Source organism: Mustela nigripes, chromosome 7 (genome assembly GCF_022355385.1).
Source record: "Mustela nigripes isolate SB6536 chromosome 7, MUSNIG.SB6536, whole genome shotgun sequence".
NCBI lineage: Eukaryota > Metazoa > Chordata > Mammalia > Carnivora > Mustelidae > Mustela > Mustela nigripes.
Window position 1 is genome coordinate 130,477,627 of NC_081563.1, and position 256,366 is coordinate 130,733,992.

Consider the following 256,366-nt stretch of genomic DNA (forward strand, 5'->3'; position numbering starts at 1 on the left):
TGGAACACAGAAGGAAAGCATCTTGCAGGAGGGGGCCGCTGAACTGAGTTTTGAAGAGTGTGTGTGTGTTATTCTATCGAAGGGGGCAGAAGGAGTGCTTGCCGGGGGAACCATCTGGCTGTGTGAAGGCAAACACTGAGAGCGAGCAGGCGAAGGGCTTGGAGCTTTATGGGACTCCGATGTTTGTAAAAAATGTTCCACTGAAACATCATGTAGAGAAAAGTGTACATACACCTGCATGCCTGGACAAATGTCACCCAGATGGACACATCCATGTCCCCTGTGTATGGATCCAGAAACAGAGCACAGTCACTACCCCTAAAGTTTTCTAGGTCTCTATAAGTCCCAAAGGTAAGTTCTCTCCTGACTTCTCCTATCCTCATCATGGCTTAGATTCTCCTACTTTCAAATGTATAAAAATAGGATCACATCTGTCTTCTGTTGTCACTGGCCTCTTTAATTCGACATTGTGAGGTACATCCTTATTATTGTATGTATTTATGTGTTGTTTACTCTCAATGCTGTTGGGCAGAGCTCAGCAAACTTTCTAGAAAGGGCTAGAGATAGTAAATACATGAGGCTTCTCATGCCATTTGAGCTCTAGTACAGTGACTCAACACTACTGTCATTGTTTGAAAGCAGCCGTAGACTGTATTTAAAACAAGGCATGGCTGTGTTCTAATAAAACTTTATTTACGAAAATGGCAGCCTGGATTACAAACACAGAGCTGTAGTTTTTCGACCCCTACTGTAGAACATTCCAGTGTGTGAATATACCACAGTTCATTCATCTGTTCTGTGGATGAGCTTTTGGGTGGGTTTGAGACTATTTTATGCCTAGCACTGTGATGAACATTCTTCTAGATGTGTTTGGTGAACAGATGTTTGCATTTCTGTTAGGTATGTTCCAAGGAGTGAAATTGTGAGGTTGAAAGTATACATCTGTTCAGCCCCGTAGCTTTGCGAAGTGGTTGTCCCCAATTTATTTCCCCTCCTGTCTGCAAAAAGCAATGCCTGGGCTTTCCAGTTGCTCGACCTCTCTGCCAACGCTTGGTATTCCCATGTGTACCTTTCCAGTGGGTGAGTCCTACTATTGCTATATGGTCTCCATGTGCATTTCCCTGAGAAGTAAGAAGCTCAGCCCCTTTTTGTATGTCTAGATGGGGTAGTTTTGCGAGGTGCCTGTTCCGGTAACACTTGTACTTTTTTTATTGATAAATCTGGAAGCCTCCTGTGAAGAGTTTGGTTCTCTTTTTCTCCTCTAAACTCGGGAGTCTTCAGGGGCCTGTGTTCTGCATATGTTACTAATTTGTCTTTAATTCCAGAATCTACTGTGAGATGGTAGCCCACTAGGAGTTTGTTGAAGTTTTCTTGCCTGAAGGAATTTTGCTCCTGTGTCTTGTACATGTAACTACTGTTTTGAAATGCGAAGCCAAAGGAGCCTAAACTGTCAGAGATTGGGACCTAAAAGAATTTAGATAGTGGGACCCTTTCCGGGCTCAGGTGAGGGGCTGTGATGGTGTGCACGGGGTCCATCACTGAACCAGCCCAGGTACCCGAGTGTAGGTGTGAGTGGTACTTGATGCCTCTATCCGCTCCTGTCTTTTTGCTCAGGACCCTGAAGATCCTCCATGAGAAACTATAAGTTCTAAGAGTCCCAGGGGAGAAAAACTTTGAAATGGGGCAGGATGAGCAATAAATCTGTCTGAGGAGGGAAGATTAGTGGTAGTGATTATCATATTGTTGATTCCGAAATAGACTACCATGTGTGTGTAACAGAGAGAGAGATAAAGAGAATATGACTGTTGGCTATGGCTTACGTAACCCACATAAACCTAGCTGCATTGAGGTCCAGCACGGCCAATAGTCCTTATAAAAACAAAAAGTGTAGCAAACTCAAATTCACTAAGAGTCATCTGAAATCTGAATATATATTGGAGCCTTTCTAATAGCACACCAAAGAGGGGACCTGTGGATAATATGTATCAAAACTTCTTTTTACAATCCTTCTTTCTACAGTATACAACAGCTGCCATGAAGCTATTTTCTCCTCTTTATCTCCCACATTTAAGCAAAGTGAAACAAACCAAAAAAACTCTGTCTAATGCAACTTTCTCGGGCTTTGCGATTTTGATCCTTCCCTAATTTCCCAAGTCTGTTAGAAGTCATCAGCTGAAGTTCTCACAGTTCCCACTGGAGCCCCCACTAGGCCCTCCTCAGCTTATCTCCCTTATTATTTTATTTGAAAGTTTTCATTTATTTATTTGTGAGAGAAGGCACACAAGCAGGGGAAGCAGCAGGCAGGGGGAGATGCAGGCTCCCCGCTGAGCAAGGAGCCTTATGTGGAACTTGATCCCAGCACCCTGGGACCATGACCTGCGCTGAAGGCACATGCTTACCTGACTAAGCCACCCAGGCATCCCTCCCTTATTGATTATCGCATTCAATTAAGAAAAGGCTCCGTAGCCAATCAGACAAGATTCCTTCCCAGAGCTGGGAGGAAGAGAGCAAAGACAAAGCTGATAGAATTTTCTTTAGGGTTTAAGATAAAAGAAGCCACGAATACCTCATGAGTTCATATTTCTGTCCTTGTGACCCTTGATTCTTGGTCCATGCAATTATGTATCTTTTGTACCTTAAAAAAATAGAATAAAACAAACAACAGCAGAAACCCCAACCAGTTACTTTTAGGGAAAACTCTGATCTGGTTCTTGCCAGTAAGGACATTGAGCCCATGCCTGTGATGGGAACTGATTATCTGAGGCTTCTACTTCTGAAGACTAATCATGGAGCAGGTATAAGTGCCTGAAGGTCTTTACTGGGGCTGGCCATCCAGTCACTCTCTGCCCGGCATGTGCCAAATCTCACAGGAGGGAAGCAGGTGTTCCGCAGAAGCCGCACTATGGGTGCCCATTGTGGGCAATGTGAGCCCTCCTCGGCAGGGATTGATGGGGACCCTCCTGAACCCCACCTTCTCAGATGCTCTCCTTTGAAAGGCCTGCTTTCAGAGCTGCCAGGCCTCCTATGGTAACTGCCTGTGCACAGTGAGAAAGAACCCTCCCAGCATACCCTAGGAGGCTGTCCGATCCTTCTCCCCTGTTGGAGGAGAAACTGAGGCTCAGAGAGGGAGAGAACTTTTCTACTAAGATCTAATAAGTGCTAAAAGCTGGAAGGAGACTCTACTTTCACCATGCCCCACTGCCTCTCAATTATTTATTTCAATTTGTAACTATTTAAGAGCCAACATCTACTGAGTTTTTTCTGTGAGCCGTGGCCCTGAGTTAACAGCCAGTTTACACCTCCCTTTATGTGCTCTTCTGGTAACCATTATCTCCATTTTACAGATAAGGAGGCTGTCTGATCCTTCTCCCCTGTTGGAGGAGAAACTGAGGCACAGAGATACAGAAAATTGGACAATGGGTCATAATAATCATGGCCATGTGTTGGGTGCTTTTTAGGGCCAGACTCTGCAGGAAGCATTTTATGTGCTCATTAAGTCTTCATAATATCTTTATAAAATGACCTATGGCAGCCCCAAGAGTCAGGGGTGGAAGGGAGTAGGGATGGCAGTCTGATTGGGAGGAAGTTTAAGGTTTTTTGGTTTTTTTTTTTAAGATTTTATTTATTTGGCAGAGAGAGATCATAAGCAGAGGGAGCCTCAGGCAGGGGAGAGGGAGAAGCAGGCTCCCCACCAACCCGAGAGGACCCTGGGATCATGACCCAAGCCAAAGGCAGACGCTTAATTGACTAAGCCATCTAGGTGCCCCAGAAGTTTGAGGTGTTCTGTCCCTTCACCTAAGGCTGAGGAGATCTGATTGTCCACATCAGGAAGGGGGGCCCCCTCCAGGGGACTAGGTGTCACAGTTGTTTCCAGTTTATGGCTGAAGCGTAGGAGTATTAAGTAACAAGTGTAGGGCCACACTATTCCTGGGGACCCCCTGGTTTGATTCCAGGGTCCCAAGGCATGTTCCTCCTGTGTGTCTCTATCAGCTTTGCCGAGTGTCTTCTCCCTGGTGACCCCCGTAGAGCAGAGCTGAATTGGAGGTGACTTTTCATGGAGGAAAGCTGGCCTGAGAAGGAAATCAAAAGTTCCAGGAGCCAAGGCTGATGCAGGGCTCCAGTTCAGTGGAACTGAGTAGAATGCCTCCAGTAGAAGAGAAAGCAACCCATTTACCCCGTCAGGAAAGGGAAGACCAAGTGGAAACTTCCAGTCTCTGGGCTTGGATGAGTTCTCAATGCAAAGTGTCCTGTTCTGTTAGGTGGAGACTGCCCCATATAACTTCTCCTCATTCTCTTGCCCACACATACCTTTGCCCCACCCTGGTGCCCACCCAGAGAAGGGGGCTTATGTAGGGACTGGGGTGGGGGGGGGCTCCTTGGAATCCTTGTCCGGAGAGAAGAAGGTGTGCACCCAGCGAAGAAGAGAAGCTGAGAATTTATCCGAGCCCAGAGTGGTGCCTCTAGCCCACTTGACAGGTGCAGACGGCAGAGAAGAGAGCGAGTTGTTAGAAGGCCAGGACGCCGACCAGAGAGCTGCTGAGTCATTGCCATGGTCTGGCCCTGCTTTTCTGCCTGCCCAGCCCAGCACACACCACACCTGCCCTGAAGTGATACAATTTGTGAAACACGCCCTTCCCAGCCCTCTGGAGAAAGTCAACAACTGATGTTGATTTAAGAATTTTAAAAACTAAGGGTTACTGCTATTCTGCTAATAATACAATGTAATGTGATGTTGAGCTTGTTTTTATAGCAGAGTTCATACTGATCCAGAGCATCCTAAGATCTGAAGGGGACACTTCCGTCACATTTTCCTGCAATTTAGAGTGAAATTAAATTCGGCAGCAGGGATTGCCAACTCAGGAATTTACCGAGAACTGCTGGAGGGAACCCTTGCAAAGCACGTGGGATTGTTTCAAATGCAAAGATGATGCTCAGCCTAGAGGCTTGGCTTCGGTGTTATGTCTACCTTGAAGCCCCACCCACCCAAGCACAAGGATGTGACTAATACTTTGCCTACATTAGGAATCTGAGGACAACCGCTTGCCCCCCTTTGACTATTTTTTGTTTTGTTTTGTTGTTTTTTTTTTCCCCCAAGATTTTATGTATTTGACAAGATCATAAGCAGGCAGAGAGGCAGTCAGAGAGAGCGGGGGAAGCAGGCTCCCTGCCAAGCAGAGAGCCCAATGCGGGACTCGATTCCACGACCCTGAGATCATGGCCTGAGCAGAAGGCAGAAGCTTTAACCGACTGAGCCACCCAGGTGCCCTACCCCTTTGACTTTTAAGTTCAGGCCAATAGCCCTGGGCAGGTCGATCCAGCTCTCCAAGCTTCAGTGTCCTATCCGCAAAAAGGAAATGACCACGTTCCTAACACTGGTAAAATGAGACCGCGGACGGCAAACGCGGGGTCTGCCGCTAGGAGGTACTTCACACACGCTAGGTGCTGCGGCTACTGCTGCTGGTCAAGGTACCGCAACCAGTAAGGCACACTGAGCACAGGATGCAGGCACGAGGCAGGGCTTCTGCATTCGCTCAGCGGAGTCTGCGTGCACTCTCGTCTGTGAGAGCAGCCAGGGGCGATCTGGCCCCACCGCATCTTTCCCTTCCTCCTTCCTCAAGCTTCTAGAATTTCCTTGACGCTCGTGTGCCCCACCTCCACGCAGCCCACGCTTTGGGGAAAGAGGACTCCAGCCCCTTGCTCCAGCGGTCGCCGTGATTGGTTTATAAGGAGCCGCGTCCCTTTCCACACGGACCAGTCATTGGTTCGCAGGCGAGCATGGGACTCAGGGGGCCCAATCAGGGTGCATCTTCCTTGGCCCAGGGCGCTTGCGGACCTGGAGAACGTGTCTATGGGATCGTGGACCCGCTGGGGATGCAGACGTGTTGCTGAGAGCAGGGCTGGGCAGAGAAAACCCCTGCGGCAGTGGCGTTGTGAAGCCAGTGGATCATCTACCCGGAGGCTTGAGCTTACCCGCACTTTCTCTTGGCACGAGACAGATCCCCTCGACCGCACCAGCCAGTTCAAGCTGCCTCTCTCCGTTCCTCCCATCTAGGAACACCCACCTGCGCTGCGCGCGGAAAGAGGCAACGATCTGCTTTCACGTCTGCCCTGGAGAAGCCGGTAACGTCTCTATTATTTTCTGCGTTCACAGCTTCTCCCGGGCGTCGAGGACACCTCAGGCACTTAGTCATTGTCTGTTGAATCCATTGGACACGACTTAGCCGTGGAACTTGCAGTCTGTTTGAAAAATGAGACACATGGCTTTGAATCCGAATAAGATGTGAGACAAGCTGTGACCAAATCCCAGCGCTAGTCCTACAGGCTGTCAACGTTGTCATACTTAATCCTCCTTGAAGTGACCGTATAATGCTGTTGTGAATGAATGACAAGCCCATGCCAGCTAGCGAACTAGTGGGGCTAGAGAGGAGGGTTTTTCTTTAAAAGGTAAGTTGGAATTGTTATTGAAAGTAGGAGACAGGCCCCAAACAAGGTGTCTGTTAGAATTCTTTTGGTTCAAATGGTACAGAAAATTGTTTGCAAAATGGCTTAAGCAAGAGAGACCAAGAGAGGCAGAGGGAATTTATTGATTCCTTCGAAAGAACAGCCCAGGGCCAGGTCGATCCTCAGGAATGTAAATGTGAGCAGAATCCATCCCCAAGATCTGTCTTCCTCTGTGCTGGCTTCCGTCTCCGGCTCTGCCTGGGAGCAAGATGGTGACAGCAACTGTCACCAGTACTCCTCATGGGTTCACAGGAGGTGGGAAAGAGCTGGGGGCTCCTACCTCATTGTGTCTGTCCCGAAGCTAGTGGCTGCGGCTGGGAGGTGTTATGCTTTGATAATTTGAGGCTTCAGCAGGATGCTTCGCCCCTTTGGTGCAGTCCCGTTGTCAGTCCCTGAGACACTGGGGCGCTATTGCCAGAAGGCCTGGGGTGCTGGGGACAAAAACAAGAGCTGTCCGCTGCACACAGCAATGACAGGAAGAGTGGACACAGAGAGGTGCGCACAGTCTCCCGGCTCACTCTGCGAAACGCCTCCACCTCATCAGACCCTGGGCTGGGAATACAGGGATACGTGAAATACAGGGCCTGGCTTTGAGGAGCTCACAGCCCAGATGACAGGTGGGAGTTTTATTCTTGTGCGGCTTGGAATAAGGATGAGGCACAGAGCTGAGCAGGACCTCTGGCATCTTCCCACCCCTTATTCCTTATCTTTCCATTTGGTGTCAAATCCCCAGGTCCCATCAAGGAGATGGAGGGATCCAGGCCTGCCTAGAGAGCTCTGGAGGGACCCAGGGTAAATTCAGCTTCTGTCTTCCTGAGGAGGAAATGTAGCACCAAGGACAGGACATCAAGAAAATTAGCACTTGAGAGGAAATTGTTTCTCTAGGGAATGGCTTTTTTTTTTTTTTTAAGGTGGAGCTTGTTTGTTAATACCTGCGGACAATCCTAGAGCCCGTATGACGCCTGGCACGTCAGGTTGAACAAGTAATTTCTTGGAGTTCTGCCCCTACCCACCAGCTTCTTTAGACCTCTAAGACTTGGTCTCAGGGGGTGACTATTGCCTTATGATTTATTTTGGTCACTCTACAGTGTGAAGCCCAGTGCCTGGCACATAGTAGGTGGTCAGCTGTTTGGGTTCCTGGCATCTCCGTGAATGTGTGGTGCAGCCCACAGAAAAGGAGGATCTGTATTCTTATAAACCTTCCTGTGGAGTCAGGGCTGATGGCTCCTTAGACATGAAGAAAAAGAGAGTAATGATAATGGAGTTAATGATCACCGACTGGGCCCCTGCTGTGTGTTAGACTCTCTGCAGGAAACTTGACAGGTTGTTTCAAGTCCTCCACCAACCCTTCAGTCTGGGTATTATCCCCATTTTCTACACAAGGCAGCTGAGATGTAGAGATGGCATGAGATTAGCTCATTCTTTTAGAGCAGGGATTCACACACTGGCCGGTGGCTCAAATCTGGCCCACCACCTGTTTCTGCAAATAAAGTTTTATTGGCACTGGCCTCAGCCATTCATTTACATAATGTCTTCAGCTGCTTTCGCACTACAACAGCGCAGTTGAGTAGTTGCGACAGAGACCATATGGCCCACAAAGCCTAAAATATTTACTATCTGGCCCTTTACTGAAAAGGTTTGCCTGGTTTAGAGGAAACGTTTGAATATTTATTTCTCTTTGCTGGGCTGGAAATCAGATGTGGGAAGGGATGTAAGGAAAGGAGATTTGCTGGGCTGGCAGGGATTACCACTGCAGGGGTTGGAGCAGGAGAGGGACAGGACTGCATTTGTGTTCCAGGACAACCAGGCTGGTGGCTGAGTGGGGAATTGTCAGCAGCAAGCCAGAGCGCAGGCAGCGAAACCTGTTAGAAGTCTCTTGAAATAATCCAGGCAACAGGAGGCTAGGCTGGAAAGTCCCAGTGGGGTGAGGGATTTAGGAGGGAGAATCAACAGGAGTTGGTAACTAATTTTCAGTGTGGGGAGGGGGAGTGCAGTAGTGGAGAGAGGGAATCAGGGAAATAACCTCCCATTCAGTGAGGGGATTAGAGGACTCATTTACTGAGGAGCACGGAGAGGGGAGCAAGAGGAGGAGCTCCTGGTGCTGGAGTCAGAAGTTGAGTCTGAGAGGGGTGGAGTTTGAGGTGCCTTTTGGATGTCCCCGCCCAGATGTCCAGCTGGAGCTTGGCCTGGTGGGTCTGGAGCTCAGAAGGGAGGGACTGGCTTGCACCAACGGTGGTGACATGGAGACGTCCACAGCAGGAAGAATGAGCTGAACAGCAGGGCTCTGTTCAGACCTGGGGCTGAGTTCTTGAAAACCCCTATTCTTGTAGCCGCAGCACAGGGCTTCTCCTCACGTCCTCCCGAGACCATTTCTTGAGCCTCAGGTACAGCTTTAGCCTGTGAGGGGAGTCCAGAGCCCAGCAAAGCCCAGCCCAACCCGCACATGGCCAGATCCTACTCCAGGCCACAGAAGCAGGGAGACAACGGTCTACCTAGAGGCAGAGATCCAGAGAGAGATAGAGGCTGTCACTCTTCCTGAGAAGTTGACACCTGTCACACAGACAAGGCCTTTTCTGGTGCCTCACACCCGCAGCTGTGTTTCTGCTCCAAAGTGTAGCCCCGGGGCGGGGGCGGGGGGGGGGGGCTGTGTCCCCACATGGCCATTTTGCTGGAGTTGTTTGCTTCTGTGGGCTCAGGTGAGTACTGGCTGGTCCGGGAAGCTGGAACAGGACCCATCTGGCCCTCAGGTAGCATCTTGAACGCACAGAGCGTCGAGGATGCGTGCTTCGTCCGGGCCTGGGAGCCGATGGCAAGTGGGAGGCATATTGCACGCTGGAAATGTTTTTCATCCACTTCCGTCTTATTCCTCTCAAGATAGGACTGGTGCCTCGGATTTATTTTTTGCCTTGAAAGATTTCAAGGCTGCCTGAAACCCTGAGAGGGATGAGAAGAAGCAGGGCCCTCAAAGAGGCTGGGTGCCCGGCAGAGAGCAGCTCAGGAATCCCTCCGTCTGGGAAGATGCTAGTTTTCCTGCTCAAAGCCTCATTTGACCTCTGGTCTAGTCTGCCTTGGGGTTTTGTCTGCCTTTTCCCGTTTCTGGTGAAAAACGTTGCCCCCTGTGTGCCACAAAGAAAGCAGTGTGGGGCAGCAGTGTGGCGGTGGGGCTGGCACCGGCTCTCGCCTCTGTAGTTTGGACAGTGGGGAGGAGGTGGCCCTCTCCCCGCAACTGGCACTTTCTGCCCCTGCCCGCTCCCACCCCCCTGCTGCCGCCTCACGTCTCTACTAACCAGCTAGGACGAGTGCTTGCTCTGCGAATCAGAGCAGTTGTAGCAGCAAGTGACAAATTCAAGTCCAGCCAGCTTAAGCACAAAAGGGAGCTCATTGGCTTGCAGCACTCGGAATTGCGGGAGTGGCCGCGCTTCAGGTGAATCCGGGTGCAGGTGCGCGCAGGGTGTCGTCTGAGTGGCCTGTCTCCGAGCTCTGCCACCCTCTGTGCTGGCTTTTTCGCAAGGCAGGCTGTTCCCACGCTGCCGCGGGAAGATGGCTGTCGGCTCCGGGCGTTCATCCACGTAGCTTGGCATCCCGGACAACGCGGCGCCTCCTTGCTAATTCCCACGTGCTGAAGGTCCCAGAATTCAGGGCCTGTGGGACTGGCTGGAGTCCCGTGACCATTCCTAGCCAATCACGGGAGAGGGTAGGACAGCGCTGTGCTCTCATTGGCCAGGCCTGAGCCACGTGTCCTGCCTTGAAGCTGGGGGTGGGCTCGGTCTGGGCCCTGGGGCCTGAGGGAGGGTGAGCCCTGGTTGGGTAGGGACAGCGTTAGGGTTGCTGCCCCAGGGGGAGCGCAGGGCGGGCAGGCGAAATAACGGAGGAGTGTTAATGCTTGGTGCTTCTGAGTCCAGTGATGTGAACTGGACCGGCCCTCATGACCGGAAGGAATACTAATGACGGAATGTTCTACGGCAGGCAGCCGTCTACACGGGGTTAGACCGGGTGCTGGAGTCCAGTGGGGGTGGGGGGGTAGGTCTTGTGCGTGAGGGGGCCAGGTGGGGGTGGGGGTGGGGGCGTGAGGAGACCCGGCACCGGGGGATGCGGGGGGAATGGACGCTCCAGAATGGGGGAGGGGGAGGGCCTCCAACTTCCTCCTCCTCGCCCTCTGGTCTCCCCCTCCCTCGCGGCAGCCCCAGGACCGCAGAGATGGACGAGACGGAAGCGTTCCCTATCTCTCAGTGCTTATACTCTCCCTGGGGGGGGGGGAGAGTTAATAGATACACGAGATCACTTCCCAGGGATGCGTTAGAGCATCTCGGAGGAGGGGACATATGGGCAGAGGCCAAATGATGAGAAGGAGCTGAGCCTGGGAAGAATAGGGGTGGGAGAGGAAAGGCAGCGAGCGTGATGGCCTTGAGGTAGCAAAGAGCCCCAGGTCCTGGAGAAATAGGCAGCAGCCCATGTGGGTGGAGTCCGAGGATGGAGTATGTGCTAGAGGCCAGAGTAGGGCTAGGCGGGAGCAGAAGGGGCAGTCCGGGAAGGCCAGGCAAGATGTCTGGATTTCGGGGCCATTGGAAGGGAATTGAGCGTGGCTGCCTCCTGGTCTAGATGGGGGTTGGGGGGATGATGGAGCCGTGCTGTGGCTTGGGCCCAACCTTCTAGAAAAAATGAGAAGAAAGAAGGATCAGTGTCCTTCAGAGCCAGTTCTGTGCCAGCTGACAGCCATCTGTATTCCTTAACCTTCAGAAAGACCCCGTGAAAGGTATGATGCCCATTTTACAGATGATGAAAAATGAGGCTCAGCAAGACAGGCGGCCCCGGGCTTCTTGTCATATTTTGTGGAGCTAGAATTTGAACTCTGGTCTTTTCAGCTCCCAAATTCTTCCTCCTACATGAACCTGCCTCTAGCCACACGCATTCAAATGAGGCAGCGGTCCAGAGTGATTCATCGCTTCTCTTCCCTTCCCGCCGCCTCTCGTTTCCTTTCTTAATTTCCACATTTCGGCGCTGAAACAGGCTGGTATTTAAATTTGCCAGTAGCAGAGTAGCAGATGGGGGTGGGGGTGGGGCAGCATTGGCCCCTCAGAGCACGAGGAATGGGAGGCTGAGCCCCACCTGGCCACCAAGACCGGTGGGACCCTCCCTGCAAGCCAGATGCTCCCCACAGCTCTCGCCAACGCCCCCCCTTGCCCAGTTCCTGAAATGGTTTCAGAGTAAGACCGAAGATCTGCTTCTCCTAGCACGTAAATGTCACTTTACTTCATGTCTTCCTTTTTTATCAGTGCACTGGGAAAGTGCCTGCTATCTCCAAAGAAACGGCTTTGGTTTCGTCTTCCAAATGCCACCACAGTTGGTGCCTGCACAGGGCTTAATAGCGGATTATTTTTACAGCTTGTACTCTTCCCTGTCTCTGAGTCCCGATACCATCTTGGGCAGACACGTGAGAGGCTAAGTGGAAGATTGCCATCACAAACGCCCCATATGTCCTGCATTATCGGGACTTACAGAGCCCTTCCTCGGAAACCCTAATTCTGGGACTGGACACAGGGTCCCTGACAAGGGCTCAGGCTTGAGAAATTTGCTGCAGAGGAAAGAGTTGCTATTTCATGTAGACATTTTGCATGCCTGTCTGCTGATTTTTCCTGCCCAGTCACTTCTGAAAATGGGACCCTTAGTTCATATATTTGGATGGAGATGAAATTATTTTTAGGGTCAATCACATTATCCAGGCCTGGCCAGTGGACATATTTTCTCCCTGATCTACCTTGGTGATTCAGACGTGAACAGGAAACCCAAGCCAGGCCAGTGAGTTTTGCTCTGGGGACTTATAAGGGAAAAGAGTAGTTGTCCTGCTAGGAACTGGCTGAATGGGTAAGATGGAAACCAGAGGTTGCTGGCAGCCAGAGAATTCAGGGAGAGACTCTCCTTGATGATGAGGCCAACACAGGAAAGCAAAAGCTATAACTTGTATGTGAGAGAGGGAAAGATGGAGTTCTAATGACATTACTTGGACATCTGGATCCCACCATTCCTGAAGCTAATTGGTTTTGGAGTTGATAGCTATACACGCTCATAAATTCAGTCTGATGGCAGGATTACCAACTAATAGCTGTTGGTATGATCTTAGCTGCACAAGGCAGCCTTGTCTCTGAGTTCCCCACACTGACATGTCACTGCAAGGGACAGCTCATAGCGAGAAGAATGGGTAGGAGCAAGGCATAGCTACCATAGCTCTTTCTCACCTCTGTGGACACCTTGAGGGCCCTCTCTTGAAGGTTCGCCTGTTCTCTGGGGATCCCTGAGAGGGGTGTTCAGAGTATAAAGGGCAGGGCTACCTGCTAGGACAAAGTTAGCAGTTAGGGGGAAAAGGCAGGGGTCACAGTGTGAAGAGACCTCCCATGGCCCCATCCTTGCTTTAACACGGGGGGTGAGGGGGTTTTGTCCTCCAGTTTGCACTCAGCAAGGGGCTCTTATAAGTACTTTCATTCTGCTTATTTCCTCCCAGAATTGCACTTAGACTCAGCAGGTAGTTACCAAGGACAGGCAATTGACAGACTTGGGTCTGGGTTTTTCCATCCTTGTCCCTTGGTAACTTGTGGTGTTGAACAGTGTCCCTGACCTCCTGGAGCTTTCTGTTCCTTATCTGTAGATCAGGGATAACAGCATGAATTGCTTCAGAGGGTGATCAGGAGAACTTAATGTTTAGCCCTGGGTCTGGCACACAGCTAACTAGTAAGCATTCTCTAGGATTACTGTTCTAGAGATGATAATGTCCTAGGCCCTATGTGTGTTTTGGGGGGTGGGTGGGTAAAGGTGGCTTGTTTTAGAGACTTAGATAAATGGATTATTTCTATGTTATATAGTGAATGATAAGATGGACTTAATCCACTTATACAGGCAGCTCCTGGAGTCCAGAAGGAGAAGTGTCTGAACAATAGGTGGGATTCAGGGAAGGCTTCCTGGAGGAGGTGACCACTGAGCGGAGCCTTGGGAATTGAATAGGAGTTGGACCAGAGAAAAGCAGGGGCAGATACTTAGAGGCATAATGTGAGCAGGAAGTGTGCCCAGTTTGAGTAAGAAGACAGTGGAATGTGATGGAACACGAGACTCAGAGGGTAAGATTGGGGAGACCACTAGAAAGAACATAGCAAGAGTGCAGGGTAGATCCTATGGGCAGCCAGGAACCTTGGAGGGTTTACGGAGGGAGAAGAATGATCAGATTTGAGTTTTAGGTGGTTCCCCCATTTGCAGTGGGGGGATCAGAGGGAGAAGTGTCCACTGAGCAGGGAGGTGGTTGGTGGCATCCGGACCAAGTTAATGAGGCTCACCATCAAGCAGAGGTAACGGTCTGCAGGGAGGGGCAGAGCCAAGACAGATGGGAGGGTCAGAGAGCTCAGCTGGACGAAGCACCCAAGCACCCGGCGTCCCTCTGATCCGTGATTTGAAAACACGTCACGTGTGCCTTACGGAATGATGGATTGTTTACCAGGATCTCTCCATGCTGACATCATCTCTCCCCAGAAGCACGTCATTTTTTTCGGCCCATCTGCCATATCTGGACATATTTTGCCTCGATCAGCAGTTGCCTGTTTTCATTTTTTCCCATCCTGAATGCCCGTGCTGACTCTCCTAGCTGTAGATCTGATTCTCTCCTTTCTCTGTACATCAGAGCCCTTGACCACTTACCAAATGCCCTTCCCTTGTGTCATCACACTTAATTTACATAGAAGCCTCACATAGCAGCGTGCAGTGGATATTGTGTCCCTTTCAGACACAGAAGAACAGAGGAGCTGGGAATTTAACTGACTTGCCTGAGTGTCTGTTAGAGTTGCCCTGTGTGTTTGAGGATTTTCATTTCTGTTTTAAGGGCATGTGCTAGATACTTAAGCATGAAATCACATTTTAAAAGATTTTTGAAATTCAAGGATGCCCCTCTTTAGCTGGGTGGTACATGTAGCGAACTGGCGTTCAGCATCCATGTTGACCTTCTGCACTTGCCCAACTACTTTTCCCAGAGTCCCTTGCAGCAGGCATTCTAGATGTTCTTTAGGTCGGGCCAGTCAGTGTCATGCCCAGGGGATATGCTCTTCCCCTGAGACCCTTTGCCGTGTCCTGTCTTTTTTTTTTTTTTTTAAGAATTATTTATTTATTTGACAGAGAAATCACAAGTAGGCAGAGAGGTAGGAAAGGCAGGCTCCCTGCTGAGCAGAGAGTCCAATGCGGGGCCTCGATCCCAGGACCCTGAGATCATGACCTGAGCCGAAGGCAGAGGCTTGACCCACTGAGCCACCCAGGCGCCCTGCCGTGTCCTGTAATATGAAGCTCTGTGATCTCAGCACATGCTTGTGGCCACATGTGTTGAGCAGAGTACCAGAGATGTGTGTGGTCTCAGAAGTCGGGCTGCACATTAAATGCATATGCAGACACGTTCTCGTGGGCTGGTGACCAGACACTCTGCCCCCAGACAAAACTTTGCTTGAGTAACCGGCTTCTACCCAGTGCAGGAGGCTGACCGCTAGCTCTGTCAGGGAGAGCTGTGTTGGCTGTGCACAGGGCAGGAACCCGACCAGCAGTGGCTCAAACAAATAGGTTGGGGGGTGGGGTGGGACTTTGTTCTTTCACCACGAGATCCCCAAGGTAGGGAACTGCTGGCACTGATTCAGCTGCCCAAAAGGGACACGAGGAGCCTGAGCTCAGTCTTTGTCCTACACATTTTTTTTTTAAGATTTTATTTATTTTATTTTTAACAGACAGAGATCACAAGTAGGCAGAGAAGCAGGCAGAGAGAGAGGGAGGAAGCAGGCTTCCTGCTGAGCAGAGAGCCTGATGTGGAGCTCGATCCCAGGACCCTGAGATCATGACCTGAGCCGAAGGCAGAGGCTTACCCCACTGAGCCACCCAGGTGCCCCCTCCTTCACGTTTTGACTGCCCTTGCCTCATGGTCACAAAGGGGCTCCCGCAGATAAGCGGTCATTTGTCCTTCCTGCAGCTTCTCCTCATTGTCAAGAGAGGCTTTGTTCTGTTCCTCTGCTCTCGTGCGGCCAGGATGGCCCCACGCTCCCATGTCCCATGTGCACTGAGTGCTGGCAGCATCGGACCCCACGGCACTTGGCCCCTGGAGCAGCCCGGGGGGCCACAGCAGGTGCTGCTTGTGTAAGTGACCAAGGCCAGCGATTTTAATATCGTTTCCGTCGTAAAAGCTGATCCAAAGCTGCACTAAGTGATGAAAGTTCACAAGCCTCAAAATATGGCGATGAGGACTGTCGATCAGCCTGGCTGAGCTCTGGAGTCTGGATGTCAGGCCTGATACTCACGGTTTCTTCCCTCTGGCCCTGACAGAGGTGTGTAATCCAATGCCTTCTGCCCAGACCTAAGAGTCCCTGCTGAGTGCCCTGTGTGTGCCTGTCACCTCATCTGAGAAACTGGCGTACCTCGAACCACAGGATTTATTTCCTGTGGTCCAGATCTCTGGGGGCCGTGGTGAGGCTTTGGTGGGATTACGCAGGTTCATCCTTTAGCCCCGGGCTGATCCCCTTCACCTTTGCGGGGGGTGCTGGATATTCAGCCAGAAGATCTCTTATGTTCAGGGGATCACTGTTTACGAGAAGCATTTACATACATCATTTATCGAAGCCAGCCCCGGGGGTGTTGTCCCCCTGTTCCACAGGTGGGTTCACCAGGGCTCAGAAAAGCCAAGCGACTTGCTCCAGGTCACATCGGCCGGCAAGTAGCAGAACCAGGACTGGAATGCTGGCCCTCCCACGGCAAGCACCAGGGCCATGAAGAAGATGAGGGAGGCGAGGCACTATTTTTAAAAACTGAAATCCATACAGAAAGAAGCCAAGGCAAATATCCACGTGGCAAACTATCACCATTGTAAACACAGACAGAATCTGTCTGATGGATTTTTTTCCTTTTGCTTAGATGCCAGCAGGGCTTGGCATGGCTGTACTGACTCTGTCCCCTTTGCTGGTGGCTGAGGTGGCCCCGGCACCCTTGGGCGTGCTTCCTTCTGCATGAGATGCACACGGAGGCTGTGGACAGTTCCGTCCTCGACTCCGGCTCGCCTCCAGCACTGGGAGGAAAACCAGCCCCACCTGACCGCACGGTGACCGTTGGGAAGGGGCAGCACTCAGAAGTGGTGCGGTGCGATTTCGATTCTGAAAAGAGGCTTGGGTGTGAAACATGCAGACGTTGCAGGTTCTAGTACCAGGGGGCAGTGCCTGATCCAAAGGACCGTCACTGCCACAGTGGAAGATGGGATTGGGACAGAGCCAGTCTTGGGCCAGGGTCCCTCCTGGTGTCCCTAGATGGGCTCAGGTCTTGGAGGCAGCTGGCACCTGGGTCCTTGTCGGGCCAGGGGTCCCTCCTGGTGTCCCTAGATGGGCGCAGGTCTTGGAGGCAGCTGGCACCTGGGTCCTTGTCCAGCCCTGACTCTCGAGTCTCATCCTTCTGCTCAAGGCTGCTTAATCTGTACTGATGTTTTCCTCTCCCTCCTCCTCTCCATCCTCCAAGGCAATCTTGCAGAATGTTTAGGGCACTTAGATATAATTCTAATCTCTTTTGATCAACCATGTCTATTTTTGCACCATTAATGACTGGGTTTGCGCCTTGGTCCTGCCCACAGTGAGGAGTTCCGGGGGAGGAGAGCAGCAGGGTGAACACATCCTCATTTCCCCGGGAAGGAGCCCAGCACGGCGGGATGAGGTAGACCTCTGGCAGTGCTCAGAGTGTCTCTGTATGCAATACAACACAAGAACAGCGGCAAGTTTGTTCTAGAATGTTCCCTTCTTGGGGGTTCACCTTTCCTGTGATGGCAGGTTGATGATGGCATCCCGCAATGGTGCTGTGGGCACTCGGGAGCCAGGGCCAAGCTGGCAGAGACGGCAGGAGTCGGTGGAGAGGTTGCACACCCATGGGCAGTCTGCCGGAGCCGAGGAGCCGCTGAGGGCAGCCCGTGCTCTCCCTTTGTCATAGTCCCCACCACTCCCTGGTGTTACACCTGCGCTGCTCTCCTCATGTCTGTTGCCTGCCTTGCTATTGCAGAATCAGAGACTCTCTTCTCCCCTCATTGAGACTAAGCCTTTTGCATCCAGTATCAGGGCATCTGCCAACAGGACGGGGGAGGGTGTCCATCAGCTCTCAGATCCGCAGGCCAACCTTTAGATGATTGTTTAGCAAACGTTCAGTCTCTTCCTACTTCCCAAAGCCTCTGTTCAAGGACTTTATTCCCTGCTCCACTGAAGTTGGGCTTGACCTTGTGATTTGTTTTGATCAGTGGAGTGAGGGTCCAAGTGACAGAGTGCCAGTTTTGAGTCTAGACCTTAAAAGGAGTCACATGGTCCACTTGCCCTTCTGGTAGGTGCAGATTTTACCCACGAGAATGAATAACAAACTCCTTGGTAGCCGCTGTCTTTCTACCCTCGACCCCAGAACAAACGCACGTAGAGAAAACCACTACAGCTTTCCTGCATACCTTTGAGCACGAGAGTAAATTCGTACGGTATAGTGCTGAGTTCTGGCATGGTTTGTGACGCAGCAAGAGCGGCCAGATACAGAGCCCAGGGCTTTTGGAGGTTCAAGAAAATTGCAGTAGCAGTGAGCATCGGTGGTGCTGACTTGGGGCCAACTAGGCCTCGGTTGGACGCTAGTAGGATCTTGTACTTTTCCCCTGTTGAGCTGAGGCATGTTTCCTCGCCTCTCCTTCAGGAACGTCCCCGTGTGACTAATGGGTACAGTGCCCCCTCCTTCATGGGGCTGTTGTGAGAATTAACATAGCTTGTATCTAAAGTACTGGATATATAGTGGGTCTTCCCGTGCCTTGATTTCCTTTTTTTCCCTTTGCAAGTACAGCCAAACTCTTCAGTTTTTTGTTTTTTGTTTTTTGTTTTTTTTTTTTTTTGAAGATTGTATTTACTTATTTGACAGAGCGAGAGAGCACAAGCAGGGGGAGCAGGACAGGGAGAGGGAGAAGCAGACTCCCCGCCAAGCAGGGAGCCCAGTGTGGGACTCAATCCCAGGACCTGAAATCATGACCCGAGCCAAAGGCAGACATTTAACCAACGGAGCCACCCAGGTGCCCCCCAAACTGTTAAGTTTTCAGTAGGGCTTTGTGAATCGCCGTGTCACCGGAAGCCACTTGATCTAAGCTTTAGATGATATCTATATCCAGTCTGTGGAGTGAGGCTGTCTTGCTCTGGGTCTGCCCCCACCCTTGCTGGGTGACTCTGGGTCAGCTTCTCAGTCCCCCCACGCCTCAGCAGTCAGTGGGCGCGGTGGCATCTCCCAGCTCAGGGCTGCTGGAGGGGAAGGATGTTCTGAGACGGGGGAGGGGCAGGAAGGTAGGAGGATTATTTAGTTACTATATTTTGAATTTCATCAATTAAAAAAAAAACGCGTGGAGATTTTCTTATCTTGTAAATATAAACACGTACATAATTCAGTTTTGCCTCTTGACCCACAGTCTAAAATATTGGCTCTCTGGCCCTTGATAGAAAAGGTTTGGTATTTCTGGTCTGCACGCGCCCTCCCCACCCCGAGTGGTCTCACTAACCCCTTGGCCACTCGCCTCCCCCCATTGCCTGGAGGTTGGAGTTTCCCTTGGCAGAAGGAACAGAGGGAGCATTATTTAGTGATGTAGCTCAAGGCAGAAAGGGGGCGGAGGATGGGCGCTGTGGGCGTCCTAAGGCGTCATCCCCACTGCTCCCAACTGCCGGACCATCCCTCTGTCAGAGAACGGGGCCGCCGCCTAGACTCATCTGCCCTTGGTCGTGACCATCAGGTGGGGCTTTTCCCTCCTTCCTTTTCTCCACCTTCAGAATTGGCAGCTGCCCGTGGCCTTCCCCCATGCCAGGACAAAAAGCAGGGAGCCAGCCACCCCCAGTGCCAGCCCGGGAAAGAGGAAGTGGAAGCCAGAGCAGGGGAGAAAGGGGAGGCATTGAAAGCCCTGAGGAGGAAGAGGGACACAGGGCAGAGAGTCCACGGGGTGGCCCTGTGGGCCCCTGAGGTCCTGGAGGCCCAAGCCCCGCGCCAGCAAATCCCCCACCGCTCCCCAACCCGAGTCCCCACAGCCCTGGTGGGCTCAGATTCGGAGCCTGTCATTTGACTCAGAGCTTTTTGTTGGGGCTCCAGGCCCGCCCGCTTCCAGGCGGGGGCAGATCCTGGAGGAGACCGGACAGCTGTGTATGCGTCTGACCCCACGGCGGGTCACCAGGCTGCTTTGTGTCATGGTGAAGCCCTCCTCTGCGTCTCCCAGAAAGGGCGTGGAGCCCAGAGAGCAGGAACTTAAGCAACAGTTTATAAATGCGCTGAGTACAGTTTTTCATAAAAGTTAAAAGGAATCATGTCATGTTATTGTCCTAATATTTGCTTTTCTCACCTCTCTCCAGTCTCCCGGTGAGTTTCGCCTCTTGCATTTAACTGCTATATGCTTCCCCAGTGTTCCGTTGGTGCCAGAATCTACATAACCCACTGCTCTGTTGAGCGGTGTGGAGGTTGTTGCATGAACGGGCGTGTACACATCACCTCCTGTTGCACGCGATGTTCTCTGAACATTCTGGAACATAAATCTTACTCAGGCCTAGATTCCTGCTAGGAACGTTTTGGAGTAAAAGGGGGATCGTGTCTCTCACTGAAATGGATTCTGCCAAACCACACTCCAGAAAAAGCCTGGACTGCTTTGTCCACCAAGAAGCTCCAAGTCGGATGTCCACTTACAGATGGGGAAACCGAGGCACAGAGCAGTTCAGGGATCCGCCGACCAGTTTCCCTGTCCCGGGGTCATGGGACTGCTGGGCCGGACCTCTCGGCCACAGGGCGGCACGGGCACGGCGGCTGTCGTCCGCCGCCCACTGGTGCTTCCGGATGTGACGGCTGGCTTGAGTTTTCTCGGGAACTCTCATGAACAAACCCAGAATTCACAAAACTGTGTCAGGGGCGCTGTGATTCACATCTCCTCCGCAAACCTTCCCTTTTATAAGCACGCCCTGGGATGCATCTCAGCGTTGGTTCTGCAGAAGTCGGCTGTTGGTAGAGTTTTCCAGGAACCCTCTGCCGGAGAAGTCCAGGTTCACCTGTGAGCTCAGGGGAGACCGCGGGCGGCGCCTACCTTCATCGGTCTCGTTGATGAACATCCAAAGCAAAGATGCGGATGCGGCCCAATGCACTAGAAGGCTCTTTGCCGGGGGGCAACGTGTTAATGCCAGAAATGGCCTCGGAGCGAGCCGGGCGGGCGATGTCTCGGGCTGGGGCGTGGGGAGGGAGAGAAGGTGACCCCGTGTACCTACTCGGTGCCCCACACTACGGAAGGTCAGTGAGCCACGTGCCAAAGAGAGAGACAAGGTCCTTCAGCAGGTCTGGCTGCCGTGAGGAGACTGAGAAGTGTAGACAGGGTGGGTAGAGCGGGAGGTCCTGGGGGAAAAGCACCTCCGAGGAGGGAGTGTCTGAGCCGAGGCCCAAATGATGAGCCGGTGTTGGCTCAGACACAGGGAATAGCAAGTGCAAATGCCCTGAGGCAGGAGTGGACTTCACTGAGTAGAGCAGCCGAGAAGAAGGCCTGTGTGTCAGGATGGCTGGAGGGGAGGGAGGGAGGGAAGGTGGGTGAGGAGAGGAGGCCCTCAGGGGTCTCGGCTTGGATTTTCTCCTCAGAGCAAAGGGCAGGGCAGCTGTGGGAGGCTCCGAAGGGGCGTGAGCGTTAGCATGTACCCGGGAGGGAAAGGAAGTTCAGAGGTGGGCCCAGCCTGTCTTTCTGCTGTCCGTCTGTCTGTGGCTTGTCACCTCACAGTGTCACAATGGCCTCCAGAGCTGCCACCGTTGGAGACAGGAAGGCAGGGCTGGTAGGATGCCTGCTGCGTCTGTGAGGCAGACAGGAATAAGGCATCTTCTGGAAGCCCCAGGAAGCGCCCGCTTTCCAGCCGTTGGCTAGAATTGCATCTGGGGGCCCGCAGGGAGGGAGGCTGGGCGATGAAGCATCCGCCCCTGGGAGATCCGTTGGAATTCTTCCCCCAGGCTGGACCGGCCCCACAAACCGAGGTTCTCAGAGCAGGATGGAGGTGGGGACCAGCCCTGGCATCTAGTGCAGAAGAGGAAATCTCAGGCCAAGTAAATCAGAAACTGTCAGTTAGAGGCCTGTCCAAAGTGCAGGGCCTCTGCGCACCCTACCCTGGCTGTTGCTGGGGGAAGGTGGGAGGTCAGGCTCCTCCGTGTGGGATCTTGTTCTTAGCCAAGGTCTGGCCCGAGCGAACCTGTGTTAGGAAGGGCAAGTGCTCCCTCTAGTGGCTGCACAGAGGCGAGCCGGGCAGGCTTGATCCATCACTGAGCCTGGCCCTGGGAGGGCACCAAGCATGCTGGGACGGGCGGACACTCCCTGGGGACCTACAGTACGCCAGGGACCCTTCCGTGCGACTGACACAAACTCCCATCCTCTTGACAGCTCTGCGAGCTTGGTCCTTTTCACGTTTCCATTTCAATGATGGGGTCCTTTGCCCAATATCACAGGGACAGGATTGGACCTGTGTGGGTCCCTGTAAGGACTGTGCTTCCAGCCAGTGGATTCGGGGTCTGGAGAACACACCCTTAAGTGTTACACCTGGAGGACAGTCGCCCTGATCACGAATTACATCTCTCCACTGTATTAATGGGCATGCTGGGGACTAAGGGACTCATGGAAGTCTCCAGATTTGGATGCGAAGTGCCATAGGCAGCTCTGACACTTCCCCGGACAGGGCCCCAAGCAGCCATCAGATGGGCAAAGGGATTGGGACCTGAAGAAGTCGAAGAGCCTCTGTTTCTTATTATTTGGATGTCATGCTTCCTCCACAGACTTGGGAGGGGGGCAGGGATGGAACCTATTAGAGGATGTTTGTCACAAAGGCGTGACTGAGCCCAGCTGACTTGTGATGATTTAGATTTTGCATAAATTCTGCTTTTGTTTAGCTCTGGAAACCTCTTGACGTTGACATCTAATCAGGGCCCCTTGAGGGTTGAGGAAGGCCAAAGCCAACTCCCTATTTAAAATTAAAATGTTGCTTTTAAAAGTCAAAAGGGAATGTGGAAATGATGGTAGATTTTCAGTTTTGGGTTTAATAAAATAGCACTTTCCACGTAAAGTTCAATGATTACTCCTCTAAGTTTAGAGGGCCTCACGAGTCTAAGTTGGAGAATGTGTGAATCAATGGTGGGGGCCGGATTGACCTCCTGTCCTTTTCCCTACTCTAGAATGGGCACCGGGGAGCTGAATTACACGGACACCGGTGCTAGATTCGAGCAGAGATAGCAAAACATCTCCCTTCCTTCCGGTTCCTGGAGAAGGCGGCAGAAACAAGCCTGCCTCTACTTCAAGTAAGTAGGTTCTTCTGCACGGAGCTGGGGCACATCCAGGGCCTGGGTAGGGGAGGGAGAAGGAGATTAAGGAAATTCCTCACCCAAGCTGAATCCTTGACCATCTGGGGTCAGGGATTGGGGTGAGGTTGATCCTGAACACCCAGCCCCTATTCAAAGGATGCAGCGAGGTCATTCCAGAAACAGAAGAAACGATTTTGAATTCCCAGCCATTGGGTAATAAAGGGAAGAGTATGGACTTTGGATTTGGTTTCAGCTCCTACCCCTTTGGGGCTGTGTGGCTGAGGGTTAACCTCTTTGAACGTCTGATTCTTCACCTCTCAGCTCAGCTTGGTAATTACCCCTTCCCCGAAGCCATAGGAGAAAGTGGGGTTCATGGGGTAGACATTGAGGGTGGGCGCCTGGGCACTGGGGGTCTGCCGGGCACTTAGGATACAGGGGACTTGAGGGCCCCCGTGCTAACCTCAGGGTCATGGTGTGGCACGTGGGAGACAAGGTGTTGGGATTTCTGGAGAGATCAGTGCAGGGGTTGGGGAGCACAGGGCAGGACTGCCTGTGGCTCAGAGAGAGCGTCTTGGGAACTAGCAGTGTGGTGATGACAGCTGCGGTAGCCAACGCCTGGGGAGCGGGTACCATTGGCCATTTCATCTTTGCAACAGCCCTGTGATAGAGGTGCTGTAGCCCCGTTCTGCAGGATGCTGAGGCACATGCTAGCTCAGATCGTGCCGGGAGCCTTGTTGACAGCCAGTGGCAGAGTGGGGTCTCATGCGTGACCCCACATACCTCAGGATTGACTCTGCCAGAGCAGGAAAAAGAGCTCAAGAACAGGGGACCAGGAGAGGGAGAAGCAGACTCCCCATCGAGCGGGGAGCCTGACGTGGGGCTCAGTCCCAGGACCCTGAAATCATGACCCGAGCCAAAGGCAGACTCTCAACCCACTGAGCCACCCAGGTGTCCCAAGTTTAACTCCACTCTGAACAGCCTCTAGAAAGCCTATTTTTCTAGCCCTACTGCCCAGCTCCTGGAGATGCTCTGGGCCACCTCAACATTTTGATGACCTCCTGAGGCTCGTGCTCCTGGGGCACCGCTCAGCCTGCACCCCGGCTCCCATGGACCTCACTGCGCTGAGAGCTGTCCTCCTGCCCCGACGGCCAGTGTTCCCTGTTGGATCTGTCACATGAGGAGCACAGAGGTTTGGGGTAACTTTCACACGTGCACACAAGACCCTCTAGGAAGGCTTTTGGGCACGGAGAAGGTTTGGATCAGTGAAAGTACTTACAGCTCAGTAACTAAGCCCTGAGCACTTCGGCAGATCTCTCTGCCGGCCTGACCTCCAGCGTCCCCATTCTGCCTCCAGAGGCCGTGTGGGCCCAGGACTGCCAGGCTTTTCAATTTTTCACAAAAAAAGCTTCAAGTCTAAATTTTGGGTGAAATCGGCCCACCTGTGGGCATTAACATTCATTATTCCAATATTACGTAGACTTCTCCAGCTCTCTACCCTGACGGCTTGTAACTTTTGGAGAGAAACTCAATGATACTCTCCCCAGGTTACATTTGTGACTCTGACGCAGCCCCCAGGGAGAGCAAAATCGAATCCACACGTATCCTGTGACACACCCGTTCAGCCCTCAGATTAGGTCCCCTGGAGGAAGCCTCAGTCCCGTGTGCGAGAGCCAAGCTAAAGGGTGCTCGGCCCAGCGTCGTGTGTGCACGTGCGTAACCGGGAAGCGGGGGCAGCCGTCGGGTGTCCCTTGCCCGGCTAATGGAGCAGCACTTGTGACATACTCACCGTGAGAAGGACCCGCGGCTACATTTATTCTTATGGACGAATCTGAAAGCATCACTTTAGAATGAGGGAAACGTAGTATTTTATTGATGTAAAGCATTTGGGCAGACAAGTAATAAGGTGATGGTTTGCGTGTACGTGTCAGTGTTCTGTCACCATGAGGACCGGTCAGGGAGTGACAAGTGGCGTATTCAGGACAATGGCACCGGGGTAAGAGAGAGATATAGTTGGTTGGGGTGGGGGGTAGTTCCCCATGAGGCTTTAACTTGAACTGCTGCAAATAGATAGGCTTTGTTTCTTACAAACCATGGGCACAGAAGGGGTTTCCTGGGACACTGCTAATAGATTTCTTCATCTGGATGCTGGCTTCACTCTGTGAAAACGTATCCAGCTGATCACATCGTGCATGTGCATTTTTCTACACGTATGTGATTTTTCAATAAAAATTGAAGAACTTAAGTCACAAAGCAGATCTGATCCAAGCTGGGCTGTGGGTCCACGCCGTTCTCAGATGTTCGCCTGTGTTCTCTGTCATAGGCTTGAAATCCTTACTCATGAAATTCTGTGAGCCCGTAAATGCTTGGCAATGACCCTGCAAATTGAGATCACAAAGGTTTAGTCTTCGCAGCGGCGTGGCTGGAGGGTTGGCCTGTGTCTGTGACACACAGACATGGAAATAAGATCGATCCGCCCCCTTGGGCTCCTCCCCTGCCAATGGGGGACGTGGTAAGGCCAGCCATACAGCTCTGTGGGGCGGCCCTCCAAGGCCGGGGGACCCCTGTGGGGCCCTCAAGGACACGTAGCTCCAGGCCTTTGCACTGAGCAGGACAGGAAATGACAATGAGGGGAAGCCGGTCTGCAGGAGGCGTTCGCTGCTGAGTCAGCTCTGTTGGACATTTGCGGGGTGGCTTGTTCGGGGACAAGATTCGTCCTTCACAGGCCTAGCCCCATCTCTGGGACTTCCTTTCCTCTGATGGGAGTGGCACAGCCTGAACATAGTAAACCTAACTCTCTCTCTCTCTCTCTCTCTCTCTCACACACACACACACACACACACACACACACACACACACGTGCATGCACACACACGTGGCCAGTGTGTTAATTGGAAGATGATGGTTCATCAGCACGAGGATGATGTCTGTTCTCTGAGCTCATCAGGATGAAAAATAGCAAGGAGATCAAGAGAGGCCTCCTAGGTGTCACTTTGTCCCACTGGAGGTCATTTGGCAAAGTCTGGTGATACTTTGTTAAGAGGCAGGGATCTGGTGGCTGCCTGTGAGGAATGCAGGCGAGCGTCCTTCCGCGCCCAGGACACCCCCACAGCGGAGAAGGATCTGGTCCAAGTGTCTGTAGTGCCCGGGGTCCGGCTTCCCCGGGGTGTTGGGGGGAGGGGGGTGGATAACTACGGGAAAAGCTGCCGCATCCCATACAGGCTGCGGGAATGGGCTCTCGCAGACTGGGGCACCTTCTGAAGGCTTCTCTGGCGCTCCTCCTGCGGAGAGCCCTCCCGCCCCCACCGCTCTTGTTCCCGGGGCCGCCATCTGCATGAGACTGTGTGAAGGGAGGGCCTCTCCCCCTGCCTGGACTGGCTGCCACAGGGTCGGAGCTGGTCCCTGGGCCTAATCTGGGGCCCTTTGGAGGGCACAGGTGGACACATTCCCGCATTGGCTCCCCCACTTGGTGATTGACTTGAGGGCCCCGAGAGAAATAGTGCATCTGAGAGCAGCTGAGGGAGGCAGACCCAGAGCTCGAAGGGAGAAAAGAACCAGGAGAAGATACCATCGGCTCACTTTGGTCTGGGACTCTGGAGTCACCGGCTTTGCCTCACTTAATACCCCCAGCAGCTCTGCAGGGGGGAGCGCTACCTGCATCCAGGCGGCAGACAAGGAGTCGGGCCCAGGGAGGCAGCGTGTGGCCGCAGATCCCACCACTAGTAACAGACGTGAACCTGGGCCTGGGACCCCAGAGCTCAGAGCCGTCTCTGCGTTCACCAGCTCTGCAGGGCTGGACTTCGGGACAGTGAGCTCCGAGCCGCCGGGCCCCTAGGGGAGGGAGCGGCAGGGTGGAGACGCTGTGGGGGTCAGCTCCCGTGAGACACTCGTCACTGCTCCGCCTCCCCGGGCCCCTTCCGCACACGGCATCACCGGGTCCTCCCAGAAGCATTTGGCAAGAGGCTGAAGGTCATTAGCTCCTTTTTCCAGAAGGACATGAAATGAAGCCTACCCAGCGTCCCCCAAACAGAGAGGCGCAGAGGCAGGATTCGAACTCCGGTCTCTGATCCTCTAACCGGTTGCTCCCCCACCACTCAAGACAGTCTTTGGGTCTACACTGCTTCTAGCCGCTGTCTCGGAAACGGAAGTGCCCCGCAGATCTACCCTCAGGCCTCAGGCTCGGGGCCCTCGCCTTTGTGCCTCTGCGGGAAGCTCGCTGGTTTTAGACGAACTGTCTGTGTGAGTGTTTAAAGAATGGAGTCAAAAAACTGTTTGCTCAGAGGGGTGTGGAAATTTCTCCAGCGTTTCCTTCGTTACGTGTTTTTCTAAGGTGCTAGGGGCGACTCCAACAAGTCATTTTAGCAGTATTTTATCCACTTCTAAATCTTTAACCTCGAACCCCCTCCACTCAAAAAGCTGTGGCATGGGAAATCGATCTTTATTTTGGGCGAGCCCGTTACCAGCTAATTCCCCTCCGCAGCCACCGTATTCATCTCCGCGTGCTGCCAGGAATAGAAGCGCCCGGGGTTCGGGTGCCCATGGAGGGGGAACCTCCCACAGACACACCGGGTCCAGGTCCGGCCTCCCCGGGACTCGTCCCCACGTCACGTCTCGGACACCAGCCGTGGTGATGTCACCCGATGCCACGGTGCAGAACGCCCCTCTGTGGTGTCTGTGGTCAGGCCAGGGCCCAGAAGTGTCTCGCTTCCTGGGCTTCGGTGTCCTGATGAAGTCACAGTTCCTGGGCTGTGGATTCGGTTACCGATAATTGCCTTGTGAACTGGCAGATGCAAGACAAACATTTCTGGAGCCTGGAACACACGGAGGTCTGGCAGCGGCCCCCCACGATGGCTGGGGGGCCGCCCGGGCCCCTTAGATACTTGCTGGCAAGGCCCCGTGCTCTGCCCTAGGGACACGCATACTGTGAGGACCCCTGGCATGGCTGTGGAACCTGACCTTTGGCTCGAGGGGCAGGGAGAGATGAGTGTGTGTGACCGGGGCCGGGCTGAGGGCCCTTGTGGGAACGTGGGTTTCCGGACTCACACAGAAAGTAGATAGGGCAACGGGAGGGTCCCCCCTGCCAGGCCCAGCCATGAGTCACTTTTTCCACCAGCCCCTGTGTCCTCTCCAACTCTACTGTCTCACACTGTGGTTGTTCTGTGGAAGGTAGAGCAGAGCCTGGAAAGGGCAGATCTAGGCCAGGATCGAAGGGACTCGCACCCGGCCAGGGTGCGAGTAAGGTTGTGGGATTTCCCCAAAAAAGAGCTATCACTGAGGAGGAATAGACCTCCCTTCCCAAAGAGAATAAAATCCGAATTCTGACAAGGCCCTACATAATATAGGCCTTACCTTGCACCCCCCCCCCCCCACACACCTTCTGGATGATTCAGCCTCAAGATCTCCCCCTGCTGTTTCTCAGCTACTTTGGGGCACCTACCCACATCTGACCTCAGGGCATTTGCACTGGTTGTGCCCTCTGCCTATAGTGTTGATCTCAGTCTTCTACCCATTGTCACCTCCTCAAGGAAGCCCTCCATGATAACTCTATCTAAAATACTATCTCCTAACTTTATTTTCTCACTCTTATAGGCTTTTCCTCATCCTACAGCCTTTATAATTACCTGGCATGAAGTCACATATTTGGTTACTTACCACTTGTCCCCCTCACTAAAACACCCCTCAAGGGTGGGGATTTTTGCCTGTCTTGCTCACTAAGTCTGTTTCGGCATCTGGAAACTAGAGCTAATAATAATACTCACAAGAGATTTGGGGTGGGTCTAATGAGATAACACAGCCAACAAATTTAGCTCCATGCCTGGCACTTGACACCCTTGCAAGAAATGTTAGCTTTAAAAAGATTTGGTTGCTGGGGCGCCTGGGTGGCTCAGTGGGTTAAAGCCTCTGCCTTCGGCTCAGGTCGTGATCCCAGGGTCCTGGGATCGAGCCCTACATCGGGCTCTCTGCTCAGTGGGGAGCCTGCTTCCCTTTCTCTCTCTTTCTGCCCGCCTCTCTGCCTACTTGTGATCTCTGTCTGCCAAATAAATAAATTAAAAAAAAAGATTTGGTTGCTCAAGGGATCACCTTAGTCCATCCAGGCTGCTAAGACTCCGAGTACTATACACTGGGTGGCTCACAGCAACAGAAATTCATTCCTCATTGTTCTGGAAGCTGAGAAGTTCAAGATTAAGGCACCAGCAGATGTGGGGTCTAGTGAGAGCCCACTTTCTTGTTCGTAGAAAGCCATCTCCTCGCTGTGCCTCACGTGGCAGATGGGGCAAGGGAGCTCTCTGGGGTCTCTTTTATAAATGGTACTAATCCCAGTCTTGGGGGCTCCATGCTTGTGACCGAATCACCTCCTTAAGGCCCCACCTCCAAATACCATCACATTGGGAGTTAGGATTTCAACATGTGAATTTGGGGGTGGAGGTGGGTGGACACAAAAGTTCAGTCCGTAATACCTCCCAATGCCTGGACCCAGGGACGACAAGTGTCACTCTGCTTAGGTTTTCACAGTCTGTCCAAATACTCAACTGTTTAGGTCAGACTTTTTACTTGTCTGAAAAGTATTTTAATTTGCATGCCACTCACTGTAGGAAGACCTAGATGCCTTAAGAGGTCGATACAGTTATGATACTTAACAACTTTTCATGCTCGGTGCGTGTGTGGTCTAGAAACAGGTGTATTAGTTACTGCTGCGTAACAAACGACCCCAAGCCCAGTGGCTTGGAACAACACACTGAAAATAGTTTCTGTGGGTCTGGCGTGGCTTGGCCAGTCTGCTGCTTTGTCATCTCCCAGGGCTGCAAAAGAGGTGTCTGCCAGGTCTGGGATCTCAACTGAAGGCTTGACTACGGACGGATCTACATCCAAGCTTGCTCACATGGTTGTGTGCCAGATTTGGGGCCTTGTCAGTTGTTGGATGGAGGGCCTCCATGGCCCCTTGGCTGTTGGGGAACCCTCTCAGTTCCTCACTGCCTCGGCCCTCCCCATGGTACAGCCAAAGGTGGAGGTGGCTGTTGGCCCGTGAGGTTGACAACCGGTAGTGGGGGAGATTCTGCTGGCAAGACTGAAGTTAGAACCCATGAACACAGAAAGGTTCTCTTGGTTAGACACAGGTTACTCAAGGGGACAGGGGAGGTTATCCAGGACACAATGGGCAGGCAGTAGAGGTCATTGACGTCAGATATCTCAGATGCTGCTGATAACAGGGGAGAACCTGTAAGGTATAAGCAGAGGCTTAGCCCAGTGGGCCCAAGGGTATCGCCTCCTTTAGATTTAGTAATAAGGTCCCTGAAACTGCCCATAGTTCTGCTCAAGTCATCTCATAGTCAACCTTTGATCAGGAGGCAACTGGTCTCTCTTAGCTCATGTTACAGGGGACAGGAAGCACCATTGCTCAAAGCTGGGGGTAAAGAACTTGTGTGACCCAACAAAGGTGGGTCTCTCACCATAAAGACCTAGCTGGGGTTGGGGCAGAGGGAGATTGGATCATGGAGCCAGGATCTCTAGAGAAGGAAGGGGCTCAGACATCTGACCTCTGCTCCTTAAGATGGGAAGTCAGGAAAACCTATCAGAGTGGATCCAAAGCTCCTACCTAACACACCGGCAGAGGAGGACAAGGGAACTTGTCCGGGACCTCACCTGAGAACTCATCAGGAGGGTAGGGGCACCTGGCCAAAGATGGAGAGTCCCAAGGAGCTTTGTGGGCTGCTTCTGACAGGGCAAGCGGATGAGCTCGAACCCCTTCAGGTCCCCATGACCTCCTACTACTGGGTCTGGGATCAGTGCAGATTGTGTACTAGGCTATCTGGGAGAACTGCTTGAAGCCTGTGTTCCACAGTGACCCCTAGTGGCAACAAGACCCTGTGCATGGTCCAGACACCCAATTCTGTCTTTGGGATGCTCCTCCCTCCCCCTTGGGACCAAGGAAATGCCCTGGTTCTTGGGCAGTAGGTGTGGTGAGGAAGTCAGAGGCTCAAGAGAGGTGTCAGACTTTTCAATGAGGCATGATTTATTTATTGAAGACATGAAAGCTATAGGGAAGTCGTTGACTACTTCACAGTAGTCGCAGAGATTAGAGAATAAACCAGAGGTCTGCAAACTTTTATCAGACGATCACATCATAAATACTTTTAGGCTTGCAGGCCATAGGTCTCTGTCCCAGCTAATGAACTCTGTCCTTGTCACATGAAAGCAGCCACAGGCAATAAGTAAAAGAATGAGCCCAGTTGTGTTCCAATAAAAGTTTATTTACAAAAACAGCCAAGCTTGCCACAGGCCCTGGTTTGCTGCCCCCTGGAATAAACAGTTAAAAAGTCAGTCTTTCCATCTTCAAAAAACAGAAGATCATTTACATTTTTGTAGAATGTCCTTCCCTCCCTTGGACAAATGAAGCCTCAGCCATGGGTTTGCTAATTGCCTTTTTCTCCTTTATACAGACAGAGGCTCACTCGTGGATTTACTTTATTTTTTCCTCCTTCGGATAAACGGAGCCTCATCAACAGACTTTCTAGTCGCTATTCCCTTCTTTCTAGAAGAGGAAAGTTACTGATAATTATCATCTTCTGCTTTAGGCTAATAGAAGCTCCATCAGAGGCTTGCTCTTACTGTTCTTTCATTGTGAGTTACGCTTGATTTGGTCATTTTAACGCACTGACATACACATACACGTACAAGCTTAAGAATGTACTACTTGTGGTTGTAAAAAGTGAAGCTGTTCATCTTCTGCTGTGAGAGTCTGGAAAAGCTTATGCATCTCGAACAGTATCTGCCGGGATTGCCCAAGGGGACACATCACTGCCTAGCATGCGGGCACTTCTGTCCTGTCTAGCCGCATACTTGCGACATAGCTCAAGCTGGCATCAGGATTTTCCACTAGACAGTCCACATTCTCCAGCATCCAGCTTGGAGCTGTTCCTGCCCTCAAGGCCACAGCCAAGTCCAAGGCCTTGGGGGCAGGCAGGTCTGGGGAAAAAACCACCAAGTGATTTGAAAGTACCAGGGAGTCTGGGTCAAAGACTTAGGGATTTCCTCCTGCCTCAGCAACTCTCCAGACATACCATTCATCCCGAGCGTAGTTTTTCCAAACTTCAAGCAGAGCTTCTAGCCATGGTGTGTGACACCTGTAGGTATTCCTTACGTGCTCCTGGGTATTTGATGTACTTATTTGAAAGCAGTGGAGCTGTGAGTGTAGTCTTGGTTTATTATATTTTAAAGTACATCAAATGAGAATTAGCCTTCAATTATTGCCTAAGGGTTTGATCAGAGAAACAACTGGAGGGATTTATCGTAGGGATTTGACATTATGCAGAAGTGGAAGGTAGCTAGACGGCCTTTGTGAGCTTATTTATCTGGAATCTGGTGCCAGAGCCTCAAGTCAGCAGGGCACGCACCAAGAAGGCAGAATGAATGAGACATGGAGGGGATGAGGACAGCCGGGAACAGCAGGGACAGGCCGGAAGCCCTGCCCCAGGGATCCACTGGCAATGGTGGCATCCTTTACAACGAACTAAACAGGCACCTGTGCGGGACTCGGAGGAGCTGGTAGCTGTGGGCTATTTCCTGGCCCTGTGCCAGGCAGGTGAGACAGAAGAAGAGTCTGTGTAAGTGACCATAGCCAGGCCCCCACGTTCTACCTCCCAGCAAAGAAACGGAAGAAGCATTTGCTTCTTCGGGCTTCCCAGTCTTACCTACAGTGTCTCGAGTGGTGCATGCCAGCCAGAAGCTCTACACAGGAAGGAATTCTGGGAATTCGAACTCAGCCTACACACCCAAACTGACCACAGTTGATACATTCAAAAGCAAATAGCACTAAGTGAATTGATTTGGGCTTTTGTTAGAAACTGCCCACTGTCAGTTTAGACATTTAAACACACATATGAAAAAGTTCTGTTGTAGAAAAGGCTCATGGGTCAGAAAACCTAGATTCCCAATACTACTTGTGTGGCCTAGGACATGTTCCTCAACCTTTCCGAGACTGCGTTGCCTCACTTGTTAAAATGGGGATTAAAAACACCAACTCATCTAGATAATATACACAAGATGCAGCTTGGTGCCTGCATACAGTAGATGCTCAATAAATAAAGAAGGAATTCATCAAGGCACCTAACAATAGCCTGTCCTATTGTGCGGTGCTGTTTTCAGACTAGATCAGTCTGTCTGAGTCTCTCACTAAACTGTGAATCTGTGGTGTCAGGGATTATGATTAAAGGACCAACATAAAGGAACAAATGAGCTCTGTCCGTGGGTGCTGGGCAGAATGCTAGGTCACTCCCATTGAAATATAACAAATGCAACTTCAGTAGTTGATCAATCAAATGGCCAAACCAGGACAAGATACCGACCTTCTGATATCTAACCTAGTGCCTTTAACCACACATCCTTACGTCTCCTCTGCATGTCAGAATGTTCCAGGAGTATGGTGAGGAGTGGCTTTGTGTTCAGAGCTGTTGCTTTTTCTTTTATGTCCCCATGATTCTGAAGCTGTCGTACATGGTTGGCTTCACAGGCTGCCCAGGAGAAAGCCTTGCTGGAGAGGCCATGCCCCATCTGTTCTCAGCTGTCATTCTGCTTTGGCTAGCTGAGTTCCACCTGTACTAGACCTTCACAAAGTCGGTCGGTTATCCCACAAAAGTGGGTTAAGAATCTGTTAGGTGCCAAGCATTGTTCTAGAAACTGAAGACAAGTATGAACAAAATGGACATGGTCCTGCTCTCATGAGATTTGTGTTCTAGTAGACTATGGTAGCCAGCCTCTAAGGTGACCTCAGGGATGACTTCTCTCTCTCTCATACACACACAGGAATGATGGAGGTGACTTCTGAGGTAAAGTTGTAAAGACATTGTGTCATCTGTCGTGCTCTCTCTTGAATCCTTCATTCCAAGGGAATCCAGCTGCCATGTTGTACACACATCAAGTAGCCTTATGACAGGGTCCACATAGTGAGGAACTAAGGCCTCCAGCCAACAGCCATGTGTGGGCGCCATCTTAGAAACACAACTTCCAGTGTCAGTCTGGCCTTCAGATGAGACTGTAGTGCCAGCTGACATTTTGACTGCAACCTCACAAGAGCCCCTGAGCCAGAACCACCCAGTTAAGCTGCCCTCAAATTTCTGACTCACAAGAAATGTAAGATAAGATTTCTTCCTGTTAGACTAATTTAGTTATTACTGTGTAACAAATCATGCCCAAAATGATGGCAGATGAAGGATAAGTGCTATGGAGACAAATAAATCAGGGAAGTGTGAGGTGGAGGGACTTGAAGTCTTAAGTAAGGTAGTCATTAAGGCCTCACTGAGAAGGTGACAGTTGGCTAAAGACCAAAAGTAGTTGAGGGAATGAACCATAGGGAGGAGTCTCTCAGGCAATGAGATCAACAGGTGCAAAGGCCCTGAGGCAGGAGGTTGAGTGTGTCTTCAACAAAGAGCCTGATGTGGCTGGACCAGGTGAGAGGAGGAAGGTGGTAGAAGATGAGGTCAGAAAGATGAGAAGGGGCCCAACTGTGAGGCACAGAAAGCTCCATGATGAGAAAATCATTGTGGCTGATGACCCTGGGCGTGTCTCAGGGACAGGTATAGCCTTTCCCATGCATAGCTTCCTCAGTTCTCACCAAATGGGGTAGACACTGTCACTGTCCCCACCTGCCATACAAGGAAACTGAGGCCCAAAGAGGTTATCTAACTTACTTGAGGCCACACCATCAAGTAGGGGTTCGAATCCAGGTCTGAGGTCCTCAAGCCCGTGGTTTTCATAGCCAACTGGAATTTGGGTGCGGGAGGAAGAAAAAGGGGCTTCGTCTGTTTTCCTGAGGAATCACTACAGTCTGTGACACTTTGTCGGGGTTGCGATCTATTGACCCTGTGTTGTAGGAGGTAAGTAAGCAGACTTCGGGCCCTGGGTAGAGCACAGACCATAAGCGACCCAAAGGGCTGGCATTTAGGATGGGTCCAAGGTTCTGAGGACCAGCAGAGTAGCTTGGGGGAGCTCCAGCCCCAGGGCAAAGTGGGACCAGCTGAGGCCCACTTGGCAGTGGAGCGCGTCGGCTCTGGTACTGGCTCCCCACAGACGTGCATGAATCACCATGGGCAGCCCCGCGCGGTCTGCCCAGGACGCGCCGTTCTGCGGGGACCACGGCTCCCACGGGAAGCTCGGGCCAAGCAGGCAGAGTCTGTGGAAAAAGGCTGTGGTGGGGTCCACCCTGGCACTCTGCTATGTTCTCTGCTGCCCTAGATTTGCCTGTGGCCTCCTGCCAGCCCAGTGGGATACGGTGCATTGGTTTAAAAAAAAAAAAAAAAAAAAAAGCCAGTAGAGCAGTTTTTGAGAAGCTAGAGGCCCAGATGTTAGGTTTTGCTGCTTTCCCTGTCTAAGGTTATCACAACATCCCACAGCGTCAGACGACGCTTACTTCATGGGGACTGTGTGCCAGTGACCACACCAATATGTACATTGTTCTCTCGCGGTCTTTGGAGGCGATGCCTGTGTTATTCCCATTTCCAAGGGACGAACCTGAGGCACAGACAGGTTAGGTAACTTGACCAAGGTGAAGAGGGAGTTTTCCTACTCTAGGGACCTCTCAGGTTAGTTCAGGGTCATGCTAAGGGGCACAGAGGGTATCCCATTCTTTGGTGTGGGGCTTCAGGTTAATAAATGTTAGTTTGAAATTAAACTAGTTTTCTTTTGCTTTTTTTTTAAAGATTTTATTTATTTATTTGGCAGAGAGAAATCACAAGTACACTGAGAGGCAGGCAGAGAGAGAGAGAAGGAAGCAGGCTCCCTGCTGAGCAGAGAGCCCGACGCGGGACTCGATCCCAGGACCCCGAGATCATGACCCGAGCCGAAGGCAGTGGCCCAACCCACTGAGCCACCCAGGCGCCCCTTCTTTTGCTTTTTGATGTTAACAGTGCAGTCTACCAGGCAGGGACTCTTGGTTGTCTTCTCAATATCTGTTCTTCCCTTCCTCACTAACTAAGCCCCGGTTTTATTTATTTTATTTTTTTATTCACTAACAAAACTCCTTGGTCTAGCTAAAAGACCCCGGTCCCACCCTTGCTTACAATAGAAGAAGCCAGGAAAATAGAGGCCAAAGTCACCAGATGAGGCTTTTAAAAAGACTCTTAATGAAGAGTTTACTCACTCACTGGAAGGTGAGTCCTTTTGGTCCTTCTCTTTGCCTCCTTTTTCCTACTCAGAACTTCAAAGTAATGGCTGGAGCCCTGGCAGCCACTTTGGGCCATGATTCATCATTGAACATGGATGTTGTGTGCTGACGATGGCTGAGCAGGAGACTGGGCTATTCCTGGCATCATGGCCCCACCATACCAGCCTCGTGCTGCCTGCAACATAAAGAGAAAAGGAGCTCTACTTTTTTTTAAACTGTATTTAGATTTCTGTTCTGTTCAGCTGGAGTTAAACTTACGCAGTCATGTTCATTGAGCATTTCCACATGCTGGGCACTGAGCTCAAATTGTACACATAATCTCATTTAACCCTTACAGTAACCCTGTGAGTTAGGTGGGTTCTGGAGCCATGCAGTCTGGACTCAAATTCTTGCTTCTTTCAACTTAGGGAAGTAATTCCATCTCCATGTGCCCTGTTCTCCTTCTTTCTAAAATGGAACCAGCAGCAGTGGTTCTCATCAGGTGGCCCAGAGGATTATTTAATAGAATCCTAGCACAAAGTGCTAATAGTAACACATGGCACGTGGTAGGCGCCCGTGAATGCCAGCCCTCGTCCCTGTGCCCCAATGAGGACGTCTGGGTGGTTGGGAATGACACTCTGCAGCCAGGGGAGGGGGAGAGCAGGAATTTGAAGTCAGGATTCCGTCACTAAAAGCAAACAGATTAGCTGCTCGCTATTCGATGATCTGTAAGGATTATTCTTATTTTGAATTCTGTACAGTCTATTGCTGTATGTGTCTGTGATAATAAATGTGGAACTAACAAGTGTCACTCCTTTTCAACTAGTAAAGAAAAGCTCAGTTTAAACAAAAACACGGGGGACGCCTGGGTGGCTCAGTGGGTTAAAGCCTCTGTCTTCAGCTCAGGTCATGATCCCAGGATCCTGGGATCGAGCCCCGCATTGGGCTCTCTGCTCGACAGGGAGCCTGCTTCCTCCTCTCTCTCTCTCTGCCTGCCTCTCTGCCTACTGGTGATCTCTGTCTGTCAAATGAATAAATAATATCTTAAAAAAAAAAAAAAAAAAACCACGGAGCCCAACTGTGTGCCCAGGATGGGCAGAGGCCAGAAATACAATGAAAGGTAAGCTGGTAAGTCAGAACGGGTGTCCTTCGGGAGCCCCCAGTCTGAGGAGGCGGGGCGAGGGGGCTCATCTGTGCTGATGACACCCAGTAACGTAATAAGCATCAGAAGGCCATCTCTGGGTTGTGGAAGCTCAAAGAAGGGGCTCCTAGTCCAGGAGTCAGGGAGGGCTTCCTGGAGGAGGAGACATTAAAATTTAATGCTGGAAGAGGTGTGGTAGGTTGCTTTTGCCACAGCCCCTAGTGATCCCTGCCGGCCTCACGTAGTCACATCCTTGTGTCAGCTTTCCCCTTGTGTGGGCACTGGAGCTCCACCTGCTTCCGGGGATTAAAATGTGGCGGAATGATGGGATGTCACTTCCAGGATGGCCTCCATCTCCCCCGCACCCCTTCTCGCTCACTCTGCCAGCCACCGTGTTCCCTGCGCTGTGGAGAGGCCCTGCAAGGGGAGGAACCAAGAAGGCCTTGCCCCAGCTGCCTGTGAAGATGGGGTCCTCAGGCCAACAACTCAGGAGGAACGGAATCTGCCAACAGCCCGTGGCTGGGCCGAGGCCTTATCGGTCAGGCTTTGGGATAACTGCCACTCTGGAGGGACCCGGAGCCAGAGGCTCCAGCTATCAGCGTCTGGATTCCTGACCCATAGGAACCACGGGATAAAAAATGCTGTCTGAATTGGTTTTGAGGAAGTGTGTTATGCAACAATAGATAACCAAAACAGAAGAGTAGGAATTAGCCATATGTTGGGAGGGAAGCGGAGAGCGGGAGGCCATGGTGGGCGTGGGGACCAGCTGAGCAGGGGTCTGGAAGGAAGAGAGAACCCGGCTTTAGCAGAGCAACCTGGTTGGGGCAGAGCTGAGGCTGCAAATGTCCGGCCCATGAAGGCACGAGCTTCACCTCACTGACTGACCACCCCTGCCTAGAGAGTGAAGGGCAGCAAACAGCAGGTACTCAACATGTGTGTATGGGCACACAGCAGGTACTCAATACATGTGTATGGGAGGTGTGATCAAGGGAGGGAGATGGTCGAAGAGGATCTTGGGAGGAGAGCTCAGGGCAGGTAGCTGAAGCTTGCCGGCCTGCTTCTGGAACCTGGACAAGTCCTCAAGGCCCCTGGGGCCCTAGCTCACATTTCAGCAGGACAATAGCTGAGCCTTGAGAATGGCCCAGGGATGAAGAAGAGGCCGGCACAGGCCTGCCGGTGAAAGATGGCCTGGACCAGGCTGAGCCTTGGGGAGGGGAGACCAGGGCCCGGTCTTGGGGCATTGTTGGAAGGAGAAGCCCTAGACCTGCCCGTGGACAGGATGTGTGGGCAGAGGGAAGTGGGGCATCAAGGGACACCTACTGTGATGGTCCCAGTGGCCAGGAGGGGGAGCAGTGGTGCTGTGTTTGGCGATAGAAAACACTGGAGGCGTGACCTTGGGTAGGTCGCTTGGCCTCTCGCGCCTCCGTACGAGTCATCAGTACAGCTGAGGCCGTAAATCCACCTAGTGGGGCTGCTGCAAAAATTAAATGTAACCGATGAAGACCCTGGAACGAGGGGAAAAAAACAAGATTTAGACACACACACGCGCACGTGTGATTCATGTGTGATGTATGATTTGTGTATTACCTCCGTGGTTTCTCCATCTCTGAGTCTTACGTTCGAGCTCTGTAACGTGACGGGCCACTCTCTGGGGTGCCGGGAGAGATGGGCCCTCCGGGAGGTCTTTCCTCAGTTTCTGTCCCTGGGCAGAAACAAGCCACTCAAAGGAAATGAGAACCCTCTGGATGAAAGCTCACGTCTGCCAGTTGTGGCAGAGACGAATTGCATCACGCATTTTTGCTGCTCACTGCAAACAGCACCCTCCTGAGAAGTGGCCTCGCCCCCCCCCCCCAGCCCTGGGCATCCTCCTGAGAAGGGCCCCCCGCCCCACCCTGCGGAACATCTGAAGTAGGGCGTGACCAGAATGATCAAGGGCAGGCCAATGGCGTCTTGGCCTCACTCGGGGCCTCGGGGCTCCTGTCACAACAGACGCTTGGATTTCAGGGCAGCAAGTGCCGGCGAGGCGAGCTGCGGCCCGCTTCGAGGCCCGGTTGTGCCTGCCCCCACGATGGTATCACAGGGTCCTGACGAAGGGACGGACCCTTCATGTGTCAGACGTGGTGGGGGCCGGAGGCCGGTGTTTCCGACACGCCCCTGGGGTCGCGGTGTTCGAGAACGTTTTTGGTGCTTTCAGCTGCAGGGGACGGAGTGAGTTGGGGTGTTGCTGGTCTCTGGTGGGTGGAAACCAAGGATGCCGCTAAAGCCCCTGCAGTGTCCCCCTCCCCCACAGACACCAGCAGTGCTGAGGACAAGAGACTCTGCTCAGGACTGACTCACACACTGAATGACTTCCCAGTGCCTGCAGGGCCCTGTTCAGCCCCGACGGTGAGTCTGGGAACGAGACTGCTGAGTTTCTTCCTCCCGTGGAACTGCCCCCCGCTCCAGGGGAGTGGATGGGTAGGAACAGGTACACAATGAAGAGTATTTCCGAAAGTGGTGTCAGATCATGGAAAACGCTGTGAGAACAGACTTGTGTGTGTGTGTGTGTGTGCATATATGCACGTGCACAGCTGTGTCCCAGACAGTGTGTGTGTGTGTGTGCATATATGCACGTGCACAGCTGTGTCCCAGACAGTGTGCCCAGCACGGACGCTCACTGGGGTAGCAGCGGTTAAGAGTCCTCAGCTCTGCAGTCGGCCAGTTTTGTGCTCTTGGGCAAAGTCGTTTCTCTGTGCCTCCACTTCTTCATCTGTAAAATGGGGTTTGTCACAGGTCCCAGCTGGTAGAATTGTGGGGACCAAGGGAGGGGAGATGTACGGAGCACTTCGAACACACCTGGCCCGCCGTAAGTGCTCCATAAATGTCGGTGATGCGCATTCATTCATTCCCCACCGCCTTCTCGTGGACCAACAGAAGGTTTTTGCTCTGACTCCTTGGTTCCATCTCTGCCCTTGAACTTTGCCAGCCGTGATGGGTAAAAAGTGCCAAGCACAGAGTGATCGACCTTCCAGAAGGTATCAGAAGGAAGGTCACAAAAGGACATAGTGGGGAATGGCCATGACGGAGAGTAGCCCACACCATGCTGAGGAGGGTACAGCATAGCTCTGTGTCCCCAGACGGCCCTTCGGGGTCACCATGAACCTGAGTGGTCAGCACATTTCTTGTGCCGTCCTTGGTGGCTCACAGAGATCCTTAGTTGGCTTCTGACCCCTGGTAAGTTCTTTCTCCTGTCTGTGGCCAATTCCCAGAGGGGCTGGTATCTAAGAACTCAGTCTTCTTGGGTGAGTTAGGAGCCTTTGGTCCCAAGTAAGAGAAGACCACCCCCTGGTGCCGTGGACAGCCCCCCCCCACCTGCTCACTTCCTTCCGGAAAGACCCTGCGGGCTTTCCATAGAGCAAAAGTTCCATTGGATCCCCTTTCTTTATGTAAAACTCCCTGAAAGTTGGAGGCAAACTCGTGAAACCAGTTGAGTTATAAAGCATACTCAGGATGAAACCCGACCCTGAACCTATTTCTTGTGTAAAGGAGAGCTTTGGATATGCCTGCAGCTGTTTCGCTGAGTTTGAAAACTTTCAATCGATTTTATTTGGTTTTTCAACTTCCAATGGCATCTGCTCGGCTTAAATAAGAACAGGAGGTGGAAATGCCGCTCTGAACGTTTTTCTTGTTTAATTTTTAATGGAATAAGTATAATAACGTACAAATTAAACGTGCAGTAAAAAACAACGTGGGAGGAGTAACTTCAAATAGAAACGCCACCGTACAGCTCGCAGCAGTCGTGGTGAGAGAAGCTCATCCCTGTGACCTTTCTCCTGCGAACCCGGTGTTGCTCAAAGTGCTTTCTCAGGACGCACCAGATGCTCACACTGTCCCCACTTCATAGATGGGGACAGTGAGGCACAGAGCTGTGAAGTGAGTGGGGTAGGGTAACGTGGCTGGTGAATGATAGAGCAGGGATCTGAAGCTGTCGCACCCCGATGCAGAGTCTGGGTGCAGAGTCTGGGCCTGGGTCAGCCTGGGTCCCAGCCATTATGTCGCAGGATGACATCACTCATTCTAGATGGCTGAAAGGGAGGCCACCCCACTTGAACCTGTTTCCAGGTTCGTTCAGCAAAGGCTGTGTTTCGTGACAGCTCGAGGTCTTTGTCATTAAGCTGGGGAGCCATATTGGTGGATGGATTCCTTCAGAGTTTCTCCCTCCGCCAAAGTTCTCTTGAGCTGCAGTCCTCAAAGGCACTTTGCATATACGGACTTCAAAGCCAATGACATCCGGCCTGACGTGACTGGAGGGGACCTCCCAAGGCCCTGGCAGAGATGACAACTGGTGATGGAGCTGTTTTTAATGATGCTTCATTTTGATCAAGCCAGAAAAAAATGTGCAAATGCTCAAAAGATTGTTTACAAACTCCAGCTGTGGCCACTGACCCGCATCTAATTCTGCTAATCACACAGACACGAGTTTTATCCCCCCCCACGGAATCCATTTCCAGCTGTCCCCATCTTTCACCCTGCCCCCATTCCCATTCCCACTGCTGTCCCCACCCCGAGCCAAGAAACCACTTTTCTTTGTGACTGCAGTGGCTGTAATTAGCATTGTCTACACGGCAATACCAGGCCTGTTCCCTTTCTTTTCCCATCCTAAGTTGTGCCATTAAAACAGAGAGCTTTGAGGTTTTGTAAAATCCAAACATTCCAAATGTGTAGGGCTGCATTTGTAAAAAAATTTCAGAGGAAGAGTCCCACTTCAGATTTCCATTTATAACCAATTATATCTGTTAGGATTAGGTTTCACTAAATATAACAGGGGAAAAAAAAAACACCCACCCCAAATATGTTATGCCTTTAAAAAAAAAAACAATGGTTATTCTTCTTTCATAAAAAATTAAGAGACCCAGACTGTCTTCCTCCTCCATCACCCTCAGCATGTGCCCTCTGTCCTCAAGGTCATCTCGTGATTCTGAATGGCTGCTCTAGCTCCAGCCATCATGTCTACCTTCTAAGCCAGCAGCCAGGGGAAACTGAGGAGCCAAGGGTCCTCCCTCACACACTCCCATGTCCAGAGCCTTCTTGGCAACAACCCATCAGATTTCCTTTTATGTCTCCTGAGCCAAATCAAGGTCATGTGGTCATATCTAGCTTCAGTAGACGCCGAGAAATGTAGTCTTTGGACATTGGCTGACAAAGAAGTCTTTGTCACCACAGAGATGCAGCATGACTGGATCAGCCCAGAAGAATTGAAGTTCTGACCACCCGGCACAGTGCTGGGGACCAAGGAGTCCCTTGGCACTTCTCCCACTTCACTGACCCTGAATCTTTATTTCTTGGGGCAAACTGTCCTCTTCCAGAGGAGCTGTGATCTGGGGATAGACGTGACTTATCGTTTAAGGTACATTTGGCGCAGCAAAACCAAAGGAGCTATGTTTGGGATCTCTGGGGTGTACCTCCATCCCCCTCCCCAGAGGCAGCACAGCCCTCTGATAACTCAGTAGAGAATCTGTCCCCCTCATTCACAGTCTGCTGGCCTCTACCCCACCTGTCTCCGTAGAAAAGCATCCCAGTGCTGTTCCCTGGGTGTCCTTGTCTCCCTCAAGGTGGCATTGTCAACATGTCGGCCCTTCTGCCATCACTTGACTCTTACCTCATCCCTTACCTCCCATCAGCCCTTTCTGGAATGTCTGAGTTGGCTCTGGGGCAGGGGCCTCAGGAGAAGTGGGGTCTCCTTCAAGGGAGGGCACTTCGGGACTTAAAGCCCAGAGGGGAGAACTTGAGTTGAAACTGGGGCTTTCAACCAGGGAGGATTTTGGCCCCCGGGGAAGTTTGGCAATACCTGGTTTTGGTTGGCAAAGTGTTGGGAGGTTGGGAAGTGTTGCAGGCATGGAGTGGGGAGAAGCCAAGGAAGGGGGGCTAGACATCTGCCAGCAGGGAGCACAAGCCCCCACAAATAGGCATCTGGCCCCAGATGCCAAGAGTGTTAAGGCTTAAAGGGAGCAGAGATGATGTAACTTCGTAGTCGAGAGCATGTGTCTGACATTGAAAGACCTGGTCAGATTCCAGCTCTGCCACGTGGCAATGTCGTTGACTCCGGGCAGCCCCCTGGCCTCTCTGACCCATCCGTGTGTCCACAGTCTTCGTACCTCTCTCTGGGGTCGTCTGAGGGGCGAAGGAGATGATCCCATGGAGTGGTCTGGAGAACACCCGGCACGTGGCGCTCTCCCAGGTTTGCAGAGCAGGATCGAGGAAGGAAGTACAGACACCGGGACGCCTCCCAGCGTCCGCTTCCTGTCCCGCCGCTGAAAGGAAAGCAAAGGTTGATTCTGGAGTTGAGAAAAAGAACCAGAAATCTGGTGTGATGAGGCGAATACTGTTTCCTGTGGAACCGGGGAGAACGAAACGCGGGTGCACACGGCTGAACCCGAGCCCTGCGGAGGAGGATGGTCGGAACAGCCGGACGGACGGACAGACAGACGGAGATGGTCAGCACGACCAGCCAGCTGGGTCCTCTCCTCGGATGTTCCCTTGCAGCTCACCACACTGCCCCGCTTCAGGCTGTGCCTTTCCTCATCTAGATTTCTTGCTTCTGTTGGTCTCTCTAAGAAGAGGCTGTGCAAGCAAAACCTTGAAGATGAAGAGAGAAGAAGTTCCAGAGAGAGCAAACCAGGCAGAGGGAGCAGCCAGAAGGCCCCGGAGCAGAAGCAGGTCTGATGTCCTGAGGAGCAGCGAGGGTCCCGTGCAGCTACTGCTGCCGCAGGATGACAAAGGAGAGGTCGCAGGAGGAGACCCGCGCGCTGGGCGGGAGGAGACCCGCGCGCTGGGCCGAGCTGGGCTTTTGTTTTCTGCCTTTGAGATGAGAAGCCACTGAAAGGCCTTGAGCAGAGGAGGGGCGGGACTTGCTTGGTCTTAGCAGGACCCCGTGATGTTGTTCCAGCAGCGGGCAATGGGGCACCAGGGAAGCGGCGGGGAAGAGATGGTGGTGGGATCAGAGTGTGGTTGGCCGAGGAAGATACCAGCATATACTTTGAAGCTGGGACCAGTAGGATTTGCCCGTGGGCTGGAGGCGGGCTGTGAGGGAGAGTCACATCACTGTCAGGCTTGTCTCCACGGGTTCTGACCTGAGTAACTGTGCTGGGTTAGATAATGCCCCCTCCCCACCAAAAGATACGCCCAAGGCCCAACGCCCTGGAACCAGTGAAAGTGACTTTATTTGGGAAGGGGGTCTTTGCAGATGTAATGAAGGATCTCAACGGGGGATCATCCCAGATTTCGGTGGGCCTTAAATCCAATGACAGGTGTCCTTAGAAAGGTTGGAGGGGACACGCACACACACACAGAGGAGAAGGGTTCATGAAGACGGGGCTGGAAATTGGGTGGTGCGTCTTCAAGGAGCACGGGCAGCCAACTCTCCTGCCGGGAGCTGGCGGATGGGGAGGGTGCGGCACGGGACGGACCCCCAGCAGAGCCCCCCAGAAGGAACACAACCTGCCGTCGCCTTGATACTGGTCCTCCAGCCTCCAACCTTGTGAGAGGACAGATGTCTGTCGTTTCAGCCCGCAGGTGCATGCCGCCTTCCAGCAGCCCCAGCAAACCGGAAGGATGGGGTTGGCGCTATTTGAGGTGCAGGAAGTTAGGTGATAGGGGGCGGAGGGTGGGGTTCCTAATCCTGTGCGTGGATGCTGTGAGGGCCCACTGAGGCAGTGTAGGCGAAGTGGCCAGCACACCCGACCCTAGCTGTCTCACCTAGAACCTTGTCCCCCAACTTGCCGTGCCTGGTCTCGCGGCTCAGGTCTCCCCACCCCCCACAAGATAGGCCTTCCTCCCCCACCGTCTAAAACAGTCCTCTGTCCTCCCACTGGGCCCTACCATCCCATCTCTCTTCCCTCCCAGCACGTGGTACTTTCTGGAATAATCTCATTCTCTGTCTGCTTTTTGCCATCTGTTACCCCCACACCCGGACACTCGCGTGCTCTAAACTGAAATGAGCCTGTGGGTGGGGCTTTTCCTCTTTCTATTTCATTTTCTGTGTTGTTCCTTTGTTTTACATTTTACGTGTCACTTTTCTATTATGCATCCCCCCGGGGCCGGGGCCGTGCCTGGCCCAGAGCAGGCCCGGATGAGCCGGCATGAAAGATCTTAGCGGCTGCTGGGCGTCCGCGTGCAGCGTCCAGCCCCCGGCCCTGCAGGTCCTGAGCCTTGCAAAGACTCCTTGCACGACTGTGAGTCACTGGGTCTGGTTAGGACTCGGAAGTCTGCATGTGTAACCAGAGCCCCATGGGATCCCAGTGTGCGTGTCCTGGGGCAGGGGGCGCACGCTGTGTCAAACACCGTCGTCCAGGCTGCTCCGGGAGTCGTATGGGCACCGGCCTGCTGTCAAAACGCCGCGTGCCTGGGAGGCTCTTGCAGTCAGGGCCTCGGCAGTTTTTTGATTGGCAGGAGCTTAAACTCACATACAGCTTCAGGCCCTTCCCCTGTGGCCTGTTCTTTGGGGCGGGGCTTCCAACACACAGGATGTTTGTGCACATATGTGTGTGTCTGACTCACACGACACTCTATCGGGCCAGGAAGGAGCCTCCCAGCAGGACACCCACTTCGATGCCAGCCCTGGGATAATGTCACTCCCGTCGCCTTGTGACTAACCCGCGGCCCCAAGGGCATCCCGGGGTGGAGAAGGGATGAGGTCTGGCCTCTACAGAGTTTAAAACCAACTTTCTCAAGATGATTTCTTAAAGCATCGACTCTGTTCAGGGAAAATTCGGATAAAGGCCAGAGCTTGAGGGATGGAGGCAAGGAATGGTAGCCAAGAGGTCGACTTGCAAACTTGACCAATTCAGGGCAGGACTTCCAGCGCCTTAGGCATAGCCGACCTTTAGAATGATCCTTGACCTTGGGAAAGCAGTGAGTCACAAGGCTCTAGCGCCTGGTTCCTGACTGCGGAGCTTCCAACTTCTGTGAGCCTCGGGGCCTTTCTGTCCTGACAGTGTCTGCTTGGCCCAGGTCAGCCGATTCTGCCAGAAGAATGAGGCCTCTTGCCCTGGAAGCTGACCTCTCTGGGGAGGCCCCTGGGCTGATAGAGACCTAGGATCTCAAGTGAGTCTCAGCTGGTCCCAGGTTTGGGGTGACCAGTAGGCCCTGGAGACACGCAGGAGGATAAATCTTGCTGACATGCGGAGAGGAGACCCAGAAAGCGGACGGCAGGCAGCAGGTGGGGTGGGCTCTGTCCTCTCTGTGTCCAGGTATACGGATCGACAGCAGAAGCCAAGGTTGACGGTGCAGCCTCGCAGGCCGGACAGAGCAGGAAAAAAATCCTGTTCTCTGTTTGTTTTCTCACGCGCTGCTTGTGGTGCTTCTGAAAGGAGGTGTGTGGGGTCCCCCCCGCCCCAGGCGACACCACAGCACCAGCCGTGGGTCCGCGACTCACTCCGATTCTGACCCTCCCCGAATCGGCGCAGACCCCACGGGCTACGGGGTCAGTCCCACGAGACTGCCCCGGTGACTTCAACACTGACCAGGAGTCCAAATGGTCACCTGTGCTCCTGGCCCACCATAGCCTCTTCCTTGGGTTTGATCATTTGCTAGTGGGCTCTGAGAGCCCGGGGAAACACTTCACTTCCTGTTGCTGATTTGCTACAAAAGCTATTTCTAAGGCTGTGAATGAACAGTCAGCCGAAAAGAGATTCCTAAGGGCAAGGTCCAGGGGGGTCCTGAGGGCAGGGGACTCTCTCCCCCTGGGGTTGGGATGGGCCCCCCTCTTGGCCTGTGGGTATGTTCGCCAGGTCTGAAGCTCTCTGTATCCCATACTTGGGGATTTTTGTGGGGTCTTCATCCCATAGACACAGTCAGTTATGGACTCACTTTTTGACCCCTCTCTTTCCTCTGAAGGACGGGGGTGGGGCTGAAATTTCCCAACTTCTCATCACAGCCTGATCTCTCTAGGGACCAGCCCCCACCCAGGAGCCCACCACCATGAGAACAAAAGACACTGCTGTCACCCGGGATATCCCAAGAGATTTTGGAACTCTGTGTCAGAAAGTGTGGTCAAAGACCAAACATGAAAACAAAAGATGCCTCTCGCATCCCTATTTACAAGGGTGTGAGGAGCTCTGGGTCAGGAACCAGGGGCAGAGACCTGAGTATGTGTATTTTGTAGGATTTCACACGTGCCCACCCTAAGTGCTCTGCAAACATCTCACCTCTCTGTTCAGAGGTGGCGTGGGAGGGAAAATCACTAGGCGAAGCAGCAGGGGACCGGAGCTGAAGACAAAATGATTTCTAAATTGTTGGGAGGCCTTGGGTCACTTAGGGCAGTGGTAATGGTAACAGTGACGATGGATGGCCCTGGTCCTCGAGGGTTTCCCGTGTGCCAGGGGCTGGTCTAAGCCCTTTTCATGGAGTCGGATGGGACAGGGGCAGCGGGTGGCATGTGTGTGAGCAGAGGAGACGGGCTCAGTCCACTCCTCTGCTGCTCCATCTGGGGTTCACGATGACCCGGGAGCCGGGACACCCTCCACGCTGGAGTTGGTGAGACTCAGAGCGACTCCAAGGTGTGCATGTTACGCTTAGGACCGAGCCATCACTGGGGGGGGGGGGGCACTGACAGCCCCGAGAGGCCAGGCTTTCTGTCAAAACCCAAACCTGCTTTGTAAGTAGAAACAAGGCAAATCCAGAAGGCAACCAAGCAAGGAGCCCTCGCTCACCCGTGGGACTTGCCCATTCTGGTTGGCCCCTGACTCTGAGAATGAGGACTCGAAAGGAGAGGAAGGAGCGCAGAACCCAGAATTCCTTCTCCTTGCTCTCTGTCCTCACCTCACCTTGCGGTGAGCAGAAGGTGGAGGGGGCTGCTAGGATGTGCACCTGCAGAAGAGAAGGTTCTGGGCAGCGTTTCCACTGCACTGGTGAGGATGGAGCGTGCGTGTGTGTGTGTGTGTGTGTGTGTGTGCGCACGTGCTGCAAAATACCAGTCACGTATCTGGGTGAATCTGCAGATGGACCAAGTGCCCTTAATACTTGAATTTGGAATTGGGGTTCTGCAGTATACAGCTGGGCAGCAAAAATTCATGCTAATAATTTCAAATTTTAAATGTTTCCACACTTAGAGCAAAGAAATGCCATGAGCCGTCCAGAAAGGAAAATACTTGGTGTTTTCGTCCTTTGAGTACCTTTAGCCGCACTTTCATCCTGCTTTTTGGACAAGGGCCCAGCGTTCTCATTCTGCCCTGGGCTCCCCACTTGCGCCCCAGGCCCATGTACTGTGCAGAAAGAAGGGCAGGAGGCAGCACGGGCCCAGAGCCGTGTGTGGCGAGCAGGACTTGGCTCGGGGCCCAGCGCCAGCCTCCCCCGACCCAGATTTGCAGAGAGGAAGGAGCTGGGAGACTTGTTTGCACTCGGTTCAGTTAATCAAGAGGCCGGGCAGGCATCAGCCGTAACTTAGACTTTATCACAATATTTGCTTTGGCTCCTGGCTTCACCTTGAAGGTGAAGTTTGGTGAGGGCAGTGGCTGCTGTGAGCTCACTCCCCTGGGTCCTTCTGGAGGCGTGTGAGCACAAAGAAAGCTCATTCTTCTGCTCTTAAAAACAATCAGGCCCTTTCCCTCTTTTATTTATTTTTTCATCTTAAGTCCAATTTAGAAAGGGCCGGGGGCCGTGACTCAGTCCTACGTCGTGTCCCTTGGAGAAGCCGAGGACGAGGACGGAGCGTGGGGCCCAGTCACCTCCGGGAGCGACATTTACGACCTGCCAGGAGGCGGAAGGCACACGCCGGCTGGTGTTCCTGTCCTGTCGCAGGGACTGGGAGCTGTGGCATGGGGGGACCTTCCACCGGATGGCCGGCGGTGGGGGCGGCGTCCTCCTGGAGGGACAGCCTAGTCGTCACCAGCTTAGCTGCTCTGAAAGGCTCGTCAGCTTCTGGGACTAGCAGGAGTGAGGAGCCAGGGAGAGGGGAGACCCACTCCAGGGTCTGAGTTGGGGGTAGTGTCGCCTTCTGGGGTCCCCAGGCCGAGGACCACATAGACAAAGCGTGTGCCTTGGGCCCTCAGTGATCAGGAGGGGAGGAACTGAGCGAGGGGACACTGCCTGCGCAGATGGTGGGATGATGATGGCACTCTCGGGAGGGGACTGGGGGCAGGGCGGTTTGTGGCCCTTCCAAAGCAGCTTTCTCTCGCAGGCACCCAGCAGGATACGGGAAGGGGCTTGCCGTCGCCTCACTTGGGGGTGAGTGGGACTGCCAGCTCGCGCTCTCAGACGGATGCTGTCACATGGCCAGAGCAAGGAGCGCAGAGAGGTGCTCGGTGCCTGTGAGTTCTACTTATAATAGGGATGCCGCAGAGTCTAAAATTCCCCCATTTTGAAACATCAGTGGGTTTTGTCACCCAAATTGATGTTCTCCTTTTCCTTTGATGACAGCACCTCTGAATTTCTGTCAGGCTCCTGCCCATCCCAAATACAGCAGCTACACGCGGGCCGAATGACAAAGGTCAGGCCCAGGGTTGATAGCAGAAGTGATATGGGCAACTGCCAGGCCGAACCCCAAAGGAAGGGGGTGGCCTCCCCCGCCCTTCCGCCGCCGACTCGGTGCAGACTCAGACCACGTGACGGTGAGCCACCGCGGACCTTCTGGGGGTAGCACTTGGGAAAGGAGGCAGAGTAGAGGGAGGGGGCCTGAGTCCCCAGCCCCATGGAGCCTCTCTCTGTGTCCACGTGCTTGACCTCAGATTGTTCTGGAGAGAGAGAGAAAACTGTGTCTTTCTTAAGCCACCATTATTTGAGGTCTCCAGGTCAGCCGCTGAACCTGTACCCTCACTCATTCCTCGGGCAGCCATCTCGGGTTCTGAAACCACCGTACGGTCCCAGACCCGGCGTGCCGAACAGGACACATCCCAGGCTGGGCACAACCTGTGGGACCCTGGTTTACAAGCTCGGCCTTTGATTTGGAAACCTGACCAGGGAATAAGACAGGAAAAAACCAGTTTTATTAGAATCAGTGTGTAATAGTAATCATAATTAAAATCTCAATCTTTGGGGCACCTGGTTAGCTCAGTCGGTTAGGCATTCAACTTTTGATTTCAGCTCAGGTCATGATCTCAGGGTCGTGAGACTGAGTCCTGTGTCGGACTACACATGGGCCGTGAAGCTTGCTGGGGATTCTCTCTCTCTCCCTCTGCCCCTCTCCCACCTCTCATGCTCTCTCTCTCATGGATAGATGAAGGCTCCCTAAGTATCCTGAGCTGTCTGTGCGCAGACTGTGCTCAGTCCTTTTCCTGCATTATCTAGTTGAATTCTCAAATGATCCTGTAAGGTAGGTCCCTTTACAGATGAGGGTGTGAGGGCTTATGACATCATACGTGGACCAAAACACGTTGTGCCTGCGGTCAGTGATAGCTTCTAGGCACCTGGGGCCAGCAGGAGGCCGCAGGGACCATAGACGTGATGCACTCTGATCACACGCTCACCATGGCAGAGATGAGACCGTGGCTAGGATGGGGCCTGGCTGGAGGGGGTTCAGGAGGGGTTGCCCCCTGCAGACCCCCAGGTGGCAGCAGCGTCAGGCCTCAGGAGAGGGCTGACTGCAGTAGAGAAGCAGAAAGAACAAGGGTGTGAGGGACCGGGGATCCCCTCCCGCACGGCTGGGTGTCACAACTCCCTCAGCTCCTTCGTAAGCGGCCTGGCGGGGGGGGGGGGGGGCACCTGGACGGTCCCGAGAGGGTGTTGAGATGGGGAGGGCCTCCCAGGTTTGGCTGAGGCCCTGGCCCTGTGGTTTCCTGAGCACGGCTGCTCTTGGGAGTACCCTCGCCCTAGGTCCCCAGCAGCACCCCTGACTCATGCTTCTGTCGTCACAGGAGAACTGTTCCCCAAAACAAAGGGAGGAGGCCTGTGGTGTGCTTCTGGGCAGCCGCAAATGAGGGGTCTCTGAGCCGCCAGACGGCAATAAAGCAAGGGTTCTTCTAAACCAGAAGAGAGAGGCTTGGGGGATTAGAAGGATATCCTGACAAGTTGGAAAAAATAAGGCATTACTTCCCAGGTTGATTCATAGGCCATGGGTTTCATGCCACACTCTTGCCCTTCTGAACCTTCTTAAGGTTTTTCTTTTTCTTTCTTTCTTTCCTTTCCTTTTCTTTTCATTTTTTTTTTTTTTTTTTTTTTAAGCCGAAGGCAGAAGAGCGACATGTTAGGAACACAGCCTGGCTCTGCCACTTACCAGCTGTGTGATCCCAGACAATTTACATAACCTCTCTGAGTCTCCGCTGCTTCTGTGAAGTGGGGGTGACGGGGGGAGTCCCCTGGTCGGGTTGTGAGGATTGAGGTGGAATCGTTGGGTCACAAATGGGCATTATGCATGTTGGATGAAACACTCTACAAGCAGCTACTTGTATTTTCTCGAGGACAGCATCCCTAGCTAGCGTCGTGGTTTCCTACTGCTGCTGTAACAAATTACTACGAACTTAAAAGAACACACATTTAGTGCCTCACGGTTCTGGAGTTCAGAAATCCTGAACTGTAGGTGTCAGAAAGGCGGAGCTCCTCTGACAGGTTCTGAGAGAGGATCCTTTCCCTTGCTTTGTCTAGCTTCTAGAAACTGCATTCTTGGGTTGTGGCTCTTACCTTCGTCTTCAAAGCCAGCAGCATCCTTTTTTTTTTTTTTTTAAATATTTATTTATTTATTTTGGAGAGGGAGGGGGGAGAGGCAGAGGGAGAGGAAGAGAGAGAAGCTCCAGCAGACCCCCCACAACATACACACACTGAGCATGGAGCCAGAAGCAGGGCTTCATCTCACCACCCTGAGATCAGGGAATCAAGAGTCAGATGCCCAACCGACCAAGCCCCCCAGGCACCCCACAGCAGCATCTTTAAACCTCTGTCTCTGACCCCGACTTCTGTCACCACATCTCCCCCTCTGACTCTGACCGGCGTGTTCCCGTCTTTTACAGACCCTTGTGATGACGTTTGGCTGCCCCAGGTTGCCCAGGGTGATCTTCCCATCCCCGAATCCTCGATCACATCTGTGAAGCCCCTTTTGCCACTTAAGGGAACATATTCATTGGTTCTGGGGATTGGGACGTGGCCATCTTGGGCTACTATTCTGTCTACAGCTGGTGATGGTGATTTTTTTTTTTAATGGGACTGAGAGGAAATCTTTTTTTTTTTTTAAGATTTTATTTATTTGAGAGAGAGAGACAGAAATAGTGACAGAGATGGGGGAGAGAGCACGAGCCGGGAGGAAAGGAAGAAGCAGACTCCCCACTGAGCAGGGAACCCGAAATGGGGCTCCGTCCCAGGACCCCGGAATATGACCTGAGTCAAAGGCGGATGCTTAACTGACTGAGCCACCCGGGCACCTCTGAGAAGGCATCTGGAAGGTGGCTTTTTGGACTCAGCATTTGCCACAGAGACCCAAATAGCAGCAGCTAAAACAAAGTGAAGCTCTTGCCAGATCTGAGGAGGTGTCCATCATCTCAGGTCCTTGCTATCTCTGCCTTGATGTTTTACCATCCCCAGGCATGTTCCAGAAAAGCCTCCATCACAACTGCAGCCTAGCCAATGGAAGGAGTGAACGGGAGAGGACACCCCCGCTCCCCTTTTATGAGCACACCCAAAAGTGGGATCCTTCCCTTGTGCCACCACTCTGTTGGCTGGGACTTGGTCACCCAGGCACACCAGATGCACAGAAGGTTGGGAGTGTGGCTCTTCTCGGTGGCCAGGTGCTCAGTAGAAATGGGAGTTCTAGTACTAAAAAGTGGGGCAAGAATCAATATTGGGGGACAAAGAGCAGTCTCCACTACTGGGCTAAGAGAGGAGAGAAAATCGAGATCTTTCTCGCAGACATGGGGCTGGTGGGGGAGGAATAAGCAGCTCCCAGGAGTGGTAGGGGAAGGATTTGGAAGCATCCATCCCACACACACTTGGTCACTTACCCAGCATCTGGTTTCCTTCTTCCTTCCTAAGAGGAACCCTGGTTTGCTCAAGATCACAAAGCATTTGGCTAAAAAGTTCTATCTCCCAATCTCCCTTGAGATCACGAGTGTGAGCGGAAATCTGTTGGGGATTTCTGGAGTGGCTTTCCGTCTCCCAATGTAAATGCCCTGCCTTCTTGCTTCCCTGGTCTTCCTTCTTACCAGAAGCTCAGGAGCGAAGCTTCAAGGTGCAGCAACCATGTAAGTGTCACACATGAGAAGTGGGCATCTCAGAGGAGCCTTGATGGACGATGGATGATGGATGGATGGATGGATGGATGGATGGTTGGACAATGGATGATGGCGATAGATGGACGATGGATGATGGATGGATGGTTGGACGATGGATGATGGATGATGGATGGTATTGCCGAGCCACCTTAACACCTGTGGATTTCCTGCCCTCTGACTTCCTTCCTCTGGAGAAAAATGAACGCCTCATTTGTTTGATCCTCTTTGGCGATTTGGAATCTCCTTGGCCTGCCAGTTTGCTCTCTGCTCTTGTACCTTAGGGAGCCTTGCTCGTGGGTATGCCCTGCCCATGGCCCATCTCATCCGTCCAAGGAGAGGTCCACTGGGGGAAGGAAACCATTTGGAGTTGCAGAGGAAGACTACGCCTCTCACAAACATTGACCAGCTTGATCCTGTGTTTGTCAGTGCAAAACAACATTCAGGGGATCTCAAGGTGCTTGGAGAAAACAAATACCACAAAAGGGAAGGACCACTGTGGATACACTGACTACTTCACTCTGGAAGAAGCACAGATAATCCAGGGAGGAGGAGAAAAGTGATTTTGTTCTAGTTTGCATCTTCAAAAGGATTTGAGAGACTTTTGCATCAACAAGAGTAGGTTGGTGTGAAAATGTAGTCATCCGAGAAGAAGAAAATGAAAGAAATATGATCGCATTCGAAGATTTCAGTGAGTGGGCTGAAAAAAAAAAATGTCCAGTGAGTGGGCATCACCCAGCTGGCAATAGAGTTAGTATCTCAAGAATGGAACAGAAGAAATAGCCCCAAATGTAAAGAGCAAACCCTAGAGAATATGAGGAAGTTGAGACAGAGGAGATAAATCCAGGAGTTCTAACCCCTGGAAAATGGGAATTCCCAAGGAAGAAAGAGAATGGATGGGGGGTGGGGGCACAGGTAATTAAAGAAATGAGAAGAATATTTCATTGCACTCCAGGAGAGACTTAAGGTCTGCAGATTACATGTTCCACTGACTTTCATTCCTGATGCCTGCCTCCAGACATCAGGGGCAGTTTTTAAAACTTTGAGAATGAAGAGGCTACCCTCAGCCTTCAGAACATAATCATTTTAAAGAATCAGAACTACACAAGACAGACTCAGATCCACACCAGATTTGTCGTCTGCTTGGATGGCGGAAGATAATAAAGCTTAGTCTTCCACAGTCTGAGGGTAAATGATTCTCAATCCAGAGTTCCTTGGATGTAGCTATACAAAATAAAGATATTCCCAGACATTCCGGAACTCAAACATTTATAGTCCTCGTACTCTATATGAGGAAATGGCTCAAAGGTCTATGTCAACCTCCTGGAAAAGAATCTAAGAGCAGAGCATGCACATTTTTTTTTAAGTGGCAGTAGACTGTTCTACCAAAGAGGCAAGTTATACCAGAAAGAAATGAAGGCAATGTATTAGACTTGATGCTTAGAAGATTCTCCTTTAAGTGGTAAAGGTCCAGTGACCCAGGATCACATCTCCTTCTCCTTGGGTCCATTCACTTGTAGCAAATACTATTATTTATTGGTCTTGGTTTTCAATGTTTAATAGGTCAGCCTATTGACAATTCAAAGAAGACTTAGTTCCAAATTCTACAGCAGAATAATGGGAAATCATTTAAGTAATAAAAACACATTAATGGTAATTTATCAAAAAATTCCACAGCAGGCACTGTTTTAAGCACTTCGCATGAATTAGCACATTTAATCTTCATGACAACTTTATGAAGCAAAAATTAGCATTATCTACATTTTTACCAATGAGGACACTGGAACACAGAGAGGTTAAGCAACTTGCCCAAAGTTACACAGCAAGAAGTGGGAGAGGTGGGATTTGAATTCAGACAGATTGACCTCAGGGTCCACAAAGTAAACTAACATAACAAACATGCATGGGAAAGAAGGGGGGCAGAGAACAAAAATCAGAGTAACTGCATTAATTCCCTCATCTCTCAATGGAAGAAATCGTTCAGTACCATTCAACATTGGTAAGTAGAAATAAACGTATCATTCAGGGTAAACATTACCATCAGAAAAACAAGAAGAGCCAAGGACTCCTGAGGACCGTGGAGGAAGAAGAATTTTCACGTTGTACTTTTTCCGTGTCCATGTTAATGTCCTCATACTAACTGTGTCTTCATGTTCACTGCTAATTCTTATTATTGAAAAGAGTGTTCTCATGTGCATATGTGATTGCTGTCATTCTAGAAACAACTTCAATTTTCAAAAAACTTGATTCTCTAAGTGCAGCAAACCATCCTGACAGTCCTGAGTGGAAGTTACACGTTTTGGAAGAACAGCAGCCTGCTCGGCCTGATCCCTCTGCTCTGTCCAGTTAGGGCTCTCTCCAACTCTGGAGAAGTCAGTCTGGCAAAGCCTTCCGAGTTCAGAACCTTGGCAAACTCAGCATTTTAAGGGGAGCCCCAAGGGTGTCTAGGTCAGTTAGGCCTCTGACTCTTGGTTTTGGCTCAGGTCATGATCTCGGGGTCATGGGATCAAGCCCCATGTTGGGCTCTGTGCTCAGTGCAGTCTGCTTGGGATTCTCTTTCCCTCTCCCTCTGCCCCTTCCCCACTCACGCTCATGCACATGCGCGCTCTCTCTCTCACTCTCAAAATAAACAAATCTTACAAATTAAGGGAGCCCCAGCATTCCTGGGAAATGGCTGCTAGTTCTTCCCCAGAGAGAGGGGTGTTGGATGGGGCAGCCCAGGGACAATCTGGAGCAAATAGAATCACCAGTCAGGGCATTATGGACATTTGTAAAACCCCATCTCGGTCTAGCAGGATCTTCCAGCTCCCCGGAAGTAGTGTAGGGTGGAGTCAGCCCAACTTTGGGGTCTCTCCATGGTCCTCCTGGGTCTGCAGTCTGTTGGCCTCCTGGCTCCGCCACGCACTGGTGTGGGCTTCCCAGGGCCTTCTCGGGAGCCGCAGCCCTTGCCGCTGGCCCCTCCGTACCCCTGTGTTTCTTGCCGTGAATTGTGCGGGTCGGCTCTGCGGTCCCCACTATCTCGGGGGGCCGGAGAGCCCCCATTAATTCCCTCCAGCTGCCTCTCTGCAGGACTGAGGTCATCCGTTCTGGCGCAGGAGGAAAGCAGAGTTTGTTGTGTCTTTGTTTCATTCAAATGGTTTGGATGATGACTCACTTAATTTCTTCTTTCTTTCTTTTTAAACCAGGGCACCGTCTGGGAGTCGTTTTTGATTAGGAGTTGACCTCAGAAATATGCTCGCATCATTTTGAAAACATCTCCCAGCACCACAGAAACCAGCTCAGAAGGAGAAAGGACACTGAGTGGACGAGAGCCAGGCCTGGGCGTATGCTTGGGACCAGGACCTTCCCGCGGCTCCCGGGGCGTGCGGGCCTGATGGGAAGTGGGGCTGCATCCCGGTCATACCCCGGAAGCGTGCTGGCCTGGCTGCGCTGGGAGTGACGATGATGATTGCCATCGTCATCACCACGCACGACACCAGCCGTCTCACTGTGGTAGGCTTACCTACCGCAGACTGTCCGGCTTCCGGGGGAGGGGGGGGTCCTACGGGTGACCTCATCGTGTGCTCACATCTCCTCTCAGGCAGGCCACTCTGGAGTCTGAGGTCCGAGTGGCATTGTCAGGTACCCCCTGCTCAGGGGCTGGCAGGGTCAGGGTGGAAGGTCAGTGCCCTTGACCCACTGGGTCAAGGCTGTCATAGGGGTCCAGGGATTAGGAGCACAGAGCCAAGAGGCAGAAAGCATGAGCCCAGGCTGGGTATGGGAGAGGGCGGTCACAGGCAGCGAGCAGGGCGTGCGTGCTGTCGGAGGTTAGTGTTGGAAGCGGAGAGCAGGTGGGCAGCTGGGTGCATAGGGTCGGGGGCAGCGGAGAGCTATGGTTGACCAAGGATGAGGCTCCTGTTTCCATCTCTTGCTGTGTATGCCTCTGGGATCTGCCAGATGGCTTCATGGAGGGAGACTGGCGAGGTGGGAGGTATTCATTCCCCCAGGAGTCCACAGCCTGTAGGAGAACCAGGGAGAAATCCCCTCTGAGCCCGGGATTCGGAAAAGCTCCCCCTGGGAGGTGGCTTTGGATTCCGGTGTCTCCGTCTCCAGGGCAACAGCGGGAGCCGGGAAGGAGGGCCCAGTTGGCTTTGTCTCTTGCCAGAACAGCGTCTCCGGTGCGGGTCCTGGGAGTGCTTCTGTGGGATGTTTGCGTGGTTGGGCAGCGCATCAGTCTCCCAGGGCCACGCGGCAGCAAAGTGCCACAGACTGAGTGGCCTAAAACAACAATATGGGTTTGCAAAAAACATTTACTGTCTTACTGATCTGAATGCGGAAGTCCACGGTCAAGGTGTTGGCCCTCCTCCCTCCAGAGGCTTCTGGGAGGAGTCCTGCATTGCTTCCTGTGGCTTCCCCGCGGCCCCGGGTGCTCCTTGGCTTGGGGCCGTGCCCCCTCCTGCATCTCCATGGCCTACTGCCACTTCGCACTGGGTCTTGCCCTCTTGGGTGGACACTTATCCTTGGATTCAGGGCCTACCCAGGTGGCCCAGGATGATCTTCTCTTGAGATCATGACCCTAATTACATCCCCCCAAGACCCTTTTTCCAAATAAGGTAGCACTCATGGGCTCCTCGTGGGCGTTTCGGGGTGGGGGGGCACCATTTAACCTCCTACAGTCAGTAAGATCGATTTTCCCCCATCCAGTGGGAGCTTCTTGAGAATACAAACTGTACGTCTTCACCCGTTTCTTCAGTCATTCGTTCATCCCACAAACATCAAGCGATGGCTGCCATGTTCCAGGCCCAGGCACAGGCTACTAAAGCAACCCCAGCAGATCCCAGAGCTGACCTTGCGGCGGGGGAGGCTGACCTCGCAAGACCGGAAACACGAATGCTGTTGGAGGGGGAGTCGCCCAGGGAATGAGGGAGAGGCAAGGCCCATACGGGGGGGGGGGGGGGGGGCCAGCTCTAACCAGGGAGGGCAGAGGACATGACCCACAGGCTGGCCCCGGATGCTGAGAAGGACCCGGTGGTTCCTTCCCCGTCACTGTGTCCCTGTGTGATCTTGGGCAAGTCGCCTACTCTCTCTGTGCCTCAGTGTCCTCCTGCGTAAAGTGCCGATGGTGACAACACAGCCGGGGAGAGCCATCCTGCGGACCAGGTGAGGGAGCCAGGAGGAGCCTTCAGACGGCTGTAGTACTCCAAGAGCAGTAGCCAGTCCTCACGAAAGAAGACTTCAGTATTAGCGTTATTAGTGCAGAGCAAAGTGATGCACCAAACCCTTTTTGTTAACAGTTTGGGGTATTTATTCTAAAAAAACGAAAAAGACTTCAAAGTAGTCATCACACAACACTCAGAAACGTCTTGGACTTCCTTGTTTTACAGTGTACTGTTGGGTTTTGTTTGAGTTCGAGTAGGCGGTGTGAGACGTTATACTCTGCTCAGGGCTGGGGAATGTACAACCAATACTTGGAGCGGCCTGGCAGAGGTGCCTGTGGACGCTGGTCCCTACTCTGGGCAGAGCAAGCGGAGTCCCTGGGATTCAGCCCACGAGCCAGGGACCTGCCTGGGCTGGCAGGTCTCCGGGCCTCCTACACGTCGTGCCTCAGCAGATGGACTGAGGTCAGGCTGACATTGTCCTGGGGCGAGGACCAGAGGAGCGACAAAGCTCCCCCCCCCCCCCCCCCAGGAGCGGCTCTGGTGGGCACAGGGAGGGCCCTAGACCCCTAGGCTCTGGGCCTGCGTGTCCCCAGTGGTGCCTCCAGAATCTGTCCCTCTAGGGGGCAGTAGGGCTCCACCGAGAGACCCCCATCTCCGCTCCCAGAGGCCAGGAAATGCTCCCGGGCCTAGAATCGGCCTCCGTGTGGAGCGTTAAGGGGGATGGCTGCACGCACTTTGCCTTGTCTGGGCCCACAGCTTCGATCTTTGCACATTCGGGTGTTGGGAGGTGGGGACGCTCACGGGGAAGGCAGTCGTTCCTGTTTCTAAAGACAAGCCCGGCAGCTGCATCCACTTAGGGAAGGATTAGGGGCTCCAGCCAGCAGGCAGAGGTCACCTCCAATGGCTGGGGGAGGTGGGTGGGTATCTCAGGCTCCGGACATTCACGTGGAGAAGGTGTGCGTTTCCACGTGCATGTTTATGGCCAGACTCAGGTTTTTAGACTAAAAACAAGCCTCCGTGGCGCGTTCTCCTCCACCCACCCTAGGGAGCATCTGCTCCTCCTCCTCTTCCTCCGCAACCGAGGACAGACCCAGGCACGCTTTGGTGGAGCACTGCGACCCCAGACCTGAGACTCGTGAGCAGCACCCCCGATGGCCCCGTGGTTCTCCGGGGACAAGTGTGGGGGTTGTGAGAGCTCCTGCCTTGGGCGCACACAGCCCCAGGTTCGGATCCTAACTTTGCCACTTCACGCTGGGTGGTCGTCAGCAGTGATCCTCTCTGACCCTCCCGCCTCGCCTGGGACACAAGGGGAGACCTGCCTTGCAAGGTGGCTGTGATTCCTGGACCCCCTTCTGAGGACAGGATTCCTGGAACGGGCTCAGCGTGGTGCCAGGCACATAGCAAATGCGACCCATGACTCTGCCGGCTACCCCTCCCTGCCGCCACCCACCGGCCTGCGAGAGCCCTCCTACCCTGACCTACATTCCTGCGTGGAAAAGTTGCTCTTCTCTGCGTCCTGATTACAGTCTGTCTCCCCTGCTGGGCACGTAGTCAGTATCCGTATCTATCAGTTGATTACGTGAATGAATAATGGGAGCTCGTAAGACAGCTCTCTGGGCCTCCGTTTCCCCAGCTGTGCAAGAGGATGATGGTATTATGACTCGTCTCCGAGAGTGCTGGGGATGGATCAACGCCAGCAAGCCTGTGTGAGCGCACCTGGCCCAGGCACTCAGTAGATGCAAATTTGCTTCCTGGTTCAGATTTCAGGTGTTGTCCAGCAAGAGACTCGCCAGCCTACCCCGCAGCCCCCAGGGGCAGCTCAGACCTGTAGGCCTTGGGCTCAGACAGGTGGGGTCACTTGCCTGTGTAAGTGGCTGCTTTGAGCCCAGGAATGGTCTCAGCCGTTCCTCTGTGTGAAACAACCAGAGGCTGTAGTCTTCAGGGGACGGGGTGGCCCATGGTGGGGGGACAGACCTCCTATAGTGGCCAAGAGCAAGGACTCCTGAGGCATGAGTCCCAGCAAGGCAGCGTTCCCCACCCAGGCCCTCTGGGCAGGTGGATTCACACCTGTGAGGCCCAGCTTCCTGTGAAGGTGGGGCTGATGCTGGCCCCTCCCTCCAAGAGCATAGTGAGAATATAACCAGCACCATAAATGGGAGGCGTTACTGCTGAGTTCACTGTAGAGAAAGGAGGAACAGCCTCCAAGGATGTGCCGATCCTGGTCCCCAGAACCTCCGGATTTGTACTATGTGGGGGGAGGGGGGATTAAGTTTGCTGATGTGCTGGTCTTCTGGTAGGGAGGGTGGCCTGGAGTAGATCCAGTGTAACCACAGGACCCTTAGCAGTGGAAGGGGGAGGCAGGCGCGTCGGTGTCCAGGGGATATGGCAAGAAAGGCTCTACCTGGCATTGATTGCCAGCTTTGAAGATGGGGGAAGGGGCCACGAGCCAAGGCATGCCAGTGGCCTCCAGAGACTGGAAATGGAAGGGAACTCTTAGAGCCTCCAGAGGGAACATAGCCCTGGCAACAGCTTGCTTTTAGCCCAGAGAGGCTTCCGCCCTCACAGACTGTAAGCTCCTCACGGTTGCTTTCAGCTACATGTTTGTGTCGGTTGGTCACAGCAGCCCCAGGGACATCACAGGGAGGACTCCCTCTCAGGAGGAGGCTCTCACACCTGCTCACAGGGGGCTGAAACAAGAATCCTGTCCTTCATACATGAACAGAGAACTTTAGGATCACGTAGCTCAGCCCTTCAGAGTGATATGCCCCCAGAATCCGTCCAGGGCAGTGGTCTGCTCCACAGGACCTCTTTGGTCGGTCAGGAAATGCCAAACACGTGGTCCACCTTTTAGACAGTCATAGTGTTCTGAGCTCTTCAAGGACCTGACAAGGTCAGCAGCAGAGAGGAGAAACGGATTTCTGACTTTAACTCAGCACTTTCAAAGAGATGTACCACCAACTACATCCCCCCTAACACCGAGGAACAGCTCACAGAGCCTGTGTTCAGTGCAAGGACTGACCTCACTGAATCGATCTCTGCGACAAAAGGAGAAACTAGGGCCCAAAGAGGCGTCCGTGCCGTCGAGCATCGATGGAGCCCGGCAGCAAGAACAGAGGCGTTGGCAGCAGGGAGAGCCGGTTCGCAGCCTGGCTCCATGGAAACCAGCTGTGTGACCTGGGGAGGCCACTCGCCTCCCGGAGCCTCCCATTTCCTCGTGGGTGACCTGGAGATAAAAGTGGCTGCTTTGCCGAACACCATGAATGACTGTCTTCATCCATCCTGAAAGCTAAAACAAGTTACTATAGACTGGCTGGCGTAGAACAACAGAACTTTCTTTCTCGCCCTTGTGGAGGCTGGAAGTTGAGACAGGGGTGGAGGGCCAGGCCTCTGGGAGACCCTCCTCTGAGTGGCCCCTCCGCCCGAGAGCTCTTTGTAAAGGCCCTCACCCCTTCCCGAGGATTAGGCTCCACCTTCGTGACCCTGTCTCCGCCCCAAAGGCCCCGCGTCAAGACATCCTCACGGTGGGGGTTCCCCACGCAGGAGTCCCCACTCCGTGCAAGGATCCGATGCAGGGGCCGGCACGAGCCTGGTAGTCAGGAAAGAGTAAATATTACCATCTGTATGCGTTTCCTATTGTTGACATAACAAATCATCACGGACTGAATGGCTTCAAACAAAAATGTGTTATCTTGCGTTTCTCGGGGTCAGCAGCCCTAAAATCAAGAGGTCGGCATAGCCGATTGCTTCTGGAGGCTCCGAGGAGAATCTTTCTTTGCCTTTTCCAGGTTCTAGAAGCTGCCCACGTTCCTTGGTGCACATGCCTATGTCCTCTGCTTCCTGTCCCTTCTTGGAGCCTGACCCTTCTGCCTCCCTCCTTTAAGGCCCCTTGTGGTTCTGTGAGGTCCACCTAGATAATCCAGGACCATCTCGGGATCTCATGGTTCCTCCGCACAGCTGCACAGTCACTTTTACCGTGGAAGGTGACATCTTCATAGGATCCAGGATGGAGGATGTGGACATCATGGGTGCCATCCTTGAGCTGACCACACGACTCCTCTGATGCCTCCTTTCCTGGGTCTCCCTCCTCCTGCTGCCGTGGGTTTGCTCTCTTCCGTGCCAGCCTGGACACCGAAGGAGTGACTGAGTTCGGATTTAGGGTTCCAGTTGGTCAAGGGGAATATATATACTCCTTCTCACCCCCAGACCATGTAGGTTGTCCTACAGGGTCTTCTCAGAAGGCTACAGCCAAGGATTCTAGAGAAAACAGCAAACATACCTGGCCTGTCTTATGCCTGTGGGCACGGACAGACGGGCCTTGCTCTCAAGGACTGACTTCCTTATGGGGAAGACAGCGGAGAGATCAGATGACAGGCCCTAGACCAAAACATGGAGGACCATGGACCATGGAGATGGAGGGAGGCAGAGGGGTGGCAGGTAGCCAGTCTGGCCGGGGGAGCTGGGAGGAGCTGAAGCTGAAGCCTGGGGTTCTAGGTTCAGCAACAGGACAGATGGTGGGGTCATTTTCTGGGAGGGGTTCACAGGAGAAGCCCATCTTGCAGGCACGGCGGAGATGTTGAATTCCATTCTGGCCATGACAAAATGACAGTGTGAAGGGCCAAAGCGATGTCCACATGGGGCATTAGTAGTAAGGGACGATTCGAGCTGGAGCAAATGGATACAGACATTGCTGGTCTCAGGATGGGACTCGAAACTGTGGGGTCCCTATGGCGGGAAGATAAGGACCTGGGGTTGGAGCCTGGGGAGCCCCTGTTTTAGCTGTAGAGGAAGAGGGGTCGGAGGGCAGGACCTGGGGAAATGCCTGGGTGGGGCATGGGGGTCCTGAAAACCCGGGGGAAAGGGACAGGTTCACCTGGCGGAGAGAACTCAATAGTGTGAAATGCGGCAGAGAAGTCCAGGAAGAGAAGGCTCGAGAAGACTCCATTTGATTCAGCCCGAGAAGGGTGCCGGTCACCTTGGTCGCAGCAGAGTGGTGGGGGCAGCAGCTGAGGAGAGAGCAGAAGAGGAAACAGGAACAGGACACACCAAACACTTCTTAGACGCTTGACTGGGAAGGGTGTGAGAGAGCCAGGCCCATGGCTGGAGGCAGCAGCGAGGTCAGTGGTGTTTCTGTTCTTGTTTCTGGTTTGACAGGGGACACTTCGCCTGTGTAGAGGTGGCCTGCTGGAAGCCAGAAGGGAGAGCATGAGGCTAAAGGGATGGGGTTGTGCCCAGGGGAGTCGGGGGTGGAACCGGGACCGGGGCAGCCCTCCTGGAAGGAAGGACCCAGGTGGGGACAGGGAAGCCCCCAGGGCTTGTGGGGTTGGGGGAGGGGAATCCTTGGGCTGGTCCTGTGTGCAGCAAACACAGCCCCCCTGCCCCGGACTCCAGGTGGGACAGGAGTGGGCAGGACCTCATCATGGCAGCCCCAAGAGCCCCATCAATGGGTCATGCCAGGGCTTCAATTCCCAGAGTGACTGGGTCTGATCCGAGCCTTCAAACCAGTTCCGGCCGCTGAATAATGGGTGGAGGACGCTTGAGGATCAGTCCGGAGGCACATGTGCAGGCCCAGCAGCCTCACACCCATCTGCTTTGTGGGGATGCTGGTGGAAATGCCCCTCATAACACGGAATATTCTGGGAACTGGTATGTTTCAACGATATAAAGCACAACTTCCAGGGGATAAACCGGGCTTGGACCCTGACTCCCTTCCAACAAGCTCTGTGACTTCAGGCTGGTGACTAGACCTCTCTGTGTGTGTTATTCATTGCTGTATAAGAAATTGCCTCAAAACTTAGCAGTTTAGGGCCACCTGGGGGCTCAGTCAGTTGAATGTCCACCTTTGGCTCAGGTCATGATCTCAGGGTCCTGGGATGGAGCCCCACATCAGGCTTCCTGCTTGGCGGGAGCCTGCTTCCCCTGCTCCCTCAGCCCTCCTCATACTTCCCCCTCCCCCCGTGCTGCCGCGCTCTTTCCCTCAAATAAATAAATAAATAAATAAGATAAAAACAAAAACAAAAAGCAGCTTAGAACAGCATGTTTATCATCTTAGAGTTTCTGAGAGTTGGGAACCCGGGAGCAGCTTAGCTGGGTCCCCTACTCAGGATTTGTCATGGAGCTGGGCTCCAGGTCCCATGGAGCCCAGTTCCAGGTCCCATGTCGTGGAGCTGGCCAGGGCCAGAGTCCCCTCCAGGTCCCATGGGGCACCATCAGCTGCTGTTGGCAGGGTTCGGTTCTTCATGGGGCTGTTGACTGAGGGCCTCAGTTTCTCTCTGTGGGGTTCCAAGGAGGCTTCGTCCAAGCAGGCAGGTGGGTCGTCGAACCTGGAACCCAGGGGTGGAATCCAGGCAGGTATATAAATCTGAGAGTCTTGTGCACTTAAGTAGTATTTAAAACTATGAAATTGGATGAGGTCACTAAGGAAATGAGTGCAGATGGAAAAGGGGGGTATTCAAATGTTGGGGACATGAGAAGGAACCAGCAACAGAAGGGAGGAGTGGGGGGGGGGCTCAGGGGGGCACAAGGGAAACAGCAAGACAGGAGTGCTCAGCTGGCCGGCGAGGCTAGCCCATCCAGGGGGATGGTGCTGGGCAGGTGGCCACTGGGTTTAATGGTGACCTTCGAGTCGCTGGTGGCTTGGACCAGGTGGTGTCAGGGATGTCAAAGCTGGTGGGAGTGAGCAGGAGAGAGGCTGGTGGGGAGGGTGTGGGAGTAAGTGGACATGCCCTGCGTTTCAGGAGTTCGGCTGCGAAGGAAATCAGAAGGCAAGAGCTGAACGGGATTGGGAAGCCAACCATTATTTTTAAAGGAGGAGAAATGAGTGCTCGTGTGTATTTTGGTCAGACTTCTCTGGGGTGCAGGGAAAGATGGGCCCGACGACGGCGGGAGAGGGCTGGGTGGTGTCCTGGGAGGGCGGGAGGAAGGAGACTCAGACCGCGGGGGCAGGGCAGTTCCCGGGAGTGTCACTGAGCAGGGCTCCCAGCAGCTCCTGCCGGCTGCTCCTATCCCCCTCATGAGATAGGGTCCCGGGGGAGACGGGGAGGGTGGGGGAGGTGCTGACGGTTGACGTGGGGGGAGGTCGGGAAGGTGCGAAGGCTCCTCCAGCAGAGCTGACAGCTTCGGATGAGGAGCAAGGGTAGAGGTCACTGGCCGGCACGCGGGACAGTACGTTTGTGCTTTGCTGTAGCATGTTCATGGGCACAGAGCAAACAGCGCTGGGTTTAACCAGCACAGGTGAGATGATGACGCTTAGCCTTGAGATTGAAGCTGGGAAAGGGGAGGAGGAGGCAGATCAAGGGGAAGGCCACGGGGAGAGGTTGTAGGGGCAGAGGATTGCCGGGGACAGGTGGGACATAGGGTTACTGGAGTCAGGTGCTAGAGAGGGAGGTGTCAGGGTCAGAGTGAGGGGCTGGAAACTGGAGGGCGGAGCCACCGTGACTGGTGATCTCAGGGTCAGCGTGATGGTTCTGCTTCTGCGTGACATCCCAGGACCCTGATTGAAATGCAGGTTCTCTGGCCCACCCCAGACCTGCCTCCTCAGAATCTCTGGGGATGGACCGGCCGTCTGTGTTTGAACAAGTCCCAGGGTTCTCGGATAAACACAAAAATTTGAGAACCTCAGCTCTAGGGCATGATGGCCGAAGAGGGGGACAGATCACAGGACAGAAGAATTTAAGAAACTGAGAAGTCGGGATGAGAAAAGGACCCTTCAACAGATGCTAAAATTGCCCAAAAAATTAAGCCAAGAGGAGAAGCAGAAGAAAGTTCTCTGACCCCGAGCTAAAGTCACCAGGAAATGAGGACATTGCCTGGGGGTAGAGTAAGGAAAGGTGACTGCCGATCCCGGTCCCGGGGATGGAAAGGCTGCCGGCCAGACAGCAGTCCCCCTGACGTCCACCTCGCAGTCCCCAGCACCTGGGGTGACGCCGTGCGTGCTGCAGGTGTGAGTACTGCTCTCGGGCTGGGGAGAGTGGCTTCTTGCACTTTCCAGGTGAGCCCAGTGTAATCATCAGGGTCCTTAAAGAGGGAGGCTGGGGTCAGGGGTGAGGGTATGTGATCTCCGGCGTGGAAGTTGGAACGGGCCCCAGGCCAGGACGCGGATTCTCCCCTCGAGCCTCCAGAAAGAACAAGGCTCCGTGGACACCTTGGTTTTAGCCCAGGGAGACCATTTGGGATTTCTGACTCCAGAACCCTAAGTTAATTTGAGTTGTGTCAAGCCACTCTGGTTTGTGATCATTTGTCACGGGTCGCTGAGGGGAAGGGGGCCTCGGCCGTGGGGCACCTTCAGTTAGAGCAGAAACACCAGGCACGCGTGCGCCGAGAGACAGAGGATGTGGGGGTTTTGTTTGGGGCTGGCCGTGAGATGCCGAGGGCGAGGCAGCAGCAGTGTTTCGGGAGCTGGGGGCAAAAGGTGGGGTGTGCAGGGCCTCGTGGGGGCAGAGAGTGGGACACGGAGGGGGCAGGCTTGCCTCTGACGTCAACAGGGATGCAGGACCAAAGAGATGAGTGCTGAGGATGAGGCCGTGGGGGGTGGGGTGGGAGAGGGGCTCTGGGCCCCGTCGCCACAATGCTGCGAGGGGGCCTGGACCCACTCAGGGCAGTGCTGGTCCCCGTCAGGGCCCCTGGGGTTGTCCAGGACGTTGGCTTGAGAAGGACTTTCTGCAAGGCCTGTTGTGCCCAGAGGGACCCTGTCCGCTCTGCCCCTTTCGGGCGAAGGGACAAGATGTTGGACAGGGCACGGCCCGGCGCAGGTGTTTCTGCACCACAGCCTCTCGTGTTTGCACAATCTAAGGTAGCAAGCGTCTCGCCTGCCTCAGACCCTCCCGTGACTCACCTTGTCCGACAGACGCCCCGGCGAAGTTGTGTTTCACATTTGGCTGGTAAATGGCAGGGGGCCAGCCGCCCTGCTCTTACCTGTCCCTGAGGAGCTGTCGAGCCCAGCAGCAAGCCCTTTACAGGCAAGAAGGCGGCTGGTGGCTGCAGAATGCCAGAAGGCAGATCCCAGCCTGGCAGGCTCCAGGATTCTAGGGAATAATGGTCTTTATTGGCGTCCGCAGCCAGGAGAACTGGTTCTTTCTAGAAGATGGGCTGGAACACACTGGTGTGTAATTAGAAGTGAACACACCGAGCCATGTGGGACAGAAGAAAGGTCTCTCTCTTGAGTCAGAGGTTTGGCTTTTAAAAATTATTAATTAATAGGAAACAATTAATTTTTCATGCATTCCAGACAAGTTGGATGTTCTCCATGTCCCCTGCATATGTGAAATTCAGACACGTTTATTCATTCAGTACGCCATTCCGGAGGGCCTGTCGAATGCAGGGTCTAGGTGTGTGGCATCACACAAAGACCGTCCTTGCGCTTGTGGAATGGACGGGTGTACAAGACAGACTGTAAGCAAACAAGAAAGTGGTTGTGCCAACAGGAGCATGCGGGGGGTGGTGGTGTGGGTCAATCCCACATTATCCGGGGGTCAGGGAAGTCCTCTGAAGAGGAGAGATTTGCTCAGAGAGCTGAAGAATGAGGGAGAGCCTGGGTCCCTGAACCTCTGGGGGTCAGAACATTTGAGATCCTGGAAGAGCAGAGGAGGCTGGACAAAAGTTTTTGTGTATGCAAGGATCAGCAGAGAGTCGGAGGGTTTAGCCAGAGGGGTCTGGAGAAGTGGTTGGCAGGGAAGATCCCTGGAAGTCTTACCTGCAATCTGGATCATTCTAAATGCACAGGAGAGAGTTTGGTCCTGTGACTGGCGGGACACCAGAGCTCTTGCAGTGTCTCAGACCCAAGCGGTCGAGTTGTCTGTTTCAGGTTTGAAATTAAAATAAGGAAGTGGTGTCAGCAAAATGGCACATAGGAGCTTTTTCTTTCTTTCTTTCTTTCTTTCTTTTTTAAAGATTTTATTTATTTATTTGACAGAAATCACAAGCAGGCAGAGAGGCAAGCAGAGAGGTGGGGGCGGGGAGAGAAGCAGTCTCCCTGCTGAACAGAGAGCCCGATGTGGGGCTCAATCCCAGGACCCTGAGATCATGACCCAAGCTGAAGGCAGTGGCTTAACCCACTGAGCCACCCAGGCGCCCTGGCACATAGGAGCTTTTTACCCTACTTCTCCCACAGAGCCTTGATTCCACCCCCCCAGCTTTATCTAAGTGTAACTGACAAATAAAATTATAACCTAAAGTTATAAGGTATATACATTATAAAAGATACCCCCTTCTAGTTAATTAACACACCCATCACTTCACATACTGACCTTTTCCTGTGTGGGAGAACATCTGGGTTGTCCTCTTGGTACATTTCAGTTCTACAGCAGTGTTCCCAACCACCACACGGTTGTACGTTAGACCCTCCGAACGTACTCCCCTCACAGCTGAAAGTCTGTTCCCTTTGACCAGCCTCTCCCTATTTTCCCAGGCCCCTTGGTAACCACTTTTCTATTGTCTCTTTGAGCTGGACTCTTCTAGATTCCACATAGAAGTGAAACCATGTAGTTGTCTTTTCATGTCTTTCCATGTGTGCCTACCTTCACTTAACATCCTGCCGTCCAGGTCCACGTTGCTGCACCAGCACCATAGCTTTCCTTCTCGTGGCAGAATAATCTTCCACTGTGTGTAGAGCCCCCTCCCCTTTGTCCATTCATCCACGAACCGATGCTCCGGTGGTTTCTGTATCGTAGCTACTGGGGAAATTGCTGCAGTGAATGTGGGAGTGTAGGCCTTTCATTTCCTTTGGATCTATACCAGAAGGGGGTTGGCTGGATCACCCGGTAGTTCTATTTCTAAGTTATCGAGCAAACTCTGTACTGTTTTCCGCGGTGGGTGACCAGCTTCCATCAACAGGGTGTGAGGGTCCCCTCACTTCCTCACCAGGGCTTCTCTCTTGGCTCTTCCATCACTGCCATCCGAACAGGTAGGTATGAAGTGAGGTCCCCCCCGTGGTTATGACTTGCATTTCCCTGATGGCGCGTGATGCTGAACGCCTTTTCTTGGACCCGTTGACCGGGTCCATGTGTTCTTTGGAAAAACGTCTTATTTAGTTACTCTGCCCATTTTTAAAACTGGATCATGTGGTTTTGCTGTTGCATGAGGAGTTCTTTGTGTATTTCGAATGCTAACCCCTTATTAGATTTCCAAATATTTTCTCCCATTCTGAAAGTTGCCTTTTCATTTTCTTGATGGTTTCCTTTGCTGTGTGGGAGCTCTTTTAGTTTGATGTAGCCCCATTTGGTGCTTCTTTTCTTTCTTCTTCTTTTTCTCCCTTTGCGTTTGTTCCTTGCACTTCTGGTGTCAAAATAAAAAAAATCCTCACCAAGACTGACATCAAGGAGCTTATATTATATCAAGGAGCTTATATTATATCAAGGAGCCTATATTTTATTCTACGAGTTCCATGTTTTCAGGTCTTATGTTAAGGCTCTAATCCATTTTTTAAATTTTTTTAAAATTAAAAAAATTTTTAAAGATTTTATCTATCTGACAGCGCCAAGTAGGCAGAGCGGCAGGCAGAGGGAAAGGGGGAAGCAGGCTCCTGGCTGAGCAGAAAGCCCCATGCAGGGCTTAATCCCAGGACCCTGGGATCATGACCTGAGCTGAAGGCAGCCATTTAATGACTGAGCCACCCAGGCGCCCCTCTAATCCTCTTCTGAATTGATTTTTGTGTGTAAAATCGGGTCCAGTTTCATTCTTTTGCATGTGCCTGTCCAGTTTCTCCAGCACCACTTATTAGAGGGACTGTCCTTTTCCTGTTGTCTATTCTTGGCTCCTTTGTTGTAAATTAGACAGCCATGTATGCATGGCTTTTGTTCTGGACTTTCTCTCTTCTCTTTTACTGATCTTAGGTCTGTTTTACGCCAGTACCACACTGTTTTAATTACTACAGCTTTGTGATGTTAAGTTAAATCAGAAAGTGTGATGCCTACAGCTTTGTTCGTCTTGCTCAAGATTGCTGGGGCTAACTGGGGTCTTTTGTGGCTCCACATAAATCTTAGGACTCTTTTATTTCTGTGGAAACTACCATTGGAATGTTGAGAGGGTTTAAGTCTGTAGATCGCTTTAGGTAGAATAGACTTGGGATATTGTTCTATTTATTTTTGTCCTCTTCAAATTCTTTCCCCAGTAATTTCTAGTTTTTGGTATACAGATCTTTTACCTCTTTGGTTAAATTCATTCCTAGGTATTTTATTCTTTTAGGATGAATTTCTCTTTCAGACAGTTTGTTAGTGTATAGAAATGTGACTGCCTTTTGTATAATGAACTTTGTATCCTGTAACTTCACTGAATTTATTCTAACAGTTTTTTGGTGGAATCTTTAAGATGTTCTATATATGAAATATCCTCTGCAACCAGAAACATTATATCTGATAATGAAATACAAATGATCATAAGGGACTACTGTACACAAATATACATCAATATATTGGGTAATCTAGAAGACATGGATGAATTTCCAGAAACATACAATCTGCCAGTACTGAGTCCTGAAGAAAAAGGAAATCTGAAAAGACCAATTACTGATTCAGTCTCCTTACTAGTAATTAAAAATCTCCCAACAAAGAAAAACCCAGGACTAGATGGCATTACTGCTGAATTCTTTCAAACATTTAAAGAGGAACTAGTGTCAGTCCTTCTCAAGGTCTTCAAAAAAAATTGTAGAGTAAGGAGTATTTCCAAATTCATTTTATTTTTTTTAAAGAATTTATTTATTTATTTGACAGAGATCACAATTAGGCAGAGAGGCAGCAGAGAGAGAGAGAGAGAGAGAGGAGAAAGCAGGCTCCTGCTGAGCAGAGCTCAATGCCAGACTCAATCCCAGGACCCTGCGATCATGACCTGAACTGAAGGCAGAGGCTTAACCCACTGAGCCACCCAGGCACCCCCAAATTCATTTTATGAGGCCTGCATTACTCTGCCACAAAAGCCAGACCAAGGACCCTGCAAGAAAAGGCAACTATGGGCTAATATCTCTCATGGACATAGATGTAAAAATCCTCAACCAAATACTACCAAACTGAATTCAATAGCACATCCAAAGAATTCTACACCATCATCAAATGGGATTTTTCCCTGGGATGAAGGGTATTTCAGTATTCACAAATATATAAACATGATATATCCCTTTAACAAAATGAAGGATAAGAATTAAATTCTCCATCTCCACAAATGCACAAAAAGCATTTGACAAAATTATCCTAATGAAACAAACTCCCAACAAATTAGGCAGAGAAGGAATGTACTTCTCATTCAGCTTGTTAAAGGCTCTATGTGACAAGCCTACAGCTAACCTCATACTCCACAATGAAAAGATGAAGGCTTTTCCTCTTAAATTAGGAAAGGGACAAGGATGTGCAATCTGATCTTCTATTTACCACAGAACTAGAATTCCTTGCCAGAGCTATTAGGCAAGAAAAAAAAAAAAGAGAGAGATATAAAAGCCATCCAAATTAGAAAGGGAGAGTAAAATTTTCTGTGTGCAGATGACTCCACCAAAAAAACCGTGTAAGAATAAATGAATTCAGCAAAACTGCAGGATACAAAATTAACAAAAATCAGTTATGTTTCTATACATGAACAATGAACTATCCAAGAAAGAAACTAAGAGAATGATAACCTCAAAAAGAATAAAACACTTAGGAGTAAATTGAACCAGGAAGGTTAAAGAGCTGTACACTGGAAACTAGAAAACATTGAGACACTGAAGACGACCCAAATAAATGGACAGATACGCCGTGAACATGAATTAGAAGAATTGATAAATTCTCCGTACTATGTAAAGCAATCTACAGATCCAAAGTGAGCCCTAAGTGTCCACCAGTGGACAAATGTTTACGGAAGATGTGGCACATGTACACAAGAGATCATGATTCCTCCACAGAAAGGGCATCCTGCCATTTGAGACCATGTGAATGAAACTGGAGGACCTAATGCTAAGTAAAATAAGTCAGACAAAGACACATAGTGCATGATCCCACTTATATGTGGAATCTAAAAAAATTTAAACTCCAAGCAACATGATAGAATGGTGATTATCAGTGCTGGGGGCTAAGGAAAATAGGGAGACATTAGAGGGTACAGACTTTCAGTTATGAGATCAGTAAGTTCTAATAAGCCAATGTACATCATCATAACTAGAGTTAATAATTACGTTTGAAGCTTGGTAAGAGAGTAGATCTCAAGTGTCCTCACCACACACACACACACACACACACACACACAGGCAACTATGAGGTGATGTGTGTGTGTGTTAAATGGCTTGATTTTGGGGGAATAACTTCAGTGTTTGCCTATATCAAGATACCATGTTGTAGACCTTAAATACATAGAATTCTTATTTGTCAACCATACCTCTAGACACTTGGCAAAAACCCGAAACACAAGGGAATCCCTTAGAAGGCTTTAAGCGAGGGTGGGACACCTGAATTTTCTTTTAGCTGAGTCTTGCTGTTTTGTGGTCCCTGAGGGCAGGAGTGGGCCCAGGCAGCACTCAGGCAGGCAGAAATAATAGTGGTCCAGAGGGCGTGAAACCACGAGTAATTGCAGAGATGGACGAACCACAACTTGCTGATGTGTGAGCCTTGGGGACAGGGAGGGATTCAGGATCACTCCTGGGGTTTGGACTGCAGAATGCTTGGGTAGTTGCCGCAAACGAATGGGGAAGCCTGGGTGTACTTAGAAGGCCTAGGAGTGGGGAGAGAGGAGACTGGGAACTGGGAAGGTCCGGAGGCACTTTGAACTAGAAATGGCTCATGGCTAGCGAAGTGGAGAAGTCACAAGGGCCGTTGCGGAGGAGTCTGGGGAGGGCATAGGCGAGGGCAGACTCTGGTGCCAAGGCTGTCCTGTGAATGCCTTCCCTCAAGAGCTGTCCTGAGCGTATCAACTGCAGAGGACTCTTGATCAGATCCCAGCTACCCTCTGACCCTTTGAGCACCAGCAGCAATGGTTGTCGGGGTGTTCACTGGGAAGTCCTAGCAGGAACTTGTGGAAGGCCACCATCTCCCAGCCCCTAGAGAATGGTCATGACCAGGTTGTCCTTGTACTTCCTGTCTGAAGCTCATCGTACTTTGTGTGCAGAGTTTCAGGGTTTGGAATTTCTAGTGAACCAAGAAATCCTGGGCTAAGGCAAAGGTCTCCATGTCTTTGGTGATAACTCCACATTGGGCCATTTACCAAGTTCGACTTCTAAGTTCTACCAGGATTGGGGGGATGAAGGAAGGGACTGTGTACAATATTAGAGTGGATAGCCCTTTTTGGAGAAAGTTTGGTCCAACCTTTTTCAGCAAATGGGCCTCCTGTAGTTCAATCAGCTACCCAGTCTCCTCAAACAAAAATGACTTTGTTTTCATTTCTTTTTTTCCTTTTTAAAATTTTTAAACTTAAATCCCACAAAGTTAACACACCATGTTTATATTAGTTTCAGGTATATAATGTAGTGACTCAACAGTTCCGCATGATACTCAGTGCTCTAACCGTACTCTTAATCCCCTTCACCTGTTTCGTCCATTCCCCCACCCACCCCCCCTCTAGTGACTGATTTCACTTAGCAGTACACTCTCCAGATCTATCCATGTTGTTACAAATGGCAAGATTTCATTATTTTTTTATGGCTGAGTAATAGTCCATTGTGTATGTACATGACATCTTTAGCCATTCATCTGTCGATGGACACTTGGGCTGCTTCCATAATCTGGCTATTGTAGATAATGCTACAATAAATATAGGGGTTCAAATATCTTTTTGAATAAGCGTTTTCACTGTCTTTGGGTAAATACCCAGTAGTGTGATTATTGGGTTGTAAGGTAGTTCTATTTTTTATATTTTGAGGAACCTCCATACTGTTTTCTGGAGTGACTGTACCAGTTTGCATTCCCACCAACAGGACACAAGGGTTCCTATTTCTCCACATCCACCCCGACTTTTGTTGTTTCCTGTCTTTTTTAATTTTATCCATTCTGACAGGTGTGAGGTGATAGCTCATTGTAGTTTTGATCTGCATTTTCCTGATGATTTATTAATGATGTTGAACATCTTGTTATGTGTCTTTTGGCCATCTGTATGTCTTCGGAGAAATGGCTGTTCGTATCTTCTGCCCATTTTTAATTGGATTATTTGGGTTTTTTGGTGTGGTGGTGTATAAGTTCTTCATATATTTTGGATACTAATCCTTTCTTGGCTGTGTCCTTTGCAAATATGTCCTCCCATTCAATAGGTTGTCTGTTAGTTTTATTGATAGTTTCCGTTGCTGTACAGAAGCTTTTTATTTTGATGGAGTCCCAATAGTTTATTTTTGCTTTGGTTTCCCCTGCCTTGGGAGACATATCTAGAAAAACATTCCTACAGTCAATGTCAGGAAAATCACTGGCTGTGGTGGTTTCAGGTTTCACATTTAGGTCCTTGATCCCATTTTGAGTTTATTTTTGTGTATGATGTGAGAAAGTGGTCCAGTTTCAGTCTTTTGCATGGAGCTGTCCAGTTTCCCAGCACCATTTGTTGAAGAGCCTGTCTTTTCCCCATGACATATTTGTACCTCCTTTGCCAAGGATTAATTGACCATATAAACATGGGTATATTTCTGGACTCTATTCTGTTCCATTCATCTATGTGTCTCTTTTTCTGCCAGTACCATACTGTTTTGGTTACTACAGCTTTGTAGCATATCTTGAAACCTAGGATTTTGATACCTAGTTTTGTTCTTTTTCAAGATTGCTTTGGCTATTTGGGGTCTTTTGTGGTTCCATACAAATTTTAGGATTACTTGTGCTAGTTCTGTGGGAAAATGGTCTTGGTATTTTGATAGGGATCTCATTAAATCTATAGACTGCTTTGGGTAGTATGGACATGTTAACAATATTTTTTCTTCCAATCCCTGAGCATGGAATCTCATTCCATTTGTGTCATCAATTTCTTTCACTCGTGTTTTATACCTGTCAGAGTACAAATATTTTACCTCTTGGTTAAATTTATTCCTAGGTATTTTATTATGTTTGGTGCAATTATAAGTGGGATTGTTCTCTGAATTTCTCTGTGCTACTTCATCATTAGTGTGTAGAAATGCAGTGGATTTATGTATATTGGTTTTGTATCCTACAGCCTTACTGGACTCATTTATCAGTTCTAGTAGTTTTTTGGTAACTTTTAGGGTTTTCTCTATAGTATCATGTTGTCTTCAAACAGTGAAAGTTTGACTTTTTTACAAGTTTGGGTATCTTATCTCTTTCTGTTGTCCAGTTGCTGTGGCTAAGACTTCCAATATTACGTTGAATAAAAGTGGTAAGAGTGGACATCTCTTTGTCTTCTGATCTTAGAGGAAAAACTATTTTTCACCATTGAGGATGAAGTTCACTGTGGGTTTTTCATATAAGGCCTTTATTATATTGAGATATGTTCCCTTTAAACCTACTTGTTGAGGGTTTTTATCATGAACTGATGTTGTATTTTGTCAAATGCTTTTTCTGCATCTAATAAAATGATCATATGTTTTCTTATCCTTTCTCTTGCTGATGTGATGTACCACATTGATTTAGAAATATTGAACTACACTTGCATCCCAGGAATAAATACCATGTGATTATAGTGAATGCTTTTTTTTTTTTTTTAATGTATTGTTGGATTTGGTTTGCCAACATTTTGTTGAGGATTTTTGCATCTATGTTCATTAGAGATATTGACCTATAGTTCTCTTTTTCTGTAGTGTCTTTCTGGTTTGTGTATCTGGGTGATCCTGATCTCAGAATGAATTTAGAAGCTTTCCTTCCTTTTCTGTTTTTTTCGGAATAGTTTGAGAATAGGAGTATTTTTGGAATAGTTTTGAGAATAAATAGTTCTTTAACTCTTGGGTAGAATTCACCTGTGAAGCCATCTGGTCCTGGGCTTTTGTTTGTTGAAAGTTTGTTGTTGTTGTTTATTTGTGGATCTTTGGGTTTGTTTTAGAGTGAGAGCGAGTGAGAACACAAGAGAGAGCAAGAACAGGGAGAGGCATAGGCAGAGGGAGAGAGAGAATCTTAAGCAGGTTCCACACTGAGCATGGAACCCCACTTGAGGCTCAATTTCATGACCTTGAGATCATGACCTGAACCAAAATCAAGAGTCTGAGCCCCCCAGGTGCCCCTTGTTGGGAATTTTTGATTACTGATTCAATTTCATTGCTGGTAACTGGTCTGTTCAAATTTTCTATTTCTTCCTGCTTTAGTTTTGGGAAGTTATATGTTTCTAGGAAGTTATTGATTTCTTCTAGGTTATCCAAGTTGTGGGCCTATAATTTCTCATCATTTTCTCATATAATTTTCTCTGTATATGTATAGTATTGGTGGTTCTTTCTCCTCATTCACTTCTGCTTTTGTTTGAGTCATCCCTCTCTCTCTTTTAAATGAGTCTGGCTAAAGTTTCTACTTTATTAATCTTTTCAAAGAATGAGCTGGTTTCATTGATTGTTTTAGTTTCTATTTTGTTTATTTCTGCTCTAATCTTTATTATTTTCTTCTACTGGTTTTGGGTTTTGTTTTGGTTTGGTTTTTGTTTTTCTAGCTTCTTTACGTGTAAGGCTAGGTTGTGTATTTGAGATTTTTCTTCCTTCTTGAAGTAGACTTGTAGCAAGTAGACTTGCTATAAACTTCTTTCTTAGAACAGCTTTTGCTGTACCCCAAAGATATTGGCCCATTGTGTTTTCATTTTTATTTGTCTCCATGTATTCTTTTATTTCCTCTTTTGATATCTTGGTTGATCCATTCATCGTTTAATAGCCTGTTACCTAATCTCCATGTCTTTGTGTTTTTTCCCAGATTTTTTCTTATGGTTGGTTTCTAGTTTCATAGCATTGTGGTGAGAAAGGATGCTTGGTATTGCTTTGATCTTTTTGAATTTGTTGAGACTTGTTTTGTGGCCTAGTATGTGATCTATTCTGGAGAACACTTGAAAAGAACGTGTACTCTGCTGTTTTAGGATGAAACGTTCTGAATATATCTGTTAGAGCCATCTGTCCAATATGTCATTCAAAACCACTATTTCCTTACTGATTTTCTGTTTGGATGATCTATCCATTTTTGTAAGTGGGGTGTTAAAGTCCCCTACCATTATTGTATTACTATCGATTACTTCCTTTGTTTGTAATTAACTGCTTTATGTAATTGGGTGGTCCCATGTTGAGTGGATAAATATTTACAATTGTTATATCTTCTTGTTGGTTTGTCCCCTATATGATTATATAGTATCTTTCTTATCTCTTGTTACAGTCTTTGTTTTAAAGTCATTTTGTCCAATATAAGCATTGCTTCCTTGGTTTTCCACTTCCATTTGCATGATACATACTTTTCCATTTCTTCGATTTCAATCTGCAGATGTCATTAGGTCTGCAATGAGTCTCTTGCAGGCAACATACAAATGGGTCTTGTTTTTGTTTTTGTTTTTTTAATCCATTTGGTGACCCGAAGTGTTTATATTGGAACATTTATTTCATTAGTGTTCAAAGTAATTATTGACAGATACGTATTTATTGCCATTTTGTTATATGTTTTATGATTGCTTTTAATAGTTCTTCTCTGTTCCTTCTATAGCTCTCTTGTCTCACAGTTTGCTGGTTTTCTTTACTGGTATACTTGGGTTCTTTCTCTTTGTTCTTTACATGTCTATTACTAGTTCTTGATTTATGGTCACCATTAAGTTTGTATCTACCATCTTCTGCATATAGCAGTGTCTGTTAAGTTGGTTGCTTAAATTTAAGTAATTTAAGATGGTTACTTAAATTAGAACCCATTCTTTACTCCACTCCCCTCGATATTTTAGGTTTATGGTGTCATACTTGGTGTCCTTTTCTTTTGTGAATTCCCTGGTTTTTATAGATATACTTGATTTTACTGCTTCTGTGTTTCCTACTGTTCTTCTACTAATGGTTTCTCCTTTCCACTCAAAGAGTCCCCTTTAACATTTCTTGTAGGGCTGGTGTAGTGGTCATGAATTCCTTTATGTTTGTTTGTCTGGGAAACTCTTTATCTCTCCTTCTATTCTGAATGGTAGCCTTGCTGGATAGAATACTCTTGGCTGCCAATTTTTCCCTTTCAGTACTTGAATATATCCTGCCATTCCCTTCTGCCCTGCAGAGTTTCTGCTCAAAAATCAGCTGATACCCTCATGGGGTTCCCCTTGTATGTGACTGCTGTCTTTTCTCTTGCTGCTTTTAAAATTCTCTCTTTATCTCTACTTTTTGCCATTTTAATTACTGTGTGTCGTGGTGTGGAAATCCTGAGGTTGATTTTGTTGGAGGATCTCTCTGCCTCCTGGTTTCCTCCCCCAGATTTGGGGAAATTTCAACTATTATTTCTTCAAATAAATTTTATGCCCCCTTTCCTCTTTTCTCCTTCTGGGATCCCTATAATGTGAATGTTATTACACTTGATGGTGTTGCCAAATTTCCCAAGTCTCTTTTCACCTATTTTTCTCTCTCCTGTTCAGCTTGATTGCTTCCCATTAATCTGTCCTCTAGGTCCCTGATTCATCCTTCTGCTTCCTCTAGTGTACTGTTTATTCCCTCTAGTGTATTTTCAGTCTAGTTATTCATCTCTGAATCCACTTCTTCATCTCTGATTGGTTCTTTGTTTTCTGCCTCCTTGTTAGGAGTCTCATTGATACCCCTAACACTGTTTGCATAAGTCTGCTTGCACAAGTCTGCCCGGAGAACTGGGGTGGAGGCTGGTAGAGGGGATGTGTCCACAGAATACGGGGGCAGGGCATGCTGTTAGCAAGTTAGGTAGGGATTGTTGTGGCCTTGCTGTTTCCCATGGGTGTGTAGGCTGGGGGGCAAGGGCAGGGAAATGACACCCACCAGCTCCTTTGTTCCTGGAGAAGTGTCTCTTGTCTCTCCAGCACCAGCTCTGAGATTAGTAAACAGATCCCCTCCCACAGACCACAGGCAATTTGCAACCTGCCGCTTCTCTGCTTTATGTCCACGGGCTGGTTTGTTGTGCTGTTCTCTTTAAGGGCAAGGACTCTCCTCCCAGCTCTCCCAGAGCCTGTTGATTTTTAAAATTCTAGGTTTTAAGCCCTGCAGATTGTAAGAACTCCTGAAATTTGGCCCCTCCAGTTTTCAAAGCCAGATGATATGGGGTTTTGTCTCTCCCATGCAGGCTTCCTAGTCTAAGAGTCTGTTTCTCTTCCCTCTATGCACCTGTGGCATCCTGTGGGCAGTGCTGTGGTCCGTTTACGTCCCAGCTGTGTCTCTGCCCTTCCTACCCTCTTTGATGTGGCCTCTTCTCTACCTTTACTGCGGAGAGTCTGTTCTGTCCTTTGTTTGATTTTCTGGGTTATTGACCCTGATGTGGCTGTTGCCTATGGGGCAAGCTTATGGTCCTTCTACTCTGCCATCTTCCCCAGAAGTCTGGCCTTCATTTCTTAATGGTCCCTGTGGTTATGCCTGCTTCCCAGGATTATTTCCTATTCAACCTGCTCCTGCCAAGAAATCCATTTCCTTCCAACTTGTGCACCTGAAAATGTTGTAGTTAGCATTTTGCTTGCTCTTGTAAGTCTAACTGCTTCTTAATGTTCCCACTCGTTACTAAACCAGTGTTGTGTTTTTATTCCTCAGTACAAAACTACATCCTGCTCTTGCACGTAGCAAGATCAATTCACAGATTTGCCAACCTGCCCTGATTCAGAGAAGTTAGATGCCCCCATGAGCTTCCCTTTTGTTTCAGGATTTGAAAATTGGATAAGCTCAAGTTTTTGGCTTTAATAATTTCATGTGAGAAGTTCAGGATCTATTATCCGTGTTCTGAATGCTTCCTTCCTGATGCCAGAAAAGTGAGGTCCAGCTTTAGGTGAATCTCAAATTTGCCAGATGATGGGGTATTGTATCAACAGCTAATTATTGTCACATTAACAATGCCCGCGATGCAGGGACCATTCTTATCTTCATTTTACATGTAGGGAAACCGAGGCACAGATTCACTTGTGTTTACTAAATGTGAGTCAGAAATAAACACAGAACACAGACTTATTTTTCCAAATGGCTGTATAGTTTTATCCTTGTCCTCTGCCTAAGGTGATTGAGTTTCTATTCAGGAAGAGCAGCATAAAATTTTCAGAAAGTTCATTTAAAAATAACCAGTGTACACAGCTACAGCAAAAACTGTAAGGGGGCAGAATTGCCCAGAGAGTGTGTGGACCTGGAGAAATTGTTTTTATGGGGATCCTGTCTACATAAGCAATTTGGGACTTCCTCAGATCAATGTTTCAGCACCATTTTGGTGACCCAATACTACACGATCCCACAAAAAAATTAAACTCTTTACCACAAAGCTCTTCTGGAGACCAGGTTGGACCCCCAGGTGGGTGGGTGCTAGAACTCTTCGGGGCATCTGGTTGACCTTCTGCCGCAAGTGGAAAGAGGAACCAGCAGGTCTCAGCCACCAGAGGGGACCATGGGCTCCAGTATCCAGAACCCATACAGGGCCCTGTGTGTGCTTGGAACACCCCACCCACAGGGCACTGTTGCTTCCAGGCCCTAGAAGCGGGGCTTGAAAAATCCCCAAGAAGGCATTCCCGAGGCAGGGCCATGGTGTGGGAGAGTGGTCTGCAGAAGAGGGCCCGAGGCAGGGATCCAGCTTCCCAGGGGCTTCAGGGAAGCACTCACCAGTGGATGAAGTTTGAACAATATTAGGACTTAAACAGTGATTATTTGCGAACCTCTTGATAGCTAAAGTACCCAAAGTGGGGAAAGAAAGCTGTTGTAAGGAGGAAGCCAGCTGGAAAGTTCTAGTATTTATAATATCTAATTCTGTTTGTGGGTTTGGTAAAAGAGACTTTTTTTTTTTTTTTTTTTTTTTTTGGTAATTGTGTAAAATGTTCAAGCAAAGAACTGCTTTTCCTTTCCAGTGACCAGCTCAGCCTGGCTGGCTGGGAATGTTCTGCTGGCCTCTTGAGCTGGCCCAAAGGGGACATTCAATCTTCTTTACGTAGATGCTAGTTCTAAACAGGTGTAGAGACCCATTAGCACAGAGCTGCTATGGTGGGTGCAGGGAGAGAAATGGACAAACCCAGGATGACCTCATGGCTCCATCACTTGGGGTACGTGGCTCCCGAGCCCTATCTAGGATTAGATATAAAACGGATCGTGTCTACCACCTAGAACTGAGCCGAGGACCGGATGTAGTCAGGGTATCTGTACACACGGCAAAGTTCTTTGCAGGAACTCCAACTGGAAGGGGTAAATTTGAGCAGCCTCTCTAGCGAAGAAAAGATCCACCAATGCAGCCATTGCTTTCAACCATTTTATTGCTAAACTATCATGATACAAGCCGTATAAAAATACTTTACATATAGCAAAAATAAACTACATTAAACTGGAGATTAAAAACGTTTTGCATAGGAATGTGATGTATTCAAACTTCTTTAACAGTCGAGATTTCTACAAAACCTAAGCCTTCCAGCACCGCCTGTTGCAGAGAATTCTGTTTGTCGGAGAACTAACAGAGCACTGTCAACATTTTCTCCCCTCTGAGGGCTGTAGAGGCAATGAGGGTAAGGAAGTTTCTTCGACAAGATGCTCTGGAGGCGAAGTTTGTCCCAACCCCAGCCTCTGTCTGCTTACACGGCCGCCGTGCTGAAAACACCTCTCTACAGGGAACGGCTTCGTATCCAGTGCACCCAACCCCCTGAGCCAGGAAGCTCGCAGGTGTTTGGTCCGCTAACAGGTGCATCAAGGCGAAATGGTCAGTGTTCCCAGCACCCCATCTCCTTTTCAGGGTGACTTGCTCAGGGACCATCTCCAAGGGAGGTTAGGATGTGCTGGGTACCTGCCAGGGTTATCCCTCCAAAAGCTGAGTGCAGGAAGGTTTATCCCAGCTCGTCAAGAATGTCACAACCCCCAGGCCTCTTGTAAATGTGAGCAAAATTGTTCGCGTTTACAAAAAGCGGACCTCTGACAGCCTTTCGATTCTGAATGACAGAAAGCACTTGGAAAGTGTTTGACATGAAAATAAACACATTCAGTGACAACTAGAACACATCAGCTTCCAATCTGTCTACAAGGGACCGCTCCCACACTGGCCAAGGCTGGCTTCCTGAGAACGACATCTTGGCTACTGGATGTAAACAAGAAAGGCCACATCAGTGCTTCCCAGCTTCTAGAAGAAATCAACCTGATTCATCTAGGGTGTGTCCCTGCTGGAAAATTCTGCAGGTCCTTTGGATAATGCATGGGGGAGGGGGGCTTATCTACCCAGATTTGGTTAGCTTTGTAAACAGGAGCCCGCACTTGGGATTCTGGGATTCTCGTTCACAGAACCCTATTACAATACAGGCAGTTTTGTTTTTAATTCAGAATCACCTACTAGGCACTGCTGTGGGGGAATCTCAACACTTTACAATTCTCCTCCATGACCAGATAAAGGCTCAGAGCTGAACTCTACATCCTCCTAAGCAAGCATCAGAGCGTTCCTTCTTCAGCAAAGCCATCCCCCGTCTTCAGGGACGCTTTCTTCTAAGACTCTGGTGACTGACAGGCTCGGAGCTGGGTTTTTGGCTTTTGTTTGCTTTGCCAGCATGAATCACACAGTTTCAAGAATACATCATTTCCCTTAGGGGGAAAAAAAAAAATCAACATATGCAAAAAGAAACACCTGAAAAAGATTTCAACCATTTATAAATATTTTCTAATTCCAACAGAGGGTGTGTGTGATATTTTCAGGACAGATAAAAAGCATAAACATACAGATAAGAAAATAAAATTTAATAACCTACTAATTTGGATCGCTCTTATATATTATGAAGCAGCAGGATTTTTGTACAATACCAGAAGACTTGCAGACTTTGGAAATCTACTACATTCAGCAACACGGTAGATTTCTGTTGGTGGCGCTACCCATTTACCTTGGATGTAGTAAGTGCAAACCTCGACCTGAGATCCTTTCTATCACGTGCAACACACACATCTTTACCACTTAGACATCCTTATTTTTCTCCTTCTCTTAGAGGATCATATTGCCTCTTCCCAGACTGAAAATATTTCATGAGTGATTCCTCTTGGCAAAATTTCCTCCCGGCGCTTGTTACCGACCAAACTTTCTTGATGGCTGTCAGTTCTTAATACCCATTCTCTCGTCTGTTTAAGTCTCAACACTAATGCTTTGGTTTCTCTGTCTTTTGTTATTTGGTATAGTTGTTTATGGACACGCTTCCGCTAATATCCAGCTAGGAGGTCTTAGAAAAAGCTGGCGGGTGCCTTAGATGCGTGCGCACTCACACACACCCCCACATATGTGTGTTAAAGACTCTCAACTAGCGGGACCCCCTTTTCACGGACAGAGTTGGAAGATCGATGGAAATACACGTTAGTCCTTCTCCGTCCTATCCAGGCACAACGAAGCAGGGAGACTTTGCTACAATAGCGGGAAGGCACTTGGGTAAAACATTCAGATAACCGAGGAAAGGCCAAATTCCCTCATGTGCAAAAAAAAAAAAAAAAAAAAGAAAGAAAGAAAAAAAGAAAAAGGTTAAGGTTCCCAGCCAGGTCAAGGGAGAACAGATCACTCAACAGACACTTTAACGCTTCCCCAGGGAAGTCAGTATTGCTGGAGAGAAACTGCTTTATGTGAAGCTGCTGGTGTAAGGAACCCTTTTATTAATTAGGAAGAATTTCACATCCCAGAAGTTCTGCAACAGCGGTTAAGCTCTTACTCGCATTTTGTATAAAAGAAGGATTTTGCCAAACTTTGGGCTTGAAGAGCGGCCCCCGCCCCGTTGTTGGGGAAGATAAATGCTAGGTCTCCACTGAAAGGTGGAATGTTCTCATCTACTGGGTGTTCTCATCCACTCTCCGCAGCACCAGACCCTCCGGGCTGTAGTCCTCAAGCCTCATGCTCCTGGCCACACCATGGGGAAGGTTTCATCTCTGCGTCACCTTGACAAGGAAGCCGGGACTCCAAAAACCCACAGCAAGCCCTTAAAGGCTGTGATTCTCCTCCTAGGCTTCTACCTAGCCCAGCTGACCGAGATCCCCGAGGAGAGCCTTTGGAAGAGTGGCAGGAATATTTATGTTCTGCGTGGATAAGTGGGGAGGAAGGAGAGTGGCTGAAAACGAAGTCCTGGCTTGTCCCAGGGTGTCCCCAGGAAGGTAAACAGGAACACATCTGTGCGATGAGAAACTCCCCTGCTGAGAACTTTGAGAGTTTTAGGTGTTTGCAAAAACTGCACCAAAGGGGGAAGACTCTAGAAGACTCGGTGTGTGCAGGAGAGACAACGGGGGAGAAAAATCCCCCCATACACCCCTTCGGGCACGCTCCTTCGGATTGAGGGAGGCACGCAGGTTGATTCTCGTCGGTGCAGATAAAGCGGCTAATGCAGACAGGTGTCTTGGGATGGAGGGGTGCTGGAGATGGGCTTGGGTAAAAAAAAACAAAAAAACAAAGCCAGTGAACTTGGGGCCAAAGCCCGTTGCTGTCCTACTCGGAGGCTAGGCCCGAGAGGAAGTTCCACCCTGGTCATGGGGGAACCCACTTCCAGAAATACTCAGGCCTGCCCGCCGCTTGCCTCGGTCCATACTTCACAAAAATCCCTGCACCATTTCCGTGGTTTTTTTGGTTTGGGTTTTTTTTTTTTCCCCCTTTGGTTGCTATAGCTCTTCTGGGATTCTTTCTCACAATTCAACGCACATGCTTGAGATCTTCTTCACCAGTTCATGGAAAAGCGCTCTGGCCACCAGGGAGAAAGCAAGCGAGGCTAGCAGAAAGCCCCCGGCCTGCAGGCCTGCGGAGGCCGGTGCTCACGCCGCGGGCTGGGGTCCCTGCTCCAGGCCCGCCGCTCTCTGCAAGGTTGAGGAGCAGCGGGCCCAGAGAGCTCCCCCAATCCAGCCACCTCGGGCTGGCTCTTGGAAGCGGAGACAAAAGTAACAAACGTGGACACGTCTCATAACTTAAGGCTGAGTTTTAACCGGTCATCTGGTGTGCGCCAGACAGTCTTGCTTCAGAATGAGGAAACTGACCAATAAGGGTTCAGCCGTGGCCTGACCGTGGCCGGGACCAGGCGGTCCCTAAGGAGGACAGTCCGGCTTCTGGTTTTTTCTTCAGCCCGGAAGCCAGGCCCGCTCGGGTCACGTTCCTTGGGTGGCTCTGTTTGAAAACTCCTTTCCTTCAAAAGGTACAGGAGCTGTATCTGTGACCTGGAAAAATGAACGCAGGGCTGGGGTTTAATCACGGGGGCCCACATCTTCCATCCCCCAGCCCAGCCCACACCCCAGGCTCCGGTCACTCCGTTCTCGGGCCGGTCCGGCGTGCTGTCTTGTGTGTTTGCTCAGCAGGCACTTAAGGTTTTTGGATGGGACACCAGGAAAGTCAACCGAGATGCTCTCTGGGATTTAAACCCCAAATCAAAAGGCAGAGTGTTCTCTCTGGTGTTTTACACAGAGAGGTGGCGAGCTCCTTAATCGAGAGTCAGCTTTCTGCCAGGACCTCGTCCCGCGCATGGCCTCCGGGCCAGGAGATGTACAGTAAAGGAAACAGAAGGTGAGGGCAGTGGAAGGCTCCCAGGGGTCAGATACGGAAGGTGTCTTGCTAATGGCATCTTCTACGTCTGATTTCTGGCAGGAGGTCCTGAAAACTCCTTCCTGATAATTTCATTAACTACAAAAGAACAGAGAGAGAGAAAGAGAGAGAGAAGCGGCGAGTGAGCGGGCACCAACAACACTGATCAGCTTAGCTTTTCTAGAACCGGAACAAGGGGAAGGCTTTTTAAGACACACTTTTGTTCTGATAATGCACCTGACGGCTTTTAACCTAAGAAATGCTTTCCTCGGCTCTTTTTTCTGGAGGATGATATTTTGTGCTAGAGGGGTTTGTGAAGGTAACTTTAAACATCCTGGCAGAGATGGTGCTGGGCCGGAGGGCGGGTGCTAAGTGTGTCCCGTCTCTCTGTTGACTCCCAAACCCCTTCCGCTATTACAGCATCTAGAAAAGCCCTACGACGTGACTCAACTCTAGTTGACCCCCAGAGCATACGGTTCTCAGAAGAGGGGCCTTTCCACAGACAGCAGATGGGAATACCACAACGACCAGCCATTGTGTAGACAAAATCTCTCTCCGCACAACCAGGAATTCCTCCCCGCAACACACACACGAGCGAAGGATCACACCGTGAGTCTTCCGAAGGGGAAAATGTCCTCTGAGGGGTCTGGAAAATTCGGCTACCCCCTCCCCCTCGCAGGGACCCAGGAATGGGATGCCAGCCCCTGGCATCAAGAAGCTGGCTATCTTCTCCCATCTTGGTACCTTATCCAGGGCTGTGGTCCTGGAAGAAAGGCAGTAAGGTCTTAGACGGGGGGCAGCTGGCAAAAAGGCTTCCTTCGACTTTCTTGGTAAAAGTTGTGGTCAGTGGCATCCCAGACCCAAGGCAGAGGTGTGTGTCCACCGCGGCTTGTGCAGTGGGATGGGCTGACTGGTCCCAGGGGCAGGACAGGAGGGAGGGAGGGAGACCCCTTTTGGGTGCCATGGAAGGTCTCTCAAGTTGTCCTGCAGCCCCTCCCCAGCCTCCTCAACCTGCAGGTTTCATCTTTGCTTTTGTCTCTAACCGTTGAGATGTGCTCAAACTCTCCCCATGTTCAAGCTGAGCCCTGAAAGGTCCAGTGTCCTTTCCCAGAAACCCCCACGTGGATGAGCCCACAGGCCCCAGGCCCCAAGGAGGAGGCATGTGCAAACGCCAGAGGCAGTGGCGCTGAGGGGCAGCAGCGCGTCTGAACCTTGGCTCCTGAGCTCTGAGGACCGTGACTTGACCTCTCTGGGCCCGTGCCTTGCACTTCCCAGGGGAGCAAACCCATGTGCGCCGTTCAGTCCCCGTGAGGCATGGAGGTCCGTGCTAGCTCCTCGCGTCCACCTGGTCAGTGGTGTTCGGCTGCTGTTGCCTACGATCGGGTTAGGCCCAGGCTCTGGGTCGGACTCTGAATGAGTACTTTGCCCCGCAGGCCTCAGCTTGTGCTAGAAACTAGTCAAGCACACGCTCTGTTGTTCAGATACAAGGTGGGAGTCTGGGCTCTGGAGCCCGCTAGCCAGGGTTCGCATCTCACCTCTACCGCCTCCTCGCTTGCTGAACCTTGCCTCAGTCTCCCCATCTGTAAACCATGTACAAAACCATCCCCCCTTCCTTCCAGGGGTGTGGAGGAGCTCGGATAAGCTAATGCAAGTGCGGAAATGATCACCGTGCCTAGTATGGCAGGTGTTCATAGTATGGTGTGCATTAGATCTGCGCCTTCGACGTGCTGTTTTTGTGTCTACAAACTGCAAACTGTGGAAGTGGATTCATTAGTAGCAACTCCAAGGATGAATTCATAGACAGCAAACCAACATTCAGTGGGCACTTACTGTATACCAGGCAGCAGCCTAGCTGACTCCCAGGGGCCCTCAGGCAGGAACCCCACGAAGGAACCCGCCCTCGTGCGCACCCCACCAGGGCCTGGACTGCCCAGAGGCCTTTGTGCAGCGGGGCAGGGAGGAGGCGGCAGTGAAAGCAGAATGGGGGGGGGGGGCAGGGTGGCTTCACGCGGAGCTTTTCAAAGCCCGGATTCTGAAGGGCTTCCTGTTTTCTCAATCTAGGAAACCAGAGGAGTCAATCCCTCATGGAAACTTTCCATCGCCCTGGCTTTCTAAAAATAGCTGGGAGGCAGCCGTGTTGGCACCGCGACCCTCACTAAAGGGTCGTTTCCCTCCTCAGAAGGCAGAGGCCGGGGCCCGGGCCCAGGAGAGGACGGAAGGCAGGAGACGCGGCCAGCAGGCCCACGCGTGCCTTCTGAAAGCCACTTCCTGCCTTCTGAAAGCCACTTCCAGGTAGAAGCTCATAGCGGCGTCTGGAAAAGCTATGGACACGGTGTACTCAGACCTCCATGGGGTTGGGTGGGGGGCAGGGAGGCGGCTGTGCACTCCAGCCCCGAAGGGAGGCCTCGAACCCCACAGAAACCTCTCTGGGTAGAGGAACCTTCGCTTGCTGAAACCTCAGAGGGTGCTCCCCTGGCTGTGAACAAGGAGAGAAAGTTCCACGGCAGAAGAACCTGCTGGGCTTACCACCACGGCGGCGGCAGCGCAGCCCCTTGGGTCCCGGAACCGGAAGGGTTTCTTTCTACTCTGCCGCTTCCTCCAGAGCCTGGCGTCCCGCCTGTAGGAGGTCTCCCCTTCACAGCCAAGGGTAGAGTGAGTGAGGCCACCCTGCCCTTTGAATGGATTCCCCGGTGCCCACCGTGAAACCCCTCCTTGGTCTTTCCCCAGCTTCTGTCCTTTGAAGAGGGACTCCAGGCTCAGCCCTGTAGCACATCATGCTCGGGCTTTGATCTCACTCCCTTGCTCTGTCCCCTTAAGGTCTCCCTCATGCAAAAACCCTGCACTGGGCCCCACCTGCTCTCCTAGGGGCCCTGCAACGCCAGCTCCCTGCACCCTGGCTGGCCATTGGGTTTTCACCTGTGCCCACTAGGCCTCTGCCCTGGCTGTCTCCCTTGCCACCTCTAAGGCCTTTCTCCACACTCCTTCATTCAAGGCTCTGCTCCCTCTCCTCCAGGAAGGCTGCCTGGGCACTCTGCAGTGCACACCCAGAGTCCCGCCCAGTTTCACTCTCCCTCTATCTTCTGTGTCATTGGTTCCTACAATTCACCAGCTAGTGCTTTGGCCGTGGTCTTGCACTGAGTCTTCAGCTTTTAAGCAGGACGCCAGGACAGAGGAAGTGCTCATTGACACTTCATGAGAAAGAGGAAGCTCAGGGGCATTAAGTAGCCTCAGGTCCTACTGACAGCTCTGGGCTGGGCCCCAGCTCTGACTGAGGTCTGAGTGCCAGGCTGTGGGTCGCGCTCTGCATTTCTTTCCTCTGGTAAACGTTTGGAGCAACTCTTCTAGGCCAGCCTCTGTATCTTTCCTCCCACTTCTTCTCAAACTGGGCCATGTGCATTTCTGCAACTAGCGCCTCTCCTTGTCCCAGCCCTGACTTCCCTCCTGCCCCTGTTCTGACGCCACCTTTTCATGGGAGCCATCTCCTGCTCCCACCCTCGGGCCCTCACTCCCTCCAAAAGCAAATACTGAATTCTCCAAATGCCTTGCTTGCAAACTCCTGGGCCAGGTTATCTGAGTTCCCTGTAACTCCACGGTGCTCTGGATAGTACCATGCACACAGCAGGCACCTAATGCATGCATCTCATTTTTCCCCCCTGCCCCACCCCCAGGGATCCCACATCATCAGCCTAGGTCACTTGGTTTGGGGAAGCACATTTTCCTCTGTCACCTAATTGCCAAATGGGTTGCCTGTCTATTACTTCTCTGGAGCCTTTTCTCTACAAAAGAATATAAGCCATTCATATTTACTGGAAGCTAACCATGTGGCAAGCACTGTAATAAATGCCAAGTTTTTCTTATACCAAACCCCGTAATCCTATCCTTGTTCTACAGATGGAGAGAGGCAGTCACCAGCCATGCTAAGTGACAGCATCAGAATTTGAACTCGGGACCCATGTATTAACCGCAACGCTGTACAGCTACACAACTGATGAAGATGCTGTGCTATTAAGTTCAGGAGTCATCACCTTCGTCTTTCCTCTGTGGCCCTGGGGTCCTCTGTGTCCAGAAAAGGTAAAGGCAGCCTCTGTTAAGTTAACAGCCGCGAAGGCCAAGTGCCGGGTGGTTAAGGTGGTCACGGAGTATCACTTTCTCAGAACACGATTGAGGCCAATGGTGCTGACTCTACCACAAGCTCCCCTGACCTTTTATCACTATCTGAGTGAGGGCTGTGCTGCAAACCCTGATGCCTGTGCACCCCACCTCAGGATGATTTCTAAGCCTGACACCTGAGGCTAAAACCAGAACGGAAAAGATGGACAGATGTATAATTGTAACAATACTTATAGCTTTCTCTTTAAAACTCAAAAAAAAAAAAAAAAACAAAACTTGGTAGCATAATAAGAAAAACATAACTATTCTAATAACATGGCTGTAGGCAAAAAAAAGTAGACGAGGGACCACCAAGCCTTGTCTATCAAGGGCCAGATAAAACCGTTCTCCGAGCCCTGGGCCAGGCGGCCCCTTGCTCAACTGCTCAGCTCTGCCGCTGTGGTGTGAAAGCCACCACAGACAGCATTTGTGAGCAAATGGCTGTGGCCGTGTGCTGATAAAACTTTATTAAACCGTAATAGGCCGGGGGGCCAAATTTTGAACAGACTAATTACCACCTGGCCAGAGACATCACGTACCAGCCCCTTGTCCATACCCACGGCAGAGAAGAACAGGGAAGTGGTGTTTCCTTCACCTGCTTTTGGGGAGTGGCAGCTGAAGAAGTCGATGCCTCCTACTGGTGAGGCTCATCCAACCATTCTAGGTGTTTATTTCTAAAAGCCTGGGCTTCTGTTAGCATCCCACTCTGCCCTAGGAATTTTCTGGTTCACTTGAAGGGGTCACTTGCACACCGACTTGCTTCTCTCAGCTGAGGGCAGAGGTGCTCAAGCATCACCTTCCAGAAGAATGACTGCTCAGACTTGCATACGGAAAACCATGCCGATCTACAGTGGGTCTAATTTAAAAGGCCGTGAGGAGTCCTTTTGACTAGGCCTTGCCCCCTTAATTGCTGAGTTTGGAAGTTCATCCCCTGAGAAAGCAGCAACAGGAAGGAGTGGACAGACCCCATCCTGCTTCTCTCCCAAACCTCAAGCATGTGTTCTAAAATCTGGTTAGATCACGTGAGTGCCCACGAGATTCTGGGGCCGGCCACAAAGGCCACAGCCAGAAAGACGTTCCTGGGGCTTGGATGGGAACGGGGTGAGGCCGCGTCCTCCAAGGCCAAAGAGGCTGAGAGCCCCGACAGGTACAGCCCCGCCCCCCACCCGCATCGCTTCTCGGTCTTCACTCCCCAGACCCAGGCTTGGGGCGAGAAGGCAGGAGCAGAAAGCACAGGAGTTGTGCCCTGTCTTGTCCCAGCTGCTGGCGGGACAGGCGGCTCGGACAGCCGAGCGTGAGCTCCAGGCCTGTTTTCCCCACTAGCGTGTGGAAAGGGGCTCGGAAGGAAAGGCGGCTGGTGGCCTTGCCCTGGGACTTCAGTATCAAAACGGATGATCAGTCCTCTGAGAACAAAACTCTCCCCAGGCTCTGCGTTTTGCTTGCTAAGCAACTTTCCAGCCACCGAGGCCTGCTCTGTGGGCACTTGGGAACAGTGAAGAACTTTCTGCAGGGGCCAGGTGACGTTAGAGGCTCAGTGACAAAGACCAAAAAGAAAAAAAAAAAAAAAAAAAACAACCCTTGACAGGCCTGAAGCCCAAAGCTGTGGGTGGGGTGCACGGGGGTAAAGCCCCCCGGGGCCCCGACCATGGGAGCCAGCCTGCGGCAGTTCCGGCAGTTCCAAGGCCCCTGTAAGGTCAGAAGCATCACCAGGTGCTAATACCAGGGAGGGGAGAAGCACACACAAAGGGCCCTTGAAGGACTTTGGTTAAGTGGCTTGTGACGGTGTCTAACAGTCCCTGCTGGAGAACGTGCCAGGGCTACACCCCCTGCCCCCTTTCATGCTGCTCCTGGGAAGGGCTAGGATCTATCTCTGCAGAGCCAACCCTCTGGGCAACAGGATTCTGGGGACCACCCCCCGCCCCCAGCCCCGCTCCAAGGCCTCTGTAAACGCGGTAAAATTCACCAGTGTGCTGCTGCTCATTGGAGCCTTGATGGCAGGAGCCCACTTTCTCTGACAAACAGGCCGTTCAATAAGCCACAGCCCAGGGAGCCAGGGAGAGGTCAGGAGGCCTGTAACCCCCGCCCCCCCCCTCCCCCCAGGCCCACGGGCTGACTTCTGGGGAGGGCTCACCACACGCGGGCCGCTGGGTGTGCGGGTTCTACCCAGAATGTCAGAGGCTCCAGTCATAGCAGTGACATGCCCACAGCAGAGGGGCAGAAAGTGGAGCATCGGGCCTCACTGACCCGCGGAGGCCTCCTGGGCCCTGGGCCATGGAGTCTGCAGTGGCTCCCAGGCTCTTCTCTGCAGGCCTAGAATCCCGACTCCCTGGAGGGAGGTCGAATGCGGGAGGCTAACTCAGGGGCACTGCTGGGTTCTGCTGGGGTTGGTGGGAAAACCCCCTCCACCTCGGACCAAGCACAGCAGCCGTGGAGAGCAGCTTGCCGGCTCCTCTGCCCTGCCTGGCTTCCCTCGGTCCCCAGCGCAGAACGCCCCTCCTCTGACACACAGTCTGACTTAACCGGACCCACCGGGCAAAGCTGCATAAAACCAAAACAGAGCTGGTCCCCCACAGAGCATGACCAACCGTTCAAATGTAGGAGCAGGACCTGGCTGTGCGCTTCCTGGCAGAGGCGGAGGTGACCCCTGGGAGAACATGCGAATTCCCAGAGCCTCCTCCCCACCCCCCCACCCCAACCTGGACACCCCAACCTCCCAGAGAGTCTCAGGGAAGTCCCCCCAGGGGTGTCCCCTTACGGGGCGGGGGAGGGTGTCCAGCCCTTAAGAGCAGGAAGTGTGGTGTCTAGGAGGATGGTTGGAAAAGTTTTCTTCTACAAGTATTTCGAGTTAAGGAAACACACAGCTGGAAGACAAAAGGAGAAGCAGAAATGTCGATTACCTTTAACTTTGATTTCTTGGATCAAAGATCACAGTCATTCTGTTTCATAATATGTTTTGTATCCAGCTAAGGTGTGTGTCTATCAGCTCTGAAAAAGATTTGCAAAACCATTTTTGAGAAGAAAAAAAAAAAAATCACCTTTGACCTCTATCATGCTTCTAACGCATGTTAATATCATCCATGTCATGAGGAGCAACCCTTGGCCGAGGGCCCCGCAGAACCCAGGACAGAACGGAACCCCCTGGCTGTAGTTTAAGCCCACATTCTGCATCATCTTAACAACTGTGCCAGGATTAACCCCAAACCAGTGTTCAGAGGCCCTGAGAGGAGGACTTGGTGCACGGAAAGGAAGGTCTCTGAGATCAACGGGCATCAGCAAGGGTTTTGCGGGTTTTCTTTTTTCTATGCTACACGAAACAGCCCTGGTGCCTGCCTAGCCGAGCATTGCAAATCAGGGTCAACCAAAGAGGTAACGTTTTAAAACTCTAGCTTCTGCGGTCAAAGGAAAATCAGCATTTCATGAAAAATCTACTCAAAAGTAATCGTCCTTCAGGCTTTTCTATATGCTAAACTGGAATCCTGGTTCCTTCCTACAAGTGATCTAACCTCAGTGTGCATGCAAATTCATCAGACTGCACATTTTCTTCCTTTTTTTTGGTTGATGATGAGAAAAAGTTACTATTTTTACTGCTCCTCCCCAGTCCGAGCGCTGAAGGCCCTTACAAAGGGCTCGCGAGCTATCTACATTTCAAGCCATTCTCTTAGATTTTCTCTTCAATGTCAATAAGCCATACACTCCCTTCTACGATCCCCTTTAAATGGACAAAGTCCAAGGCCAGGGTCTGTTTTGAGTGCCTACAGTTAGAAACCTTTCCTGGGATTAATTTCTTACAGAGAGTGACCCAGCCTTCCCTAGACAGAGCTTCGTCGGCATCAGGAGGTAAACCAGGATGCTCTTTGGATCTCCACGAAATGCCCCTTCAAAGCCGATCTCACTGAATCAGGAGAGCCTTCCAGTGGTGCTGGGCTCCAGCAGGGTCTGGTGGGAGTTAGGCACAGGACCACCAACCAGCTCCCCTCTCCTCTGTAAACACGGCTTGCACCCTGCATTTCAGGCTATCTCCTGAAGCCAAAAGGCCCACTCCCCTAATTGCGGGTGCTTGAGGCCCTACTGCAGCTTCTTCACTGCACTTTCCTCTCTCTACTCCACAGTGCTTATACCAAATCCAAGAGCTGAAGGCACTGTCAGGGTATTCCCCTGGGGCCTTAAAATACCACCTGTATCCTGACAAATCAATGTTTTCAGCCCCAGACCTCACCCTTGAACTTCAGGCTCAAACCTCTAACTGCCCACCAGGCAGCTCAAACTGAACATGGCCAAAGCCAATCTCCTGCTCCCATCCCCCCACCCCCACCCCCCAGCCCCCACCCCGTAACCCTATACCACTTGTTCCCACCATAGGAAACCTTCTCCCTTCTTCCGGTTGTTCAAACCAATCTTGGTCACAACCCACATCCCTCCATATGCAAATGCTTCTGGATTTACCCTTAAAATCTATCCGGAAACCAGCAGCCTCTACCACCTCCTGTCTCGAATGCTCCATCGGCCCCTCCCCTGCCTCCCTGAGCCTGGCTGGGACTCCTGGTCTCTGCCCACAGTGGGTGGGCCTGTTGGCCGTCAAGGGAGAGCAACAGGCTCTGTTGTTACTCCCGGAAAAACCAGCTCCAGGGTGCTACTGGGGCCAAGATGTGTTCACTCCGTCCGTCTGCACCCACTCAGCACGGAGGAGGCATCAGGGCCATGCACAAGTCCAAAGTCACATGCCTGGAGCCATAAGCCAAATCTGGGGAGAACCCCGGGGACCAAAGTCACATGCCTGGAGCCATAAGCCAAATCTGGGGAGAACCCCGGGGACCATGCCCTTAAGACCAGCCAGCTGGTACCCAAGAAGCCAGCCCTGCGCTCTCTCCTCCCCACTCCTCATCAAGAGTGTTCAGAGAATTTGTAAAACATCAAACTAGTTTGCGGCCTTTTGAGGTGCAGCTTCCTGTTTAGTCATGAAGTTTCACTCTTTAATGGTCTGTTTCTTGGTGGAAGACAGAAGCGCCAAGAGGAGAGGAAGGGCCTGTTTCCATTCAACTAAGACCCCCAGACTCCACTCAAGACCCAGATGCCCCCAACCCCTGGCCAGCTGTTCTCTCCTTCAGGCAGCTCTCCAGGTGCTTGTTTTACCTCTCCTGGCCCTCTCTGGGGAGTGCTGGTGGGATGCCCATGGCTCAGGTCAGGTTACTGAGGCACAGAAAGAAGGAATGACTTGGCCAGGACCAGTGCCCTGCACTGGGCAGAGCTCGATAAGGCCTCTGCTTCAGGGACAAAAGTCCCAGGCTCCCTGCATTTGGAAGACCGTCTGGCTGCCCTGGGAGCGGGGCAAAAATGCAGACTGGCGTCGGTAGCCCTCAGAACCAAAGCGCTCTTCTGGCAGGGACATCCACGTCAGTCTCGTGGCCTCTCGCTGAGCCACATGCAGGCATAAGAATGCCTCCCTGGCAAGGTTGCTGTGTGGATTAAGGGATACGTTCTGTCTGACTTCTGCACAGGTATTTATAAACTCCATAATAGGGTCTCCCAAAGAAGAAAGATGGGAGAGGGAGAGGAGAGTATATGGAAGGAGATGGAGACCTGGCCTAACCATTCTCGCAGATAACCAAGAAGGTGACTCTTATTTCCCCACATGGTTCAAGAGGAAATAGGTTCTTTTGATCAGCATGACTGCTCTGGCCAGTTGTTAGTAATATGGAGGAGGACCGCAAGAGAGAAGGCCATGTTTAGAATTCCCTGGCAAACATCAACAAACCCTCCCAAAGCCAAGGAGACGGCCCTCTGGTCCTTGAATCATTACTCCATTTTGTGGTCTTTCATGAGGCTACAGATAAAGACCGACACAGTGATGATGCATTTTTGCAACACTAGGCACAAATCGGTAAATCATTCCGCTGGTGCTGTGGGTTAGATGATCATTGAGGCTCGGGACTGGAAGTGCTTCACTAATTAATCAACAGATAAAATGCAAAATCAGATCCAAGAATCTGTCACCTTGACAAATCCTACAACTAGCATCTAGTCTCCTAAAAACAGAGGTGTGCTTCTGTAAGTGCAGTGGAATCAGATGGGGAAAACCTGTGTGCATCTGTGTCAGGGAGCTGACAAGAATTAGAGACTGGTCTAAGGTGCATTCAGTTTGACGGTTCCACAATGAAAACACCAATGTCCCTCCCAACTGCAGTAGAAATGAATACCGTCCTACCCATTTTCTACTTTTTCCAGGGTTCCACATGAACTTACAGTCTAGAGAAAAACAACTTAGACTTTCTCTCGGCTAAACTGCCCTACAAGGAAGGACTCACTGACTATAGAAATTGAGACCTGAGCTGGGTTTGCCCCTTCTGACCAGTCCATTTCTCCATTCAGCAAAACTGTTTCTGAGTTCAGGCTGCTACGTTGCACCTCTACTGGCAAGCAACCACACAGCTTCTAAGGTAGCAACCACAGGCAGGAAAGCCTTCTAAACAAACCGCCACTTGCTTCCTTGTCCTTCTGCCATTTCATCACGGCCTTGACCCCAAACCTCTGCTGCGAGGCATCAGCCGCAAAGCAAGCATTGCAAAATAAGTTGTTGGCCAAACAGAAGCAAAAGAAAAGCACTTATTACTACATCCAGTTGAGATTTGGGAAAGGAACAGCCGTCCAAACCCACAAATCAGCCTGGGACCGCAAATGAGATGATAAAATAAATACCTAATTGTTTGGGAAGCCATTTTTCTCTTTGGGGGTGGAAGGAATGAACCAAACACTTCCACGAAGACACTGGAGTGTATTTTCTCCTTGTCCTGTGAGACACGGGACAGAGGCTGGGGAGGGGGGTTAACAGGTGGAAGCCTGGTGCACTAAGAAGCACACCCCTCCCAGGCCACTTTCCTCATGTCACAGAATGCCCCAGACTTCCTCACGGCCTCTCCGGAGCTGGCCAGAAATCCTGTCCTGGCTCATGAGACCCTGCCTTCAAAGACCAGCATGGTCCTGGACGCTTGGAAAGGACTCCCTGGCTTTTTAGTTGACTCCTGCAACTCTGTCTCCATCTCACCTTTCCAGATCCTTCTGTATCCTCCCATATCTACCCTGATCAGCTCAGAGCACAATCCACCCCCAGAAGGACACCCCCGCACACACATCCACAGCCCAACAAGCCCGTGTCCTGTGAGGAGGCCGCCTACCACTTTGCACTCCCTTCCACTATACCTTCCTCGTCTTGAGCATCTTGTCTTGAAATCCCCCGGAAAGAGTTCAGCCACGTCTGCCTCCCTTTAGCTTGGGTTGGCATAAGACTTGCCTCCTGAGGGTGTAGGCCTGACCCCTGGTTCTCTTGGCAAGCCCTCCCTCTGGGGCGCAGCCCTGGGCAAGCCCACCTGCCCCAGGAGGGAGAGGGCAAGTGCAGGGCCAAGAACTTTCCACCTTCCTGGTTCAGCCAAGGGCCTGTGGGTGGGTGAGAGCAAGATAAATCAGGGACCGCCTGGGCCACCCAGCCCACTCCTTCTAGGCTCAAAAAAGCTACTAGCTTCTTGCAAAGAAATGTTACCAGACCTGAGCAGGGACCAAACCCAGTCCTAAAGGTCTCCAGTGAGATTCATGGTCCTGGACCAGCCACCTGTTGCTCTTAACTCAAAGGCCGGCCAAGGGACCGGCAAGGGCTGTGTGTGTGACTTTACACCAGGTGTCCCTACGACACATGCAGACAGAGCCCCAACTCCTGACTCACCCCTCCATCAAACACTTCACCTCCAGGCCCAGCTGTGAGCTACACTGTGCCCCCGCAGTGGCTACGTTGGAGCTCTATGCCCTGATGTGATGATGTCGGGAGATGGGGCCTTCAGGGGGCTGATCAGAGTCGATGAGGTCGTCAGGGTGGAACCCCATGATGGGATCAGTGCCTTCATCCAAAGCTCATACACTCTCTCTCCCTACCATGTGCCAACACAGCAAGGAGGTGCCCATCGCGAGAGGGCTCTCACCAGAACCCAAGGGCGCAGGCACCCTGATCTCGGACGTCCAGCCTCCAACAGTGGGAGAAAAGGCAGCCTGAGCTAAGATGGGCCCGTAAGAAGTCTCCAGCCAGAGCACCTTCCCCACCCCCCCCCCTCTCTCTATCTCATGGCAGGCACATGCAGCAAAGCAGCCCTGGTTAAAGGACTGTCCGAGGTCACAGGGCTGGTGTGGCAGGATCTGAACAAGGAACAGAGCTTCTGCAGTGCTCCCACTGCTCCCACTGCCTGCAGTCTTGGCTCCAGGCCCGGAAAGCCCCCTCTCCTGGCTCGATGTCACAGCGTGCCACTCTGTCCACACCCGGCCTCAAAGGCTGCCTGGCTCTTCCAGCCCAGAGCCGCTTCTCCCCGCTCTGCCTTCCACCGACGGCGCGTGCAGCCTTGCTGGGTCCGGTAAGGCTGGACAAGCCTCGGAGGGTGAGGTGGGAGGGAGTGCACAGACCGCTCAGGGCCGGGGCTGAGCGCCACAGGGAGGGGCTCGCACCCCACGGCAGACTCACAGGGAGACACGCTGCTGGGGGCCAGAATCGTGGCTCCAGGACCCATCCCGACACGTCCTGCCCCGGACTGGCGGCGGGTCCCCGGCACTTCCCGCACCTGCCCCGGGGAAGGTGGGTGGGGGCTGGTCCCGGCCGCGGTGAGGGGAATCAAGGCGTCGGCACAGGACACGGGCTTCTGATGGCATGTGTGACCCATGACGAGCGCTCTGCAGACCCTGAGGGCACGGGACCAAGCAGGTCCCTTCCCAGGGCTCCGCTGCCTAACCCACAGAATGGGCAGCAGCCCGTGTTACCCAGCAGGGCCCTGCGTTCGGCCTCCAGCGGGCACGATGACACGCTCGCGGAAAGCGTGTAACTCTGGCTACTCGTATGGACTCGCCCACTGCGCAGACAGCATTTAGTTAAAGACCAAGCAGATCGGACAGCCGCCCTCGGTCACCAAAGCACTTTCACCCTAGCAGCTATTTCTGCATTTTCAGAGTGGGTGGGTCTGAGGTCGGCGGTGCTCTCAGAAATGCGTTTTCACATCCTGCCGAGAGGGGCCCCTCCAGGGCCACCCTGCACCGTGTGGGCCAGCGACATGCAGAACAGCCCTCTGAGTCACCCACGCTCTGCAAACCAGAGGCCTCCGGAAGCCAGCGCAGGCATCGGGCCCGCACAGCACCCAGCCGCCCAGACATCTTACCAGCAAGATCTCGGAGCTTACGAGAAAAACGCCACACGGCACCAAGCTGTCCCAAGCTTTCGGGATGAGTAAACATGGCAGTTGTGAGGCTCGGGTTCTGGGTGGGAAGCCAAGGTGCTAACTGGGAGGAGGCCCTGTCACCAGCAAATGGGGCAGACGGCTCAGCCCGCAGCCACCATGGGAATTCTCCTGCAGTTACCATCCGGCCCCTGGGGCCTGCTTCTCTGAAGGCAATGCCGAGCACAGGCGGGTCCCTGGAATCCCTTGACTTTTAACAGGCTCACCCAGTAAAAATCAGTCATGTAGTATTTGAGGGAAAATGGCGTGAGCTAATCATGTTCACTCTAGCTGAGCTGGAGGGGATGAGATTTAAGAAGCAAAGAGGCGCCTGGCAATGTCGAGTGGTGGGTGCGTGTCTTAAAAGGGACAGGGTACAAGGCCATCACAAGACTGAAGACAGAGTTGAGACCCAGGGCTCAGAGGAAGTTGGGGGCTTCCCCAGGAAGGCCAGGAGGCATCCCAGCCAGCCCTTGCCAATAACAATCTCCAGCATCCTGCAAAACCACCAGCGACCTGTGTTTCTAGACTCATGGAACCCACTCCTTCCCATGCTTTTGATGTTATTCTAGCTTTGGAATCTAGTGACCATCTGCAGACCATACAAGGCACTCCTTCTCCAAAGAAAGTATAACCATCTTAGCCTCCATGGTCAGGGGCCTGATGGGGAAATCCAGGTGACCCTAGAAGATGATGGGTGAGCGGCTGCCAGACAGCAACCATCTACAGCTGGAGCCTGGGTCCTGTGGATAGCCACTGGATTCCACTTTGATGGACTTTCTCCAGCTACCACTAACCCATTCCTCACACACAGGGAGCCCCTTGGCCCTGGGAAAGTCCACACCTTTAAGATCAAAGAGAGTACACTTCTCTTTCTCACATTCCTCTGACCACCCTCTCACCCCAGCCCACCTTCCCACACTCTAAGCACAGCAAGCAAACTTACACCGCAGGGCCTTTGCACTTGCTGTTCTCTTCTTCCTTCAGTACTTATAAGGCTCTCTCCTTGGGCTCTCTGCCAAATGTCTCCTCCTCTGGGATACTTCCCCTTACTAGAACAGCAGGCCTCTGTGCTGCCCACAACTCTCTGTTCCTCCTTCCCTTCTTCTGCCTTTTTTCCCAGCACTTAGCTCTACTTGGTTCTATCATTTAGACTGGGCTCAGGGAGGGCAGGGCCTTTGAACTTTTCATTCATGCAGCATCCCCAGTAGTGACAATAAACATCTGTTGGGGAACTGAGTGATTAAAGAAACAAGGAAACAAATGGGTGGATAAACTCTGGCTCTGGGTATCAGCAAACCCAGTGCCGATGTCATCATGGCAAAACAGAGGAATCTAATGCATGTCCCTTAGAGCAGATCCCAGGAGAAGCAGTGACACATCATGTGTTGCTGTCATAAGGGAGAAGCCAAGGGTGTCATGATATCACCCAGCTGGCTCCTGTAACTAGTGACATCCTGGCTCAGAAGCTTCATGGGGCCCCCTTCCCCTTCTGAGGACCGAGTATGGACACAGAGAGCCTCCTACAGCGCGTGAAGATAAGGACTGTGGGACCTGGAACCCCAAACCTTGGTTTTCCACTAAGTCTGACTCAAAGACCTCTCTATCCTGGGCCCGTTTCCTGTGGTGGCCAGGATGGGGCTAGAAACGGCCCATGAAAAGACCTTCGCAGGAGGAAGGTTTTAAGAGTCGCGCATCTGCCAGAAACCAGAGACTCTTAGGCATGAGACAGTCAGCCTTCCCAACCGAAGCCCCCCTGTGTTCCTGACCCTGAGCACGCGTCCATGGAGGCCGCCACGCTCCGAGGGGGGAGGCAGGGGAGGGGGCAGGGCCATCGCGAGCTCAGGAGGCGTATCCCAGCCCATGTGGCAGGCTCAAAGGCCCAGGATGACTGTGAACCCTCATGGGAGGTGGCTCTAACTTTCCTCCTGTTCTGAAGGATGACCTTGAACAGGTTCTAGAAAAACTCCACAAACATGCAGTACTGTACAAGGTTTTGTTTTGGTTTTGTTTTGTTTTCCTGCCTGAGCTAGAGATCCAGCGATCTAAAGTCAACGGAAAGACTCCGTGTCAGTCTGCGCAGCCCAACAAGCCAGTTCCACCATGTCCAAGGACAGGCACGAGTCCCCAGACGGCCGAGACATTTCTGGAAAACAACGAGCTGGGGACGGACCCTCCCAGGAACCAAGACCACCTCCAAAGCAGCCATAATGAAGAACCGTCACCGGGGACAGAAAGCCCATTGTATGGAAGGAAACCGAGAGGCCAGGAATGAGATTCACACACGGCAGGATCACAGGCCCGTGGGGACAGCACAGACTGCTCAACAGTCGGGTCTAGGCCCACGACTTATCCGTATGGAAAACAATAAAACGCAAACCTTACCTTGCACTGGATGCAAAATCAGTTCCAGCATGATTACAATCTCCAGGGTGAAAAATCAGACTACCACCTATCGGGACGCGATACGTGGAGGCTCTTCAAGGCAGCAGGGCGGAAAAACGTGTCCTGCACCTGTCCTCCAGACGTGGGGAGCATCGGGCTCACCTGGAGGGCCTGGAAGGAGCCGAATGCTGGGCCCCACCCTGGGGTTTCTGATTTACCAGGTCTGGAATTTGCATTTCTAATAAGCCCCCAGTCCAATGACACATTTTGGGTAGCACCACCCAAACTACGCGCAAAAAAAGTTCAAACCTTGCGGAAAATGAATTTACCTTAAAAGTTTCTGTTTGTCAGAAGTACCCTTTCACACATACCAGCTATGCAAAAACACTTACAGATCGTCCCCGTACCCAGTGCTGGGAGGCTGTGGCGCTGGGCCATCCCTTCGGTGCTGCTGGTGGGAGGGCAAACTGGTACATCCACTTGGAAAGACAATTTGGTATTGTCTCCTAACAGCCGTGTACGCCCAGTGCCCAGGCAATTCCAGCTGGCGGCATAACGCTACAGAAACTCCCGTGTGTGTGTGTGTGTATGCCAGGAGACAGAGAAAGAATATTCCAGAAGGCACTGTCTGTCACAAGCAAAGGGGAGAAATTTGGAAATGGCCAGAGGTCTCCTGGTAGGATGGATCCAAGAGTTCTAATGATGGAATACTACACAGCAGAGAAAAGGAAAGCGTGATAGCTACCCAAACGACAACATCCAAATCTTCTTAGAGAACGATCCCGTTTACGTACCCTCCACAAGCACACAAAACTAAACATACTACTGTGTGGAGAATCAAGCAGGTGGAAACGTTAGAAAGAAAAGGAAGTGCCAGACACAGAACTGAGGACAGCGTGACTCGAAGGCAGGGTGTGAAGAGGACACATCCCTGACCGTGAGCCCTGCGGGAAAGACGCAGCTGCACCCCAGGTCCCTCCTGACGCGGGAGCACACCGCCTCTCATGAGGTGGTCGCCCCCGAAACACGAAGCAGAATTGATCCGGCCCCTTGGCTCACTACTGATTTGCAGGAAATACTGGGGACAGAGCAACCGTCAGAGGCCTGTGGGGCTTCAATCTGCAGAACCAGCCTTTGTGTGAACCACCTGGCTTCTTGAAGACAGCAGAGGGGAGAAAGATGACAGGGACAGGAGCAGAGGAAAGAAACAAAAACACACACCCAACAACCACAACGTGTGGGCCCTGCCTTGGATCCAGAGTCAAACAAGCTGTAGAAAAACAGAGAGAGAGAGAGAGAGAATAGGGCACTCAGGAGACAAGTGAAAATTTGAGCACCGGGTTCAATATCAAAGAATTACATTTTTAGCTGTGACAGTGAAAAATCAGAGAAAAGTTTTTTAAAGAGCCATCTTGTAGAGAAACCTAACTGAAAGGTTTGCAAATTATAAAATTTTCAAAGACAGAAGAGCTACAAGGCACAGATTATGTTCTTTTTCTTTACGCTCAGGAGAGGGATACAGTATTGGTATTGTTACGTTTGTATCTTACGTATATATGTAATAAAAGCAGCTTGGTACTGGACAGAAGGGAGGCAGGGAGGGAAAGGGGGTGGGGCAGAGAAGGAAGAGGTGGGGGAGGGGGACGGGAGGAAGGGGGCGCAGGGAGGGAACAAGGGAGACAGATGAGCCCCACCCCCTGCTGCCTCCCACAGGAGCTAATGCTTGGAGAGCAGCAGGAAAGCAGCACCCCTTCAGGGGATGGGGAAGGGCCTGGAGCACACCTGGGGCAGGAGAATGCCTCCTCCTCCAAGAAGCCTTCCCTCCTGACTCTGTCTCACAGCACCTGTTCCTTCGTGGCCTGCCTCCCCATCTGCAACGCATTTCTGTTGTACACACTATCCCCACTCTCCCTTAGGCTGCAAGATCCACGGCCCGGGGACCTGCCCTCACTCGCCCGGCACCTGTCCGTGTACCTGGCAGGTCACAGGCGTCAACGTACAGTGTTGGGGGGCTGCCAGGTCCTGTCCTAAGACACCTACACGCGCTGACCAGGCAGGGTTCATGAGGCCCCCCCAGGAGATGTTGCTCTCTTCCCATTCTGTAGGTCCGTCAACCCAGGCTCTTGCTAAGAGTTACAGAGCCTGAGCAGGTAGCTGCTCCAGGATCTGAATGTAGGCGGTGACGCCCGGGCGCAGACTCAAAACCCCCCTACCCTGCGCGCCTGCCCCGCCCGTAAACCTGGGTTTAATGGTAAAGACAGAGCTTTCTGTTTGGGCCTAAAATGATTGGAGTTAACCCCGATCGTCCAAGGAGAACCTGCCTGGCCAAGTGCTTTCTCGTGCCCATACTAGCTCCGGGGCTGTTCCTTGGCAGGCGTCATTGGGGGCCCACGCACACCCGTGTGCACACTCGCCTTACTACACACCACAGGGCAAGGTACGAAGCCGACCCCCTCTGACTTGTTTTCTGCTTGGTACACAGTAGGCACTCAGCAGATGTGTTGAGTGGAACAGACTCAAGGGCAAACAGTTTGGGCCAGGACGTCCAGCTTTCCAAAATAGAAACTTTCGAGCCAAGCTCCACAGGAAAACACGCCGTCCCGTTTCTCCTTAAGAGACCCACTGGCATGAATGAGCCCCTCCTGGAAATGCGAGGCCCCCACAGGAGGGGGCCTGGATCGTCTCAGGATTCCCGCCTCCGCAAGAGTGACTTGAGACAGAGGGCTCTACTTCTGTCCCTCTGCCAGCACCAGCCACACAGAGGGGTCCCCACAAGGCTAAGAGTGAGAGCTCAGAGCACCAGCGCCCCAGGGCTGTGATCTGGAGTGGGAACTTAGGAAGCTCTTTCCAGGGCAGTCCTGGCCACAGTCAAGTGCCAAGAGGCCATCTTGGGGTGAGCACCCAAAAGCAGGCGAGTCAAGGGACAGCGACTGCAGAGAGGACAGGAGACCATCCTAGGACCTTCTCTCTGATCAGAGCAAAATGGGGGGCCAGCCAGAGTGAAGGAGCTTGGACCAGTCTCTGCAAGGGGCCAGGGGTCGGCAGGAGAAAGAAGTTCCAGTTCCTGGACCGAGACAGGAATTTCTCAGAAGCTTGGCAGCCTGGAGAACACAGGGCTGGTTTCTGTTTTCCACCCCCAGAAACGCCTGGAACCACAGCAGGAGGGAGGCCCCGCTGGCCGCACCAGGCCCGGCCAGGAGAGCCCTGGCCAGCCCCAGGATGCAAACACCGTGCTGTTTACAGAGGGAAGCCCCGGCCAGCTCGGATGCCCATTCCGGGCGTCCCCGGCCACCTCGCTCTCGGCCAGCCGGGCCCGGGGACGCTATCTGCGGGAGGAGCCGGGGGCGGGCAGGCAGCCCCGGCGGAGAGAGGAGGGGCGCATGTGCCAGCCAGGCAGCCTCCTGGCGCGGACAGGGAAGGGGCTCGCGGGTCTCCCTGCAGAAGAGTTGCTGTGGAGCCTTGCGCCAGCCCCGCGCCAGCCCCGGCCAAGCCCAGCAGAGGACCAGGGCTACCGCGCACACGCTCTCCCGGGCAGCCTGCTCAGGGCTTGCACAACCGTTTCCATGGCACCAGGTTTTGCTGTCACAACAACCACAGGATGGCCAGGCACTGGGCAGTGCGGCCGGCTGCAGGCGAGAAATCGATTTTCTCGGGGGCCCCGGGGCCAGCGCATTTTTGAAGGCCTGCCCCCAGCTGGGCCCACTGGACAGTGGGGGGCCCACGGAGCAGGGGGCTGGGAGGGAACCCAGGGCCTGGCTGCTGCCTCTCCGTGCCATGCACTGGCCCGGCAGGACCATCAAGACCAAGGCACGGCTACTTTTGGAAATGCTAGGCCCTGGCATGCCAGACCACTGAGACACCCCCATCATTTGCACTGGATGTCGTGAAACTATTGCTACGAAGGCTAAAGGTGGCCACGGACATGTGACATCCGTCACTTCTGTTTTGCAGCTCTGTCATGGGATTTAGAGGGTTAGTCCTCTACTTCCACTACCACCCCCAACCCTGGGACTCTCTCAGGCCTTTTGAAAAGCTCACAGCTCTAGGCTCCAAAGCTGTCCTGATGAGACCTGCTTCTGGGACCGGGACACAGGCTGTCGCCCACTTTCATGCATTCTCAAACCCTGCTAGCGGGTGTCACAAGGCTGTGCATTTCCACTCCTGAACTTCCACGGGAGGAGGTAGCATCTTGCCTCAAGAACACATAGAGAAAGTAGAGAAAGAACAACTACACATTTACTTGCAGGCTGTGTGACCTTAGTCAGTCGCCTAACCTCTCTGGGCTAGAGTTTCCTCACCTCTAAAATGGGAGTAATAGCAGTACTTGCCTCAGGGGCTGTTGTGAGGGTTAACCTGTGAAGGTTAAATGAGTTAGCACGGGTAAGTCTTAGCAGAGTGCCTGGCACACAGTGAGTACCATCAAAGTATCCGCTACTATCATTCTTATTAAAAATAAGTATTACTGTTGTTTCAGGATGAACAGGCTCGCATCATTTAAGAGCCAGACGGCGTACGGTGTCTGTTCTGTTCTCAGACATTCACTCAGGGCCCTACGTCTCACCTGCGGGGAGTGGGCGAGGCTGGGAGCAAACGGGCAAGAGCGGATGTTGCCGACGACCTACTGTGTGCAGAGCCATCGCAGGGGCAGTTGTGGGTACCGAGTCAGAGATGGTAGTCCTTCCTACCCAGAGACTTGGACTTGAGCCAGGAGGGGAAAAAAAAAAAACAAACCCAGAAACACCTGAGAGGTCCAGGGATGGACAGCAGCTGCCAGGGGCCGTGTGTGTCTCCGGGACTCGGAGGAGGAGAGCCCCGCCCCGCTCCAGGGAGCTGGGCAGAGCCTCCAAACGCGGGCTGGACTCCCGAAGGCACAACAGGGAGGGATGGCATTCCAGGCGGAGGTTATGGTATGGGCACAAGTTCAGAGGCAAGAACGTCTCAGCACAGCCACATGGCATCCTCCACTCAAAGCCGAGAGGCGCGGACGAGAGGCCCAATGTCGCGTCCAAACAGTGAGAGGAACCCGAAAGCAGAACTAACAGCTTTCCATTTTGAAAACCCCATTTTTCATGCAAGCCTGTAGGATCATTTCTCAGACCTGAAGTGTGTTCCTTTTATTTTTTTCTTCGCAATTTTCTTAAGGAATACGTGCATATAGCCAAGAAGAAAAAGAAATCAGTAAATTTAAAAACACCAACAGCAAGAGGTCTCCTCTTGGCTCCTGTCTCAGTTGCTCGACACCCTCTTTGGGGACTGTATCTTATTAATAGGCAGGTAGGTTGCTTCGGGTCATCTGCTCGTGAGGACAAGAGGGCAGTCCACGCCCGCGCCCCTCACTCGGGGAAAGGGGGGCTCTGGTCGACGGGCCAGGGGCGCTGAGATGAGGTTCACTGTGGTGTCTGAGCAGATGGCTTCAACCCAAAACAGACAAGAGGACATTAGCAAAGGGCTGGCACATCCCAGATGTATGGATGGGACATTCCTTGGCTCTGGACAGAGAGGACGGTGACAGGGGACATGACGAGCTGCCAGTTACTCCCTGCCAAGTGCCTCCCATGGCTGCTGTGACAGGCATCGGCCACGTGTCAGTCATTTCAACCCAGAGCACCATTATGATCCCCCTTTTACAAACAGGGAAGTTGGGGTCACAGGTATTTAGTAACTTGCTTAAGGCCACACCCCTACATTCACTAGGCAGCCAGCCAGACAGGGGAGCCAGGCACAGATTCGGGGGCGGGGGGGACACTGGATTCCCAGGGCGGCATCCACGGTGGGGTGTCCAGGGGGCAGACAGACTGGCGGGTCTGCCGTGAAAGCCCATGTTCTAGAGGCCCGTCAGACGGAGGGAGTGCAAAGGCCCAAGATGAATGTCCCGTTCAACTCGTGAATTGTATCTGGATGACTCTGAGGCCATCGATACACACGTGCCTCTGACGGCTTCTCCTCTGGGCTCCAGCTCTGTGACCTGAGACAAATCCTTCCCTTGTCCCTCGGCCTGGACTCACAGCTGCGATGGGAGATGGTAATTAGTCTCTGCCTTCCAAAGGTGCTCATTAAGTGCGAGAGACTGTTGTTATAATTATTTCCTGTACTTGCCAGCCTGGCAAACACACCCTCCCCCAGCCATCTGCCAGCAGCTTCCCCTCCCTCCCGGGATCAAAACCAGACCTCTCGCTGTGGCCTCTGAGGCCCTCTGTGCTCGGGTCTACCCCCAAAACCTCCGTCTCACTCACCTCCTGGCCACGGCTGTCAACGACACGAGACCCCTCTCTGCCCTCCACACCAATCGGGCTTCCTCCCAGCTCTGGCCCTTTGCACGTGCTGTTCCACCTGCCTGGAATTCCCTTCCCCCCACCTCCTCCTCCGGGTCTCAGGTCCAGGCCACCCCCTCAAGCAAGCTGTCCCTGGCTGTCCCCATCTGAAGTCCCTCCCTCCTCGACCATCCCCTTGTTGGTTTTATTCAGGGCCCTGAGCTCCAGCTGAAAGCCTCCTTATTTATTGGTGGATTTTTGACCAACATTTTCTCCCCTAGAGACTGTCAGAAGAGGGGCCTCATGCACTGGGTTGGCTGGTGTGTTCCAGCCCCCAGCACAAAGTCCAGCACGCAGTCGGTGCCCATCGGTTATCTTTTCAAGGTAGGAATGGGTGAATGGGCAAGCAGTCGCTTAGAAGCAAACAAGAAGGCAAATGCCCCAAAGATGGCTCCCGGACGCGCCCCGAGGCAGCCAGCCTACCCCGCCACAGGCTACCGGAGGCCAAACCCACACTGCCAGCCCTCCCCATTTTTTGTGGGGCACTTTTCACACATGCCTCACCCAAGGCCACAAAGCAGGCTCCGAGTCAAGCTGCCTTAGACTTCAGCTACTTGTCAACATCTGGCCCCGAAGCCAGTGTCCTGGGCTTTCACCAGGAAATCCACTGTGCACAGCGAGAAACTGCTTCCTGGTGGCTTTACACACCCAGTGAGATCTAAGAATTCTCCAGTCAACAAAACAGGCCTTTTCTAGAGTAGACCCCCAGGTACCAAAAGTACATGAGAGTCTGGTCAACATTCCACGTTATAAAGGCGTTGTTTCCACCAGAATCGGCACTAAATCCGTCAGACTGCTGGTTCTTAGCAGCAGTGTTCCACGCTGAGGGGTCACCTGGCTGTCACAAGTGGGGAGGCAGGTGGGCTGCTGGAATCCGGTGGCCGGGGACCAGGGGTGCTGCTAACCGTCCTACCATGCTCAGGGCACCTCCCCACAAAGAATCATCCAGCCCCAGATGTCTGTAGTCTAGAGGTTGAGAAACTTGATTCAGGCAAAAAGATAAGAAAATGTTCTGGTGGTTCTTGGACTGAAGAGAAGTAGTCCCTAAATTTGGGGAGAATCGGCAACTATATCCTTGAGGCCTCATTCTGTTTTAGATTTTCCTCCTAGTGCTATGACCACTGGACATGATCATATCTATTTGTTTAACTGTTTGCTTTGTTCTCCAACCAGGAGGTAAGTCCCATGAAGGCAGGGACTCCCTCTGCTTCGTGCACGACTGTGTCTGCAGAACCTACAAACTTCGCTTGGCACATGGGAGGCATTCAATACGCCCTCATGGAAAAGATGAAGAAACTCCTAAGAACATTAAAGATTACAAAATATCCAACCTCCTTTTGGAGCTATTTTCCCATTACGATCACACTTCATGTGCGGAAACCCCGAATCTGTTCTCCTGTCACCCAGAATCACAGGTTTTGTGATTGGGAAATGTACATCCTTAAAACTACATTTCCCAGCCTCCCTTGCAGCTCAGTGTGGTCACATGACAAGGCTCTGGCCAATGAGGTGTCAGATGAAGGGCCATATGAGATTATCAGGCCACCCTGCTGAGAGGAAGGAGCATGCCTTTCCTCCTCCTCCTCCCCACCCTCTCCTCCATCCAAGAGCCATCTTGGACAATGCAGATGGGGCACCACCCTGAGAATGGTGGAATGATAGACAGAAGGAGCCTCATCTTGGCACTTCGTGGCCAGTATTGCAGCCCTGGACTGTTTATGCCGTGCTGTTTTATCGGAAAGCAAGCCAAGCATCTATCTTGTTTAAGCCGCTGTTAATTGGGTTCTGGTTACAGCAGCCCTGTAGACGTAATCAATGCATAACTTTCTCCTGCCCTGCAAACTCCAACTGCTTTGAAGCTGAAGACTCCGCAGTGCTTTGAGGAATACCTCCGCCAGCCCGCGCACAGGTGCTGTCTTATGATGTCCCCTTCACACGTGCAGGGATCATAACCCTGAGTCTACACACAGGATTCGTTCCTCCCTAACACCTCAGAAGAAGCATGTTGCTAAGCCAGAGAAAGAAAGGAGAGGAGGTCATAATACTGAGACCCATCGAATGATGAAGACAAAAGGAAATACCCAAAAAAGGTCTATTAAAATCCAAAAAAAAAAAAAATATGTTTAAATCTATGAATTCATAATGGCACACACACAAAAAAAAAACCCACAAAACCCTAATTGATTGCCTCTGGAGGATGTTAAGGAACCAACCCATTATTTTAAAAACTTCATAAATAAAGGAAAAGAATCAAGCATTCATCCTTCTTTTCCTATATGAATTCTACCATTGTTGATGAAGGGACATTTCTCTTTATAGAAGTTTTCCAACTAACAGAAGAGGAAGGGAAGACAGAATTAGAACAGAATACCACCATTTTGCCATCAACACACCACTGAGTCCATGGAGAGGAGCACTAGGACGGTTACGAACGTCACCTCTGAGAGAAGCAACCTGACACCATGTGCTTCCTGACGAAAGGACCCACCGCCAGCTGTGAGGGCATCTTGGCCTCTGAATCAACTGAGCTTCTAGAATCAACTGCCAATTTATAGGAAATAGAGAAGATGGGAGGGACGGGGATGCTTAACCTCATCCCAGGACTAGAACTGCCAAAAGCCAGACTGTAAGAAATGTCATGGGATAAAGAAGCCGGTTTTTTAACAAATAAATGGCAAAATAATAATAATAAAAATAGTTCTGTAGGGGAAACTTTAGATTAAAGCAGACTTAGAGAAACCAAGGTATCCCACCTTAGAAGGTATGGGCCTGGTCTGAATCCCAATTCAGACAAACTATAAAGTCATGAAAACAAAACAAAGAAAAAAAAAGAATACTTTACGATAGGTATGAGACAACAGGAAGTTTAAACACTGGACATTTCATGATAGTAGAGCATTTTCATGAAATTTCATATGTGCTAAGAGTATTAGGAGTGTTTTCTTTTCCTCTGAGGCACACAGAGCACATATGTACCCATGCAATGATACGGTTCTGCTCTCTAGAATTTCTGATGTCTAGGATTTGCTACAATGGGAGTGGGAAATGGTGGAGTTATGGAAGAAACGGCATCAGCCGGGAGTTGAAAACAATCGATGCTGAGTGGTGGGTCTGTGGGTACACTGTGTTATTCTACATTTGGGTATATGCAAAACATTTCATAATAAAAGCTTTTTTTTTTTTTTTTTAAACTCTTCCCCCCCCCCCCCCCCCCACAAAGAAGGAGAAAGAAGATGGAGGGAGCTAATACATCTTGAGTGTGGCAGTCTACCAAGTGCTGAGTTAGGCAGCCACGGATGGAAATGGCCCCTCCAGAAGATGGGTCACCAATTCAGATCCTTAACAGATCAGAAAGAAACCCTGACAGAGTGAGGTCAGCCAAGTATGAGAAGAACAACAGCACAAGCATGATGGCAAAATACAACGGCCTTCCGTCCATCTTCAGGACACAGCAGGGAAGGGTGGGGGGCTGCAGACGACACAGGTATGTGCTCTAACGGAGGTGGTCTCGACAGTAGGCCAGCCTTGACTTTGATTCCAGGTAGCCAGCATGCAGAGCGTGGGGCCCAGGGCAGTCGATTCTTGGATTTTCCAAGGAAAGCCTGAAATCTGTATTTTTATGTGCAATCTCCCGGTTTTTAAATGTTGGCATCTAATCCAAATATTTTTTAAAATACTGTGTGGGCCAAACAAAATATCTTCAGGCTAAATGGAGCCCATGGAACAGCAGTTGGCCGCCCCTAGTCCAAGTACTGAAGCAGACCACAACTCGATCCATCTGCGAGAAGTGGAAAGGGTGCATTAATCAACTTTGGGTCAATTCTTTTTTAGGCATCCAGGAAAGCTGAAAATTCAAAAAGACACCACCAACTTCCAGAAATCTATAAGAACCGGCTGCGGAACATTTCGAAGGCGGCGTCCACATAAGTCAGCTTATGCAACAGAACCTCCACTCTGTCCAGAGTTTTGGAAACTAGCAACCAGGGAGTGTCCTTTCAACTTTCCTGGGATGGGGTGGAACTAACAGGCTTCAGATGCAACCCATTTGCTGGTTTGCAGAACGCCTGGGACTTAAGTCCAAACCACTTGCAACAGATGATCCCATCATAAAATCAAGTCAGGGTGCTCAGCATCCATGGTAAAATGACCAGGAAGCGCTCCGTTTTGGTTTGACAGAGATCCCGCTTCATGGCCACTGAAAGAGAAGAGGCAGATGGCATCCCGAAGCCTTAAAGTGCCAGGACTGGTTGCTGAGGACCTGAACAGACTTCGTTCTGGAATCTCAAGCCTCGGTTTGCTGGTGACTTTGCCCAAGGCAAGACTCCTGACATTCTGGATGGACAAAACAGGCCACAGCCTTGCCTTTATAGGCCCAGGCTCAGCTTCACCAGATCCTCAGGTTTAACCAATTAAAGAGGTGTCAAGAATGTGGTGGAGAAGAGCCAGAGACATGGTTTCATCATTCCCCGAGAACAAAGCCCCTCTTTTTTCCTGAGAGCGTGAAAAGTAAAAGAAAATTCATGCTGAAATAAAGCTGAACGGGCCCAGGGCACGAAAAGAGTCCAGAATTATGCCCAAAGGCCACAAAAACAACATGCACCCGGATCTTAGCTCTACAGAATGGAGTGAAACCAGGGCTTCTTCATAAAAGATTTTTTTTTCGGGGTAAATAAAGCTTTACTATTTATCTGAAATGGGTTCCTTGATGGGGAAGAGGATAGGGAGTACAGAGAAAGAGGCAGCATTAAAAGATCTGATATGCAGCCACGTATTAACTCATGGCCTCCAACAACTAAATTGCTTTTCAAGTTCTACTTTTCTAGAGAGAGACAAGTGACGGCTAGAGCAGATACTGAGAAGTTTCGTATTTTTTAATGCAAAAATTCAGGACTGTGTTGGCTTGTGGCCTGGGACCACTGAAGGGCCATGACAACCACGGCCCTCCACGTAAGGGTGCTCACAGCAGTCCCTGTGCCGTCCTGCAAGGAGCAGAGCTTTGGGCATGCCCAGCCCACTGGCTAGGGAGGAAGTGAGCTTCAGCACTTCTGCACTGTCTGCCAGTAAGCCTGAAAACAGAGACGAGCTTTTCAAAGCAGGTTTGGGTGCTGATCTACCCATAAATCTTGTCTTACTGATCACTTATTCCTGCACAAGGATATTTACTTGTTACCACAAGACAATAACCTCACTTGGAGGTAGAAACAAGAGCTGCGCAAATGACTCAGAACAGTTAAAAGCGTGGGTTTGGGTGGGGTGACGGTGGGGCCATCGGACGACACCAAGTGACGTGTCTCTTGGTCCTCTTTACTGGGCCCGGTCTGCTCGCTATGGGTCAGACGCTGCCCCGGAATGCAGGCTGAGTGGACAGCAAGTCTGAGAATGGACTTTCTTGTGGTTTGGTAGCTCTTGACCTTGAAACGCAAGAGCACATTCCTTCAGAAACATCTGCGCTGCAGAATTTTAAAAAGATGTCTAAGCATCTCCGGGTCTGGGCTCTGCTGGACGGTGGCTCCTTGTTACTTACACGAGCTAGCCATGCAAAGGACACATCACCGGGGATCAAAGGACACCTAAGGGGCCCAGCGAGAGAAATATGAGGTTCTTAGAAGGTGGGGGAATAGCAAGAGGGGCAAAATAAAGTCGCCTCTAGGAAAGTACCTCCGAGATGCTCCCTCTCCTGGAAGAGAGGGTCGCAGACCTGCTGTGGGCTCCGTCAGCTCACCTTCCGGCAGCGGCTCTCGCAAACGTTGAGGGCTCTTCTCTAGACAAACAGTTTCCTGGACTTTGGCATTTTCTAGTAAGACTCTTAAATCTCCTTTGCTGAATTCACAAGAAGTAGCCTAGCAAGGTCGCAAGGACACAGGCTGAGTCAGCCTCTGGGTTCTTCTTCAAAGCCCAGCCCGGCGCGGACCACCTGCGCGGCTGTCTTAGTCTGTTCCGGCTGCTGAAACAGACGAGCCGCTGGGCGGTTCAGAAACAACAAGGATTTATGTCTCACGATTCTGGAGGTCAAGAAGTTCCAAGATCGAGGCACCACCTGTTGCGGGGCCCTGCCTCATAGACAGCCTCCTTCCCCTGTAAGCTCACACGGCAGAGGGAACTAGGGACTTCTGGGGGGTCTCGCATAGGACACCAGTCCCTCTCAGGAGGCTCTGCTCTCGTGCCCTAAGCCCCTCCCAGGGGCCACACCTCCTAATACCATCCCCTTGGGGGTTAGGCCTCAGCATGTGGATGTTGTGGGGACCCACGTATTTCAGACCATAGTGATGGCCGGACCTGATGATGAGGATAATGACGGCGGGGCTGAGGGGAGCCTCCGGTTCACTCCGGTTCACCGTGTGCTCACCAGGTCCTGGCCAAAGTGCTTTCCTTCCGAGGAGGCTCCTTTATTCCATTCTGGGGCCATGAAGGAGTAAGGAGGTGAGGCCAGAATGAAAGAAAGCCTAGAACTCTCCACCCCACAGGTCCCCCCAGATCCATGCTGGACCCTCAGACCAGCCTTCCCATTCCCAAAAACCAGTCCCTGGCACAGCAGTCCCCTCAGCGGGTGACAGATTTGCAGGTGATGCTTGTACAGGAGACGCCCAACTCCCCATCCATGGTGGGGGGACCTGGGAACCCATCCGCGGCATTTTGTAGAAGGAGGAGGAAAACAGAAAGATGTATTTGCCCCTGCCTGTGAGTACATGAACTCTAGAGCCTGTATTTCCAAGCGGGTGAAGACCGGATCTTACAGAGTGAAGAAACCTTATACATTACAAGTGTGTGGCCCTGCGAAGGGCCACGGTACATAACCAGACAGACGGTGTGTCTGTGGGACTGACAGTCATGCTGGCACTGACAGGAAAGAGCTGCCAGAGCAGCCTGGCCGGAGAGAGTGGTGGCGAAGCAAGTTTGAGAAAGGCAAATGTTCCAGAAGGCAGGAGAGGGGGCAGGGCAGACATGGGAGCAAGACTGTGCTGCATAGATCTTTTTATATGGTTTTTTTTTAAAAGCATGTGAACACATTGCCTAAATAAAGTATAAACATCTTCAGATGAACTTTAAAAAAGAACGCTGACCAAAGACCTCAGCAGGGGCAGGACGCTGTGGGCACCTACTAAGGGCGGCTGTGTGAATTAAACTTGGCTTTGGTTTCTGGTGAACAGCAGCGCCCTGATCCACGGCACCGGCACCTCTCGAGGCATCCCTGTGGCCTCATCAGAAGGCACTATCCCCATGTTGCACCCAGCCCTCCTGGGGCCAATGCAGTGCCCGGGCCCCAGGTCCGCTCTTGGTAGCACCAGGCTGACCGTGGGCTGTGCACACCCCTCCCCTCTCCCTCCAGGGGCTGCTTTGTCACAGGCTTGCCGTGGGCACCGGGCAATCCCTGGGAAGATTCCTGACCTGCTGAACAAAGCTGTGCTAGTCCCCCTCTGCACATCCCTCTGCCCACTCCTCCCAGGCCAGTTTCTCACGCGCTGGTGCGTCCAGCTTCCAACTCCCTTGGCCCCTCTGCCAGTGACACAACTAGCAAAACTTGGGCCACTGGGCCACACTCTGCCAGGGGATGAGAGCAGGGGCCATGCTCACCGGCCTTTCCAGCAGTCCCTGGGCAGATGGCATCATCCCCTCACGCAGGCACACATCCCGAGGTCCCCAGAAGGTAGCCTGGGAAGGGCCCCCTGAGCCCGGGCCATGCAAGGGGACAGGGCCTAAGGGTCCTAAGAGCCAATTTTTTATTCTCCTGTGCAAATACACTTTTATAAAAATGTAAGCCCTGTTAACTCCTGAACAAAAACGGCAGCTAACATTTATGGAGAGTTACTTTGTGCCAAACATCGTTCTAGCACGAATCCATTCATTTCCTTCTAAAGGCAGCCCCAGGAGGGAGGAGGGAGGAGGGACGAGGGACGGGCGTCTGCATGGGATAGAGAGGGAGATGGGGGCACAGCCAGGCAGTAACTTGCCCCCCAAGGTCACAAGTCAAACGTGGTGTCTCATGTCGTCAGGAGTCACGCTGAGTAAACACGGACAGCTGGCACAAGGCAAGAGGAGAATGGAAGAAAGACCAAACGCAGAACACAGACGGCATGAGGGCAGGCCACCAGCTTGCCTGGTTTCTGGAAGGGGGCTGACCCTCCGGTTCCGCGCTGCCTGCCAGCCCAAACTCTCCTCCATGGAGAATTCCGTGGGCTGCCCTTCCCACTGTGCCTGAGTGGCTCTCCCAAAGGGAGAAAGGGAGCTATCCACCGCCACCTAACCTCCCTGGGTCAGCCCGCAGTGCTCACTTTCCCTGCCAGGTCTTTCCCTGGGTGGGGAGGGAGCCTGGGACCGTGGAACGTGGGACTGTGTTGGCCCCTGAGATGAACAGAACAGCTATACCGTGTCTTTGCTCTGGGAAAGCCGGTCACATACCAGAGCTTCCACCGGGGCTTTTCCTACTTGCTTCTTGCATCAGGTATTCTTGTCAAACAAAAAAAGGCCACAGTGGCCAAGATACAGGTAAGCCTGGAGAACGAGCCAGGAGAAACTTGAAGCAGAGCTACTGTGATCGTCACGATTATTATTAATGGAGCCCAGAGGAAATGATGGACGTCCTTCAGGAGTCTTATGTCCTTGGCCAGCAACTTCCAACTTCCGATCTTCATGAATCTTTGGCACTCTGAGTATCTGAGCGAGAGGTAGACTTTTCAGGAGAGAGAAAACAGAGGCTGGGGTCTGTGGCCTGGAACCCCCACCACCAGGCAGTTCATCAGCCGTGAGGACAGATCCCAAGGTCAGGAGATATGGAATGAACCACACCCTCATGGGCCACCCATGCCCCGCTGAGGGCAGATAAATGGGTTCACCCACTTAGGAAGGGTGTCTGGCAAGGGTCTCCTCCTGACCTTGTGGGTGGGCACCCGAAGAAGAGATCATAGGAATTTGATTCATAAAACTGGAAACGAGCTGAAGGTCTGTCAACAGAAACACGGGTACAGAGCCTACAGGCGATTCCCTGGATGGAATGATCCACAGCAATGAGGGAGCGAACCCCAGCTATGCCCAGCGGCATCTCCAGTGGCCCGGGCCCGTGGCTGATGTGAGCAGCCAACACACGTGAGCACCACTGTATGACTTCCTTCTCTACAGAAAGGCAAAACGAATCCCTGGGGTCAGAGGGCAGGAGAGTAGCCATGCTGGGGGATGGGACAGAGGAGGGGGGACCCATAGGGACTTCTGGGATGCTGGGCAGGGTCCAGGTGGTAATCCCGTGGGTGGCCCAGCTGGTGACATTCGGAGTATGCGACTCATTTCTGAACGTGCATAGGTCTCGACATTTAAATACATAGCGAGAGATTCAGATTCATTCGATGTATTTCAATAAATGATTTCTTAAGTAGTTCACACGAAGACCACAGAAGCAGATCCAAAACCGGACTGGTCTGAGCTCTTGGCGCCTGGAGGGACACTCACCGACATGCACACATGCACACGCCATCCGCCGTCCTCCCCAGCCGCTGGCGGAGGCTCAAGCATCACCGCGACCGCATCCTTTCTCCCTGACATCTCCAGGATGGGATCGAGGAATTCCTTGGCGTCCCAAGTCTCCCATTGTCCCTGAGTCCTCTCATCTGTGGCTGAATCCCGAGGTGGATGGCAGAGACCACCACCCAGAGCCTGCAGTGAGATGGCCTGGGGACCTGAGAGACCCCGGTTCCGCAGAGACTGTGCCCACGGTGGTGCCCAGCCAGAGCCCGTCCACGCCTCTCCCCTGCCTGGGTCTACGCGGCGCACACTCTCCCTACCTGCCGGATCCAAGTGCCCAGGGCTGATGGGGCTCAGTGACCCCCGCATCCCCCCCAACGCCGTCGGTCCAGGCCGGCAAAGCAAGCGCTACTTTGGAACTAATCCCGTCTTGACAATTTCAGTCACATTTTAAATAATCGCACTAATGAGAGGACACAGAAGGCAACCTTTCATAAAATGCGTCTCCCCTCCATAACCTGCCACTGCGAGACTGCCACTGTATGTATCTGGCTTCGTCCAAAACAAAGCAAGGCCCCTGTTGGCCGACTCCTGCCTCCCTGTGGTCCATTTTCCAAACACAGCCAGAGTCACCTTTTCAAAAGGTAAATCAAATCATACGGCACTGCGAAAAACCCCGGCCAATGCTGGCCCATTCCTCAGCCCTCTTAGCTGCCGGCACCTGCTGTCCTCAGCCCCACCTGCTGTCCCCACCCCCACAGGCTGTCCCCATCCCCACCTGCTGTCTCCGCCTCCCCACATCAACCTTTCTGCCCATGGAGTCTCAGGGGCCAACACCACCCCCATCCGTCCACACGCTCACTCCTATCCTTGTGCAATGGCCTTTTATCACCATCTGAAATATGCTTATTACCTTACATACGAATGTCTGTCTTCTTTACCGAAAATTTACCCCACGAGCAACGACTTCATCTGACTTGTTCGCCTGTGTTACCCAAGTCCCAGAACAGCGCCGGGCACAGAGTCGGTAACCAGTCACTACCTAGGGGTGGGAGAGAGGTGCAGGGGGAGGGCAGGAGGGTCAGGATGGAGGAGACAGAGGGACGGAGGGGAGCCTTCCAGCAGGGAAGGTCAGCAGGAAAGAGGCTGGAGGCTGGAAGGGAAGGAGGGAAGGATTTATTCACTGCTGGTGTTTCCAGGTAAAATCAGGGACTTCAGAACAAGGAAGTTCTAGGGACAAGAAGACAGAGAAAAGGGGCGCCTGGGTGGCTCAGTGGGTTAAAGCCTTTGCCCTTCGGCTCGGGTCATGGTCCCAGGGTCCTGGGATCGAGCCCCACATCGGGCTCTCTGCTCCATGGGGAGCCTGCTTCCTCCTCTCTGTCTCTCTGCCTGCCTCTCTGCCTCCTTGTGATCTCTGTCTGTCAAATAAATAAATAAAATCTTTAAAAAAAAAAAAAAGAAGAAGAAGAAGAAGACAGAGAAAAGACAAGGGAGTGCGTGGGCAAAGCCTACCTTCCGAAGAGCTAGGTTAAGAGCCTGCTGGGGGAGGAGGAAAGGGACAGGGACGAGTGGGGGCGCACGTGGCTCTGGAAACCCACTTCCGTTGCCAGTTCAAAATGAGACTTTTTGAAAATGTCTCAAGTCCTTAGAGGAGGGAAAGCAGAAGCTGCCTTTCGGAGTTCCAAGAAAAAGGGGGGCCCAGTCAGACAGTCTGCGTGCAGGAATGCAACATGACGGCGTCAGGGGGAACGCCCGTGCGGGACACTCTGGACCATGCGTGAAGGGTCAGGGGGACACCCAAACGTGGGGGCTCCCAGGGATCACAGCCGAGTGGCACTTTCAACTTCGAAGATGATTTGTTTGTGTTTGGACCCGGGTCTGCGGGTGACCCCTTCCTTTTCCAGCTCAAGGAACCTTCCCTTGACCCTTGAAACACTCCAGCGTGCTCTTGCGAAGGACATATGAGAAATCCCTGCACATTGAAAGCACATCCTGATTCCTGGCTGGGCTGCCAGATGTGGCCTTCGTGGGCAAGGCCCCCCGGTGTAATCTGAGAAAGGGGGCTTCTCAACCTGGGATGTCTCCCAACCAGGCTAGAGAAATGACCCAGGGATTTCCGGTTTGTCTGTCAGAAATCAATGCAAAATCAACTGAGAAGTTGGAATCCCACATCCATGAAGCCAACGGTGAAATTTGAGAGTGTTCCAAGGGAGGGGTCTGAAATCCCAGCAGTTGTAAAACCAAGGGCATACCCCCTTTCTGGGAGCTGCCATGGTGGTGCTGTATGGGGCCCACAGGGGGCACAATTGGCCATACTGGCCCATCCTGCGTTGCTCAGAGTCTTGGGGGACCCTCCTGGACATACCCAGCAGCCACCTTGCTGCCTTTTGGAAGCCACACAGGTAGAAATTATTCTCTTGCCCTGTCCTGCTCTGGCCCCACATGAAACCAAAGAACTCAGAAGCATGAACACAGGTGTATGGGATGGGGGCAGTGCTGGGCTTCTGAACTCCAAAATTCCCTCAAGGTTATTTCCCCAGAATGTTGGGGAACAGGGGTTCCAGGCCTGCCCTGTGGAACCATCCCAGGATTCCATTCACAGACAGAATAATAAAATGCAGTGTGAACAGCACCCCTGGAGTTGCACTTCTCTTGCGTATGGCTGAGTACATCCTTTGTTTTAGAGATTGATAATGTCCATAGGTGCAGTAATTACTAGGCACTGAGAAGTCCTGCAGTAAACAATTTCAAAAAAAAAACCCTTGGTTTTATAGAATTTTTTTCACCTTTTAAAGCCACAGAACTTTCATTTCAGAGCGTATCTCCTAAAATCCCATGGAATTGGGCTTGTGCAGAAAGTATTTAAGAAAAGGCTCCAACTGGAGAAGCAATTTCACCACATGCAGTTCTCCGAAACATCCTTAGGGCTGACTCATGTTACTGATCTGCCAAGAGCTCACTTTCACCATGACTTTGAACCTGCCTGTGTTCAGAGAGGCATTTAGGAGGCCCTAAAGGGTTGTCATCATCTGTTGCTTTGTCCGAAACTCAGACTTCTATGAAAACAGGAAGCACCTCTATGAGTCTGGGGCCATGATGGACCCTTGAAGGAGAGTCATGACCACCTGGATACTGATGGATCCCTAAGAGCCAGGGCACGGACTGAGTCGCCATCTCCAAAGGGGACCCTTATCATTTGTCTTTAAGGTGGACAGACAGACAGGTGGGAGGCACCAGCACCTGTGCAGCTCTGGGAGACCAAACCAACCACCAGACACACAGTCGGTGGGGGACGTTACCTGGGCCTGCTCAGGCATCAGTTACTTAGAAAGCACCTCATCCCTGATACACCCTCCAAGCGCGTGCATGGAGAGAGGTCTGGTTACAGCCACATCTCACTTATCCGCTCGCATTAGGCATTCTGCATGAAATAGATTTTCTGCAAGACAGCCCCCTTTCAAATAAGCAACCAAAATTTTATCTCCACCCTCTGGAGTGTAAGATGTTCAAGGATAGATTGCACGTGGGTCTCCCTTTCACAAACGAGCACAGTGACCCTCCCCCAACCTGTGTCTGGAACATTCAGGATGAGACGGATCAATTATTAACGTGGCTACACCCAGCGCTCGGCCTGGCAAGGGCAGTTTGACCCTCTAAGTGGCCCAAGCCATCTTTGCTTGATGCGCTTGGGGGAAGTCTGTGATCGCTAGTTTTACTAGTGAGAGCATGTAGAAACTACCAGAAGTCCCGGAACCCAGAGATCACCCAGATTGTCAAAATTTTGCAAAAAAAGGAAAAGTCTTTGAGCGAGTACCAGAGGATGCCTGACGCCAAAGTGATACTCAGTGTCTGGTTTTTAAAAGAACCATCGTGGCCATTCTGAAGTTTTTGGCCTTACTTCCTATCACTTGGCTGGGTTCCCGAGAGTAAATTTTCCACAATAATTGACGTTTTGGGGTATACCAGATGCTGCCGCCTGTAAAAGGTGAAGCCCAGGCTGCCAGTGGTGTAGGTTTTCATTCTACTAAGAAACTCACACCACCTGTTTTCCTGACTCTGGTGCTCCCGGGGAAGGGGGTGGGGGCGGGGGGGGGCGCAGGGGGTTACTCTGCTGGCCCCACCCTCTTGGCACCTGGCAGATCCCAAGGGAGTCCTCCAGCAGAGCTGGCCCCTCCTCCCTGACATCCCAGACCAGGGTCACTGCCCAATGACAGACACAGCCACTCTGCCAAGACTGACCCTCCAGCGGGTCCCCCACTCCGCCCCCACCCCGACCCGCTGCCCTCTGCCTGCAAACTCAGCCACCTACAGACTCACACAAAGCCTCCCTAAGTCTTTTCCTTTGGCCCATCCACCCCAGCAGCCGGGCTCACCACAACGGAAGCCCGCTGTTCCCCACCTCTCAATGCGTCTCTGTTCCACGGGCTCACGGCTCAGATATGCCCGGAGCCTGCCTGCGAGCCCCCCATTCAGGCTCGGCTTTGCAGCAAGCCTGCTCCTTCCCTTTCTACGCTCCCCTCCCCCAAATGCACAAAAGGGAGCTATCAAGAAGCAGGACTTTTTTCCTCTATGGGAATAAAAGTTTCGCCTTCCTTCCTCTCCGTTGGTCTATTCTTGGTGTCCACTTGGCAATGCAAAGACAGTGGTGGCGGTTAAACCAACCCAATTCATGACCCGGGGGACACTCCTTCAGCCAGAACTGCCCTCATCTGCTCTTTCTATTGCACTGGTTGTAGCAAAACCCTAAATCTCTTACCAGCTGCCCCAAAAGTCCTGCAGGGCAAACGATTTGTGCCTAGGGTCGGGTGAGGCATTAAAGGTTCTCTTCTTCAACCCCCTTAAATTAAAGAGGGGGACACAGAGGTCCAAAGTTGGGTAGGAAGATACCCAGGCTCCCAGTGAACCTGCTGGGGCAAGGGGGGGATGCTTTGGGGTCCCCATCCTTACAGGCAACTAGAAAGAAACAAGCATCTTACCGTCATCCAAGTAGGTCTGGTCCAAGTTCTGCTCCTGTTTAATTGTCACTCCTGTGGGTAATACTTCCTTTTGGTCACTGACTGGGGGTCCGTTTTTGGCGGCTCTTTGGCTGGTGGCGCTCTGCTGCTGAATGACCGTGGGGTAGGAGCCCGGGCTCAGCCTCTGGCCTTGACTGGCGGGGGGTGGGCCAGGCCTGGTGGGGCCGGGCGCGAAGTTCTCGCAGTACAGGATGTGCTGGAATTCCTGGTGGTTGCCGCAGCGCAGCGGCTGGTTGGTGGGCGAGTAGTGGATCACCGGCGAGGCCTGCTGGTTGGCTGGGGAGGTGTGGAGCAGCGGGGCGCTCTGGCCCTGGGAGCCGGCGTGCACCAGCACGGAGCGGTGGGCGTCCGCCAGGGACAGGGGCGCGGCCATGAGGGCCGGCTGCTGGTAGCCCAGCAGGCTGGGGCTCAGGCTCTTGCTCCGCTGGTAGAGAACGGCCGCCGGGTTCTGCTGCTGGTAGCGGGCATCGGGGGATGGGAGCCCTGAGCGGAATTGCTGGCAGGGCGCCATGGTGGCCACGAGGCAGGAGGGGGATTCGGCCACCACCGGGTGCTGTGGGTAGTAAGGCTGGCTGCCCAGGCCCCCGTGCGCGGGGCTGCAGATCAAGGTGGGGTCGTACTCATCGGTGGGCTCCGTCTTGATGGCTGGGACTGGGAGAGAGAGAGAAGCACATGGGGAGTACCCTTCTTAGTGAGCTGTGGGGGTGCACACGGGATCAGTGGGCTGCGGCGGGGAACGTGGCCTTGGGGATCCCAGTAGGTGGGAGCAGAAACTTGGGCTCAGTCGCATCTTAGCCTTGGACCAGAGCCTCCCTGTGTAATAGTCTCAGGGAAAAATTGGACCCCAGACGATGATCGGGAACCACAGGTCTTTCCAGAAGCAGAAAGGCCGTTGGTAGGTCTCAGCTCTATCTCAGCTCTGGGATGTTCTCAGGCTTTTCCCGGGGGCAGAGCTCAGACAGGAAGGCTTGACTGAAAATTATATCCCCCTTGTCCTTCTGCCCTAGTGGTTCACACCCACCGTCCGGGCTTGCTGTCCGTGGTAATGTTTATCACCACCAGAAATACTCTGTATCTTTCTTGTGCTTACTTATTATCTGAACAGCCCGCCCCCGCTAGACTGTCGGCTCCTGAAAGGGAGGATTTTTCCAGTCTGTTCTGTTCAATGCTGTGTCCCTAAGCACCTAAAACAGCACTTATCATTCAACTGACACTCAGATGTTTTCGGGAAAAAGAAAATGACCAAATGGTGGTGGATCGATCCCTCGAGTCCTGTAGTATTGTGGGGGAAAGGAGACCTGCTGGCCAGGGCCTCAGTTTCCCCACCGGTTACCTGGCAATAACAACCCCACTGCCTGTCTCCATGGGGTTGCTGGGAAGATGAAATGAGATGTGTGAAAGGTACTTAGCACAGAGACTGGCATACAGTAAGCGCTCAATGCTTGCTGCTGTTACCATTATCATCTTCCCACTATCAGCACTGGTGCCGTTGCTGCTTCTCTCCCCAGCTAGGACAGTCTCCAGAACTTGTCCTCCTCCAGCATCTTTTCCTAAGACACTGCCAGCCCCAGGAGCTGAGGACCCTGTCTCCTCACTGAACTGACGCTAATCAAGTTCGTTTCTCGAGATGCCCTTCAAAGACCATCATCTCAGTCCCTGGTTGACCTGGGGGATGAATTCTCACTCAGGCCACGCTCAGAAGAGCAGGGGCCAACACCAGGCCCAGGGAAGCCTCCTAACCACAAGCACGAGGTGAAAGTGCCGTGGAACACAATAGAAAACCTCTATATTTAAAAGGACCATTGATCCGCAGTCTAGAACCTTCCCAGAGTTTGTCCCCCATAGTCTTGGGCCCCTGCAGACGCCTGACAGTCACAGCATGGCACATCAGTCCTGGGATGGTGGACGGCCAGAGCGACCAGACAAACCCCTGGACACCCTCCACCCAAGCCAAACCCCGCCAAGCCTGGGCTCCCAGGAAAGTCCCCTCGGTCTCCTGCTTCCGGCAGCCCAGAGGCTCCACATGACGCCGTCACAGGATGGCAATTATATGCTGGGTGATTGCCTCGCTTTATAGGTTTCCAGTCCTGGAAGGGTGGCTAGTAGTCCTGTGTCAGCCTTGGGAAGCTGTAGTGCTTTGTGGAAATGAGAACCCCCCCGGGCCTGGCTGTCTACCCAGGAATCCACAGGGTCCACTGTGGGGTCTACTAAGGACCCTGCAGGTTTCGGGGAATGTTCAATCCCTCGATCAGGAGTAAATCTAAGGCACAGACAGGCGTCATCAGCCTTGCAACCTTCTGTTGTTATCAAGTCCAAGCATGCCCCCCTCCTCGTCTGCGACACCCCCAAAGAAAAACGTAGACACAAGTCAGTACCGTCCATACTTCCTTACCATGCGCTGTGCTAAGAACTTCACATGCATGTGATTTCTGTACGTCTTCGAAGGAAGGTGCCATTCGACAGATGAGGAAATGGAGGCTCAGAGAGGTTGAGTCACCTGCCCAAGGTCACCCAGCTGGGAGCAGACCTCGGGTGTCCTCACCACGTGCCTGGGCTGCCTCTCAACACCAAAGGGGCCTCCAGAGAAGACTCCTTACCTGGGTGGTAGGTAAAGTGCTGAGGCTGACTTCGTTTCCTTTTCCCATTGATGACATAGAAGTTCACCTTCACCGATGCACGGATGTGCTTGTTTCGATACTCGGGGATCTCAACAAAAAGCATGTTCTGGAAGGAAGGAGCTATCATCAACTTAACTGCAACAGTGCCCACATTCCTACGCAAGGCCCCAAGCACATCAGGCCAGCTCCTCTCAAAGGAGTCAAGACATGTTCTGTACATTTACAGGCGAGATTCTATCTAGGGGGAACTTGACCTTCCAGCTGCAGGCGAAGAAAGGATCGCCACTTACTCTACCAGAGTCTGTTACGATGCCCCGGTTACAAATCAGAGGGCCTGGTGCTCAAGAAATGTTCAGCTGATGTGTCCATTTAATACCTACTGAGGGCCTGTTAGCTCCAAAGCACTGGGACTTGGATGAAGGAGGGAAAAAAAGAAGGAAAGAGAGCCCAAGGGAGGTGAGAAGGGAACGCGACGGGGCGCTCCGTCATCTCGTCCAGGTGCTTACGGGCTGGCTCTTGTCTTTATCCACCGTAGCTTCCATCTCCCAAATTTGCTGCCCATCTGGAAAGATTGAAAAAGGACATACTTTGAAGGAACAATGAGAAACCAAAGATTGAAGACCCAAACTCACCGACTTACATTTATCTTGGTTTATGCATTCTATCATCTCAGCAAGATGTATACATGTTTTTTATATGTGTCTGTTTGAACACACAAGTATTTTTATTTACATATGTGTATATTTCTTTTTCCAAAGGGAACGTACGTCGACAATAGAAAACTGGGCACCAGTAGGTCACTAGGAAATGGAACAGAACAGAAATTGCCCCTCCTCCCGCTGCTCTCACGTCTGGATGTGTCTTACATCTTTCTTTAAAAAAAAAAAAAAAAAAAAAAAGCAAAACTGTTATACATGATACTTCACTCTATGCTTTGTTCAACCAAAGTACTATTTCCAAAGTGTCCTGCCCATGCCAGGACGGTCACAAGGGCCTGTTACAGATCACTGGCTGCCCGAGACATGGCTTCTGGATTGTCTGAGAATACAGGCGGTTTGCATATTCTGTCCGAAGAGCCTGAAATAATGTCCTGACTCCTGAGTCCTTGGAGAGGGTGGAAATGTAGGAGCCTGCCCCCCACCTTTCAATCAATAGTTTGGAGTTCACATGACTCACTGCAAGAATTGATGAGAGGTTCTGCTCAGGAGCGAACTCTCCTTCCTTGGAGAAGAGCACTAGTTCCTCAGTTTGGGGCCAACAAGTTGGGCCAAACAAAACTCTGCATTTGCAAATAACAGATTTCTTCTTCTGACCACCTACATCGGCCATTGGGCCATTTTCGGCTAAAACAAATCATTTCCACAAGTGTTTCCAGGGTTTTTTGTTTTGTGGAACGCTGGCTCTGAGGAATATTAAATGGGTTTATGAGGACGGGAAACAAATTCTAAAACTATTAAGCATCTGGAAAATGCTGAGTCAATGTCAAATGGGTTTCTTTGCTGCAGGACTTCTCAGAGCCTTTAGTCTACTCACACACAGTATAACTCTCCAAAGTGAGCTGGGGTAAGTATCATGTTCCAGCATCTGGCCAGAGAACCCTTCTCCCCTGTTTTAAGCATAACTATTAACATCTTCTGTGCTAGGTTAGATATGAATCTAGATGGTCTTGGCTCTTAAGGTTCACCCAAAGAAATCTGGTTTCCAAGCATTATTTGGACTTCTTAGTATAGAACATATCTCCCCAAATAATAATTAATAAAGTCCTATGATTGCTACCAAAGCTGATGCGGTATAGACGAACTAAACGACACACAGGCAATGAGCTAGTTGGAGTCCAGAGTAACGAGAGTGTCTGCAAGTCACAGCCTTAGAATTCTATTAGTCTCCTAAAATGACTAAGGGAGACCAGGGTTTCTGTCGAAAAGGAAGAGGGAAAATGTGATCAAAGTACCAACTCTCATCATGATGACAGGGACCAAGCTCGAGTCACCACCATCTCCCTAACACCCAACACACTCCAGGTGTCTAGAAACATCTCCTGTCTAAGCACGCATTCCAGAGTGTCGGCAGCTCCAAGGGACAATGTCAGCCGCTGCTCTGAAGAAGGCAAGAAAGGACAGATGGATGGACATCAAGGAATTTGAAATTAGGTCATCAAGACACGGTACTTTCCATGTGAAAGGCCTTGGACAGAACCAGTCAGAGAAAATTCTCACCCCTTTATCAAAGATGGGTCAAAAGTCATCCACCAGGAGCATACGCCTGTCTTCCAGGTGGAGGTTATGAGCCAGGCGTGGGTCCATGTCAAAAAGGGCATTTTTACTCACTAACTGCAACTCGAGCTCGACGTCAGAAGATCAAGTAAGAAATTAGCCAACGGACAGTGAACAATAATGCGTTGGTAGCTGGTGGGCCACGCCTCCCCAGCTTCTCGTTGGCTGAACTGAGTTCTGGCTCCAGTAATATCTTGGTTCCTTCAGTTCAGCTCATTCCCCCAGAGGACTCTGACCCACTCTGGAACGAAAGGACCTTTGCCAGCAGTCTCATAATTGGGAGGGAAGGGAGAAGCAGCTGGAGAAGTGATCGGGACGCATCAGGCTGGGTCCACAGTCCCCATCCATCCCCAGTTCTCTGCCCGACTCCCGCCAGCAAGAGAGATGCAAAGCACCAAATGCAGGAGGAGGGCTCTCATGGGTCTCCTCTCCTGGTCCAGGGACCCCAGAGAAATGAGAGGGAGCTCTTCTCCTTCGCTATCCCCTTTTTTTTCATCTCCGGTGTGTGTCCATGAGTAAAACGCCACCCCGCCACCCTCCAGGAGCCCCAGAATCCCAGTGCACAGGGGCTTGGGACTACCCTTAGGAATTAGCCAGCCCAACACCTTCGGATGGGGAAACTGAGGCCCAGCAAAGGCACAGGGGTTTGTCCAAAGGCGGGAAGTGGACAGTGACGAAATCACAGCCCTTAAGCAACAATGGGCACAGGCCAATAACAAAAGAGATGCTTTCGAGGAGAAAAGCTCAAGGTCATTAAGTAGAGACAGCATGACCTGCTTCCCGCAGGCCTGAGGGAAAGTCCTAGCCGGTAAGATGTCCTCCAGGTCACACCAGCCACAAAGGTTCAAGCGCTTCTTCTCAAACCCATCCCTGGTCCCCCCATGCCTCCAGATACCATGTGAGCAAGTGCAGCCGCCTGAAGGCCCTGCAGGACCTGTTCCAGCCTCCACAGGCCCCATGTGCACGCCCCCCGCCCCCGGGAGGAGTGACAGCTATTGTTTCCAACACTGTCTGCACGCAGGGCACGGCTCACAGCGCCTCGAGGGTTTGGACCCATCGAATCCGGAAGCCTCTGCCACAGATCTGATCATCACCCCCGTTTGATAGGCGAGGACACGCAGGCCCCGGCCGGGGGGAGGCAGAGCTGTAGGTGGGGAAGCCAGATCGCAGCCCAGCCAAGCCTGGAACCGTGCTCCTTCTCCCATGGACATTGAGTGGTTTCAGATGCCCTTGTAGCTCCTCTGCGGAGCGAATGGAGGACACATGGCAGGCATTCCAGGTGGCTCAACCCTCAAGACTGAGCTGCATCTCTCCTGGGGAAGCCAAGGCACAGAGGCTCACAGCACCCGTGGCACCCCAGGCAACCCCCGACCGCCACCGGACTCCCCGCAAAAGCCTATGTCTGGCTCCCCTGCTATGACCTTTTTTTCCTTACTCCGTTCCCTAGTGCTCAGCCACTGGTCTGCACGTTTGGAGTTAAGATCATTGCAATAAACGATGGCCAACATCTAAGCACTTGCTGGGCCAGAATGCTTCTTCGGAGAAGGCGAGGCCCGTCAGCAGATGATCGGACATATGCAAGGTTGTCAGCTCAGACATACCAGGGACCAGCCTCCAATGGAAAGCGAATTCTGACCCACGCCATAAGGCGGATTGACCTTGAACACACACGCTGAGTGAAACAGGCCCGACACGGGACACTATTCCGTAATCCAATTTTAGGTATCCCCCCTTTTAGGGAGCATGTGGAAGGCATACTCAAGGGAACTGGTCTCCGTGAGAAGTGTGTGGTTTGCAAAATACCTCAAGACCATTTCCCTGGGCTCGTCTTCCCTTCCCCCACCCTGGCTGCCGCAGCGCACAAGTCCAAAGTACACAGAACTGGCAAATTCAGACACAGAGAGAAGAACACAGGTTACCAGAGGCCGTGGGAGAGCACGGTGGGCAGGAGGGGGTTACTATTCAATGAGGACACAGCCTCTGTTTTGAAAAATAAAAATATCCTGAAAAGTGATAGTGGTAACAATGATGGTACCCCGCGGAGAGATTTAATGCCACTGAAGGTTTCGCTTACAAATGGTTACAGGGATCAATATTGTAATTTGTATATTTCACCATGATTTTTTTTTTAAAGCTATTGGCCTCTCCCTAGAGACCAGGCCTGTTTTGTGGCCTGTAGGGTGGGGTGGCTTTTTTGGAGGTTTTTTTTTTTTTTCATTAGCTGCCACCATTTCAAAATGAGATTTCACCTAAAAATGCAGACTGGGCTCTTAGAGGAAAAAAAACCAAATTCATGTGATCTGGCCATTCCGGACACCCACACAAGACCCTGGCCTCTTCAGAGGGCACTGTGCTCCCCATTCAACCACAGCACCGCCTCCCCAGCCCCCACATCTCTCCTTTACTTCCCATGCCCCACCCCCCAGGGGCCTCCGAGAGAGGCAGGTGCCGCCTTGCAAAACGGGGGGAGGAGGGGTCAGGTTTCTGCAGATCCTCCTCTACTGGGATGCGTCTGAGGCCTTCCCCAAGGATGCTTGACATTTTGGCCAGAAAACACCACCATCCAGTATTCTCCTGGTCAGAGACCTTCTCTGCTACTGCATCCCGCGGGCCCACAGCAAGGACCCCCTGCTGTCAGGATGCGAAAACAACTAGCTTTCCTTCCTCCGGGACCCTAGGCCCTCCCTTTGCTCTGAGGACTTGACCTTTCTTTTCTTCAGAATCAGGACCACGTGCCCAGGACGTGGCCCCCAGGGTGTCCACAGGGTTTTCCCCAGATTCAGGTGCAGAAGGATGTCCCCATAACGTTAAGCCACTCACCTAAAAACTCTCCCTCCCTCCTGCCCCCTTCCTGTGGGCTTCAGGAGGAGCAAACAGGACCCACCAGGCAGGACCTCCCCAGAGGCCCATGCAGCAAGACGGCCTGTGCCCTCACCCCTGGCCTGGGGGGCCTCCATGCAGCGTGGTGCCTAGAGCTCTGGACAGCAGGTCAAGGAAGAAAAAGCCCGTGGGGTCGAGGGGGCAATGCCTGTTCACTCCAGGGCTCCCTGTGGGGCCTTCAGCTACATGGCTACTGTAACCCCAGCCGTCTCCAGCATGTTCTGCGGCCAGAACAGACTTGCCCTCTGCAGCACCACAGCACTATTTCGTTCCTGTGAACCCCAAACCCCAGAGCAGACAGACCCAGCTTGGAAACCCTGCATTTTTAGTGAAATCTCATTTTGAATGGCCGCACTGCATTACAAAACCTCTAAGCCCCCCTACAGGCCATACTACAGGCCATTCAGGGTGAAAGCTCAGAAAAGGCATGTTCCTTCTCTCAGCCTCTTATCCAAACTACGGGGACAATCATAGAACCTGTACCCCTACAGATGTGTTCCCAACAGACACACAGCATAGGAGAAATGTGTGGCAGATGGTGGTGAGCAGCATTATTATGGATCATGGCAACACGTTCTTTCCAATACTGTCTTATCATTTTTTGCATATATTCCACAATGCGTCACTATTGAAAAAAACCACAAGCATATTTTAATCAGAAAATAATACACATTTCTCTGATTATAATTATAAATTATAAATACCCTGGCCTGCGGGCATGAGTGGAGGGAATTCACAAAGGGACAGCGTCTGTTAGAGGAGGCGGGTGGACATGGTGTCTGACTCCTTTCCTTTAGGATGGGCCTTTTCACCATGACCTCAACTTTAAAGAAGAGAGACAGCTCACAGAAATGAAAAATCAAAACCTAAATCATGGGTGCCTAGGTCAGTTAAGGCTCAGTCAGTTAAGTATCTGACTCTTGGTTTCAGCTCAGGTCTTGATCTCAAGGGTTTTTGAGATGGACCCCTGCATCAGGCTCTGCGCACAGTGGGGAATCTGCTTAGGATTCTCTCTCTCTCTCCCTCTGCCTCTCCCCATGCACATCTTCTCTCTCTCTCTCTAAAATAAATATATAAATCTTAAAAACAAACAAACAAAAAAAAAACCCTAAATCATGAGCCAAACCCAGGGGCCCAGTTTCTTCCTTTTGTCTTTAAGCCTCAGAAGCCCAGATAGCAGCTTTAAAAGTCTAGCCTTGTTGTTCCCAACAAATAAGTCCCCAAGAGGAATTGAAAGCTGACACTGCCATCCCCAATTTTAGGTAGCATGTGGAAGGCATACTCAAGGAACTGGTCTCCATGGGAAGTGTGTGGTTTGCAAAATACCTCAAGACCATTTCCCTGGGCATGTCTTCCCTTCCCCCACCCTGCCTGCCGCAGCGCACAAGTCCTGGGGTTTCACCGAGAGAACACACTAATCCCATCCTCTGAATTGAGCTTCCAGGAGGCTGAGGAACTTACCATAAATGCTGGCAGGTTTCTCTGCCTGAACCACCTGCCTCTATGTTCAAGCTCAATCATTGCTCTTTACTCGCTGTGTGGCCTTTGAGTAGTAGCGTAACCTCTCTGTGCCTTAATTTCCTCATAAGCAAAACGGTCGAGTTCATTCACTGATTTCAGAGAGTTGGCACAAATTCAAGTAGATTATATATGTAAGATGCTTAGTAAAATGCTCAGCCCATAGTGAGTACTGCTGTGATTATTTGAGAATTTGGTGTTGCATAGGTCTAACTCTGGGGGGAATGAACTGGCTGGTAGTCTTGACCCAAGTGTTCTGGTGGGTGTCTTCATTCTTCATTTCATTACATTGCAACACCTCTCTCACTCTGAACGGATAAAATGGCCACAGAAAGTGTTCACTGACAGGGGGCTACGGTAATGACACGCCCGTCATCTTATGTATGGAAAATCGGGCACATCAGGTCTAAGAATGCTGGGCAGCACTTACAATGAGAATGATCTTATTCTTTGTGCTAGAAACGTATCCCCTTCCTATTAAAAAGCAGGAACTGGTAAGTAACACAGCCCAGTGTGTATGGAGCAGACTCAAGGAACACGTGCCCCTGCGGCCAGACTGGACAGACTAGCCCAGGAACCCACATCTTCTATAACGCTGTTCTAGAACCTGGCTGGAAGTACATTGCATGCATTTTTTTTTTTAAGATTTATTTTATTTATTTTAAAGTAAGAGAGCGCAGGGTGTCGGGGCAGAGGGAGAGGGAGAGAGAGTCTCAGGCAGACTCCGGACTGAGCACAGAGCCCGACACGGGACTAGATCTCAGGGCCCTGAGATCACAACCTGAGCAGAAACAAGTCGCACACTTAAACTGAATGCACCACCCAGAGGTTCCCACATGGCGTGCATTTTTTAGTGTTATTTATTTATTTATAAGAGAAAGCTTTTTTCCTGAGGAAAAAGTATATTACAACTGCTTGTTGATCTGCCTATCTCCCAGGGCCCCTCTGGGGCTGCCGTCTTGGATGGAAGCCAGGTGTAGACCAGAAACACTGACCAAGCTCCCACTGCACAGCGGGCCCTGTGCAGGTTGCTAGACCATGGTACAAGCCCCACATGCCTTCCCGGCTCTAGCCAGGCCCACCAGAGCTCCCAAGTGCGAACCCGAGGTTCTTCACCTCTCCTGGGACGGGAACTCTGCCTCCTGCCTCAGTTTACCTCCAGCCACACGGGCCGTCTCCATCTCCCCAACAACCACACTTGCTCTTCTGCAGACCTCACTCAGACCAGGGCCTTCCCGGTCCCCCTTGATCTGCCCCCCATCCGCTCCCATCCTCTGATCTCATTTTCTCAGCCTACTGGCTTTCCGTCTCCTTCCCCTGCTAGAGCAGCGCCACGCGCCTGTCTGGTTCTCTGCTTCATCCCAGCAGAACTGTTGTCTGGCACGTAACGAGTGCTCCGTAAACACCAGTGGACTAAAGGAATGAGGGGACCTCAGGATTTCCCAGGGCTTGGCCCACAGCCAGACACTGGCCTCACCAGCATAAAGACCTTGCAAGGAGAGACTGCAGAACCCTTTGTGAAGAATCCTCTCTGGGACCTGCGTGACGGGGAACGCACCTGGAGTGACGCTGCGGACATTGACTCACGGGCAACCCAAGCAATGGAGCCGAGTTGTCTGCAACCCACCCCCTGGCCCAACCTCCAGGTCCGGGACTCTGGGAAAACCTGCCCAGAGCAGAAGAGGCCCCAAGATGACCAAGTCTGCTTCTGCTGCTCTGCGCCGAGATGAGATGAAGGACTCCAGTCCCTTGAGCAGATGTTTGGGCAAATTTCCTCTGTCCTAAATTAACAGGGACTGGCAGCCAGCATGGAAAGGGCCCTTCCAAGTCTTACTCAGAGGGGAAGAGAAAAGAGCCAGGTTCTTTGGGCAAAGGGGCTGGGTCTCGAAAAGACTTAGCAAGACTTTGCAAGAATGAAAAAACACAGGATGGAGGGTGGGCATGGTTCAAAGAACATTCTAGGCTTGGTGGCAACCTGGCCACGGCGCCGAAGGAACGCACCCCAGGAACCAGCGCGTCTGCGGACTCACGGCCCCTACCCGACCGTTGCTTTATGTCCGCTTTTGGACGTTCCTGAACCCAACGCGTCAGGAAGTGGGAGGCTGCGCGCTGGCTCCGGGCTGGGGTCTTAGCAGTCGGCCTGGATGGGCTCCTGCCAGCCCTCGAAGGAGGAATAAGGGAGCTTTCAGAAGGAGGAGAGCAAACCCAACCTCACGCAGGCCGTGAGCACGCCCCGGGCTCCAGGCAAACGGGGAGGAAATCAAAGTGTCAGTTTGCGTTAGGAAATCATGTGTGATGCTTCCCAGTCCCGGCCCTGCTTTTAAAATTAGCTAAATGAAGATGGCTGCAGTCCTTCTAGTCCGCCCTTACGACTGCTGACTAGCAGAAAAATGCATACTCCCTGGGTGAAGGGGCTTAATGAGCCGAGCAGATGGGGGTGGGGGCTGGGGGGGAGGGGTGGGCAGGAGGGTCCCGGAGCTGAGGACTTCACCCCCTGCCATGGTACAGCTGCCCACATGTCCTCGCTGGGCGGTGGAGAGGAAATGCCCTGATTCCCAACACCCCACTTCTCTCCCGATGCCCCAGCACCCCCTTGGTGGGCTCAGTAGCGCCTCTCCCCCCCCTCCCCGTCCCTGCCATCCCCACCCGGACGACTGCAGTGGAGGCTCACAGCACCTTCCACTAGTTCCCCCGCTACCCTTGAGGCCATCCTTCATCCAGAATGCCGCCACAGTCTTACAAATTAGATACAAATTAGATCATGTCACTCCCCGTTTAGGACAAGAGCTCCCAGTTACTTTTGCAACAAAATCCAAACTCTTCTCTGTGTCTACAAACCGGGGCATGACCTGAGCCCCACGCGCCCCCGCTCCACCCCAGAGACCTCTCCAGGCTTGATTGGTGCCATCTGCCCCACACTCTCGCACTGCCCCCACGGCCTGGACCTGCTTTCATTTCCTCAAACACCCCAGGCTCGTCCCCATACTGGGACTGAGGCACCAGGCAGTTACTTCTGCCTGAGACCCTCTTCCCACAATCTGTGCAGCTCCCTTTTTTCTGCCTTTAGGCTTCTGTGCAAAGCCACCTCCTCAGGGAAGCCCTCCCTGATCCCACTCTCCAGGGTTGCTAGATTTATTAAATAAAAATATAGGACATCCAGTTAAATATGATTTTCAGAAATCAGGGACTTCTTTTTTACTACAAGTATGTCCCAAATCCCGTGCCATTGCATGGGACATACTCATACCACAGACCCATGTTGTCTGAGATCTGAATTTCACCGAGCCTCCTATATTATATCCCCTCACCTCCAAGCCCTTTGTCTAGCTCCTCTGACCTGGCTTCACTGTCTTCAGAGCACGTTCCCCATCTCGGAGTGGCCTGCTCACCAGCAGGCCTGAGGCTGGCCACCTGCTGAGCACAGGGACTTCCTCTGTAATGGGTCCCCAGTGCCTGGTGCCATACCTGCACATAGTAGGTGTTCAGTAAATACCCGGGGAGTGTTATGGAAGCTGAGGAGGCTAAAAGAGCATCACTGGGTTGTTTTCCACAAATGCTGGACTTCTGCCCATCTTTCTGCCCCTCCCTCCGGAGGGGCAACACTTCTCAGTCACCTTCGGATGGCCCCCAACCACTGCGTCCCAGCCCATGGCTCTGGGAACCAGGAAGTGGGGGTTTGGGACCCAGCCCTCCACCCACAAGCTCTACCACCTCAAGGAAGTCTGTCAACCTCACCATGTGAGTCAGCTTCCCCACCTGTAAGATGGGGGCAGGGAGTGGCCATCAGTCAAGCTCCCTCCAGCTCCTGGGGGAGGCCATGGCAGCGGGTGTGGGATGGCATGAGGGAGAAGAAGAGAAACTTCCCTGAGCCCAGAGACTCTTCTCTCGGACATGAAACCAACACAGCCCCACCCCCCTGCCTCCACGTCAGCAAACTGAGCTCCCAGGGCACGTGGAAGGTCAGCTGACATCTTCTGAGCACCTACTATGTGCCCGACACTTTTAGATCCCTGATCTCCTTTCATTGCTGAAACACCAGGAAGCCCACATCTCTAGATGGGGAAACTGAATCCCGAAGCACATAATATGGGACCTATCCAGACTTTGAGCCAAGTCTGCTAGATGATCCAAACTCTAGCCTGCTTATACCTTAAATATGTACAATGTTTATCTTTTAAAAGGAGCATGGCACCAAAAATGTAGAAAAAATACAAAAGGGTGTTTATTAATAAAAGAGATTATGATTTTCTTGTGGGTGTGGTGGCAGGGTGGGGGTGGCACTTCACCCTGCTAATTGCAATTTACATCAGACACTGGCATCAAGAATGATGTCTGATGGTGGAAATGCCTGAACCCAAGTTAGCTAGAAAACTCATTTCTCTGTGTCTTCTTTCAAAGGCTTCCAAACAGAATGAACTATAGGATTCTTTCACCCAGCAGCCTGTCCTTACAAGCAAGGGACTGAAAATGAGACCCTTTGCTCGATCTCCAGCAGGGCTTTGGGGCAACGACCTGGCCTCTAGCCTTGGAGGCCAGCTTTGCATCCCAGCCAGCTGTGTGTAAGGGGCTTCAGCCCAGGGGGCCGATGACACTGTGGACGTGAGTCACCAAGGGCAAAGGTCTGCAGGGCCTTAGTCATGCCCCAGCCCAGCCTGGAGTCTGACCTTTCCCAGAGGGAAGCCCAGTCTAGAGAGACTCCCTCACCAGGTCTATTGTTTTAAAAGAAAACGCCACATTGGGCAAAACCAAACCCGCGGAGGAAAAACAGGTGGCAGGAGCAGATGCCTTCTTTCAGGTGGTTCCAAGGTTTCTAGGATACTAATTCGTGGAAAGATACTTAATTTAGCAAAAAAATTTTATTTTAAGCATGTGCATTTATATTTATTAAACAAAGCTCAAAATACAACCTTTGGGAACCTCCAAGTAATAAAATGACTCATATTAGGATGTGATGACTCAGTGGGAAAGAGGGAATGCCGCCACCCACGCCTCCTTTCTAAAAAATCAATTTGCCCTCTCAACAGGTGATGGGAGCCTCTGCCATCAGACTGTTCCAAGAAAATCGTCCAGCAAAACAAAACACAAATTCTCTTCAAACAATTTAAGTTTCAAAGCTGAGTAATCCGAGGCAGGCAGGTTTCCAACCTACACCCCCGCAGGACACCGAGAGCCAGGGAGCTACTTGGCTGGGGCCGGGGGCCTGAATTAAGAAAGATTTACCAGCTGAAAAATTCCAAAACCCTGTGTCATGTGGAGGAACCTTCCAAAACATTGGATCCCACCCAGAAGCGGCGAGTCGCTCAGAGCCATGGCAACCCTGTTTCCGCTGCCACATCACTTTTATTTTTGTGTCCTTAGATTTTTTCCTGTTTTGCAATGTTTTGCTGGGACCCCCAACTCCGCCTGAGGCCTGGGTGGCCGGGGGCCAGGGTTACCAGCTGAAGTCAGGAACGGCCTGGACTTTGCCTGAACTTTGCCTGGAAGGTTACACATTTTTTAAATTTCAGAGAATATATGAAGGCTTTTAGGCAATTACGGAGGATGGTAAATAGAGAAGATCCTGATTATCCTGTTTGGTTTTTCTTTGTCCTTGTGGATATGACTAGAAGTACTTCCCTGGGGGCTGTGTGTGTGTGGGGGGCTTGTTGATGATAAATGCCATTTGGGGTTTCCAGCTCTGTCATCAGCTACGGGCTGACCTGGGGCCTGTGGCTTATAGTCAGTTACCTAGACTATAAATGAGGATCATGTCACCTGCCTCTCGGGGCCGATGTGACATTTCAAGAGGACACCCATTCAACAGTATGAATGCCAGGGATTATTCTAGATGCTGCGGATACAGCAGCCAACACCGAGTCCCCACACTTGAGGAACGAAGAGTCTAGTGTGGGAGACCAGATAAACCAACAGGCAAGATAATTTCAGCTGTGCGAGGTGCCACCGAGAAAACAGAGCAGGACAATGGGACAGAAGGTGACAGTATTCAGGGGGTGGGGTGGGGGGGGATGCTGAACAACTTCTAAGCAGATGGGCAAGAAGGGGCTCGTTGAGAAAGTCACCTCTGTGCTGAGCCTTGAAGACACAGGAGGATGCAGCCTTGTAAGGAAATGGAGAAAAGGCATTCTAAGAGGAAGACAGCAAAAGCAAAGGTCCTGAGGCAGAAACCAGCATGGGGCGCTTGAGGGCAGAGTGAATACAGGTGTACCTACAGCCAAGTGAGCGAGGTGACAGCCCAAAAAGCTGAATTCAGAGGGATGGGCAATGGCCAGATCCTACAGGCTCCTGGAAGTCATGAAAATGATTAAAAATAGCAATAAAAATAATATAATAGTCATTATTATTACTGCTGCTATAAATAAAACACCATTTTCCAAAACACCAGGCTTTTCTAACTTAAGAAACACCATGCTGCCCCTCTCCTACTGTTTTTCCACCCTTCTCCAATATGTCATCCTGCTGGAGTGCAAGCTGCCAATCCCATTTCGGCCGACAGCTATAAAAAGAACGTTGGAGCCGGTGGTGCCGATGACCCAACTTGGGGGCTAAGATTAGCCCAGGAGGCTGTCACCTTTCCTTAATGTGAGAACCAGCTGGGGTTCCCCTTCCTTGGAAAACTTCAACCCGTTCCATTCCGCCCCGCCCCGCAGGGCCCTCGCCAGCCCAACTATCCATGGAGATGGGAACGGAGACGCGTTTTGGAAAAATGAAGTTGAGCAACAGGGATTCCCCCTGCAGAAGGCTGTCCCCGGGCTGGGAGGCGAGTGCTTGGGGTCAAGGGAGCAGGACCAACTCCCTGCGAACGCAAGATGCGCCCCCTGTCTGTTGGGGCCCTGAGGAGCCAGACATCCCCTGAGGGAGGGAAGCCCACCACTTGGAGGGGGGAGGGGAGCACAGGCACCTCTCTGAGACCCTTGCTTTTCTGCAGCCACCAATCCAGAAACCCTGTTCGTCCTGGATTCCTTAAGCTAGGTATGAAAGAGCTCTGCACGGGTCCTCTCGAACCCGGTGACCCCCCTGCAAAATCCAAGGGTCTGTGTCATCACAAAACGATTCACCTCAGTGGTTCAAAACAGCTGAAGGGACTTTGGGCAAATTAACCTGGTTTTGAGCTTCCTTAGACAGAAGAGTTCACATCAAGGGTGCAGATTCTAGAACCAGTCTGCCTGGGGTCGAATCCCACGCTGCCAGTTAGCAGCTGTGTGATCTTCAGGAAGTGACTTAACCTCTCTGTGCTCAGTCTCTCCTTAGGAAAGTTAGAAGAAGAGCTCTCTGGTAGGGTTGTCATGAGGGACCCAGTGACTTAGTACACACCAAGTACCTGAACAAGGCCGGGCGCAGGGCTCATCATTATTATTGTTTTTCAATGTCCCCCTGGTTCCATGAGGTAAAATCTGACTCATCTTTGTTATTCCATAGCCTAAGTATAATGATAATAAAGACTAATGTTTCATTAGCATCTATAATGTGCCAGGATCTGTACCCCCAACTCCTGTCATCTGCTCTTCTCTCGTGAGAAGCAAGTCCCCTGTATTTTACCTGAGGAGACGCGGGCTCGGAGAGGGGACAGGACTTACCAAGACGCCAAATGTCTGTTTAGTAAAACGCATATCATGGATTAGCCCCCAGGCCTCCTGAGCTCAAAGCCTGTGCTTGCCACCATGGCCTGAGCCATTCTGACCAGAAGGACAACAGCAAACATTCAGTGAGCAGCTCCCCGCTCCCTAAGGACATACTGCCTGTGTGCGCCCTCCACTTAACTCCCAGCAGGGGTGGGGGAGGGCGGCATTAGTACCTCATTTCAGAGAAAGGGAAACTGAGGCCCGGGGAGGTTAGACATGAGGACAATGCTGGCTGTGCCCTGTGGGTGAGCCGCCTCTCTTCTCCACGCTTGGCTGGCTGCCCCCCACGGGTCCCGGCTTAGAGGAGACAGTCCGTGGCAAGCGACTGTCAGAGAGCACAGACAGCCGCTAGTAGGCTTCCTTAGAGATCCCTCAGTTACTAATTAATTCCTTAATTACTCCTTATTCCTTATTGATACACAACTTTTCCGAGCTGAAGCAGACTGTTTTCCTCCCCCCAAGAGGTAAACTGTGAAATTTCTCCTGAAACCAAGAGAAAGCAAGCTGGAGAGGAAATGCCTTTGTTCAGTCACTCGACAAACAGGCGACGCCCCCACGCAGCGTCCCAAGTACCTGAGCTCCTGGGACCATGAAAGCTGGTTCCTAACTCTGTGAGGGACCTGGTAGGACCCGGCCTCTCTCCAAGCCACGCCGATCCCAGTTCCATCGGTGGCCCACCTGCCCCCGAGGGTACCTGCCAACCTGGGTGTGGGTAACAAGACACCTGTTTATTGCCCGCATTTCCCCTCTGCTAACAAGGGGTCATGAGCCCAGAGGCTTCTTGAGGGGCTCCACCGAACGTGCTCAGCGGTGTCCTCACACAGGAGGCCATCAGAGCTGGAGCAGCTAACGTGGGCTCCGTCATTTACACCCCACGCCTCCAGCCGGAGAGCTCGCCGTGACTCCCTATCACCTTACCCACGTGCTGGCCAAACCAAGGCCATGTCTCTACCTGGCACTGGGAAACCTCTCTGTTCTGGCCTCTGCCTGCTTATCTCAGCGTGCCAGCCACATCGGTTGGCTCTCTGATTTACAACAGCCCAGACAATTCTCGCAGCAGACACTGCCTTACATTGTTCCACCATCTGAAAAGTAAGCCTCTGACCAAGATGCTTAAAACTGGGCATGCCTCCATGAAGCCACCACACCAGGGAGCCCTTAAGTCTAAGAAATAATACCAAATAGCATTAGTTAATGTATACTGAGCACTAGGTACCAAGCGTTTTTTAAGTACTGAACGTGTAGGAATTCTTAATCCTATGACCATCTTATGACGTAGGATGGTCTTCATCCTCATCACACAGAAAAGAAAACTATTGCCCAGAGAGGTTAAGTAAGCTGCCTGTGGTCACACAGCTAGAAAACAGTGGTGCTGGATTTTGGCTGAAGGGCATGAGCTCTTACCTAGCTGACGAAAGGGATGGAGAGAATGTTGATCACTGTGTTACTTATAATAGCACAGAGCTGGGAGCAGCCATAGGCATAATAAATGAGTAACAGCTAACTGAAGTATTAGATAAACCTAGGATAGAATGCAATGTATCTGTTTAAATGTCTGCATCCCTAACCCCTCACTATACCACCTTGGCCCCTCAAACCCACGGTGACTGAGCACATACCCTTTAAACCACTTCCAAATCCACCCAAGGGCCACAGCCTTCCTTAATGTCATGCCTAGTCACAGAGCCAGCCCAACCCAACAGGAGGCATTGTGTGAATTGAGAAGAAACACCCCTTCCCCAGGACACCCTGCTTCCTCCTGCCAGTGGCTGTCTTAGTAATATACAGATTGATGACATACTCGTTTGAGTGGCAGTCCCTAGAGGAGACGCCCTTGTGCAGTGCACAGCCCTCACAACTGAACAACCTGCCTAGAGTAGTCTCTGTATCATCCTAAGGACAGTAAACAAACAAATATGAATATCACCTTAGAATGAACCTACTAAAATCACGTCCATTAAAGAAAAAAGTTAGGCTAGCATCCGTAACTATTAAATAAGTGCTTAACTTGAAATTTATCCTACTTCCTGGGGTGCCTGGGTGGCTCAGTCAGTGAAGCGTCTGCCTTCAGCTCAGGTCATAATCTCAGTGTCCTGGGATCGAGTCCCACATGGGGCTCCCCACTCAAGGGGAGTCTGCTTCTCCCTCTGCCCCTCCACCCACTTGTGCTTACTCTCTCTCTTTCAAATAAATAAATAAAATCTTAAAAAAAAAAAAAGAAATTTATCCTGCTTTAGATGATTCTCTTTTTACTATGTCTTCATTGGCAGAAGCTATTAATACCCAGCATATGGAACAAAGAATATACACAGCCAATAAGCAAAAACATCAAACCTCTCATAGCAAAGGAGTGTATAGTAAAGAGAAGCATCAATTTGGCAAATGTTTTTTAATTTTAAAAAAAATTGGTGGGTGCCTCGGTGGCTCAGGTCATGATCTGCCTTCAGCTCAGGTCATGATCCTGGGGTCCTGGGATCAAGCCCTGCAGGGAGCCTGCTCCCCCCTCCCCCACCACCTGCCTCTCTGTCTACTTGGGATCTCTGTCAAATAAATAAAAATAAAATCTTTTAAAAAATTAAATAAATAACAATAAAAATAAAATGGTACTTCTGCGATGGGATGAAACCATTCCTGACATGGTGGTGAAGGAAGTTCGAATGCGTAGATTTCCGGAAGGGAACTAAAGCTCTCAAAATGACTACACAGAAATCCCACTTTAGGAACAAACCCTGAGTACACAGCGACCGGCGCTCACATATACAAGATTAGTTCGTTAATCCTAACGGTGTAGAAGCTTCACTGCGGCACTATTTGTCATAAAAATACAAGTAGCTCCTGCTTACTGGCCCACAAGAAGCCCGGCACTCTTACGATGACTCAACAGGTATTAACCTAGTTAGCCTTCCCGACAACACTGTGGGGCAAGAACCTTTGTTATTATCATTCTGTGTATAAGGAACTGAAGAAACAGAAGGGGAGGTAACGTGCCTATGATCACAGAACAAGCCAGTGGCAAACTCGGCATCTGCACCCAGGAGATCCAGGGCCAGGACAAACTTACTCGCCATGTTGAATGGCCACCCCTTTGGATAATAGTAAAAAGTTGTAAAGTTTTACCTATGTTAAAAAAATAGTTGAAAAAAAAAAATATGGGAATTTGGGGTGGGGGTTCAACCTCATCATCCAATGGAACACCCAGGACCAGTGAGGACACATGGTCTACCATCTAGCATGGTCGATTCCCCCCACCGGGAACCGTAGGGACATCTCGAGCTGAGAAGACTAGAAAGCCCTGCCCAGCAGAACCGATCCCCTCAGGCGATGCTGTTTGCAAGAAAAGAAGACGGTGCTTTGATCTGGTGCTGGCGCACAAAGGAAGAGCTCAAAAAGCCCCCTGACCTGTGGTCTTCTCAGTAAACACGACTTTGGATTCGGCCGTGAAGTTCTGTCCGGTGAGGATCATCTGTTGGCCCCCGTAAACCAGGCAGCTGTCGATGTCCTGTCTCTCCACCATTGGCAGCTCATGGGCGGATCGCTGGGCTGAGGGCCAGAGAAAGAGAAGTCACTGGGACGGCAGGAGAAGTCCGCTCAACAGAGGCTTTCTGCTTTCACGGCCACCAAACACGCTCTGCACCCCCCCCCCCACTTTGTCACCTGTTGTCATGGCAAACATGGAACCATTGGCCCCAGCAACTGTGGGCTCTGGAAGTGCCATGTTCCTGCGAAAGGGCCCTCAGTCACTTGGGCTAGCTTGCTTTGAACCACACGGGGTTTTTTGTGAATCAAGGGATAGATGCCTGTTCACCTTATAGGAAGGTAAGGTGAATGAGATTTGATCTTTATTTCATAAAAGGGAAAGTCAACTTTTCCATAAGAGAGTCCCTTTGCCGGAGCGTACTCTCTCCTCATGCACTTGAAGTCAACAAATGCTTGAATGGATCATATGTGCTAAATGCTAGGGCCCAGTTCCTGCAGGGTTTAGACATACTTGCTCGGGAATTCACTGGGAATCCTAAACTGGGTCTGTGAAACAGCATGACGTTGTCCCATCACCTCTCTGACCTCGCTTTCTAGGACCCCCCCACCCCCACCCCACTGCCTCAGTTGTGTTCCAGCCAGTCTTCTAGAATGTTCTCAAAGTCTCTCAAACATACCCAGCATACTCCGATCTGCGAGCGCTTGCATTTCCTAGTCCCCCTCTCTGGAAAGTTCTTCCTGATTACCTGGGTGGCTCCGTTTCTCACTTCTTGTAGGTTTCTCCTCCGACATCCCCTTCTCCGAGATGTCTCCTTACCCCGTACCCCTCTAACCTCCCGCCTTGAGGTTTAAAACAGCAGTCCCTGCTCGCTCTCTCTCTCTCTCTCTTTCCTTCTCTCCCCTTTATCTTGCATTATTAGTTCACCTGTCTTTCAAAATCTCTCTCTACTAGAATGTAAGCCCAGGAGGGAGCTTTGGGTACTGCTGTAAGCCGGGGACCAGGAACGGTGCCTTGGACTTAGTAGGGGGTACTCAGGATAGACGGACTGATGGTAGGATTGATAGAAGGAGGCAGATACGGATACATCTCAATATATCTTTTTTTTTTTTTTTAAGATTTTATTTTTTTATTTGACAGACAGAGATCACAAGTGGGCAGAGAGGCAGGCAGGCAGAGAGAGGGGGAAAGCAGGCTCCCCGCTAAGCAGAGAGCCTGATGTGGGGCTCGATCCTGGGATCATGACCTGAGCCAAAGGCAGAGGCTTTAACCCACTGAGCCACCCAGGCACCCCCTCAATATATCTTCATACATACAAGCACATACCTATCAATCTCTCTGCATACACCTATATCCTCACCTGTGTCTATGATGAATGAAAGACAGAGAAACAGGACAGGCTTATGCTAAGCATGGGGCTATGATGATATACTTGAATGCTCCCAGCAACTTTTAGAGGAAGGAAGCATTAAAATTATTCACATTTGCCTAGGGAGAAAACTCCGGCTAAGCGAAGTCAGGTGACCCCTGAGCCAAGGGTGTGTGGTGGAACTTAGATCTGAATCCTTCTGGCTTGTCCAGCTCCAGAGCCCCACCCCTTGGTCACTCTATCTAGACCCTGATTTTTCTGGAGGGCTGGCTGCGGGAAAGAATGGAGACGCTCTCCAGCCACCCTTCCTAGGCAGGGGGACAGGCATGTCCCTGTCAGCAAGAGCAACCCGTGGGCTCAGGCCTCGCCTTAGCAGCGTGGGCTGCAGAGGCCGGCCCTCCCCTTGTGAGTCAGCCCAAGCTCCTGGCATTCCTCCCAAGCCTGAGAACTGGGCCGAGGGCCAGGCCTTTCCGTGCCAGGGGCCCGAGGACCTCCCCATCCGGGAGCTGTGGCAGGCAGCAGCCGCGTGAGGCTGGAGGCTCAAAGCAAACCCTTCCCTGCCGGCCGGGCCGCACCTCCAGGCAGCCGAGCATCCCCTCCATCTCACCTGAAACTGTCTCCTTCAGGAGCAACCACGCCCTTGGCAACATTTCAGGAGTCTGTTGTGGACCAGCCGGATGCTCCCGGCCACTTCACCTTGAAAGTGCAACCCAATGACTCATGGTGATCCCTGGCTGGTTTTACCACCTGCCAGGCTCAGCCCAGGGACCAGCCAGCCAGTGCTGTTCCAAGGGGCTGCCAGTTAAGAGTACATATTAAAAAGGCCTCACTGCAGAAGCTGCTAATTTCTCCCACATGGGCCGGGTTATTAATCCCTTCTTTCAATAGAAGAGTTTTGTATGACTTCCTAATTGAGCTGCCACAAATGGAGATTTATTAGCAGTGAAAACAGCAGTTGCATTGCCTGGAAAAGCAGGTCCTGACTTTTAAGATCTGCCTTTGATGAGTCTGGGGGACCGCTGGGGGCTTCTGGCCCCAGGCATGGGTGGGGAGGCGGCAAGAGCCGTCCCTCCCATTCTGCAGGTGGAAAGCCTGAGTCATCACTACTGGGCAAGCCAGCCATGGGCTCTCGGCCAGCCAGGCCGGGGACCAGCTGTGGCCGTGACTCTCGGCGCTGGGTGGGAGACTGGCCCCGACAGCTGGTCTGTGAATCACTGTGCATTGCTGTGAACCCGGCGGGCTCCTTCCCGGAGCAGCCTCATGGTGTCCCCCTGCAAAGCCTCGCAGTTTCAAGACACCCCCTTTTTCTTCCTCGGCTGCATTTGCATTTCCCACCCCTTCTCCTCATCGGCAGGAAAACATTCTTTTTTTAAACAATAGTTTAAAGAGAGAGAACAAGGGTCCAGCCCAGCTAACTGTACTTTCTCCGTTCCCCAGTCCTGAACGTGAGGCGAGAGCTGGGAGCACCAGCACCCCGGGGAGCTTATCAGAAAGACAGAGCCTCGGACGCCCCCCTCCACACACCCAGGAAACCCAAGCTGCGGTGCAACAAGGAAAGGGGAATCCACGTGGTTATTATCCACTAGCGAGTCTGAGAGGCGCTCCTGGCCCTGACGGCACATGAGAATGGGACCGGAAACTTACAGAACACTGACACCCAGGCCCTAACCCTAGAGCAGGGGCTCTCAGCCTGGGCGCTCCTGATGCGGGTACCGTCGGTGTGAAGATCAGCAGCAGCCCTGGTCTTCCCCACACTGGCTGCCAGCCGTACCCCTCCCCTGTGGACAACCAGCACTGTCCCTAGTCATAAAACTGGATGGCCCTGGGGAGGAGGGGGCCAAAATTGTCCCTGGTTGAGAACACTGTTCTACACATTCTGACTTCAATGTTCCAAGGGGACCCCAACAGAAATTTTTTTTTTTCGTTTTTTTAAATGACCTCTAAGAATTCCAGTGGGTCCCACCAGGTATGATCTGCCAGAGACCATCAATGGTAGGATAACGCAGGACCTGGGAGCCAGAGGAGAGTCCCTGGTTCACTGCTGCTTGGGCTCTGGGGTCCGAAAGACACGATTTCTAAGTCTTGTGTCGGCCACCTCCCTGCTGTGTGACCCTAAGCAAGTCACTTCACCTCTCTGGATCACAGATGCCTCCTCGGGAAAATGCTGTCCGCTCCTGCCCTCATAGGTCTGGTACCAACATCTTGGGAGAACATACTGCGTGTAAACGCGGGCTCAGGCAGTACAGAGTTGGCGAAATAGCAGATACCGATCACCCAGACATCCACCGACGCCCGGACGGACGGACCCGTTGAGAAACACGATTCAGCCGCGAGAAGGAATGAAGCATGCTACGGGCCACACCATGGAGGAACCTTGAACACGTGATGCTAAACACAAGGCCAGACACCAAGAGACAGCTCTTCTGGGACCCGCGGATACAAACCGCTCGGAACGGGGCGAATCCGCCAAGACGGAACACAGACAGGTGGTCGCCAAGGGCCAGGGAGTACAGGGCTCCTTTCCTGGGGGGTGGGGGCGGACAAGCTCTGGAACTAGAGGGTGGCGGTGGCACACCACGAGTGTCCTCTGTGCCATGGGTTTATACCCATTCAAGCGGGTCAAGCGGCGCAGTCTGTTATGTGTATTTTATCACAATAAGAAAAGTGTCTTATGTAAGACAAAAGCACTGAGGCAGCGCAGGGCCCACGGTAACCGTTCGAGAAATGACTTTCTCACTGTCGACTTTCAAAATGCCACGCTTTCTTGCTTAGCCCTTTCCAAAACATTTTCTCATTTGTTCTCTTTTTTAACCCTTCAGGGACAGCCCTACTGGAGCACAGACCAAGACACTTAATGTCTCTTAGGCCAGAGAGGAACAGACACCCAGCTCCGGCGCCCTCGAGGGGCAGCCCTGCACAGGTCACACCCTGGTCCTAGTTCGGGGGGTCCTCGCGTGGGGGTCCTCTAAGCTTGGTTCCCCCTCTGGGCGTCGCGACTGTTCACAAACCCACCTCATGGGCCGTTCCAAGACTCCCATAAGAGAACCCACAGGAAAGGTATGTGGCTCAGTCAATTCCAGCCAGCAAGGCTACGGATACGAGACCCTGTAGTAGAGTCTCCAGCAGTTTCCATGCGCCAGGCGCAGGCTAAGCATGGCTGCCTCAGATGCTGCATTTCACCCAGCCTGCGCCCCCCACGTCCACCTGCCGATGCACGCTACTGAGCGGGTCACTGTTGCTCTTGGTGGATCCCGACCCAGAAACTGGATTGCTCAACCTCGACTGGCGGAGTTGCTCAAGAGAAGGCTCCCGGGTCCCCTGCCGCTGGGCCCCCTGGTTGGAGGAGGCGCCTGATAATCATACAGGTGCTCAAACCACACCCTCCATCCCCGGCACCCAGACCGCCTAGAATTTGCAATGGTAACAACCCTTCCAGGCGACTTGTTACACACATCTGTTTGAGCGCCAACTCTGACACTTATAGAGGCCACCTGAGGACGAGGGGACCTTCTCCAGGGGATCCCCCAGCATCCTCAGAGAGCCCGGAGGTAAAGCAAACAAATCCAATTAGCCTCTGAAAGAGGAACTGAAGAGAGGCAAACAGCAACCAAAATTACCCTCCTGGGGTCCACTTCCTCCTCTCTCTCTCTCTGATGCAACCTCTCACACCGATGGCTGCTAATTGGACCATCCAAGACCTGCGAGAGGGCTCACAGGAAGCCCAGGTGTGCACACCAACCCCCATCAGTCCCCACTGACTCTCAATGGGCCTCTCAACCACTAGAAATTCCGGACCATCCAAACCAAGAGCCGCCATGTCAAAGCCATCCTGAGGGCTGGGCTGTCCCTGCGGGTGAAGTCGAGAACGTTCTGCTCCAGCGCAAGCTTCTAGGTGGCCCCACCAAGAAACCCCCAGGCTTCCCTCCTGCCCCCAGATCCCGGCAGGTCATAAAGGGGTTCGGGGCTCCTGGGTTTTATGGGCTCTGAATCAACAGGGCACTGCTGGTTTTAACCAGTTCGGGTGTTTGCTTTTCTGCAAAGGTGGCTGGTGGGGAGCAGAGCAGGCAGCGGCTGGGGGAGATTCGCACCAGCTCAGGCTGGTGCGGGTCTTGCCTGCGTCAGCCTGGAAACGGGACGTTACTGCTCGCCTGTCTACAATTCACCCGTCATCAGGGTATGTGGCCAAGAATTACGATCTACCCGAAAAACCTCAAGAGACAGGCAGGAGAGGCTGGTCCGGGCAATCTGATTCTGCAGAGTGGCTGGATTCGGCTAATAATAGCAAGTAATTACAGCTGACAGAGAGTGCCTTGGATTCTAAGCACTTTACACGCATGTATTTGTTGATACCATAAAACACACATGAGGAGGCAATTTAGGGTTGTGGATAAAAGGATGCTGCCACGTCAGTGCTGGAGCTCAAAGCCCAGCTTGGTGGCTTCCGAGCTTTGGCACCTGGGGCAAGTCACTTCTCTCTGTCTCCCTTTTCTCATCTATAAAATGAAAATAATCATAGTACCAACCCCATAGGGCTATTTGCAAATTAAATGTATCAGTGCGTGGGAAGCGTGTAGCATTTTGACAGGCTCACTGAACCTTAGTTACATTTATTTTTACTGCTGAGCTTCAAGGGACCACTAAGCAAGAATCATTCCCATTTTGTAGCTGGGAGCACTGGGTCTCCCAGGGGAGAAGGGGTATGCCTGAGAGCTCACAGCTAAATAAGGCAGACAGACCGACCATGGGATTCTACTACCCGGAGGGGACCCTTTTCAGTAAAGGCTTTCCCGCTGGGAAAGCCACCAGCCAGCCTAGGCAAGAGGGGACAGCGGGAGGGGGCCAGGGAGGGGCCCCCATCAGTCTCATTCCGGGCAAGCACTGGCCACCCCTGGCCGCAGTGCACCAGCTGCTGTCCACCCTTCTTGTCTCTACAGCAGGCTGCCGTCCTTGGCTGTGAGCCCAGCCCAGCTCAGAATACAGTGCTGACGCAGGACTCGCCTGAGACCGGCCCCTTAGGTCCCTCAGCCCCTGCCGTGATGATTCCGGGGTCTTCCCTGGGAAGTGGGAGGCGGAACAGCAAATCTCCCTGAGTGTGGGGTTCAACTCTGCGCGAGACCTGTCGGCACTCACCCCGTGGGAGTGAGGTGTAGAGTGCACAGACACGTGGGGCCCGTGGCACACACGACCATCTTCTCACTCCGGACCTCGGGCAGCCTCAGCTTTCCCATATGGAATACGGAGCAGTAACATAGTTCCCTGCAGGGCTGGTGGGTTTCATCTCCCCGAACTCACAAAGCAGGAGGGCCACGGTGGACACTATGACCTCTCCTTGCTCAGAAAATCACGCTCCCATTCCAAAGTGCTAAGAGGCGGCCCCATCAGATGATTCCCTCCCTGAGGGCCACATGACCCTCCATCTGACTGCCGGATGAGCTTTCTGATCGCTGCGGGCCTCAGCCAGCCTGCACGGACAGAAGGACACAGGTGTCACCCCTGGCTCGGCCCCTCGCCTTGCCAGGCACAGCTGCAGCAAATCACAAAATGCTTCCACACTTCCGCCCACGTGAAAAGCAGCTCCGAGAGGACAGCATTTCACGCCTCCAACGCTCACTGGCACTGGTCAATGTTTCTGAATGAATGGATGGAGCAAGTCTTTCGGGTGAGCCTAGCGAGGCCATGAGGAGGCTGGAAACAAGTTAATACACGTGAGAGCCGTGGGCACATGGCAGACTTTGAATCAGGGCGGTTTTGCCTTCCCTGCCCTTGCGTGACTAGCTCCGTGAGGGGCCATAACCTTCCATCAGATAACCATAGGGATCAGCAGGGTAGCCTCCCAATCTTGGCCCCCTCCCCACTAAACCTGGCCACCTGACACTACTCACCACCCGGCCCACGCACTCCATAGGCCAGAAAACCACCCAGGTCCCTTCTCAGCAGCAGGGGGTGCTGCTTGGTGCCCACTCCCCAAACCCGTGTTTGTTAAACTCCCACACCTGTCTGCTGCTGCCTCGGCTGTGGTCTCTTGGCAGCGACAGAGTGGCAGGCAGAGGTGTATGCAAAGCTGCTGTGCAAAACCACGGGAAGGGTGGCCAACCAGCAAGTGTGGGGCATACCACGGGAGAGGCACTCGGTTATCCTGCTGGGGTTTCAGCTGGCAACTACTGTAGGACACACACACACACGCATTTAACCCCCAAGAAATAGGTATGGCTACCATCCCCATTTTACAGATGAGAAAACTGAGGCACGGAGTGTTAAGGAACTTCCTGTGACTACCTAGCCACTAAGGAGCAGAGGCAGGCTTCAAACCCAGGCCCAGACCTCATCACTGCCTGAAACTGCTTCCCCCCATCCCATACGTTTCTGGTGTTTCTGAAATGTGGTTTCTTGGTCCTTGCTTAAAAGTCTCCCTGGGCAGCAGGGGCTGAAAAAGGCCTGGCCTAGCCACCTTCTGTCCGATGCTCAAATTCCCTCCCAGATTTACGGCTATAGCAGCTCGGGAATAACCTACTGCTGTGGGTAGCTGGGCACCCACAGGCCTCTGAAGTTGCTGAGCTGGTCTCCTGGGTATATGAGAGGATGCCAGTTTGGGGGTTCTGGCCTAAATTAATCTTTCACCCATGCTGTCATTCCACGTCCAGCACGATGTGAATGTCATCTCTGGTTTGGCCCCCTACTAGTTGTGTGACCATAGGCAATTTATTCAGCTTCTCTGTGTTTCTGTTTTCCCAGCTGTGAAATGGGAACAGATACTGAGTACTGAGTTCCCCGTGTTTTTGATGATTCAGCAGCAACATGGAAAGTGCTGGACTCACAGCAGGTGTCTGGTAATTGTTCTTCTTCCTTTACCTCTTCCCTGCCAGGTCCCTGTTGTCGCTTTTTAAGTATTTATGAACATCTATGTGTACCAAACAAGTTTGAAAATACAGATCCCATCATGTTAGTCCCCTACTTGGACCTCAAGGCTTCCCACTTCACTTGGAATAAAATCTGAGACCCCAGCTTCATCTCCAGAGCGCTCCTGACCTCTAGTCACTCCATACAGCCTCCCCAGCTGCCCTTCTGTTCCCTGAAGACCTGGAACTTACCCTGCCCCAGGGCCCTTGCACTTACTGTATTCTTCAGCTGGGCCATGCTCCCCCACCACTCAGGCCCAGCTTAATGTGTCACCTCTTCCAAGAGGGTCTCCCCTGATCGGGCATACCCAAGTGTGCTGGTCCCCACCCCTAAGTCACCAACACATTGTCTTGTTATTTCCATCACCACACTTAGCTGTTTGAAATGATGGTTTTCATTACTTGTTTATTGTTGGATTCCCTGCTAGAGTGTGTCTTCCACAAGGGCCAAGACTTTCTTTCGATCACTGTTTTATCCCTAGTGCCTAGAACAGTGTATCATGCACTCCAAACATATTTCTAAGTGGTAAAATCCACATTAAGAAGCCCATATGAATTAGGTGGGTCCTCTCGGCTTCTGGCAGAAGCAGGTGGACACGTTAAGCATCTTTGCTTTCTGAAGCAAATGAGGGAATATGCCAGGCTGGTCCCACTGATTCTAAGGACATTCACGAGGCAATCCTGCGCGATCACCCATCTCCCAAGCCAGACCTAGGGGAGTGAGGGGGAGCAGCGAAGGCCTACTAAAGAGGGAAGGAACACAGTTGGGTGTTCCAAGCTCTTGCTTGCAGAAAAGGGCATATAAAACAAGCAGACTTCCAGACGGTGAATGATGGACCCCGACCCTACCTCACACCATACAAAAAATTAGCCTGAGATGGAGTGTATCCCTAGACCTAAAAGCCATAATCAAAAAGCTTCTAGAAGAAAACACAAGAGAGTATCTTTGTTCCCTTCAGACAGGTAGAGGGATTTGTTGGGGGGGGCTGCAAAGAGCACTAACCCCAAAGGAAAAGAAAATGGTAAATCAGGACTTCATCAAAATTTATCAATGCCCATGAGAAGACACAAATAAAAAAATAAATAGGCAAACCACGGACTGGGGAAAATATTCATAGTACATACATCTGACGAAAGACTCCTATCCAAAACAATTGCCATCCAAACAATTGGTGCGTATTAACAACAAAAGTCTGAGATTTTTGCCAATAAAAAAATGGGCAAAAGCTTTGAATGGACACTTCATCAAAGAAGACACAGAAACAGCCCAGAGGCACACCACCGGCACTCAGCACCCTGACTCATTAAGGAAATGCAAATTGTGCCCAAGGGGGGGTAGACTTCAGGCTCCCCGGAATTATAAAATGATTTAGGAAACACTTAAATTGGAACACATCCTTTCCCCATGAAGGGGTAATTCCATTTCTAGACATCCACCTGGGAGAAGTTGGAAGCACTTGTCCACAAAAGACCCAGAACGAGAAGGTTCATGGCAGCCTTCTCCACAGCACCCGAACCTGCCAACAAGCCCAGCGTCTATCAATGGAAAATAATCGTTAGAGTCGCACAACTGAATAGTGCTCGGCGAGAAAAAGGATACACTATCGAGTCATGCCATAAGCGCAACGGATCTCAAAATCACGGTGCCGAGCAGAAGCGGCCAGCCCCAGGAGCCCACGCTGCAGAATTCCATCAAGTAAGTACCAGAACCGGCAAAGCCAATCTACGGTGACGGGAATGAGAAGAGAGGTGGCCTGGGTGTGTGGGAGTGGGGAGGAGGCGCTGGCGGGCGGGGAATGAGGGCCCTTCCAGGAGGCAAGGAAATGTCCTGTGTCCCGTTTTGAGTCGTGGTCACACAGGTGCTGGGAATTGTCAGAAATCATTCAGCTGAAGACGTGCGGTTGTGTAACTGATTGTATCTTCACTAGACCTCGGGGACACCCAGTTACGTCACGAAAAGGGAGAGACTGGAAAGAGCTTGTGAGAAAATCCACCTGCCGCTCCCCATCATACACCCACCCCCCAGGTCCTGCGTAAAGAGCAGAGCGAACGTCCATTCTGCGCTGGGAGTGGGCAGGACTTGGTGGAAAACCGGTTTTGGCGTTTTCTGAAACTCTATGAACAGAGACAGGCCCCTCTGCAGGGCAGGAAGTGAACTCACGGGCAGGTTCTCAAGGGAGAAGACCTCTGCACCTGGGGACAGTCCCCCCCACCCCACCTATCTCCTCATGGCCTTTCTCTCCCGCCGGGCAGCTTGGAGATGCTTGTTTTCACTATTTTTTTTTTTTTTTTTTTAAACAACCATTCTAGAGATAGTTGCTCTGTGGCAGGCCCTGGCTGACACCCTCTGGTTTCTGTCCTTACCGGAGAGAGAATGACAAGTGAATTGGGTTGTCAGCACACAGCGGAGGCCCCGGTACCCTGTGGGGTCAGGACAAGAGACTTCCTTGAGGGGCCATGTGAACGGCAGCCTCAGCGAGGAAGGGGCCCAGGGACTGGAGGGAGGGAGGAATGGGGGGGGGGCGGGGTCGGGAGGGCTCCAAGCTTCGCAGCACAGCAGAATCACCAGGCGACCTCGGAAATGTGTCCACGCACAGACCCCACCCCTGACCGACAGACTCGCCGTCTCTGGGGTGGGACTCAGGCCTCATCCTGTCTTCGAAGAACTCCCCGGGTGATTCCAACGGGCAGCCAAGTTTGAGAACCTGTGTTCTGGATGGAGGGGACAGCAAGGGCAAAAGCCAAGAGAGAGACGTCCCAGAAAGATGCCCGGTGGGTTTGGGGACCGAGGAGCAGAGACGTATGTGAAGTCAAGAAACGCAGCGGAGGAGGCGTCCTGGGCTGACCGGAGCGCCCGCCGGCTAGAACTCCGCAGCCAGCCAGAAGCTCACACCTGACTAGATATGGAAATATGGTCTTTGAAGGTGCAAGCAAGCTCAGGATAGAGAGCAGATCAGGCAGGATCAGCGTGGGCCCCCACCCCAATGACCGTGTCCTTGGATGAGACCGAGGAGAGGGTCTCATGAGAAGGCGGCAGAGACTGGAGTGATGCCCCCAAGAGCCGAGGCGTGCAAGACCACTGGCCAGCACCTGCAGCCAGTGGAAGAGGGGTCTGGAACATCCTCCCATAGAGCCTCCAGAAGGAACCACCTGGCTGAGCCCTGGATTCTGGGCTCTGGCCTCTTGAACCATGAGACAACAGATGTTTGTCATTCTGAGGCTCCCCGTCGGGGGCACCCAGTCCGTGCTCACCTTGGGAAAGTCCTACAAGATGGACCCAGGGGTGCAACCACCCCGAGAAAGTCACACTGGTGCTGAGAACACAGAGGAGCCTCGAGGAAAGGAGAGCTGTCCCATGGCAAGGCTCTGGAGGAGGAAAGGCACCGCAGCTGCATGTGGGTGTGTGGTTGGGGAAGACAGGGGTGTGCCCTCCTGCCCTCGGCTGTGTTCCCTATTCCCAGAGGAGCGGGAGTCGTGGCTGTCGGTTGTCATCTGCAGTGGGAAGGGAGTGGCGGCACCACCCGGAGCCGGCAGGACCAGGGAAGCTGCAAGGTCAGCTCGGCTGACAGTCAAGGGAGGGAACTGGAAGCACCTCCTTGGCCATATGGAAGGCTCTGGTGGGAAGGGGGAAGTAGCGTGGAGTGCCCGTCTCCGCAAAGGGGAGCTCTGACCTCTTGCGAGCTGACCTGTGAAGGAATGTGAGCAGTGGACGGTTCTAGCAAATTAGTCCACTTTCCAAAGAGTGGCCTCCAGTAATCTGCTCAAGTTGTTTGATTTTGTTTTGTTTTGTTTTGCTTTGTTTTCACTAGAATCTGAGAACGTACCCTTGACCTCCAAGATGGTATAGAAGCAGCACGCCCAAAGTGTAAGTAAGTGAGCCTTGCAAATAAGTAGCAGTCCACTGAGTGCTTTTTCTGCCAACTCACCCTCCCCATGGGGTCCATCCTAAGTCAACCCGTCAACAAACACTTACTGGACACATACTGTGTCTGCATAGGCCACAGACTAAGTGTCAATAAATAATTACTGAATATCTCTGTAGGAACCCTAGAGTAAGGCCATTCGTCAATAAGTATGTTCAGAACCATCAGGTAGTGGTCAAAGAAGGGAATAAAAATGACAGAGGATTCTGGGTGAGAGAGAGAGACCAACTGGTGGTTCAGTGTGGTATTGCAAGGAACCATGGTGTTCTAGAAACCTCAAGAAGTTATTTCGCAGAAGTGGAAAGTTGGAGACTCCGGCTCTGCTGCCTACTGAGTAAAAATGAGTGAATCACTTTACCAAGAAAGTCTGTTTCCTTATCTGTCAAAAGGAGGTGGTTGAATCAGCCAAATACAGAAAAAAAGCCTACGTCTGAGGTTCAAATAAGTTTGTAACACCCCAGAGATCTTGCTGGAGGTGCTCATGGTTCACCATGTGATCCTTAAAGGGGTGATCCTTAAAGTCTCAGATCAATAGGAGATACGCTGACACAGACACAGAGAGAAACAGGGTACTCTGGCATGTGCCTCTCCTGAGGCCACCTGCTCCCCACCTTGCTACAAACCACAGCCCCATCCTGTAGTGTGAGTCATTGCCAGAAAGAGGAGAGTTTATCTTCTCAAAATCCCCCAAATTACTGAGGAAGAGCCCGAGTTTCCTTCCCAAAAACATCTCGAGATGTTCAAAACCAACATCGGAGCAGGGCAGCCTCCGTGGCTAGCACTCAGGGGACAGGGGTGGGGTCTGCTGGGTAGGGGAGGGGAATTCCAATGTTTCTGAGATGATGTTTTTCAACACTTGTTTTCCTTTGTTGTCTGCTGTTGGGTCTTTCTCTTCTAACATCAGAGGATAGACTCACCACCACGTTCAGCCTGATCCACACACATCGTGACTCGTAAGGCTGGAAGAAATCATAGGGCCCCTTCATCTTTTTCCAAAGACCAACCAAGACCAAGTTCTGGCTTCTCTCCCAATGAGAGCCCAGGCTCTTTCCTCATTGGCTTTCAATCCTGAGAGTCAGGCTTCCTCAACCTTCTCTGCATAAAGATATTCATGCATTTGCTTTACTCATTAATGTCTGATTAAGATTATCTCTGATTAATCAAAGCCACATGAAGATTTCCTCTGATCCACACAGTATTTTGAACTTGCTGCTGTGTTTTTTTATTTTGTTTTTAATCAGGAGAGTTTTGGTTTGTCTTAGAAAGTCAGAGGATTTGGCCACCCCCAGCCTACAGGCCCACATGGAAATACTGGCTGGGGTGACAAAAAGGCAGTCTCTTTAGGTGGGGAACATGTCCTCCTGCTCCCTGGTCTCCACCACTCCCTACTGCCTCCCACCAAGCCACTCTACTCCTCCATGGGACCTCCCTGGCCTCCATAGACAACAGATTTTTGCGACACAGAATTATGGTAAAATGTCCAGTAGAAAGGAAAAAGATCCCTGAAACCAGAACATGACTGTAACAACATAAAAAATGCTCTCAGAAGAAACTAAAAAATATATAAACAGTTTCGATTTCTGCAACAATGTTTACTTTTTTCTCCTTCATGCTCTGACAAACCATTTGTGAACTCTCAAAGCCAGGGTAGACAATAAGCTTTGCCATGTCAAAAAGCAAAAAACCAACTACAAACCCTGCCTCAAGTACCCGGGAATGAGCTCAAGGCAGCTGCTTCTTTCAAAGCCTCGTGAGAACCGCGCCGGCTCCTACTCAGGGCCCGTGCACATGGCAGGTCTCGGCCACCGCATACTGGATCATTCTAAGATTCCTCTGGATCTTTGTCTGGGCATCTTTCCCTGTCCACATCGCAGCTCTGCCGGCACAAATTAGCCAATCTCTCAGCTCCTGCCACCTCTCCCCTACAAAATGGGCTTCATGGCACCAGCCATCACCAAAGACCACTGTGAAGATTCTACAAGCTTTTGAGTGCTGAGCACTCGGCACTGAGACCAGCAGAATCACCGCTCCAGAGGCGAGAGCCACTGGGATACTCTTCTAGTAGAAAGGAGAGGTGAACAGGTGCCTGGGTGGCTCAGTGGGTTAAAGCCTCTGCCTGCAGCTCAGCTCATGATCCCAGGGTCTTGGAATCGAGCCCCGCATCGGGTTCTCCGCTCAGCAGGGAGCCTGCTTCCTCCTCTCTCTCTGCCTCCCTCTCTGCCTATTTGTGATCTCTGTCAAATAAATAAATAAAATTCTTAAAAAAAAAAAAAAAAGAAAGAAAGAAAAAAGGAGAGGCAAGTTAAAGAAAAAGAGTACAGAGCGTACAGTAAACCCACTCCAACGGCATCTACCCTCTTTAAGACCAAAACATTTACGCATTTCAAATGTTCTGAACAAAGCGGTAGGCTACTCATTAGCTGTATTATTTTTTAATGTCCTGTGAGACCACGAAACCTTCCACCAGTAAATAGAAGCAGAGAGAAACTGCTACATGGGCTCTGTCTCTGGGCCCTTGGGTCCTCTCGGAGCCCCGATGAACCCTGCGAGTCCAGCGTCTTCTCGCTGGGCACCTTGCCACGGTCCAAAGGTCACATACGTACACTTTGCAGAGGCCGACCCTGCCCGAAGCCCAACTTACAGCACTCGATGGGGTTAGACGCCGTCTGCAGGGAGACGATCCTGCCGCTGGACTCTGGAATGTGCACGCGGAACACCAGGCGCACCCGGGTGTTCTTCCTGCCGATGTCCGTCTCGCCTTTGCGCAGCTCGATGTCGGCGTTCCGAAGCTTCAGGATCCCGGCGCAATCAATGCTGCGGGGAGGTGGAAAACCCTGGTTAGAACTGAGCATCTCAGCGAAAACGGAAAGATCGCCCACAAGACCACCTTCCTCAGGTAACCGAAATCATTCCACCGCCAGCTACGGCCGTGGGGGGAGGCGGGGAGGATCGCAATCCCCGGAAAACACTCCCGCCAGGACCTGATGCCCAGCCGGAGGTCAGACGCGCGCCAAGTCAGGAGAGACACCCCCAGGGGAAATTACTTCTCTAGGGAGGTTTTCTCTTCATGCCAACTTTTCTACTCCCAAAGGTATCTAAAAAGCTCAAATATGCAATGGGAAAAATTGATTATAGACGGCTCAGTAGGTAAGAGGGATGTATCACAATAACTATCTGTAATTTGATAAATGTACTGTGGTCACCGAAGAACGCATTCTTGTTCTGAGGGAATGCACACTCACGCATCTAAAAGTAAAAAAAAAAAAAAAAAGTCACTCTGTCTGCAGCTAAGTCTCAAACAGCTCAGGAAAGGGCAAAGAGTGAGGGGAGCAGTGACGCACGTGTGGGGCCTCTTCACCATCGGCAGACCTGAGTGAACAGCAGTCGGGAGTTCTTGATAAGATTCTCGTGGCTTGGAAGTTTGAGATTATTTTCTAACATGGAGTTTGTTTTAATGCCAATCCATGGGTGCAACATCTCCCCAACTTTAGCTATAGGCCTATTGCTTGGTGAATTTTGACCTTCCTGCATCCTTATTTAATCATTTTCTTTATGCCAAATAAATGTTGAAATGCACATACATTAAGCCTCATCCCAAGTAACATAATCCACAGATGCGCTGGTATTCTTCCTCCTGACACCCATGACAAGGACTTAGGTAGAGAACTCTGAAAATAGAAACTTTCTCAACAAATCTTGAAGGGTCCATCAGAGAGTGGGAACCACCATCCATGGTTCCTTCTGCCAACATCAGAGTCTCCTGTCCCAACTCCCTACCGCTCGCTTCCCCATAAAGACCCACCACCCTTGGGCCCCAGCCCTTACGTTGCCCTCATGTTGTTTTTTGGCTCGAGAGGGATCTCCAGGACTTTGGTGTTGCCCACGATCTTCTCGTAGCTGGTGGTAGTGACGGTTTTGCCTGTGATTCGGTGCACCTGGTAGAAGGCGTGGGGCTTAAGGATCCGCTCATCAGCTGTCCCAATGAAGATCTGAAGTCCCAGGGGCTTGTTTTCCATGTAGCCATGGAGCTGTGGGCGAGAACACAAAATCAAATTATTATAACACCTTTAGTACACAAGGCACTGGTGGGCGTCGTCCCACAAAAATCTGAGAAGATCCCAGGCGGCGGAAAGAGCACAGGATTGCTGTACCATCTGGAGGAATAGAGAACTGGAAGGGACCTTGACGTCCGACCAGAAGGGCTGCTTCAGTAAAATACAGACATCCTCTCTAAAACGGAGTATTAAACAACCATGAGAAAGAATGTAGGAGATCAGAATTGCATTTACAAGGAAACAGCCAGAAACTGCCAGTGTTCAGTGTTGTCGGGAGGGGTATGGGGAGAGTGTCACATGGTGGTGAGGACAGAAAATAATCGGGAAAGATAAACCAGGGCTCTGGACAGTGGTTGCCTGGGAAGATCAGAAGGAACTTACACTTTTTATATGAATAGATTCCAACTAACGTGTTATATTTTTTAATTAAAAAAAAGAAAGAAAGAAACAGCTGGGCAAAAGTACCATCATCTGAGTTCAAAGAAGATTAAAGACTGGAGAAAAATGTGTGCAACATAGAACAGGCAAAGGATTAGTACCTAGAATATATAAAGAATGCCTATAAAATTCCCGGCCATCTTATTTAAAATTGAATCTTTCCCCCAGTGGGTAGGACGACCTCCTTCCTTCTTCTCTAGCTCCTTTTCCTTCTTTTTATTCATCTAATATTATTATATATTTCCTCAATTCCTTTTGGTTACATCTTTCTTTCTTTCTTCTTTTATTTTTTTTTTTTTTTTTTTTTTTTTTGCGAAAGAGAGTGTGGGTGTGAGTGTGTGTGTACAGATACGTGTGAGAGGGAGAGGAGGGGCATAAGGAGGGGAAGAGAGAGGGAATCTTAAGCAGGTTCCATGCCCAGCATATAGCCCAACATGGGGCTCGATCTCACAACCCCGAGATCACGACCTGAGCCAAAATCAAGAGTTGGGCACTTAACCAACTGAAATACCCAGGTGCCCCAGGTCTTTCTCCTACAATTAGACCATCACCTCTTTGAGGGCAGGCATGTCTATTTATTTTACTTGTCACAACATCCCTAGCCTAGAATACAGCTTGGTGCATTGTGGGCATGCTGGTACACGTATGCTGAATGCATTAACAAAATTATCCAACAGAAAAATACACAAGAGACATCAACAGGCAAGTCACAGAAAAACAAATGGCCACTGGCATGGAAAAGATGTTCAATCTGACTTATAAACAGTAAAATGCAAATTACATAAAGATAGGAAACCATTTTTCACCTGTTCGATTGCCATGCATATTGGTATTTGATAAAATCACATGTTTTAATGACTTCGGGCACAGAGGCATGCTCACACAGTTCACAAGAACATACCCTGGTATAACTGTTTTGTTCATTTTTTTTTTAAAGATTTTATTTATTTGTTTGACAGAGAGAGAGAGCGCACAAGTAGAGCAGCAGGCAGAGGGAGAGAGAGAAGCAGGCTCTCAGTCTAGCCTGGAGCCTGATATGGGGCTCGATCCCAGGACCCTGGGATTATGACCTGAGCCACCCAGGCACCCCTGTTCATATTTTTTTAAAGATTTTATTTTTGAGTGATATATACCCAGCATGGGGCTGGAACTCTCAATCCTGAGATCAAGAGCTGCGTGCTCTACCAACCAAGTCAGCCAGGCGCCCCTTAAAGAGAATTGTATAGCAGCTATTAAAATTAAAAAATACATATTCCCTCTGACCTGGTAATTCCATTCCTCACTATGTGCCCTAAAAGAAATACTGTCCATTCAGGAAACATGCACAAAAATATTCATTAAAACAAATAGAATAATAAACAATTACAGCAATAGGCTTCTGAGTGATGTGAAATGTCCAGGCTATGAAACACTACATCAATTCAAAAACAAACAAACAAACAAAAAGTAGAGATCAATGAATTGACCCAGAAAGATCTAAGACTCACTACTGAAAGAGAAGACAACTTGCAGGAAAACATGTATTGCATGATACGACTCATTTTTTTTAATGCTGGATGTTCGGGATCTCTCCATGGATAGATATAAATACAACAGGAAAAGATGGAGAAGGGCGCACTCCACAGGGACCACAGCACGGTCACGTCTAGGGTTGGAGGAGGAGATCAGGGTTAAGAAGGTGCTCACACGAGACTCCTCCCACTTGACTCACAATGAATGACGGATCCATGCCTAGACACTTGCGAGATGTAACACTGGTTTTATATCTATGAGAACAAAAGAAAGAGAGGACCAGGCTGAGACTCTGAAGACGGGGTCCTGTCTCGCCACTCCCCGGCTGAGAAACACTGTTCCTTCCCCCGCAAATTGCAAGGGGCTATGACAGGGGACAGCTCCCTAAATCCTACCCTTCTCTGCAAGTCTCCAGAACTAGGATCTCCAGCCAACTGCCGGAAAGCAAAGGCCCTCCGGCCATGGAGGATGACGCAGGGTCTGGAAACTCTGTGGGCTGCCACCATCAGTACAAAAACTAAAGAAAAGGGAAAATCGAATTTCTCAGACACACTGGCCACATTTCAAGTGCTCAGAAGCGACAGAGAGCGAGTGGCCACTGTCACAGATAGCACAGACACAGAACACCTCCAACATCAAATTCCATTAGACAGCCCAGGTCTGGAGAGATGCTGGTCTCTCCGCCCTTCCTGTGCGAGCCAGGCAGGGAGGGAAGCTGAGCAAGGCGACACCTTTTTTTTTAAAAACCTGCAGGGCTGACACCCACATCATTTACATGTCTGGGACACACCCAAGAGACGCCCTGAGGCAAAGATGGAAATCCCAGTCAGAGCCGCTTATCTTTCTCCCCCAGGCAAAGTGAGGAACCAGGCCAGGTTCTCTTGCAAAAATCCAGGGGGGAAGGTCAGAGTCACGATACTGTTTTTGCCCGGTTGCTTTGCATGGGGACCCAAGATAATCAGAAGTCCGTCCCTCCCGTCCTGGAAGTCTGGCAGGTAGTAAACAGAGTTACCACATAGTGAAGAGAAAAGTAGGCCGGAGAGATAGTGAGCGGGGATGGTCTCAGGTTCCCTCCTCTGCCCCAGGACCAAGAGCAGAAATTGCAGCTGGGTGTGCTCACGGTCAACAGCCAGGGGACACCTGAAGACGAAACTTGTCGCATCCCGACAGCTCGACCTGACTCCAGTCATTTCTGCGTCTTCCCCTGCGGGCACACGCACCCCAACATCAGTGCCCCCTCGCTGGCCTCTTGCTGGCCTTCCACGAAAAAGCTCCCAATAACTTTTTTTTTTTTTTTTAAGTGCAAATGAGACTCAGACATGCCCCTGCTTACAACTCTCCTGAGACTTCCTGTGGCCTCAGACTTGGTCCCAGTGTCGCTGAGGCTTCCACCAGCCCAGCAGCTCACTTCTCCCTCCACCCCCATTAGGTCCCTGCCAAGACCAACCAGTCTTCTGTTCCCTGAGCCCACAGAGCTCTCTCCAACCTCAGGGCATTTGCACAGCCCCCCTCTCTGCCTAGAACGCTCTCCCACTGGTACATTTTGTTTTCAGATACCTTCAGGTCTTTCCCAACCACACCCAGGGCTGGAGCCAACTTTTTCGGCCTTGCAAGAGCCACTTGTTGAAGGTTTTAGAAATTTTAAGAGCCAGTTGGTGCCACTTTGGTAACTGGAAGTCAGCCACAGTGGGGATATTTATACCACAGAAATTGGCAAATGCTACACATTGGGGCTCTCCCCTGCCCCGAAGAATCAGACAATGCACATTCTCAAGCACACCCCGGGCATGGTGTCTTCATTACCATCTGAAATGTTCTTGCTTAGTTAGTTGTTTGCTTAGCACCTCTCCCTCCTGCCTGAACTTGAGGTCCAGGAACCTTGGTAGCAGGAACCTTGTTGACTTTGTTCCTCACGTATTGCGTTCGCCGTCACAGGCAACAACAACGCCCCAGCAAAGCACATGCTTCCCACAGGTCCAGCACTGCGCCCCGGCTCCCTGCAGGACGGGCCCATCGAGGCTTGCAAAGGGCAGGGGACCCGTCCAGCTAACTTGACTAGGATAGGGCCCAGTTAGCAATGTGCAGCCAGGCTCTCGGGCCACCCTGCTCCCCCTAACGGACACAGGCTCTGTGACCTGGGGGGTCCACAGCTGCTCTGGGCTCGAAGACTAAGGTCAGAAAGGCAGATCAGGTCCTCCGAGGAGACACAGGTCAGTGTTCCATTGTGAGATCCAGCATGTTCGTCCTGCTCCACGAGGGATGGGGTCAGAGGGAGTAGGTAGGGGCAGGATGGACGGAAAGACAGGCACCGGAAATCAACACAAGTAATAGTGCTGAGAGAGAGACCCACTCCTTGAAGAAGGACCCCTCTGCATTCCAAAGCAGCCCCCCAGGTAAGCCAAACTGGCCGCTGCTGTGTGAACGGACAGAGCCCACCTCCCCAAGGGGGCATCCCCTCTGTATGGCAGAGAGAGGGGAGTGGGATGGTGGACAGAAGAAAGGGTTTCACTCTCGGTCAGACCGCTGGATTTCAGCCCTGGCTCTGCCGCTTAGAAGCTGTGACTCTGGAGCGGGGACTCCACCCTCCTGGGTTTCAAATGCTCCCGTGAAACGGGGGTGTCACCTCCCACTCCCCGGGGCTCTTTCAAAGGCTTTAATAAGACGCCTTTTGTGGGGCCCCAAAGGAGAGCTCCCAGTAAGTGCCGGTGAGCAGAGGCTTTTCCTTGTCATCTGAGGATGACGTGAATCAGAACACGAAGGTGACACTACAGAACTGAACGGAAAGGTGCAGAACGAATGTGAAAGACTAGCAAAGTGAAAAACGACCCGAAACAGGCTTGTGGGAGGTAAACCCGGCACTAATTCCAGTCTTCTCTGTGGGCTGGCTGACAGCCACTCCGTCATGGAGGACTGGAAGGAGGCGGGGCCCAGCGAAGAAACCTCACCATTTTGCAAGAAAAGCAAAGAACACTTCCCCTCCACCCTCCCCGCCCCAGGAAGGTCGTAGAAGGGGCCCTGAGCCCTGACTGCGTGGCCTGCTCGCTCTGGAGAGCCTCGCCAGGCAGCTGGAGATTTGGTAAGGAGAGCATGGACCCATTTCCTTGATTCTCCAAAAGCCGAGTGATTTGGGTCTAATGAAAAGAAATTGGGGTCCCACGATGGCCTCATCGGCCGCTGAGGTCCCCTGTGCCCTGTCATCCCCGTTTTAGGGAGACTTTGGTCATGAGGCCTTCTTCTAGGATCCTCCAAAGGTAACGTCTCACCAGGGGCCTGGGGAAGCAGAGTCACCTTCCCACCTCCGCAGATACACCTGCTGCCAACCTAGAGAAGTTCAAGGTCAGCTGGTCTCCCAGGCACAAGAGGGTCCGCTTCGGGCAGCCGAGGTGAGAGCAAAAGTTCTGCTTCTTGTCACTGGCCAGGCGGCTGACCGGGTTCCAGGAAGAAGGGGGGTTTCTAGCGCACACTGAGGCTTGATACCCAAGTGGGCAGTGGCAGGCTGATTTAATCTGTGCGGCAGGACAGCAGGGTTTCTCCTTTTTTGGAGGAGAAAGCTGAGGCTCAGGAGGACCCCCAGCTTCGAAGCCCCCCAGCATGAAACCCCAAGGACGTGGACTTTTTGGCTGCCTCATGTCACCCCTGCCTTGGAAAAAGGCCACCTCTCCTGGCATCTAGAGGAGACATCTTAAGACAGGCAAGAGCATCCTGGCAGCTCGGCTAACAGAACCCAGAGGTGAACATGGTCTTCACGCCCTAGAGACCCAGGGTTTCACGGGGACGGCTGAACACCAGAAGCCCCATCCCCAGACTCAGGCTCCGCCCACTCGCCGTCTAACCGCGCTGATGTGCAGATAAAAGGATCATCGACCTTTGTTGGTATTAACTGTGTAACGAGACAAAGGAAAAATAAGCAAAGGTTCATTCACTGTAGAACAAATAGACGGCACCCCGAAAAAGTATAAAATTATAAAGAAAATACTCTCTCGGGCACCTGGGTGGCTCAGTGGGTTAAGCCGCTGCCTTTGGCTCAGGTCATGATCTCAGGGTCCTGGGATCGAGTCCCGCATCGGGCTCCTGCTCAGCAGGCAGCCTGCTTCTCTCTCTCTCTCTCTCTGCCTGCCTCTCTGCCTACTTGTAATCTCCCTCTGTCAAATAAATAAATAAAATCTTAAAAAAAAAGAAAAGAAAAGAAAATACTCTCTCAAAATAAGCAAGCATTTTAGTGTACTCCTTCTAGACTTTCCTTCTAAGCACACACATATTTGGGATTCTAGGTTACACAGTGTTTCCACTTAACAATACAGTGCGGCCATTGCCCCTTGTCACTGAACCTTGTTTCATGACACAATCTCTGATGACAGGGACAGCATCCGGGGCTCAGACTAGTGAGGCCAGTACAGTGCCTGGGCACCTGACACGGGATTTAAGCAGGCGCTGGTTGTCGGGGTCATCGAAATGCGAGGCAGGCACCGGGAGAGAGCGCTGCCTCACCCTCTGCCCCACCCTGGCCTCTCTGGCCTCCTGCTGGCTCCTAGCCCTGGCATTCCCATCCTCTGCCTGGGTCCAGATTTAACCCCTACAGTGGGGTACTTAAGTTGTTCAAACCTCCCCCCATGATAAACACCGCAAGGAGAACTCATAAATGACATTTCCTTAAAAATGATTTTTCTATCAACTCTGCTCAGAGCTTTTTAAATACTCTCAGATGGACGAGACTGCCACCGAGTCCAAAATGTGCGACTGATTTTCACTGTGGCGACCAGCCAAAGAAACTGTTTTGAATTTTACTAAAATCAAACTTGAACAATGTTAAGTAGCATTTTTTTGTTGTTGTTGAATTTGGAATATTAGGAAATTGGTATTGTCCTAAAGACTTCACTCAGAAAGAAAGAAAAGCCTGTAAGGGTGTTTTCTTGTGATTCCCAATGGCCACATCGCGTGTGGGGGGAAGATTTCTACAAATATGCACAGATCCCAAATTCTGCCTTTATTTCTGGATGCAAAACCTGCAGAACATACCTGCCAGCCCAGGCCCCCAACACACAGACACAGACACACACACACACATGCACAGACTCATACAGACACATTCGCAAACACACACAGACTCACACACACAGAGACACATGCACAAACACACACAAGCATACAGTCACACATACAGATACACACACAGACTCACACACACATGCACACACACAGACACATGCACACACAGACCCATACAGACACATGCACAAACGCACATAAGCATACAGACACACGTAACACACACCTACACACACAGACACAGACATCCACACACACAGACTCACACACAGAGAGACAGGCACAAACACACACAAGCATACAGACACATGTATACACAGACACACATACAGATACACACACAGACTCACACAGATACATACAGAAACACACACTCACACACAGACACACACCCCAGGGAAACGAGAGCATGATTTACTCTCATCTCGGGCATCCCAATAAGCATTACGTAACCATCTGGTGAGCACATACTAATGATTTCACTAGAATCCTGATTCTCGAGACCTCCTCTGCCTCACCTGCATACTGACTCCATCTCCAAGTCCTGTCAATTCCATTTCCTAACGCCCACTCGGCCCCGCACCCTCTGTCCCCCCAATGCCTCCCTACTCATCCAAAGCACCACCCTCCCCTCCAGCCCTCCCTCCGCACTCCCCACCCTGCAGCCGGGATGACCTTTGATGACCTTTGAAACGGGTCAGCCATCCCTCCCTTCCAGTTCCTCTGGCTGCAGTGCCAAGCATCGTCTGGCCCCGCCCCAGGGTGCACACCTGCCCCCCCACACCCCTTATGAGGTCTTCCCTGCCTCTGAGGATCAGCAAAAATCTCCCCCCATCCCCCACCTATGCCCTCATTAACTCCTGGTCACACTACAGAGCGGGGCTCAAATCTTACTTTCCACTGAAGACTTGCCTTGCTCCCCCGGTGGGGGCAGGGCCCCTCAGTTACACTCTTCTTTGTTGCCTTTACCACCATTACCAGATCTAATTCGTTGCCCAACTAATTGGGGCATGTCTGTCCCCTTCCATTCCCATAAAGTTCCGTGAACTGTTCAGCTACCCTTTTACAGAAGAGGAAGCAAAGCTCAGAGGCGTGAGGTCCCCGGCAAGCAAGCAGCAGAGCAGGGATTGGAATCCAGGTCTGACCTCCTTCTTCTGCTCTGCATGGACTGACAAAAGACAGGACAAGGTGCCACCCATGTAGAGTGGTTAAAATACGTAAACCTACGAGCAGAGCCTGTGCAAACAAATCCGTGTGTAATTCTGCAGTTATCTTTCAAAATTAAAAATGTACACCCCCTTTGATGAGATAATTCTACTACTAGTGAGTGGGCTGTCCTAGGGATGTCTTGGCACACGTGCAGAAAAAACTGAGGATGAGGTTATTCAATGCAGCACTCTTTAAAATAGCAAAAGATGCAGCCCATCAAGAGTACTGGTTAAGTCAGTAGTGACATATTATGCAGCCTAATGCTATCGCAGAGAATACATATTCTAGGAACCAGCACGGCAGTTACTACGAATGGCGTCCCTTGGCATTATGCAGTGCACAACCTAGGCAATCCTAAGGAAGCTTTTAATATATGGATATGTCATAATCTCCAAAATACACCACAATGGTGAGAACAAATATATCTGTTTTTGTTATGAAGCTGTGAGGGTACAGAGTGTGTGGGTATCCAAAGTAAAATTTAAAATAAAATTAGAAATCAGACCCTATTTTTTTTCAGACCCTATTATTTTTAAATGTCCCCTGGATTTAGATCATTCCCAGAGAAAAGCTCTGTTGTCCTGGGAGCCCCAGGTTGTAGCTCCCCTGACCGATTATATTGATTACAATTCAATACAAAAATTATTTTCTGAATGTATCATGTAAAAACTAAGGCCAAAACATTCACTCAAAGAAAGAGGTTCCTCCCCCCACCACCTTGGCGACTTTTCTCTTTGTGAATCTTAATATTTCTTTTCTTTTTTTTAAGATTTTTTATTTCTTTATTTGACAGATAGAGATCACAAGTAGGCAGAGAGGCAGGCAGAGAGAGAGGAAGGGAAGCAGGCTCCCTGCTGAGCAGAGAGCCCAATGCGGGGCTCGATCCCAGGACCCTGAGACCACGACCTGAGCTGAAGGCAGAGGCTCAACCCACTGAGCCACCCAGGTGCCCCTTAACATTTCTTTTAAAGGCCACAGGGAAGAAAAACTAAAGCAAGGAAGGTACCAAGAGATGAACAATGTGCCATTCCATCCTGCAAGAAAAGTAAAATCCCAGGACCCACCTGAGGAAACCTCAAGAGTAGGGGGTCCAAGGTAGAAGCAAAGGAAGAGGCAAGCAAAAGTGCTCCCTCGAGTTCAGGGTCTGGGGCTTACAACCAAGAGAGAAGCAAACCACACACCGCAGCCAGTTGCACAGCAAGTCTTGGTGACTCAACGTTCAAAATCATCCAAAAATCTAACTGCTTGTCACGAGCCCTATTACCACCACTCTGGTCTGAGCTCCCACCGTCTCCTGCCTGGACTAGTGCAGTAGACTCCTTCCTGGTCTCCCTGTTTCTATCCTCCCTCTTCCTCTCCACACAGTCTTCACATAGCAGCTAGAATGATCTTGAAATTTTGAAGTTAGAGATCCTCTGCTCAACCTGCCCCTGTCCCCCGATCTCCACAGCAAACCTCTTACTCAGATCAGAAGATCCTACAAATCTGATCTGGTCCCCTCTTCACCATCTCCAGCGCACCCTCCTCACTCCCTCTGCTCCAGCCACACTGGCCTTGTTATCCTCAGACGGCCCGACACCCTCCTGACTCAGGGTCTCAATGCTTATTGTTCTCTCTGCGTGGAATGTTCTTCCCCCAGATCCACAGGGCTTACCCCTCTCCTTAGTCAAACCTCTCCTCAGACAACTCCTCATCAGAGCACCCTTCCCCAACCACCCATCCCTGGGGGGGGGGGGCCCCATATCCGTCCCACTTTTCACGAGCCCGCCCTCCTTTACGACAGAGCAGCCACGCATCGCTACCTGACGTGGCACGATATATTTATTTGCTGGTTTCTGCCTCCTCACCCACCTGTCTTGGTCACCGAGGCATCCACAGTGCCCACGGGGCCATGCGGTGCTCGATGCGTGAGCAACATTCGAAGGAAGGAGAGCCCTATGGGAGGGGCTTGAGCGGCTGCAACCCCCCCAGAGCCTCCCCTTCCCCTCTGCTGCCCACACAGCCTCCTCTCCAGCTCAAACCATCTTCCTGCCCCAGAGCGACTGTTGCATCCTGCTCAGTGTGGATAAGACTCGGCTAGCTGGACGGCTGGTCCCTGGGCCACCCTGTCTCAAACAGAGGTGACAGCACCCCCAGGGTGTGATAAGAAAGGAGCACCACGTCTGCTTTCCACCCCCTCCCTCCGGCACACTCCCCTTGCAGGACCTGTCTTAGGCAGCAGGAGCCCCCTGGGACCAGCAAACTCCAGAGGCCCACGGAGTGGGCCAGGTTCTGAAATCACCCGGTGAGCCAGAGAAGGAGAATTAGACATTCTGCACAGTCTTGAAAACAAAATAAGACAGTCCTCTCAGGATTCTAAATTAAGAATCAAGTCATTCTATATTTCTCACATCACTGGAAATTAAAAACAGACCCATCTACCGCACAGCAAGCACGCTGCCTGAAGAGAGGCCTGATGGCCTGGAACACGCTAAATTTGTTTCCAATTACCATGTCCACATCGGAAACCCCGAGGAAGCCATAGAGAGATCCGAGGCGAGGCGCGATAGTGGCCGGGATTCCGGACCAAACGTATGTCTCCCCCCAGCACCTCCAGGGGTCTCTGAGCAAAGGCACCAGACCCTTTGGCCCCATCCCCTCTCAAAGGCTAGAGACACCTGCTTTCCCTCCTCGGGTCTCTTCCTTCTCAACCCCCGGTCGGTTCCGCCCGACACACCCGTCAGCTGGCCCGTGGCTCCCCACCAGCCCCCCATCCTGACCAACTATCTCTCTGGGCCAAGGAGTGACTGAGTCATAGAGGAGATGAGTCTGGAAGGCCTGGATGAAAATATGCGAGCCTTCTTTGAGTCAACCTTTGGATGGAGTTCGGGGGGTTTCTGTTTTTTTGTTTTTTTAAGAAACCAAACAAGAACTTTTCAGGTCTTCTTTCTGTGCTACCGCTTGAGTGGGGCCGCTACACCGTGAAGGGCCGTGAGTCCTGGGGCCAGACTGTCTGGGGTCACATCCCAGCACAGGCACTTCCTCTGTCATGGGAAACAGACTTCTCCGGGTCTCAGCATCTTCATCTGTCAGCGGGCCTAAGGGCGCGATGCCCCTCCCCGGGCTGCTGGCAGGATCACATGACTTACATCTAAAGCCTGCAGCAAGATTTCAATAAATACCCATTTTTATTAATATTTTTCCACCAATAATGGCTGGGTGACTGTTGGTAAATTCCTCTTTTCTAGTTTCAGTTCTTGGAAAAAAAATCATCTCAGAGGTTGTCTCTCAGCTCTTAAGTGTAATGATCCTCAGCTATGTTTAGAATAAAATCCAAATGCCTCGCCACTGCCTACAAAACCCTGCCTGATCTGACTGGCCTTTGCCCAGGTCACCAACTTCATGTCCCCAACTCTGGTCCAGCCACGTGAACCTCCTTGATGCTCCTTAAACAGGCTGAGCATGCTCCTACCTCAGGGCCTTTGCACTTGCTGTTTCCTCAGCCTAGAACACCCACTTCACCTCCCCTCCCACCACCAACATCATCCTTTCTCCCCCTGCCAAGATCTTCCCATGGCTGGTTCTTCCCAATTCTTCAGGTGTCAGCCTAAATCCAAGGCCTTCTCGGAGCAGCCTGGCTATAGCCAAGCCCCAGCCCTCACCCCACTGTCAGTCCACCATAGCTTCCTGTTAATTTCCTTCCTGGCAGTGATAAGTGTCACCTCATGCTTCTGCTTATTGTCTGCCCCCCCCCCCCAGCCCCAGCTGGTAGAATGAAAGTTTGTTCATTGCTGTGGTCCAGCCCCTTGAGCAGTGCCTGGCATATAGTAGACATTCAATAAATATTTGCTGAGTAAATAACTGAATAGATTGATTCTCAGGTTCCTATGTGGCTCAACATATTGCCAGGTGATTCATCCTCCAGTGACCCTGAAAGAGGAGGCTTATTCATGTCTGGAAGAGAATCTCCACATTTGGAGTCTGCCTAAATTCACTACCGTTTGAGCCAGTCTGCAGGAATGTGTCTCACCGTGAAAGAGACATACTATACCAGGCCAAGTCCACTGGAAGTCAAAGGGGAGACAAACTCGGGCTGGAAAAATAAGGTTTACAATCTCTTCTCCAGGCAGCGTTCAGGGATCAACCCAGGGAGAGACTGAGTCGAAAGTGCAGTGACTTGGCAGCCCCGTAGAGATGATGAGGGAAGAGTGAGGTCCAGGCAGTGGCCCCTGCCACCCGAGTGTTCACCCAAAGACCAAACAAAAAGGGACAGCATACTTCAAAAAGGTTTCTCCGGGAGTCTCTCATTCCAGGCACCAGCCTGGTCTTGAGGAATAGGACACCTACTCCGTGTGGGGGACCTGGGCCCTGGGAGAAGGAGGAAGAGATTGGAGTCCCCTTGCAGGGGGCAATCGGGGACCCAAGGCAGCTCATGGCCATTCTGGTCATTCTGTGAACCCATCTGAACCTGACCAGTGGAACCCGACGCAGCAGCATGGGTGAAAATCCCACCATGACAGCAGCCCCCAAGAACACTCCGATAAAACGCCTCAAAGAGACTGCAGTCCAGCTCTGCATAAATGTTCCACCAAAGACAGGGACATCTGGGGGAAGCGTCCACCTTGGCTTCTCCTTCGTCACAGCAGCCAAAAGCGGAGAGAGAGCCTGGGGACGGTGGGGTGAGGAAAGGCAGACTCCAGAAATGCAAGAGAGCCCTCAGAGAGGGGAGCCGCCCCCCATCCAATCACCCCCGCCCCAGCCCAAAGGCCGCGCAGGTCTCCCTGGATCCAGACCAAGAGCTCTGAGTCACTTTTGCCACCAGGGGGAAAAGGGGAAGGCAGACGTGATGTGTACCTTTCCGTACTCTATTTTGGGATTTTAAGATCCAATTTCTTTCGTTTCAAAGGGTGGGTTTTTGGAGGGGCCCCCGCACAGCTCTGCTGCCCCGAGCGCGGCGAGACAGCGGGGAGACTGCTGCCGGTGACCTGGGGAGAGGCGGGGCTCTTTGGCAGATCAACAAATCACATCATACAGGAACAAGGAGCCCCTTCTTGTGTGCAGCCGCAAGGGGCCCGGCTTTCGTAACATGGTGGGAGACTGTGGGCCGACCCACTCTGACTCATCTTTTTGGAGGCAGCTCCTGCGCCGGCTCATTCATTCGTGCGCCGGGGAAAGGGCTGCCGACTGCGAGCCATCCTGCTGAACAGTGACCACACACCCCTCTGGCTGAGGAATCCGAGGCCCCTTGGGACAGAGCGCAACATGTGGGATTATCACTGTCCCATAATTTATTTACGATAAATTAAAAGAAAAGAAAAAGTAAAACAGAACAGCAGCCAATGAATCAGGGTTTCTCAGCCTGGGCCGAATGACCAAGGCTGACCGTTGATTTGGGAGCCCAGTAATTACCTGACCTGTGCATCAGAGGAGGCTGGGGAGCATCTCTGGGCTCCACACCTGAGATGCCAATAACCTACGCCCCCCCCACCCACCCACCCAGCTGTGATGGCCAAAACGTCTCTGGACGTGATCAAATGTCCCCGAGGGACAAAATCATCCCATTGAGAACCACTCTTCCATGGCACGGACACTCGTGGAGAGAGGGCTTTCCTGCAGGAAACCGGTACTGGAGTCCTATCCCTTGTCCGTCAGAGAGTACGCCCGGCAGAGCCTCCCCCCTTCACTTCGAACCTTGTCCCCCACCTCCCCTGGGTCCCGCAACTACTGCCCCATATCTAGACCTCAGCACCCACCCCGCTGATTGTCTCCCTGCTTTTCTCTTCCTCTGCTCTCTCTACCTCCCACATCCTAGATAACCTATAGAAAGCCCCCAGAGGGATCTTTTAAAAGCAAATCAGGTAACATCACTCCTCTTCTTGAAACCCACCGACGGCTTTCCAGTGCATAAAAAAAATTAAATTCAAATTCCATACTCTGCAAAGTCCTGCATGATCAGACCCCTTATTCTCTCCCTAGTCTTATGTCCTACTGTCCCTTGTTTTGTGCACTGTCCACCCCAGGCAGCCAGTTAGACCTCTTGATCATTCCTGAAACGCCTGAGCTCTCCTGCCTCAGGGCCTTTGTGCTTACTGTTCCCTTTACCTGGAATGTTCTTCCACTGATTCTCACTTGCCCCGTTCCTTATGGTCTTTCAAATACCAACTTAAATGAACTCATCCCTGGAGAGGAACCCCCCAACGACCTCCAACATAACATAAAGTAAACCACCTCCCCAGGCATTCTCACCTACTACCTACTTTTTCTCTTAAATCTCTTCACCACAATCTGAAATGATCCTACTGATGGGTTTAACCTGTTCAGTGTCCATTTCCTCACTGGAATGAACACTTCATTTTCCTTCTTCACCTGGACTGAGCCTGACACACATTAGGGACAAAATAATTAATAAGTGAGTAATCTGTATATTCTAAACATTCCACAATGGGTATATATTACCTTAGTTCACAAGGAAAAAAAAAAACTTATTAAAAAGTAATAGCTGTACCTTGTCCAGCATTTGGAGCACTGACTTTATTATTATTTTTTTTATTTAGACTTTAGTTAGTTAACATACAGTGCAATATTGGTTTCAGGAGTAGAATTCAGTGATTCATCGCTTACATACAACACCCAAGGTTGAGCACTGACTTAAAAGTCCTCTGGCACCTCCTATTTCCAGGGCTCCATAGGACGTGCTCTAGGTATAAAGCCCAGATGGACATGGGCACTCGTCTGGGTTTTGCAGATGAGGAAACAGGGCTCAGAATCACTTACTCTCTCACTGACTATAGAGAAAGTGCCAACAGTGGGCCTTGCACAGTTCTAGATGCTGGAAACCCAGCACAGGAAAAGATAAGATTAGCAGGAGGGAGGCCTTTGGAAAGTTTCTGACTTCTGCACACAGGTTCTTGAAAGAGAATCCCCAAAGTCCCCAGGGACCGTCCATCACAGGAGACCCTCCTTGTGCTCCTCTCTAGTGGCATCCCATATGGCCCTCTCCCAAATCCCCATCACATCTATGAATTAAGCATTCACCTCCCTGGACCACAGGCAACAGAAAAACCACACTAGAAAAAAATGAAAAATCACATCTCTCGAAACTTTACAATTCTATTATAAAAATGGTGTTACAGTATCTCTTCTTCAAGGTCATCTGTTGTGATGGAGACCGCTGGCCCTCTCTCTGGTGCTCATTTTCCCTGCCTTCGTAACAGGATCCCAGTTATCTCTGGTGACAAGGAGCCCGGCTAAGATCAACACTTCCCAGCCTCCTTTGCAGAGGAATGTGGTCACGTTACTAGGTTGGAGTTAATGAGATGAAAGCAGAAGTGTGGGGAGAATGTGTAGAAACGTTCCCAAGAGGAAGCTAACTCAGCTGGAAGCAAGCCCCTTTTGCCCTGTCTTCTTTCTTCCTGGGAATTTAACAGCATGGAACACAGATGTGATGGTGGCATCTCCTGCAACCATTTTGGACCACGAGGTGACCTTGAGCAGAACAGGAAGAGAGAAGGAGCCTGATCCTCATGATTCCTGATGGCTTCACAGTACTTTAAACCACTCACCTCTAGACTTAGCACATAAGACAATAAATTTGTGACGGTTTAAGCAACTGTAACTTGAGTCTTCTGTGAGATCCCCCTAAGGCTGCCCGAGAGGCTTACCACTCCACCACCATACCATCATCTACCTCCACACCTCCAGCTTCCCCTCACCTACCTCTCAGTGGGAGTAAGACAGTCGTGCTTACTTAGGTGAGCCTCAATTGAGACAGACAGACAAACAAACCTCAAGGTGCAAGCAGCAGATATCTGTATCAGAGCACAGACCTGCTTTACAGAAAGCTTCACAAAAAATGATGTCTCTTAAGAGCCGGTAGTGAAAGTGAATCAGAAAGAAACTGCCATACACAAAAAGTCAAATGATCCAACCGCTCAGAAATCTGGGGTAACAACACCCAAGTCAGTCTGGGAGACTCCCAGCCCCTCCCCGGCACAATCCGGGTGAGCGTCTAGGAAGGTATCCCCCAGGGGAGCGGCGGGATGAGGGAAGAGACGGCTGTCTGACGCACACAGCAGGGACAGTGGGGCTCGCTAGAAATAAAATTGCTGCTTACTTTCTGTCTGGTTTCCCAATTGCTTTTTCCTGGTTGAAAGGTGCCAGGCCTGGCAGCTTTCTAAAAATCTAAAATTCAATTCAAGTCAACAAATATTTGTTGAACACTGTCTATTCACTCTATTCACAAAAAAAAAAAAAAAAAAAAAAAAAAAAAAGCCATGCTAGGGAAAATCTGTATAACGGGGGGTACTATAATTAATCCTAAAAACAACAACCATAATGACAGTAGCAGCAGTTAGTACTGTCGTGAGTGTTTGCTAAATACTGGGCATTGTTCTAGGTGGTGGTATCTATCAACTCATCCAATCCTCAGGCCCACCTCATGAGGCAGGTGCCACCATTTTACGGAAAGGACACTGAGGCACAGAGAGGGCAGGCAATTTGCTCAAGGTCACACAGCCAGGAAGGGAGAAGCCAGGGTTCCATCCCTCCCTGGCAGCCCCAGCTCCAAGGCCCATTCTCTTGCCCACTCTCTGATATGCTGTCCCTACTGTGTTAGAAGGGGGGGCAGGGAAGCATACCCACAGGGGGCCACAACCCTCATTCTCCAGCGATGTTCCTGAGCCTTTGTGGAACTAGGAGTTCCTGACTCTTTCTCCTTAAAATTTAACACATATATTTAGCTACAAAAATTTATTGAGGGGCACCTGTGTGGCTCAGTGGGTTAAGGCCTCTGCCTTCAGCTCGGGTCGTGATCCCAGGGTCTTGGGATCGAGCCCCACATCGGACTCTCTGCTCCATGGGGAGCCCGCTTCCTCTGCTCTCTCTGCCTGCCTTTCTGCATACTTGTGATCTCTGTCAAATAAATAAATAAAATATTTTTAAAAATTTATTGACACATAATCTTTAGGTCATCACCATAAACAGGAAACCAGGAGCGCCAGTCAGAAATCAAAGGCGCACATAAATACACAGCAAAACAAAAGTTCCAATAAAAAAAACTATAAATGTTTTCTAAAATGCTGATTAAGTACCATGGAGTTCATCCATCCGGAACCCCGGTTTGCAGAATACTCGCTGAAGGACAAAGTATATTACAGGGGGTGCCAGGGTAAAGCATAACCAAGTCTGGCTGATCCTGGGGCGGTGGGAACCGGTAGATCATCCAGGAACTAGTTAAGAAAACCACCTGGGTCAGTGCCCAGACATAGGAGAGGCTCAGCAAACCTTTCTTCGCTCAAGGGGCCAAGAAGCTTTGCTAAAGACTCCACTGCAAAAGGAAAAAAACACCACGGCCCTGCCTGGGGGCGAGAAGGGGCCTGTGTGCAGAGAAGGGGGTGGGAAAGAAAATCAACTGATCTATAAAGTTGGATACATTTTCCTAAAACAAAAAGTGGCATCTGTTCGGTGGCTGCCGGCCTGTCTCCCTGTGGGCCTGCCTTGTTCTGGCTGTGTGTGCCTGCGGTGTACACAGCAGAGGGCTGGCGCATTTAATAACCGTTCTCCCAGGGAAAGGCCTTGATTGGTAGTGTTCACTCATTTCCAGCATGTAAATCCTCCATCGATTTCAAGCTACCAGCATGTTGTCCGTGAACATGGAGTTGGGAGTAGAGGGTAGGAAGCAAGTAGGCCATTCTATCCCTCTCCTGCCCTGGGGATCCGAGGACGTAAATGAGCCCAGATTACCGGAAAACGTACTGTACAGAATTCCTGAAAACGGCACCAGCGGCTGCCACGAGCCAGCACCGCCTGGCTTGCGCACAGGCCCGGGAGGGTGGAGGTCTCTGTGCGCATCTGCTTATGTGGCGATCCACCCGAGGATTCCAGGGTCCGCTTCTCAAGCTCTGAGAGCCCGCGTGCCCAAGGATGCCCCCAACCCCACTCCCCGTGAGAAGAGAAGCGTAAGGGTCCTGCTGCGGCCGGGTCCCCCTTCCCCCCCCCCCCCACATTGCCCACCCTTGGATCGTGTCTGCCATTCCTGTCCCCTCTGCTTTACCGGGTGCCACACATGCCCCTGCCTCCACCAGCCTGGGTTCCCCTGGGGGGCGGGGGGAAGCAGGGCTCCAGGCGGCTTCTCCCCCCAGCCTGCTCTTTGAATCCGATCACACACATCTTCCTGTCTAGACAAGGCCACTGGCTGCCAGGGCCCCGGAGTGAATGAATTCACAGGCCTGCACAGCCTGGCACGGCGGCGCTCCACCGGAGCGGCCCTGGGGGCCGGGGGACCCCGCTCAGACTTGGCGCGGCGCTCGGCGGGTCCGGGAGCCGCGGTGCAGGGCGCGCATCCGCCGGGTGTGAGCGTGCGTGAGCGTGGCATGGCGTGTGGCCTGCCACCCCCCCGGGGGCCATCCATCATCCTGGCGCTGAAAAGTGGGAAAGCAAACAACAAAAACCCTGCCGGCCTCATTTAATGCGAACCAAACACAAAAGCCGCAGGAGAAAGCCTTTCCTCTTTGTGCTTCCCTTTTCCGGCCCAGAAACAACCAGGGGCCGAGATAAGGGCCTCGTGGGGCCCTCTGGAGGGTTTCAAAGGCTTGGCACCCACCCACCCCAGCCCCACTCCTACCCACTAATGGCCCGCGCGCGCAGCTCGGGCGACAGAGGCTCCAAGCCAGGGAGCTGGAAGGGGTTTAAGGCTCCAGCCACAGAGGGGAGGAAGCAGGGCCTGTCAAGGGGCGTGATAAAGCGTCTCCTTATCGGGAGCTTTCCTTTCAACTGTCTCCAGCGAGCTGGCGGCTGGGCCCCCCTCAAGGCCAGGCATGTTCCTTTCATGTCCCCCCCCCCCCCCCCGTGGCCCCGGTCATCGGCGTGTGCGCATGTGCAGGGAACCGGGTTCGCGGCTTGGGGCCAGCGGCTCGGATGCAACCGTGAACCTCCAAGCCTGGGCCTCCCCTGAGCCATGTGGCATCTGCCCAGTCACAGAAGCCACCCAGGTCCTGGTTTTGCCATCAGGAAACCTGAAGAAGAGATTTCGGTGTAAGCCAGCCATGAAGGCCCAGGGGCTTGGGCGTTGGCGGACTCCAGCTCAGGTCCCAGTGGCTGACCTTGCTGGCTGCTGACCTTGGGCAAGTCACTTACTCACCCCCGTGACCCCCCCGCCGATGCTTACACACAGATTAAACGGAAAGGGCACCCACCTATTTCCCGGACTGAGAAGGATGATTGGAGTCGTTACAGCACAGCTTTTAGAACAGAGATGGCACACAGTAGGTGCTCAGTAAACATTAGCCATCATCTCCGTTGCTATAATTCTTATCGTTGGAAGGAGATTTCAGTGGCTCGTCACATTTGGCGATATGAAATCAAGGACAGACCAGAGAAATCGTTTTGGTCTTACAGGTGACCCTGCTCACCTCTCCCCTTCAGGTTAACGTCCCAGATGGACCCCATGAACCCGCTGTCCTCTAGAGCATCTTTCAGCCCCAAATGTGAGTCTCATTCGTCAGGCCCTGGACTGGGGGCTATCTCCATTCACAGAGGAGATTGGGGGCAGCTCGGTTCATGCTACGCCCCCAACTTCCACATGGACAGGGGCACCAGGTCCCGAAGCATTAGGCTCTCCCACCAGGATGGATAGAAAACACCAGCAAAGAGCCTGGCCCAGGACATGGTGGCTCTGACCACCAGATTTCTCAGACCTCATCTGCATCCCAGAGCTAACATTCATTGGGGCCATGCAACACTGGACCCCATCTGTACAAGAGGGGTAATAAGAGGTATGCTCCTGGGTGGCAGTGAACGATAAATGATATAATACACATCAAGAGCTTAGATCAGTGCCTGGCATACAGTCAGTGCTCAATAAGTGCCAGCATCATCACCATCATTATTAATTTCAAACCTTTCCTTAAGGCAGCTCCCTGGCATCATTAGTGCCTTCATTCTAAGGAGGCACAGAGGAGGTTTGGGGCCTGTGAGGCCCAGCTCCCTGCCGAGCCCTGCACTAGACACGGTATATTAGCTCAGAGAGGCTGAGTGAGCCGCCTGAGGTCCCCAGCGCAGGAGGGGTGCAACTGGGAATCAGAGGCAAATCCAGAGGCTTCCCCGGCCTGTCGCGTCTCTGCTGCACCTGCTCCTCCTGTTTCTGCAAAGCGGAAACATTTTTCTTTTACCTTCCAGTGGAAATGCAGCACATCAGTGGTTGGCTCAAACTTCGCTGGAGAGGCCCGGGGCTTCCCCGCCCCTCCTCCACCCCTGCCCTTAATTAAGGCCCCAAAGCCCTCTCCCTTTGCTACTGCTCAGATCCTTTCCGTTCTCTCTGCAACTGACCCCGGCCAAGAGCTTCAGGCGGCTCCATCTGAGTCCTGAGACTTGGGACCTGCGAGGTTTGAGGGGCTGGGATTCAGCTGCCCTGAATGAGGCCCCCCGCCGGGTTGCTCCCCAGCAAGCGGGATGTTCTCACCTCCCACGGCAGGGGCAGCAGGGGCGGAGGAACCACAGTTTGCCAAGAAGAACTTTCTGAAGGAAAGGGAAATGAAGTCTGTTGTAAAAAGGAAAAGCTCACTCTAACTCCTTAAGGATTACTGAGGCCTGGGCTGCCCAAACTTGGACGCCCTCTGTGAACGGGGGGGAAGGTGGCTTCGGAGAGGACGGCCGCGTACTGGACCGAATGTGACTGCGCACGGGTATGCCCACCTCCGAGTCATCCACACTTGGGAAGCGGGCCAGCATGGGACCTCAATGGACACCCAGTCACTCACCGGACATTGGGCTATTAGCCATGACCTTCAGGTGAGCAAAATAAGAACCCACCCATCTCCGTGGGGCAAGCCCCGAAGCCTCCTTTCTTATGGGGATTTGAGTGTGACCCTAACATTCAGCTCAGAGAGAATGCGGCTTCTCCCTTAATTCAAGGGGGGAGTGGAGAAACAGATGCCAGCCTCCGGGGTGGGGCTTGGAGCCACCCACAGGGCAGGACGCAGGCCCAGGTCCCCCACAAGTCCCAGCACCCCAAAGCCCACCTCCCACCTGACCACGTACTTCCCAAGATGAGCCCCTGCCTGGGGAAAGGGCAGCAAGGTGCCAACGACATCAGCATCCTGGGGCATCCCTGATCCCCTGGCAAGGAAAAGAACAGCCACAGACAATAAACACAAAGAAGAAGCGCGTGGGAGAGTGGGGCAGCAGGCGTGTGCCAGCGCGCAGGAGCCCCCCGGCCGCAGGACCAGCACGCACTCTCTGAGCGCCATATGACCCCATTTTGCACAACCCTTTTCTGCGCTGTTTTTCTCCCTGACAGCGCTTGGTAGAGACCCCTGGTGAAGCACTACACCGCCTCTGCTCTGCCACCGCCCGGGAGCCACTTTCTGTGTCCCCACAGTAAGGACACTCCCTCGGGGTCCAGTGGGTACTGCCCCTGCTGTCCACCGCTCGGTGCCTCCCCTCGGCCCCCGGGGCCGGATGGGGCTGAGAGGGGCAATCCAGAACAGGACGGAGATGGGGTAAGATATGGACACAATAAACAAGCCCGTTGCCTTGTTCCGAGACGGACCCCAGGACCCCCATCTGAGCACAGCCCTAAAAGCCCAAGTTCAAAGTTAAAGTTAGACACACGCAAAGCTGAAGCCCCAGGGGGAACTCAGAGCTCAACAACAATCCTCCCTTTGACTCAAAAACCACAAGGGAACACCCACAGCATACTTACTGATTAAAAAAGGAAAGTGAAAAATAAGGATGTGTTTTTTTTCTTCTTCTTAATCATTATAAAACTAACTTATGCCTATTCCATCAAGTCACGCTTCTGGGTGCCTCAGGCGAGCCCAAGTCATGCTGGGCAAAGAGACAAGGAGCAGAGGAAGCCTGGGCTTGTCCCACTGAACTGAATTGGTCCTTCTTAATTGTTGTCACTTCCTTCCTCCACTTCCGTTAGCACAGGAAAGCCACCGAGGAGCCGCCTGTGTCAGCACACTCATCACCCGACCCCCCGGGGCATCGCTCGTCCGAGAGGTGGAGGCAAAGTGGGCCTCACTGGTGCCAACAGGGACAGGGGTTTGAGCAGCAGATGACGTGCCCGCTGTGTGTCAGGCACCGTGCTGGGGACTGGGGCTGGAGCAGTGGCACGGGGGTGAGGATGGGTAGGAGAGACGGAGGGGAGAAGGGGAAGAAAGGAATACATCAGGTTATGAATCAAAACATCGCAAGTACAGGGACAGAGGACGGCAGAGGAGGGGCTGTTTTGACAGAGTAATCAGGGAGAGGTGACCGTTGAAGTGAGACCTGAGTGAAGGGGAGAAGAGAGTCAGGGGCTATTCGGGAGAGGTGAATAGCAAATACAATGGCCCTAAGGCAGGAGCCTCCTCGGAATGGGTGAGGAACAGCAAGAGGCCAGTAGGGCGGGAGTGGAGTGAGGAAGAGCAGAGAGGGGGGCAGGGAGCAGGTGACATCAGATCTTGTAGTCCATGGCAAGGAGCTGGTGTGTACTGAGTGGGGAGGCACAGGATTCAGAACAGAGAGGTGTGGCCTGATTGCCATCTGGAACAGAGAGAGGCCTCTGGCTGCTGTGGAGAGCAGACTGGACAAGGGACACGAATGGAGACAGGGAAACTGGTTCAGAGGTGTCACCCAGATAAGGGATGACAATGCTTGCCCCCAGGGAGCAGAGGGCAAACTGGTACTTAGATAAGGTCTGGCATACTGTACATGCTCAAGAACTAAGACCATCCTAACCTCTACTTCTAACAATCTGAGTGGTGGCTCTGTCCCCTTTGTCTCTATGCAACTTTTATAATTCACATCATCTCTCTGAGCCTCGATCGGGTCATTTGCAAACTGATGCCGATGGTACCTAGCTCAGGTACTCAGTGTGAGACTGAATGACACAATGTTAGTGTACACAAGGGCCTGACATGCCAGAAGCCCTCAGTGAAATGGTAGCTGTAGCCCTCGGCAAAATGGCACATGAATCAGACACACCAGGCTTTCAGCTAAATGATTTCTAATTCTCCTTCTAATTCATCATCCCCAAATTCTAAACAAACAAACAACTCCAGCTTCAGGTCCCTAAATGAGTCAACTTTGGAGCTACAAAAGCACAGGCTAAGGCAGGCCAGGTTGAAGAGAGGCTGGAACTCCCAGCTCTAAGTGAACAAGAGTAAATGCAGGCACTTTTTCTCAGTTGATCCCTATCAAGAGGAGTCGTAGAGTCCTGGGAGTTGAGAGGTAGGAGGAAGTGTACAGCGCTCCCCTCCACCCTTTTTACAACCGGAGTTCCCACAGCTCAGAGAGGAGAAGTGTGTGAGTGGAAGCTGCACAGCAAACACAAGCAGAGGTGAGGATGACAAGACTCCCCACCCGCAGTCCCAGGCTGTCTGGTCTGACAGCGAGTGGGAAAAAGAAAGCAAGGAAAGCCACGGAAACCCCATCTGGAAAAATAAAGTCATGGAGTTGGGATGTCTTTTCAACCAGCAGAAATGCCTTTCCTGCTGTCAAGAGTTCAATTCAAATGCTTTAAGGGGCCATGCAGGGAATGTAGCTGAGCAGAGTAAGCAGCGCAAAGACAGAGGAATGCCCCAAACCTAAAGACAAGTACGCTCAGATTTTCTTCTCTTTTTAGGAATCACATCACCAGGGCCACTGCCAAAGCATCTGACACTTTTATGCAGATCAGCGAAAGAAACCTCATCATTGGCACCCTTTGCAGGTGGAGTTCTTTCTGCTCCCTGCTCTATCTCCAGCTCCGAGCTGCAACATCTTCTGTAAAGGACAGGACAGTAAACGTATTAGGCTCTGTGGGCCATATGTTCTCTGTGGCCAAGACTCCACTCTACTCTTGCAGGGTAAATACACGTATGTGTCAGAACACTGTCTTAGTTAATATGCAAATGTGAAAGGTACCCTCATGGGCAATTGCATCCAGGGACACACCGAAAACTTCCCTGTGCTGGGAGATGGGCACCTCTGCCTACATTCCGTGGTCTCATAAAAGGCGCTAAAATGCCATAGCAAGGGTCATGTGAAAAACCAAAAACCAAAACCTGTGATTGCTGTCAACACTTAATTTCTAAATCCAACCCAGCTAGCTCCCACTCCATACTGATGTACAAGGTGGACATCAAGAAAGTGCCTGCCTCAGGCCCTTTGCACTGGCTGTTTGTTCCCTCTCTTACATTGCTTCCCCCAAGATTGCCACAGAGCTTACTCTATTACAATGTAACTCCTCAGACAGTTCTTCCCTAAATATAGCGTCCTCACCACCTCACAATCATCTTCCCACCCACTCTCCTGACTTCTTTTTCTTTTTTTTTTTTTTTTTTACTACCCAGTAGAGTAGATTTTTTTGGTTTGTCGATCTCCAGCAGAATGTGTCAGCTCCACAACAGCTGGAGTTCTTTCTGCTCCCTGCTCTATCTCCAGCTCCGAGCTGCAACATCTTCTGTAAAGGACAGGACAGTAAACGTATTAGGCTCTGTGGGCCATATGTTCTCTGTGGCCAAGACTCCACTCTACTCTTGCAGGGTAAATACACGTATGTAAATGAATGGGCCTGACTATGTTCCAATAAAACTTTATTTAGAAAGAGGTGCCAGGCCAGACTGGATGGTATAGCTTGAGGTCTCCTGTCCTAGAATAACATGCTTCAGACTCTAATACACACACGAATCCCCTGAGGATCTCGTGAAAAGGCAGAATCTGACTCAGCAGGCTGGGGGGCAGCATAAAATTCTGCATTGTTAGCAAGCTTCCAGGGGATGTCTGTGCTGCCGGCCCGGGATCAAACAGCAGGAAGCACCTAGCCCAATGCCCAATATGGGGTAGAAAACCCATCATTATTTGCTGAATAAATAAAAGATAAATAGAAAAACACTCATAACCTCATTCAACACTTTTCTTGCTACTTTTTCTTTTAAGATTTATTTATTTGAGAGAGAGAGAGAGAGCATGCTAGCACAGGGGGGAAGGGGAAGAGGGAGAGAGAGCCCCAAGCAGACTCCACACTGAGCACTGAGCCCAAAGCAGGGCTCGATCTCAAGACCCTAAGATCATGACCTGAGCCAAAACCAAGAGTCTGGTACTTAACCAGCTGCCCGACTGTGCCACCCAGTTGCACCTTTTCTTGCTGCTTTTTCTCATGGATTACATCTTTGCTGATCATATCCATTGCGTTTGTCTTCAATGTGTCATTTTCTGACAGAGAGCAAAAGGACCCGTGCACACAGAGGTGTCACGCAGCCAGTGTGTGCGCATACAAGCCTGGCATCGGGGTAAGCCAACACTTACATTAAACTACATTCATGAGAACGGTATTTACAGCTTGATGATAAATGTCAAATTGGGACGATGGGAGTTCCTTAAAAGAAACCCAAGTTTCATGGGGAAAGGTCTATCCAGTTAGATACACGATGCCAAAAAGATCGACTCAGCTTCACTTCCTATTTGGGGAACTCAAATGCGGAGCCATCTGGAGCTCCTCAGGAGTAGCCCTGATCACGGATTAGGGATTTAAAATGCACAAAACAGGAACACCTGGGTGGTGCAGTTGGTTAAGCATCTGCCTTTGGCTCGGGTCATGATCCCAGGGTCCTCGGATGGAGCCCCACATCGGGCTCCCTGCTCAGTGGGGAGTCTGCTCCCCGCTCTGATTGTGCTCTCTCTATCCAATAAATAAAATCAAGAAAGAAAGAAACAAACGAAGGAAGGAAGGCGCACAGAACATTCTGCCAAGTCCTAAGTGAATATGCCACTGTTGATGAGGACCGTGACAGCAATGGCTACAAGCACAAAGACACAGACTCCCTCTGGAAGGATATTCAAGAAGCCATAATACCTGGGACTTAGGGAAGAGGAGGCGACTGCTCAGGTATAGGGTGGGAGGGAGTACCTTCCCCAAAACTAATATATAAAGGAAACCAGGGAGGTCGACACTTGGTGCTGTGCTAATTGCCTTAGAGAAATCTTCCTACAGAAATCCTATATGCAACATTTAGTCCGATTTGCCAGCAGGGAAGCGGAGGCCTTGGGAGGTTAGGGTTATTCTTCTGCCCATCCCAGCACCGGTATAGTGAGACGAACTCAGGCTGAGCACCAGGGTGGACAGGGAGGTCCCGCGACCAGCTACCCCAGTTCTGATCATCAAGGTTTGCACACTGGAGCTAGCGCCCCGCCCCCACCACCCCGAGGTGCTAAGTCTCAAATCCCAGGTGCAGGCTACCCCATCTGGAAAAAGAATGTCATGGAGTGGAGATGTCTTTCAAACCAGCAGAAATGCCTCCTGCTATCAAGAGGTAAGCTCAAATGCCTGACCCGCAGGCCTGCCAGGCTCCCCGCCCTGACACCAGGACAGGTGGGCGTGTCCACTGAAGGCCACACCCCCGGAGGCCGCACCTCCCATAAACAGGCTGTTGTTCTGCACCTGGGAAGGGCTTGTTGGCCAAAACAGGGAGGGCAGAAGCCAGACACCATAGAAGGCAGGAGCATGAGCCACCTGACAAGAGAAAAATTTGCCTCGATGCTCAACCAAACTATATTTATTTCCTGAATTTTTAATACTTAAGTAACAATAAGAGCCCCTGGGAATGACCTCAAAAAGTACCTCAGGGTTAGACCACCGAGGTTCAGCTTGGGCCTTGCTCACTTACTGTGTGACCTTAGGCAGGTTCCTTAACCTCTCTGTCTCCAAGTACTGCCTAGGAATAATGGTGGCATTGTACCTATTTATAGATGGAAAGTAATTTATCGATGGAAAGTAATTCTCCGTAACTCTGACTTTGGTAGGTACTCTTTTGCCCCGGGGTCATCATAATAACCTGATATGAAGTCAACCATATCAACCTGCTCCAGGGAAGGAGCAGGGGGCAGGCACAGCGGGAGGTGACCGAAAGGAAATACAGCAAAGCCAAGTCAGTAGGTCTCCAGGTGACAAAGCCTGCTGTTTGATTTTTTTTTTCCTGTATTTTTTAAACAACAAATACCTATTCAAACAAGAAAAAATGGGGGTGCCTGCCTGGGTGACTCAGTCAGTCAAGCATCTGACTCTTAATTTTGGCTCAGGTCATGATCTCAGGGTGGTGATCCCAAGCCCCGTGCCAGGTTCCTCACTGAGCATGGAGCCTGCTTAGAATTCTCTCTCTACCCCCACTCTGCCTCCTCTTCCCATCCACACTGCTCATGCTCTCTCTCTTAAAAAACAAAACAAGGGCGCCCGGGTGGCTCAGTGGGTTAAGCCGCTGCCTTCGGCTCAGGTCATGATCTCAGGGTCCTGGGATCGAGTCCCGCATCGGGCTCTCTGCTCAGCAGGGAGCCTGCTTCCCTCTCTCTCTCTCTGCCTGCCTCTCTGTCTACTTGTAATCTCTGTCTGTCAAATAAACAAATAAAAATCTTTAAAAATAAAAAAAAAATTTAAAAAAGCAAAAAAAAATTAAATTAAAATATGTATATATGTGTGTATCTGATACACACATATATATGTACAATGTCTATATATACGTATGTATGTGTATATATTTAATTTATATATTTTACTATCTATATTACATATTTATTCACTATTAATGAATATAAATTAACATATAGGTATTACATAGTATATAATACATAAATAATATAAACTGATATTAATATAAATATTATATTTAATATATTATTTGATTTATATATTAAATATATAACATATTTAATGCCTGTGTGGATATGTATACACACACACAGACGTTTTTAAACCTGTGTCAGAACGCTCAGAAGTACCTAACCCTAAACCCTGAGCCTGAGGACAATGGGGACCAGTGGGAATGGTGCAGCCAAGTGGCTCCACAGATGTGCGTTATAATTCTGTCCTGCTGGGGCAACTGGGTGGCTCAGTGGGTTAAAGCCTCTGCCTTTGGCTCAGGTCATGATCTCCGGGTCCTGGGATTGAGCCCCGCATCGGGCTCTCTGCTCAGTGGGGAGCCTGCTTCCCCCTCTCTCTCTGCCTGCCTCTCTGCCTACTTGTGATCTCTCTCTGTCAAATAAACAAAATCTTAAAAAAAAAATTCTATCCTGCCACATGCAGACCCCATGACCCCAAGCCAGTCCCCTGACCTCGCGCAGAGCCCAGGCTCAGTACATGATAGGCATTGACGTCTCCCGTGTGGCGGCGTTTAACTCCTGTCCATCCTGACTCCGGGGCTGTGGCACGAAATCAAAACTTCCACGTAAGAACAAATGCTCCCTTTTTCACCCTAACAGGATGGTGCGGAGAAAAAGAAACAATAATAGGAAACAGGGACAGGGAGTGCACACTGAGCGCCCGCGGGCCGCTAGGCCCGCTCCGTGCACTTCACCTTGTCAGGTCATTGACTCTTTGCAAAGCCCCGAGGAGGCAGGCACCGGGATCGTCCCACTGGGTGAGTGGTGGGACTTGGGGCCTCAGTTTCCTCCTCTGGGCCTGAGGTTAGTAACAGCACCACAACTCCTGCACCTGGCACGTAGAGAGAGCTCAGTCAAGGGTCGCTAATGACCACGTGTTCCTTGGAGAAGGCCCCCGACGCCTCTGAGCCTGCTTCCCCGTTCACCCAGCAATGGGACAGCATTCCTGCCCGAGCCCGCACACGGGGCATGCTTGTCATACAGCAAGTGCTCGATAAACAGACACGGGTGTGGGCAGAGCCAGCCCACAGTCTGCCAGGAGGCTCCGAACGAGTGGCCTGAAAGTCCCCCACTGTCTCCCAGGGTCTGGGGAATGGCTTCGCGGCTGCTGCAGAGGAAGGAGGGCTCCTTCGAGAAGCCATCACCGCCCCTCCCCCATCGTGGCATGGTCAAGCCGACAGGTGCTTGAAAACCGGCCTCCAGCAGATGCCTCCTTTCTCCCAGGACCAGAGAAAATCTTCGTTTCACTTGGGGTCACTCAGTGCAGAAAGTAGAGACAAGGGTGGGACCAGGATGCCCAGCACTGGCCCGGTGCTCCTACCCTCGCGGGACCCCCAGCTGCAGGGCTCTGTGCTGGGACCCAGGGCAGGGCTGGCTGCGAGCAGGTGACGGATGGATGAAGGGCAAGTGGGAGGGTCAGAACCCAAAAGCTAAGAGCCAAGGCGAGGGCGGTAAGCTAGTCGCCTTTAGGCAATTGATGTGAGTTCCCGTCCCCTGAGCCTCTCTCTTCCCCTATGAACGGAATCACAGCCCTGCCTTCCTATGTGGTTGCAACGGTGAAGTAAGGTCATATCCATAACACACAATGGGTACGTAAACAACCCTCAGACCCTCCCAGTGCCCTCCGTGAGTCTCAGATTTGCTTCACTCCACCAGAAAAAGCCTGAACGGACACCAGTGTCTAATTTTAGGCTAGCGGAGCTCTGAAGAGCCCAGATCCAAGTTGATCGCTCTATTTCTCAACAAAAAGAACAGCAGATTAAACGCCCGCTTTAGGCCAAAGATCATGCTGGATACCCGTGTTTGCCGTCCTCATGACTCTTGACACAACGAAACAAATAATCCAAAAGACGCAGCCTTCATAGCTTTATCGCTTTACAACTGAAGAAACTACAGCCTAGCCAGGGCCACAGAGTCCCAGAGCTAATGAATGCTAGGACTGCCTTGCTCCAAACCACCAGCTTCCCAGAGGCAGTGCACACCAGTGGTTAAAGGTAGGCGCTGGCTTCAGGCCTCCTGTGTCCCAATCATCGCCACCGCTCACCAGCTGGGTGACATCAGGCACGTTGCTTAACCTCTCTGTGTCCCAGTTTCCTTGTCTGTAAAAGGAGGGTAGTGATTCTACCACCTACACTCCACGGCGTCACCGCAAAGATGAAGTAGGTCACTCCAAGGAAAGTATACAGTAAGTGCTCCGTAAGTGCAGCTCTCCTCATTACAACAGAGCGCCCGACCCATAGGAGGGACCCAAAAAGTTGTTCCAGGAACACATCAAGTTCCCTCTATATGGCCCCACTGCCTGCCAGACATATTGGCAAGCCTCAGACTTAATCAGTCTTTTGGAAACAACTCTTTCTCCAAGATTCTGGAAGCTTTCTGTCTTCTCCCTGTGCGGGAGCAATGTCCCACTGAGTCTTGACTGTTTATCTTGTAACGTGACCTAGAAGCACTGCCTACCATCGGCGTGCCTTTGGCACACAATGTGTGCACACCGTATCACCCAATCCCACATCTGCTCGGCACCCACACCTCCGCCGGCCCCGCCCCAGACACCCCCCTCTCCTCCACCCGGCTCACCCCTGGAAGCCAGCACCCGTCTCTGTTCCTTCACAAAGCCTCTTTGGCCACTCGAGGTCACACACGGGAGGCCACATTTGGCCCACAGAGGGCTTGGACTGCCCTCTCCGGAATTTTTAAATGAACGGCCCGTGTTATGACCGAGAGACTGATATAACCAAGGGGAGGCTGGGGAGGACGGATCCTGCAAAGACGGGCGGCAGCATCTCCACCCTGCCCCACGCCCATCTTCACCTGAGAAGGCTGGGTCAGGCCACCCCTGGAAGGGATCTTCCCTCTGAAAGTCGGTGAAATCTCTGTGGAGACCCTCAGGGTCGCTCAGGACTGGGGGACTCCAGGCTTTCCCAAGACTCCAACCACACCCGCGCCTCTCGACCAGAGCCAATCTCTCAAACCAGTTAGCCCGGCTCTCCAAAGATACCCACAAGCCAAGCACTGCTCCTGCCCTCTGCCCCCAAGCCTGGGCAGCCACCCTCCCCTCTTCCCTGGCCTACAGCAGCAGCCCCACCCCCTCCCTGCCTCTTCCCTGGTCCTCCTGCAGACTGGTCCCACCAGCACGGCAGCTGGAGGGACGTTGCTGGGACCTAAGTCAGATCTCATCCCTCCGGCTCCCACCTCCCTGGGAATGAAAGTCCTCAGCATCCAAAGCCCGAATGTGCTCATGCTCGTTCCTCTGGGCCTCCGTCTCCTCCACACCCCTGCCAGCTCACCCCCTACCTTGGCCACCTCTGTGTTGCCAGCCCCTGCCCCGGCTGGGCCCAGGGAGCCCCTCAGTCCGGAGCGCTCCTCCCCGGATCCCCGCACGTATTCCTCCCTCCTCTCCTCCTTTGCTCCAAGGCCACCTGCTCAGAAAGGCCTCTCAGCCCCTCCCAACTCCCCTGGGCCTGGCCGCCTTTCCCACCACACTTATCACCTTCCAGCATACAATTTAACTTTTCCTACTCTGCAGATTTCTTATCTCGCCGCCGCAGCCAGAACAGAAGCTCCGCAGGGGCCAGAGGACCCTTGTCTGTTTGGTTCAAAGCCACATCCCTAGCGCCTGGAACGGTGCCTGGCACAGAGAAGGGGCTTGGTAAATTTCAGAGGAAGGGATGAAGGAGCAGAGGGACCTCTGGGGATCTCGGAACACAGTCTCCTCCTCGGAAGCTCGAGCCACCCCTCTGTGCTTTCCCTCTGGAGAAGCCAACACGGCAGCTCCTGGACACATCAGCATCTGCAGGACCTGCTTCATGTTTCGCGACTAAGGAGCAGAGAGGGTTGGGCGGGAGCCTCCCTGAGCACCACATTTGGTTAGTCAAATGGAAGCGGATATGTGCAGCCCATTGCCAAAGGTGCGCTGCTCAATGTCATGACTGCGGCTTCGCCTGGGAAGGGGAAAACTCTGCCAGGCTTCTCTCTGCCCTTTCCGAGATTTAAGTGAAAGTGAGTTGCAAAGAGGACGGAGGCTAAAATCCAACAGGATGAAGATCACAGCCTCTCAGTCCGTTCTGGGGAGATGAACGCTTGGAGACTTAACCAGACTCCTTTGGATGGGGGCGGGGTGGCCAGGAGGGGACATGGCGGGGAGGAGGGAGGCCGGGGTGCGCCCCCGGCCTCTGGCTCCCCGTCCTGCGAAGCTTGCCACAAGCTTGCCACTCTTACCTGGCGTGAAACGTAGATCAGGTTTCTGCATCTGTAAGGAATTTCTCCGAAGGAACTAGCTCTGTTTTTTCCATATGTCTGAACATCTGTTGGAAGGAATTGTCTTCGGAGGTGTGTACTATGGTTACGGATTCTCATTTTGGTCCCTGTCTAACTGAAAGGCTGCCTTTCTGAGCATTCTTTCCGCTGAAAACCAGTCCTAGAGAGGGGCAAGAAGAATGTGTTTTGAGAGCACCAGGATGGATAAAGAAGGTGATGGATAAGGAAAGTGTCCTCTACTAGGAAATTTCTAGGCAGGAATATGCTTCCAGGGTCTGGAAGCAGACAGGGAAAGCATCCCACGACAATGGCATTAGGAGCCCAAAGCCAGCTGGGAGTATGAGGAGATTCCGTAGCTGAAGAGCTGTGGAAATGCTTAAAGCCCAGCTTTGCAAAGCAGCCTGGGCATGGACGTCTGGTCCAACGCAAGATCCCCGGCATCTTCCCTTGAACCAGAATGAGGAAGTGATGACTGGGTTCTGCCACAGGGCACGTGGCTCTTTGAAGGCGAGTCAAGCGGTTCCCTTTCCCATCTGCTCCTTACCGATCAAAGTCAGGCCAGGGAATTAAGACTCCTTGGCTCCTGGGGAAGAACTATAAGCTTGTTCTATTTCAATGGGATTTAAAGGTTTTATAAAACAAACAACGTGGGCCTGGCTGCTCACAGGCCCAACCAGACAATTCTTAGAAATCGTATAAATATAGCCTCTCTCTTATCTCCCTTTCTATTTGATAAAGCTTCAAGTAGCACAGACCTTAGTTACCCCCAGACGATATGAACTGGAGGATATTTGCCTGGAGCCGAATTGAACCCAGAGGTGGATTTAGGGGTCAACACTTAAGAACCAGAAATTTCACATGAATATTCAGATTCCTGGCTTCTCCTGAAGAAAACCTCTAGAACCCGGCGATGCTGGACCCACATTCCCACGTGGTACAACCAAGGGGGACTGAACAGTGGCTGCCTGCTGGAGAAGAGGCACACACTCTGCCATGCCCTACTCCCCACCACTCCCTAAGTGCTTCCTGACCTTTGGCCAATTCGGCCATTTCTTTTCACTGTCTGGCCTCCACCAGCTTGTCAGTTTGTGACCTTGTTTCTCCAATATCTTCTTAGATTCTCTCTTTAGTTCATCACTTCTGGAGGGTGCAGGTTCTTATTAGGGTGTAGGAAATAACCCCTTCCAAGTGGATTTGTGCTAAGACTTCTAGGGACGGCACACGTGATTCTGTGGCATTCCACAGGCCTGAGAGGTAGAAAGCCCATACTTTGCTTCTGAGCTCCTGGCTCCTAAGTCCAACTGCCTGCTGGCATCTTTACTTGGATACCTCACAAGCCTTTCCAACTTCCTACACCCCGAACTGAAGCCATCATCTGCCCTTAAGAAAATGATCCTTTCCCCCAGTCTCCCCACATGGCCCGTGACACCATCCTGAGCCAGGTGCCCTTCCACTACCATGTGGAGGCCAGCACGGGGTCCCGAAGCTCACATCATAGAGTCCCTCCCTGCTCTTCTCCTCCCACTGCCGCCTCGTCCGCAGCAGCTGTACCTGGCACCTCCCCCAGCCCATCAAATTCATCACCCTGCTTCCTCCCTTACCCCTTCTAACCCACTCCCTAGAAAGAAGCCCAAATGATCGTAGAAATAGTAAATCAGAATCACTTTCCTCCTCTACTCAAAATCTGTCACTCCCTTTCCCTTCCCTGGAATAAAACCCAAGCTCCTCCCCTTGGCTTTTGTGTCCCGCACAGCGTGGTCCTGCCAACCCCTCACCCCCAAGCTAAACTCAAGTGACACTGGCCCTCCTTCAGCAAATCAGACACACCAAGTTCCTCCCTGCCTCAGGACTTCTGCACACACCATACCCTGTGCAAGGAACGTTCGCCCACTCCCACCCAGAGAGCTAGAGAAACAGAGACAGGGAGGGCATCACTCCTCTCCTTGCTGGCTCTGTCACTTGCTCTAGGTCCCAGCTGGTAAGTCCACATCCTCAGCAAGACCCCTTTCTACAGCAGGTGGTCCAAGTACTCTCCTGGCATGCTTGGTTTTGTGAAGTAGTTACCCGCCCCCCATTGTAAATCCAACAGCTGGCCTCCTCATCAGTCATCGTGTCTTGTCCTAGAGTCCAGGTGTCATTCCAGATTGCCCTCCCCTGCCTCCCAGACTCACCCACATCTCAGCAATGGTCGCACCAAACCATTCTGGTCGACTGGGTACCTCGAGCGGCCCCTGGGCTCCCCCAGGGCAGAAACTGTAGTCCTCTCCCCCATCACGGTATCATCAGCACCGAGCACAGTGCCTGGCACACAGTAGGTCCTCAACAAAGTATCTGCCAAGTGAAGGAGTCAGGAGATCTGAAAGCATTTAAGGTTTGGAGCCAACTTTCCTCCAAGGCCAAGGGACATTCAAAAACAAAACAAAACCAGCTAAATGTGGCCCACATTTAAGGTTTTTAATTTTATATGTAAAGAAAGAATGAAATGATCTTGTACTCATTTTATTTTCATCTAAAGAGGAGCATAAAACCACGAGGTATGTAAAAAAAAAAATAAAGTTTTATAGTGTGGTAAATAAAAAAGAAAAGGGTGGGGACCAATCATTGAGGGGGGGAAGGAGCCGTGGTAGAGTACAGAAATAGAAACAGATGTAGAGATAGAGACAGATCAAGAGAGAAACCGGCAGAGGCATCTAGGCAAGGTACAAAACAGGGCTTCACTACTCTTCTGGGAACCAAAGGGCAACCCTCCAGATTTCGAAAGGGGTTTTAAGTCCCCTCTTCACTTCATTTTTCAAAGAAGATTTCTAAAAACTGATTTACTGTGCTAAAAATCAGTGGTTAGCACATTGCATTTTGAAGAGAACATAATCTATTCAAATGATTTTTTTTTTAATACTTTACTTTGTATCTTTAGAGAAAGTGGCTACAAACTTTTCAGTGAGCCACTGGGTTTTCAAAGTTACAAGCACGAAGAGGGAGGGATCCTTGGGGGCTGTCAGAAGGAGGGGCATGAGCGTCAAGCACAGTTCAGTACATCCCACCCATTCCCTTCTCTGGAACTTTCCATGGCCCAGGCCCTAGATGAAAGGGGGAGCAGAGCCTAGCACTGCACATGGTCTGACCTCTCTGGCTATACCAACTGGACCAGAAGATCTTCCCAACCAGGGCCAATTACAGTCTCCCTGAGAAATCACAATTTTGGCCCCAGTGAGCCGGTGCAGGGACAGCACATAAAATTGATAGGCAGGAGGTGTGGGCAATTTTCTCCCAGGCTTTCTGAGCCTGGTAAGAGTGTGGAGTCAAGGAGAGATGGTCTGCAGAGGGACGTGAAAAATCAGTAACATCGTGTAGCGGGTAGAACCAGCCCCAGGGGACCAAACCCCAGGCCCCCTTGACAGCTAGGACACTGAACAAGTGCCTTGACATCTCTTTGACCTAATTGTAACCTGCTTCCTTGGGGCCCTTTGGGAATTGAATAAATGAACACATACAGCACTCTGAAGAGGGTCTGGCACACAGTAAAGCATGCTGAATGTCAATGGCTACGGTTTCCATTTTGCTCAACTGTAAGCCCATGAGGCTGAGGCTCTCTCACTGGTTTGCTCATAACATATCCCAGAGTCTAGAACCGTGCCTGCAACACAGCAGCGCTCAGCCCACCTTCGATGAGTGATCAGAGAATGGAGATAACGACAGAGACCATGGACCGAGCCTGCTGACTCTCTCCTCATTCAGCTCCTACTCCAGTGGAACAATCAGAGCTGGGTCTTATCAAAGCCTAAATCAGATCATGTTTCTTTCCTGCTTCTCCTGTCTCAGGATGAAGCCAAACTCTCCATCCCCCTTGGCTACCCAGGCCCTGCCAGCTCTCTCCCCCTCCCTCTGGCTTCCTGCTCCAGTTCTGACCCTTTAGTCAATGACACTGTCCCTCCTAGACCGTGAGCTCCATGAACCATGAAGAAACAGACCGTGACTTCTCTCTTATTCTTCATTGTATTTTAATATCAAGCACAGTGTATGGTGGAAAGAAGGTGCTCGACAAACCCCGGTAGAATGAATCCACTTGTGGAATGAGTTGACAGAACAAAGAAGCACATTTGGGGCCATTCTCAAGTCCAGCTTCTTCCCAAGTCTCCTGGCCTGGTTTTGCAACAGTAGCCTCCTCAGACAAGCCCCGAATCCCCCCTTCTAATCTACCTTAAGTGAGTTTCTCTATTGCTACCAAAGGCTTTAACTCCAACCCACAGACTAACGCCACCTTCCGAGCTGGAAGTCCCCAGCCTAGAATTGATAATCCTAGATCAGGAAGGATATAAAGACTTCCTTTCCCAAAAAACGCAATTTTCATGCATGACAAAGTAAACGGTATCAGACCAGCCCTCCCACCGTCAACAACCAGTAAGTCAGGACAAACACATGTAAGTCAACTTCTGTCAGGCGTTAGACAGCGGGCAGCACATGACTGTGGCCACTGAGGAAAAGGAAACACAGGAGGTGAGCCCACGTTCGCTCCAGCTCTCCACCCGAGGACAGCTTCTATACCACTGGCATGGACTCACACCCCCACCCCACCAAACATCCAAAAAGGTTGTGCCTTAGAAATAAGGGTAAGCCTTCGAGAAAGGCTTCCCGAAAGCAGCCCTCACAGAGTCTAAAACCAAGCGTCACACAAGTTCAGTGATCAGCTTGTTACTGATCTGCCTTCAGCAGAAGATAACAAAATCCAGCCTCGATAATGTCCAGTCCGTGGATGGTCCTCTCAACCTCAGGAGATAATCGATAATTACGAGGCATGCAAAGAAAGGACAAAATGCGGCTCCTGGTCAAGGAAAAGAATCAAGGAAGAGACACAAATACCAAAATAGCTATGATGGTGGCTCTAGAAAAAGCAAACTGGTCAGGATTTCTAAGTTCCTGATATTTTCACAGAAGTCCTTAACCACGTGCATACACCGAAAGCCTCTGTGGAGATCTCAGGGTTGGGGGATTTGTGTTTTTTGTTTCAGGGGATGCTGAGGAATCTGCATTGTTAACCTCTCTAGAGGGTTCTAAACGCATCATAGAATTCTTATCATAGAATACATCCACTTTAAGGCAAATACAAGTAAGAGGTAAACTGATAGGTCCTGAAGGTTCTGCTTGCTCGAGCGGTGGCTGAACACCAATCAGCAATCTCAGTTGAACAGATTACACAATTACGAAAGATCATTTCAGCTTAAATTATTTTGCAGAAAAATGCACACGTCTCTATTATTTTGAAAAAAAAAAAAAGTCTGAGGTTAAATCAAAAGCCACAGACATAAAAGATAATGATTAAGAAAAAACAGAAGGAAATGCTCATGGTATAATTTAAAAAAATATCAGAGTGCCAACTACTGTAACATCAAGCATATAAATATACATTAATAGACATTGCTGGGACACCTGAGTAGCTCAGTCAAACAAATGCCTTCGGCTCAGGTCACAATCCCAGGGTCCTGGGATTTGGCCCCACAATGGGCTCCCTGCTCAGCAGGGAGCCTGCTTCTCCCTTGCCTGCTCTGCCTGCCACTCCCCTGCTTTGCTGGCTCTCTCTGACAAATAAATAAAATCTTTAAAAAAATTTATATATACATTGCCATGTTTGTGAATAGAACAAAAGGCAACAAGAAATATACAAAATGCTAAGAATAGTTATTTTATGTGTAATTTTAATTTTCTAAATTTTAGTTTTCTATATTTTACAAGAGTGTATGGAATTTCCTCAGTGGACATGCATCTGAAATTTAACCACAAAATAATGACTTCAAAAACCCTCTGCCAAGACACAAACCTCTGCAAAATCTAGCAATTTTTCCATCAGAAAGAGAAGGGAAGAAGTAGCTTGAGCTATTTCCTTCCTTATCCAGCTCAGGAAGACTTTCTTCTCTGTCCTCTGAGTAACTGGGCCAGCCTTGGACACTAATTCCACCTCGAATGTTCTCATCCATCAGACAAGTAGGAGGCTGAGACACACACCACAACCCAACAAGCAAGAGGCAGTGGCTGAGCAAAAGTAGCCCACCTACTGGTAAATGAAGGACACAGAAAAGGAAAAGAATTCAAACTCATACCTGAACAACCGGGTGGCCACCAGTTGGAGCTTTGACAGCCCCTCGGCTGCCTTCGGTCTCATAGTGGGCACGGTGATGTGGCTTGGGCTGCACCTCTATCCGCAGCTCATAGGAGCCCGACTGGTGGGAGAGCGGCCACTCAAGCGGAGGGAGAGATGCAGTCACTGGGATGCTGAAGAAGGAAACAAGCGTCAGTCATGTGTCCAAGAAATCAGAACCAGCCAACCTGTACAATAAAAGTAAATGGTCCCTTTTCTGAAAACTCATGTCCAGTGGGTGTATGAGTAAAATACTGGCTGTTGGAAAGCACGTATTTCTCAGGATAGGTCGGACTCTTCACAAAGTAGAGATCTTTTTCTTGGTTTTTCTCTTCCATCTTTGATGACAACCGTGTGACGGACATCTCCATTTAGGAAGCTAACTTCAGGACATGTGAGTTCTAGAGTATTTTTAATTACTACAACTTCTTTTCCTCTGGGAATTTAAAGAGTACCACCTCCTACCTCTAAAAATCACCTTTTTCCCAGAATGTTCTCCCTTTCCAAAGGAACAAGTGTGCAAGAAAATACACTGAAGTGGAAATCAGGGACCCACGCGTGTCATGAATGTGCCATGTTACTTTAGGCAAGTAACCTCACCTCATTTACCTTCAGTGTCTTATAATAACATAACAAATGGACCAGATGGCACCTGAGGGTTATTTTGGCTCTTATTTCCAAGTCTGATGCTTTTAATTAATAGCAAATTCTAGGGAGAGATCATTTCCAGTTACAGCCATTGCTTATCAGGGCAAGTATAGAACATCTAACCAGAGAGGTGGCTAAATTTAGAGACCCCTAAATTTAAAGGAAGAGTAAAGGTCAAAAACATGACTGGAGTCGCCCACCCAAGTTCAATTCCAAGATCCACCTCTAACTACTTTGGGCAAATGCCTGACTCTACCTCCCTAGGCCTTAGTTTCCTTGACTGAGAAATGGGGATACTGAGATCATATGAAGACCTTAGCGCAATATCTCCTCAATAAATAAATATTAGGTTATAATTATAATTAGGTTATAATTATGTTATAATTATGTTTCCTTATATACAGTGCATATTTCAAATAAATAGTTATCTCCCATAGACAATCTAATTAACTTATGGTTATGGTATTAGATATAGATAGATAGATAGATAGATAGATAGATGCCTTTACATCTGAAGTTGTAATGATATGCATTGTTTTATTTTCCTATAGAATCTTAAACCTACGCAGCCCACTCAATGGGCACTTGATATATGGTAAAAATGATGTCATTTAAGAACTGATTGAGGCCTTAATGATCTATCTGGACCATCCCTTCAGAGCGTCAGAGAACACAGAAATTTCCTTAAGATCACAAAGCAAGACATGCCAAGGTGGCAACTTACGTGTCTTGATTCTTGGTCCAGTGCTCCATGCATATCTCTACACTACCTCTTATCTTATTAATTTATTTAAAATAGGGCCAAGAAAATCTCTCACTTATAGAATGACTCTAGAGCATATCTGACATTTAATAGGTTCTCAGTGACTATTCAGTGGGTGGGTAGATGGCTGGATGGAGGGAAACATGAATGAATGAATGAATGAGCAAACAGTTTTATTTCAAAGAAGCCCCGTATATTTAAAGTAGTTTCAGGGCCACGTGGGTGGCTCAGCTGGTTAAGCAACTGCCTTTGGCTCAGGTCATGATCCAGGAGGCCCAGGACTGAGCCCTGAGTCAGGCTCCCTGTTCCATGCGGAGTCTGCTTCCCCCTCGCACCTCCCTTATGCTCTCTCTCTCTCATACACTCTCTCTCAAATAAATAAAATCTTCCAAAAAAAAAGTCAAAGTAGCTTTAAAGTTGCAAATACATGGATTTGTGTCACTGTGTCCTGATTTTGCACACAGGGCACCAATCATTAATCCCATCAGCATCTTCTTTGCCACTAAGCCCTGAGCTGTTAAAAGTTGACATTATCATCCGGACTTAGTTCAGCATTTGCAGTGAAACCAATTCCATCCCTTCTCCATCACAGCAGTACCAAGGGGAGATGTGGGGGGGGTGGCGCCCCATAAACTCCATCAGTGCTGGAGCTCAACGTGAATATACAATCCAATTTAAACTTACATTCTCACTCTGCAAGCAGATCTCCAGCTCCTCTTTGTAACTAGCTGCCTCCTGATGTTACCTGCCTGAAGCACCCCCTTACCCTGAAGTCTGGTGTCCACCTTAATTTCAGAGGCAACATGCCTTCTGCTTCTGCCTGCAGCTAAGGTGCCAGGTGTGTCAAATACCTGTACTCTCATTATGTAGGCAAGTTATGCTTTTTTAAGTGTACAAATTGAAGTTCATAAAAGATCACTTCACCCCTGCATTATCTTTTGAAGTATCAAGGAAAAAAAATATCCAGGAGTAGAAGATCCAGTGGGATATCTCTAAGTATCAACTTCAAATTTTCCTTGGTTCCAGAATAAGTCTTTGATGACCATGATACAATCTTAAGAATTAGACCATCAGAGCCAATGTAAAATGCTGCATGTGAATTTCAGCCCTGCTCTGCATACCCTGAGACAAATACTATCAGGAGACCTTCCTGAACACCCTATCCTCTTGATCTTAGAGAAAATTCTTACAGCATTCAGAACCATTTGGATCCAGCCACAGAATGGAGATGGAAGGAGAAATGATAAAGTCCTTATAAACAGAAAAATGCAGCATGATCTGATTTTTTTTTATATTTTTTTTTATTTATTTATCAGAGAGAGAGGGGGAGAGAGTGAGCACAGGCAGACAGAATGGCAGGCAGAGGCAGAGGGAGAAGCAGGCTCCCTGCCGAGCAAGGAGCCCGATGTGGGACTTGATCCCAGGACGCTGGGATCATGACCTGAGCCGAAGGCAGCTGCTTAACCAACTGAGCCACCCAGGCGTCCCGCATGATCTGATTTTATATCAATGTTCTTCCCCAGTCTCAATCATTATATGAATCACATTCTGGAGATAATCTGTAGCAGAGAGAACAAAGAGTTGAGAACCCGAGGGTCTTCATTTTTCAATGCAGTCATTAACTAGCTGGGCAAGCCTCGGCGTGTCCACTCGCCTCACCAGATAACGGCTGCCCCTTTCTCTGCACTCTTCCTTAGTGCAGGCTCCATGCCAAGGACTTGATATATATCCTCTCACCCAATCCTTGCAAAAAAAACAAAAACCAAAAAAACCATGCTGATGGGAGACTATTATTATCCTCATCTCATAGGGAATGAGCTAAGGTTTAGTATGGTGCTCAGTGAGAAAGGGAGTTCCTGATTCATTAGCAATGCCTGCCCTGGGAACGGCATCGATAAGGTGCTCAATGAAAAAGAGGCTCTGCATGATTAGTGATGCCTGCTGTGGGCACAGCAAGGAGGGCAGCACCAGACATGCCCATGACCACACAGCCGGTGAGTGGCAGAACCAGGACTCAAATCCAGTCTGGACAGACCCTGAGGCTCTGGTGCCGCCATCTATCTGCATCTCCTCCGTGTACCGCTATTTGAAACTCCTTGAGGATTATGGCTCCCACTTTCTTTTTGTAGGAGGTCCAGAGCGCTGACTGCAGTCCTGGGGCACAGAGCCGGTACCCACAAACAGCAAGGCCTCTTATAAGAGGACAATAAATTCCACACATGAAGGCTGGCTCTGTGCTTCCCAGAATGTCAGCTCTCTGAAGACAGAAATTTCTGCCCATTTTTTTTTTTTTAAAGATTTTATTTATTTGACAGACAGAGATTACAAGTAGGCAGAGAGGCAGGCAGAGAGAGAGAAGGAGGAAGCAGGCTCCCTGCCAAGCAGAGAGCCCAACGTGGGGCTCGATCCCAGGACCCTAGGATCACGACCTGAGCCGAAGGCAGAGGCTTTAACCCACTGAGCCACCCAGGTGCCCCTCTGCCCATTTTTTTCACCGCGGGCTTCTCAGCCCCTATAACGGTGGCTGCCTGGCCCAGAGCAGGTATCTGGAAAACACCCGTTTGGGGAATACACGAGCCAGCCAGGTGCCCTCTGAGCCATGGCAGGCATCCCCGTGCCCACCGCCTGGTGAGTTAGGTGCCTGTACCTCCCTGGGTACCCGAAGGTCTCTCTTCCAGATGAGGAAACCACAGCTCAGAGAATTGAACTTCCTTGCCAAGATCCCACAGGCAGTAAGCGCAGAGCCAGGACCTGAACCCTGTCTAGAGGCCTCTAAACCACATGCCCCCGACCCAGAAAAAGCCCCCCGGAAGTAACCCGCGGACCAGACCGTCTCCCGAGCCGGCTCACCTGCAGATGGGAATGGCAGGCACCAGCTGCTTGGGCCAGGTGGGCGGCACCAGCAAGATGGACTCGGGGGCCGCGCTCCTCCCCTCCTCCTGCTCGCAGGGCCCCAGGAACTCCACGGCCGGGTAGATGTGGCGGGGCAGGCCGGCCTTGGGCGGGGCGGCGGCGGACACCGGCGAAGGGTCGGGGCTCGTCTTCCACATCTTGGGGGGGATGCCACAAGGCGAGTCCGCGGCGAGGCTGTTCAGGGCATCCATGAGGACGGCAGAGCCAGCCGTGGGGGGGTACCCAGCGGGGGCGCCGTCGTCCCGGGGCTGCGGCGAGGGGCTCCGGGAGCGCTGGGGTGAGGCTCCGGGCAGCGGGGCAACCAAGGCCCCGGCACACGAATGCCTCCGCTTGGCACCAGGCGACGAGGAGCGGGAGGCCGGACGGGGCACGGGCGAGTGGCGGCCCAGGCAGCTGTCCTCAGCGAGGCTGGTTCGAGGTGACATTATTGGCGAGGTTCTGGGGGAATAATGAGCAGGGATGTGTTGAAACTGCGGACACAGGTCGTCGGGCCCGCCGTTATTGGGCGAGACGCAGGGCGAGGTGTAGGGGGAGAAGGTGTCGGAAATGAAGCTCGCAGAGGAGCCGCTGCTAGCGGGGCTCAAGCAAAGCGGCTCGCGGTAGCCCTCGAAGCCGGGCACGGGCAGGGTGAACCGCGGGCTGGCGGCCACGCCGGCCAGGGGCGGTTGCTCCCCCAGCAGGCCAGTGTCTCTGCCGCGGAGGGGGCCCCCTGCCTGCATCAGTTCGTGAGATGGAGTGATCTCGATCCGAGGGCTCAGGCCCGAGGCCCCCGCTGGCTTGGCCGCCGGGCTCAGAAAGTTCTGCGGCCCTACCCTATCCGGCTCTCCGAATCCGCCGGGGGGTTCGCCAGGGAGACTGGGGAGGGGGCTGTATGGCTTGAGGCCATAGTCCAGGACTTCATCGGGGTATGCGAGTCTGGAGGGTGGGCTGGCGACCTTATGTGCATTCGGTTCTTCTGGAAAGAGAAGGGGGGAGGGGGGTCTTTTTAAGCCTCTAAAACAGAATTCCCGTGCAGAGCAATCACAGGCTGGGTTTCGTCTCCTGCTTTTTTGTTTTTGTTCGTTCTAATCCCCGCCACACCAAACCCCAAGCTGGAGCTTCCTCCCCTCAGCGGAGGAAAGGGAGGCCATTTCATCCCAGGTTCCTTGAAGAGGAAGGCAAGGTTTTGGCGCAGGTGCACAGAGCACAGCTCGTCTGAGTCGTGCAGGATGCCCTGGGCCCGTGGTCTCCCAACGTGTGGTTCCGTGGAACCCCTGGCAGAGATGCACCGTATTTCACAACTCAGGTCACATCGTATGTACTGGAGACTGAAACGAAAGCTTCGCGAAACAATACTTACCCTGCTACATACAGTGCACTCTTATCTTTCCTCTCAGATGGGGTTATTTGGCTTAAATGCTGGTCGTAACTCATTCAACAGACTTCTGGCCCACCAGTGGGTCACAAACCACGGTTTAGAAGCCACACACCTAGGCTTATCTCGTCATTCTGCATGTGTGACACAGCCACGGGATGGAGGGGGAGACCACACAGCTCTGGAGTCCGAGGGGCTCTGGGTTCAAATCCCAGCCCTTCACGCTCCAGTGTACCTACTGGCTTAGTTTAGAATGAGGGCTTCTGCATCATGTCTCAACTTGTGCCATTTTATAGATGGGGAAGCTGGGGCCCAGGGAGGGGAAGAGATTCACCCAAATTTGCAGGATGAGAAATCCCACAGACTAGCCCCTTGCCCTCAAAAGGCAGAGCCATGACTCTAGAGTCTCCCAAGCTATTAAAAATAGTCCAGAAGGATCTCATTTTTCTCTAGTAGCAGCGTTCTGCTGCCACTGCGAAAGGACCCACATCTGAGAGCAGACCGAGTGAAGGAAGGCGCTGTTCCTCCCGGCCACCCTGACCCGCATCAAGCTCCCCCACTCAGCAGAGGCCCCTCCACCCTCCCTGCCAGGGCTTGGGTCAGCCGGACTCCTCTCTCTCACATGCCTTCTGTCCAATCCATAGCGAATCCTGATGGCTCTCCTGTCAAAACATAAGCCACAGGCACACCCATCTCCCTCTCCACAATGCTCCAGCCCTAAGCTGCCAGCCATCCTCTCTCACCTGGACTCTAGGCACCTCCTCCCTGGGCTCCCCACTCTACCTTCGCCCCTCCAGTCTGTTCACCCCGCAGCAGCCTCTTGAAACGCCCCCAGGCATTTCAAAGCTTCCCCCGATGTAATCTGAAATCCTTAACACACTTGTCCCTGAGCCGGGGCCCACCCGGCCACTCGTACCTCACCCTGACTCACCAACAGCCCCGCTAACCCCTTCGCTGTTCTTTAAGTAGCTCCCACCTTAAAGCTCTCGAGTGCTGTTCATTCTGCTGGAAACTCTACCCGCCGAGATCTTCTCATGGCTGCTTCCCTTAACTTCTTCCTGTATCTATTCACTCTCCACTCTTTACCCCTGCCATCTTTCCTCTGCTAACCCGTTAACCAGCTCACACCATGTCAGGTATGATCTGTAAAGGGACTCTCACGCCCATAGATATGGGGCAGGCAAGCGGCAGCTCCTGGGCCAGATCTGGCCCACAGACTGTGTTTCTAAATAAAGTTTTATTGGAATGCACCCATGTACCTATCTGTTTACATATGGTCTATGGCTTGGATCTGCACTACAACAGTAGAGTTGATCATTACGACAGATACTCTATGGCCCACAAAACCTAAAATATCAGTTATCTGGCCCTTTACGGAAGCTGGCAACCAGCACACTAGACTATGTAGGCTACACCAGACTTGGAGCCATTATCTGCTGAGGTTCGGCACTGTGCTAGGCACCTAGCACAGGCTGTCCATAAACATTTGCTGAGTGACTGGGCAAACAGCAGAAGAAGCATGCCCAAGGTCCATCAAGCCTGAAATGGGGTCTCTTCCTAAAGTTACCCTTGCCTTGGGGAGCCAAGGTGCCTGCGCAGGTGATCCTCAACCTCCTGGTGCCCTTTTTGGACCATCCTGGACTAAATGCTGCCTGGTTTAGCTGTGCTGATCTCATGGGGTCCAGATGGTGTCCCCACCCCTGGGGAGAGCCCAGAAATGGCTTCCCACAGCTCTTAGGGTAAAGATAAACAACCTCAACTAGGCCAGCCTGGCCAAGCCCTGCCTGCTACCTCTGGCCTCAACTTGCTCTGCTCTCCCACTTCTCTCTCAGGACTCCAACCAAACTGGCTGTCTTTCTGTTCTTATAAAGCACCTACCACCTTTCTGCCTCAGGACCTTTGCACTTGCTGTTCCCTTTGCCACAACAGCTGTTCCCTCTGCCACAACAGGTCCTCCCTGCCACCACCACCACACCCAGGCCCCTTCTCTACATAGCTAAAGCTACTCATTCCTTCCAGCTGAAATGCCATGTGCTGGGGAAGGCTCCCTGGTCTCCATGGCTAGGTCAGAGCCCACTCATGCTTCTCTGTTCTGCTCCATACACTTCCCCAAATCCCAATTAAATAATTCTGAAGTTAGCTGTTTATTGCCTGCCTCTCTCCCAGCCTCCAGCTTCACCCCTACCAACAGCAAATTCTATGAGGACTCTTTTACCACCTAATGTATTCCTAGCACTGGGACAGGACCCATATGTGTTGGTTGGCTGAATGAATTTTTTTTTATTTAATTTTACTTATTTATTTGAGAGAGGGACAGAGTGACAGAGCATTAGAAGGGAGGTTAGAGAGAGAAGCAGACTCCCCATGGAGCTGGGAATCTAATGTGGGACTTGATCCCAGGACTCCAGGATCATGACCTGAGCTGAAGGCGGTCGCCCAACCCACTGAGCCACCCGGATGCCCCTGGCTGAATGAATTTTTTAAACGTGAGTTCACGAAAGTCTATATGAAATATTTAAACTGCTACTCAAAGATGCTAATATCCAAATCAAAAGGAAGAAAGATATAACCTCCAGAGAGTAATTTGGTAATAATCTATCAAAATTCCAACATACATATCTTTAGAACCAAACGATCTTGCCTTAGAAATTTATCCTGCAGCTAAACCCTCTTATGTGCAAAATGAAGTATGCATAGATTAGTTAATAGTGGCCTGTTTGGGGGACACCTGGATGGCTCAGTCAGTTAAGCATCTGCCTCTGGCTCAGGTGGTAATCTCAGGGACCTGGGATCAAGCCCCGCATCAGGCTCCCTGCTCAGAGGCGAGTCTGAGTTCTCCCTCTTCCTTTACCCCTTCTCCTGCTCATGCTTGCTCCCTCACTCTCTCTCAAATAAATAAAATCTTAAAAAAAAAAAATACTGCCCTGTTTGTATTCCAGAAAGACTGGAAACATCCTAAGGTCCGTCAGTTGGGGGTGGGTTGAATTCTTGTTTATTCACACAATGGGATACAGCACCGCTAGAAAAGGGTTGGAAAAGTTCTTTCTGCATTGATCTGGAATGACCACAAGATACAGTCAAAGGAGAAAAGCAAGGTACATACAGATACAGCACACACAGCATAAAAACAGAGGCTAAAAGAATGTGTGCACAGGGACACACACACAGACACACACAGCTGCTGCCTACACAGGCTGCCTCTAGAAGCTACAGGTAACAGTGACTTCCTCCGGGGAGGGGAACTAAGTAATCGGGCCCCAGAGGCATGGCAGAAAGGAGACTGATTTCTGTATGACCTTGAGAAAAGAAATACAATTCCCCAAAGAAACATGTTTTTATTTTATTTTAAAGGTGGCAGGGCACAGAGGTGACATGACAGGATATACAGGATAAACAGAAGCAGGAAATGGAGATCTAGTCCTACCGTGCCACTAACTAGCTTTGTGACCTTGGAAAAGTCCCTCACCGGCTCTATGTCTCAACCTTCCCATTCACAGGACAGCACTAGACTAGATCGGTTTCCTTGGTTACTTCCAGCTGTGAAATCTTTTGGTTTTTGTAGCTGCGGTGTGTAGGGTCTTGAGTTCTTACCAAGAGGCAGTGGATCACAACTTGTATCAATGTGTGCATGCACACACACACGCACATGCACACGCACACACGCACACCTTCCCGGCAGGTTAACAGAGGGCAGATTTTTAGTCTAGCGAGAGATCAACATCAAATCCATGTCCGACAACATTCTGATAATCCACTACCCTGTGAACCAGCCCAACAAACCACAAAAAGTCTCTTAGCAAAAATTCCGGCCTTATCAGATGAACGGCATCGTGTCTCATCAGGAACACCCCCTCAGGCCTGACGTGAGCAGTCGCTGAAACTCAGCCACGAAAACACACAGCACTCACACTCGCTGGCAGCCACACAAAACAGAAAGGACCGTTTGCTCAGCAAAAGCATCCAGAGCATTTACGCTGGTTTTAATTAATCCAAGCAGCAGAGGGTTTTCCGTTCCCGTTTTCCTCTCGAGATTCTGCAAGTTTCACACCAAGCAGGGAATGTGAAGGTAATTTATCTTCGTTCCGTTCTCGGCCCTCTGGGTGCCTGACGGTCAATATCCCGGGCTCATCGTGAACACCCTTGTGTGAGCAGCTAGGATTCTCAGCTCGCCCTCCTTGCACAGTAATTCTGCCCCCCTCACAGCCAGCCCCTCAGGGTCACGGCCATGCCCACAGAGCCACGGGGCAACGTGAGTTTCATCCTAAAACCACTGGATTTTCAGGAGGGTTCCCAAAAACCTCACTCTTTTTACCATTTGCATGATCTTTGTGATACCCCTATACCACTGGTTAATATTATTTATTTAATATTTCTATATTTAAATTCACTCACATAGTACTTTAATTTTTTTTTTAAAGGAAAATTTATACCACTACCACAAATGGAAAATCTGCGTCACCTCCATAAATAGAAGGTAGGGTTCAAAACACAATAAAAATAAAAGTTACTAAATTCAAGGTTCAAGACACTGTGGCTGGCCAAAGGCTCTACCGGGAGGCCCACCCGTTTTCTGGCCCTGAATGCTCTCTTTTTATGGAGGTAGAACTTACATATACAGATTTTGACTATGGAGAGTTTGATGAGTTTTGCCAAATGTTATACACCCTTGTAACCACAACCACAATAAAGATGTAGAATATTTCCACAACCCCAGTAAGCCTGCCTTTTCGGAGGCTGGAGCTGGGGGGAAGGGAATGGTAAGTGCTAGAAAGAAAGGTGTTAAAGACACAGCCGCACCTAACTGAGACCCTACCTTGGGCTCATTCAAAGCAAAGTAGCACTGCAAAAAAAAAAAAAAAATGGCACCAGTTACATGCAACGTACTCCTCAGTGGGCCACATAAAATCGCATCTGCCATGGGAGATGCCCAACCCTTATGTAAGGCAGCAGTACCCAGGGAGAGGAAGAAGGTAGAAGCCATGACAGGGGACTCAGTGGCTGCTGTTCTATGTCCTCTGTGCCTCCATGTCTTTGTACCTGCTGTTCCCCTTGCCAGGAGCTCCCTTTCAAACCTCTTATCCTCTCTTCTAGCCAGACATTATTTGTTGATCAAGATTACACTTGGGCCACCTCCTCCTAAAGGCCCTCCTTGATTCCCTAGTCTGGATTAGACTAGATCCTACAGAACCTACAGAATCCTGTCATGAAGTCTATCAATTACAGCTTACTTGTCTGTCGCCCTACTAGCCTGAACTTTCTGAAGGCAGATAGGGGTCATAAATCATTAATAATAATAAACCTCGAAATACCTCATTAATAATAATCATAAACCTCAAAAGCAGCTGGAGAACTTACATGCCAGGCATGCAGTGAATTATTCCATGCTCACAACCACCTACGAGGTGGGCTCTGTGTACCCCCATTACAGATAAGGAAACAGACACAATAAGGTGAATGGACTTGCCTGAGGTCCCACCGCCTGAACCCCGGCAGGCCAAGAGCACCATCAAACACCAGGCCAGGGAGTCTCAACCTTGGAACCAGCAGCATTCAGGGCGAGATAATACTCTTATTTCAGGCTATGGGGTGTTAACAGCACCTCCGAATTCTAATCATTCAATGTCAGTAATAGCCCCACCTTTCTCCTGTCCTGACAACTAAAAATGTCCCCAGACATTGCCAAATGTCTCCCGCCAGGCAGAACACCCCCACACCAGCTGAGAACCCCCGTTCTATGCTGCACAGCCCTGGGGCCACACTCAGGGCCTGCACACAGCAGAGGTCCCAAGACGGATGGAAGCATTCATCCGGGCCCTCCAACCCAAAATGCTTCGGCAAGGGGCCGTCTGCCCACTGTCAGCCCCAGCAGGTGCATTATTTCTGCAGCAGACATTGGAAGTCCCAATTCTCAGCACTCTCCCCTTTCTCGGCTTTCCGGGGGGCTCCCCCCAGTATCCGGGCCCTGTGCATGTGTAGGGAGGCCTCTGACCACTGTCAAGGAGACTGCAGGATGAGATCGCCAGGGAGACCACCCCTGGCCCCACGTCAGCAAGGTGCCCCCACTGAGATCCAGGTCTCACCTAGCACAGAGTTAGGGGACCCCGGCACCACTGCCCTATCCTTCGGCTGTGTGCCCAGAGGAACCCTTAGTCCTCACGGTGATGAGGTCAGTGACAATGCACCAAGTCCACATGGAGCTTGAAACACACAGAATAAGCACCGAAGGAATGAGATCTATCAGCGTGGTGCTGTCGGTGGTGGTGGTGGTGGCGTTATTACTGTCACTGGCAGAGAGCTTTTGTAAATGCAAGCTTCGCCATTTCTGGGCTCCCGCTGCTTTACTTCCCGACTCGCCAGCATGACACACACTAGCCCCCGTGCCTCCAAATGCATTAGAAGAAAGAAGGGTGGGGAGCCCAGCTGGCTCAGTCAGTGGAGCATGTGACTCTTGATCTCGGGGTCCTAAGTTTGAGCACCACCTTGGCATAGGGCCTACTTAAAAGAAAAAAGGAAGAATGGTTTATAAAAATAAGTTGGGGGCACCCCGGTGGCTCAGTCAGTTGGGTGTCCGCCTTCAGCTCAGGTCCAGAGTTTCGGGATCAGGCCCCACGTTGGGGGCCTCCTGCTCAGCAGGGGTTCTGCTTCTCCCTCTGCCCCTCACCTTGCCCATGCTCGCTCGCTCGCTCGCTCTCGTGTAAATAAATAAAATCTTAAAAAAATAAAAAATAAAAATAAGATGGATTAATCAGTACTTTGGGAAAACTTTTTCAGCTAGCCTTCAAAAAATATGGGGAGTATGTCAAGAAGGCCTCCAATACCCCTTCCATTTTATGCTTTTACTCTTTCCCCTCGGTCATCTGGGAGCTGATCAACTAAATCTGACTAAAGTGTGAGTGACTTGGTAAGCTACTCGCCATTATAAAAACGGATGATAGCTAACATGTCTATACCACTTACTTTATACCAAGAACCACTGAGTACATAGTAAAGGTTTGTCTCTTAAGAACCCTGTGAAGCAGGTGATAGTTTCCACATTTTACCACTGGGGAAAATGCGGCTCAGAGAGGGTGACTAATTTTCCTGAGGTCACACAGCTTCTAAGGGGTGTCTGGCTCCTCCGCCCTCACCTCCTAACCGTCATTCTAGCTTGCTATTCACGAAAGGGACTATGTCTTGGACGGTGACCCCTTAACCCCAAGCTTGGGATTATGAGGTACCTCAAAAGTTAGATCTGCTCTGGGAGCTCCATCAGAAGGCAACCGACAGCTAAGGACATAGATTCCTTTCTTCTGAAATATTCACAGTCCCTCCATTTGCCCCGGAATTGAGTCAACAATTTATTTTAAAATCCCACTGAGGCCGCACGGTGGTCTCTGCCAGCGCCTCTCCTCCTGGAGCCTCTCGCAGGCCTGTTGCTCACCCCCGGGGACACACGGCCAAGTCTGAGGCGGCCTTTCGGTGCCAACCCACCAGCCAACAGATCGCTCTTGAAAAAAAGGAACAGCAGGAGAACATCGTCGCCTCCGACTTGGCCGGGTGTCCCCGGGGGTGAGGGGGAGGGGGTGGAATTTTCAGGAAGCAGAATAGAATGACCGAAATAGAAACCCCCGGTAGGGAACCACCGCAGGGTCTGTCCTTGGGGGGAGGGGAGGGCACCAGGAGAACCAGTGCCTTCTGGCCTGAAGGACCTGGAGGCAGGAGCCAGGTCATAGCCCAGAAGCCAGACGCCCCTCGGCCTGGTAGCAAGGCCCTGGGGCTGCGGGCCGTTCCCTGTCTGAGGTGGTGGACCCGCCGCCTGATGAGCTCACGCCCCAAGGTGGTGCGAGTCCCAGGCCTGGGGTCTGAGTCATCACAGTCTGTTGGCACGACAGCACCGAGGATGCCACAGCCTGGCCCCACAGAGTGCGGCCGGAGGAGAGGGGAGAAGCCCCCGTGCGTTGGGGGCTGAGAGGGGTCACCCAAGGAGCGCCTGGTGGGCCGCACCACCCAGAGCAAAGCCCTTCCTCGCGAAGCTACCTCAAGCTTTGCCCCCAGTACTGAGTTCAGTGCTCAGTGAACTTTCCCCAAAGCCCGGTCCCCCCAGGTCCCTGCGGCCCCCACCGTGCGCACCCACAGAACGGCCGTTGGGTTCCCCATCTGTGAGGTGTGTGTGTGTGTGTGTGTGTGTGTGATGACGGGGAATCTGGCTGTCGCACTCGTCCCTCGGAGACGCCATACCCAGACGCAGGGTATGAAAGGTGAGAAATTCCATCCGGATAAGTCAGGTCCAGAAATTCCATCCGGATAAGTCAGGTCCAGAAATTCCATCCGGATAAGTCAGGTCCAGAAATTCCAGAACGGGCAGCAAGGCAGTTTACCATCCTGTCTCGCCCATGTGGAACCGCTGGAAAAAGCCACCTTGAACGCTCTGCTCTTTGCTGACCGTGTCCCAGCGAAGACAGCTGTCTGCCTTCACCAGACAGGACAGAAAAGAAGGCCCGGTCCCGCTTCCCAGGCAGCCTGCCATGAGGCCGGGCGCCCGGGACACGAGACCCAGGACGGTTTGCAAGCCATCGGCCTCACAGACGGGCTCCTGGCATGGCTGTGTGCGAAGTCACACGCACCCGCCGGCGGACACACACTCCTTTCGGAGAGGGATGGAGAAGCGGACAGAATCCGCAGCCCACCAGGCCTGGAGGTCAGCTTTTGGATGGAGGCGGCAGGGCCCAGGCGGCGGGCAGACAGCAGGCGTCATCTCCACCCTCGCACTGGGGTGGGAAGACCCACCTCTTGCGGTGCAGTCATTCCAAGGGCCCCTCCTGTTTCAAGAAGTTCGAGACCGTCCTCTGTCTACCTCGCGCCGGCTGCCTCCGTCTCCGCAGCTCATACGCCCCCCCGCACCGGGAGGCGGGTGTCATCAAGTCCTTCGTGTTACAGAGAGAGAAACGGAGGCTTAAGGGTGCAGAGATTCACCCCAAATCCCAAAACAATCAGGGCCAGAGCTGGTGTTCAAACTGAGACGTCCCGTGCGCAGTAAAATACACAAATGTGAGATGTACCTCTCGTGCCTTCTTACATAGGCATGTACCCGGTCACCCACCATTCAAGATAGAGACAATTTTCTCCATCCCGCCCGAGGGTCTTCTTGTGCCCCCCACCCCCAACCCGCCCCAGCCAGGCACACTCACCCGGCCTGACTTCTCGCACCACAGACCGGGTTTGCCTGTTCTCGAACGTCACATCTCCAGCATGGACAGATTGTGTCTTTCGTCCAACATTCTAACATTCATCCGTCTGGTGTGCGGCCACATTTTATTTTATTTTATTTATTTATTTATTTTTTTATCACCTTGTCGTACCTCCCCATAGGATGAACCCGTCATTTATCTGTCCGGTCACCAGACGACATGGCCCCTCTTTCTAAGGACAGCCGTGCGAGACCAAAAGGAACTGAGCAAGGCCCATTTCCAACAGGAGAGACCGTCCCTCTACACGGGCCATGTGGTGCGTGACAGAGAACACAGCTCCGACAGCTTCCTCACCAAAAGGAGAAGGAAAGGTCTGGTCAGAACTAACAGAAATAGACTCCAGATAATTCTCCCTCAGAAACAGCGCTGGCCACGGCTAACTCAGCTCTCTGTCACAGGCCTGCGCGAGGGGACTCGGGTGGGCACCCACTTTCCAGCCAGCTCAGCGAAGACCCCTCAGCCTCATGCCAGCCCCTCAAAGCTGCCCCCCTTCAGTCCCACAACCCCTGGCACAGCTGTGAAAAGCTCACTGCTCCCCCCATTTTTTTTTTTAGCCAACTTGAACTCCAAGTGGAAACTTCCCCCTTGAGAACAGTGGGGGCCCCTGAACTCCTGGCCAGGGGCAGAGATTTAAAATTAATACCGGATTGATGGACAGGTTCTTTATTTACACTTCTCCCCCTCCCCAGGGGCAGTTTTCATTGTGGTGACCTGCTCCCAGGGGCGGGCACGCCTAATCAGTGGCCCTGCCAACCCCGGTCATTAATGGCATTCCTCCTTTGTCCCCGGCAACAGAGGTGACGTCACCCTCTGGGGATCGCAGACCGCGGCCCACCTTCTCAGCAGCGTGCAGGTGAGCAGCCCCTCCCTGCCTGTAGTCTTTACGGCCACGGTTACAGGCACCGCAGACCACGTGTTTCCCCTCCTCATTTAACACTGCCCCCCCTCCTGCAGGCGTGCCCAAGCAGGTTTGTTTTGATAAGGGCCTTTATGAATCCCGAGCTTTGCAGGCGGCTTTCTTCCCTTCAGAAAGCTCACCCAGGCATGGCTCAATTAAAATTCACATGGGAAGGGCTGGCTTCTAGAAATGCATCTTAACGAAAATAGGTCCAGTGGAGAAAATGTGCTTTTCCTCCAAAGCCCAGATTAGGAGGCAAGGAAGGTCCCAAAGGCCACCTCAGGAAAAGTCATCTCTCTGCCTGGCCTGCCTTTGGGTATATATCCCCTCCCCCATAATGGAAGCTGTTGAGGGGGAAGCAATAAAAATCCAAGCCATGGAGCTTTTCATCTAAATGCCAGTTTATAAGAAATGTAAAGGACAGAGGAACATGTTCAAAGACACCCCAGGAACGCCACCAGCCCAATCCAGCCCATGATGAACAGTGCAGGAAAACTGGCCTGGTTTCTTCGGCAAAGAAACAGCAAGAAAGCAGACCAATGGGGACCTTTCTAGAAGGAGACACAGTGGTTCCGTCCACCAAATACAATATGAAGTTCCGTTTGGCTCTTGATCCTGACAAACTAACTGTAAAAAAGATCCTTGTGAGGCAAGCGGGGAATTTGCAACTAGACATTCGAAATTAAGTCATTATGGTTCTGTTTTCAGTTCAATAAGGGCATTTGGTTTTTCTCGAGTCCTTATCTTGGAGAGCTACAGACTACTCCGGTTATTAACGAAAACAGTGTATCATCTGGAATTTGATTTAAAGTAACTGGGGGCAGGAGTGTCGAGAGTAAGTGAGGGGTAATTAGAGCTAGGCGGTGGGAATGTGAAGTTCTATCAATTCTCTACGTCTCCATATTTTGGGTAAAGTTCACTGCAAAAATTCAGGAAAAAGTCAAAGGCAGTCGTTCTTGCTTTGGGGGTGGGGGGCCGTACTGGGCTCTGCTCCAGGTAAGGAAGCGCGCAGCCCCTGACCCATCCCGGGAAGAGCCCCAGGGTCGAGTCTCGCCTTCTTCCCTGAGCTCAGTTTGAACAGTCAGCAGAAAAAACAAACCTCACACCAGCCTGGGGAAGCCAAGTTTGGCTGGAGCTCTGCGGAGCCTGTGGCCGTTTCCTGTGCTGGGGAGGAAGGAGGAGGAAGTCCCTCCATGGGGGGAAGCCACAAGGCTTCCATCCCACTGCACTTTCCAGGGCTGCTCCTTCCTGGCCCTGGTTCAAGGGTCCCATGGGGCCAGGGCAGGACACCTGGGGAAACCCTGCCTCCCCAGGAAAGGCAGCCACAGGGGAATCTCCGAGCCCCGGAGTCTGGACAGCTGAGAAAGGTTTTGCAGCCGGCCCCGTTCTGGGGCTGAGGCAGGAGCCTCAGTATTTCAGTCAGTACGGAAGGTGCGTTAAGGTAGAGAGCACTTGGGGCACCTGGGTAGCTCAGTGGGTTAAAGCCTCTGCCTTCGGCTTAGGCCATGATCCCAGAGTCCTGGGATCGAGCCCCGAATCGGGCTCTCTGCTCGGCAGGGAGCCTGCCTCCTCCTCTCTCTCTCAGCCTCTCTGCCTACTTGTGATCTCTGCCTCAAATAAATAAATTAAAAAAAAAAAAGAAAGGTAGAAAGCACCCACCCCAGCCCGGCAGCCAGATGCTCCTCCCCAAGGACCAGTATCTTCTTTATTCTGGGCAGGTCTTCTCTTAAAGCTCAGAATTCATCCAAGGCAGGAAATCAGGAGACCTGGAAGCTCTCCCAGAGCCCACAGCCACGGCCACCCAATCTCTGCTCGCACTGCCTCCCGGTAACCTCACATCTGCCCCAGCAGGTGAGCACTGCTATCACCATCCCCATGGCACAGGCAAGAAAACACAAGCCCAGAGAAGCAAAATCTCATGTCCCTAGGCATACCACTAATAATTTTCCTCCATCCATTTAGCAATAACTTAGTATGTGCTTGCTAATGCCGGGGACTTTTGCTTGGCCAAGGTCATGTAGGTAGGAGGCATCCAAATCAGAATTTCAAACCAGAGCTCTCTGACTTGAGACCTGGTGCTCCGACCCACTAAGCCAATGACCTCTGGGGCTGGGGGAACACGTGGGCCGGGAGGCATGCACATCGATCCCCTGGGAAGCAGAAAAAAATATAAAAATGGCAAAACTCCCATTGATTCCCTGTCCTTTATCATTGCTACTTTTGCTGTAGGAATATAATCTCCTGAGGACAGCAGCAAATCTGAAGTTCATGATTCCGTAAATATCCAATATAAGGGGTACAAGTCAGCCCAGGCTCCAGTACCTGGGATGCCCCCAAAGCTGAGTTGTAGTGCTGACATCAGGGACTCAGGACCCCAGCTGCCTGGGCTCAAGACCCGCCCTGCCATCTACCACCGCATGACTCCGCAAAGGTAACGCACCCGCAAAGGGTCTGACTTCCCTGGTTCCAAATGCGGCTAAACGATTCTAACGCGCAGCCAGGACTGAGAACCACCGGCCACAACACTGCGTTTTTCAAATATATTCAGCCCGCGCCCCTCCACCTTACAGGATTAGGACACCTCGGGAACCAACCCTAATTGGCTCTAAGGTTTTAAGGGCCTCCCTCCCAGTCGCCTCCAGAACAAAGGACCTTGAATTTGGAAGCGCGCATGGCGCGCATGACGTGTTCGGTAGTGACGAATGCTTAGGGCAACTTTCTCCCCACTTCCTTCGCCTCCCGGACAAGGCAGCGGCTCAACCCTAGCCCTCATTTCACCCTCCCGGCTGCACCTGGAGACGCTGTTTGTACAAAGCAGGCTTAACAAGGCCCGTCCTTAACTCCACACACAGACAGCAATGTCTCTGAATGTCACATGTGTTTAGCGAACCTGCTTGCTTAGGGTAGAACTCTATTTTTAGCAAGCACCGAAAAAAACCCATGATACTCTATCCCAGCACCTCCTTGGTCCCTATTTGTTTACCAGGCTGTGTCCTACACTGGCCTGGGGGCCAGGCAAGGGGAGGACCACATCTAATTGTCTCTACACACCGCCCCCCTCCACCTCCGGAGGCTGGCACCAAACCAGCACTTAGCGAGTGTTTGCTGAAAGAATGAAGTTTTAATTGTCCCCGGAATGGGTTGAGAGCAGGTGTTCCTGAGTGGGAGTGCAGGTGACAAGAGGGGATGGGCTCCAGTGGGGTCTGTGAGTCCACCTGAAAACGGTATGAAAGGCACGGGGAGGGCAGAGGGGAAGTGGAGGGGGGCGTGCACGGGTTATGCACACGCGCAGCATGTACGTGCCTGATAGGTGTGTACACGTGCTCCTACAGTGTGTGTGCATGTGGGATCTGTGGCTTTCATTAGCTTTGCAAAGGGCCTGAGACCCAAACGTTTTAAGGACCACCAGAATTGACTCTGTAAGACCAGGAGGTCTGAAAGGTCAAGGTTGGCGCCATGTGCATTAGCTTATCAGGGGGAACACACCAGACCCACTGAGGCCTACCAGCAGGGATCACTCCCAGTGGGTCAGTCCCTAACACAGTCCAGAGGGGATGGGGCACTTCCGGAGGTGATAGGGACTCCCAGGACCATCCATCTCTCCCAGTGTTTTAGACATTAGGAGAAGTACTAATTCATTTCATTCAATTCTTGAGCACACACAAAGGAATAAAACTTCTAATCTGTCCACTGACAACCAGCACACCTCTCTTCCCTCCACGATGAGGCTAGGAGCACTGGTCAAGACTCCCCCAGCTCTGTCCTCATTCTTTCTGTTACTTTTTTCAGCTGAGGCAGACAGCTAAGTATGGTAATGGTCATACTTTGCATGCCTCTAAGCAAATAAATTTGAAAACCTAGATAAATAAAATGGATAATTTCTTAGAAAGGTATGGCTTACCAAAATTGACTCCAGTAGACACAGAAAGTGCAAAGCAGACCAATCCCCATAGACAACAGAGAACGGAAGAGAAACAGCAACCAGAGAACAACCCCATAAAAAGGCACCAGGTGCGGATGGCTTCACAGGGGAATTCTATCACACCTTTAGAAACGGGATACACACATTGTTCCTGAGCATGGAAAAGGAAAGAAATCCGAACCTAGTAACATACCAAAAAGGACCTAACAGACTAATATCACTCATGAATACTGCCAAGAGGAACCTTAAATATTATCAGACACCAGCCCACCACCATAAGTGACCAAGTGGGGTTTAAACCAGGAATTGTTCAATATTTGGAAATCGATTAGTATAAGTCGGCATGCGAATAGACCTAAGAAGAATAAAATCATTTTTCCATAGACCCAAGACATCTATGACATAATTCAACTCTCATTCCTAAGCAAAACCCTCAAGAAAATAGTGACGGGTAGGTACTTCCTTGACATAATAAAATCCGTACACTTCAGTCCTAAAGTAGACACCTAAGGTATTCCTGCCCAGATCAGAAACAAGGCAAGGGTGCCTACCATTCCCACTACTATGTAGCAGATGGCTGAAGGTATTACTAGTGAAGGCCATTAGACAAGAGAAAATGAGAGAAGCATAATTAGAGGCTCTAGCTCGGTGAGGGCAGGGCCTGGGTCTTACTCCCTATTAGCTCCAGGAGCTAACATAATAGATGCTCGACAAATAGCCAGATGAGTAAATGAGTAATGGCTCACATTAACTGAGCACCTCTATTAAAAGCCAAGGGTTTAATAAAATGCTAGTAACAAATCACACTCTGTATTGACTTAAATAGGTCAGGGGCATCTGAGTGGCTCAGTCAGCTGAGTGTCTGACTCCTGATTTCGGCTCAAATCATGATCTCAGGGTCATGAGATCAAGCCCCATGTCGGGCTCCGCGCTGGGCATGGAGCCTGCTGGAGATTCTCTCCCTCCCTCTGCACCTCCCACTTCCTCCCTCCCTCTCTCTCTCTCTCTCTAAAATAAATAAATAAATCTTAAGTAAATAAATGGGTCAAGCCATTCAAGGCAAACAACCCACTAAGATAAATACTATTATTTCAGCCATTTGATAGATAAGCAAACCAAGGTCCCAAGAGGTTAAATGACTCACCCAAGATCACTCTGTCGGTAAATGTTTTAAACTCCAGTCTTGCCAGAGCCCCAGGCCCCTTACAAGCTGCTTTGCATCTTGCAAAATGAACCTGCACACAGTGGACACACACATGAACAACCAAGTTCATGTTTCAGCTCTGCCATTTACCAGGCCTGCTCTCTTGGGAAAATTCCTTCACCTTTCCACTCCTCACCCTCTCCTCTAAAATAAGGGCGACAATAGAGCCCGCCTGCTAGGGTCGGAGGGTCACTGCACGAGCTAATACGCATCTGTTATGATGTTCCAGTTCCATAAAATGAGCATCTGACTTCCCCCAAATTCCTAAGCCCCATCACCAAGTTCTGACCATCACCAACAGACGGACCTCCACCGGACCTCTCCTTCCTTGACTCTTGCCAAGCTCAGGCACAGAGCTGAGAGTAGCCGTCACACGCATCACTCATGTACTGTCACCTGGGACAAAGCCCAACAGCAAGCTAAAGGCTAGTGTCAGTCCTTGGGGAGTTCCACCATTCAGAAGCAGAGAGGTGACCCCATTAACATCTGGGTAAGCCAGAGCCAGTCCCACATCTGGAAGAGCTCGCTCTGCCTCCCAAGGCTCACAACAACCCTTCTCTTCCTCAGCCATGATGCCGCCTACTTTCCAGCAAGGAAACTTCATCTTCAGATTCCAGAGCAAAGCCCCCACCAGGCAGGAACTCCTTTCCAAAGAGCACCGTTTGGAAAGGAGGGCCTTTACAATAGAGAAGCCCGACAAAGACTACTTTGGCCAAGCTGGTCAAGGTCAGCATCAGTGGTGATCAATCAAGTTGATAACAGGTACCCTTGATAGGATCTGATGGACACAGTCCCTTCAGCTGTGTGGCCTTTGTCCTCCAAACACACAGCCCTAGTCTTTCCATGAGGGAGACACCAGAAAGACCCTAACTGAGGCACTCTCTACAGTTGACCTAACCAGCGCTCCTCCGAAATGTCACACTCACAACAAGCAGGACAGCCATGGACTCTAGCTCATTATAATGCATCGGTATTGGTTCATGAATGGGAACAAATGTCATGTAAATAAAATGGGGACCTGGGTGCTCGGGGTACAGCTCGGGGTACAGCAACTCCCTCTGTTTTCTTTACCACTGTTCTCTGACTCTCAGACCGTTCCAAAAAATAGTTTGCTGTTTGTTTGGGGTTTTTTGTTTTTGGGGTTTTTTTGTTTTGTTTTAATGGTTCCAGGGTTTTTCACTGTGGCCATTTAGATACCCATCTGGCGGCCACCAAGCACCACTTGCCAAGAAAAACTATAAAAAGCACCTCCCATCAGATCTGGCTTGGAAACTATTTCCCCGGAAAACTCCCCTGTGCAAAAAAAGGGGGGGGGGGGAGTTAGCTGATTGTGAATCTGGGAGGGGTGTGAGTATTAGTTCCCTGCAAAACATGACTTTAATCTTAACAAACAAAGACCACGGATGTTAAAGGAACCTTAAAGGGATCCTTTGCAGATTCTTAATTGTATCTTTTCAAAGCAAAGGATGGCCTCCAGATTGCAACTCGAGAAGACTGGTCTCTTTTGCTGACTAATTATTTCCATCTCCAGCCAAAATACAGAATAATTTACTAATTGCCATCTTGACTTGGCATCCAAGCCAAAGCAAGCCCCTCACCTAACGTGGCCAGGGAAGATCAGGAGAGAAGGAAAGGTAAAACCTCTCATTCACCTGCCTGACATAGCATCTCTGGGAAGCACCGAGCCCCCAGATACCCGTGAAAAGGACTCCTACACAAAGCAGCCCGCACAACCCCTTCCTGCACTCCGGATGCGGCCAAGCCCGAATGCATCTGGAAGTTACCAACAGGCCTGCCCCTGAGGCTTCAGCAAGCACTAGCTGGGCTGGGCTGTTAAAATCAGGAAGCCTGGTTGGGGTTGGGTTATTTTTTTATGTGTGTGTGTGTGTGTGTGTGTGTGTGTTGTGTTTTCTTTTCTTTTTTGCTGTTTTTTCCAAGACAACCTGCTAACCAGAAAAATACAGTGAGGTTGGGCATACGACCTCCTCCTTCCGACAAATGCTCCTGCTAGACCACGTGAAGTGATGGCCCAGCCTGGGGAAGTCCCCAGCCACATCGGGGACCTACGAGCGGAGACTGACAGGTCGCTGAGGCAAGAATAGGCTTCTTCCTCCTGAGTCCACATGCCAGCCTTCCCCCTCAAACCCTACATCCACAACAGCGATGGGAGGTGGCTAGGGGATCACCAGTAACAAAGCTCAGACTGATCCATTCCTGCTCATTCACAAAGGCAGCCGCGGAACTCAGGGAGGAGATGGGCGGGCTCCCTCACCCTGAAGCCAAACCACCCTCCAGCATCAGGTTTAGACAAACTCTTCAGGAGTTTCAACACCGAGTCCCTGACAAAGTCAGCCACCTGGCTGTCCCGGAGAGGAGGGTCCGCGTCCCAGGCCCCGGGAGTTGGGCTCAGCAGCACCTCTTTGGGCACGTCCCCTCCCTACTGACTCCATTCTTTGGCCTCCTCGACTCCTTCCTCCAGAGGCAAATCAACCACTTCCTTTCCCCTCCGAAGACCCTGCAGCAGGCCAGAGCCAGCTGAGGCCCCTGCCACCTCCAGCTTTGCTGCCGGCGACCCTCCCGGAGAAGCCACCAGTAGCTGGAGACTGACGCCCTACAGGGCAAGAGTGAGCCTACCGCCCCCTAAGGGTGGCAACAGTCCCAGACGCCTCATGCCCTCCCTCTCACCTGGGGAGACGCACTCTCCCTTCTTCCCTCCAGGCGCCCCCCCCCGCGCCCCGGAAAGTGTGACATGGGGACCAAAGCGGGGCCCCGTGCCCACTCCGCAGGCCCAAGCCCCCGCCCGCGCTCGGGGGGGCCAGGCCGGGGGGAGCCTCCACCGACCTTCGATAGGATTCAAATACTCATAGTCGAAGAGGATGGAGAAGTCGAACTCGTCTTGGGGGCTGCCCCCGGGCTCGTGGCCCGGGGCGTCCCCGCCGTCGGGGTCTGGCTGCTGCTCCGGGGCGTCCATGGCGCGCAAAGCCGCGGGAGGGTGGTGGCGGGGCGGGGGGCGAGCGCGGGCTCGGCCCTCTCCTGGGCCCCTCGCCGTGGGGGGCCGGGGGCGGCGGGTAGCGGGAAAGGGGCAGGAAACGGCGCGGAGAGGTGGCGGGGTCCCTGTCCTCGAGGGGACGCACGCGGGCCCGGGGATGGCGCGTTGGCGCAGCGGGTCCTGGACGCGCCCGGCGAGCTGAGCGGTGGCGGCGGCGGCGCGAGCTTCCTGCTCCGGGAGGCACCTGTTGCAGCCCGCGGAGGGGGAGGCGGGGACAGGGCGGCCGGGCCGGCGGGGGCGGGGCCGCCAGCCGGGCCCCGGGGGAGGGAGCGCGGGAGGGGGAGGCGGGCGGGCCGGCGCCCGGGAGGAAGAAGGCCGCCGGCCGGCCGGGGCCGCACCACCCGGGCCCCGCGCCGAGCAACAGGCCGGGACCACCGCCGGGCACTCCCGGGCGGCCGCGCTGCGACCTGCCGCCTCCCACCGTCCCTCCCCGCGGGGAGGCAGCGGCCCCGCCGGACCGGGGACCTAGACGGGAAAGCGCCTGCCACTGGTAGTTGTGCCCGACCTGATCAGCTGCATCCATCTTTCTCCTGCTTTTTGTCGGGGGGGGGGGGGGGGGGGGGGGGGGGGGGGCATCCATTCCCTTCCGCTGCAGACTGCGCCTCCAGGGGTGGTCTCTGGGTGCCCACAGCTGTGGCATGACTTTCACCTACCGTTCAGTCACCTGTAGATCCCTGAATGCAGTTTTTTAGGACCCGGAAAAGTATCCCAGATACTCTGAGAGCGAAGCTCCGCCCTGACACCTGTACCTCTTAGACCCCCCTGTCAGATGTCTGGTGCCAGGGACCCAGCCTGAATCAGGTACTGACGCCCTGAGAAGCTCAGGTCAGGGGTAGGGGCAGACATGAAGGTGATACACCAGAGAAGAAAGATCATCTTGAACCGTGCTGGGAGGAATCACCAGGAGTATGAAGTAAGGGTTGGCACCTGGAGAGGCTTTCTTCTCTTGGATGGTGGTGGTGGTGGGGGGGGGGGGGGGGGGGTTCTGGCAGTGGAACCAAAGGGAAGAAAAGCCGGAAGGGGCTCTGTGTGCCCTCCAAGCAAGGAGGGCAGTGCAGATGGAGAGGTTGGCTGGTAACAAGTACGTCTGGACACGTTAAAAACACAGCTTCCCAGGCTCTCACTGGAGTGTCCCACTCTGTAAGTCCGGAGTAGAGGCTCAGGAATGTGTATTTTGAAAGAAGCACCCAAGGTGAATGTTAAGAACAAGTACATTTGAGGCACACTGACTGCATAAGAACCCAGTACCACCTACCCCTCCCCCCACTCCCAATAAAACACTCCCAAGGGTCTCTGACCAAGTAGGCTGAAGTCAGAAAATAGACTCACAGAGGCAGACAAGGATATGAGAACAGTGGTCTTCAACCCTAACAGCATGTCAGAAATCCCCTGGAACACTTTTTAAATGCCTGTGTCTAGGCTTCAGACCAACCCCCAGGGAACCAGAACATCCAAAGGTTGTTTGTTTTGTTTTCTAATGACCTCAGATGCATCTAAACTGTAGCCAGTGTTGAGACTCCCAGAAGATATGGTGGGAGAGGCTCTAGGATTCCCAGAGAACCACACCTTGACCTCACGTGGGGAATGACTCAAATCCTTCCCCACAGGCAAGGAAGGATGGGGAATGTGTATCCTTCACAAGGAGCCCTCTCTGCTCCATTAAGGGATTTGTGCCAAGCCAGGCATCATCATTCATTCCACAAATATTTGCTGAGCCCATGAAGTACCCTACATTGCGACCACTTTTGGAGATCCAGCCATCAACAGGACAGCATCTCTACCCTCACCATGCTCATATCCTGGGAGCAAAGAGACACAGCAATGAATAGGGTTTTCTAGATTGCACTTAGACTAGTGGTTCTTAACCCCAGTCATGCATTTGAATCACCTGGAGAGCTGTTTAAAAATTCAATGGCCCAGCCCCACCAGAGACCAGTCATAATCAGAATGTTTGAACGTGGGGCCTGGACCTCAGGGTTTTGTAAAACCTCCCCAGATGCTTCCAGTGTGTGGCCAGGGATGAGAAACACTGGTTTAGACTCTCACTTCCTTTCAAGAGACCCAGGCCTGGCCTCAGGACTCACCAACTTTCAGAGACCTAGGAAGTAACTTTCTGGTTGTCCGAGCAGAAAATGATCCTCTTCTTTAATTCCTAATTATAATCACAGTGACACTGGGTGTAGCCAATAAACGTCTTAGAGAGGCTGGTAAATGTAGATGGAGGAGGAGGGAGTGATGACCCAGACTGGGACACTTAGACCCAAGTATCTAGAAGGAGATCGGTGCCCTTGGATCCTTATGATAGGACCCAAAGTCCAGATCCTGAAATGTAGTCAGGGATAAACAAAGGAACAAGCCTGTCCTTATGGTGTAGAAAAAAAGAAGGGCTGGTATCACCTTCCCACGTCCTTTGTCATCACCCACCCATAATGATTAAACCCCTCTAATCTAGTGGACATCTGTTGATTTGCCTACCCGGAATCATTCCCTGCTTCTGATAATAGCATCCCAGAGTGTTCCTTTGGGAAACTACTCTTGAGCTAATTTTGGCAAAACTATCAACCCAATTGTCCCCCCCCCCACCCCCACACCTGGCAAAGAACTGAATGAATGACCCAGGCTCGAAAAGAGATTTCATCTTCTCTAGCCTATGAGACCTACTAAGGCAGTGGTCATGACTGCCTCACTCAGACACAACTTTATGTCCAGTGGATGTGTGATGGATGGATAGACGGATGAGTGGAAGAGTGGGTGTTTGGAGGGATGCATGGGTGCAGGGGTGAACGGACGGATGGATGGTGGATGAATGGAGGGACAGATGACGGATGATGGATGGATGGATGGATGGATGGATGATGGATATGGATGGATGGAAGGAAGAGTGAGTTGGTTGGATTCATCAGTGGATACATACCTAGATTAATTGATCACTTGGTGGAAGAAGAGATGTTTAGATAATAGCAGCTGGATCAATCAATGGCTCAATAGAAAAGTGGATGTTTGGATGGAGGGATGGATGGACAGCTGGAAAAAGGGTTGAACTCTCCTGTGTGTGTAAGTTCCTTAGATTTTAACAACCCCATCCAGCAGGGAGTCTGCTTGTCCCTCTCCCTCTGCTCCTCTCCATGCTCCCAAGCACTCACTCTCTAAAATAAATTAATTTAAAAAAAAAATAAAAATAGAAAAAGATTCTAACTACCTTAGCTGTTCCTCTGAATAGTGGATATATTTTCAAAGCTTCTAAGTTTTGGGATCTGCGCCCTAATGATCAAAGGTTCTTTAAAGAAATAGGTTCAGACTAGGCCCTGACCCAAAACAATTTCTGCTGGAGCCATGGGAAGTGAGAAGCTTTTCTTCTTGGAGGGCCACCTTGAGGGTGGAGGTTTGGGTTGGGGGGAAGACATATTAAATAATTTGTGCTCTTAGGAGCAAGGATTAGGAGCAGAATGCATGACCTTTATGCATTCAGTGCCCCCACCCCCGGGGGACAGGGGTGGGATGGAGGCCTTTGACAGTGCAGCTCTGTCAACCTTCTCTCTGCCCTGTGCCTGACCTCCGTTGCAGAAGCCCTGGCCTCTTCGTTTTTCTCCAGCCTTTCCAACAAAAGTGCAAGGGGAAGCCTGCAAAGCCCCTGAGAGCTTGAAACTTCTAGCACACCTTGGTACTGTCTGGCCCTGCTCCAGGAATTCAGCTTACTTTAACAAGCACTTACCCTAACGTATAGTTGCAAACCGAGGTAAGCACCATGAAGAAAAGAAGAAGGTGCTAGAGCTTGTAGCAAGGAAACCTAATGTAGATACACAGAGTTCAGGGAAGGCTTCTCCAGGAGCTGATGTTTCCACAGAGGCCCAAAAGTCGTCAAGAAGTTGGCCAGTAATAGTGAGAAGAAGAACTAGCAGCCAGATGCGGGAAAGTATGTGCAAAGGCCCTGAGGCAGGAGGAAGTATGAAGTGTTGGAGGCACGGAAGGAAGACTGGAGTGGCAGGTACTAAGGAACCTGAAGAAGGTATAAGGGAAGGCTGGGAAGTAAGTGGGGCCCTGGGACCATGCGGAGAATTCTGGACATAAGAGCAATGGGGAACAACCAAACAGTGTCTGGCAGTGTGTGACAAGATCGTATTCAAGTTTTTAAACAATTGCTTAGGTTCTATGTGGAGAAGAAACTGCAGGGTACAAGGGCTGAAGCGGGAAGACCAATTAGGAAGCGACCCGTAAGCCAAGGGGACAAGGAGCTCTGGGAGCGTAGCCTTTGGGGAGGATGTTCAAAACAGCAACAGCCCACAAAAGACACACATATGTACCCTTGTCCTTGGTCATGCTTGAGTGATTTCTTTTCCTCTTCTAGGCACGATTTGATTCCCCCTGAACACGAATATCAGAGGAGCATTGGTCTTGGGCTCTAAGTCATGAGGCCCATTCAGGTGGGTGCTGGAAGGACCCACTACCCACAGCTCTACGTTCCTTTCTGCCTTCTGGCAGGAAGCTCATCTTCAGCTGCAGCCCGGACCTCTCCCCTTACATCCGGGCAACGCATCCAGCTGCCAACCCAACATTCTGTTCGGGTGTCCAACAGGCATCTCAAAGTGACCGGGTCCACAGCAAGCCCCGTGATGCTCTGAAACCTCTCTGCTCCCCGACCTCCCAGCTCAAATATCACTGCCACCCCCGCCCCATTTATCCAGTTCTCTGACCATAATCCAAGGAGTAGTCCTGTGATCCCTCTCGTTTTCTCACACGCATGGACAAACGTGCAGCAAATCTGGACATCTCTATCTCAAAATGTAACCTAGACCCAACTGTGTCTCACCAACCTCGCGCCCCAACGAGCCACTTCCCTGGACAACTGCACAACTGCAGCCACCTCCTCCCTGGTCTTGCTTCTTCCGCTTTGCCTTGACACAGAGCAGCCACAGGCATCTTCGCACAATATAGATCCCGTAAATGCCCCTGTGGCTTCCCATTAAGTTTAGAATTAAATACAAATACTCTGGCCTATGAAACCTTGGACAAGCTGCCTCCAGCCCCAGCTCTCTTAGACGACCATCTCTCACCATTCACCCCTTCTCTTACCCCCTTCTACCACCCTGCTCATCCACCCGTTCCTTGATAATGCCAAGTACAACCCCACCTCAGGGCCTTTGCACATCCTGCTCCCATGGGTGTTTGCCAGGCCAGCCCCTCACTGTTCATGCCTCAGCCCAAATGTTACTTCCTCAGAGACACCTTCTGTAACCACCCCAATAAAAATAGCAGCCCCTGGCATTCTTTTTTCCCATGGTCAGCTTTGTGTTGTCATGGCCTTTTTCTCTACAGTATACTGTACTCATCGGTATATCCGTTCACCTGTTGATTACCTGTTCTCACTTGAATGGAAGCCCCACAGGGGCAAGGCTGTGTGTCTGCTTTGGTCACTGGCATATCTGGGGCTTTAGTGGATAAAAATACAGGACACAAGTTAAATTTGGAGTTTAGACGAACAACACATTTTTTTAGTGTAAGTATGTTCCATACATTATGGGGGTATATTTAAGCTAAAAATGATTCATTTTGAAATTCAACGTTACCCAGGCACCTTGTATTTCTGTCTGGCAACTCTGGCTATATCCCCACATCCTAGAATAGGGTGGTAGGTAGTCCCTAAGAGGCAGCTTAAGGAATGAATGAAGGCACGGTGCCAAAAGAGTATCCCCCTGAGAGATCTATCTGGCAGAAGCTTGTACCAAGAGGAACTCTGGGGTCCCCACTTCCCTCAGTTTAATGGGACTCGTCAGGGATATCCTGAAATCTGGTGTTTTGCACAACTGCCGGCCCTGCCTCTAGCGTGCTTACGATACCTGTAATCATTTTTATATAAAAACATTGCATCTGACTCAGTAGCTCCAGGGAAATTCTGCCTGTACATGTTTTTTATTTAAGAAAGAAAGAAGAAGAAATACTTGTAGAATATACGTTGTGTTCCAGAAAATATTTGCGTGGTATTTTTTAATCCAGTCACCACTGCCCCCACCACTGGCCTCCCTGAAGGTCAATGGCACCCACAGGCGTGAAAACACAAATGTCTGGCCAAGGTTGGGGTGACCTAGGGGTGGAAGACGAAACATCGCTGGGCCGGGAAGCCCAGGAACCAATCCAAGTTCTTCCTCTAACTCGTGCTGCAACCTTTAAGCAAGTCACCTGGGCTTTCTGTGCCTCAGTTTCTCCATCTGTAAAATCGGGGATGAACTGGGTCATACCTGAGCCCCCGTTCCGGCTCTAACAGTCAAGCATTCTTTGATGCTCACCCCAGTGCCCTCCAGGGCCATCTTCATGGGTGGACATGAGACCCTGTGCTCAGAAGGACCCCACACTTGGTTTAAAGCTCCGCTGTCTTAAGATTCTTAATTTTTGGAATTGGGGCAGCACACGTTCACTGTGTGCCAGGCCCTACAAGTGACACAGCGAGGCACGATGGCAGACTACAACAAATAAGTCACCAGCTCTCGTCACGAACGCCACATGCTGACAACGCCCATTGTAATAAAAGCTTGACTACAAACTGTAGGCACTGAAACCTTCTGAAGTCTAATCCAAAAAGCAGGCACATCCTTTACTATGTTCCAAAAACAAACCCACCTCGACCTCAGACCATCCTGGGATGATCTCCCTACATGCTACTATTATAATTCAATATGCTAATATTATAATTTAGAGATATTCTAAATTAGAGGGAGGTGCGTTTGGCTCCCACAGGCCTGGAATGTGGATAGGCAAATGAAGCTAGACCCAGGACAGCGCCAAAATACTCAGCAACTGATGAAATGATATGTCCATGAAATGGTTCGAAAAAGGAAAACAAATGCAAAAAGAAAAAGAAAAAAGCATCCACGGTGAGCAAACAATGACAATTCTAATGAAGACAGAATGAATACCAACAGGGCCCCCGCAGAGCCACACCACAGCCTGAGGCAAAAAGGAAACATGAGTAATACTGGTCCTGTCTTTATTTAAAATTCTTATTTTCATTCTTGGTTCAGCATGGGTTTTTGACATCAATTTTGATTTTTAAAATATTACATTAAAGTGTTACTCATCTCGATTACGGAGTCTTTTGGCATGCCCTGCTAGTCTGCCTTCCCACCACAGCCATCTTCAGGAATGAGCTCCTTATGGATGGGGGAAATAAGACAGTCTGAGAGCTGACTTCTACTCCAATCAGACACCTACATGGTCTTTTAAAGCCTGTACAGGACTTCTCTGGTGTGAGAAAACAATTCTCCAGGCTGCAAAAGGCAGTGGGTTCAAGCCAGCCGCCCCCTCTTCCTCCCACTTCCACCTACACCCTCCCCCACCCCGCACCCCCCTGCAGACATTGACCTTGACCATGCAGGCTCTAAGAGGGCGACCTTCTATTAAAAGCCCAAACCCGAATCCAGGTATGGAATGTGAGAAGATGCTCCGTCTGACAGCAGAAATCACAGGTTTGCTGTAGCTCAGCCGAATCCATCCTGCACGCACATTACGACTGGGCTGCTTGGTCATTCTTTTTAATCCAAACTAACATTTTTAAATTGAGAGATTTGGGGGTTCCTGTGTGGCTCAGTCGGTTAAGCATCTGTGTTCAGCTCAGGTCATGATCCCAGGGTCCCGGGATGGAGCCCCACATCGGGCTCCCTGCTCAATGGGGAGCCTGCTTCCCCCTCTCTCTCTCAACTTGCTCCTCCCTGGGCTTGTGCTCTCTTTCTCTCTCTGTCAAATAAATAAATAGAATCCTTAAAAGAAAATAAATTGGGAGATTTTACATAAAAACCCCAATTTCCGGTAGCTCCTAAAAACCAGGAAGATCTGGGACGGCACGTCCGTAGTCCCATGTGGACCAGCGGGCTGGAGCAGAGCAGAAGCTGCCTCCTTCAGATGATTCCATCGCTGTCAGGCCCCCACCCAGCCGGCCCTTGTCCCCTGGAGCACAGGAGCTTGAGACCCTGGCTTCCAGGCTCTTGATTCCTCCCATCTGGTTCCTGCTCACCCTTGATTCCTGGCTTCACAGCACATGCCCCTCTGCCTCCTGAAACTGGTCCACAGTGGGGGAGCAGCAAATTTACCTTTCTCTTCAACTACTGTCCTCGCTTCTGATCAAGCACGAGGAGCCGCCATCACTCAGCCCGGGGAGCTTCATCTTCTACCAAAGCAGAGCCTTACAGGCAGGCAGCTGCTAGTTAGGGGACAGAGCGCTGGCTAGTCCCCACCCATTCCCACGACCACTTCTCAACCATCTGCCTTCTGCCCTGCTGCCACCCAGGCCATCCCCCTAGATGCCTGTGCCCCCAGTATTGCATTTCACATCTCCATTCTCTCCCTTGCTGTAGTCTTCAGAGACTAAAACATCAGGGCTGACTTCATACTCTTTGAAGTCAGGGAGTGAGGACAGCAAGCTGACTTCAGGGAGCTCACAGCGACCCTCCACCAGCCATGCTTCCACATGACCACACCTTGGCCCCCCAATAAGACCACAAGGCATCTCTGTCTCTCTCTCTCTTGCATTCCTCTGTCAAAACCATCACTAGATTTTACTTACACCTTGAGTTACATAACATGTAAATGGCTTCCCATAGGACTGGGTCTCCCCAAATGTACAAAAAGAAAAATCTTGATCTGACTTTCAAATGCAAATAAGCACGTCTTTCTATATCTTGGATTTTCTCCATAAGACCTAGCTGGTGCCTTGCCCCTAGTGGAACTTGCACACACACCTCTGGACTTACTGGTTCAATGACTGAAGGTCATCCAGAACCCACAGGAAAGACCCCAGAGATCTGTGGTGGACAATGGACAGACTTGAAGGTTATGAAGCTAAAGGAAAGTACTAACTTGAATTTAAAACAATAAAGTGGTCACTAGCATGAACTCACTGCTTTCTCTGCGCTGAGGGTGTCACAGACAGGATCTTTAAACCTCCAAGCCCCCCCACCATGTGTAAGGATCACTATCACCCATGTTTCAGTTAAGGAAACTAGGCACAGAGTTTACTTCTAAAGTCACACATGCCACCACGGAAATGATTTTGTCCCACACAAGTCTGATACTCATTACTGAGTCACACTGTTCCTTGGTTATTAGCGAAGGGCGGATTTGCTAAGGGACATTTTGGACGAAGATGAAACGCTGAAAAGTGTCTCGTGACTCCCAGTGATAGGAGAGGGTGAAGGAGGGGCCCACGTGGGGCATCTAGGCTGGGCTGAGAGGATGTGTCTGAAGGGTCCCTATTGTTCACAAAATTAATGGCGTCTATCCCCGTGCCAGAGACAGGGACCATTCCTGCGGGACCCCTGGGCTCCGAGGAACACAGTATGGGAACCACAAAGGAGAGCACTCTGTGGACTAGAAACCAGCTCTCTCCACCTCCTCCGCCCCGCCCTGCTCCCAGGCATCATCATCTCCCACCCGCGCACCGGCAACAGACACCCATCTGCATTCCGAGCACCTCTTCTTACGTGATACAGGCTGTTCTCCACTTAATGGCCAGTATGAGCCTTTGAAAAGATTAACAAGACCACACCCTGTGCACTTAAAATTCCCCTAGTGCCTCCCATTACCCTGAGAATGAACTTCAGACTGCTCCAGCCCTGACTTGCCTCCCGGATCGCATCCCGCTCCCCCAACCCCCCACGGCGCCCCACCCCACCCTCCCTCCAAATCTGGGTTCCAGCCTCCAGCCATACAGGCTTTCTTGCTGTTCCCTGAATGTTCCAAGCACATCTCTCTCCCTAGGGCCTCCTCCTTCTGCCTGGATGCTCTTTCCCCCAGACATTCTATAGGCAGACACCATGCCATTCAGAGCGCAGTGAAAAAGACATCTCTTTAAAGACAAAGGGGCCATTCAGTCTGAATCAGCAAACCCTACCGTGTGGGTTAAATTGTGTCTTTTCCCCAAAATACATTCAATTCCTAACCCCAGCTACCTGCAAATGTGATCTCGTTTGGAAAGAGGGCCTTTGCAGATGTCATCAGTTAGGATGAACTCATTCAAGCTGAAGGCTGGAATCCAGCAACTGGTATCCTTATAGGAAGAAGAGAGGACATACACACACACACACACACACACACACACACGAGGAAGAAGGCCCTGTGAGAGCAGATGCAGAGACCGGAGGGCTGCATCCACAAGCTAAGGATGGCCAGGAGCCGCCGGAGGTTGGAAGAGATGATAGAGTATCCTCCCCTAGATCCTTCAGAGAGATCACGGCCCTGCTGACACCCTGAGTTCCAAGGTTTAGTCTCCGAAAAAGAGCGAAAATAGATTCCTCTTGTTTTCAGCCACCCGGTTTGTGGTCACGTGTGACGGCAGCCATAGGAAATGAACACCCCCACCCACCACACAGGCATGCACACACACATGCGTGCACGCGCGTGCATGTACACACGTGCACAATGCACACATGTGTGTGCATGCACGCACATGCACACATTTATATGCACACGTGTGCACATGTGTACATGCATGCACACATATGTGCACACATACACAACATGTGTGCATATACGTATACACATATACGTGCACACATATACACAGTCACACACATACGCACACACACATACATACACATATACACACATGCATGCAGGCACGTGTGCACACATATACACATACATGCAGATACATATACACACTCCCCCATACCGGTATACACATATGCACACGAATACACACATGCACATGCATGCACATATATGTGCACACACCTATACGTGAGCATCTTCTGCATGCATACACTCACAAACCCACACATATATTTACGTATATGAACACATGCATGCACAGCTCGTGTACACACGTGCACGCGTGTCCATGCAAGTGTGCATACACAAAGCCATTCCCAGCTCCGTTCTCTTATTTGAGTCTCTAGCATTGGATGCCCTTTGAAACTATCTTGGCTATTCCCAGGGTCACTTGCTTGGCTTTTGCCTCCCAAGGGCAAACTCTGTCTCATTCGCTGCTCTGTCCCCAGCATCTGGGACAGTAACTCGCACACAGTGAGTGCCCTCACAGTGTTGACGAAAATGAACTAAATGGTCAAGGGAGCCTCTAAGCGGGGGTGAGAATGAGGTGGGCCGGGAGGAAAGGGGTGGCGAGGCTGGCACAGGCCGAGAGAAGGCCCAAATGGTGTGTGGGCAGAGAAGAGGAGTGGAGCAGTGCCAGAGTCACCAAAGAAGCATCAGTGGAGCCTCAGCCTCCAAGAGGCTTTAAGGACATGGACCCAAGGCAGCCCCATCGTGTGGGAGAAAACCGGAAATGGTTGTTCAAGAAAGAGAAAACAGGTCCCCTTGGTGTCGATGATCATTCAGCCTCAGGGAGCGACAGGGCAGAGTGGGTTGTGTCCAAGCTCCGTGACTTAGCTGTGTTCCCCCGGGAGGGGGGGGAGTGACCGCACCTCCTTGTGCAAGATGGGCGTGGCAGCCGTCCGGCTGGCGTGAGGTTAACGAGGTGGTACAAGAGAGACCCTCAGGACAGGGCCTGGCACGTAGTTGGCGGCCACAAGTGGTGGCAGCCATCGTGGTCTTTGGGGCCAATGTTCTGCAGGCAGCATGAAAGCACGTGTCTGTTGGATGGCCCAGGAGGAATCCTGTTTGGGCCTGTAGCCTTTGGTGGGAAAACGTGGAGGTCAAAGGCCACCGTCATTGTGAAAAGGAGGCCAAACAGAGTGAACCAAAAAGATGGCACAGTGCTTCAGAGTTTTAAGTCTTAGTTCCACGACCTTCACAGATCAGATCACCCCCTTCTGCACATCACCCATTCATCCATTCATCTGTCCGGCCATCCACTGAACACAAAAAAGTACCAAGGACCTACTAAGGGCCAGGCACTGTTCAAGGCCCTGGGGCCACAGGAGTGAACAAGACAGCTGTGGTTTCTACTTCCTGGAGTTGAAGTCTGAAAAAAGACACAGACGAAGCATGGCCAGTTATCCCAGTGTGACCAGCACAGGATAGGGCAGCACAGGGCGGGGGCCTCCAGTCCAGTCTGGGTGGTCAGAGCTTCACATCCCTATTCTAACAAAGGAACAAAAATAGAAACCTGCCTGGCTTCTTCCGGTTGAGATGTGAAATACTCGGCCACTCGTGTAAGCAGTCAGGGAGATCAATCCAATGTGAAAATGCCAGAGAAAAGCACTTGGTAATTGGTTTTTTAGTCTGGATTTTTCGGGGGTTGGGGGTGGAGAGTAAATATTGAACTAATGAATTATACAGTAATAATGACATCAATTATTTATGAAGTGGGTACTTTGAGGGTCATACTGTTTATTAAAAGAGTGAAACTCTCCATAGATTAATAAATAATTGTCGTCCTCCCCTCCAAGGGTCTCCGCTGCCTTCGGACCTTCCCGGCCACTCAGCAAACAAAGGGTTAAAACCTGGCCCAGCAGGGGAGTCTGCTGGGACCCCCACTCCTGCTGTCCTGACTGGTGAACGCTCAGTTATGAACGATTACTCTGCATATTATGATGGTCATCCTTTTATATGTGAGGTCGCTGAGACATAGGAAAGCAAAGTTACCTGCCTACGGTCCTACAGCTAACAAGTGGCAGAGCGAAGATTTGAACTCAAATCACCAGATCTCAGGCTATTAGCTTCTCCACTGTAGAAGTGTCCCGGGCCCCATCCTAGACACAGAAGTCGACCTGGCGCTCTCCTCAGGGGGTGTACAATCCAGTTAAGGAAAGTTTGCCATAAAGGTAGTTGGAGGAGCTTCCGGGATAATGAGCGCTTCTCTCTGAAGTTCCAGGGAAAGAAGGAGAGACCCGGAGGTGTTGCTGGAAGTGCAATGATGTGGGAGCAACAGAAGGGCTTAGCCACGTGGCGGGGGGTGGGGTGGGGTGGGGGGGTGGGGCCTGGAAGGGTCTCTGACCAGTGCAGGCAGAAGGCAGTGCTGGCTTAAGAGCGTCCCGGCTGCCCAGGAACTGTTCTTGTTCTAGTGGAAATGGAAACATCGCGCCTCCGTTCCCCTGAGCCAAGGCAAGAAGCCCTCCTTGATTCACTCTACTATTGAAACAAATCAGCTGCTGCCTCAGTTTCCCTGACTCTACGGATGATGCTTGTACCCTTCCCTTCCTTGCACACTGCTCTCTTTCCCTTCCAGGATACATCAGAGAACACCCTGCCAGAAGAGCGCAGAACCAGGGTCAGGTCTGCCTCCGCGCCCTCATCGGTCAAACGGTGTTAGAAAGAATTAAGAGTATATTAATGAGTTCCAGAGACAACAGAGCTTATGGTCAAGAGGCTGGGTTCAAAGTATGGCTGCACCGCTTCCCTGCTGGGCAGCACCTGGCCAGTTCCCGCACCTCTCTGTGCTTCGCTCCCCACCTCCGTGAAGGAGACGGTAATTGTCCTCAACACACACATTCGCATGCCAGGCATTGTAGGGCCAGCTTGCTGTGTGACTTCAGGCAAAGTAGCTCTCTTGGTCCTAAACTGTCAGGCAGTAATAACATTTAGCATGTTTTACCTCATGTTCAGCACAGAGGTGAGCGTTCCATGAGCGTGATTTCATGGGGCGCTCATAACACCCCCCCCCCGAGGCCCTCATCATCATATTCCCTGTTGCAGCCGAGGAAACGGGCTTTAGAAGACATGATCTTGTCCAACCTGTGCCATTGGAAAGCTCCAATAAGTTAAAAGTGTACCTCAAGAGATTTAAAGCACCGCATCTCTTCAAAGAATTTTAGCTGCGACATTCCATTTTTGTCACCATGTTGTCATTTAGCATCTTCAAAGCAACAGGAATCACAGCTAATATTTGCCAAGTGCTGATCTGTGAGCGTGAGACCATCGTAGGGGCTTTACCTCTGTTACCTCCCAGAATCTCACAGCAACTTGTGAGGGAGACATTATTACTGGTCCCATTTCACGGATGTGGAAACCGAGGCACAGAGACGTTAAGTCACTTGCCCAAGATCACGCAGTTGCAATGTGGCCAAGCAGGAACTCTAATCCAAGCAGAAGACTGGGAGTTTGGGTCTGGGAGTGAACAGAGCTCACCCTGGGTTTGTTAATTCCTAAAATACTTTCCATCATCCCACTTCAGATAAAACTGAACACACCTCTTTCAGATCTTCAGTTTTTCCCAGGACCTTGACCCGGAGCTGCACAGCAAGGTCAGTATTTTCTTACCATGCAAATATTTCTATTCACTATTGCTGACCCCGCCCATCTGCAGGCACACTTCAGGTCTGTTCCTAGGATCACGGCAGCGTTTGAATTTAAAGGGGCCCTTCGGTTGTTCCCCAGGGAGACCCTGATGCAGGACACAGCTGAAGCCACTCATGCTGTGAAGTGCTGTCTGTCATGCTGAAGCTGTCTGTGGTGTCTAGAATTGTATTCCGTGTGCCCGTTGCTTTGGCATGCCAAGTGTGGTTTGCTGGGAACAATGTGGTACCCTGTCTCCCACATGCGTACACACATTGGCACACTCATACTACAACCCCTGCACACACGAGCTTGGCTTGGGGAGGGTAGGCAATGCACGTGCACGTCCAAAATACACACACTTCAAAACCTGGAGGGACAAGCAAGTTCGTAAACCCAGAGGAGAGGTGTAGCCACACCAATAAAATGTGAGGCTTGTGTTAGATCACACTGTAAAACAGAAGCCCAGTTTCTCCTCCAAGCTCTCTCTCCCTTTCTGAATAGAGCTCAATGCTGCATTAGTCTGTCCCCACCCCCACTATCATAACATCAAACACCATTCTTCAGTACATGTGACAGTAAAAGCCAATTTGTGTCCATAAGACATCTGTCTGTCGGCTGGCTGAGAGCATCACTTTTACAGATGCTGCCGTGTCAGTAATGTCTTGTGACCAGTATTGTCATAGGCTTGACCCCTAGCAGAGGACAGGATAACCTGGTGCCCATAAAAATGTTCAAAGCATTGGCAGGGTCTTGCTTTCAAAAGTGCAACTCAGCTAAAAAAAAAATATAAGCCATTGAGGTTCACTGTGGCAAAGCACACCATTTACCTAACCCAAGGCAGTTGGCCTCACTTGGGTTTTCAAAAAAAAAAAAGAAAAAAAAGAGCCCTTCAGGTTTATTTACTGAAATTGTCATTTCTTTTCCCCCAGAACTTTAATCAGCCACACAGAGCACAAAACCTACATTCAACTCCGATTTTATGACACGAGGCTAACTCCTCCTACGCATATTTATTTCACTTAACTCTTGCAGTCCTGCCGGCTGGGCAGTGCCCCCCGCCCCACGCGGGGCTGGCCTCTGGAAAACACATCGCATTGCCTGGTTCCCACTCTTAAAGCCCGCTTCATTAGCGTGCAGCCTAAAGCCCTCTGCATTCCCAGCCAGATGGCTATTTTCATATCATATTCTTATACGTCAAGCCCCTCCCGTAAGATCCCAATAGTGTGATTCCGGCGCTAACTCCAAGAAGGGGGGGAAGACAGAGACATGGAAAGTAGAGTGTAATCAGATCGCCAAACAAACTGATGGTACATTGCACTTAAAAGAGGAGCCGGAGGACTGTATCCATTAGGCACATCAAAAAGGGGGAAAGAAAGTTGTTCAAATGCCCCAGGGCATCTGCTGCTCTAACTGTTAAAAAGCAAAAATCCTCATTCCCCTGTATCCATTATATAGTAAAATGTCAAGCGTGTTCCTCTAAAAGAAGAAAAAAGTCTAAATGATGATGACGATGACGATGATGGTGATGATGGTGCTGGTGATGATGGTGATAGAGCGGAATGGCATCTGCTGTCAGAAGCCCGGTGCTGGAATGGTTAAGCAGCTGGCGGTGAGCAGCTCGAATCTCTCCCACCGTCCCACGGAGGGGACAGTCCTTACGACAGACCTGCCTAGGGAATCCCGCCTTGAGATTCCTCACTGCCCCCGCAAAGTGGCCTCAAGCCGACTCCCCCCCATGCCCAGGTCTCCCCTCCTTCGCCAGGGCGAGGGCACCCCGGCCCCTGCCCCCCCTACCTGCGCCCCTAGGAGCCGGCAGTCCCCGGGCCTCCTGCGCCACCTCAGCCAGGAGCTGAAAGCGCTGCCCGAAAGGAGCAGAAGGGACAGGGCTGGGAGTCGGTAGAGGAAAGGACTGAGCCAGAAGGCGAGTCGCTTACCTTGGTCCACAGACCCCATGATGCGGAGGGGAAGGCAGTGCCCCGGTCTGAACGCAGCCTCTCTCTGCATCTGCAGGGGATGGGGGCTCGGCGCGCCGCGGGAGAGGGAGAGCCGCGGGCCCGTCCTCCCTAAAGCATGCTCGCCGGCTGCCCTGGCCCTGGAGCCTGCAAGCAGCCCGGGAGCTGCGCGCCCGCTGCCTCCGGGCTCGGGCGCCCGGCTCCCCGCTCAGGCTCGGTCTCCGGTTCCCGGTTCCCAGCTCCCGCTCCCGGCTCCCGGCTCCCGGCTCCCGGCTCCCGACTCCCGCTCCCGCTCCCGCTCCCGCTCCCGGCGCGGCTGGGCGCTCGGGCTTACTCGAGAGGGAACGCGACTTCCTTCCCCGCGCTCCGTGTTTATAGGCTTTCAATGCAGTAAAATAACGGGATTCCCTCACTGTTTCCTCCTGTTTATCCAGCGCCATGGAAACCGCTGGATCCCGGCCATCTCCAAAACTAAGGGCTTTCCTGCAAACTTCACACTCAGGAATCCATGACGTCGCCTCCTCCGCGGCCAGCCAGCTCCGTGGCTCCCTCGGCCGCCAGCACAAGTCCCTGATTGTTCGGGAGAGAAGTCGGGGAGAGGGAGCAGAGGCGGGCAGCGGCGAGCAGAAGTGGGGGGGGGGGTGCAGGAGCTCGGTGGCTGTCTGCAAGGATGGCCCGGCCACCCTTCCCCAGCCCGCGCAGCTCTTAGCAAACCGTGCCCCCACAACTCTAAAGCCCCCCCCCCCATTTTGCAAGCGGGGCCTCTCCCAGAGCGGGTTGCCCAGGGCTCAGAGCTATAGCCCAGGTGGTCAAAACCCCTGGACACTGACCCAAGGGCCCTTGCAGGTCTCTTGGGACCTCTCTGGCTGCCCCGATTTTTTGTGTCCGGGGATGGTGGGGAAGGGGGAGAGCAGGAGGAGGGGGAGGGGAGGGGGGGAGGGAAGAGAAATAAATAACGGTGCCTTGTGTCAACTCTCCAACTCCAAGATTTTTTTCTCTCGAAGAGTTTATTTTTAGATTCATTTAGAAACCCAAGGTTTCCAGTGATGCTCAGAGGCTCCAGCAATAATGAAATGGCCAAAGAGACGCGGGAACCAGGCAACCCATGTGTTTACACATGCTCTGAATAAACAGGAAAATAAAGGGAAGGGATGTCATGAACTTTGCACACTCTCCAGAAGAAGGTCCGTGGGATGCCACGCGTGGCTCCCACCAATAGGCCACGCAGACCCCAGTAGGCCTGAAGGGGGGGGCGGAGGTGCCGCTGTCAAGATGCTCTTTCTCGGTACAGCCCAGCTAGGCTCTGTCACCTGCAACGCTGGGTGGGAGCCTCCAGGCCCACAGATTAAAAGTCAGCTCTGAAAGTGGCCACTGCCGATACTGTCAGTCCGACTGTGGGTAGCACCAAGGCTCGTGACTCATCAGCTCGCCCACCCCCTCACAGACAGACCACAACTTGAAGAGCAGAGAGGAGCTGGCTCCCTCCGTGGGACCACTCTGTTTTCTAGGCCTCACTGGACTCTCAGACAGGACCACTTCTGCCGCAGGTGCCACTGGGGAAACCCCCCACCTCACCCTAGTGGCCTCCAGCCGTCAGACATAGGGGCCACTGTGCCCCCCCAGGAGCAGCCACAGCTGCCCACCTCCTGGACTCCTGACCTTGAACTGCTTTACCTTGACCAGGGGGTCCTTCTCCCCAACCTTCCAAAAGGGAAACTGAGGCACACCAAGGGCAGAAAGACTTACCTCTTGCTTTATTTGTCAAATACTGGCGTGCAGCCTGTAAGGCCTAGGAGGAAATTCTTCTCAGTGAGCCTCTTGAGGAAGTCCCATTCCCTGAGGACTATGCACCCCTCATCAGAGGCAAAAACAGGGCGACCAACCATCCCGGTTTGCCAGGAGTGAGCGGGTTCCCAGGATGCAGGACTTTCAGTTTCAGAGCTGGGAGAGTTATAGGCAAGCTGACACAAGCGGGTCCTCCTCGGCATGAATGAAACTCAGCACTCGACTTCCTTTTGCTGCTATCCGGTCATCGGGCAGACGGGGAGCCACTGTCTTCTGAGGACGATCACTCTGCTTAGAAATACTACAGAGAGCAAGCCCTAATTAGACACCTACTGTGTGCCGAGCCCTGAGCTAGAGTCCTCTAGAGATTCCTGCTCTGGACCTTCTGCAGAATAATACCCTGGCCCTGGGAGGGGTTGGCCCTACTCTGTCCGAGATGGTTGCCACTAGCCACATGCAGCTGTTAAAATGGAAAATAATTAACAAATAAAACATACACCTCAGTTCTTCAGTGCACACACCACATTTCAGGTGCTCCAATACCACACTATTGGCTACTGTTTGCACACTATGTGCTACCGAGTTGTACAGCACAGCAGCATGGGTCTCCCTCACTGTAGAAAGTTCTGTCAGGCAGCACTAGGTCAGATGAGCTGAGAGACAGGATAAAGGACAGTCTCTAGAATCAGGCTCTTGGCTCAGCCACAGACCCTTACCCATTCTATAAAACGGGGACACCATCAATGCCTAACTCAGAGTTGACATAAGAATGTGATGCAAAGAACAGTAAACCGTATGGTAAATGCTTGAAATGTATCCTAAAACAAAATAAGGGGCGCCTGGGTGGCCCGGTCGGTTAAGCAGCTGCCTTCGGCTCAGGTCATGATCTCAGGGTCCTGGGATCAAGTTCCCCATCGGGCTCACTGCTCAGCAAGGAGTCTGCTTCTCTCCCCCCCACCCCCCATTTTCCTCTTCCACATGTGCTCTCTCTCTCTCTCTCAAATAAATAAGTAAGTAAATAAATAAATAAATAAAAACTTAAACAAAACGAAAAACAAAAACAAAACAAAACAAAAAAACCTGCCCCTGGTCAAGTTGTGAACAATGCTTAAGCCAGGACTGAGGCTGTTCGACCCTGCAGTCTGAGCCCTTGACCTCCAAAAGCCTCCCTTTCTTAAACAACTGCGCTGTCCAGGTCATGCAAGAGATTCTTTGCAGATTCCCATTGTTCCCCTCACCTTCCCAGCAGGCTTGATGCCGTATACCCCACTGACAGATGAGCAAACTGAGGCTCGGTGAGTCAACGTTCACATGACCAGCCTAGACTGGAACCCAACTCTGTTTGGCAGCAAAGCCCGCGTTCTTGGCACCACGGTCCCTGCTCCCAGAGGCCCCCCTGGGAGCCGAGGTCTTAGAGGCCAGAAGCAAGGCAGGAAACTAGCGCGCTGGGCCCTCTTCTGCCAGACTCATCATCGGGGATAATTTTAGACTCCGTCTCACCCAGGCTCACGCCTCGGAGGCGAGTCCCCATCTCCGCAGGTGCCCAGCGCTGCTGAGAGGGGGCGCCTTTTGGAACTCCGCAGAAGTGGCATTAGCCACATTTTTATGGAACCCACTCTATGTCACAGTTAAGCATTTTTCCCTTTTAAAGCACTTTCATACGGCAAGGATTGGAGCCGGGGGAGTCGAGGCTGAGTCACCTAATTTGCCCTTATGGGCTGCAGCTTTCGACTTCTTAGTTTAGCTGTTCGGTTCCTCAGACAATTTCTTTCCTCTCCCAGTGCCAGGGCAAGAAATATTTTGTCCTTTTGAACTGAACCACCCACTGTTTTTCACTTCTCTTGAGCACTCTCCCTTTTTTGAAGGGATGCTCCGAGGGGGGTGGGTGCGGAGCTTCCGCCCACTAAATTATCCACGAAAACTCCCAAAATAGAAGCTCTCAGCTGGGGTGGGAACCAGCCAGCATAGGAGGAAAAAGCGAAAAAGAAGCTGAATCAAAGCAAATAGAAGGAGTCCAGGTGGCCATGGGGAGAAAGGCCTGGGGAGACTACAAGACATCTGGGCTGCAGGAGACCTTGAATCACCGGGGAAGCCTTTTATTAGACTCTCTGCCCCCCAACAGCTCTATAAATAAGACACGCAGGTATTTGGGCTGAAATACCACTTACTGGTGCAGCCCCAGTGACTGATTCAACACCAGGAATATTTAGAAGGATTTGGGCATTTTCCCTAAAAACAGCTCCCCGGCCCTCCAGCTGCAGTTGGAGCTCAGGTGTCATCTCCCTCTACCAGTCACCCTGACCCTGGCTGAAAGGTAGACAGCAGGGGTGGGGGAGGGCACCTGGGCTGCACCGCCACCGGTCCCAGGCACTGTATCGGCGAGGTTTGCGGCTCTCTCCGCCTCCGTGGCCATTTATCGGGCACTCACCCTACGGCAGGAATGAACTCACCAAATCGTCTCCGCACCCCAGCGATCCTCATTTCACAGAGGAGAGGGCTGCGGCGCAGAGAGGTTCTGCAGCCTGCTCCGGGCTGCACAGCCAGTAAGTGGCAGGAGGGAGATGTGAACCCCAAACCGCGCGGCTGGAGAGCCTGTGTTCCGACCCAGCGGGCTGCCTCTCATGTTGTTCTGAGAAACTGCCTCCTTATCCCTATTCACCTACCAGCCGACGCCATGCACCTGGTGCTGGTGAGCGGTGGTGGGAATGGGGTGAGGATACAACTCCAGGGCAGGGGCTTTGCCTTGAACTTGACTAAGAAGGCCCGGCCACGCCAAGGGAGCACTCACCAGGGACTGTCCGAGGCCTCACGGATGGAGGCCTCACGGATGGAGGTCAGGGGCACTGGTGAGCGGTGCCTGGGTGCGTCCACCTCCCAGCTGCCTCAGCCAGGACCCGGTGGCCTTCCTCCTTAACTCTGCGCCCCCCCCCCCCCCGCCCCGCCCCGCCCCACTTCCCGCGCTTCTCCTCCTACGAAGCTCTTGCATCCGTCTACCTTGCCTCCTCCTCCCCACACTCCCAGGCCTGCCAGGGCACCCCCTATCTCCCTCCTCACGGCTGCCCCTGCTTCTCTCCTATGCCTGCTCCCTACGTAAGTCCACGCTCCATGAAGTTTCTACACTCCAGAATCTAAACGGGGCACCCCATCCTGTCATTCTCCCTGCTTAAAACCCTCTGTGGGGTTATAATTCCCTTCTGAATCAAGTCCAGAATCCGATGTGTGGCTTAAACACCTAGAAAACCTTCTCCACTCCTTCCAGCCACGGTGCTCACCTCTGAGCCCCCTGAGCCCCGTGTTCCTGCCCCCAGGAAATACTCAAAGCCCCATTCTCCTTTGGTCCTGCCCCAAGGCCCGGCCTTCCAGCATGCCTCTCTTTCTGGGCTCCTGTCCCCTTTCCTCAATCCACTCAGGTCATTCCACTGGCCTCCCGGGCCTGCCTTGGAGCTGTACCTACCACTCCCAGGAACCGGGAGGGTCTGAGGACACGGCGTCTTCTAAGTGCAGGGCCCAGTAACGTAAGCACTCGGTCATTATATTAGAACTACTATCTTGCCACTACAGACAGCAGCTATAGGAGCTCCCAGATCCACCAAAAATGCCATTTCAGAGGCTCCCCAACCCCCACCGCAGAGGTCCAGGCCAGCCTCCCCGAAGGTCCCAGGGTGCCCGCCCTGGGGAAGGGTTCCTGCCCTCATGCAGTCCCCTCACGCCCTGTGCTGCTCTGGGATCTTGCCCAGATGGTGGTACGTGGGTGGCTTCCGTGGCCAGGTCATAGAGACATGCAGTTTCTGCCTTGCCTCCTGGGTCCCTCCGCTGGGGCAGCCCACTGCCATGCTGTGGGGACACTCACACAGCCCCTGGAGAGCCTCCTGCCAATGGCCATGTCTTCAGATGATGGGGCCACATCACCCACCTAGGAAACAGATATCACTGACACTCATTTTTTAAAGTTTAGAGGGAACAACCGATAGCTAACACAATGGCCTCTAAGACCTGGTCCTACCCACCTGTCCAACCCAGCCTCCCAGCCCTTCCCTGGCCTGGCCCCACTGCGTGGCCCTTGTGCTGGCTTACCCCTCTGCCCAGAACCCTCTGTCCCCCAATCCCTCATGGCTAGCTTCTGGCATTCTGTTGGTCCCCTATGAATGTATTCTTCTAAGACCCTGATCTTAGAAGTAGGGTCTAGCTCAACCCCACCCCACAAATCTCAACCCCAACCTCCTCTTGAATTTCTGTACAGTATTCACCACTTACTGTACATTCATCCGAGTGGTGGACGTCTCCTCTGCCTCCCACCAAAAATAGCAATTCTACGAGGGCAGGAAATTCGCCTTATCCACTGCAATCGCCTCGGCACCCGGGATGATGCCCGGCATATGATTGGACCTCCCAAAGGTTTGTTGAGTGAATAATGTGCAATTATCTCTTCTGTTTGTTTGCTCTGTTGTGACTCATCTCCCCACTGGACTGGGAGGAGAGGGGCATGCCCAGCGTAAGTGGGGCTCAGAGTGACGTCTGGCACTGGTGGGGGCTCGCTAAACAGTCCCATCTCCTGTCTACAGAGTGAAGTCTACACACTCCCTCAGTGTCCTCACAGCAACCCTGGGGGGATGTAGACGACTATCCTCATTTTGCAGGGAAGGAAACTGAAGCACAGAGACTCCAGGCCACCAGCTAGTAAGCATCAGACCCTGTGTGAACTTGGACCACAGTGGACGACACCAGAGTCACGCCTCTAGATCCTCTCAGTGTTTGTTCAATGAATGGCAGGGAGGCCTGCCTGTCCGGCCACCTTCTCAGCTGGCTGAGGATCCCCTCACCCCATCACGCGGCCGAGGGGGTGGCTGAGATGCTCCGTCGGGGCTGGCAGGGGAGAAGGAACGAGGCGGTGGCTGGACAGCTGGAGAGGCTTTCCCCGTTTCCAAGGGATGGAAAGGTTCGCCTCATCTGGAAAGAACTCCCCGTTCTGTGGTCGTGGCAAAGAGCAAGGTGTCTCCCCTGCCTGGTTCATTTCAAAATACATTGTCTTGCTTTTAATAGCCTCTCTGATCTGCTCTTGGAGGCTCTCATGACTGACTGTTCCCAAAATAATACCCAGCTCCGCTTTTTCCAACTCAGAAGTGCTGAATCTTGCTACCTCCCGTCAGCCGCTGGCTGCCACTGAGAGTCCTGGTAATCCCAGGGTCCCCCAAGCCGGAATGTGACCCAACAGGGAGGTTTCCAAGACATTTGGAGAGAACCGTGGACATTCCCTGCCAGCTCATCGGCCTGCTGACAGCAAGTTTCCAGGGAGAGCCTGCCCCTCTGCGGGGCTCCCTCCACCGCTCCAAGATCACTGGCTGAGCCGGGATGCGGCAGGAGGCCAAAGGCGGCCCTCGGAATGCCCCGGGGGCCCTCAGGGATGGGGAAGATTTTCCTAGAAGCTGGAGAGCTGACGTGGAGTGAGAGGGAATCGGCTTGGCTTGCCTTTCTCCTTCTGCGGGCAGAAGAAAAAGAAAGGGGGAAAAGGAAAGGTTTATCTCGTTTGCATTTTTCTGAGAGCTAAGCTGGAAAGAGCCAGGCCTTCCATTTGTTCAGAGGACTGAGGTGCATACAACTCGAATTTTACTCCTCATCCTTCAAAAACCAAACGGGCTCTCTTGTCGATTTGCTTATTTATTCAACAGACATTGTCACATACCTGCAATCTTCTGGGCACTGGGGATGCAGCTGTGACAAAAGAGAGGCAGAGGCTACCTCTCCTGAGCGCACAGTCCAGGGGGGAGATGGAACGTGAACACGTGAATTCCGATGATACCGTTGCATGGCAATACGTGCCAAGAAAAAAACAAAGTCGAACAAGAAGCTAGAAAGGGATGGGGGAAGGGGATGATTTCAGCCAGGATGGTCAGGGAAGGCTTCACTGAAGAGCTGGCACTGAGCAGAGTGAAATGGCAGAACTGGTTATGCAGATAGCTGGGGAAACACACTGACAACAGCAGAAACAGCATGTGCAAAGGCCCTGAGGCAGCATTCTCTATGGCAGGGAGCCTGCTAGCACTGGAAATATTCACTACTTCATGCATTTGACAGACTTTCTGGGCACCTGCCGTGTGATCGTGAACTTGCTGCTGGGGACACAGTGGGAAAAGAAGACAGAGAGTATGCCTCTTCAGGGAGCTCTCCATCCAGTGGGGGCAAGAGGGGTCAACACACATTACAAAGCAGGTTGCTAGTCCTGCTAAGGGAGAGGCTTGGGAGACACATGGGAGAGCCATACGACTCATGGGAGAGCCATATAACCTAGTCACGTCTGCCTTCACGATCAGTGTCATCTACATGGTGTCAATAACAGTCGCTAAAATTTAAGGTTTATTCTACACTTTGCCTTATCCCCAGTATTTGATATGTATTAACTCATCTAGTCTTTATAATCTCTGAAAGAAGTTCAAATATTTTCCCTTTCCAAAGATGATGAACAAGGTTAAATGACTTGACCTAAGTCACATGGTAGAAAGGCCTGGAATCAAACTCTTAAAGGGTAACTCTCTATTTCCCCCTTCTTCTCTTCCTGCTAAAATGGGTACTTGATGGTAGGTGCTCAAGCAGCCATTTTGGGGCCAAGAGGTAGAAACTGTGTTAAGGAAGACAAAGCTGCCAGCTAGAAGGAGCTCAGGTCCCTGAGGATTGTGGGGTCTCCATATCAACCCTAGATCTCCAAACTGGGCTCTCTTATAAGAGAAAAAAAAATATTTAACTTGGTTAGGCCACTGTTATTTGGGGATCTTCAATATAACAACTAAACTGTCCTAAGCAATGTGGATTCCATTTTAAGAATACAAAGATCTTGGGGCACCTGGTGGGGTAAGCCTCTGCCTTCGGCTCAGATCATAGTCTCAAGGTCCTGGGATCGAGCCCCCAATTGGGCTCTCTGCTCAGTGGGGAGCCTGCTTCCTCCCCCTCCCCCACCTGCTGCTCTGCCTACTTACGATCTCTCTGTCAAATAAATAAATAAATAAGAGTACAAAGACCTCAAGTACAGAGACACACCATAACGCGATCACATATGCACTTCAGAAAGATGGTCAGAAGTGGGGTTAAGAGTCAGGCTCCAGAACCAGCTGGCCTAGGTACCAATCCTAGCTCTGCCTCTCACTAACTCTGTGATCTTAGGGGAGTTATTTCACTGATCTGTACCTCAGTTTCCTCATCCACACAGTGGGGATAGTATTACCCAACTGGAGAGCTGCTGTGGGGCGTTAGCACATTTGACGGTATTTAAAATAGCACCTGGCATGGGTTGCCTGGGTGACTCAGTCAGGTAAGTGTCTGATGCTTGGTTTCCACTTAGGTCACGATCTCAGGGTTGTGGGATCGAGCCCCGTGTCGGGCTCTGCACTCAGCATTGGAGTCTACTTCAGATTCTCTCTCCCTCTTGCTCATTCTTTCTCTCTCAAATAAATAAAATCTTTTAAAATAAAATAAAGCAAATTAACAGCTGGCACATATGAGAGAGAGCTCTCTCCAGGAGAGCTAGAAAAGCATGCTGGAACTTGCAGGCACTGGTAGGCACCTGGGAGCCCGGAGAGATGTCTGGAGCCAGCACTGAGCCTTCATTTGCAGTCAAGGGAAACGGGGAGAGAACACTTGGATGGGGGCAGTCATCGGAACAAAGCCGCTGGGCTATGGGGAGCCGTACCTAGAGTGGGGTGCAGACCGGGCCCCGTTGCAGAAAGCTACCTCAGCATGACCCAGCCCAGGAAGCCATGCCTCGGAGCCTCTTCTGGAAACGGGGGCAGGCCCCACGCTGGGAGAAGCATGCTGCACGTTCCCCACAGTGGGCTTCGTGGAAGATAAGAAGCCCAAGCTTCCTGAGGATATGCTCTAAACCTTCCCGCTGACTCCTCTGGGCTTGTCAAAATATTTCTTTGTGGAGCCATCCCTGTTTTTCCATTAATAAAAGTATTTTTGGGCTCCTGGCAACAATGAGTGAGTGTTACAAAAGAGGTCGGGCCTTCCAAGGTAAACACAGCTCATCCCAGGCCTGGTTGGTGGCTCTGGGCCACTGAGCAGAGGAGCCGCTGTTCGTGCTCTGGGGCTCCCTGCCTTCTGAGCCATGATTGGGTCCAGGGAGAGCAGACGCTGGGGCTGGCAGCCTCTGCAGGGAAGACAGAGTCTCATGCTAGAGCAGGGGCACAGGGCACTGAGGTTCAGGATCCCTGGCCTTTCCTAGTGCAAAGCACTCCCCGTCTACTTATATGAAATGCTGGCACCATCCAAACCAATCAGGAAGGTGGCAGTCACATCAGCAGCTTGCTGGACACAGCATGGGGGGCGGGGGGGGGGGTGTCACTGTGAAAGGCAACAGAGACGTTCTGCATTGGCTGATTGAACTGTACACTTAAAACCTGTGTTTCATCACACACAAATTAAAATTTAGTAAAGCCAACATTAAAAAAAAATGCCAGCTTTCTGACTCAGGGTGCTAATTCTTCCTACAATTTCTTTGGTCTAAGCAGGGGTTGACAAATTATTACCAGATACAGCCCACTGCCTGGTTTTATAAATAAAGTTTTATTGGAACGCCTGCATTACTTTATGGACTGTCTATGGCCGTGTTTACGATAAAATGGCAGAGTGGTAGGACTGACTTGTAACACAGACCGTATGACCTATGAGATGAAAATGTCTGAAGTCTGGCCCTTCACAAAGTTTGCTGACCCAGCTCTAGAGAAAAACTAGGAGCTGAAGATTCCTTTAGATGCCTCTGTTTTCAGGATCGAATGCACCCAAACTCCCAACTTCTTTATCCCCAAACCGCTCCAGTCCCCAGCTCACGCGCGTGCCTGGCGACTTCTCCCAGGGGCAGGCAGATGTGGGGAGAGCCAAGTCCTCTGGAAGATCTCGCAGTTTGCCCCATTTGGGAACCATTTGACGTGTCTTTAGAAGCGCCTTCTGCAGCCCAGGCGTTAACGTCCGGGAGCCTGAGCGGGTGAACCAAGCATCAAGAGGACAGTCCTCCCACAGAACCCGGCCCGTGCGGCAGGAGAGGGCGGTGTGGCAGCACTCCCGGGGGAGGCTCTGTATTCCACGAATTACATTTCTCTCTGTCCTTCCTCCCTTTCCCTCCTTCCATCCCTCTCTCCCTCATTCCTTCCTTCTGCAAAGACACTGCCGTCGACCGAATTGTTTACATGGGCCAGAGTCTCTCAAAGTGACTCTTTTTTGTGGCAGTGACTCACCCTGGAGTCAGGAAGCTGTGTACTATTGTATTGTCCTCAGCTGCAAGAGTAAAAGTAAAATGAAAAAACAAAATGGGGACTGTGAGCAAAAGACTCCAGGGAGGGCATGCCTCCCACCGCCCTGTCTCCTCCAACCTGCAGTCAGAGCATGGAATGCAGGAGAAGACAATCTCAAGGTCCCCAATCCTGAACAGTCCTGAAGCCCTGACTCAGTCAGGTCCCTGGGGGCAAGAGGGACCTTATGCCATGGCCTGTGGGGGGATCCTTCTGCAGACAGGTCCTTCTAAATACTCACACCTTGGGCGCCTGGGTGGCTCAGTGGGTTGAGCCGCTGCCTTCGGCTCAGGTCATGATCTCAGGGTCCTGGGATCGAGGCCCGCATTGGGCTCTCTGCTCAGCAGGGAGCCTGCTTCCCTCTCTCTCTCTCTCTGCCTGCCTCTCCATCTACTTGTGATTTCTCTCTGTCAAATAAATAAATAAAATCTTTAAAAAAAAAAAAAAATAAATAAATAAATACTCACACCTTTGCCCCTAGCCCCTAATGTCCCTGCCCACTTCTGGAATAAGTACTCCAATTCTTACTGTGGGATCAGACCTTTTTGACTCTATTCCCAGCTCTCGGGGTAGGCAGAGGACCAGCGAATCAGTGTTCAGACCGATTGGCTCAAGTCAGTGAGAATCAGTCCCAGGACTTTAGTTTGAACTGTTAGAAAATAGAATCCCACTCACACATACATTCTCTCTTCCCTCCTGATATGGAAGGATATTTGCCTGGAATCATCATCAGCTACCTTGATGTCCTGCATTCTATATAGCAAGATATCAGAGGATATAGGCAACATAGAGAAAGGCCAAGAGATTGAAAGAGATTAAGTGCTGCTGACAACATCTGAGCCCCTGGATCCAGCCATACCTGCAGCCACAAAAAACTTCATTAGCCTCTCATCTATATGAAGACATTTCTTTTTCACTTCAGCCACTTTGAGTTATGTTTTCTGTCATTTGCAACACCTTCTCTTTCATCTACAGAAGCTTGAAACCTGGGAATGGGGCCCCAGTTGCTTGCTACCAAGAAAGACTAGGGAAAACTAAGGAAAATGCAGAGAAATGGAACCAGAGCTTTGATCATGCAATTCCTGAAGCCCATCTTGATGATGAGATCACACGCTTCCTCTGAAGGCAGTCAGTTTAAGCCAGTTTGAGTCAGGTTTTGCATTACTTGTGGGCAAAAGTGTCCCAGGCAGCATACCCCGTTTTCTTATGTATAAGAAAGAGATGATCATACTTAACTAGCAGCTGTGAGGAAAGGGGACTCACACCAGGGCTCCAGCCCAGAGCCAACAGATGAAATAGAGGCTCTGTACATGGTTCCCCTCAGTTCCCTGACTTACTTCTTCCCGTCTCTCACAGCTGGCCGCATGCAAGGCACACTGGTGGTCACTGTCATTGCTGACTCTGGCGGGTAGGAGGGCACCCTTGGTGTGCAGCGGTCACGGGTTCCTCAGACGGAGTCAAAGGCAACACTGCCGGGGTGGGCAGGAGACTTCTGGGAGACCCCGGGTCGTGCACGCCGTTCACCCGCCTGCTGACGAAACAGCCCCACACATCTCTCTCTGGCAGTCGCCCTTTTCCCTCCCTCATCTGGACACTCAAACGGGCTTCATCCCCAATTTAAAGCTGGGTCACATGCAGACAAGATGGCAGGCTCGCAGGGAGCCCCTGTCAAGGGCTGAGAACCGCTGTGCCTCGAAGCAGATCTGAAAAGCGGTTTCTTTTCAAAACCTCGTTTTCATATCACCCGATGAGCATCTCGATTCACCGCAGCAGGAGCGGCCGGGAAAGGGTGAAGTCAAAGAAAATCATCTTGAAACTTTTATCTCCAATCCCAAACAGGGCTTTCTCCTGTGTTTGTCGTAAATCTACATCATCTTCCCTTCGAGGTGCCTGTCCCTGCCAAGCAGAGCTTGCTTTGACATCTGCCAGGGGAGGGACACTGCCAGATCCTGGTGTGACAACACAGACGCACGTGACCACGAGCTGGAACCGGAATGAGATCGGGAACGCCTCGGGCAGGAACCCATCGCAGAACAAGCCCGCAGAACTCTCTTTCCTATTAAGCACTGGTGGCGTCCCGGGGGACAGCACCACCGACGTCGTCAGAAACTAGATCCTCCAAAAGACAGAGGAGATTAAGGTTCTCAGGAATCAGAGAAATGTGAACTCTAGCTTCCTGGGCCACTGGGGGGAAAAAATGCAATGGATGTCATCGCTATATAGTGAAATAATAATACGTCCTTCCAGGGGTGCCTGGGTGGCTCAGTCAGTTAAGCATCCAACTCTTGATTTCGGGACTCAGGTCAGGATCTCAGGGTCCTGGGATCGAGCCCTGCGTCGGCCCTTGCACGTCGTGCCCTCAGCACGGAGTCTGCTTATCCCTCTCCCTCCCCTGCTTGTACGTGCCCTCTCATAAATAAATACATAAATAAGATCTTAAACAAAAACGAAAAACATCCTCTCATAGACAAACAAAAGAGAGAGGGAAGGAGGAGAGAGGGGCTGGGGACCAAGGCCTGAGCCCATCGGCACCCGCAATTCCCCTGACCATGGGGATTGGTTCAAGGACAAGCACGTGAGCCAGGCCAGGCTGGGGTTCCAGCAGAAGTCTTCAGCTGGGCTCTGCGCGGACTCACTCTTTCCTGCTGGAAAGGAAGGTGGAAGGATGTGGTCGCCATGGCAACCGGAGGGCCAAGCTGGGGTAGAGTCAGCCCAGCGAAAGCGGAGCCAAGACACAGAGAGAGGAGCCGAATCCCAGTCCCATTGTTGGAACCTCTTCATCCCACTAGGTCTGAAGTCTGCCCCACACTCTTCAAGAATAAACTCCCTCTTCTTACTTAGACTAGTTTGTAAAGTTGCTCAGGGCATAGGCGAACTTTGAATTTCAGGTAAACAATCATTTTTTAGCATATGTTATGCAATAGTAGGGACATACTTAGGCTAAAAATTTATTCCCTGCATCTCTGGAATTCAAATTTAACTGAGTATCCTGGGTTTTATCTGGCCACCCTCCCGAGTTGGACCAGGTTAGCTGAACCCAAGAGGTGAGCTGGGCTTTCACGGAGGCCCAATCTTTAGTAAGACCTCTGAGATGCCCGCAGGCTCTGCCTCCCTCCACACAGGCCAGCCCCAGGGCCCGACGGCAGGAGAGCGCAGGGCCCCAAAATTGATTTCCTCGGACTATGATATTCCGTGTGAGCAGGGACATGGCCGGTGAGGAGAAGGCGCATCGCCCGCTCGCATTTGGAAATGTCCACTACACGCTGAAGGTGAAGGCTGTCCCTGCCTTGTCTTGCCTCCTCCTTCCAGCGTGACTCTACGAGGTGGCAAAAGACAGTCCTCATTTCAGACATGAGTAAGCTGAGGCTCAGAGGTTTTTTTTGGTGTTGGTTTTTTTTTTTAAGATTTTATTTATGTATTTGACAGAGAGAGACACAGCGAGAGAGGGAACACAGGAGGGAGAGTGAGAGAGGGAGAAGCAGGCTCCCCGCTGGGCAGGAAGCCCGATGCGGGGCTCGATCCTAGGACCCTGGGATTATGACCTGAGCTGAAAGCAGAGGCCTTACCCCACTGAGCCACCAAGGCGCCCCAGGCTCAGAGTTTTGATGACTCTCACAGGGTCACACAGCTGGTAAGTGGTAGAGCCATGTTTCCCTCCCAGTCCGTGTTCCAGGAGCGATACCTCCAAGCAAGAGGGACCGGGGCACGAGCTGCTCCCCAAAACTCCTTCAGAGGAAGCCATGAGGCCACCCTCTGGATGGACTATGGGGGCTGGGGAGGTCTGAGTCACTGGGGCTGGGCTCAGCAGAAAACTGAGAGAGCTCCTTTCCCTTTGGACTTCAGGGCCTGGGCACAGAGAAAGAGGAAGGACACTTAATAAACTGTCCTCACACGGGCAGGGGCGCGCAGGGTGCAGCGAGACACTGGGGGCAAATACCACACCTCCAACTTCTAGCATGTTCTGCCCAGGCTTTCTGGCCCTTCTCCTCAAGGGCTCCTAATGTTCAACTTTGGCTTTGCTTTTCTTTTTCTCTCTCTCTCTCTCTGTTGTTACCACTTTAAAAAAAAAAAAAAAAAAATGAGGAAAGCAAGCAAACCAACAAAGCAAACATCTGGAAAGCTTTGTGGAAAATGGCATCTCGGAGGACCCACCCTCCCCAGAGCTGGAGTGCAAATGCCCATGGGATGAGCAACTGGCCCCCAAATGCTCTCAGAGAAGAGACATAGGCCTCTCTGTTCTCCTCCCAAAGCCCTGTCTTCGCCTAGGGTCACATCCTTCCAAAATCACCACCACCTCCAAAGGGTAGCTCCCAACCCCCGGCCCCGACCAAGTGGCCAGCAGGCTGGTGGGCCTCCCTGTCCCTCGCCCGGCACACCCCACCCCAGCGACTTCCCTCCCACTCCACAGTCACTGCCTCGTCTAAGGCAGGTCTCAGGCCTCCTGCCGCACACAGAAGCCTCTTCCGCGTCACCTCACTTCTGTTTCCACTTCTGCTGACCCGTCTCTCACCACCACTGCCAAAGGGTTCTTCAGCCTGGATGGTGCTACTGTTCCCCTGCTCCACGACCTTCACTGGCTCCCACGGCCTCCAAAATAAGTACCAGCTTCCTCCCTGCGGGGCTCAAACCTCCTGTGACGCCCACGTTGCTTTGGTTTCCAACTTCTTCCTCTTCTTTTGGGAACTCTGCTCTCTATTTTCTTGGGGGACAGGGTATGAATCACAATCTCCCCCTTTGCATCATGTGGTTTGGGACTGCCTTTGGTCCCAGGTCCGGCAGGGGAATGCGCAGCCCAGGCTGGGCGGATGAGTGTGCCACATTCCCCTGAACACAGGAGTTGGTTCAGACTGGCCATGTGGCCCAGGGCAGGCCTGTCATGCCACCCCCAGGGCCTGGTTCGAACTACTGAGGTCTCTCTCTACCTCTGTGTCTCTACCTCTGTCTCTCTCTCAGTGTTACCAGCCTCAGGAGACACAGGCTGGGGCCCCCAGATGGCTCAGTGAAGCGTCCTACTCTTGGTTTCAGCTCAGGTCTTCATCCTGGGGGGGTCATGAGATTGAGTCCCACATCAGGCTCCACACTCTGTGTGGAGTCTGAGATTCTCGCTCTTCCTCTGCCCCTCCCTCTGATCTCTCTCTCTTTCTCTCTCTCTCTCTCTCTCAAATAAATAAATAAATAAATAAATCTTTTTTTTTTTTTTTCTTTTTTTGAAGGAGACGGTGATGATGATGGTGGTGGTGGTGGTGCAGGCCAGGAGCTGCTAAGGACCATCTTGCCACCATAGGGGAGGACAGACCTGTGAGACCCAGAAATGAGTGATCTTTAAAATATCTTTATGTCCCTGGATATCGCTGTGCCTGAAGCCAGTATAGCCATAGCCACTCAGTATATCTGTCTTTTTTTTAGATCTGAAATGGTTTGACGTAAGTTTCTGTCACCGGCAACTCAACAATATGGTTCCAACTTCCTTTGTTAGCTGTGCCGCCACTATTTTCCTGCACATCTCTATGCTTCTGAGAAAAGTCCCTCTTGAACAATTAGCAGAATACCCCATGCTCCAGCCCGTGTCCTCGGTCCTGCTCTTTCCTTGACCGGAAACGCCCTTGCCATTCCACTGCCGAGTGGGACACGGAGTCTCCCTCAGGCATCTCTCAGGCAGGGGGCATCTCTTCCATGAGAATCACACCTGTCACTCCCTGGCCTCTCAAAGGACCCCCACCCACCCTGGACTCCTGGTCACTTCCCTACCTCCTATCCCGTCTCAGAGAGACAGGGACTTAGATGACAAGGACTCAGCCTTGTTCAGCTCTTTCTGAGCACAATGAGTGACAAAGACCAGGAGCTTGGTGAGGCGTATTACACTTGTGATCACCTGGCAGGATACGCCAAGAGTCACTCCCTGAAGCCTGGACCTTGGGACAGACATTCTGCCTGCCAGGCATCCATTACCCTATCCACCAGTGTTCCTTTGGGGAGCCACTCTACCTCTACTCTTGTTTTGCAGCCTACACAGAACTCACCCCACCTTTTTGGCTTCAAGAACAGCACATGACCCAGAGCCAGCCCACCAGGGCATTCCCAAGCTCCCAGCCACAGAGATTGTCCCAAGTTGGTTGTGTGACCAACCAATGTGATTCAGACCTAGAACTTCTGCTGGATTCATGAGAGGGAGATACTTTGTGGACTGGGATTGGAAACTAGTGGAATATGATCCTGGGCTGCTGGGGCCATTACGTAGAGAGGTTCTGCCTTAGAAAGAAGCAAAACAAAGTCAGGAGACAGAGGCAGACGCCTAGTATCATGTTCATCCTAGATCCAGCCATGCCTGAAGTCAGCCCTGGATTTTTAGGTACATGAACCATCAAGTTCCCAATTAATTGGGCTTCTGTCTCTTGCAACCATGAATCTCAGTTGATACAGCTGTCCAGTTTTCTCTCCATCGTTAGGACTAACCCAGAGCACAAAAAAGTCCATAAATACTTAACCAATGACTAAGTGCAGGGCAGGCTCTCTACCCTGTCACAAGCCCGTCTCCATCCCTATCACATTCCCAGCTCTTAATCTAGCAAAGGTCCAACCATCCTTCAAGTCTCTGCTTAACTATGACTCCCCGAAAGATTTTTCTTAATACTCCCACAAATTAATTAAGTCCCCTCGCGGCCTCAAAGCGCTTCTCACCTAGCACTTCTCAGGCCACTGCCTAACTGTTGGTGGGAGTAATTATTCTGTGACTGTCTCCCCCCGCCCCTCCCCACAAAGCTACAAACTCCACCAGGTCAGACACCGTCTCACCTGCCACTGGGTCCTGGAAGCCAGCACAGAGCCTGGCACTGAGCAAGGGTTTAGTAAATCGACCCTCAACTAATGCCCTGGCACCACTCAGAATCAATGAAAAGAATACGTCCCACATGCTTCTCAACTTCAGTAAAGATGGTGGGACCACCTCGTCCGTGAGTCCCTTGTCCCTTGAAGAAGGGTTCCTAGGAGAACCGGGTTTGGGGAGGCTCGGAGAGAAATGGCCTCTTTGTGCAAGTCCACGGGGGTAGTTAGCATATTGAACTTGATCAGAGAGCCCAACACAATTTGTGATTCATTACTGCGGACCCTCGCCACGCCCCGAAGCAAACGTCAAATTTCACAGGTTTAATGAACTCCATACTTGAAATACATAGCCTGTAAAGTCTGATTTACACTGCTGTTAAAATCGCTGGTGCCTCAAAAGGAATGTGAAAAGTATATATTTGTGCACAGAGAAGGGGCTTTTTTCTTTTTTTTTTTTTTTTAAAGACACTAATTCACTCCGAGGCATATAAACGTCCCCTAAAGCATTATTTCAATTGCAATATTTCTTTCAGCACCTCCAATTCAGTTACCAGCTTTGAGAAGAGTGGCTGCCTTAGGTCCCCGGGGAGTGGAAAAGTGCCACCATGTAACTGTCAGGTCTCTGGAAGGTAAGCGGAGCTGACAGCTGAGCGGGGGACAGCCCCCGAAAGGCAGGGCGGGGTTCACCTGCCACTATAATTAAACCTCCTTAAGTCAACACTACTGCCTGGCAAGATGATTTTCTTTTCTTTTCTTTTCTTTTCTTTCCCCCCAGTGCAGCCACAAGCCTTATTTCTCCCGTGCTCCCACCTGGTGTTTCTTTGCTCTCCAGGTCGGCCACTGGCTTTGGCCCTTGTAGGTACGTTCGATGCCCGCGGCCGCTGAGCTACCTGGTGGGTGACAGATGGCCTCCCCCGCAGGTGTTCCACGGCGCAGGGGCGACACAACCAACCTTCACGGACACCTTCGGGGCCAAAAAGGACACCTGACCCTGTTTTCAAGCTTTTAGGGTCTCGGAGAATTCTGTGTGTGGGACAGAAGCCACGACCCCAGGGAGGGAAAACATGGAAGCCCACGCCGGGAGCCCACGCCGGGAGCCCACGCCGGGAGCCCACGCCGGGAGCCCACGCCGGGAGCCC

General features: G+C 51.5%; 1 protein-coding gene across 7 annotated transcripts; it reads right to left on the reverse strand.

Moving 5' to 3' along the window:
- Positions 1–81,633: 81,633 nt before the first annotated feature.
- Positions 81,634–237,642, reverse strand: NFATC2 (nuclear factor of activated T cells 2). Of its 7 annotated transcripts, none has more exons than XM_059407235.1 (11): positions 221,023–221,423; positions 201,514–202,531; positions 197,215–197,386; positions 158,838–159,040; positions 157,654–157,826; positions 142,749–142,889; positions 125,566–125,621; positions 125,039–125,165; positions 122,403–123,092; positions 92,942–93,029; positions 81,634–85,534 (listed from the first exon to the last, which is right to left on the reverse strand). In XM_059407235.1, exons 1-10 carry the CDS (start codon positions 221,150–221,152, stop codon positions 92,986–92,988), a joined length of 2,754 nt encoding a protein of 917 aa, XP_059263218.1. In that variant the 5' UTR covers positions 221,153–221,423; the 3' UTR covers positions 81,634–85,534; positions 92,942–92,985. The 7 variants fall into 7 exon arrangements, with proteins under 7 accessions (XP_059263218.1, XP_059263217.1, XP_059263221.1 ...); XM_059407234.1 differs by having other exon boundaries at positions 81,634–85,994; XM_059407238.1 differs by lacking the exons at positions 92,942–93,029; positions 221,023–221,423 and adding an exon at positions 237,328–237,642 and having other exon boundaries at positions 81,634–85,994; positions 201,514–202,014.
- Between the last annotated feature and the right edge of the window lie 18,724 nt (positions 237,643–256,366).

Bases quoted from the DNA above. Each gene is read 5' to 3' on its own strand.
- NFATC2 (XM_059407233.1), bottom strand. From the start codon at position 221,152: ATGGACGCCCCGGAGCAGCAGCCAGACCCCGACGGCGGGGACGCCCCG. The intron at 159,041-197,214 runs GTATGAGTTTGA...TCTCGCCCACAG, and splicing joins GTGGCCACCCGGTTGTTCAG to CTCCATGGCTACATGGAAAA. The intron at 123,093-125,038 runs GTAAGGAGTCTT...TCTCTCTCCCAG, and splicing joins GCACTTTACCTACCACCCAG to TCCCAGCCATCAAGACGGAG.